Source organism: Elephas maximus, chromosome 4, assembly GCF_024166365.1.
Source record: "Elephas maximus indicus isolate mEleMax1 chromosome 4, mEleMax1 primary haplotype, whole genome shotgun sequence".
Classification (NCBI taxonomy): Eukaryota; Metazoa; Chordata; class Mammalia; order Proboscidea; family Elephantidae; genus Elephas; species Elephas maximus.
The window spans coordinates 66,993,226-67,280,848 of NC_064822.1; the positions used below are offsets into that span (position 1 = coordinate 66,993,226).

Sequence of the window (287,623 nt, forward strand, 5' to 3'; positions counted from 1 at the left end):
CTCAGTTACTAACAATGTTGTAACTAATACTGTAGTAATTCAATGTAGAAAGATTTTACAAGACAATTTTGTTGTTAGTATCATATGATCTAAGAAATATTATATTTAAGCAATTTACAACTATATTTATCACATATTCTATGATTAAATTTGATAATAAACATTACTAGGATTCTGTATAATCTCGTATGGAAGGAGGTCCATGGCGGGTGACATCATGAGTTACTGCACTGGGGACACCAACCCTAGTGATGTCACTGATTAGGTCACAATGTCCTTTTCAAACCTGTCACCATAATAATTTTCAAATTATTTCCTATTTTGGCTCAATAAATATACTTTGGAGAAAACTGAGAAGAAGCAGCTGATGTCTCATAAGCTGATTCTGGACTAATAGCATATTTATGCTGACAGAAAGACTAGGAGGAGAAAACAGAAAGAGAATAGAGAAAAAAAAGCAAGTACAAAGGGATACAATAAAGAAAATGTGAAGAGAATAAGAACAGGATGAAAAAAATTGGAAATAGTAGTGATGATTGCACAAAATAGTGAATGTAATTAATACCACTGAATCATACATGAAAAAACAGTTGAAATTACAAATGTTTTAACATGTATAATTCACCACAATAAAAATAATAATTAAAAAAAAGTACAGAATTAAACTTCCTGGGTGGCCTCAAATGTATAATTCTGGTCACGTCTGTGATCACCCATAAGCAAATGATGCAAGGTGAAGTGCAGAAGTGAGGGATGGATAACAAAATTATTTGTGGACAGAGAGAAGACAGAATGTTTAGAAGGAAATGAACATATCCTGCCTTGGTAGGGTTACAATAGTTCTATATGCATTTGTGTTAGTACAGTCTTATCCGATTTAGGATTTGCAAATATTTCTCATATTGTGAATTATCTTTTCACTTTCTCATTAGTGTCCTTTGAAGCACAGAAGTTTTTAATTTAGATGAAGTCCAATTTATCTATTCTCTTGGTTTCTTTTGCTTTTGACACCATACCAAAGAAACTATTGCCTAATCCAGGGTCATGAAAATCTATGCCAATATTTTCTTCTAAGATTTTTTTTCTTTAGTTGTAGATCTTAAATCTAAGCTTCTGATTTTTAATTCTAAGTTAATTTTTGTATGTGGTGCAAGGGAGTCGTCCAAATTCATTCTTTTGCTTGAAAATATCCAGTTGTGACAGAAATATTTGTTGAAAATACTATTGTTTGCCCTTTCTGAATAGTTTTGGCACCGTTATTGAAATAAATTGAGCATAGATGTAAGGGCATATTTTCAGGTTTTCATTTATAGTCCATTGATCTATATGCCTATAATTATGTTAGTACCACATTGCCTGGATTACTCTAGCTTTGTAGTACGTTTTGAACTTGGGAGGGTGTCCTGGCAAGAACCAGTAACTCGAAATTTGTTTCAAAACATGAAGGGCTCTGAGAGACCAAAGAAAGAGGCAGGCAACTCCAGGGTGGCAGTGAAGGAGATTTATTAGAGAGACTTACCTATGAGGCAAAGGTTTTGGTGGCAGCAGGATCAGAGCAGATCTCTGCACCCCACAGTGGGAGGGCAGAGGTTTTATAGTGCTGGTGGATGATAGTGGCTCCATGCCAGAGACTTACATAAGAATGCAAACTGTACTGAACTAGCAGACCACATGAGGGAACTCATGTTCTGTCTCGCAAAGCCTGTTTCCCCTTCAATCCAACCCTGGAGGCCAGCTCTTACAATCTGTCATGCTTCCCCTCTTGTGCTCTTCCTTCTCTTGCTCTGTAGTATGAGAGATCTGTTCCCTCCCCCTGGGAGCAGATATACAAGTGAAGTTGGCCAGGTGCCATATAGTACCCACACATGTGCAAAAGACAGAGAAAGTTACTGTGTTCCCAGAATGTGGGGGAGGCTTCTCTGATAAGGAGAAGGAACAGGAAGAGAGAAGACAGCCCAATTCCCAGCCTCTCTATCGCAGGATGCTTTGGACCCAAGGACTTTACTTAGGCAGCCCAGATGGGAGGCATAGAAGCAGACCATTCCCGAACAGAAGGTCTGTGCTTTAGATTGGATATTTTCTATTGATGTTTTCAAGTTCACTGAACTTTTCTTCTTCTGTGTCTAATATGCTGTGAATTCTATCTTTGAAACTTTTCTTTCAGATATTACACTTTTCACCTGTTGAAGTTTTATGTGTAGGTTCTTTTTCTTTTTTAATCCATTTCTCTTCTCAGGTTCTCTTGTTTGCTGTTAAATCCTTGAGGATATTTAAAATATCTGTTTTAAATCTTTGTCTGCTTATTCTATCATATCTTTCACTTTGGCATCTATTTTTATTGGTTGATTTTTTCCCTAGTTATGGGCCATATTTTCTTTTTCTTTGCATACGTTCTCATTTTTGATGAATACTTAGAATCGTGAATATTAAATTGATGAGTGCTGCTCTTTGTTGCCCTTTTTAAGGAATTCTGGGCTTTGTTTGGGCAGTAAGTTATTTGCATCTTGATTTTTTTTTTTTTTTAAGTCTAGAGTAGCCTTTATTCTAAGGCTTATTTGGCTTTATTATTAAGGTGTAACCCTTCTGTTGTTGTTAGGTGCTATCAAGTAGGTTCTGACTCATAGCAACGCTATGTACAACAGAATGAAACACCGACCAATCCTGTGCCGTCCTCAAACAGCAATCCTTCTTCTGACACTAAAAGCCATGGGTCCTGCACAAGGAATCTGTATTGTGGCAGATCAGACTCTAATATGTCCCAAACTTGAGTGTACTCTCAGAATTGTTCAGTCTACAGCTCTCTGGTCATACTTATCAAACTATGGGTTTCTACCCTGAGCATACATGGTTCAGTACTCAGAAATTCAATATTCACATTCAAGTGTGTCACATGAAATGTTATAACACTTTCTCTGCATTGTTACTTCCTCTCTAGTACTTTTTCTAAGAATTCTAACCACCTCTACTTCTCTGACTCTAACCTCTGTCTCCTCAGCTATGCAAGGGTTCTATTCTTTGTTTGGATTATTCTTTTGTGCACCATGGTCTGAAATATGCTCCCAGGGAGAAAGGCATGGATATTGTAGGGCTATACTTCTTTGTTTCCAATCACAGTCCTGTGCCGGATATATTCTCCAATATAAAATATATTGTTTCAAATATTTTGTCGTTGTTCTAATAATGTACAGACCTTTTCATCAAAGATTCTATAGAAGAATCTTGATCAAAAGGGGGAAAATGTAGTAAAACACAATCTCAAATTCTCATGGAATCCAGACTTTCTAGAGCCATTGAGACTAGATGACCCATCTCAAAACTATTTCCTTGAGGAAATCTTTAAACCTTAAACCAAAACTGTCCTCTAAAACCATCTTTAAACAAAAGAATAAACCAAAATAAAACCCATTGCTATTGAGTCGATTCCAACTCATAACAACCCTATAGGACAGAGTAGAACTGCCCCATAGGGTTTCCAAGGGGCAGCTGGTGAATTCGAACTGCTGACCTTTTGGTTAGCAGCTGAGCTCTTAACCGCTGTGCCACCAGGGCTCCAAACCAAACAGTAGTTTAGCTTAATTAGAAAATAATGTCTGCCTTGAGTATTATGCTCTTTTAAAGAATTATCTATATGTGATCAAACTGACAAAAGCAACTCAAAAGGTTAAATAAGCTTAGGGAATAGTGAGTTTGTGTTAATGATGATAAAATACTTTGGAGGAGTTTGTGTTTATGATGATGAAATACTTTGGAAAAGGATATCTAGAAAGGTGGCACAACTTGAAGAATGTAACCAGTGTGATTGAATTGTACATGTAGAAATTATTGAATTGATGTCTGTTTTGTCATGTATATTTTTTCCAAAAATAAAAAAAATACATGAGAAACAATGTAATCCATCACATGAACTGAAAAAAAAAAAATCTACGGATGGAATGAAAGTCAGATACCATTCCTCTATCTTGGCTGGAAACAGAAGTCCCCCTTTAACTACTTTTGCATAGGTTCATGTTCTTGTTTATTGATATGACCTCAGTATCCACTATATAGGAGCTACTCAGTAAATGCTTGCTACATTGATGAATTCATGATATGAAAGAGTGAATTAATGAATTAATACTTATATTTTAGTATTGCTGGATGTTATAGAAGGAAACTGCCTAAAAAGACAGTGTGGTATAGAGGAAAAAGCAGTTAGGATAGAAGAAGAGGCCTGAGTTTAATGTCAGTATTAACAACTTGCGTTATGCAGATGACACAACCTTGCCTGCTGAAAGTGAGCAGGACTTGAAGCACTTACTAATGAAGATCAAACACCACGGCCTTCAGTACGGATTACACCTCAACATAAAGAAAACAAAAATCCTCACAACTGGACCAATAAGCAACATCATGTCAAACGGAGAAAAGATTGAAGTTGTCAAGGATTTCATTTTACTTGGATCCACAATCAACAGCCATGGAAGCAGCAGTCAAGAAATCAAAAGACGCATTGCATTGGGTGAATCTGCTGCAAAGGACCTCTTCAAAGTGTTGAAGAGCAAATACGTCACCCTGAAGACTAAGGTGTGCCTGAGGATCATATGCATGTGAAAGCTGGACAATGAATAAGGAAGACCGAAGAAGAGTTGACGCTTTTGAATTGTGGTGTTGGTGAAGAATATTGAATATACCATGGACTGCCAAAAGAACGAACAAATCTGTCATGGAAGAAGTGCGGCCAGAATGCTCCTTAGAGGCAAGGATGGTGAGACTGCATCTTACATATTTTGGACATGTTGTGAGGAGAGATCAGTCCCTGGAGAAGGACATCATGCTTGGCAGAGTACAGGGTCAGCAGAAAAGAGGAAGACCCCCAACAAGGTGGATTGACACAGTGGCTGCAACAATGAGCTCAAGCATAACAATGATTGTAATGATGGCTCAGGACAGGGCAGTGTTTCTTTCTGTTGTGTATAGGGTTGCTATGAGCCGGAACCGACTTGACGGCACCTAGCAACAACAACATCACTGAGAGGGTCAGTGTGGCACTTCTCTGTTGTTCAGAGATGACAGCAGAAGATATCCTCACAGAACTGAATTTACAGATAGCATTGGAAATGATGGAATCTTGAAGTAGTTGAGGACAAGTGGCAGAGCTCAACTGTCAGAAATAAAAGGTGGGCGCAATTATAACAAGGCTTGAGTTTGAAGTGGCAGCCAGGATTTCTGACCCACAGAAAGCTATAGAAATATCTGATGGAACTCAATGTTCCTAGGGGAAAGAAAGGTAGCTATAAAGATTTCCACTTGTATGCTAATCTTTAACATTTGGCACTACGATAAAGAAAATACCTGGTTTGTAGCATTTGCTGATTTCTGTGGGGTAATTGTGGTTGATTTCAGGTTACTAAGGTAACTTCACTGAGTGAAAAATCAGGAAGGAATGCACCATCATCAACTATTTCCACTATACAGATGTAATAGATGTAAATAACTGTGGGCACAGATAATGGTAAAATGTAGTAAAATAATCAGGGATTAAAGAGTTTTAAGTATTTATTACCTTTGTTTTTGATATAATTTATTAATTGAAAACTTAGATTTTTAGTTTTTAATAATGACTATGTTAAGAATTGGCTCACAACATTCCTGAAAATTTAATAGTTAGCCCTCGTAAGCACACTACTGGGTTTTGTTCAATATCTACAATAGAAATAAATCAAAGATGGATGATCAGTCATGCTCCCAAAAGTTACACATTATTTCTCAGCTCTAGTCTTGCCTGAGCCAGGTTTCTGACCCAGAATCCAATTATTGAAAGAGAAGACAGGTCATCAGGAGGAAGACCTTTTCAATACCAATAAATAATACAACCCAAGAGGATTCAACCTGTTTATTTGAGATGATATAGCACATACATTTCTAGAATGATAGAATTCAGGTCTAAGTTGACACTGGTTCCCAAGATCTGAATCATCATCATGACTCTCCTGTTAGAATAGGGGCTTATGAAGGCCGGGTAGTACAAGAAGTCCTTATCTAGGTCTCATTCACAGTAGGTCCATGAATTTATCCAGTTGTCATTTCCATGGTCCTTGAATTTATAATTTGACAGCAAATTCTTAGTATTGGTAAAAGCTCCACATTAGTACCTGGCCGGGGCGGGGGTGGGGGGGCAATTACGGACTTCTGAAACTGCTCTGCTACCCCTTCAGTGGCTGTGATAGTAAACCAGAAATAATTTGGCATGCCAAAAGGAATGGCAGGAATTAGTGTCACCTACAATCACCTACTAATGAAGATCAGAGACCACAGCCTTCAGTATGGATTGCACAGCAACATAAAGAAAACAAAAATCCTCACAACTAGACCAATAAGCAACATCATGATAAAAGGAAAAAAGATTGAAGTTGTCAAGGATTTCATTTTACTTGGACCCACAATCAACAGCCATGGAAGCAGCAGTCAAGAAATCAAAAGATGCATTGCATTGGGTGAATCTGCGGCAAAGGACCTCTTTAAAGTGTTGAAGAGCAAAGATGTCACCTTGAAGACTAAGGTGCCCCTGACCCAAGCCATGGCATTTGCAATTGCATCATATGCATGTGAAAGCTGGACAATGAATAAGGAAGACCAAAGAAGAGTTGACACCTTTGAATTGTGGTGTTGGTGAAGAATATTGAATATACCATGGGCTGCCAAAAAAATGAACAAATCTGCCTGGGAAGAAGTGCAACCAGAATGCTCCTTAGAAGCAAGGATGGCGAGACTGCATCTTACATAATTTGGACATGTTGTCAGGAGAGATCAGTCCCTGGAGAAGGACATCATGCTTGGCAAAGTACAGGGTCAGTGGAAAAAAGGAAGACCCTCAATGAGGTGGATTGACACAGTGGCTGCAACAATAAGCTCAACCATAACAACAATGGTGAGGATGGCACAGGACTAGGCAGTGTTTCGTTCTGTTGTGCATAGGGTCGCTAGGAGTCGAAACCAACTTGACAGCACCTAACAACAAGAATACGATCACCTCAAATATTTAAGGATAATGGTGCCCATTTATCTCTATTTAATTCACCAGTGTAGATATTACAAAAACTAGATGGATTTTAGAGGATGATAATTGACTATTGCAAGTTCAATCCAATAACTCCAATTGCAACTGCTGATTCAGACATAGTATACATATTAGAATAGATTAACACAACCTCAGGTACATGGGTTATGACTATTGATCTGACAAAAGAATAATTTTCTACTTATATAAAAAAGGAGGACCAGAAACCTTTGGAGTTTATTTGGACTAGACACAAGTAATCATTTATTTTCTTACCTCAAGGCTGTGTTAACTCTTCTCCCCTCCCTATCATAATATAACATGAAGAGATTTGGAATGCATGGATATCCTGCAGAGGATAACTCTGGTTTAGTATATTAATCTTGTTGTTAGGTGCCAATGAGTCAGTTCCGACTCACAGAAACCCCAAGTACATCAGAAAGAAACACTGTCTTGACTTGCGCTATCTTCACAATCATTGTTATCCTTGAGCCTATTTTTGCAGCCACTGTATGAATAGATCTCATTGAGGGTCTTCTTCTTTTTCACTGACTCTCTACCTTACCAAGCATGGTGTCATTCTCCAGAGACTGGTTGTTCCTGATAGCATGTTCAAAATACATGAGTCAAAGTCTCACTAACCTCGCTTCTAAGGAGTATTCTAGTTGTATGTCTTCCAAGATAGATTTGTTGGCTTTTCTGGCAGTCCATGGTGGATTCAATATTCTTTGCCAACACCATAATTCAAAGGTATCAATTCTTCTTTGGTCTTCCTTGTTCAATGTCCAGCTTTTGCATATGTATGAGGTGATTGAAAATACATGGCTTGCACTAAGTACACCTTAGTCCTCAAGGTGACATCTTTTCTTTTTGATACTTTAAAGAAGTCTTTTGCAGGAAATTTGCCCAATGCAATATGTCATTTGATTTCTTGACTGCTACTTCCATGAGCATTGATTGTGGAACCAAGTAAAATGAAATCCTTGACAATTTCAATATTTCTTCCATTTATCATGATGTTGCTTATTGGTCCAGTTGTGAGGATGTTCTTTTTTTTTTTTTTTTAAGGTTGCTGTGTGATCCATACTGAAGGCTGTTCAGTATGGATATTCTTTGATATTCATCAGTAAGTGCTTCAAGTATAGAACATTGCACTATATTAATGACATCATACTAACTGGATTGGGTGAGAAAGAAGGGGCAAGTATATTGGAGGCAGTAAAAAACACATACACTGCAGTGAGGTGCAAAGCCTGCAAAGACTCAATGGCCAATTGCAGAGATCCTTAAGTATTTCACCTGTAAATATAATCTCTTAATCATTGTTGTTGTTGTTAGCTGCTGTTGAGTCAATTCTGTACTCATGGTGACCCCATGTGTGCAGAGTGGAACTGCCCCATGAAGTTTTCAAGGCCTTGGCTTTCAGAAGCAGATCATCAGGCCTGTCTTCCTAGATTCCTGAGCTAGTAGTCAATCTCTTAACCATTTGTGCCACCCAGGGACTCCTTCGTTTAATCATTAGAGGGTATTAAGTGTATCTTCAGGTATGAAATTCAAAATCTATAATTTTTTGTGGTAGTTAGTTTACTAATCTTTTGGTAAGGGAAAGCTTCAAGCAAATTGCAAAGTTGCACTAAAATATTTTTGAAAGTTTTATGATTTGGACAGCAGAATAAAATCAAATTTTACCTTGAGGCATAAGTGGTCCTTGAGGTTGGGAGTTTGAGTCTTGCTTTGACTTTACAGCTTTTTACAAACAGGTAAGGTAACATCTATTTACACTTTAAAAGCCCTTAGCTAAAATATCCTCATATATACTTTTGTAAAGCTTGAGCTGATTTTTCTCTGTCATTGTGCATCTGTTGATGAAGGATGACAACTAGACATTGGAAAAGGTCCTTAGGCTCCAAGTGGCCAAGGGAGAACTGCCAAAGTCCATGTCTTGCATGATACAGTTTTGAGATAGTCAATAGCTATTCTGAGCAAAAGTGGTGTCAGGGAAGCAAAAGAGCCCTGGATCTAGGTCCTACTTCCATAACTTAGCTGCTGTTGCTGTTTTGTGGAAATTACTTAAGCTCTCTGAGACTGATTGATCTGTACAATAAAGGTAATAATTTCTACATAAAAATGTCATTGTGGGGATTTAAATAGATAATATAGATAAAGATTTTAAAAAGTAATATCGTTGTTATTAAGGATTTAAATAGATAAAAGTTCTGACTCCTGGATTTCGCCACCTCTTAATGAATCACCAAAATATAGATAACTCATTTGTTCAAGGCATATTTGCATAGTTTTATAGAGTCTTAACTCTTTTGATTTGCAATTGAGTAAAAAAGTAAAACAAAATTCTTGCCATAGAGTGGATTCCAGCTCAAGGGCGACCCCATGTCTGTCAAAGTAACTCATTTGAGAGGGCTAAAGGAAAGCAAGACATAGTAAGAAAAGACAGATGATTTGAGAATGAAGGAAAACTTCCCAAATATCATATTTAGAAAAAATAGTGACTAAAATAGCATATTAAAAGGGAGAAAAAAATTTCATTAGAGAAAAAAAGACTAGAAGACAACAGAGAAAATGAAAGAGTTTCTTAAAGAAACTTTTAAAATGTTGCAGTGGATAGATCTAAAGAGTATTGTTTGCATTTTTCAGGCTTTGGTGCTTTTAATGCAGTTATAAAGTGCAAGGCTAGAAAGGCTGTGTGCGAATTACATTTACCATTAAAACCCTTAAAAGGGAGCAGCCAGAAGGAGGGGCAAAGGTCCAGTGACTGCCATCCCTTTCATCTTAGAGAAAAGAAGAATCTTATGAATAGGTTAGGTGGTGGCAGTGATCCAGAGGAGAGGAAAGCCGGTACTTAAAATGAAGCATTGCTGGCAACCATAGTGTTTACAGGTCACATTTTGTGTGCATTTTCATCTCCGCTAAAAGAGCCAATGAAAGACAGTAAAGAGCTGAAAGAGTTGGACTAAAAAGATCTCTCTGGATGCCTGAATACTCAAACAGAGGTTATTGTAGTATTATAGGCTAAAGATGAGGGTATCTTGGACTCTGATAAGCCTACTGAGATGGAGTGAAGCGAATAGATTGGGGAAATATTTAGGAACAAAAAACGGGACTTGGTGTTTATTTGAATATGAGGCGAAAGATATTTGTTTTGCACAACTGGATGGATGGTGGTAAAATACTGGATAAACACCAAATTTGGGGGAGAAATCATGTATTAAATTTTAGAAATGTTCAGTTTGAACCACTGAGTCATCCAGTTGAAGATGCCAAGAAGACAGTTGCGTATGGTGTTTAGAGTTCAAAAGAAGTTTCTGTGATAAACTTCAAAGGAAGTTTCAGTGATAAACTTTGTAAAGTGTTGAAGTGTAGGTCTGAATTTAAGGCATGATTGTGAATGAAATTTCCTTAAGACAACAGAACAAGAAAAGGATTGAAAGAAATCTAACATTAAATACGTAGTGAAAGGAAGATGAATCTACACAGAAAATGAAAAAGATGCAATCAGAGAGGGTAGAGAAACACAAGAGAAAAGTGGTGGCACAACACTGAAAAGAGAAGTAAATTTTCAAGAAGAAGGAAATTATAAGGAAAAACATAGAAGTTAAATGATGCCAAGCAGTCCTGTAAGATAAGGGCAGAATTCTATATAATTCAATTAGCATCATGAAATAGTAGAAGATTTAAGTGAGAGTCATTTTTCACTGAAATGACAGCAGACAGATTAGTGTGGGCTGAGGAGACAGGAGAGGGACAAAATTTCCTTGCATTATAATAGGGCTCTGAAGCCAGAGTAACATTACACATCAAGCTTATACGTGAGAAAACACCAAACTGAAAAACCAAACCCATTACTGCCAAGTCCATTCCAACTTGTAGCGACCTGTCATGGATTAAATTGTGTCCCCCCAAAAAACATGTGTCAACTTGGTTAGGCCAAATTGTGTGGTGGTCCTCCATTCTGTGATGGTAATTTTATGTTAAAGAGGATTAGGTTGGGATTGTAACACCCTTACTAAGATCAGATCCCTGATTCAAGGTAAAGGGAATTTCCCTGGAGTGTGGCCTATACCAGCTTTTATCTTAAAAAAAAAAAAAAAAAAGTATTTATTTATTTTTTTACAAGAGATAAAAGGAAAGGGAAGCAAGTAGAGTTGGGGACCTCATACCACCAAGAAAGCAGCACCAGCATGGGGAGCAGAGTGGTCCTTTGGACTTGGGTCCCTGCTCCTGAGAAGCTTCTTGACCAGGGGAAGATTGATGACAAGGAATCTTCCTCTGGAGCCAATAGAGAGAGAAAGCTATCCCCTGGAGCTGACACCCTGAATTTGGACTTGAAACACACTATACTGTGAGAGAATAAATTTCTCTCTGTTAAAGCCATCCGCTTGTGGTATTTCTGTTATGGCAGCACTAAATGACTAAGACACAATCCAACAGGAGAGAGTAGAACTGTCCCATAGGTTTTCCAAGGCCATAATGTTTACGGGAAGCAGACTGCCACATCTATTTCCTGTGAAGTGGCTGGTGGGTTAGAACTGTTGACCTTTTGGTTAGCAGCCGAGTGCTTAACCACTGTGCCACCAGAGCTTCACATGGCAAAAAGCAGGAGCTTATGTCATCAGATCAGTAGATCGTAGACAGGACAAGAAGATTCTGAAGTATAGACTATTATTGTAGCCACTCCTAGCTTAAAGTTCTCCATTTTAAAAGTTTTTAAAAATGATATCTCCAAAATAAGGTATTTATAGCTATAACACATTAATTCAGCTTAAATAAACTATATTTAAACACTATTCAGTGACACAGTATTCCTTAAAATATTGTGAGGTGTATGATTCTTGTGTACGTATCATTGGGTGGTGTTTATTAAAGTGCAGATCCCTATACTACATGCTAAACCTCCTAAATACAAATAACTTTGCCTAGAATTTTTCTGAAAATCACTTTCCTAAAGTTCTTTGGGTGACTCTTATTTCCACTAATTTGAGAATTATTGATCCATTTCATGTTTTACTTCATCTGAGTATTGATATTTAGACTCTCTTAGATACGTTCCAAAATATCAGTGTCTATTAATAACAATTTTTAAATTTTAATGCTTATCTAGCCAGTCACTTGTTTTATTTGTTGGTTGTTTATTTGGCTTTATTTCATTTTTGCCTCTTACTTGAATCTAAAAGACATGAAGGTAGGAAATAAGCCCTTCTTGTTCACTATTACATTTCTAGTATAGCATCACACACTCTCCTGGGACATAGTAAGTGCACAATATATATTTGTTGAATAGAATGGAACAAAATAGCCATCTTTATCTTACAACATGCAGAATTTTAGTTGGAAATTAGTATGCTTATCAATTTTCTTTCACTGACACATCCTGTTGGTTTTAGACAGCTGTGCCTGAGTAACTTTTGACTATTTTTGGATATCCTTTGGATCTAAGAGTAAAATCCAAGGTTGAAATTAATCTCTATTTTAATTTCACTATTTTCTAGGTAATAACTCATGAAAACATTTAAGGAGATGGAGAATGAAGATGGTTATATGGTGCTGAATTTCAAGAATTGTCTCAAATTCAGGCAGAGATCTACAGGTAGAAACATGGTCCCTGCTCCCTCAATTCAGACTCCATATGAAAAGTTTATTATTTTCTTAGATAATCATCTGAGAATATTTTTAAATTGACCATATTCTGAGATTTTGAAAACATTCAGAGATTAAGATAGATTCTTTAGGTTAATGTAAATATCAACAATAAAAAGTCAGTATTTTTGCAGTCACAGTGGGCTGTGTAATGTTAGTGGGACATTACATAACCCCCTTAAAGTTGTAGCATAAGAATAAGAGTGTAACTCTAAAATAAAAGGCCTAAAATAATTTTTACCAAAATTTTCCCTTATGTAAAGCATAAGTTTCACAAAAGCAATTACATAGGCATGATTCCATATAAATACATACAGTAAAGATGCCTATTATACTTGAAAGGTAAAGATATAATGGTGATGGTAGGCGTAGCAGTTGTCTCATAGTGTTTGACAGTTTACAAAGCATCTTCATATATATTGCCTTTTTTAATCTTCAAAAAAGACCCAAAAGGCTGGTAGATCAGTCAGTTACGAACAAGAAAAGGGAAAAATGAAAAAAAAAAAAAAAAAAGGAATTATTCTTTGCCACTCCTAGTGCCGCTGTATCTGGGTCAAGTTTGTTTTCCTCAGGTCTGTTACAGGTTCTATACAAAGGTTTAATAAACAACACACTGCTGCTTGAATTTAGTCTGCTAAAAAAAAAAATTGTTTTTGAAAACAATTTTACTGAAATAACCAAGGCCTAAGCTGGGATGACACAGCCAGAAATGGAGGATTGTTGGTCATAACTACAGCTCTAACATATGTAGATTCATTGAATAATTGAATAGACTCAGGTATTTATTATCTCAGTTTCCATCTAGTAAACTCAAGATTTTCCTCCCCCCCCAAAAGTGTGATACTTTGGTTGTTACCTTGGGGTCTTTCCTGTGGTCTCGGTATCAGGAAACTAACACTTCCTCGTTCACTAGTAACTTACCTTGATGCAGTAAAAACTAGAGCCATTAGTGCTGGCAGAAGGAGCAGCAGGTGCAAAGGCCCTGGGGTGGGAGCGGGCTTTGGGGATGAAATGATGAGTGAGGAGGCTGGTGTGATGGAGCGAGAGTAGAAGAAGATGTGATCAGATTGTGCAGGGTCTCGTGGGCCAGGGAAGGACTTGGCTCTTTCTGAGAGTGAGATGGACGAAGGAGCCCTCTGAGCAGCAGAGGATCCCTCTTGCTGCTGTGATGAAAACAGCTGGATGAAGAGCTGGGGTAGAGGCCAGAGATCCAGGAAGAAGTCTGTGGCAATGGTGCAGGCATGTGCTGGTGGTGCATCCATGTGGGGTGTTAGCGGGAAATCTGGGGTGTGTGTGGGGGGTGATGACTAAAGCATACTGGATTTCTTTTGGGAGTGACAAAAATGTTCTAAAGTTGACTGTAGTGACAGTTGCACAGCCTTGTGAATATACTGGAAACCACTGAATTGTATACTTTAAATGGGTGAGGTGTATGATGTATGTGAACTACATTTTAATAAACTATTTTAAAAAGAGAGAAAGAAGAAAGTATGGAGAACAGTAGTAGGATTCTGGGAAAAATCTGAATGGGGTTGTCTTAGTTACCTAGCGCTGCTGTAACAGAAATACCACAAGTGGATGGCTTTAACAAATAGAAATTTGTTCTCTCACACGTTAGGAGGCTAGAAGTCTGAATTCAGTGCACCAGCTCCAGGGGAAGGCTTTCTCTCTGTTGGCTTTGGAGAAGGTCCTTGTCATTAGTCTTCTCTGGTCAAGGAGCATGTCAGTGAACAGACCCCAGGTCCAAAGAATGCGCTCTATTTATGACTCTACTTGCTTGGTATAATGAGGTCCTTCTTTGCTCGCTTCTCTCTTTTAAATCTCAAAGAGATTGACTCAAGATACAACCTAATCCTGTAGATTGTGTTCTGGGTCATTAGTATAACTGCTTCTAATCCTGCCTCACTAACATCATAGAGATAAGATAGGATAGGATAATCACATCAGATGTAGGAGTTCCCCAATATCATGATCTGCAATTCTCTTGACATTGGGATAATCACATCAGATAACAAAATGATGGACAACCACAAATACTGGGAATCATGGCCTAGCCGAATTGTTACACATTTTTGGGGGGACACAATTCAGTCCATACAGTGGAAATCAGTTCTCTCTTATATCTCAAAAGAGACTGACTCAAAAATACAACCTAATCCTATAGATTGAGTCCTGCCTCTAATCCTGCCTCATTAACATCACACAGGTGTTAGGATTTATAACATACAGGATAATCACATCAGCTCACAAAATGGAAGACAACCACGTGATACTGGGAATCATGGCCTAGCCAAGCTGATGCATATTTTAGGGGGACACTATTCAATCCATGACAGGGGTGTTCTACTATTTTCGAGGTGCTCATGGGCTGGTGAGCCAAGAGTAGCAGGTACAAATCTCACCCCAAACACAATATGCAAGAAACACAGCAACCTTTACTTTCACCTTAACTGGTTTTTGCTTCAAGCCCTCAGTCTTCCACATCTGAGGAACTAAATTTGATTCCTCTGGGCCTAGGGGAGCCTGGAGTGGGCCTCTGACCTATTTCCAGCTGCTGAGATGTAATGGAAGTCTGCTAGAGGCTTCTGGGAAAGAGAGGCCTCACTAATAAAATGAGAAAGACACAGAAGGAGAAACTGTTTCCCTTTTCTTCCCACTCCACATCTTGCTTCCTGCCACTGGTTGTTGTGTGAGGATCTGATGTTTGGAGCTGTGGCAGCCATCTTGCCACCATGAGGGGAAGGCCAAGCAAACTGAAGATCATGATATTGAGGGACTCCTACACCCACCTGGGCACCATCTACTTCCTGATGCCCTCCTAAGTTATTAAGGAATGGCCTTATGATTGAAGCCATTGTTAGACCAGTTTTCTCTTACTCGCAGCAAAGTCCAGACCTAACTAATTCAACACACTCCTGCTTCTACAGATGCAGCGTTTGGGACAAGAGGTTTTGTGTCATCACACCTGGACTCGTATCCCACCTCCACCTTGGGCAGCTGTGTGGCCTTGGGTAAATTACTCCACCTCTCTAGGCTTCAGGTTTGCCAACTGCCCAGTGGAGACAAAAGTGCTATGTGCTTGGTAAGAAACACGGTGTGAGGCTGCATATCTCAAGTGTCATCATGTGCCTAGTTCTCAGTAGGAAATTAACCTGTGCTGTTCCATGGGAAGTGGGTTGAACCCTTTGCCCTGGGGGACAGTACAGAATTGTCACTTGCAGGGCTCCATGCGCAATGAGCCAGTGTCCGTGGTCCAGTGGCTGAGATGTCTTTTCTGGCTGACTGATCTGTGGCAGCTGCAGAGGCCGTGGGCTGCTCTTTGGGGAAAAGACTTCATTCTGATGCTGATTGGGGGTTTTGCTTTCCCTGCTCCTTTAGCGAAAGCACTGAGCTTTTACTTAGAGCAAGCTCATATATTTCCAGCCCACTGTACCCAGCTGAATTAGTGTCTCTTTTCATTATTTTATTTCATTCATGCAATAAATATTGACAGTCCCTGAGTGGTGCAAATGGTTGACAGGCTCGCCTGCTAACAGAAAAACTGGAGCTCCACCTAGAGGCGCCTCGGAGGAAAGTCCTATCAATTTACTTCTGAAAAATTGCCCATCTCAGCAGCTGGAAACGGGTCAAAAGCCTAGGCTCCCCTAGGCCCGGAGGAATCAAATTTAGTTCCTCAGACATGGAAGACTGAGGGCTTGAAACAAAAACCAGTTAACTCAAGGTGAAAGTAAAGGTTGCTGTGTTTCTTGCACATGAGCACCTCAAAAATAGTAGAACACCCCTGTCATGGATTGAATAGTGTCCCCCTAAAATATGTATCAGCTTGGCTAGGCCATGATTCCCAGTATCACGTGGTTGTCTTCCATTTTGTGATCTGATGTGATTATCCTGTATGTTATAAATCCTAACACCTCTGTGATGTTAATGAGTTAAGTGCATGGCCTTGGGAAAGTACTTTATATTTCTCAGTTCTTTTATGTATAATATAGGAAATTTTTATCTTGTAATGCTTTTGTGTGGATGTTAATTTAAATTAACTATTTTTCTTTAATTTATAAATCACTTCTTAACATACAAGTGAGAACAGATATGTAAAATCTAACTGTAGATACATAAAATATAAAATAGCATGTGTTATAGTGCTGCTATAACAGAAATGCCACAAGTGGATAGCTTTAACAAAGAGAAGTTTATTCTCTCGCAGTCCAGCAGGGCTAGAAGTCTGAATTCAGGGCACCAGCTCCAGGGGAAGTTTCTTTCCCTCTGTCTGCTCTGGAGGAAGGTCCTTGTCATCAGTCTTCCCTTGGTGTGGGAGCATTTCAGAGCAGGAACCTCAGGTCCAAAGGACGTGCTCCGCTCCCAGCACCGTTTCTTGGCGGTATGGGGTCCCCTTGTCTCTCTGCTCTCTTCTCTCTTTTATATCTCAAAAAAGGATTGGCTTAAGACACTATCTAATCTTGTAGACCTCATCAGTATAACTGCCATTAATCCATTTTATTACATCATAGTGGTAGGATTTATGACACATAGGAAAATCAATTCAGAAGATAGAATGGTAGACAATCATACAATCATACAAGGAAATCATGACCTAGCCAAGTTGACAGATATTTTTGGGGAACACAATTCAATCCATGACAGCATCTATTAAAGCTGTAATTAAAAAAGGATAAAGTTGGGACATAAAACAGGGCTGAAATTAAACAGGCATGTTTGCATTTAATTTGCTTCTAAGCTTCCTTATTTTTGATGAGATAAGGGAAATCTGACCAGTTATTCCACTCACATTATCTGTAAGATAAGTTACATCTATAGCTTCTGTTCTCATAAAACAGATATAAATAACATAATTAGTATTCTTTCAATATAATAAGAAGTTTTATAGAACAATCTCTTAATATTACCCAATGTATGCCAATGGCATTGCAGACAAACAGTTCTAGGATGAGCAAGTACACTGTACTCCTCGTACTCATCTTTCTGTTCACCTGGCTTGATTGTTGTAGTTGTTGTTGTTAGGTGCCGCCGAGTCGGCTCTGACTCATAGCAACCCTATGCAAAACAGAATGAACCACTGCCCGGTCCTGCACCACACTTACAATCCTTGTTATGCTTGAGCCCATTGTTGCAGCCACTGTGTCATTCCATCTCGTTGAGGGTCTTCCTCTTTTCCGCTGGCCCTGTACTTTGCCAAGCATGATGTCCTTCTCCAGAGACCGATTCCTTCTGACAACATGTCCAAAGTATGTAAGATCCAGTCTCGCCATCCTTGCTTCTAAGGAGCATTCTGGTCGTACTTCTTCTAAGACAGATTTATTCTTTCTTCTGGCAGTCCATGGTGTATTCAATATTCTTCACCAACACCACAATTCAAAGGCATCAATTCTTCTTCAGTCTTCCTTATTCATTGTCCAGCTTTCACATGCATACGATGTGATTGGAAATACCATGACTTGGGTCAGGCACACCTTAGTCTTCAAGGTGACATCTTTGCTCTTCAACACTTTGAAGAGGCCCTTTGCAGCAGATTTGCCCAATGCAATGTGTCTTTTGATTTCTTGACTGCTGCTTCCATGGCTGTTGATTGTGGATCCAAGTAAAATGAAATCCTTGACAACTTCAATCTTTTCTGCATTTATCATGATGTTGCTTATTGGTCCAGTTTGAGGATTTTTGTTTTTTTTATGTTGAGGTGCAATCCATACTGAAGGCTGTGGTGTTTGATCTTCATTAGTAAGTGCTTTAAGTTCTGTTCACTTTCAGCAAGCAAGGTTGTGTCATCTGTATAACGCAGGTTGTTAATGAGTCTTCCTCCAATCCTGATGACCCATTGTTCTTCAGATAGTCCAGCTTCTCAGATTATTTGCTCAGCATACAGATTGAACAGGTACGGTGAAAGAATAGAACCCTGGTGCACACCTTTCCTAACTTTAAACCAATCAGTATCCCCTTGTTCTGTCCGAACAACTGCCTCTTGATCTATATAAAGGTTCCTCATGAGCACAATTAAGTGTTCTGGAATTCCCAGGTCTTTACAATGTTATCCATAATTTGTTACGATCCACACAATTGAATGCCTTTGCATAATCAATAAAACGCACGTAAACATCCTTCTGGTATTCTCTGCTTTCAGCCAGGATCCATCTGACATCAGCAATGATATCCCTGGTTCCATGTCCTCTTCTGAAACCAGCCTGAACTTCTGGCAGTTCCCTGTCGATATACTGCTGCAGCCATTTTTGAATGATCTTTAGCAAAATTTTGCTTGTGTGTGATATTAATGATCTTGTTCTATAATTTCCACATTCAATTGGATCACCTTTCTTGGGAATAGGCATAAACATGGATCTCTTCCAGTCAGTTGGCCAGGGAGCTGTCTTTCATATTTCTTGGCATGGACGAGTGAGCATTTCCAATGTTGCATCCATTTGTTGAAACATCTCAATTGATATTCCATCAATTCCTGGAGCTTTGTTTTTCGCCAATGCCTTCAGAGTCCAAGCTTGGACTTCTTCCTTCAGTATGATCCGTTCCTGATCTTTTGCTACCTCTTGAAATGGTTGAACATTGACTAATTCTTTTTGGTATAATGAGAATCTGTGTATTCCTTCCATCTTCTTTTGATGCTTCCTATGTCATTTAATGAGTTCCCCAAAGAATCCTTCACTATTGCAACTAGAGGCTTGAATTTTTTCTTCAGTTCTTTCAGCTTGAGAAACACTGAGCGTGTTCTTCCCTTTTGGTTTTCCATTTCCAGCTCTTTGCACATGTCATTATAATACTTTACTTTGTCTTTTTGAGCTTGATATAGCATGCAAATCATGGCTTATCTATAAGAATGTCAATCTTTAATTTATAGCTAAGATTTTTGATAACTATTATATATTAACAAGTTTAAAATTTCCCTCCCTGGAAAGTAGGGAGAGAACACCTGTTCTAGATGACTGATTAATCACATATACCTATGTCTAGGACTGGTATCTCCTCTTAAAGTTGCAGAGCTGTACTGCAAATATGTTCAGCTTAGTAGTTCTTTCTACTTTTGCTTGAGCAGAAGAAGTATCCAAAGAAAAAAAGAAAAAGAAATTGAAACTTATTTTGAGTTATTCAATATGGTAGACGAATTAGGTAGTAAATTTCAGAAATTTTACTACATATAGCAAATCATATGTGTGGACTATAAATATAACCAGGTACTCTATGGCTATAAAGTCAATTGAAGTAAAACATCCATGCATTGCCTCACCTTAGGAAATCACACTTTTTTTTTGACTTAGAAATGTGAAATGCACAACCAAAGTAACTAAATTTAGTGCATGTTTATTTAAAACCAATAAAATTTGGGGAATAATAATTAAAGTACTTGGCTGCTCTTTGGTCATTAGAATGGTAAATTGGCTAGAAACCTTCTAGACTGAGATTAATTCCTATGATACAGTTGAGATAATCTGCATAATTCCTATATCCGCATATAAAGGCGTGCTAGTTTTCATTTTCTTTGTGGAAAGAGTGTATATGTCTAACTTATTTAAAAATGCTAATAAATGGAAGGAAATAGATGAAATTCAAAGACAATCATAATATATATATATCCTTGTTTAACATCTCTGGAGGTTCCTTGTTCCTTTTCCTGTGAAGAGACCATTTCTATCAACCCTGATCACAAGGAAGTACTATGGGGTGTATTCCACATAAGCCTTAACTGGAGATCAATGCTGATGCCTGATTCCTGTCCAAAAAGTCAAAGCCAGCAATGAAAAAGTCATGATATGAAATACAACATATAATATGTAAAGGGTGAAATAGCATGTGAATATTACCAATACACTGGTAGGTAATAGAATCTCAATAAATATTCCTTTCCCTCTTATTTCTTACAGCAAATTATTTTAACAAAACACATAAGAGTGCCTGATACATATTAGGAATTTAATAAATCAATTTTTTTCAAATCATCAAAAATATACCAAATAATTAACAAAGAAGCAAGACAATGCCAGTACACTCCAAAACACTAAATAGCGGTAGTTATCTCTGTATTTTTCGATGGCAGTTTTTTTTTTTGTTGTTGTTTAGTTGTTGACCATAAATTCTCATGTAGCATCTAAAATGAATACTGATTATCTCTGTAATAAAATAAAACTAGAAAATGTTTATAAAGTGAATAATCACTAGATAGTATTAAAATTCAGGAAAATAAATCTCAACATTTCAGATTTCTCCCAGTATCTATGATATTATTGTCTTATGCTAGTACTTGGATGTATTGGGATCCTTGTTTTCATAATGACAGTGATTGTCTTGAACTCCCAGGGTGAGTAATGGATTTTTGTTTTTTTGTGTACTGAAAAACTTTCTGAGGAATGATTGTGTGGATTGGTGTCTTGACTATCTTCTTTTCTATTCACACGGTGGCATTTGCCCCAAATCAAGCAAAAAATCTTTTAAAACAATGAGATACATAGCTAGAAGAAGCCAGGGTTCCTAATTTATTTTTTTTGGTGCCATAGATTATATGTCTCCCTTCTTTTGGATTTGAATGGGAGAGAAGAGTAATGTATTAGTCTAATTTTATACATAAAAAACACTCTAAAATAAAGTTTGACTATTTTCTGTGTCATTTCTATCTATAAACTTATGGCAGCTAACCAAATATTCCAGAACATAGAGCAGAAAAGTAAATAAATAAATCTGAGAATATCCAAGACAAGAAAAACAAAACTGCATGCGAAGGAAGGGGCAATGGTGGTTCAGTAGTAGAATTCTTGCCTTCCATATGGGAGACTGGGGTTTAATTCCAGCAAATGCTCCTCATGCATAGCCATCACCGATCTGTCACTGGAGGTTTGCATGTTTCTATAGGGCTAAACAGGTTTCAATGGAGTTTCCAGACTCAGATGGCCTAGGAAGGCCTGGCAATCTTCTCCCAAAAAATTAACCAATAAAAACCCTGTCAATCACAATGGTCCATTCTGCAACCAATCATGGAGATGGCAAAGGACCTGGCAGTGTTTTGTTCAGTTTTGTATAGAGTTACTATGAGTTGGGGCCCTACTTAATGGCAGCTAACAACAACATGCCCAGGAAGAACAATATCTCTTCAACAATTTTCCAGAAAAAGAAAATAGAAAGGTAGAGTATGAAATAATAAAAGAAATAATAGAAGAAAGTTTTTAGGAGAAAACAAACAAACCAAAATAATGTGTTTTAAATTCACAAAAACTCACTGATTTGGAACAAGATAAAAAATTAGATAAATAGAACGACATACAGGTACATATACAGATGATAGATAAATAGAAATCTTCCTCATGTTTCAGGACACCAAGCAAAAAGACATAATATTAAGAGTATTGGGGGCCAAGATTGCTGACGAGATAGAAGCTACCTCGGATCCCTCTTGCAACAAAGACTAGGAAAAACAAGTGAATCGATCACATACATGACAATCTACAAACCCTGACCATCAAACACAGATCTAAAGAATTGACCTGAGTGACAGAGACTGAAAACGAACAACCATGGGGAAGCAGCAACTGTTTTTGGAGCCTGGAGCCAGCATCCCAGCCAGAAAACCTTGTCGCCGGGTTTTGGACTGGGCACAGGGAAGCTGAGCATGGCATCCTGAGATGGCGCAAACACGGGATGCAGTCCTAGCCCCCAGAAGTGACCTCGGGGGAAGCCCAGCCAGTGCATGCAGGCAGCACAGCGACACAGCTGACGAAGAGAAGTCACCGGGAGGCAGTGACTGGTTTTGGAGCCTGGAGTGCGGCATCCCAGCTGGGGAACCTTGGCGCTGGGCTTTGGATTGGGAGCGGAGGAACTGACCACAGCTTCTGAGACAGCACAAGCACGGGACGTGGACCTGACCCTCAGGAGCAATCTTGACGCAGCCAATGCACACAGGCTACACACCCCTCGGGAATCTCAGATAAAACAGTCATCACCAAACAAGATAGGGAACTTTGTCTATATTCCGGGGTGCTACTCTCTCCTATTTATCTGAACCCTCCCCTCCCCTTCTCAGGCGGCTTCATTAACATTGGAATTTCCTGAGCCAGAGAGTGAAGCGTGCTGCGTTTTTTGTTTTTTGTTTTTTGTTTTTTTGGTCTTTTCCTAACCCAATCTCCTGGCCTGAGAGAAGCAGCTACAAAAAACCCAGGGACCAAAAATCCTTCCCCAATTGGACTAAAAATATAGAACCAGCTCCAGCAAAACATATGTGATCCACAGTCTTGGGCTTTCATCCCTACAGGGAACAAGGTGGCTATTATATTCCAAAGGCAATTCTGATAGGGATCTGACTGTAAATGTTTTAGCGGATTACTGGAAAGAGAAGTATCCCAGGTCTGATATCTCTGCGTATTCAACAGAGCCCTCACTGACCCAAAACAGGGAACTGAGGGCTAAAGCTCCCCCCAGACCACCTAGCCTCCTGCCTTAGGGGTCTAAGGAGGGTGACACCTACCAATCTGTAGAGGTACTTGCATTGGGGGCCTAAGATACAGCTGCAGAGCCCACCCACCAAAGTGCTTTAGGAATAGAGACACACCTACCTCACTGGCACTTGGGGGAAGCCTGTCAGCATCCTGCCCCCACCCCCGGAGTGTGAACCCCTGCTGCTACTATAATCTGGTGCACACAACTATCACTACTACTTCTCTAGGTGGATAGGTGACATTCTGCACCACACACTTGATGACCCAAAATCAGATTCTACTCAAGAATAGTGGATGGACTGTTAGGCTTATATATCTGGTGAAAGCCCAAACCAGCTGGTAATAGGACATAAGTGATTCAAGGGCTACAACAATCAAGACAGCACAATCTAGTAGCCCATCTACGTATATTGAAAGAAAACAAAACAAGATACAATTCAGTGAGCAAATGTAGAATAAATCACTACAATATATTAGAGATGGCTCGGAGACAGCAGTCGATATCAAACCACATAAAGAAGCAGATCACAATTGCTTCTACAACTCCCCAAACAAAAGAATCAAAATCTTTCCCAAATGAAGATACAATCCTGGAATTGCCGGATGCAGAATAAAAAAAATAATAATTTACAGAATGCTTCAAGGCATCGGGGATGATGCCTTTCAGAAATGAAATAAGGCAATCTACAGAAAAAGCCAAGGAACACACTGATAAAGCAGTTGGAGAAATCAAAAAGATTATTCAAGAACATAGTGGAAAATTAATAAGTTGCAAGAATCCATAGAGAGACAGCATTCAGAAATCTAAAAGATTAACAGTAAAATTACAGAATTAGACAATGCAATAGGAAGTCAGAGGAGCAGACTCGAGCAATTGGAATGCAGGGTGGGAGATCTGGAGGACAAGGGAATTGACATCAATATGGCTGAAAAAAAATCAGATAAAAGAATTAAAAAAAATGAAGAAACCCTAAGAATCATGTGGGACTCTATCAAGAAGAACAACTTGTGTGTGATTGGAGTCCCAGAACAGGGAGGGATAACAGAAAATACAGAGAGAATAGCTGAAGATCTGTTGGCAGAAAACTTCCCTGACATCATGAAAGACGAAAGGCTATCTATCCAAGGTGCTCATCAAACCCCATATAAGATTGATCTAAAAAGAAAATCACCAAGGCATATTATCATCAAACTTGCCAAAACCAAAGATAAAGAGAAAATTTTAAAAGCAGCCAGGGATAAAAGAAAAGTCTCCTACAAAGGCGAATCAATAAGAATAAGCTCAGACTACTCAGCAGAAACCATGCAGGCAAGAAAGTAATGGGATGACATATATAGAGCACTGAAGGAGAAAAACTGCCAGCCAAGGATCATATATCCAGCAAAACTCTCTCTCAAATATGAAGATGAAATTAAAACATTTACAGAAAAACACAAGGTTAGAGAATTTCTAAAAACCAAACCAAAGCTACAGGAATTACTAAAGGAAATTGTTTGGTGAGAAAATCAATAATATCAGATAACAACACAAGGTCACAGAACAGAACATCCTGATATCAACTGAAATAGGGAAATCACAAAAACAAATTAAGATTAATTTTAAAGGAAAAAAATGCTTAAAACAGGGAATCATTGAAGTCATTATGTAAAAGATCACTTTAATCAAAAGAGGGACTAAACACAGGAGGCATAGAACTGCCATATGGAGAGGGAAACAGGGCGATATAGGGCAATACAAGTTAGGTTTTTACTTAGAAAAATAGGGGTAAATATTATGGTAACCACAAAGAGGTCTAACAACTCCATAACTCAAAACAAAAACCAAGAAAAACATAACGACTCAGCAAACATAGTCAACTACTATGAAAATGAGGAACACACAATTTACAAAGAAAAACCTCTCAGCACAAAAAGTTAGTGGAAAAATGAAACTGTCAACAACACACATAAAAAGGCATCAACATGACAACACTAAACACATACTTATCTTTAATTACGCTGAATGTAAAAGGACTAAATGTGCCAATAAAGCGACAGAGAGTCTCAGACTGGATAAAGAAACACGATCCATCTATATGCTGCCTACAAGAGACACACCTTAGACTTAGAGACACAAACTAAAACTCAAAGGATGGAAAAAAATATATCAAGCAAACAACAAGCAAAAAAGAGCAGGAGTAGCAATATTAATTTCTGACAAAATAGACTTCAAAGTTAAATCCAATACAAAGGATAAAGAAGGACACTACATAATGATTAAAGGGACAATTGACCAGGAAGATATAACCATATTAAATATTTATGCACCCAATGACAGGGCTGCAAGATACATAAAACAAACTTTAACAGAACTGAAAAGTGAGATAGACACCTCCACAATTATAGTAGGAGACTTCAACACACCACTTTCAGAGAAAGACAGGACTGCCACTAAGAAGCTCAATAGAGACACGGAAGACCTAATTGCTACAATCAACCAACTTGACCTCATTGACTTATACAGAACACTCCACCCAACTGCTGCAAAGTACACTTTTTTTTTTCTAGCACACATGCAACATTCTCTAGAATAGACCACATATTAGGGCATAAAACAAATCTTTGCAGAATCCAAAACATTGAAATACTACAAAGTATCTTCTCAGACCGCAAGGCCATAAAAGTGGAAATCAATAACAGAAAAATTAGGGAAAAGAAATCAAATACTTGGAAACTGAACAATACCCTGCTGAAAAAAGACTGGGTTATAGAAGACATTAAGGAGGGAATAAAGAAATTCATAGAATGCAATGAGAATGAAAACACTTCCTATCAAAACCTCTGGTACACAGCAAAAGCAGTGCTCAGAGGTCAATTTATATCGATAAATGCACACATACATAAAGAAGAAAGAGCCAAAATCAGAGAACTGTCCCTATAACTTGAACAAATAGAAAGTGAGCAACAGAAGAATCCATCAGGCACCAGAAGGAAACAAATAATAAAAATTAGAGCTGAACTAAATGAATTAGAGAACAGAAAAACAATTGAAAGAATTAACAAAGCCAAAAGCTGGTTCTTTGAAAAAATTAACAAAATTGATAAACCATTGGCCAGAGTGACTAAAGAAATACAGGAAAGGAAACAAATAACCCGAATAAGAAATGAGATGGGCCACAGCACAACAAACCCAACTGAAATTAAAAGAATCATATCAGATTATTACAAAAAATTATACTCTAACAAGTTTGCAAACCTAGAAGAAATGGAAAAATTCCTAGAAAAACACTACCTACCTAAACCAACACAATCAGAAGTAGAAAAACTAAATAGATCCATAACAAAAAAAGAGATTGAAAAGGTAATCCAAAAACTCCCAACAAAAAAGCCCTGCCCCGGACGGCTTTACCACAGAGTTCTACCAAACATTCAGAGAAGAGTTAACACCACTACTACTAAAGGCATTTCAAAGCATAGAAAATGAAGGAATACTACCTAATTCATTCTATGAAGCCAGCATATCCCTGATACCAAAACCAGGTAAAGACATCACAAAAAAAGAAAATTACAGACCTATATCCCTCATGAACTTAGATGCAAAAACCCTCAACAAAATTCTAGCCCAAAGAATTCAACAACATATCAAAACAATAATCCACCGCAACCAAGTGGAATTTATACCAGGTGCAAGGCTGGTTTAATATTAGAAAAACCATTAATGTAATCCACTATATAAATAAAACAAAAGACAAAAACCACATGATCTTATCAATTGGTGCAGAAAAGGCATTTGACAAAGTCCAACACCCATTTATGATAAAAACTCTCAGCAGAATAGGAATTGAAGGAAAATTCCTCAACATAATAAAGGGCATCTTTTTTATACAAAGCCAACAGCCAATATCACTCTAAATGGAGAGAGCCTGAAAGCATTTCCCCTGAGAACGGGAACCAGACAAGGATGCCCTTTATCACCGCTCTTACTCGACATTGTGCTAGAGGGCCTAGCCAGAGCAATTAGGCTAGACAAAGAAATGAAGGGCATCCGGATTGGCAAGGAGGAAGTAAAATTATCTCTATTTGCAGATGACATGATCTTATACACAGAAAACCCTAAGGAATCCTCCAGAAAACTACTGATACTAATAGAAGAGTTTGGCAGAGTCTCAGATTATAAGATAAACATACAAAAATCACTTGGATTCCTCTACATCAACAAAAAGAACATCGAAGAGAAAATCACCAAATCAATACCATTCACAGTAGCCCCCAAGAAGATAAAATACTTAGGAATAAATCTTACCAAAATGTAAAAGACCTATACAAAGAAAACTACAAAGTACTAGTGCGAGAAACTAAAAAGGACCTACATAAGTGGAAAAACATACCTTGCTCATGGATAGGAAGACAACATAGTAAAAATGTCTGTTCTACCAAAAGCCATCTATACATACAATGCACTTTGGATCCAAATTCCAATGACATTTTTTAATGTGATGGAGAAACAAATCACCAACTTGATGTGGAAGGGAAAAAAGCCTCGGATAAGTAAAGAATTACTGAAAAAGAAGAAAGTGGGAGGCCTCACTCTACCTGATTTTAGAACGTATTATACAGCCACAGTAGTCAAAACAGCCTGGTACTGGTACAACAACAGGCACATAGACCAAGGGAACAGAATTGAGAACCCAGATATAAATCCATCCACATATGAGCAGCTGATATTTGACAGAGGCCCAGTGTCAGTTAATTGGGAAAAAGATAGTCTTTTTAACAAATGGTGCTGGCATAACTGGATATCCATTTGCAAAAAAATGAAACAGGACCCATACCTCACACCATGCACAGAAACTAACTCCAAGTGGATCAAAGACCTAAACATAAAGACTAAAACGATAAAGATCACAGAAGAAAAAATAGGGGCAATGTTAGGAGCCCTAATACAAGGCATAAACAGAATACAAAACATTACTAAAAATGACGAAGAGAAACCAGATAACTGGAAGCTCCTAAAAATCAAACACCTGTGCTCATCTAAAAAAAAAAACAAACATCTAAAGACTTCACCAAAAGAGTAAAAAGGCCACCTACAGATTGGGAAAGAATTTTCAGCTATGACATCTCCGACCAGCACCTGATCTCTAAAATCCATATGATTCTGTTAAAACTCAACCACAAAAAGACAAACAACCCAATCAAGAAGTGGGCAAAGGATATGAACACACACTTCACTAAAGAAGATATTCAGGCAGCTAACAGGTACATGAGAAAATGCTCTTGATCATGAGCCATTAGAGAAATGCAAATAAAAACTACGATGAGATTCCATCTCACTCCAACAAGGCTGGCATTAATCCAAAAAACACAAAATAATAAATGTTGGAGAGGCTGCAGAGAGATTGGAACTCTTATACACTGCTGGTGGGAATGTCAAATGGTACGACCACTTTGGAAATCTATCTGGCGGTTTCTTAAAAAGTTAGAAATAGAACTACCATACAACCCAGAAATCCCACTCTTCAGAATATACCCTAGAGAAATAAGAGCCTTTACATGAACAGATATATGCACACCCATGTTTACTGCAGCTCTGTTTACAATAGCAAAAAGCTGGAAGCAACCAAGGTGTCCATCAAGGGATGAACGGTTAAATAAATTGTGGTATATTCACACAATGGAATACTACGCATCGATAAAGAACAGTGACGAATCTGTGAAACATTTCCTAACATGGAGGAACCTGGAAGGCATTATGCTGAGTGAAATTAGTCAGAGGAAAAAGGACAAATATTGTATAAGACCACTATTCTAAGATCTTGAGAAATAGTATATACTGAGAAGAACACATACTTTTGTGGTTACGAGGGGGGGAGGGAGGGAAGGTGGGAGAGGGTTATTTACTGATTAGTTAGTAGATAAGAACTACTTTAGGTGAAGGGAAGGACAATACTCAATACATGGAAGGTCAGCTCAACTGGACTGGACCAAAAGCAAAGAAGTTTCTGGGATAAACTGAATGCTTCAAAGGTCAGCGGAGCAAGGGCGGGGTTTTGGGGACTATGGCTTAAGGGGACTTCTAAGTCGATTGGCAAAATAATTCTATTATGAAAACATTCTGCATCCCACTTTGAGATGTGTCGTCTGGGGTCTTAAACGCTTACAAGGGGCCATCTAAGATGCATCAATTGGTCTCAACCCACCTGGATCAAAGGAGAATGAAGAACGCCAAGGTCACAGGATAACTATGAGCCTGAGACAGAAACGGCCACATGAACCAGAGACTTACATCATCCTGAGACCAGAAGAACTAGATGGTGCCCGGCCACAACCGATGACTGTCCTGACAGGGAGCACAACAGAGAACCCCTGAAGGAGCAGGAGAACAGCAGGATGCAGACCCCAAATTCTCATAAAAAGACCAGACTTAATGGTCTGACTGAGACTAGAAGAATCCTGGCGGTCATAGTCCCCAAACCTTCTGTTGGCCCAGGACAGGAACCATTCCCAAAGACAACTCATCAGACATGGAAGGGACTGGACAATGGGTTGGAGAGAGATGCTCACGAAGAGTGAGCTACTTATATCAGGTGGACACTTGAGACTGTGTTGGCATCTCCTGTCTGGAGGGGAGATAGGAGGGTAGAGAGGGTTAGAAACTGGCAAAATTGTCATGAAAGGAGAGACTGGAAGGGCTGATTCATTAGGGGGAGAGTAAGTGGGAGTATGGAGTAAGATGTATATAAGCTTATATGTGACAGACTGACTTTGTAAACTTTCACTTAAAGCGCAATAAAAATTATTTAAAAAAAAGTCTTACAAAAAGAAAATATTCATGTTCTTTCAAAGAAAAGAGAAATAGATGATATCAGGGTTAAAAAAAAAAAGCAAACTAAAAGACACCATTGGGATAGTACCTTCAAATTCATGAGCAAACAATATTATCTTAAAACAAAGGTCAACAGGAAATGTGCATACTTTTGGAACAAAAAGGGGTCTATTACCTAAAACAGTGAAGCTAGCCCAAGAATGTAATTAAAAAGCATTTCATGATAACAACTCTTCTGTATCCCTAGAAAGCAATTTATTCAGTTTATATGAAAACAATTTATAAATAATACAACTAAGATGCTGAAAGAACCTAATGACCTGGTTTAAAAAAAAAAGTTTTTTTTTTTTTTTGTCTGCTAAAAGAAGTAAGATCACTTAAAAAAGGCAGGGAAAAAAGAAAATAGAAAAATAAATAAATACAAAAAAATTTTTTTTTTTATATATGACTTCTGGGATATATATAATATTTAAAGCTGTGATGATTAGCACTTAAAAGAGCAAAAACGAAATAGTCAAAGTGATTAATTCTGGAGAAGAAGAAGACTAGAAGCACAGTAGAAGAAAGGAAGAGATACTTTTAATTTTACTTGTGTTCCTTTATTTTGTGTTAGTATTTTTCACATGTTATTGGAGCCCTGGTGGCACAGGAGTTAAGAGCTTATCTGCTAACTGAAAGGCTGGCAGTCTGAATCCAACGGCCATTCCTTAGAAACGCTATGGGACAGTTCTTCTCTGTCCTATAGGGTCTACTATGAGTTGGAATCTACTCAATGGCAACAGGTTTTGGTTTTTTATAGTTATTAATTTTAAAATATTTCTTACTATATATATTTATTTATTTATTTGCCCTGAGTACAGATAAGGAAATGGATATGCCTCAGAATGTAAATATCAGCAGTCTGGCAGGTACTGTTTCCTTTTTTCATTTGTAGTCTGCTGCTCTTAGGGATGAATTTAGTTTTGAATTCCCGCTTTCTCCACTCGTCCACATTATATGATAAGCCAGTAACACTGGGAGAGAAAGGCATGGGAGTGGATGGGACAACCCCTTCCTAAGTGCCATTGCTGCTTTATTGAATGATGCTGAAAGGAAGGACAATTGAAGTAACTTTAGGAGGAAACACAAATAGTGTTGCAGTGGATCAAAAAATAGAGTAGTAGTGATTTCCTGTCACATCCAACTGTTCAAGCATGTATTGAGCACCAATTGATAGGTGTGGGACATAATGGCTATAGGCTACAGTGGAAAGAGTATGGGTTTGAAGACAGACCTGTGTTTGAATAAAGAGATTTCAATTAACTAGTTATATAATTTAGGGAAATTAAAACTCGATTTCTTATATTTTCAAGTGGGAATACCAATAACTATGTAATAGGATATTTAATGCAGATTAAATCAACTAAAATAGTATACAGGCATATGGCATATAGGGCAGTGGTTAAGAGCAGGGGCTATAGAGCCAAATCAACTGGTGTGGAATTTCAGCTTTGATACTTGTCCATTGTTTGGCTTTGGGAAAATTATGTAATCCCTGTGTAACTCAGTTTCCTCATCTGTCAATTGGGGTGATAATAACATCTGCTTTATAAGGTTTTATTTTATTCTTAAAATTTTTATTCTGAAAATGTATAAATGAAAGTAGAGAGAATAGCATAATAAACCTCCATGTACCTTTTTTACCTTTCAGCCAGCATCAGCAATTTTTTTTTATTGTGCTTTAAGTGAAAGTTTATAAATCAAGCCAGTCTCTCACACAAAAACTTATATACACCTTGCTACATACCCCCAACTCCTCTCCCCGTAATGAATTATAGCCCATTCCCTCCCTTCACTCTCTCTTTTCATGCCCATTTTGCCGGCTTCGAACACCTTCTACGCTCTTATCTCCCCTCCAGGCAGGAGATGCCAACATAGTCTCAAGCGTCCAACTGATCCAAGAAGCTCATTTCTCAACAGCATCCCTCTCCAACTCATTGGTCTAGTCCAATCCCTGTCTGAAGAGTTGGCTTTGGGAATGGTTCCTGTCCTGGGCCAACAGAAGGTCTAGGGGCCATGACCACTGGGGTCCTTCTACTCTCAGTCAGACCATTAAGTCTGGTCATTTTATGAGAATTTGGGGTCCACATCCCACTGCTCTCCTGCTCCCTCAGGGGCTCTCTGTTGTGTTCCCTGTCAGGGCAGTTATCAGTTGTAGCTGTGCACCATCTAGTTCTTCTGGTCTCAGGCTGATGTAGTTTCTGGTTTATGTGGCCCTGTCTGTCTCTTGGGCTCATAATTACCTTGTGTCCTTGGTGTGCTTCATTCTCCTTTGATCCAGGTGGGTTGAGACCAATTGATGCACCTTAGATGGCTGCTTGCTAGCGTTTAAGACCCCAGACACTACTCTCCAAAGTGGGAGGCAGAATGTTTTCTTAGTAGGCAGAATGTTTTTTTAGTAGATTTTCTTATGCCAATTGACTTAGATGTCCCCTGAAATCATGGTTCCCAAGCCTCCGCCCCTGCTACGCTGGCCTTAGAAGCATTTAGTTTTTTCAGGAAACTGCTTTTGATTTAGTCCAGTTGTGCTGACCTCGCCTGTATTGTGTGTTGTCTTTCCTGTCACCTAAAGTAGTTCTTCTCTACTATCTAATTAGTGAATACCCCTCTCCCTCCCTCCCTCCCCCTCTTCTCATAACCATCAAAGAATATTTTCTTCTCTGTTTAAACTATTTCTTGAGTTCTTATAATAGTGGTCTCATACAATATTTGTCCTTTTGCAACTGACTAATTTCACTCAGTATAATGCCTTCCAGATTCCTCCAGGTTATGAAATCTTTCACAGATTCATCACTGTTCTTTATCAATGGGTAGTAGTCCATTGTGTGAATATACCAAAATTTATTTATTTATTCATCCATTGATGGGCACATTGGTTGCTTCCATCTTTTTGCTATTGTAAACAGTCCTGCAATAAACATGGGTGTCCATATATCTGTTCGTGTAAAGGCTCTTATCTCTCTAGGATATATTCCAAGGAGTGGGATTGCTGGGTCTTATGGTACCTCAATTTCTAAATTTTTAAGGGAGTGCCAAATCAATTTCCAAAGTGGTTGTACCATTTTACCTTCCCACCAGCAGTATATAAGTGCTCCAATCTTGCCAGAGCCTCTCAAACATTTATTAGCTTGTGTTTTTTGGATTAATGCCAGGCTTGCTGGAGTGAGATGAAATTTCTTTGTAGTTTTGATTTGCATTTCTCTAATGGCTAATGATCATGAGCAATTCCTCATATATATGTTAGCTACTTGAATGTCTTCTTTAGTGAAGTGTCTGTTCATATCTTTTGTCCTTTTCTTAATTGGGTTATTTGTCTTTTTGTAGCTGAGTTTTTGCAGTATCATGTAGATTTCAGAGACCAGGCACCGATTGGAAATATCATAGCTAAAAACTTTTTCCCAGTCTGTAGCTAATCTTTTTACTCTTCTGGTGAAGTCTTTCCATGAGCATAGGTGTTTTATTTTTAGAAGCTCCCAGTTATCTAGTTTTTCTTCTGCATTGTTAGTAATGTTTTGTATTCTGTTTATGCCATGTATTAGGGCTCCTAACATTGTCCTTATTTTTTCTTCCATGATTTTTATTGTTTTAGATTTTATATGTAGGTCTTTGATCCATTTAGAGATCATTTTTGTGCATGGTGTGAGGTATGGGTCTTGTTTCATTTTTTTGCAGAAGGATATCCAGTTATGCCAGCACCATTTGTTAAAAAGACTGTTATTTCCCCATTTAAATGTTTTGGGGTCTTTGTCAAATATCAGCTGCTCATATGTGGAGGAATTTATTTTTGGATTCTCAGTTCTTTTCCATTGGTCTATGTATCTGTTGTTGTAAAAGTATCAGGCTGTTTTAACTACTGAGGTGGTATAATAAGTTCTAAAATCAGGTAGAGTAAGGCCTCCCACTTTTTTCTATTTCCGTAATGCTGTACTTATCCAGGGCCTCTTTCCCTTCCATATGAAGGTGGTGATTTGTTTTTCCATCTCGTTAAAAAATGTCGTTGGAATTTGGATCGGAATTGCATTGTATCTATAAATCGCTTTTGGTAGAATAGACATTTTTACAATGTTAAGTCTTCCTATCCATGAGCAAGGTATGTTTTTCCACTTTTATAGTTCTCTTTTGGTTTCTTGCAGAAGTGTTTTGTAGTTTTCTTTGTATAAGTCTTTTACATCTCTGGCAAGGTTTATTCCTAAGTATTTTATCTTCTTGGGGGCTACTGTAAATGGTATTGATTTGGTGATTTCCTTTTCAATGCTCTTTTTGTTGGTGTAGGGAATCCAACTGATTTTTGTATGTTTATCTTATATCCTGATACACTGCTGAACTTTTCTATTAGTTTCAGTAGTTTTCTTGAGGATTCCTTAGGGTTTTCTGTGTATAAGATCATGTCGTCTGTAAATAGAGATACTTTTACTTCTTCCTTGCCAATGTGGATGCCCTTTATTGCCTTATCTTGCCTAATTGCTCTGGCTAGAACCTCCAGCACACTGTTGAATAAGAGTGGTGATAAACGGTAGCCTTGTCTGTTTTCCTATCTCAAGGGGAACACTTTCAGGCTCTCTCCATTTAGGATGATGTTGGCTATTGGCATTGTATAAATACCCTTTATTATGTTGAGTTTTCCTTCTATTCCTATTTTGCTGAGAGTTTTTATCATGAATGAGTGTTGAGCTTTGTCAAATGCCTTTTCTGCATCAATTGATAAAATCATGTGATTCTTGTCTTTTGTTTATATGAGGGATTACATTAATTGTTTTTCTAATGTTGAACCATCCCTGCATACCTGGTATGAATCCCACTTGGTCATGGTGAATTATTGTTTTGATATGTTGTTGAATTCTATTGGCTAGAATTTAGTTAAGGATTTTTGCATCTGTGTTTATGAGGGATAAAAAAAACTGGGATATAGGCCTGTAATTTTCTTTTTTTCTGGTGTCTTTTTTTTTTTTTTTTTACCTGGTTTTGGTATCAAGATATGCTGGCTTCATAGAATGAGTTTGGGAGTATTCCGTCCTTTTCTATGCTCTGAAATACCTTTAGTAGTAGTGGTGTTAACTCTTCTCTGAAAGTTTGGTAGAACTTTGCAGTGAAGCCATCCGGACCAGGTTTTTTTTTTTTTTGTTGGGAGTTTTTTGATTACCTTTTAAATCTCTTTTTTTGTTATGGGTCTATTTAGTTGTTCTACTTCTGATTGTGTTAGTTTAGGTAGGTAGTGTGTTTCTAGGAATTCATCCATTTCTTCTAGGTTTTCAAATTTGTTAGAGTACAATTTTTCATAGTAATCTGATATGATTCTTTTAATTTCAGTTGAGTCTCTTGTAATATCACCCATCTTATTTCTTATTCAGGTTATTTGCTTCCTCTCCTGTTTTTCTTTTGTCAGTTTGGCCGATGGTTTATCAATTTTGTTGATTTTTTTCAAAGAAACAGCTTTTGGCCTTGTTCATTCTTTCAACTGTTATTCTGTTTTCTATTTCATTTCTTTCTGCTCTAATTTTTATTATTTGTTTTCTTCTGGTGCCTGAGGGTTTCTTTTGTTGCTCTCTTTCTTTTTTTTCAAGTTGTAGGGATAATTTTTTGATTTTGGTCCTTTCTCCTTTTTGGATGTGTGCATTTATTGATATAAATTGACCTCTGAGTACTGCTTTCGCTGTTTCCCAAAGGTTCTGATAGGAAGTGTTTTCATTCTCATTGGATTCTATGCATTTCTTTATCCCATCCTTAATGTCTTCTATAATCCAGTCTTTTTTGAGCAGGGTATTGTTCTGTTTCCAAGTGTTTGATTTATTTTCCTGCTTTTTCTGTTATTGATTTCCACTTTTATGGCCTTATGGTCAGAGAAGATGCTTTGTAATATTTCAGTGTTTCAGGTTCTGCTAAGGCTTGCTTTATTACCTAATATGTGGTCTGTTCTAGAGAATGTTCCTTGTGTACTGGAAAAGAAAGTATACTTGGTTGCTGTTGGGTGGAGTGTTCTGTATATGTTTATGAGGTCAAGTTGGTTGTGGCATTTAGATCTTCTGTGTCTTTATGGAGCTTTTTTTCTGGATTTCCTGTGCTTCACCGAAAGTGGTGTGTTGATGTCTCCTACTATTATTGTGGAGCTGTCTATCTCACTTTTCAATGCTGATAGAGTTTCTTTTATGTATCTTGCAGCCTTGTCACTGGATGCATAAATATTTTATATGGTTATATCTTCCCGGCATATTTTCCCTTTAATCATTATATAGTGTCCTTCCTTATCCTTTATGATGGATTTAACTTTAAAGACTATTTTGTTAAAAATTAATAGTGTCACTCATACTTTTTTTTGATTGTTGTTTGCTTGATATATTTTTTTCCATCCTTTGAGTTTTAGTTTGTGTCTCTAAGTCTAAGGTGTGTCGCTTGTAGGCAGCATATAGATGGATCATGTTTTTTAATCCATTCTGCCACTCTCTGTCTCTTTATTGATGCATTTAGTCCATTTACATTTAGCATAATTATGGATAGGTACGAATTTAGTGCTATCATTTTGACGTCTTTTTTTGTGTGTTGTTGGCAGTTTCTTTTTCCCACTTAATTTTATGTGCTGAGTAGATTATATATATTGTAGTTTCCTCATATTTGTTGTTGTCGATTTTGTTTCTGCTGAGTCTGTATTTTTTTCTTTTATTTTATTTTGCGGTGTAGGATAGTTTGTCTCCTTTTTGGTTTCCTTATTATTTACTCCTATGTTTCTAAATTTAAAGAGAAATTTTATTTCTTTTTATTGCCTTGTCTTCTGGTCCATATGGAAGATCTATGACTTTATTTCTTTGCCCCTCTTTATCGCTTAAATGTTGTCTTCTTTTATATAATAACATTGCTGTTTCCCTGGTTTGAGCTTTTTTTTTAGTCTTGATTTATTTTTGTGATTTCCCTGTCTGGGTCGACTTCTGATTGCTCTGCCCAGTGTTCTAGACTTGTGTTTATGCCTGATATCATTGATTTTCTAATCAAAGAACTTCCTTTAGTATTTTCTGTAGTTTTGGTTTGGTTTTTACAAATTCCCTAAACTTCTGTTTATCTGTAAATGTCCTAATTTCACCTTCATATTTGAGAGACAGTTTTGCTGGATATATGATTCTTAGCAGGCAATTTTTTTCCTTCATTTTTTTATATAATTTATCTCATTGCCTTCTTGCCTGCATGGTTTCTGCTGAGTAGTCCAGGCTTATTCTTATTGACTCTCCTTTGTAGATGACTTTTGGTTTATCCCTAGCTGCTCTTAAAATTCTCTCTTCGTCATTGATTTTGGTAAGTTTGATTGTAACATGTCTTGGTGAGTTTTTTTAAAAATCTACCTTATGTGGGGTTCGGTGAGCATCTTGGATAGATATCTTCTCATCTTTCATGATATCAGGGAAGTTTTCTGCCAACAAATCTTCAACAATTCTCTCTGTACTTTCTGTTATCCCTCCCTGTTCTGGTACTCCAATCACTTGTAGGTTATTTCTCTTGATAGAGTCCCACATGAGTCTTAAGGTTTCTTCATTTTTTTAATTCTTTTATCTGATTTTTCTTCAAATATATTAGCGCCAAGTGCTTTATCTTCAAGTTCAGAGATTCTTCCTTCTACTTGCTCAATTCTGCTCCTCTGACTGTCTACTGAGTTGTCTACTTCTGTGATTTATCGTTAATCTTCTGAATTTCTGGTTGCTGTCTGTCTATGGATTATTCCAGCTCATTAAATTTTTCTTTGTGTCCCTGAATAATCTTTTTAATTTCTTCAATTGCTTTATCTGTGTGTTCCTTGGCTTGTTCTGCAAATTGCCTCATTTCCTTCATAATGTCTTGAAGGTTTCTGTATATTAAACTTTTGTATTCTGCAGCTGGTAATTCCAGGAATGCACTTTCACCTAAAAGATCCCTGGATTCTTTGTTTTGAGAGCTTGTTGAGGCGATCGTGGTCTGTTTCTTTATGTGATTTGATATTGACTGTTGTCTCCTAGCCGTCTATAAGTTATTGTATTAGTTTATTTCATGTTTGCTTACTGTGTCATAGCTTCTTGCTTTGTTTTGATATGCTGAAATGGGTTGCTTGAGTGAACTAGCTTGATTATTTTCACCTTTGGAGCTCTTGTGTCCTGTCCCCAGATGGCTAGAGCTGTTATCAGGTATATCAGTCTAGGAGCCCATTCAACTTTTCTTGTATGAATTCAGCTCAGGTGTCCGGGTAGCTGATCATCCAGTGTGTGGTACAGGAACTGCTCTGTAGTCTTAGAGGCACAGGGGTGATTGGTGTAAGTACCGGTATCTGGTTGCAGCAGGGGGTCACACTCTGAACAAAGCAGGGGGCTGAGAATCATCCCCCACGTGTCTCTGAGGAAAGCATGTCCCTGTTTCCTAGAACATACAGACGGGTTCTGAAGATGGACCATGGGCACCCAATGTTTTTGGTTTTTATGATTGGTAAGTACCAGTTATCCTTGAACCCCTGTCACAGATGGCTGGGTGACCTGAGTGGAACCACCTGTCCTTAGGCCTCTGATGTGGGTAGGTGAGGACTCTGTTTAATAGGCAAAGCAATGTCAAACACCCACTTCTCTGCTGCACAGCTGAAATGGTTAGAGTCTGCCTACAAGGGCCTATTCTCCTGAAAGAGGCCCACAGAGGTCCATGCAGAGGGAAAGGGTACTCAAAGTCCATGGGCCGTTTATGCCTGGACAGGAGCTGCTTCTGTCTTGAGCTCCCCTGGTTAGTTTAAAAAAAAAAAAAAAGGAAAAATTGCAAATTTATTTCTTCTCCAAGGCTGGGAGGATGGCACTAGGTGCTCAATGGTGCCTATCTCAGGCCCAGGAAAATCAGCCGCTGAAGCTGGCTTGGTAGCGGGGGGAGAGGGGGTGGTAAAATATATGCAAGTACTTAGCTTTTGCTGAGAACAGCCTTCTTCTCTGGTTCCAGAGGTGTGAGTAAGCTGCAGGCCGGCTGCTTCTCCCTGAGGAAACTGTGGCTGAATGCTAGTGTCAGCCCTCCCCCACCACTCCTGGGAATGGTGTCTGAGGGTTGCCCTCAATTCAGGTCCGGTAACTCATCTCTGCATCTGAACCATCTCTTTCTCCCCTTGACCCTCAGTTCATTTTCTAAGCTTGCCTTTGGTGTTCAGGGCTGCTAGCTTGTCTAAATATACTTGTTTTGCTTGTTTTTTGGGTCTTTGTTGTGTGAGGACTTGCCAGAAGTGTCTTTCCATTCTGCCATCTTGGCTCTGCCTCCAAGAGTTCTTAAAGAGGGCACAGAAGGCACTACCGATAAAGTAAATGAAAATTATAAATTGAACATACTCAAAAAAAAAAAAAAAAAACTTCTCTTTAGAAGACTGGGAGAAAATATTTGTAATATATATGTCCAAAACTGGACTAGTGTCCAGATTATATATAAAAGGTTTTACAATTCTGTAATAAAATACAAACAACCTAAAAATAATGAGCCAAAGACTTGACAAAAGAAGATTCATGACTGAGCAATAAGCACACAAAAAATGTTGTACTTCATTAGTCATGAGGGAAAGGCAAATTAAAACTACAATGAAATATGACTAATTATCACTTTCACATCTAAAATTAAAAACAAACAAAAAACAAACACACATGCAAAAACTGACAACATAAAGTGTTGGCAAGTATGTGGAGTAAACTGAACACTTGTATATCACTGGTGGGAGTATTAGAAAGTACAACGGCTTTGAAAGACTCTTTAGCATTTTTCTTAAAAAGTTAAAAATACCTCTTCTGGGCTTCCATTCCAACATATAAAGAACTGGGAAGTGATCACTCTAGTCTGCACAACAGGAAAAAATAAAAATCAAAAACTCTTCTTAGATTCATTTAAAGAATTAAGGTTACAGGGCAAGCCAACACCTGAAAACTGGAGACAGATGAAAACAAAGAATTGTAGCTTACCAGGAGCAGAAGCAGCTGGAGCCAGGAACTGGTAGGAAAACTTAAATTGTAATTGACAAACTGCTGGAGGCTGAATGTAGACTATCCTGAGAGTTCAAAGCTCTTGGGAGCCCAATCTCAGGGGAGTCCCCACACTTTCCTGAATTTTTACCTCCAAGAGCCCCATCAGGTTCTCAGGGCAAAGATCAGAGAAATATCCCCTTGTACTTCCACCAAGAAAAAGGAGAAAGTAACCACTTAAAAATACTCCCAGGACAAAAGTAACGATTATGAAATACCCAGAGTGTTCCGTTCTCCACCTGCCTTCAAGGGAATCTATTTAACGAAAGCCTAAGCCTTATGGGTAAAGGGGAATAGTCAATTCCAGTTCCCTCTAGTTTTCCCATCTCAAAAAGTTGAGAAGAACTTGTGAAGGTCACAACTCAGAGGCACAGACTCACTAAAAGATGGAGACCTAACCATATAATTACAGAATGCTTCTTCTTCTCCCACACCTTACAACAATAGGGCTACATTCTTCCCCAGCTCACATGGAACATTCACCCAGACAGGCCATATTTTGAGCCATGAAACACACCTTAACAAAATTAAAAAAATAGAAATTATGCAAAGAATATTTGCAGACAACAATAGAATTAAATTAAAAATCAACTAGAGAAAGATAGCTAAAAATACTCAAAATATTTGGAGACTAAAAAATGTACTTCTAAATAACATGTACATCAATGAAGAAGTCTCAAGAGGAATTAAAAAGTATTTTGAACTAAATGAAAACTGTAAATAAAACTTATGAAATGTGTGGGATGCAGCAAAAGCAGTGCTTAGAAATTTATAGTTTTGACTGTACAGACTAGAAGAAGAAAAAAAAAATCAATAATCTAAAAGCAATGTGACACTAAAGCAAGCAGAAGTAAACAATAAAAAATAAAATAGAATCAATGAAATCGAAAACAGTAAAACAACAGAGAAAATTAAAGTTGCAGCATATAAAATTACTATAGAAAATTTGATTGCTTTCCAGTATACCAGCAATGAACAATTGGGATTTGAAATTTAAAACATAATACCATTTACTTTAGCACCAAAAAATGAAGTACTTAGGAGTAAATCTATTGAAATATTATCTGTGATACATATGACACCAAAAAAACCCCAAACACAAAAAACCATTGCTGTAGAGTTGATTTCATAGCTACCTTATAGGACAGAATAGAACCGTCCCGTAGGGTTTCCTACCCTATAAGACTCATAGCTGCCCTATAGGACAGAGTAGAACTGTCCCATAGGGTTTCCAAGGAGCAGTTGGTGGATTCGAACTATTGACCTTTGGGTTATCAGCCAAGCTCTTAACCACTGCGCCACCAGGGCTTCTATGATCTATATGCCAAAAACTATAAAAGTGATGAAATAAACTTAAAAAAGTTCAAAATAAATGCAAGAATATTCTGTGTTCAATGATTTGAAGATTCCATATTGGTAGGATGTCAATTCTTCCCAACTTGATGCATAAATCCAACACAATATCCATCAAAACACTAGCAAATTATTTTGTAGATATTGACAAACTGATTCTAAAGTTTATATAGAAAGACAAAAGACAAAGAAGAGCCAAAACAATACTGAAGAAGAACAAAGTCAGACAACTGGCGCTACCTGATTTCAAGACTTATTCTAAAGCTACAATAACAAAGACAGCATGGTACCAACGAAAGAAGAGACAAATAGATCAAAAGAACAGAATATGGCAAAACTCTTTAATAGCTGCTTAATTGTCTGTAAAGCTGAAACTGCTCTAAAAATGGTCTCTTAAAAGAACAAATAATGACAACTCTGAATTCTGGTGAGGATGCAGAGAAACTGGATCACTCCTACACTGGAAATGCAAAATGGTATAATAGCTTGAGGAAACAATTAGGCAATTTTTAATAAAACTAAACATGCCACTACAATATGACCCTGCAGTTGCAGTTTGGGCATTGATCCCAGAGAAATAAAAACTTATGATGACATAAAAACCTGTACGTGAATGTTTTTCATAATAGCCAAAAACTGGATAAAAAACAAATATTCTCCAAGGAGTGAACAGTTACATATTGTGGAGTGCATCCATACTATGGAATATTACCTAACAATAAAAAGGAACACACTATTGACAAATGCAACAACTTAGATGGAGCTTCAGAGAATTATGCTGAGTAAAAAAAAATTCAACCCCAAAAGTTCACACACTGTATGATTTCGTTTATGTATCTTTCTTGAAATGACAAAATTATATAGATGGAGAATGGATTAGTTGCTAGGGGTCAGGAATGAGGGCAGTAGAGTGGGAGGCAGATGTATGCAGGTCTAAAAAGCAACACAGATGACCGAGTGACCATTGCGGTAATGGAACTATTCTGTATCTTGATTCTATCAATGTCAGTATCCTTGTGATATTGTACTATAGTTTGGCAAAATGTTATCACTAGAGATACCTGCATAAAAGGTACAAAGGACCACTCTGCATTATTTCTTACAACTGCATGTATGTACCACATTTTGTTTATCCATTTATCTATTGATCAGCATGGGTTGTTTCCACATTTTGGCTATTGTAAATAGTGCTGCAATGAACATTATTGTAGAAGTCTCTGTTTGCATCTCTGCCTCCAAATATGGGCACATACCTAGGACTGGAATCACTGCATCATATGCTAGTCCTATTTTTAGTTTTTTTAGGAATTGTCACACCGTTTTTCACAACAGCTGTACCATTTTCATTCCTACCAGGAAAGGGGAAGGGTTCCAATTTCCCCACATCTTTGCCAACATTTGCTATTTTCAGGTTTTTTTTTTTTTCTTCCATTAGCTATCCTAGTGGGAGTGAAAAGGTAAATGTATAGAGAACAAAATTTATTAGTGGTTACCAGGGGCTGGAGGAAGGGGGAAAGGGAGGATAGCAGTGATGGAAATATCCCATTAAGTGTAGGATTGCACAGCTGATTATTGTAATTGCTGTCAATAAGGTGTACACCTGGAAAAAGTTGAATTGGAGGCGGGGCCAAGATGGCTGACTAGGTAGAAGCTACCGCAGACCCTCTTGCAACAAAGACTTGGAAAAACAAGTGAATGGATCACATACATGACAATCCACGAACACTGGACCATCAAACACAGATCTAAAGAGTTGACCTGAGTGACAGGTGAGTGAAAAGCTGCACCCTGAAGCAGCGACAGCCTCTGGAACCAGAGTCCCACTCCACAGCCTTGAGCCCTTGTGGTTCCCTGGTGCTGAGTGGCCAGGCTGATTGCAGCTTGCTGAGGCGGGGCAGGAACGGAACACACTCCTAACCCCTAGTCCCCTGGGGTAACCTTGGTACAGACTCAGTCAGCACAAGCAGGCTGCACGCTGATGCAGCTAATGAGAGAACGAGCAACCACGGGGAAGCAGCGACTGTTTTCAGAGCCTGGAGCCAGCATCCCAGTCAGAAAACCTTGCTGCCGGGCTTTGGACAGGGCACAGCGGAGCTGAGCATGGCTTCCTGAGACTGCGAAAGCACAGGACGCAGCTCTAGCCCCCTGAAGTGACCTCAGGGGAAGCCCAGCCAGCGCATGCAGGCAGCGCAAGAGTGCAGCTGACAGGAGAAGTCACCGGGAGGCAGCGACTGGTTTTGGAGGCTGGAGTGAGGCGTCCCAGCCAGGGAACCTTGGCATTGGGCTTTGGACTGGGAGTGGAGGAGTTGAGCACGGCTTCTGAGACAGCACAAGCACAGGATGTGGGCCTGACCCTCAGGGGCAATCTCGACCCATCCGGAGCACACAGGTCACACGCCCCTCAGGAAACTCAGATAAAACAGTCATCACCAAGCAAGATAAGTAACCTCGTATATATTGCTGGGTGCTACTCTCTCCTATCTATCTGATCCCTCCCCTCCCTGCCCCAGGTGGCTTCATTAATATTGGAATTTCCTGGACAAGGGAGTGAAGTGCTCTGCGGTTTTTTTTTTTTCTTTTCTTTTCCTAACCCATTCTCCTGGCCTGAGGGAAGCAGCTACTAAAAACCCAGGGAGGAAAAATCTTTCCCTGACTTCCCTAAACTGGAATAAAAATACAGGACTAGCTCCAGCCAAGCATATGAGATCCACAGTCTTTGGCTTTCATCCCTAAAGGGAACAAGGTGGTTATTATAATGCACAGGCAATTCTGATAGAGATCTGATTGTAATTGTTTTAGCAGATCACTGGAAAGACAAGTTTTCCAGGTCTGATATCTATACCTATTAAACAGAGCCCTCGCTGATCCACAATGGAGAACTAAGGGCCAAAGCTCCACCTAAACCACCTAGCCACCTGCCAAAGGGGTCTGAGGATACTGACATCTACAAATCTTTAGAGGTACAAGCATTGGGTGCCTAAGGTACAGCTCCAGAGCCCACCCACCAAAGTGCTTTAGGAATAGAGACACACCTACCTTACTGGCATGTGGGGGAAGGCTGTCAGCATCCTGCCTCCCTGGAGTGTGACCCCCCTGCTGCTACTAGAATCTGGTGCACACAACGATCACCACTACTCCTCTAAGTTAATAGGTGACAGTCTACACCACACATTTGCTGACCCAAAATCAGAATACCTGAGCTGATTCTATTCAAGAATAATGAATAGATATATTCACTATATAAGCCTAGGCTTTTATATATCTGGTAACAGACCAAAACAGCCGGTAATAGGACATACGTGATTCAAAGGCTACAACAATCAAGACAGCACAACCTAGTAGCCTGTCTGGGTATACTGAAAGAAAACAAAACAAGATAAGACTCAGTGAGCAAATATAAAATAAATCATTACAATATCTTATAGATGGCTCGGAGACAGCAGTTGATATCAAACCACATAAAGAAGCAGACCATGATTGCTTCTACAACTCCCCAAACTAAAGAATCAAAATCTTTCCCAAATGAAGATACAATCCTGGAATTGCCAGATGCAGAATATAAAAACTAATTTACAGAATGCTTCAAGACATGAGGGATGACCTCAGAAATGAAATAAGACAATCTACAGAAATTTTTTTTTTCCACAGAAAAAGCCAGGGAACACACTAATAAAGCAGTTGAAGAAATAAAAAAGATTATTCAAGAATATAGTGGAAAAATTGATAAGCTGCAAGAATCCATAGAGAGACAGCATTCAGAAATCCAAAAGATTAACAGCAAAATTACAGAATTAGACAACTCAGTACGAAGTTAGAGGAGCAGAATCGAGCAATTGGAATGCAGAGTGGGGGAGTTGGAGGATAAGGCAATATATACCAATACAGTTGAAGAAAAATCAGATAAAAGAATTGAAAAAAATGAAGAAACCCTAAGAATCATGTGGGACTCTATCAAAAAGAATAACTTGCGTGTGATTGGAGTTCCAGAACAGGGAGGGATAACAGAAAATACAGAGAGAATAGTTGAAGATCTGTTGGCAGAAACCTTCTGGCATCATGAAAGACTAAAGGATACCTACCCAAGGTGCTCATTAAACCCCATATAAGATTGATCCAAAAAGAAAATCACCAAGGCATATTATTATCAAACTTGCCAAAACCAAAGATAAAGAGAAAATTTTAAAAGCAGCCAGGGATAAAAGAAAGGTCTTCTACAAAGGAGAATCAATAACAATAAGTTCAGACTACTCAGCAGAAACCATGCAGGCAAGCAGGCAATGGGATGACATATATAGAGCACTGAAGGAGAAAAACTGCCAGCCAAGGATCATATATCCAGCAAAACTCTCTCTGAAATATAAAGGTGAAATTAAAACATTTACAGATAAACACAAGCTTAGATAATTTGCAAAAACCAAACCAAAGCTACAGGAATTACTAAAGGAAATTGTTTGGTAACAAAATCAATAATATCAGATAACAACACAACACAAGATCACAGAACAGAACATCCTGATATCAACTCAAATAGGGAAATCACAAAAACAAATTAAGATTAATTTTAAAGGAAAAAAATGCTCAAAACAGGGAATCATCAAAGTCATTATGTAAAAGATCACAATAATCAGAAAGAGGGACTAAATACAGGAGACATAGATCTTCCATATGGAAAGGAAAACAAAGAGATATAGGACGATGCAAGTTAGGTTTTTACTTAGAAAAATAGGGATAAATATTAAGGTAACCACAAAGAGGTCTAACAATTCCATAATTCAAAATAAAAACCAAGAAAAACATAATGACTCAGCAAACAAATTCAACTACTATGAAAATGAGGAACACATAATTTACAAAGAAAAACCTCTCAGCACGAAAAGTGAAAAAATGAAATTGTCAACAACACAAATAAAAAGGCATCAAAATGACAGCACTAAACTCATACTTATCTATAATTACACTGAATGTAAATGGACTAAATACACCAATGAAGAGAAAGAGAGTCTCAGACTAGATAAAGAAACACGATCCGTGTATAGGCTGCCTACAAGAGACACACCTTAGACTTAGAGACACAAACAAACTAAAACTCAAAGGATGGAAAAAAATATATCGAGCAAACAATAAGCAAAAAAGAGCAGGAGTGGCAATATTAATTTCTGACAAAATAGACTTTAAAGTTAAATCCACCACAAAGGATAAAGAAGTACACTACATAATGATTAAAGGGACAATTGACTACGAAGATATAACCATATTAAATATTTTATGCACCCAATGACAGGGCTGCAAGATACATAAAACAAGCTTCAACAGAATTGAAAAGAGAGATAGACACCTCCACGATTATAGTAGGAGACTTCAACACACCACTTTTGGAGAGATAGTACTTCCAGTAAGAAGCTCAATAGAGACACGGAAGATCTAATTGCTACAATCAACCAACTTGACTTCATAGACCTATACAGAACACTCCACCCAACAGCTGCAAAGTATAGTTTTTTTTTCTAGTGCACATGGAACATTTTCTAGGTCATAAAACAAACCTTTCCAGGATCCAAAACATCGAAATATTACAAAGCATCTTCTTAGACCACAAGGCCATAAAAGTAGAAATCAATAACAGAAAAATCAAGGAAAAGAAATCAGATACTTGGAAACTGAACAATACGCTGCTCAAAAAAGACTGGGTTATAGAAGATATTAAGTAGGGAATAAAGAAATTCATAGAAGGCAACGAGAATGAAAACACTTCCTATCAAAACCTCTGGGACACAGCAAAAGCAGTGCTCAGAGTTCAATTTATATTGATAAATGCACACATACATAAAGAAGAAAGAGTCAAAATCAGAGAATTGTCCCTACGACTTGAACAAATAGAAAGTGAGCAACAAAATAATCCTTCATGCACCAGAAGAAAAAAATAATAAAAATTAGAGCTGAACTTAATGAAATAGAGACCAGAAAAACAATTGAAAGTATTAACAAAGCCAAAAGCTGGTCCTTTGAAAAAACTAACAAAATTGATAAGCCATTGGCCAGAGTGACTAAAGAAATACAGGGAAGGAAACAAATAACCCGAATAAGAAATGAGATGGGCCATATCACAACAGACCCAACTGAAATTAAAAGAATCATATCAGATTATTACGAAAAATTGTACTCTAACAAACTTGCAAACCTAGAAGAAAAGGATGAATTCCTAGAAAAACACTACCTACCTAAACTAACACAATCAGAAGTAGAACAAATAAATAGATCCATAACAAAAAAAGAGATTGAAAAATTAATCAAAAAACTCCCAACAAAAAAAAGCCCTGGCCCCAACAGCTTCACTGCAGAGTTCTACCAAACTTTCAGAGAAGAGTTAACACCGCTACTACTAAAGGTATTTCAGAGCATAGAAAATGACGGAATACTCCCAAACTCATTCTATGAAGCCAGCATATCCCTGATACCAAAACCAGGTAAAGATACCACAAAAAAAGAAAATTACAGACCGATATCCCTAATGAACATAGACGCAAAAATCCTCAACAAAATTCTAGCCAATAGAATTCAATAACATATCAAAAAAATAATCCACCACAACCAAGTGAGATTTATACCAGGTATCCAAGGTTGGTTCAAAATTAGAAAAACCATTAATGTAATCCACCACATAAATAAAACAAAAGACAAAGACCACACGATCCTATCACTTGATGCAGAAAAGGCATTTGACAAAGTCCAACACCCATTCATGATAAAAACTCACAGCAAAATAGGAAATGAAGGAAAATTCCTCAACAAAATAAAGGGTTTCTATACAAAGCCAACAGCCAACATCATTCCAAATGGAGAGAGCCTGGAAGCATTTTCCTTGAGAACGGGAACCAGACAAGGATGCCCTTTATCATCGCTCTTATTCAACATGATGCTAGAGGTCCTAGCCAGTGCAATTAGGCTAGACAAAGAAATAAAGGGCATCCAGATTGGCAAGGAAGAAGTAAAATTATTTCTATTTGCAGATGACGTGATCTTATACACAGAAAACCCTAAAGAATCCTACAGAAAACTACTGAAACTAATAGAAGAGTTTGGCAGAGTTTCAGGTTATAAGATAAACATACAAAAATCACTTGGATTCCTCTACATCAACAAAAAGAACATCGAAGAGGAAATCACCAAATCAATACCATTCACAGTAGCCCCCAAGAAGATAAAATACTTAGGAATAAATCTTACCAAAGATGTAAAAGACCTATACAAAGAAAACTACAAAGTACTAGTGCAAGAAACTAAAAAGGACCTATATAAGTGGAAAAACATGCCTTGCTAATGGACAGGAAGACTTAACATAGTAAAAATGTCCATTCTACCAAAAGCCGTCTATATATATATAAAAAAAAAATTATATATATATATATATACATTGCACTTCCAATCCAAATTCCAATGACATTTTTTAACGTGATGGAGAAACAAATCACCAACTTCATATTGAAGGGAAAGAAGCCCCGGATAAGTAAAGCATTACTGAAAAAGAAGAAAGTGGGAGGCCTCATTCTACTTGATTTTAGAACATATTATATAGCCACAGTAGTCAAAACAGCCTGGTACTGGTATAACAACAGGCACATAGACCAATGGAACAGAATTGAGAACCCAGATATAAATCCATCCCCATATGAGCAGTTGATATTTGACAAAGGCCCAGTGTCAGTTAATTGGGGAAAAGATAGTCTTTTTAACAAATGGTGCTGGCATAACTGGATATCCATTTGCAAACAAATGAAACAGGACCAATACTTCACGCCATGCACAAAAACCAACTCCAAGTGGATCAAAGACCTAAACATAAAGACTAAAACGATAAAGATCATGGAAATAAAAAACAGGGACAACGTTAGGAGCCCTAATACAAGGCATAAACAGAATACCAACATTACTAAAAATGACAAAGAGAAAACAGATAACTGGGAGCTCCTAAAAATCAAACACCTATACTCATCTAAGGACTTCACCAAAAGAGTAAAATGACCACCTACAGGTTGGGAAAAAAATTTCAGCTATGATATCTCCAGCCAGTGCCTGATCCCTAAAACTATATGATTCTGTTAAAACTCAACCACAGAAAGACAAAGAACCCTATTAAAAATTGGGCAAAGGATATGAACAGACACGTCACTAAAGAAGACGTTCAGGTAGCTAACAGATACATGAGGTAATGCTCTTGATCATTAACCATTAGAAAAATGCAAATTAAAACTACGATGAGATTCCATCTCACTCCAACAAGGTTGACATTTATCCAAAAAACACAAAATAATAAATGCTGGAGAGGCTGCAGAGAGATTGGAACTCTTATACACTGCTGGTGGGAATGTAAAATGGTACAACAACTTTGGAAATCTATCTGGAGGTTCCTTAAAAAGTTAGAAATAGAACTACCATAGAACCCAGAAATCTCACTCCTTGGAATATATCCTAAAGAAATAAGAGCCTTTACATGAACAGATATATGCACACCCATGTTTATTGCTGCACTGTTTACAATAGCAAAAAGCTGGAAGCAACCAAGGTGTCCATCAAGGGATGAATGGATAAATAAACTATGGTATATTCACACAGTGGAATACTACACATCGATAAAGAGCAGTGATGAATCTGTGAAACATTTCATAACATGCAGGGACCTGGAAGGCATTATGCTGAGTGAAATTAGTCAGATGCAAAAGGACAAATATTGTATACGAGCAATATTATAAGATCTTGAGAAATTGTTTAAACTGAGAAGAACACATTCTTTTGTGGTTACGAGAGGGGGAGGGAGGGAGGGTGGCAGAGGGTTATTTACTAATTAGATAGTAGATAAAACTACTTAAGGTGAAGGGAAGGACAACACTCAATACAGGGAAGGTCAGCACAACTGGAATGGCCCAAAAGCAAAGAAGTTTCCTGAATGAACTGAATGCTTCGAAGGTCAGTGGAGCTAGGGCGGGGGTTTGGGGACTATGTCTTCAGGGGACATCTAAGTCAATTGGCAAAATAAATTCTATTAAGAAAACATTCTGCAGCCCACTTAGAAGTGTGTCGTCTGGGGTCTTAAATGCTAACAAGCGGCCATCTAAGATGCATCAATTGGTCTCAACCCACCTGGATGAAAGGAGAATGAGGAACACCAAGGTCACAAGATAATCATGAGCCCAAGGGACGGAAAGGGCAACATGAACTAGAGACTTACATCATCCTGAGACCAGACGAACTAGATGGTGCCTGGCCACAACCGATGACTGCCCTGACAGGGAGCACAACAGAGAATCCCTGAGGGAGCAGGAGAACAGTGGGATGCAGACCCCAAATTCTCATAAAAAGACCAGACTTAATGGTCTGACTGAGGCTAGAAGAATCCCAGCGGTCATGGTCCCCAAACCTTCTATTGGCCCAGGACAGGAACCATTCCCGAAGCCAACTCATCAGACATGGATTGGACTGGACAATGGGTTGGAGAGAGATGCTGACGAGGAGTGAGCTACTTTTATCAGGTGGACATTTGAGACTGTGTTGGCATCTCCTGTCTAGAGGGGAAATGGGAGGGTAGAGAGGGTTAGAAACTGGCAAAACGGTTACGAAAGGAAAGACTGGAAGGAGGAAGTGCGCTGACTCATTAGGGGGAGAGTAAATGGGAGTATGTAGTAGGGTGAATATTAGTTTCCGTGTGAGAGATTGACTTGATTTGTAAACTTCCGTTCACTTAAAGCACAATAAAAATTATTTAAAAAGAAAAGTTGAATTGGCAAAAGTTGTACGGTAGATATATTTACAACAAGGATGAAAAGGGGGAAAAAAAAAGTAGCTGCTGAGGCTGCTTATGTACAACCAACAAAAAGAAACCTCATGGGATTTGGTTTCTTGGCTTGGGGGTTTAGGGTCATGGTTATATGGGATATCCCAGTTAATTGGCCTAATAACATGTTTAGTGTTCCTGCACAGTAGTTAAGGGTTCAGCTGCTAACCAAAATGTTGGCACTTCAAATTCACCAGCTGCTCCTTGGAAACCCAGTGGGGCAGTTCTACCCTATCCTACAGAGTCGCTATGAGTCAGAATCAGCTTGAAGGCAACTTTTTTTGTTGTTATTGTTCTACCTCCTAGTTTTTTGTAAAGTGCCTGGGGTCTTAAAAGCTTGCAAACAGCTCTCCCAGGCACAAGAATTGGTCTCTACTCACCTGGAGCAGCAGAGGAAGAAGGAGCATCAGGAATAGGAGGAGGATATGGAAATGTGTGACATCTTTGCTATTCAACACTTCAAAGAGCTCCTTTGCAGCAGATTTACCCAATGCAATGACTCTTTTGATTCCTTTTTTTTTTTTTTAAACAACACACATTTATTATCTCTCAGTTTCCTTGGGTCAGGAATCGTGGCACAGCTTAGCTAGGTTTTCTGAGTTAAGGTTCCTCACCAGGTTGTAGTCAGTGCTGGCCAGGGCTGAAGTCTCATCTGAATGGCTGAATGCGGAAAGGCCTGCCTCCAAGTTCACATAGTTGTTGGTAGGATTCCGTTCCTTGTGAGCTCTGATGGATTCTGGAGCCTATGCTGCTAGCCTCCGTGTGATACTGCCTCACTTGAACAAAGGAGGTATAATCTTAAAAACTGTGGATGGTTGTCTTCTGTCCACCCACTTCATTCTCATGTGTTTTTGCTTGTATTCTCTTCCGCCTCTTCCCCTCTCCTTTATCTCTGTCTCTCTCCAATTTTAGTCTCAGATTTTTTACTGCCTATTATTTTTGTCTTTTTTCCCCTTCATAAGATCTGTTTCCATGTTCACTGACTCTAAAAGGCTGTGTGGATATGGGACAGCAACAAATGCCTGTGTGTCTAATTACAGAAGGGCAGCTTCTCCAATCTGAAAGTATCACTCTGACACCCCCAGCTTTGATGGACTCATTATGTACAATTATTTGGATTCTAGATATTTTTTTCTTAATTGAATTACAGAACATCAAACTAAAAATATATATCACATTTGACAGGGCAAATTTCTCAAATAGTTGTCCAAGGCCGTATAATACGTGCCACTACAGTCTGTGCCTCACTTATGAAATACGTGGCACTTCGGCTTGCTCACTATCTTCCCCTGCATTTCTCCAGGTGCAAATTGGAGAGAACTTCCCTTTACTTGTTTTTCTGTTTTTACAACATGGCATTCACTTCCTCTAGTTACCGTATCTGGTTAAGGAGAGGACATTAGGCCACCACAGCAAACTAGTGCAAGAGGCAGTCTCTGCTTACCAGGAAATGGAAGATTTCCTTTCCATAACTGTCAGAAAGAGGAAAGGGCAGAGCCATGCTCAGCTGGTCCTAGTGCATTTCTCTAGCCCTCCTTGCAGATGACAAGGCCTATTCTCTTCCTCTTCTGCCACATCTGTATTTACTTCAAACGTACTTTTGAAGACATTTGTGAAATCTTCGTTGGCCCTCTCTGGCCTTTCACTTCCCTGGTGTCTTTGACACGTTTTGCCAGTTTCCACTCTATTACTTGATCACTATCAGTTTTAAGGCTGTTATGGATTGAATTGTGTCCCCCAAGAATGTGTGTCAATTGGCTAGGCTACAATTCCCAGAATTGTGTGACTGTCCATTTTGTCATCTGATGTTATTTTTCTATGTGTTGTAAATCCTACCTCTATGATGTTAATAAGGTGAAATTAGTGGCAGTTATGTTAATGAAGCAGGACTCAATCTACAAGATTAGGTTGTATCTTAAGTCAATCTCTTTTGAGATATAACAGAATCGAACAGAGGGGCATGGAGACCTAATTACCACCAAGCAAGAAGAGCCAAGGTTGTGCATCCTTTAGATCTAGTGTCGCTGCACTGAAAAACTCCTAGACCAGGGGATGACTGATGACAAGGACCTTCCCCCAGAGCCGACAGAGAAAGAAAGTCTTCCCCCTGGAGCTGGAACCCTGCATTTGGACTTTAGCCTCCTAGACTGTGAAAGAATAGATTTCCATTTGTTAAAGCCATCCATTTACGACACTTCTGTTTTAGTAGCACTTGGTAACTAAGAAAAAAGAACTCATTTGCAGGTATCATAAAACACAATTCAAACTAGCTAAGCAATAAAGTGATTTAACAGTTCACGTAACTGGAAGTCCAGAAGTATGTCGTTGTCAGGATTGGTTTGATCAAGGGACACAATTACATCATCAAAGACCTGATTTCTTTTTTTTAATTTTTATTGTGCTTTAAGTGAAAGTTTACAAATCAAGTCAGTCTCTCATACAAAAACTTATATATACCTTGTTATATACTCCTAGTTTCTCTCCCCCTAATGAGACAACACAATCCTTCTCTCCACCCTGTATTTCCTTGTCCATTTAGCCAGCTTCTGTCCCCCTCAGTCTTCACATCTCCCCTCCAGACAGGAGCTGACCACATAGTTTCATGTGTCTACTTGATCCAAGAGGCTCACTCTTCAGCGTCTTGGGCTAACAGAAGATCTGGGGACCATGACCTACAGGGTCCTTCTAGTCTCAGTCAGACCATTAAGTCTGGTCTTTTTATGAGAATTTGAGGTCTGCATCCCACTGTTCTCCTGCTTCTTCAGGGATTCTGTCTTTTGATTTCTTGCCTGCTGCTTCCATGGGTGTTGACTGTGGATCCAAGTAAAATGAAATCCTTGACAATGTCAATCTTTTCTCCATTTATCATGATGTTGCTTATTGGTCCAGTTGTGAGGATTTTTGTTTCCTTTATCTTGAGGTACAATCCATACTGAAGGTTATGGTCTTTGATCTTTGTCAGTAAGTGCTTCAAGTCCTCTTCACTTTCAGCAAGCAAGGTTGTGTCATCTGCATAACACAGGTTGTTAATGAGTCTTCCTCCAATCCTGATGCCCCGTTTTTCATATAGTCCAGCTTCTCAGATTATTAGCTCAGCATATATTGAGTAAGTATGGTGAAAGGATACAACCCTGACACACACCTTTCCTGACTTTAAACCACACAATATTCTGTTTGAATGACTGACTACCTCTTGATCTATGTACGGGTTCCTTATGAGCACAATTAAGTGCTCTGGAATTCCCATTCTTTGCAATGTTATCCATAATTTGTTATGATTCAGGCAGTTGAATGCTTTTGCATAGTTAATAAAACACAGGTAAACATCTTTCTGGTATTCTCTGCTTTCAGCCAGGATCCATCTGACATCATCAATGACATCCTTGGTCCGTATGCTCTTCTAAATCCGGCTTGAATTTCTGGCAGTTCCTTACAGATGTACCGCTGCAGCTTCTTTTGGATGATCCTCAGCAAAATTTGTTACAATCTCCAATACTATACTAGTTTAAAAATAGAAATTACAGTGAAAATTTTTATTTTGTTCTTGATCTTAAATGGAATCTGAATAAAGTCTCATTCTTAATCATTGTGAATACTGTATAAATTTAACATTACCAGTTTCAGAAATGTTTCTCCTACTCCTAGTTTCCTAAGAAGGTTTATCTCAGGTAAAAGTTTGAATATCTCAGATAAGAGATTGAATATTACCCAATGTTTTCTATGCATTATTGGACAATCACGTGACTTTTAAAGCATGTTAATGAAGCTATTTACATAGACTAATTATCTGATATGGAAGCACTCCTAGAATAACCATATTTGAATACATTTTTAAGTTATATTGCTGTACTTCGTCAAATAATATTATATTTAAGAACTAGATCTATTTCTTTTTGTCTTCTTACATTGTTTTGAAATTAAATTTACATTAGTCTATAAAAAAGAGCTGGGCATATTCTCCTTTTTTACTATTTTCTGGAGCAAGCTGTATGATGCAAAAATTAGCTGTTCCTTGAAAGATAGGTAAATTTATTTGATTTTAATTTTCATTTCAGTTTCTATAATACTTATTTCAGTTATTTATTCTTGTTATATGCTGGTATTTTGTATTTTTCCAGAAGTCTATTTCCTGTCATCTAAACTTACACATATATTGATGAACCATTTTCATAATATCTTGCTAACACTTAATATTTGCATTTCATGTAATTATTGATACTTCCTATTTACTATTTTGTTTATTTCTTCTTTGCATATACATCTGGTTATTTAATCTTTTCAGACAACCACCATTTGATTTTACCCTTCGCATTTCTTCTTTTTTTGTTACTCTTTTCAATTATAATATTTTTATTTATCTCTATTGTATCTAGGTGTAGGTTTTCCCTTATCTATCTCATTTGAACGTCTTAAGGCACTGCTAACTCTGAAGGGTTTGGCTTTCATTAATTTTGGTAGTTAGGACATCATTACTTCTTTAAATAGTACCTACCCATCATTCTCTCTCTTTCAGATTTATATTGTCTAAAAGTTAGCATTTTTACTTCTACTTTCCACATCTCTGAGCTTTTGTTTTATATTTTCTACCTCTTATGCTTTTCTGTTATTTTTTGTAAAAGAGTCAAATGACACAGTCACTCTTAAATCAGCATCCATTCTACTAATTAGGAGCCCTGGTGACTCAGGGGTTAAGAATTCATTTGCTAACTAAGGGTCAGTTTGGGTCCACCAAATGCTCCTTGGAAACCCTATGGGACAGTTCTACTTTGTTCTATAGTGTCCTTAGGAGTCAGAATTGACTTGATGGCAATGGGTTTTTATTCTACTAATTAACTACTCAAAATAGCTTAAGAGTACAGAACTATGATCAACGGTGAGAGAATACAAGAAAGCAACTTTAAATTTACCCTAAAGAAACTTCCCATTAAAATTTCTCGAAAGGTTGAAACGGACTACCTTGCAAGGCAAAGGTATTGCTATCACCAAAAATATTCTAGTAATAAAAAAAAAAAAGATTATTATTTTATTATTTTTTATTTTAGCCTGCTAGAAATGCAGTAGCTAGGAATGCCATATTAGGGAAGAGTTTTATTAAAAAAAAAAATTAAAAAATTTATTTATTTTATTATTTTTTTTACGGAAGAGTTTTATTACGTAACTACAATTACTCTTGTACCTTTAAATTTATTGGACTTATTTATTATCAAGGGAATTACTAAATAGGTAACATCTGAATTCATACTAGCTAACTATTTTAACTATAACAGTGGTTTCAGTTGATATCTGTAACTCATTTCAAGTGTCTACTTTTTATCTCTCAACCGCTACCTTCATCTTGAAGTATCGGCAGGTTTGCTATTCCAGTCATTTGACCCACAATTCATTCAGTTTTTCTCCAGCCTAAAACCTATAAATTGTGGTGAGCTTTGTTTTTTGTGGCTGTTGTTCCTTATTGTTGTCATTTGTTGGTTTGTTTCCTTATTTTTCAATGCATGAAAAACCAACTTCACCACTGAGCTCAGCCTACTTTTAAATTCTTCAGAAGCTCTTTTCAGTCTTGTTAAGTGTCCTCAGATCAGCTTTGAAATTTTCTCTACCTCTGTTCCTATTTCCTATAACATTAAGAAGAGGTTGGAGAAACAATAGAAGACATTGGATACAGTGTTTACAGTGTTTACACTGTAATAGTGTTTACAGTTAACCAGACTGTAGGTCAATTATTTAGAAGCACTTTTATCCACTTCAGACAGACATAAACTAATTGTACCAATCCAAGTGCTGTGCAGTTTAAGACAGGGAGAGCAATCTGGCTTAGAGGGTAAGTAAGGCATTTGCTTTCTCTTCTGGAAAAAAGACAAGCTGTGGTAAATAAATTCTTTTTTTCTATAAAAGTACTTTAAAAAATTTCTTTACCAAGATATAATACACATATATAAAATGCACCTTAAATACCATCTCATGGACAAGCATATGCCCTCTCTTGCAGATAGAAAACTCTACATACTCCCACACATCCTCCACGACTCTACACAAGTGCTTTCCCACCTCACTCACTTTAATAATCTTATGTCCTAAGTAAAGAAGTCAGCATTTTTAGGCTTCCCTGGATTTTGTTTTTAACTTCCATCTGTTCCTTCACATGCACCCAACAAAACTTACTTGTTCTCCTTTGTCTCCAGCTGTCATACTCACCATGACGTAACTCTGAGACGGCCATGATGGCATATGGCTAATGTGGTAATTGATCTAGACTAATAGGAAAAAAAAAAAAAATTTTTTTTTTTTAATAGGAAAGAAGGCTGTTTACATGTATAATGATATTTAAACATTTGGCAAATTACCAATCAACATGGGCTCTTACCCAATACAATGAAACACTATGTGAAAGTTCTCAGGGAGAGTACCTGATTAAGATAAAGATAAAAATAGGCAGACTTGTTTAGTGAAGAAAATGGAAAACTGACTCATCCATAAGCAAGAAGCCCATGATGTAAGCAAAAATATTTTGTCCTCAGTTAAGATAAAAGCCTTACATGGTACATTGAGAAGAACACGTGGAAAGTAATCTTCATCATATATAATTCTGTGCTCATTCTTGGAATGATCTCATTTCACATTTTTATCAAAAAACTATGTACAAATCACTAATGACAACAATAATATTAGATAGCACTTAAATAAGCTATAAATGCCAAGCATTGGTCTAAGCATTTTCCATGTCGTATCTCATTTGGCCATGGTGACATTCTTATAAGATAAATATCATTTGGTCTCAATTTTACGAAAGACAAAACTGAGTCTCAGAGAGTCTGATTTTCCCAAGGTCAAACAATATATGGGTTTGAGACTATGCAGACATCTAGAGTATCTTTTCGTAGTTATTTTGCTCTAATATTTCTCAATACTGCCTAGGCAGAAGTTCACAGTGGATATGCTATTTATTTATGTAAGTGTTTAAAATGACAAGGATAACATATGTCTTAGTTACTATGCTAAGTATTTGCTTAGCATATCATTGCTATGTATTTTTTTTCTTGCATATCTTTTGGCACTTTGAAATCTACTTATGAATGACAGCATGTATCAGAATTAAAATATTAAATTATGAGTTAAAACTCTTGCATTTTTTTTGTGTATGAAGCTGTATTATGTTAAAGTAATTTTACATTTAAAGTGTTTGCTGTTTAGATCATTGATCCACTTTCATGGTTACTATCAACATTTTTCACTGGACGTGGATATGTATAAAAATGTTCAATTATGACAACCAAAAATCTATACATACCTCTTATATGCTCTGCGCTCTGTTCATTTCTGTAAATGTGAAAGTATTACATATGGGGAAAAGAATAATTGTCCCAAGTTTGGGGCAGTCATGATAGATCCCCCTGATACCTTCAGCATGATCATTCTATGTCTTGTGGACTTGTAGAAAAAGCACGAGCTTTGGATTCACACAGGCCTGACTGTATTCCTGAGTATACCATTTGATAGTTTTTTTAGCTTCATCAAAGTTACATGAACTCTCTTCATTGCCTATTTCTCATTGCTATTGTAGAAACACATACCTTACCCATATAGTTTGGAAGATTATTAAACGAGAGGACATGAAAAAGTACACTGGTAAAGGCATAGATAGTAATGGCATAGATGGTCTTCAGTGAATGTTAAAAAATTTCCTTCTCTTATATATTCCACTATAACCTTGCATATGCATTTATTAAATCATCTATCATTTTGTAGGGGCCCTGGAGGTACAATGGTTTAAGCACCTGGATACTAGCCAGAGGTTTGAACCCACCATTTGTTCCGGGAGAGAAAGATGTGGCAGTCTGCTTCTGTAAAGATTTATAACCTTGCAAAACCCGTGGGGACAGTTCCACTCTGTCCTATAGGGTCACTATGAGTCAGAATGAACTTGATGGCAACACGTTTCATTTGTTTATTTTGGTTATCATTTTGTATTGCAATTACTTGGTTTCTTTTTCCCCATGACTGGCAGATGGCATGAAATATTTGCATTGCATCCCTAGGGCCTGAAACGTAAAAATCAATAAAAGTTTGTTGAATTAAAGTAGCTATTTTTATGCACCTCTTTCTAAAACAATCAGATTCCTGAAGTTTGTTGGTGGCTTGTCAGAAAGCTCTGGAAAAACTGGCCATACCTCAAAAAATATGGATTATTTGGTCCACTTCAATTTTCACGGTAACATCAAACAATAAACCTCCACTTTACCTCCTGAGGGGAATGATCACGGAATGTCCAGAAACAAAAATGTCCCAGGTTATTTTCTGTTTTCTAGATATTCATGCCAGTTGCCTTCAAGTTGACACCAACTCATGGCAACCTTGAGTGGTACAAATAGTTAACGCACTGGGCTGTTAACTGAAAGGTTGAAGGTTTGAGTTCACCAGAAGTGCCTTGGAAGAAAGAAAGGCCTTGTGATCTACTTCTGAAAAATCAGTTACCAAAAACCCTCTGGGGTACAGTTCTACTCTGACACAAATGAGGCCGCCATGAGTCGAAATTGGCTTGATGGCAACTGGTACTGGAAGATTCTCATAGTGGCGCTTAACAATGAAAAGGTAAACATTGATTCTGTACATATATTCAAATTTCTTCGTAACTTCATTACTTTTCTACAACAATTAGCACACTCATTTTTGCTTTAACTCCTATTTGCTGGAGAATTTAGATATGCTTAACCTATTTGTGGCTTTTGGGGAAGATTTTGTGGGTGTTTTGTTTTGTACATTATGAATGGCTAATAAATCATCTGAAGCCATGTTATCTAAAAAAAAAATTTTCTTTTTAGATAACATGATTTCAAATTAGAATTGCAGTACTCTAGCTATTTGCAATTCAGAATGCACTAACAGGAAGACCATTATTGATTTATAGGATATCTAAAATGCTGATCATTTGTTTTGTTTTTTAAAAGAAATTATTTCTTTCAAAATATTTACCAATATAATAAAGCGAATTTGTAATAAAATAAATAAAACAACAAAAAAAGAAAACATATTGTTGTTCTTAGTTTTTCCTGTAGTTACTAAAATATAAATAATATGCTTATATCACCCTTTCTAAGGACCCTTGGTTTTGCAATAGTTAAGAACTTGGCTGCTAACTGAAAGGTCATTGGTTGGAACCCAGCAGTGGCTCTGTGGATGAAAAGACCTGGCGATCTGCTCCCGTAAAGATTACAGCCTAGGCAACTCTATGGGGACAGTTCAACTCTGTCATATAGAGTCACTATAAGTCAGAATCGACCGGTTAGTGCACAACAATGTCACTGTTTCTAGATATTATCTATTAAAATCCTTCTTAATAACTGAGGATAAGTGAAAAATATTGGCTTTATCCACCCTTCCACAACTCCTTAAACATATTCAATGGTCACATCTACAATTTTAAATACCACGTTAAATGCTGATTTTTTGTTTTCTTAAAGCCAGGCAATATACATTGACTTCTTGCTTTATCAGATAAAACAATAGAAACTCCATAATTCCCTCTGTCACCCCAATCCATTTTTGTATATATTTTTTTTATTTGGAGGTTATGAAGTTATATTTGTCCAGGTAAGAAAATGGAGCATAAATAATTCTGTCACGTTGAATTATAACTGTTAAATATGTATACACAAGGAATTTGAGCCTCAATTTGTCCTCCATGGGCTCTGCAAGGGTTAGAGGCAGATATCTCAAATACCTGAAGTTTTACACACACACACATTATATAAATTTATCTGTACACATACCAAGTGTATATGTTCATGCACGCTTATATGCATGTATATCATTTTATTATACAATGTTAAAATATAATGTACAGTAAAACCTGCAAAAGCTGGGACGTACGTAAGGCAGAAACCTGCCAGGGAAGGAAAAGTAAAATATTTTTCACTAAAACGAGCTGCAGAAAAGGGGTAAACCAGACTGAGTCCAGTGCAACTAGATGGTGCCCAGCTACCACCACCGACTGCTCAGACAGGGATCACAATAGAAGGTTCTGGACAGAGCTGGAGAAAAATGTAGAACAAAATTCTAACCCAAATAGAAAGACCAAACTTACTGGCCTGACAGAGACTGGAGAAAGCCTGAGAGTATGGCCCCCCAACATTCCTTCAGCTCAGTAATGAGTCCACTCCTGAGGTTCACCCTTCAGCCAAAGATTGGACCAGCCCATGGAACAAAACAAGACTAAAGGGGCACACCAGCCCTGGAGCAGGGACTGGAAGGTAGGAGGGAACAGGAAAGCTGGGGGCAGGGAACCCAGGGTTGAGAAGGGAGAGTGTTGACATGTCATGGGGTTGTTAACCAATGTCATACAACAATGTGTGTACTGTTTGATGAGAAACTAGTTTGCTCTGTAAACCTTCATCTAAAGTTCAATAAAAAATAAGTAAAAAATTTAAAAAAGAAGTGGTAAGACCGCACCCTGTTAAATGAAGAAAACTTGTGGGGCCCTGAAAAACGAGACAGTCCCTTCGAGTTCAAGCTTTCACAGATTTTACTGTACCGTCTTAGAATTTAACAATGTATATTCAATATTGTTTTACAGCTCATTTCTAAGAGCTACAAGATATCCTACTGTATGGGTATAACATCTATCCTGCCCATATAAGTCAGAATTAACCTGATGGCATGCAACAACATCCTGCCCCTTTGGTAGATAATAAGGCTGTTTCCCGATCTTTTAAGCACAAATGCATATAGATTAATATTTGCACTGATATAAATTATATCTGACGGATAAACTTCTAGAAGTGGAATGGCTGAGTCAGAAGACATATGCATTTTATATTTTGGTAGATCTGGTCAAATTGCTTTCCAAAGAGCTTATACTAATTTATATTCCCATTATAAAATGTGATATCATAGCAATTTAATAAAATAGTTATTTTTTCTTTCACTTTCCCTTTTGATTAACTTTCATGGGAATCTATATTAAGGTATTAGATTGCTTGGGGTATCAGATTGCTTGGGGATGGCATGGAGTTGTTACCTGTGTGTGTTACAAGCTGATTCCAGTTTTCTTTGAGTTTAATGGCATATGAAACACTACAGATGGACAACCTTTCATTTTAGAGGTGATTAGGAGGGGCTTTCCTTTCCAGAAGAGTCCTTACTGATTCCAAAGGGAACCCTAACAACAAGCAACTTTTAGCCAGTGATCAGCAGTGTACAAGGCATTTTTAAGGATTACATTTACTTTACAAAAATAGTGTTATATTTTTACACATACACACATACATAAAATATTTGAACTTTACTGATAAAAAAATGAAAAAATCAAACAGTTGGCTTAAGATCATTATAAAAACTAAAAATAGGCATGCTGGGATTTGAATCCATAGCTTCTGACTCCAGATTTCATGCTTACCATATTGATTCCTTTCCCTATTTTCCTTCTAGTATAATTCACTTTTTTCCCCATCTTAAAACCTCAGAAACGCTGTTTAAAGCGGGGCTCTTCCTTAAACACATGCAATTTTTACATTGAACAAATGCTATTTGAGGGAGGCAGTTCTAAAGCAACCCTTATATTATCTCCCACTCTCCATTTAAATGTTGCCACAAGGCCCCTGGGTGAAAAGTCCTGCTTGCCTTACTCTTGAGCAAGGCATGTACACACATGCAGAAGACCAGTTTACAACATGTAAAGGCTTAAGCCCTTGATACAGATCCACTCTCTCAACCTTCTCCATATTGAGCATCAAATAAAAATAAATAAATAAATAAACCTAAAAAAGCATTATAAATCAGATTTTTTGAATGCTTTCATTTGATGCCTTTTAAAAATCATCTCTATTAAAGTCTATTTTACACATTAGACCATATACCAGTTTTTAGTGTACAATTTGGTGGATTTGGACAAATATAATCATGTAACCACCACCAAAAGTATGGTTTACAATATTTTCATCACACTCCCAAAATTCCCTTGTTTCATTTCATGCTCAATCCCTTCCAATCCCGGTCTCTGGACAGCATTCATTTGCTTCATGTCAATATAGTTTTACCTTTTCTGGAATTTCATATAAATGAATCGTATAATGTGTAGCATTTGTACCTGGTTTATTTCATTTATAGTAATGTTTTGGGGATTCACACAAATTATTCATTTCAGTAGTTTGTTCCTCTTTATTTCTGAGTAGTATTCCCATTGTATCTTTATAGCATAGTTTGTCTATCCAATCACCAAACAAAAGATGGACTCTAGTTTCCAGTTTTGGGTTACTATGAATGAAGCTGCTCAGCACATTTCATAACAAGTCTTTTAATTGGCATGTGTTTTTATGTCTCTTGGATAAATTCCCAGGAGTAGGACTGTCGAGCCATACCGTATGTTTAACTTCTAAAAACCTGCCACGGTTACCAAGTGGGTGCATGACTTGCAATTCTTACCAGCAACGTATGAGACTTTCAGCTGATCCACATTCTCGCAACATTTGTTATTTTTAATCTTTTTAAATTTTAATTAGCCTAGTAGATGTGCATTTCTGTCTCAAATGGTTTTAATTTACATTTTTCGAGTTCCCGTTTCGAGCAAATGGTTAAGAGCTTGGCTACTAACAGAGAGGTTGATGGTTTGAATGTGCCCAGAGGCACCTGGGAAGAAATGCCTGACAATTTACTTCAGAAAGGTCATAGTCAATGAAAACCCTATGCACATCTGAAACACTTGGGGTCACCATGAATCAGAAACTACTCAAAGGCAAATGGTTCTAGTAGTGACTGATGAAGTCAAGCATTTTTTTATGTGCCTCTTTGCCATTCAGATATCTTCACTGGTGGCATGTTTGTTCAATACTTGGCCCATTTTTAATTGGGTTCTTTGTCAATGATTAAGTTGCAAAAATTCTTCAAGTATTCTGGATATAAATTTCTCATCCTATATATGTTTATATCCCAGTCTGGGCGTCACTTTTTATTTTCTTCAATATTTGTTGTGTATATCAAGAGTATTTCATTTTATATGAGCCCAAGAGACAGAGGGCCACATAGGCCAGAGATTCCATCAGCCTGAGACCTGAAGAACTAGATTGTCTTTACAGGAACAGATGGGCAGGACTTTCTCTCATAGAGTGGCTGGGTCAGTTTGAATAGCCATCATTTCTGTTAGCAGCCAGGCACTTAACTGTTGTGTGACCAGGGCTCCTTATCCTCAATTTAGTCCATTGCCTGCTGTCACTGAGTAGATAATGACTCATAGTCACCCTATAGAACAGAGAAGAACTGCCCCATAGGGTTTCCAAGAGAAGATGGTGGATTCGAACTGCCAACCTTTTGGTTAGCAGCCAAGCTCTTAAACACTGTGCTACCAGGGCTCCATCTTCAGTTTAGGACTCTTGTTTTGTAATTGTTACTCAGCAATGTTTTATAGTTTTTAGTGTAGAGATATTGAACATATGTTAATAATATCACTAAGTACTTGATATTTCTGATACTAGTGCAAACAATGTGTATTTAATTTCCACCTCTGATTGTTTTTTGTTAAGAAATATAAATGCAATAGATTTTTGTGTATTGATTTGAATCCTGAGACTTTACCAAACTATTTACTTATTATTTCCATTATATATTACAAATTCCTTAGGATTTTCACATAAGTGGTTTTATGTTAGTTGTGAATAAAGACAATTTTGCTTATTTATTTAATTCTTTATTTACTTAATTCTTATTGCTCTAAAAAAAAATTTTTTTTTTTTAGTTAGCTCCTACTGTGCAATGTTGCGTGGAATGGAAGACTGCCTATTATTGCAATGTCTTCAAGCTTCAATGGCGGAAAACATTGTCTTCCACCGTAAAGTATGATGTCAGCAACAGGTGTTTTGTAAATGCTGTTTATCAGCTTGAGAAAGTTCCTTTCTATTTTGCTGATCAATCTGACTAGAAGTTTATCAATTTTATTGATCTTTCCAAAGCACTGGCTATTTTTTCCGTTCATTTTCTCTACTATTTCATTAATGTCTATTTTTACATCTACTCCTTTCTTTTTACTTTGGGTTTAATTTGCTCTTATTTTTCTACTTTCTTAGGGTGGAAGCCCAACCTATAATTTGAGACTTTCTTTCTTTTCTTATGTTAGCATTTTAGTCCTGTACATTTCCTTCTATCCATTACTTTAGCTGTACTCAACAATAAGATATGCTGTTTTAATTTTCATTCACTTCTCAAAATACTTGATTTTCCCTATGATTTCTCCTTTCTTCCCATGCACCAATTTGGAGTATGCTATTACTTTCTAAATGTGTGGCAATTCTCCAGATACCTTGTGGTTATTGCTTTCCAGTTTAACTCTACTGTAGTCAGAGAAGTACTTTGATTCTGATACTTCAAAATTTATTTTGTCTTCTTTTGTAGCCTGGATATAATCTATCTTTAGTTTTTTGTGTGACTTTGAAAAAAAGTGTACTGTTACTGTTGAGTGTTCTATAAATATCAAATTAAGTTGGTTTATAGTTTATAAGTTGGTCTTCTTTTGTATAAACTACTGAGAAAAAAGGGGATGAAATCCCCAGTCATAATTGTTTGTCTACCTCACCTTTCAGTGTAGGTTTTGCTTCGTATATGTGAATTTCCTTTATTAGGTACACATGCAATTAGGATTGTTTTCTTGATGAATTCACCCATTTATAATTATGTAGCACACTTCCTAATCCACAGAAATATGCCTTCTTCTAAAATCTACTTTGTCTGGTATTAATATACCCACTCCAGGTCTCTTTCGATTAGGTATATTTGTGTGTGTATTACATGAGTATATATATGCATGTAAAATATACTCATGGAAATGGAAAGATATTGACAAAATTTGCTTCTGGGTGGTGCTATGCATACCAAAACCAAACTCACTGCAGTTGAGTGAATTCTGAATCATAGGGGCCCTATAGGACAGAGTAGAACTGCCCCATTTGGTTTCCAAGGAATAGTTGGTGAATTTAAACCGCTGGCCTTTTGGTTAGCAGCCAAGCTCTTAACTACTCCATCACCAGGGCTCTGATGCTATATAAAGACTTCTAATTTTTCTACACTATTGTCCATATTGCTTGGATTACTACCATGTGGATGAGACAACACTAATTTTTTAAAACTATGAATGTACCATTTAATATAATCTTAGGTAAATAATCTACAGACTGCCATAAAAACAAACAAATCAGTCATGGAGGAAGTACAGCCAGAACGTTCCTTAGAAGTGAGACTTTGTCTTGCTTACTTTGAACGTGTCATTAGGAGGGACACATCACTAAAGAAGGACATCATTTTTGGTAAAGCAGAGAGTCACTGAAAAAGAAGAAAGCCCTCCGTAACATGAATCGATGCAATAGCTGCAAGAATGGGCTCAAACATAACAACAATCGTGAGGATGGCACAGGGCCAGGCAATGTTTAGTTTTGTTATACACGTGGTTGCTGTGTGTTGGAGCTGACTTGATGGCAGCTAACAACAATGAATAATCTAAGCCTTCATTTGCTTACTTAAGAAAAATTGATACAAAATATTCACCACTGAGGCGAAAACACAACATAGCTCACAGTATACATTAATACAAGGGAATAACACACATTATATTTGTAAACATAAACATGAAGAACATAAAGTTATGGTAAAGTATAAAAGGAGTTGCATAAATTTTTAATGAAAACCACTCCTTATTCCTCACCCTCTGTCCCTCAGAGACTTGTTTAAACATTACCTGGAATCTTAATCCCATACCTTTGTGAGAGTTTAGAGAAATTGTCATTATTAACATAAGTTGAGAGTTTCCCTCCTCTTGTTCCTCTTCATCTCTAAGTGGTTTTGTTCTGCTTCCCCGGTCTCAAATCACTAAGTCTAATTCCTTCACAGGTTGCATCAACAGTAAGAACAATAAATCCATTCAATGTTAAGTAATGCTTTATTTCAGTAACTGGACTAAAGATGTAGGGTATCAAGGAAAGTTGCACTTGACTCAGTATGAACTTTATTTCCAGGGAATTTGGTCTCTGATGGTGAAGCAAGATAGGAGTCCCTAATCAGCATCTAAATATATCTTCCATGGACCTTCTTTCCAAATTCTAAAGAAGTTATATACCACTCCAGGCTGAATGGAACTCTACTTACTGCTTACCTAGTACTATATCTCTTTTATTGACCTTAGGGAAAGGTAATTGAACTTCAAATAAGTAGAGGTATCTTTCCCTCCCTTCCCTTTATACTCATATCTATTCCATTGAGGCATCAATTAGAAATCACCTTTGATCAAGTCCACCAGTATTCCGTAGGCATAGATCCACCAGCTTATGTGGTCTGGTACCACCATATAAAAACTCAGTTCAGTTTCTAGTCTTCTAGATAATAATTCAAATGAAGATAAAAATCATCTAAAATTTCATCATCAACATAAAAGAGATGTTTGATGGTAAGGAAATGTATTTCGATAAGTATATAATACATCAAAAGCAGCATTGTTTCACTTTAATTACTTTATTCCTGCTGTGGGAGAGCTCTTAACTAGGGACAGAGGCTTTTTCTGCTGCAAATATATTTTCTTGCATCATCACAACTGGCACTACTTATCCCTTCCTTAAACATGAAGGCACAATTTCCTCCTTCTTCAATATTGAACCTGGAACAAAACACAGTGATTAATTCTTTACTAATTAAATTAAATGGGCCAGCCTCAGACTCATGTTGTAAACCTTAGTGACCAGGTTTCTAAAATGTGCAATGTGGAATGAGTAAAGGAAGTGAGGTAAAACCCTTTCTTTCTTTTTATCAGTCTCCAAAGTTTACCTCAGGACTGTGATGGTGAGAGAAAAGAAAACTAGGGAGTTCTGGTGTCTTAACATCAAAGAGGGTCCTGGAACTTCATACTGTTGCTAATGTAACAAACACTACACATTATTTTGTGAGGGAGTGGATTCTACCTTTTTATACTTTAGAATAAAAATTTATAAATCAATGTATTTAGCCATTCAGAAATTATATAGAAGGGGGATGCAATTGATATTTCATTGAACACTTTTCATATATTATAAAATGAGTCCATCTTAGTGCTGAAATAAGGAGTCCATGGGTGGCACCAACAGTTAAGTGTGTGATTAGTAGCTGAAAAACTGGTGGTTCAAAGATACTCAGATGTGTCTTGGAAGACAGGCCTGGCAATCTGCTTCGGAAAGGTCACAGCATTGAAAACCTTAAGGGGTAGCTCTACTCTGCACACCTGCTCTGCATACGTAATTCGCGATGAGTAGGACGGAATCAACTTGGCTGAAACCTACAGCAGCAGCAATGCTGAAATAGATGCTCACTGAGCCACTGTCACTAGAGTGAAATAGATACTCTTTATTGGATACATTATGATACAGGTTAAAAAACAAAAAAAAACCAGTTGCTGTCAAGTCGATTCCAACTCATGATACAGGTAATTGATCTTAAATAAAATATCTATAAAGGATTTTCTACAGTCTTACTTAGATCCTATATAAATCTCAAATTGAAAATTCAAAACGAGTAAAAGAAAAATAGAAGGGTGAGTCATGACAAAGTTTTTGTTGTGTGATAATTAGACACTTTCGGCACTTTATTTTCTGGAAATTTTGTGGCACTAATATATCCTTTCTTAACTTGTGAGTACCTTCAAATTTTTATCCTGCCCTTTCCAAAATATATGTGCATTTTCGTGCCTATGCATTTTTTAGTGCCAACACAGAACTGACCAACTATAACCAACTTATAGTTCTTTCACTTCTCTCTCATCCTATTTTTTTCTCTAAACATGACTACATATAATATCATGTTAAGCTACCAAGTACATAACATTTTCCCATGAGAAAATATTAGGTTTGCAGTCAGAAAGTTTAATATATGTCATACTTTTTTTTCATTTTTGAAGTTAAAATCATAATTGTTGGCTGTATTATTGCTCTAAAATTGTGATCATTCACCTTGGGCTGGATGCAAATACTGTGATGATAGAAGTTTCTCTAAATTTAGAAACGTCTGCTACTGACTTTACAATATCATATATTTCTGTGTACAGGACATGTACATGACACATACAATGTCTGGCACAGAATTCCATAGAACTTATACTGCACCTATCACACAGTAAAAAAAAAAAAAAATTTTTTTTTTTTTTTTAAGTACCCAATAAATGGTAGCTAGTGGCCCCTTAGGAAACCCTGGTGATGTAGTGGTTAAGAGCTATGGCTGCTAACCAAAATGGCAGCAGTTTGAATCCACCAGGTGCTCCTTGGAAACCCTATGGGGCAGTTCTACTCTGCCCTATAGAGTCTCTATGAGTCGAAATCGACTCTATGGCAGCGAGTTTGGTTTGATTTTTTTAGTGGCCTCTTGGAAAACTGGTGGTACAGGGATTAAAAGCCCAGCTGCTAACCAAAAGGTCAGCAGTTTGAATCCACCAGCCACTCCTTGGAAATCCTATGGGGCAGTTCTGCTCTGTTCTATAGGGTCGCTATGAGTAGGAGTCAACTTGACAGCAACAGATTTAGTGGCCCCTCCTTTTGGACCCTTTCTCCTCCCTCAAGTTTAGAAAATCTTAAATACTTCAAGAACAAAAATGGGGTCTAAAGGTACAATTGATTTTTCAAGTTAAAGAACAGAGAAGTTGTGAAATTTTTAATTAAAAGTCAACTGGGGTAAACACTTTCTCTTCCTCACTCACTCTCTTCCATTTCAGGCTACCAGTGTTGCAAGCGTCATCTTGAATATACTTTCTTTCTGAGGCTCTCCTGCCAATGAAAGCCCAGGACAACAAACAAACAAACAAAAACATGGCAAAGTCCCGAGTGAAAAGAGGCACGGGTCAAACTGCTTACGTTTGCCTCTAGTCTAGGATAAAAGAAACACCGGTGGCTTACATTTAGTATTGTCCAATTCACCATGTAGAAGGAAATACTGCCATCTGATGCCAAAGCCTTACTAAAGAGTGTGACTTTTTCTGAAAGCTCTCTTTGGCACCTTTTTTTTTGAGGGCCTTTTTGGAAGGTTGCGTGGAGGAACCTATGGAGGTAGGTGGTTACAGACTCATGATTCTGACCATCCTTAACTAGTAAATGGTAAATACATGTTATTAAAGCTCACCAATTGTCGAATGCAGCTCCGTTTGCCCACATCCACAGTGTGCTTCCATTTTGTTTGCTCAGTCCAAACCAGTATGAAGAGGGTCCCAGACTGTGCATCAAAGAGTCCTTTTACAAAATACAGATTTCTGTGATTCATCACTCTCGGTTTTCTTATCACTACCTCTAATGTCATCATCCTTATCTGAGTCCATCATGATCTCTTTTTGCAACAGCCTTATTACTGCAACAGCCTTGTAACATAACTCCATGCTTTTATACTTGCTACTTGTCACTCACTAGCCATTCTCATTATAGCTATGAAAAGGACTCTTTTAAAACTTAAGTCAGATCATGTCACAGCCTTGGTCATAATTCTGTAATATCTCCCCATTTTCCTTGGAGCAAAAACCAAATTCTTTACACTAGCCTACATGACCCTTAGGATCCACACCCCTCATTTAGTCCCTCGTCCTAGGCACATTGGCTGATGCCTCTTTGCTGCTCATTGAATATTCCAGGCATGCATCTACCGAAGACCTGTGCTTTACCTATTTTGTCTTCCTGGAAAGCTCATCCCCCATGTATCCCCTTGACTAATTCCCTCACCTGCTTCACAACTTTGTTCAAACGTCATCATCTGAAAAATGTTTATTTGATTACCTTACCTGCCATCTACCCACTGCTAAAAAAAAAAATAAACCCACTGCTAGTACCTCTTAATTTGTCCTTTTAACTGAATAAGCTTACTAACTGCCAGCATACTATATAATTTACATATTTATTATGATTACTTTTCCTTGATTATCTTTCCCCCTGGGATGTAAGCTCCACAAGGGCAAGGATCTTTGACTATTTTGTTGACCGACGCATTGCATGTTAGAAGTACGGTTGCCAGGTAGTAGCTACACAGTAAATTAAAGGGGATTTATGTTACAAAGGAGAAACCTAACCATTTCATTCTTGGAGCTGAGCATGGCCAGAGATCCATTATAGGTCATGCAGTTTGCCTGGCCATCGATCCAGGTTGTTTCATGTTCAGATTGAAAGAAGCAATTCCTATTGATTCGATTCCAGCCTTGTGAACATACAGATGCATCCCCTGTGCATGTCTGGTCTTTAAAGATCTTTGGGGTTCCAACTAAAATTAGCAGAGTGATAGAGTAAAAAGGGGAATAAATGAAGAAAGTGTGAGAGAAAGGAAGGGTTTGACATTCAGGGTAAAAGAGTCTCATATATATTTCAGACTGAGAAAATGTATATTCAGGTCACATGATTTCACTTTAACTATCAACTCAGAAAAAATTGAAGATCAAGAACAGAGCTCAAAAGAAATCAGCATTGAAAAATGAAGATCTATGCATAATTTAAAACAGTAACAACCAACCAACCAACTGCCAGAAACCCAAGCAATCTTCTCTGGCAGTTTTTTATACCATTATTTCATACTACGGTTTTTTTTTTTAACCACTTCCTTTCCTATAATTTATTATACCACCTAGAACAGATTTTACTGTAAACAAACAAATTCCCCTATACCCGTAACCTCAGAGAGCTTATCTCTGTGGCTCACTTAACTGAAACTAGACTGTCTTTCAAAGGCAGCAATTCCCTAGAAGTTGAAGTTGCGCCTCTATCCTTAAACGCAAAATAATAGACGGAAAAAAAAAAAAATCAAAATTTACCAGCTTTTTTCCTAGCCATTTTCCCTCCTCAGCTTACAGCAATAAGTAAAGTTACTTGCTAGGCATAACCCTGCGAGGAAAGCAAACCAAAACCCACTGCCGTTGAGTCGATTCCAACTCATAGCAACCCTATAGGACTGAGTAAAACTGCCCCATAGAATTTCCAAGGAGCGCTGGGTGGATGGAGCGCCTGGTGGATTTGAACTGCCGACTTCTTGGTTAGCAGCTGCAGCACTTAACCACTTTGCAAACAGGGTCTCCAAGAGAAAAACGAGGTTCATCAAAAGGCTGTTTCTTACCCGTAGCTTAAATAAAAGCTTTAGGGAAGATAAACCAGCCTTGTGGGTCAATACAAAAGAGCCCTGGTCTGAAAGCCAAAATGGAAAAAAGCAGGTCACCAAAATTATTTTGCAAGTGTCAAGTTCAAAATGATTTAAGTGTCAGGTTCAAATAAGCAGGGAGTACAAAAACCAGCTATCTGTTCTGAAGCTGGATCACAAGAAAGCCAAATTTTCTCATTTATTCACTAATTCATTCAGTCATTCATTCAACAAGTACCAACTGAGCACCTACCATGTGCCGCACATTATTGTAGGCTCTCAGAATACAACTGTGTACATAAAAAAAAAAAAAAAATTTTTTGTACATAGCATGCAAAAAATCCTGGCTCTTGTGGGACTTACATTCTAGCAAATTCTGTACTTTGTCCTGAGTCAGAGTAAAGAGGATCAGGGGTGTTGGTGAGACTTGCTATTTTAATAGAGTAGTCAGGGTGACTTCAATGAGAAGGTGAAAGCTAAGTAAAGGCTTAAAGGCGAATGAGCTAGACAGGCATAGCACATACAGGACGTGACCTTCCAAGCAAAGAAGAGAGAGAGAGTACAAAGGCCCCTGGGTGAATGTGCCTGGCTTGTTCACAAAACAGTGAGGATGTCCAAGGTATCTGAGAAAGACTGAGTCAAGGGATGATTAGTAGGAGGTGACATAGAGAGCTAATTGGATGACTAGATTGAATAAGACCTTTTAGGCCATTGCCAGGATTTTGGTTTTATTTCAAGAGAATGAAAAACCCTTCCAGGTTTTTTAGAAGATCGAACAGATCTAATTTAAGCTTTAAAATACTTGTTTAAAATAGATTCTAGAACTGTTCTGTCCAATTCAATAACCACCAGCTGCATGTCGCTATTAAGCACTTGAAATATGGCTAGTTCAAATCAAGATGCCCTGCAAATGTAAACCGCACACTGAATTTCAAACACTACAAAAAAAAAAAAAAAAAGAAGAGAGAGAATATAAAAATCTCAGAATATTTTTAACTTGGGTACAGGGTGAAATGATAATGTATTGCTTATAATTGGTAAAATAAAAAAATATAATTACAACTATTTTCAATCGTTTCTTTTGACTTGTTAAATGTAGCTTCTAAAAATTTAATACATAACTCCCATTTGTGGCTTGCATTATACTTCCATTAGATAGTGCTGCTCTGGAAACCCTGGTGGCATCGTGGTTAAGTGCTACAACTGCTTTTTTGTGTTTTAGTGCTGCTCCAGGAAGTCAAGGGTAGAGAAATAAGAGAACATGATGGCTAAGGACAGTAGAGGTAGCAATATAGGTGGTGAAAAGTGAACAGATTCTGGGTATATTTTGAAAGGTCAGGCAGAATTTGCTGATTCTGTTTGGAATATGAGAGAAAGAAAAAAAAAGTTAAAAATTAACTGTAAGGTTTATGATCTGAAAATGGAAAGAACGAAGTTGCTGTTACCTGGGGGTAAGGTAGAGCACAGACAAGCAGGTTATGGGAGAGATGAAGAGCAAGATTTCAGCTTGACATTGTTAAGTTTGAGGTGTTTTTAGACAGTCAAATAAACAGCTGGATTTAAAAATATAGAATTCAGGAGAGAGACTCAGACTGAGATATAAATTTGGAAGTCATCAGCATTTCTGATATTTCAAGTTGTAAGTCTGGATGAGATCATCTAAGGCTCAAGGGTAGCTAAAGAGGTGACTTTTTCAAGGACTAAGCCCTGGGAATACCAACATTAAGAGATCAGGGAGAAAAGAAAGAAGCAGCAAAGGAAACCTAGAAGAGCAACAAGGTAAGTAGGAAGCAAATCATGAGAGTATGATGTCTTGGAAGCCAAACAAACTATTTCCAGGAACAAAACAACAACAGTTGAGTCGATTCCAACTCATAGTGACCCCATGTATTACACAGTAGAACTGCTCCATAGGATTTTCTTGGCTGTAATCTTTATGGTCTTTCATCTATGGTCCACTGGGTGGGTTCAAACTGTCAACCTTTAGGTTAATAGTCTAGCCTAAACAATTTGCACCACCCAGGGACCCTTTCCAGGAACAGAGTGTCAAATGCTGCTGATAGATCAAGTAAGATGATGACTGAGAATGGATCGTTGAATTTAGCAACACAGAAGTTACCGTGAACTTGAAAGAAGAGGTTTGTGGGCAAGTTAAATGAAAGCCTGATCAGAATGGATATAACAGAAACTGAGAAGATAGAAATTCTAAACAGCTAGCAAAAAAAAAAAAAAAAAAAAAAAAAAAAAAAAATCCCAAAGAGATTGCTGTACAGGGGAAAATGAAGTAAGTTGGTAGCTAAGAAAGAGTGGGATTTAATGCATTTTTTCTTTCTTTTTTTTTTTTATTAACTTTTATTAAGCTTCAAGTGAACGTTTACAAATCCAATCAGTCTGTCACATATGAGTTTACATACATCTCTCTCCCTACTCCCACTTGCTCTCCCCCTCTTGAGTCAGCCCTTTCAGTCTCTCCTTTCTTGACAATTTTGCCGGCTTCCCTCTCTCTCTATCCTCCCATCCCCCCTCCAGACAAGAGTTGCCAACACAATCTCAAGTGTCCACCTGATATAATTAGCTCACTCTTCATCAGCGTCTCTCTCCCACCCGCTGACCAGTCCCTTTCATGTCTGATGAGTTGTCTTCGGAGATGGTTCCTGTCCTGTGCCAACAGAAGGTCTGGGGACCATGGCCGCCGGGATTCCTCTAGTCTCAGTCAGACCATTAAGTTTGGTCTTTTTATGAGAATTTGGGGTCTGTATCCCACTGATCTCCAGCTCCCTCAGGGGTCCTCTGCTGTGCTCCCTGTCAGGGCAGTCATCGATTGTGGCCAGGCACCAACTAGTTCTTCTGGTCTCAGGATGATGTAGGTCTCTGGTTCATGTGGCCCTTTCTGTCTCTTGGGTTCTTAGTTGTCGTGTGGCCTTGGTGTTCTTCATCTTCCTTTGCTCCAGGTGGGTTGAGACCAATTGCTGCATCTTAGATGGCCGCTTGTTAGCCTTTAAGACCCCAGACGCCACATTTCAAAGTGGGATGCAGAATGATTTCATAATAGAATTATTTTGCCAATTGACTTAGAAGTCCCCGCAAACCATGTTCCCCAGACCCCCGCCCTTGCTCTGCTGAGCTTTGAAGCATTCATTTTATCCCGGAAACTTCTTTGCTTTTGGTCCAGTCCAATTGAGCTGACCTTCCATGTATTGAGTGTTGTCTTTCCCTTCACCTAAAGCAGTTCTTATCTACTGATTAATCAATAAAAAACCCTCACCCACCCTCCCTCCCTCCCCCCCTCGTAACCACAAAAGTATGTGTTCTTCTCAGGTTTACTATTTCTCAAGATCTTATAATAGTGGTCTTATACAATATTTGTCCTTTTGCCTCTGACTAATTTCGCTCAGCATAATGCCTTCCAGGTTCCTCCATGTTATGAAATGTTTCACAGATTCGTCACTGTTCTTTATCGATGCGTAGTATTCCTTGTCTGTGAATATACCACAATTTATTTACCCATTCATCCGTTGATGGACACCTTGGTTGCTTCCAACTTTTTGCTATTGTAAACAGAGCTGCAATAAACATGGGTGTGCATGTATCTGTTTGTGTGAAGGCTCTTGTATCTCTAGGGTATATTCCGAGGAGTGGGATTTCTGGGTTGTATGGTAGTTCTATTTCTAACTGTTTAAGATAACGCCAGATAGATTTCCAAAGTGGTTGTACCATTTTACATTCCCACCAGCAGTGTATGAGAGTTCCAATCTCTCCGCAGCCTCTCCAACATTTATTATTTGGTGTTTTTTGGATTAATGCCAGCCTTGCTGGTGTGAGATGGAATCTCATCGTAGTTTTAATTTGCATTTCTCTAATGGCTAATGATCGAGAGCATTTTCTCATGTATCTGTTGGCTGCCTGAATATCTTCTTTAGAGAAATGTGTGTTCATATCCTTTGCCCACTTCTTGATTGGGTTGTTTGTCTTTTTGTGGTTGAGTTTTGACAGAATCATGTAGATTTTAGAGATCAGGCGCTGGTCGGAGATGTCATAGCTGAAAATTCTTTCCCAATCTGTAGGTGGTCTTTTTACTCTTTTGGTGAAGTCTTTAGATGAGCATAGGTGTTTGATTTTTAGGAGCTCCCATTTATCGGGTTTCTCTTCATCATTTTTGGTAATGTTTTGTATTCTGTTTATACCCTGTATTAGGGCTCCTAGGGTTGTCCCAATTTTTTCTTCCATGATCTTTATCGTTTTAGTCTTTGTGTTTAGGTCTTTGATCCACTTGGAGTTAGTTTTTGTGCATGGTGTGAGGTATGGGTCCTGTTTCATTTTTTTGCAAATGGATATCCAGTTATGCCAGCACCATTTGTTAAAAAGGCTATCTTTTCCCCAGTTAATTGACACTGGTCCTTTGTCAAATATCAGCTGCTCATACGTGGATGGATCTATGTCTGGGTTCTCAATTCTGTTCCATTGGTCTATGTGTCTGTTGTTGTACCAGTACCAGGCTGTTTTGACTACTGTGGCTGTATAATAGGTTCTGAAGTCAGGTAGGGTGAGGCCTCCCACTTTCTTCTTCTTTTTCAGTAGTGCTTTGCTTATCCGGGGCTTCTTTCCCTTCCATATGAAATTGGTGATTTGTTTCTCTATCCCCTTAAAATATGACATTGGAATTTGGATCGGAAGTGCGTTAAATGTATAGATGGCTTTTGGTAGAATAGACATTTTTACTATGTTAAGTCTTCCTATCCATGAGCAGGGTATGTTTTTCCACTTAAGTATGTCCTTTTGATTTTCTTGTAGTAGAGCTTTGTAGTTTTCTTTGTATAGGTCTTTTACATCCTTGGTAAGATTTATTCCTAAGTATCTTATCTTCTTGGGGGCTACTGTGGATGGTATTGATTTGGTGATTTCCTCTTCGGTGTTCTTTTTGTTGATGTAGAGGAATCCAAGTGATTTTTGTATGTTTATTTTATAACCTGAGACTCTGCCAAACTCTTCTATTAGTTTCAGTAGTTTTCTGGAGGATTCCTTAGGGTTTTCTGTGTATATAATCATGTCATCTGCAAATAGTGATAACTTTCCTTCTTCCTTGCCAATCCGGATACCTTTTATTTCTTTGTCTAGCCTAATTGCCCTGGCTAAGACTTCCAACACGGTGTTGAATAAGAGCGGTGATAAAGGGCATCCTTGTCTGGTTCCCGTTCTCAAGGGAAATGCTTTCAGGTTCTCTCCATTTAGAGTGATATTGGCTGTTGGCTTTGCATAGATGCCCTTTATTATGTTGAGGAATTTTCCTTCAATTCCTATTTTGGTAAGAGTTTTTATCATGAATGGGTGTTGGACTTTGTCAAATGCCTTTTCTGCATCAATTGATAAGATCATGTGGTTTTTGTCTTTTGTTTTATTTATGTGATGGATTACATTAATGGTTTTTCTGATATTAAACCAGCCTTGCATACCTGGTATAAATCCCACTTGATCAGGGTGAATTATTTTTTTGATGTGTTGTTGGATTCTATTGGCTAGAATTTTGTTGAGGATTTTTGCATCAATGTTCATGAGGGATATAGGTCTATAATTTTCTTTTTTTGTAATGTCTTTACCTGGTTTTGGTATCAGGGAGATGGTGGCTTCATAGGATGAGTTGGGTAGTATTCCGTCATTTTCTATGCTTTGGAATACCTTCAGAAGTAGTGGTGTTAACTCTTCTCTGAAAGTTTGGTAGAACTCTGCAGTGAAGCCGTCCGGGCCAGGGCTTTTTTTGGTTGGGAGTTTTTTGATTACCGTTTCAATCTCTTTTTTTGTTATGGGTCTATTTAGTTGTTCTACTTCTGAATGTGTTAGTTTAGGTAGGTAGTGTTTTTCCAGGAATTCATCCATTTCTTCTAGGTTTTCAAATTTGTTAGAGTACAATTTTTCATAATAATCTGAAATGATTCTTTTAATTTCATTTGGTTCTGTTGTGATGTGGTCCTTCTCGTTTCTTATTCGGGTTATTTGTTTCCTTTCCTGTATTTCTTTAGTCAGTCTAGCCAATGGTTTATCAATTTTCTTAATTTTTTCAAAGAACCAGCTTTTGGCTTTGTTAATTCTTTCAATTGTTTTTCTGTTCTCTAATTCATTTAGTTCCGCTCTAATTTTTATTATTTGTTTTCTTCTGGTGCCTGATGGATTCTTTTGTTGCTCAGTTTCTATTTGTTCAAGTTGTAGGGACAGTTCCCTGGTTTTGGCTCTTTCTTCTTTTTGTATGTGTGCATTTATCGATATAAATTGGCCTCTGAGCACGGCTTTTGCTGTGTCCCAGAGGTTTTGATAGGAAGTATTTTCATTCTCGTTGCTTTCTATGAATTTCCTTATTCCCTCCTTGATGTCTTCTATAACCCAGTCTTTTTTCAGGAGGGTATTGTTCATTTTCCAAGTATTTGATTTCTTTTCCCTCGTTTTTCTGTTATTGATCTCTAGTTTTATTGCTTTGTGGTCTGAGAAGATGCTTTGTAATATTTCGATGTTTTGGACTCTGCAAAGGTTTGTTTTATGACCTAATATGTGGTCTATTCTAGAGAATGTTCCATGTACGCTAGAAAAAAAAGTATATTTTGCAGCAGTTGGGTGAAGAGTTCTGTATAAGTCAATGAGGTCAAGTTGGTTGATTGTTGTAATTAGATCTTCCGTGTCTCTATTGAGCTTCTTACTGGATGTCCTGTCCTTCTCCGAAAGTGGTGTGTTGAAGTCTCCTACTATAATTGTGGAGGTATCTATCTCGCTTTTCAATTCTGTTAAAATTTGATTTATGTATCTTGCAGCCCTGTCATTGGGTGCGTAAATATTTAATATGGTTATGTCTTCCTGATCAATTGTCCCTTTTATCATTATATAGTGTCCTTCTTTATCCTTTGTGGTGGATTTAAGTCTAAAGTCTATTTTGTCAGAAATTAATATTGCTACTCCTCTTCTTTTTTGCTTATTGTTTGCTTGATATACTTTTTTCCATCCTTTGAGTTTTAGTTTGTTTGTGTCTCTAAGTCTAAGGTGTGTCTCTTGTAGGCAGCATATAGATGGATCGTGTTTCTTTATCCAGTCTGTGACTCTCTGTCTCTTTATTGGTGCATTTCGTGCATTTATATTCAGGGTAATTATAGATAAATAAGTTTTTAGTGCTGTCATTTTGATGCCTTTTTATGTGTGTTGTTGACAATTTCATTTTTCCACATACTTTTTTGTATTGAGGCGTTTTTCTTAGTAAATTGTGAGATCCTCATTTTCATAGTGCTTGACTTTATGTTAGTTGAGTCGTTACGTTTTTGTTGAGTTATGGAGTTGTTATACCTTTTTGTGGTTACCTTATTATTTACCCCTATTTTTCTAAGTAAAAACCTAACTTGTATCCTTCTATATCGCCTTGTATCACTCTCCATCTGGCAGTTCAATGCCTCCTGTATTTAGTCCCTCTTTTTGATTATTGTGATCTTTTACCTATTGACTTCCATGATTCCCTGTTATGTGTATTTTTTTTTTCAATTAGTCTTAATTTGTTTGTTTTTGTGATTTCCCTATTTGAGTTGATATCAGGATGTTCTGTTTTGTGACCTTGTGTTGTGCTGATATCTGATATTATTGGTTCTCTGACCAAACAATATCCTTTAGTATTTCTTGTAGCTTTGGTTTGGTTTTTGCAAATTCTCTAAACTTGTGTTTATCTGTAAATATCTTAATTTTGCCTTCATATTTCAGGGAGAGTTTTGCTGGATATATGATCCTTGGCTGGCAGTTTTTTTCCTTCAGTGCTCTGTATATGTCGTCCCATTCCCTTCTTGCCTGCATGGTTTCTGCTGAGTAGTCTGAACTTATTCTTATTGATTCTCCCTTGAAGGAAACCTTTCTTTTCTCCCTGGCTGCTTTTAAAATTTTCTGTTTATCTTTGGTTTTGGTGAGTTTGATGATAATATGTCTTGGTGTTTTTCTTTTTGGATCAATCTTAAATGGGGTTCGATGAGCATCTTGGATAGATATCCTTTCATCTTTCATGATGTCAGGGAAGTTTTCTGTCAGGAGTTCTTCAACTATTTTCTCTGTGTTTTCTGTCCCCCCTCCCTGTTCTGGGACTCCAATCACTCGCAAGTTATCCTTCTTGATAGAGTCCGACATGATTCTTAGGGTTTCTTCATTTTTTTTAATTCTTTTATCTGATTTTTTTCAGCTATGTTCGTGTTGATTCCCTGGTCCTCCAGATGTCCCAGTCTGAATTCTAATTGCTCGAGTCTGCTCCTCTGACTTCCTATTGCGTTGTCTAATTCTGTAATTTTATTGTTAATCCTTTGGATTTCTACATGTTGTCTCTCTATGGATTCTTGCAACTTATTAATTTTTCCACTATGTTCTTGAATAATCTTTTTGAGTTCTTCAACAGTTTTATCAGTGTGTTCCTTGGCTTTTTCTGCAGTTTGCCTTATTTCATTTGTGATGTCTTTAAGCATTCTGTAAATTAGTTTTTTATATTCTGTATCTGATAATTCCAAGATTGTACCTTCATTTGGGAAAGATTTTGATTCTTTTGTTTGGGGGGTTGGAGAAGCTGTCATGGTCTGCTTCTTTAAGTGGTTTGATATGGATTGTTGTCTCCGAGCCATCACTGGGAAACTAGTTTTTCCAGAAAATCCGCTAAAAAAAAAATGCAGTCAGATCCCTATCAGAGTTCTCCCTCTGGCTCAGGCTATTGAGATGTTAATGAAGCCACCTGGGGAGGGTGGGGGAGGGAACAGAGAGATAGGAGAGTAGCACCTCAGAATATAGCCAGAGTTGCTTGTCTTGCTTGGAATGACTATTATATCTGAGATTCCCACGGGGCGTGTCGCCTATGTGTGCTGGCTGTGTGGAGGTTGCCCCCAGGGGGTCTGGCCCGCTGGAGTCACGGTCAGATCCTCCGCTTCCAGCCCCAAGCCCAGTGTCAAGGCTCCCCTGCTGGGACGGTGCACTCTCGACTCCAAAATCAGTCGCTGCCTCCCGGGGACTTCTCGTCCCTCCAGCCGTTTTTCCGCGCTGCCTCCGCGAACCGGTTGGGCCCCCTCCCGGGGTTAGTTCAGGTGGGTGGAGGTGGAGCAGCTCCCTGTGCTTCTGCCGTGACCGAGTGTCCCGGCTGGGACGCTGCTCTCCCCGCTCCAATACCAGTTGCTGCCTCCTGGGGACTTCTCCTACCGGCTGCGTCCCACGCCGCCCGCGGAACCGGCTGGTCCCCCTCCCGGGGTTAGTTCAGGGGGGTGGAGCAGCTCTCTGTGCTTGTGCCGTACCTGACTGGTACACTGGCTCCAGGCTCTGGAAACAATTGCTGCTTCCCCGTATTAGTTCGTTCTCTGTCTCTAAATCTGTGTTTGTTGTTCAGGGTTCATAGATTGTTATGTATGTGATCGATTCACTTGTTTTTCCGTGTCTTTGTTGTAAGAGGGATCCGAGGTAGCGTCTGCCTAGTCCGCCATCTTGGCTCCGCCTTTTTCTTTCTTTTTTTAAGGTAGAGGAGCTACCACCATGTTATATGCTGATGAGAATCTTTCAGTTGAGCAGGAAAAACTGATATAGGGGAGGGAGGGGAAAATTACTGGAGTAATAATATTGATGAAGTGAGAGAAGACAGAATATAGCATGGACACCCCATGTATAATAATAGGAGTCATGCAGGTAAGCAAGTAGGCGTGATGATGGGAGTTCTCTACTAATTGTTACAATTTTTGAAGTAAAGTTGGAGCAAGGATATGGATTTGAGAATGACCATGAGGGATGAGGTGTTGAAGGTTCGAAGATAAAGAAGGTGGAAAATACACCTCTGTGGGAGTGAGAGAGTCAATGCACTAGAGGAATGAAATACTATATTAGCCCTGCACAGCTCACCCCTTTTTAACTTCAGCATAACTCAACCTAGTGTGGTCCTCTGGCACACGTGTTCTTCTGGCCATCTGCGGCATTTCTGATAAATGTTTACTTGACCTTAAGATCAGCACGAGTACTTCCTCCTTGGCAAAGCCTTACTTGACTACCAGAAGCAAGTTTATAATCTCCTCTTCTTTTGCTTCAAGTTAAATTTCCTTTCATTTAACAATTATACTATTGTATTACAAATGTTTGCATACATGTTTGTTTTTTCAGTTAAAGATAAATTCCTTTCAGCCAGAAATTCCAAGTTTTCATGTTTGTATCATCACCACCTAGCACCGTGCCTAGAGCCCAGTTAGATACTTATTGAAAGAATGACCATTCTAGAATGCAAAGCAAGTTAACTGAATTTGAAGTGCCATTAGATGCTCTGATTGGGAAAATTCTTTCTTATTCCCATTGTTCAATGTGAGGGGTAGAAAGTCTAGTCACTGTATCAGATTGAATCAATATCAATATAATTAGTGTGTTTTTGGAGGGAGTAGAAGTGGTTCACTTACGTTTTTTAGGAAATCCTAGAAGCCCCCAAAGAAAAACAACCAAGCCTCCGCATATGGTACTTGCAATGATCATCCTTTTCTTTGTTACTATACCTATAGGAAACACATCATTGTTTATCTTTTAGAGAAAAATAAACAAACGAAAATCAGCTGTTGTTTTCATATCTTTTCTGTTGGTATCTTCTGGACCCTCTACTTTTCACAACCCAATAATTAATGTCTTATATAAGAAAGTTAAAAAAAGGTAGTAAAATTTGACTTTTTAGCAGCAGCAGCCTCAAAAGTGCTTTGACTCCACTCTTTGTGCCATTTCTGAGAACTATAATAGTCATTACTCTGTCCTGATTTCAGAACAGAAAACCAGGAGTAGCCTCCTAAACCGTAGCCCGTTGCTGTCGAGTGGATTCCGACTCACGGCGACCTTACGGGACAGAGTAGAACTGCCCCAGAGAGTTTCCAGGGAGGCCTGGTGGATTCAAACTCCTCACCTTTTTAGTTAGCAACAGTAGCTGTTAACTACTAAGCCACCAGGGTTTCCAGAGTAGCCTCCTGGGGGCTTTTAATGAAAGTCTGCCTTTTCCAAGGGGAAGAGGGAAAGCAACAATGTAAGAACCTATCCACAAGCTTAGTATTTTTAGGGATATCTGCTGGAGAGGGGTGAATTCACCATTTCTTCGAAGTCTTTGTTTTATTAATGAAGACCACTTTTACTTAAGGTCTACGTTATTGAAGATACCCGCCCTCCTCCCACCCCCCCAAAAAGGGGGCGTGTAGAACGGATCCCAGGATAATCACAGGGGGCATACTTCCCGCTCTAACAGATAGCCTCTGCCATCTTCCTTACCCGGTGTCTTGGTCTCCGTCCCATTCTTTTCCTTAACCCTTCCTCCCTCCATTTCCGACCCTTACAGAGAAAGATATTCTGTGGCCACAGTGGCTGGGAAAATCCAGGGATCAGTCCCTCATGTTTGGTGACAGTATACTGGAGGAAACTGAGGTGCCCGTTATCTGGGAGGGTTCCGCGGCAGCAAGGCTGAACCGGAAACAGCCAGAACTCAGTCTCAGGAGCAGTCTAGCATTCGACACTCAGTCTAGCAGATTGGACTTCAGCCTGATGACCCGACGGAGGAGCATCGCCTTTGCCCTGTCCTCTGACCTTTTACAGGAGGGGAGAGCAACGGCTAAGCGCTAACTGGTCCCTCTTGCCTCGGGATTGGCTGGAGCAGTGACGGCCCTGAGAATTCAATCCCTGATTGGCGCCTCATCTCCCATCCGCTAGTCACTCAAAGCAGAGGATGGGCAATCTGACGCTTCCCTTTGGGCTCCCTTACATGCGCTCATTAAATTCAAATCAGGGACAGTTTTACCAAGTGTGGGTTTTCTGTCCTGTAAACTGCATACTTTCTAGCACCCTAGGAGGTTCTGGCCCCAACCTGAGTTTTTCCTCTGTTTGTTTGATTGCTTTTGTTTTTAAAAAACAAGTTCACCTTATGTTCTACCTTTTTAACCTCTGAGTTCTAAGTTTGTGGATTGGTTAGACATTTGGGGAAACAATGCCCATTTTTTGACGTGTTTCCATAGCAGTTGAATGAAGGTTGGTTTCTCATACAGGCAGTCCTTACTTTGCACAGTAGTGCAGCACAGAATGTCAAGCTGTCTCAATAGGTAGACTATTGTTCCCTGACTGTTAAAAATTTTTGTCAAAACATTAAAAATTTTCTGTCATTTGTAAGTGTACAGATAAATTTTTTTAAAAATAGTAAAACTAATATTTGTTTAGTACATTGTAATTTAAAACAGAAATATTGACAATTCAAGTGTTTGCTATATATATATATATATCAAGAGTAGTTTGAACAGTGTATGTCTTCTTCTTTTTGTATAAATGGCAATATGGAGCCAGCATATTTTCTATCCTTGTCAAATTATCATGCTCCTTTCTAAGTTTGGGTAGGTTTTCAACATTTTATCATCCCTACTTGCAATATTGTGAAGTATCTCCGAGAGCTTCTTCGGTGTGAAGTTTCTTTCTTTTTTTGCTGGAGTAACTTCCTCTGAAATTTCTTCGTCATCATCATTTTTTTTTTTTTCCATCACAACCAGTTTCTGTTTTTGTCAGTAAGTTTGCTTTCCCTAAAGTCCTCTGGATACTTACGTAGAGTCTCTCCAACAGTAGCAGTATCAATAGCTCTGTGATCAGCTATTTCTTGTACAAATCTAGTTAGTTTCTATTTGAACTTCACTTCCAACATTACCACTTTTTGATTCTTTAAAAAAAAAAAAAACCCTTGCTGTCGAGTCAATTCTGACTCATACTGACAGTATAGGACAGAGTAGAACTGCCCCAAAGAATTTCCAAGAAGCGCCTGGCAGATTTGAACTGTTGACCTTTTGGTTGGTTAGCAGCCATACCTCTTAACCACTACACCACCAGGGTTTCCTTTGATTCTTTGTTGTGCTTTAATCGTTGAGAGCCAATTCCTTCTTTTGATTTTCCATTTTTTGTCAAGTGTCACATGAGTTTAACACTGGGAGACAAGGAGACAAGGAGACAACGTAACTCCACACGTTGATGTCTGTGTGTGCACCGCCTAACAGCTGCACAGTGGCCAATCACTGGCAGTCTTTGAAAGAAATGACATGATCCTTCAGTGATTGTACTGAGCATTTCTTATTTATGTAGTGATTTGTGGACTGAAAGCTAGTGTTGAATGTTATACTTTATACACTAAGTTACAGTAAATATATTAAATGAGAATTTTAACCATGTTGTCGGAGACTGGTGTTATATAACCTAAACTTGATAAGTGAAATTTGTATAACTCATAACCACACAAAGAACTGCTGAAATATATACAACACACATGTACACATTCATTTTCAAATATATATATACACAGGTAGATATATAGGCATATACATTATGCTATACATATATTATTCTCTATATATGTAATTCCATATTTTTTTTATATATGTGCATACATATGTACGTAATTATTTGTTTCCTGTGGCTGTTATAACAGATTACCACAAATTTGGTGGCTTAAAACACAGAAACATATTCTCTCACTGTTCTGGAGGCCAAATATCTAAAATAAACGTGTTGGTAGGGCTGAAATTCAAAGGATCTGGGGATTATCCCTTATATGCTTGTCTCTTAGCTTCTGGTAGCTGCTGACTGGCAACCTTTGGTGTCCCTTGGCTTGAAGGTGCATCACTCCAGTTTCTGCTTCCATCTTCACATAGCCTTCCCTTTTGTGTATATCTTCTCCTCTGTTTCTCTGGCTCCAAAATCTCTCTGCCTCTCTCTTATAAAGATACATGTGATTACATCTAGGGCCTACCTCGCTACTCCAGGATAAGCGCCTCCTCTAGGATCCTTAACGTAATCGTATCTTTTGTTATAGGTTAAAAATTACTCTTTTTCAATATAAGGTAATATTCAAAGGTCCCTGGAATTAGAACATGGATGTCTCTTTTTTGGGAGCCATTTTTGACCTACCACAGCCATTAAATATAAATGATACAGATCACCAATATCAGAAACGAAACAGGGGTCATCATTACTAATTCCAATGAACCTTAAAAGGACAATAAAAGAAAACTATGAAACAGTTTATGCTCACAAAGCTAATAACGCAATAGATGAAACAGATCAATGGACCGATGTCTTAAAAGGTACAAACTACCATAACTCACATAAGAAGAAATTGATAATCTGAATACTCCTATATATATTTTTAAATTGAATCAATATTTGATAACCTTGCCAAAATTAAAATACCAGGCCCATATGGTTTCCCTAGTGAATCCTTCTAAACATCTAAGGAAGAAATACTACTAAACATCGCAATTTCTTCCAGGATTTAGAAGCAGAGGGAACACTTCATAATTCATTCTATGAGGCCATCATTACCTTAAAACCTAAACCATTTAAACATATTACAATGAAAGAAAACTATATATTAATATCTCTCATAAACATAGACTCAAAAATCCTCAACAAAATATTAGCAAATAGAATTTTAAACAGTACAAAAATAATTAAACACTGTGACCAAGTGGGATATATTCCAGGTGTGCAAGGCTGCCGTCACTCGTCTGTCAGTTTGTCATCATGTGGTGGCTTATGTGTTGTTGTGATGCTGGAAGTTATGCCACCGGTATTTCGAATACCAGCAGGGTGACCCATGGTGGACGGATTTCAGTGGAACTTTCAGATTAAGAAAGACTAGGAAGAAGGACCCAGCTATCTACTTCTAAATAAATTGGCCAGTGAAAACCTTATGTATAGCAGCAGAACAATGTCTGATACAGTGCCAGAAGTTGACTCCCACAGGTTGGAAGATACTAAAAATATGATTGGGGAGGAAGAGCTTCCTCAAAGTAGAGTCGACCTTAATGGTGTGGATGATTGGAGTCAAGATTTTGGTGCCTTCATTTGCTGATGTGACACTACTCAAAATGAGAAGAAACATTTGCAAACGTCTGTTAACCAGAATGTGGAATATATGAAGTATGAATCTAGGAAAATTAGAAGTTGTCAAAAATGAAATGGAATGCATAAAGATTGATATCCTAGGCATTAGTTAGCTGAAATAGACTGGTATTGGCCATTTTGAATCAATCATATAGCCTGCTATGCTGGAAATGGCATAATGAAGAGGAATGGCATCACATTCATTGGTGAAAAGAACATTTCAAGATCTATCCTGAAGTGCAATACTATCAGTGACAGCATAATAGCTACACACCTACAAGGAAGACCAGTTAATACAAGTATTATTCATAATTATGCACTAACCACTCAAGCCAAGGATGAAGAAATTGAAGATTTTTACCAACTCTGCAATCCGTAATTACCAAATGTGCAATCAAGATACATTGATAACTTCTGGTGATTGAAATGTGAAAGTTAGAAACAAAGAAGGATCAGTAGTTGAAAAATACGGCATCGGTGATAGAAACAATGCCATGTTTCTCATGATAGAATTTTGCAAAACCAAATGCTTGTTCATTACAAACACCTTTTTTTCAACATCAAAAACAGTGATTATACATGTGAACCTCCCTAGATGAAATGCACAGGAATTAAATCGACTACATCTGTAGAAAGAGATTGTCTTAGTTTTCTAGTGCTGCTATGGCAGAAATACCCAAGTTGATGGCTTTAACAAAGAAAAATTCATTGACAGTCTGGGAGGCTAGAAGTCTAAATTCAGGGTACCATCCCCATGGGAAAGTTCTTGTCATCAATTTTCCCTGGTTGAGGAGCATCTCAGTGCAGAGACCCTGGGTCCGAAGGGCACACTATTCTCTCGGCTCTTGTTTCTTGATGGGATGAGGTCCCCATGTCTCTCTGCTCACTTCTCTCTTTTATATTTCAAGAGATTGACTTCAGATAAAAATCTAACCTTGTACATTGAGTCCTGCTTCATTAACATAATTGTCTCTAATCCTGCCTCATTAACATCATAGAGGCAGGATTTACAACTCATTGAAAAATCACTTCAGATAACAAAATGGTGGACAATCACATAATGGTGGGAATCATGGCCTAGCCACATTGACACACATTTTTAGGGGACACAATTCAAGCCATGACAGAGATGATGGAGAAGCTCAATATCATTAGTCGGAATAAGGGCAGGGGCTGTTTGTGGAACAGACCATCAACTGTCCTATGAAAGTTCAAGTTGAGGAAAATTAAAATAAGTCCACAAGAGCCAAAATATGACCTTGAGTGTATCCCACTGAATTTAGAGACCATCTCAAGATAGAGCTGATATATAAACACAAATGACCAAAGACCAGATGAATTTTGGAATGACATCAAGGACATCAGACATGAAAAAAGCAAGAGGTCATTAAAAACACAGGAAACAAAAGACCAAACGGATGTCAGAAGAGACTATGAAACTTGCTTTTGAACTTAGAGTAGCTAAAGCAAATGGAAGAAATGATGAATTAAAAGAGCTGAACAGAAGATTTCAAAGGGTGGCTTGAGAAAATAAAGTCAAGTGTTATAATAAAATGTGCAGAGACCTGGAGTTAGAAAACCAGAAGGGAAGAACATGCTCAGGATTTCTTAAGCTGAAAAATCTGAAGAAAAAATTCAAGCCTCAAGTTGCAGTATTGCAATATTAAACAATGCAGGAAGAATCAAAAGAAGATGGAAGGAATACACGGAGTCACTGTACCAAAAAGAATTGGTTGACGTTCAACCATTTCAGGAGATAGCATATGATCAAGAACCAATAGCTCTGAAGGAAGAAATCCAAGCTGCACTGAAGGCATTGGTGAAAAAAAAGACAAAAAATATTGCTGTCTGGTAGATTCTGACTCATAGAGACTCTATAGGGCAGAGTAGGACTGCCCCATAGGATTTTTAAAAATCAGCTGGTAGATTTGAACTGCAGATCTTTTGGTTAACAGTTGAACTATTAACCATTGTGCCGCCTGGGCTCTGGTGAAAAACAAGGCTGCGGGAATTGACAAAAGACCAATTGAGATGTTTCAACAAACAGATGCAAGCAACACTGGAGGTGCTACCTCATCTATGCTGAGAAATTTGGAAGCTACCTACCTGGCCACCTGACTGGAAGAAATCCATATTTGTATCCATTACAAAGAAAGGTGATCCATCAGAATGTGGAAATTATCAAACCATATCATTAATATCACATGGAAGTAAATATTTATTGAAGACAATTAAAAAGTGGTTACAGCAGTCCATCAACAGGGAACTGCCAGAAATTCAAACTGGATTCAGAAGAGGACATGGAATGAGACATATCATAACTGATGACAGATGGATCTTGGCTGAAAGCAGAGAATACCAACGAGATGTTTACCTGTATTTTATTAACTATTCAAAGGCATTTCACTGTGTGGACCATAACGAATTATGGATAACATTGCAAAGAAGGGAAAGTCCAGAACACTTAATTGTGCTCATGAGGAACCTGTACATAGACCAAGAGGCAGTCATTCAAAAAGAACAAGGAGATACCATGTGGTTTAAAATCAGGAAAGGTGTGCATCAGGGTTGTTTGGTTTCACCATACCTATTCAATCTGTGTGCTGAGCAAATGATCCTAGATACTGGACTATGTGAAGAAGAACTGGGCACCAGGATTGGAGGAAAACTCATTGGCAACCTGTGTTATGCAGATGATACAACCTTGCTTGCAGAAAGTGAAAAGGACTTGAAGCTCTTACTGATGAATACCAAAGACGACAGCTTTCAGTATAGATTACACCTCAACCTAAAATAAAAGTCTTCACAACTGGACCAGTAAGTAACATCTTGATAAATGGAATTTAATTTTACTTGGATCCACAATCAACACACAAGGAAGCCATAATCAAGAAACCAAATGACGTATTGTACTGGACATATCTGCTGCAAAGACCTCTTTAAAGTGTTGAAAAGCAAAGATGTCACTTTGAGGACTCAGGTAAGCCTGACCCAAGCCATGGTATTTTCAATTGCCTCATATGCATTTTTCATATGCATGTGAAAGCTGGACAATGAATAAGGAAGACCAAAGAACAATTGATGCCTTTGAATTATGGTGCTGGTGAAGAATATTGAATATTCCGTGGACTGCCAGAAGAACGAAATCTGTCTTGGAAGAAGTACAGCCAGAATGCTTCATGGAAGTAAGGATGGTGAGACTTTGTCTCGAGTACTTTGAACATGTTAATAGGAAGGACCAGTCCCTGGAGAAGAAACTCTTGTCTGGTAAAGTAGAGTGTCAGCGAAAATTGATTAAGAAATTGATTCAGAAATCATTCAACCCCTTCACCTATGAATGCTGAGTCCAGCTGATGAGGCACAAATCGGCATGACCCTGACGCTCATTCCCTCCTCGTTTTTGGTAGTTTAGCTAAGATTTGTCTCTACTGAGTCTTCAGAGAGACAGTTAAGACTGACCGCAGCTTTCCTGGCATGTTAAGCTGTTTCTAGAATCTGGGGTATGCACTTGGACCATGAGTATACTCTCTGACATGGTTCCTGGGCCCTAAACATGGTTCCTGCACCCTAGGTTCCTTAATTTTTTTTTTTCACTTAGAGAAACTAGATTTGTCCTAGTTCCTCTGAGGCTAACTGTTGCCTTAGTAACAGCCTGAAGGGCAGGACTTGCTCTCTCCTCTCTGGACTGTTTTCTGTGCGTGTTCATTCTCCTGGCTAAGGCAGCCCTTCTCAGTTGGAACCTTAGCCATAACACATACAAAACTTCTGTGTCAGGCCACTGTGGTGGAATAACCGGTGTTCTTCGCGGACTGCGTCTGTCCTTTCTGTAACTTCTCATTGAAAGTTTTTCTCCAATAAATCTTGGGTTATAATTGCACCACCACATGATGCTAGTGACCCCCTCGTGGAGAATACTGATTACATTACCCAAACACAATTTCAAAAAAGGCTTTTTCTGTGGTTGGTGATGTTGTTGTTAGTTTCTGTAGTCGCTGTTAGTTCTTGTTAGTTTTAACTCTGACTCACGGTGACCAGAAAAGGGAAGCAATAAGAGGAAGAAGTTTGTTCTCTCTTGCAACATTTGCAATAGCTCCTCTGCTCTTCTCTGAGGTTGCAGGTGGATTACAGTTTATTTGCAGACGTACGCACGATTGACACAGCGGATTTATAATTGGGAATTTAAACATCTAGACTTAAAATATCAGATCCTGTTTACCATTCAACTCTGTTAGTTCTGCCCCATCTTTTGTTTTATTATTATTATTTTTACAGCCTGTGGCACATTCTTTGCCTATCCACCAATGTCTGAAGAAGTTACTTATGCAGATCTAAACTTCCAGCACTCCAGTAAGACAGAAACTATTCAGGAATCTGACCATTTGGAGAAAAAAGGTAAGCTTTTCTGCTCTGAATGTGGTGCGAGGTGGTAGAAGTGGTTATAGCCCTACGTCTTAGGTATTAGTGAATTGACAATGATATCGGTATTCTTTTAGCTTATATTGTTAGTTAAGGCTACCATTTTTACAGAAGTTGCCAGAAGGAGCCATACAAAATGATTATAGAAGCTCTTCAAGAAGCACTGATCAGTGCCTCAAACACCAGCAGTCTATGAAATTTTTCCATTTTTAATGTTGGTAGAAACAATGAATAGAGAAGGGAGTGACAGAAGAATTCTCATGTTTTATTTAAGATTTTGTCAACAACATATGACATCTTTGAAACTCTAAGATTACTATGAACAGAAACTTTATTTCATAAATTGTTAGATCTCAGATCCATTTATAGTCACATGCTAAATCTTCAGGAAGAATAATAGAATAATTCTATGTGATTATTCTTTTATACAGATTTTCTTGTTTGGAAAGAAGAGTGTAGGGATTTTGTAATATTTTCTGTCTTTTTTTCCTTGCTTGCATTTCTCCTTTATTTTATGAGATATCAGGATGGGCTCACTGGTGGGCTAACAACTAGAACTTTGCCAACATAATGACTTTAAGCATCCCGTTCCATCTCTTCCCATTTCTTTTCCTTCTAATATGCTGTATTCTAAATTTTCAAATCAGAAATGCTTCAACACCATGGAAATGTGAAGTCATGCCATCTTTACTTCTTCAATGCTTTTTAATTTTCCTATTACCCAGCTTAGAGTCTATGTTACATAGTAAAAAGTATATATCATGTAATACCTACCATTACATTCTCACTCACCCACTTCAATGTATTTTGTTTTTTCCTTCAAAAACTCAATAGTGGTTAAATACAAATATCCTCCCACTCTGCCCCCTTTGAATAGCTGAGCACCACTGGTTAAAAAATACACTCTCTCAACCCCAGTGTACTTTCACCGATGGCCTTTCTTTCTGCTTCATTCTACACCTTTTTCTACTACCCAAATTTCCATTCTGCCATATCTGTACTCGCTGTCTTAGCCTTCCTTCTAGATACTATTTACAAAATACTTGCTTGCTTTCATCAAAAGACACCCTACTCATTTTGCTCTGAATTCCAGCCCGTCTTTTGCAAGTACATTTTTTTCTGTGATTTTCTTCTTGCTCCCCTGCTGCGTTGATCTTTCCTCATTATGTAGTTGAATGTTCCCCCTTAGTGCCCTGACATACTCTACTTTTTCTGGCTTAACAAGACACAATCCTCGATTGTCTACTTCCACCTTTCCATCTAGTGTTCCATTTCTTTAGTTTTCTGTCTCGATCAAACTTATTGAGAGCATTATCTGAAGTTACTGATTTCCAGTACCTCACCTCTCATTTTCTTCTCACCTGACTGAATTAGGTTTCTGCCTTCGTTATTCCATGAACTACTGCTCTTGTCTAGATAACCGGTGGTCTCCTTATATCATCACAATGGTCACATCTCTGTTCTTTTATTACTTGACTTACCTGCAACATTCACTAAGGTGAATAGTCCTTCTTCTTTAAACACTTTCTTTGCATATCCTCATGGACACACAGCATCTGGTTTTCTGCTATCACAGTGCCTGCTCCCTCTCAGCTTCCTGTTTTGATTCTTATCCCCGATCAAATTCTCTATGTTGGAACACTTCAGGGCTCTGTTCTGGGTCCCCCTTTCTTTTGCCACTTAATATACTTTTATAGGTTACCTCATTCAATCCTTTGCCTTCAAACACAATGACTCCCAAATATCTCTTTATGGCCTATCTTTGGATCTCTAGACTACAAAATTCTGGTGTCTATTTGACATTTCCATACAGATGTCTAAATTCATTTCAAATTAAAAATCAAAAAAATAGAAATATTTATTTTCTCCTTGAACCTGCTCACTCTCCCCAATCATCCTCATCTCATTAGATACAGAAATAAAAATCGAGCAATGATCAAATATTTTAATGATCAAATATTATTTTAATGATCAAATATTTACTATGTGCCAGAACTGTAATGACTGCATTGTATATATCAAATACATTAAATCATTTACTTTTCCAATCTTTATGGTCTTCCTATATACGGTTTTGGTTTTGGTGGGTATATACTAATGTAGAAACGGAGGCATACAGAGGCTAAGTAACTTGCTCAAGGACCCACAAATTATAAGCCACAGAACATGTTTTCAAAACTGAGTATTCTGCTTCTAGAGATTGTGCTGTGCTTTTTATCACTACGCTATACTGTTTGTAACTGTGTGTATGTTCAGTATCCACCAAGTTTTGCAAATCAAAAATCTGCTATAAATAATTCATAAAGGCATGCTGTAAATTCTGACCTCAAAATGCATCCATAATCTACTCATGGGTTATCACATTCCTTACGACTAGTAAATCAGGATGCTGTTTTCTCTCAGAAGGTATATTGCATTCACTTTTGTACTATTTTCCCTGATTTCAGTACTGTAGCCCAAAATTCATTCTTCACATGAAGTCACAGTAATCTTTCTTTAAAAAAAAAAAAAGAAGAAGAAGAAAAGAAAGAAATCAGCTATTTTTCTCTTCTAGTTAAACATTTCTGGTGATTTCCGAAAAAATGCAACCTTGTTTCTCTGGCTAACAATGCCTTTGTCTGTCTGTTTCCTTTCTCTTTGACCTCTTCTGACATCATATCCTGCCTTGACCACAATTCTTTAGTCACTCTGGATTTCTTTTGCTTTCCAAATAGGCAAAGCTTTTCCCCAAATAAGGTTCTCTCCTCTTGATGTTGCTGATGTCTTTGAACGTTCTTTCCACCGATTTTGCTTGCCGGTTCCCATTAGCCATAAAGTGTGAGTTAGCCACTGTCTATATTATCACTTGATTTCAAATCTCTGCATAGCATAGTACAACTTGAGATTTTCCCTATTATTTATTTGTCTATTTATTTACCTATCTGTTCATTTATTTTCTCTCACAATTGAAATTAACTTCTATGATAGCCAGGGCCTTTGTGTTTTACTCACTCCTATATTGCTAGCATGTAGAATACTATGTAATGTATAAAAGTCCTAAATAAATATCTTTTGAATAAGTGAGAAAATAATTCAAAAGAAAGCACTTGAAATCATCATTTTAATCTTAGCTCAGACCTCAAAAGTAGATCTTTCACTACTATTTTCCAAAGTATGAAGAAACTTACACATTTTCTTGGCAATCCTCCCTGTACTTCAAAATATTATTACACCACCAATTGAGTTGATGGGTATTTAACAGAAGTTTAGTAAGATTATCATGTGATCACCAAATTATATTTTCTTGAAATATCTAGTCTTCACACGTACACATAATGTATTTATAGAATACAATGACTTAATAATAATTCAGGGTGCTCTGGGGAATCCATACACAAAGGGAATTATTTTCTTTGTCACCCTATGTTAGCTGCTAAAGCAAGGAACACCCAGGTTACTTCTTTGTTAGTACGGCTGTTTGATTTCTCCCAAATGTGTACAAATAAGATAATAATGTATCCAGATTGGTTAACTTTCTCCCTCTCTCTTCTATAAATCTTGCTTTTGACTCTTCATTTCTTGAATTGGCCTATCAGTTTACTGCCTCTCCTGTGAGAATCAATTTGCATGCACACTAAATTTTTTTTACTTATTCTTGACTTCTTCTGAAAGGTTTTTTAAATGCCTGTGGTTTCTGGCAAATCATATTTCTTTAGAAGAAAATGTTTAAAAAAAATTGGCAAAAATCAATCAATCAGTCCCATTAAGAAGTATACCATTTCCAGACCTCTATGATGATTTTGCCTCCCACAGCACCTTCTGCTCCATCCCGGGTGTGGCGTCGAACAACCTGGGCCCTGAGTCTTCTATGCCTTCTACTGCTGATTGGATTGGGAATCTTGGGAAGCATATGTACGTATTCCTTCAGCACCTAGAATTGCATGAATTTTACAACCAAAATTTTCTCTTTGATTTGAGACATTAGGGTTATTATAGGTGATGTGTCCAAAAAGGGCACTTACAACTTGGTACATAAACAAAGTATTTAGTTTTTTCTCTCACTCCTGTGTAGCAACTACTTCTCTACCCCTTTAATCTGCTCAGTATTATTTCTGCAAAAAGGAGGTGCCAGTTCTATTCAGGGATAAAAATATTTGATTAGCTCTTTTTTTTTTTTTTTTTTTGATCTGGAGTTTACAGAACCTCGAAGATAGAAATGAGAAAACTGAATAAACTGCAAAATCTCAAAGAAGAACTTGAGAGAAATATTTCTCTGCAACACAGAAGCATCATGAATATTTCCATCACACTGCAAAAGATAGCCACCGAATTGTGTCGTGAGCTATACAAAACCCAAAAAGGTAGCCTTGAATTCCTCTCTGAGTTATTAGACAGTGAACTAAACTTTAGAGTCAATTGAGAATCATTTTGTCAGTAACTAAGGGCCTTTCCTGATGGAGCCGTTATTTGAATGAGGAGATTAAGTATTGCTGCCAGAGAACTCATTGATATTACCTCACACTTAGAAGAAAAATAGAAAAAGGAATAATAACTGTAAGCCCCCAAATTGTCAAGGAGTGACAGTTACCCATAAAACATTACACATTAATGGTGAGGCCAATCCCATTATTTTCATAGGATGCATTTTCTCTAATCTGACATTTACTACTGTTATTCTGAGGCACTGAGGTCAATAGAAGATAGTTTTGTTTTTTTTTTTTCTGAAAGGATATCACCGCATAGGCAACCTAGTTCCTAAATTATAGTCAATGCTTGAGGAGAAAAATAGTCAGTAGGAAAAAAATATTCAGGGATTATATTTGTAGTCTTATGAGCTGTCTGAACTCCTGAGAAGCCTCTGAAGTATCCAGTAAGTCAGAGAGCTAGAGGTGCTCTTATTGGAGAAGACAGGGTTCACGCAGGTATTTTGGGTTGATTCCCCCACATAGAATACTTCTTGTGATTAGATTTTATTGCCAGGGAGGGTTAAAAAATGAAATAAGGAGATAGGAAAAGTAATGAATCATCCTTCAGGACTCCTAAAGTAGGAAGACACACTAGACTGGAATCCAGGTGCTTAATTTGAAATGGGTGCTCCAGGTTATGTGTTGGACACATTATAGTGACATGTAACCCGTTGCTGTGGAGTCAGCTCTACTCATGGCAACCCCGTGCGTGTCAGAGTAGAACTGTGCTCTGTTTGATTTTCAGTGGCTGGTTCACTAGGCCTGTTTTCCAAGGTGCTTCTGGGTGGACTTGAACCTCTGGTGTTTTCATTAGCAGCCAAGTACATTCACCATTTTCAACACCTGGGGACTCCTTATTACAAGGTAGAGATCTAGAATATGGAATTCTTTTTCTTCTCTTCTGATTAAAAAAGAAGAAATACAAGTGAATTTAATCAATGTAATTCAGAGGTAAAGAGAAAAATGACAGAGAATAACAATACAGGTGACATGAAACCATGTTCTTCTTCCAGAGCACAAATGTAAACCTTGTCCAGAGAAATGGCTGTGGCATGAGGACACCTGTTATGGCTTATCTGATGATGCTGAAACATGGCAAAAGAGTATAAGCAGGTGTTCTGCTTGGAATGCCAGTCTACTGAAGATTACGTCAGAAAGTGTTTTGGTAAGGACCCACGTCTCTCTGCCTGTGAGGAAGGAAATCCCTTTTCCATCAAAGAATAGAAAGCAGTGGGACGTTTGGAGGGAGAGATATATTAACCCTGACATGATTCTGCCTATTTTAGTTGAGATATCAACTGACTTACCTCTGTGTATCATAGCCAAGATAAGTCGTATTATTCCTTAGCCTAGGACCTTAGGATCATTGGGGTCTTTAGAAACTGATGGGTGTACGCATAGATACAAAATACCCAGAATGCTCAGGTCTTAATATTTCCAACTGAAGCTCTGAAATCAAATCTCAGAACACAGCTTCTGAACATTTATCTAAAAACAGGGAATCTGGAGATTATTTCTAAGGGTTACTAATTCCATAAAATCTACACAGGGGGAAATTGTTTTCACCATTTTAGGTTTCTTTTTTTTTTTTTTTTTTTTAATGAAGAGAAAAAGTTAAGATATCCTAGGACAGCAGATGGTTTTGATGAAATAACTGTTGTCAGTCCCCATCTGCTTGGTTCTGCCTTATGGCTACCTTATGTACAACAGGATGAAATGGTGCCTAATCCTGAGCCATCTTCATGTTACAGACATTTTGAGCCCATTGCCATGGCTCCGATATCAATTCATCTCGTTAAGGGTTTTCTTCATTTTTGCTGACCCTTTACTTTATCAAATATAATCAATCTTAGAAAATATACTATCAGAATGCTCCTTAGAAATGAGGTTGACAAGGCTTTGGCTCACTCACATTGGACAGTTTCTCACGAAAGACCAATGCCTAGAAAAGGTCATCAAAATATGTAAAAGTAAATATTGAGCTGGGATGGCAAAGTCAAATACCAAGCATTTATATGGTACTGAGTCTTTGGAAACATGAGTTCTCTAGGAGGTTTATCTATTTATTTTACTTATTTAATGTTTCCTTGGGTCTAAATAATCTCTCCATGCTTTTTTATTACTCTGTTTTGATGTCTCAGGAAATAATCATATATTTATTCTTTAAGCAAAAGTACATTTTCCTAAGAGCCTCTGCTTCCCTGCTATGAGAATATTTGTCAATCTTTATACAACAGGTAATCATTCTCTTTCTCTTACCTATCCATCATTCTCAAATGACACATTCATAGTTACTTATTAAAAAAAAAAAAAGCCTGCAATAAGAAGAACAAATGTTACTTCAGCTGCATTGGGTTGATTCCAAATTCTGTTCTTATAAGCACTCTCGTCTGACTTTGCTGCATTTTTCACCTATTCTTTTTCCGTTTCTATTAACTTAAGTTTACAGTCATTAACTACCTCCTTTGCCCTGGACTGAATGTTTAATACTCAAATATTTGCATCCTGTAGCTTGTAAACTTTCATTGACCCTAACTTAAAGTTATGCATGGAAAGGTAGATCCTTTCTTCATGTGAGCCAGTACTTGATAGTATACAAATGCTGGAGGAAATCTTATAGTAAGGGGCACTGTGATGTAGGATCTAAATTAATGTTCAATATTATGTGCTGCCTTGGTACCACAGGGGGTGAAGGGGTGAAGGCTCAAATGGCCTAACTGCAAGTTCCCCACCCCCAGGGATTAGGTCCACTAGCCAAAGAACACTCCTTGTCACATGGACTAACATCAGCTCCTGCTTATCCCTGAGTAGTAGGCTAGGTATTTGTTTTCTGCCAGTTCACTGAATTATACAAACAAGCCATTCACATCCTCCCATAGGAACCAAGGGGCACCCCATCCTCTTGATAATACAGAGCCTGCCTCCGAAGCCCCTGCTTGTTCACACTGTTCCTGAGTACAACCCCTGTGTAGCCCTGCATGGCAGCTGATGTCCTCCTTCCCTGAGCTGAGTGCATGTGACTAAAAAACTGCTGCCCATCTCATCTGTGCAGTGCTGTGTGCTGTGTGTTCAGCCATTCCCCTCACCCTAGAGCAGGAATCCCTTCTTCACGACCTGCGTCATGAGTAGGTCATCAGAGCAGGCACTTTCTTTCCATTTCCTCTGATGGTGTTGACAAGTAGTAGTACAATGTTACCTAAAATATGTTACCTTTAAAAAGTACCTTGGAAAAAATCTTGTAAGGAGGTAATGTGCAGAAAGGAGAAAAAAAACAAACTAATCAGATCACCTCTATTTCTGGTAGGAATTTATACAATCCCAGGGGTTTCGTTACGTTTGGCTGGGATTATCTCCGAGGCTAAACAGACAAGACTATATGCTCTTGAAGGAGAAAATTAACTCTTCTGACTGGTAAGCCTCATTTCTTCCTGAATTTTTTCTATTTGGATTTGAGTGGAGTTATCGCCCTTTGGAACATTTAGATTCCAATCACAATGAGCTTCGTTTGGAACTGCATGCTTCAAGAACGCTTTTCTATCAGGCTTCTCTGATATTTGAAAATGTAGAAAGTTGCAATAAATGTCCTTATTTTGACCAATACTAAGTTTAAGAGCCACATATGGTAGAACTTCAGTGACTAATACTTTCATCTAAGGAAATTCTAAAGGTCAACCAAATTCACTGTACTCTAACCTACGCTAAAAATGGGACGAAGTGCTGGAGATACAAATAGAAGTGAAAGATTGATTCTTCTCTTAAGTTAGTTAACAATCGCATGTGCAGACTGATAAATAATCTAGAAATAAACAGAATAAGTGTAATAAATGCTTCATTAGAAATATATAAAATAACCAAAATAGATTTTAGCTTTGAAATGTGTGTTATAACTGACCTTTCAAATGGACATTTTTGAGTGAAGTATATAGAGACAGTCTAGAAGTGCATTTTAAGTCAAGGGAATGAAGTGAACTTAGCACGGCATATTGCATGCATGGGCAGTATCTAATATTTTGTTGTGTAATATCTTGAGGAATGTGTTTATGCCTATGCTATTATTAGTGGACCTTTATATTGTATTTGTTCAGCTTGTAATGGGAAAGAAACTTCACTGCTTTACATAAAAATGACTCTGAAATTCCGTTCTATTTTATAATCCCACATTTGGGAAGCAGATAGGCTCAGACCAAATAAAGAAACCAGAGCCTCAAAGTGGTGAATACAGTTGGAAGCCCAAGAGTGAACACTGGTCTGTTAGTTGAGAGAACTAACAGGAGAGAACTCAGCGGCACCTGTGTGGGGTGCTGCCGCACTGAATCTACACTGATTCCTGCATCCTCAGCACAGTGGGTCAGGAGCAAATGCAAGTTTGGTCATTTTGTTTGTTTTTTCCTTCAGAAAGAAATAGTGGGTTTAGGCTTTGGGGTCAGAAAAAAAGGTGGCACTATCTTTGATGGTTGAGCAATGAGAGGACACAATGGGGATAAGATATGTAAAAATGGAGGAAGAAGAATATATACTGTCAAGGTACTACTTGGTGTGAAGAACTAGAGGTAAAGTAGTGTATGTGTCAGGGGAGACTATAGATGGAATCTTGTTTTGAGAACACAGTAGAATAATGTGTGCTTAGTTGTAATTATAGCAAATGGGAAGGTAGGCTGTAATAGAGTGGAGAACACAGTAGATATTTCAAATTACCAAGAAGTAGTGATGAAAAAAAAAAAAAAACCTTTTGCCACCAATTTGTTTCCAACTCATAGAGAACCTGGCAGTAAAACGCATTAATGAGCTTGGGTGCTACCTGAAAGCCTGGAAGTTCAAGTCCACCCAGAGGTATCTCAGAAAGAAGGCCTGTTGATCTACTTTCAAAAAAGTAATTACTAAAACACCTATGGAGTACAGTTCTACTCTGTCACACATGGGTCATCATGAGTCGGAATTAACTAGAGGAAAAAAAAATTCATACATATATAATGAAATAAAATGGTGGATAAAGGACAAAAAATGAAGAAAAATAAAAATGAAAAAAACAGTGTGAAATAAGTAGTGAACATGGAGCAAGATGAAAGAATAAAATTAATATATCAAAAGAACTGAAGAAAGAAAGCTGAATCCTCTACAGACATGTTAAAACTGTCAAATGTTCTTAATAAATAAATTCAGTTATAAGTTGTTTCTAAAACATGGTGTCAGAGTACAAAAAAATTAAAAAAATAGCAAATACATATCAGGAAATGCAAATAAATAGAAAGCAATCTTATTATAATAATGATATTGTAATATTAATATCATTAACAGGAATTTCAAGTTAAAAGCCAAATATAAGACAAAGAGATATGTGATGACAAAAGGCTGGATTTATGAGACAGTAATTTTTTTTTTTTTAATAGTCTTAGCATATGTATACCAGACAATGTAGATTCTACTTCAGTAAACAAAACAATTTAGTAATTCAAAAACTTAATAAATAGAATTATAAAAATAAATTTTACTTTCCTCTTTCAGAGTGGAAACAGTTTTAAAGACTAAAAAAGGAGATAAGTAATATTATGAAAAGGATTGCTTATTTAAATATAAGAGTAAATTTGCAACCTACGAGCGAATATACAGATAGATAAGAATGGAGATATTTATCTAGTCTCTAAAGTATTTTCTTCAAAGATCAGCTACAAATTTTCAGGAAACAAACTTTAATAAATTCTAAATTTTAAGATTATTTTCTATTGATAACTTCAGATGAAAATTATAAAAAGGAGAAATCTGAACTTGAATTTAAAACATTTATTGCCCCAAAATAAATTCTAGGCAAAAAGCAAATTTTGTTAGAAAAATACTTCATAACGAAACTATAATAGCAGAAACTATACTCAGAGTAAGTCTTTAATGAGTATGTGATTAAAAATGAAAGACTAAGATAAAGGAGCATGTGAAAATACGTACTAATTAGTACCAGACTAACGCAGACTAGGAAAAAGTACCTAGAGATCCACTTCCAAAAATCAGCCAATGAAAACCCTGTGAATCACCACGACAGTCAGATCTGGTTGCACATGGGGTACTATGATGGGGGGGGGCGGCAACTAGATGTCAGCTGTGAGCAAAAAGAACAATAAATGCTGAAGAGAATAGAAAAAAAATTAAGGGAAACCATATGCTATGCTATGAATTTGAAAACAAAGTTAGTATACATCCACCATTCAAGGACAAAACTACAAGTGTATTGTTGTTAATTATTGTGGAGTTGGTTCCAACACAAGGCTACCCTGTGATAGCAGGACTAAACATTGCAGTTCCTGCTCGATCTTCAAGATCATGGTATATTTGAATCTATTGTGCCTATTGTGTCAAGTCATCTCACTGAGGGTTTCCCCTGTTTTCACTGGCCCGTATTTGCTAAACATGATGTCCTTTTCTAGCAATTGCTCTTTCCTGATGACTTACACAAAGGAAGAGAGCTGAAGTCTTGCTGTTCTGCCTTTTTTTTTTTTTAATTTTCTTTATTGTACTTCAGGTGAAAGTTTAAAAATCAAGTCAGCCTCTCATACAAAAGGCCATACACACCCCGCCATGCACTCCCATCTGCTCTCCCCTTAATGAGACGCCACATTCCGACTCTCCACCTGGTATTTCCCATGTCCATTCAACCAGCTCCTGTCCCTGTCTTCCTTCTCATCTCACCACCAGACAAGAGTCGCCCACATAGTCTCAGGTGTCTACTTGAGGCAAGAAGTTCACTCCTCACCAGCATCATTATCTCTCTTATACTCCAGGCCAATCCCTGTCTGTACAGTTGGTTTCAGGAATGGTTGCAATCTTGGGCTATCAAAGATTCCAGGGACCAAGATTTTCAGGTCCCTCCACTCTCAGTCAGACCACTAAGCCTGGACTATCTACAAGAATTTAAGTTCTGCATCCCACTGTTCTCCTGCTCCATCAGGTTTTCTCTGCAGTGATCTAGGGTAGCCGGTCACCATCTAGTTCTTTGGGTTGCAGGCTGATGGAGCCTCTGGCTTATGTGGCCCTTTGTGTCTCTTTGGGCTCCTATTTACCTTGTGTCTTTGGTGTTCTTCATTCTCCTTTGCTCCAGGTGTGTTGAGACCAATTTATGCATCTTAGATGGCTGCTTGCTAGCATATAAGACCCCAAATGCCTCTCGCCAAAGTGGAATGCAAACCCTTTTCTTAATACATTTTGTTATGCCAATTGAACTAGATATCCCCTGAAACCATGGTCCCCAGGCCCCTGTCCCTGCTACTCCGGTCTTCACAGCTTTTGACTGTATTCAGGAAACTTCTTTACTTTTGGTTTAGTCCAGTTGTACTATCACTGTGTTATGTGTTGCCCTTCCCTTCCCCTAAAAAAATTTTGTCTACTAAATTTTTTTTTTTTTTTATTCTAGTTAGTGAATACCCCTCTCCCTCCCTCCCCACCCTGGTTACCATCAAAAAATATTTTCTCCTGTGTTTAAACTTTATATGGAGTACTTATAATAGTAGTCTCATGCAATATTTGTCATTTTGAAATTGACTAATTTCATTCAGCATAACGCCTTCCAGATTCCTCTGCTTTATGAAATGTTTCAGATTCATTGTTCTTCATAATCATTGCATAGTATTCCATTGTTTGAATGTACCATAATTTATTTATCCGTTCGTCTGTTGATGGGCACTTTGGTTGCTTCCACATTTTTCTATTGTAAATAGTGCTGTAGTGAACATGGATGTGCACATATGTGTTCTTGTGAAGGCTCTTATTTCTTTACAGTATATTCCAAGGAGTGGGCTTGCTGGGTCCTATGGTAGTTCTCTTTCTGGATTTTTAAGGAAGGGCCAAATTGATTTCCAAAGTGGCTGTACCATTTTACATTCCCACCAGCAGTGTATAAGTGTTCCGATCTCTCCACAGCCTCTCCAACATTTATTATTTTGTGTTTTTGGGATTAATGCCAGCCTTGTTGGAGTGGGATGGAATCTCATTGTAGTTTTGATTTGCATTTCTCTAATAGCTAATGATCAAGGGCATTTCCTCATGTATCTGTTAGCAGGCTGAATGTCTTCTTTGGTAGAGTGCCTGTTCATATCCTTTGCCAATTTTTTAATTGAGTTATTTGTCTTTTTGTTGTTGAGTTTTTGCAGTATCATGTAGATTTTAGAGACCAGGTGCTGATCAGAAATGTCATAGCTAAACACTTTTTCCTAGTCTGTAGGTTATCTTTTTATTCTTTTGGTGAAGTCTTTGGATGAGCATAGGTGTTTGACTTTTAGGAGCTCCCAGTTATCTAATGGAAACCCTGGTAGCATAGTGTTTAAGAGCTATGGCTGCTAACCAAAAGATCAGCAGTTCGAATCTGCCAGGTGCTCCTTGGAAACTGTATGGGGCAGTTCTACTTTGTCCTATAGGGTCGCTATGAGTCGGAATCGACTTGACAGCAACGGGTTTGGTTTGGTTTTAGTTATCTAACTTCTCCTCTGGTGTGTGTACAATGTTAATAATATCACCTGTACTGTTTATGACATATGACTCCTACTGTTGTCCCTATTTTTTCTTCCAAGATCTTCATCATTTTAGATTTTATATGTAGGTCTTTGATCCATTTTGAGTTGTTTTTGAGCATGATGTGAGGTATGGGTCTTGTCTCATTTTTTTTTGCAGTTGGATGTTCAGTTATGCCAGCACCATTTGTTGAAGAGACTGTCTTTTCCCCATTTCACTGTATTGGGGCCTTTGTCAAATATCAACTGCTCATATGTGGATGGATTTATGTCTGGATTCTCAGTTCTGTTCCATTGGTCTATGTATCTGTTGTAGTACCAGTACCAGACTGTTTTGACTACTGTAGTAGCTTAATAGGTTCTAAAATCAGGTAGTGTGAGGCCTCTCACTTTGTTCTTTATCTTTAGTAATGCTTTACTTATCCGGGGCCTTTTTCCCTTCCATATGAAGTTGTTAAACAATGTCATTGGTATTTGGCTCGGGATTGCACTGTATCTATAGATCACTTTGGGTAGAATAGACATTTTTTCAATATTGAGTCTTCCTATCCACGAACAAGGTATGTTCTTCCACTTATGTAGGTCTCTTTTGGTTTCTTGCAGTAGCGTCTTATAGTTTTCTTATATAGGTCTTTTACATCTCTGGTTAGATTTACTCCAAAGTATTTGATCTTCTTAGGGGCTATTGTAAATGGTATTGATTTAGTGATTTCCTCTTCAACGTTCTCTTTGTTGGTGTGGAGGAATCCAACTGATTTGTGTATGTTTACCTTGTATCCTGATATTCTGCTAAACTCTACTATTAGTTTCAGTAGTTTTCTTGAGGATTCTTTAGGTTTTTCTGTGTATAAGATCATGTCATCTGCAAACAGAGATAGCTTTACTTCTTCTTTGTCAATTTGGATGCGCTTTATTTCTTTATCTAACCTAATAGCTCTGGCTAGGAGCACCAGCACAATGGTGAGTAAGAGTAGTGATAAAGGGCATCCTTGTCTGGTTCCCACTCTCAAAGGGAATGCTTTCAGTCTCTCTCTGTTTAGGGTGATGTTGGCTGTTGGCTTTGTATAAATGTGCTTTATAATGTTTAGGAATTTTCCTTCTTTTCCTATTTTGCTGAGAGTTTTTATTATGAATGGGCGTTTGACTTTGTCAAATGACTTTTCTGCATCAGTTGATAAGATCATGTGGTCTTGTCTTTTGTTTTATTTATGTGATAGACTACACTGATTGTTTTTCTAAAGTTGAACCATCCCTGCATCCGGGTATGAATCCCACTTGGTCCTGGTGAATTATTTTTTTGATATGTTGTTGAATTCTATTGGGTAGAATTTTGTTGAGGATTTTTGCATCTAAGTTCATGAGGGATACAGGTCTGTAGTTTTCTTTTTTGTGTTGTCTATACCTGATTTTGGTATCAGGGTTATGCTGGCTTCATAGAATGAGTTGGGGAGTATTCCATCCTTTTCTATGCTATGAAATACCTTTAGCAGTAGTGGTGTTAAGTCTTCTCTGAAAGTTTGGTAGAATTCTCCAGTGAAGCCATCAGGGCCAGGGCATTTCTTTGAGGGGTTTTTTAAAATTACGTTTTCAGTCTCTTCTTTTGTTCTGGGTTTATTCAGCTGTTCTGTCTCTTTTTGTGTTAGTTTAGGTCGGTAACGTGTTTCTAGAAATTCATCCATTTCCTCTAGGTTTTCAAGGTTGTTACGGTACAGTTTTTCATAGTATTCTGTTATGATTCTTTTAATTTCAGTTTCATCTGTTGTGATATCACCCATCTCATTTCTTATTTGGATTATATGCTTAGTCTCCTGTTTTTCTTTTGTCAGTCTGGCCAATGGTTTATAGATTTTGTTCATCTTTTCAGAGAATCAGCTTTTGGTCTTGTTAACTCTTTCAATTGTGTTTCTGTTCTCTATTTCATTTAATTCTGCTCTAATTTTTATTATTTGCTCTCTTCTGGTGACCGAGGGTTTCTTATTTTGCTCTCTTCCTATTTGTTCAAGTTGTAGGGATAATTCTTTGATTTTGGCCCTTTTTTCTTTTTGTATGTGTGCATTTATTGACATAAATAGACCTTTGAGCACTGCTTTTTTTTTTTTTTGAGCACTGCTTTAGCTGTGTCTCAAAGGTTCTGATAGGAAGTATTTTCATTCTCATTGGATTCAATGAAGTTCTTTATTCTGTCTTCAATTTCTTCTTTAATCCAATCATTTTTGAACAAAGTGTTCAGTTTCCATATGTTTCATTTCTTTTCCCTGATTTTTCTATTATTGACTTCTAGTTCTATGGGTTTATGGTCAAAGAAGATGTTTTGTAATATTTTGAAGTTTTGGCTTCTGTTAAGACTTGCTTTTTATCCTAATATGTGGTCTATTCTAGAGAATGTTCCATGTGCGTTGGAAAAGAAAGCGTATTTGGCTGCTGTGGGTGGAGTGTTCTGTATATGTCTACAAGGTCAGGTTGGTTGATTGTGGCATTTAGCTGTTCTGTGTGTTTATTGAGCTACTTTCTGGATGTTCTCTCCTTTACTGGAAGTGGTGTGTTGATGTCGCCTACTATTATGGTGGAGCTGTCTATCTCACTTTTTAATGCTGTTAGAGTTTGTCTTATGTATCTTGAAGCTCTGTCATTGGGTGCATAAATATTTAATATCCTCCTGGTATAAACCAAACCAAACCAAACCCAGTGCCGTTGAGTCGATTCCAACTCATAATGACCCTACAGGACACAGTAGAACTGCCCCTTAGAGTTTCCAAAGAGAGCCTGGTGGATTTGAACTGCCGACCCTTTGGTTAGCAGCTGTAGCACTTAACCACTACGCCACCAGAGTTTCCTCCTCCTGGTATAGTGTTCCTTTAATCATTATATATTGTCCTTCTTTATTGTTTGTGGTAGATATATGTTTTATGTTTTTTTGGTCAGAAATTATAATAGGTACTCCTGCTCTTTTTTGCGTATTGTTTGCTTGGTATATTTTTTCCCATGCTTTGAGTTTTAGTTTGTGTCTAAGTCTAAGGTGTGTCTCTTGTAGGCAGCGTATAGACGGATCACGTTTTTTTTTCCATTCTGCAACTCTCTGTCTCTTTATTGATGCATCTAGTCCATTTACATTAAGCATGATTAGAGCCCGGCATGAGTTTAGCACTGTCATTTTGATGTCTTTTTTGTGTGTTGTTGACAGTTTAATCTTTCCACTTATTTTTTTGTCCTGAGTAGTTTTTCTTTGTAAATTGTGTGATCCTCTTTTTCATTGCTGTTGATTTGTTTTTGCTGTCTTTATGTTTTTCTTTTCTTTTTATGTGTAGAATTTTTAGTCTCCTTTGTTGTTACTTTAATATTTACCCCTATTTTTGTAAGTTTAAACCTATCTTGTATATTCCTATATCACTTTGATATCTTCTCCGTATGGAAGACCTATGACTGGGCTATTTAGTCCCTCTTTATTGATTTAATGCTGTCATCTTTTACATAAATGGCATGGCTGATTCCCTGTTTTGAGGTTTTTTTTTTTTTAAATCTTGATTTATTTTTGTGATTTTCCTGTCCGGGTTTATATGTGGTTGCTCTGTCCTGAGTTCTAGTGTTGTGTTGATATCTGATATTATTGATTTTCTAACCAGAGAATTCCCTTTAGTACTTCTTGTAGTTTTGGTTTGGTTTTTGCAAATTCCTTAAGCTTCTGTTTATCTGGAAATGATTTAATTTCACCTTCATATTTCAGAGGCAGTTTTGCTGGCTATATGATTCTTGGCTGGTTGCTATGAGTCAGAATCAACTCAACGGCACTGAGCTTGTTTTTTTTTTTTCCTTTGGAATGCTTTATATATATCATCCCTTTGCATTTTTCCCTACGTGTTTTCTACTGATTGGTCCAAGCTCATTCTTATTGATTTTTCCTTGTAGGTAAATTTTCCCTTATCTCTGTCCGCTATTAAAATTTTCTGTTTACCTTTGGTTTTGGCAAGTTTCCTTATAATATGTTTTGGTGACTTTCTTTTATGATCTACCTTGTATGGGGTGCAATGAGCATCTGGGATAGATATCCTTTCATCTTTCACGATGTCAAGGAAGTTTTCTGCCAACAAATTTTAAATGATTTTTCTCTGTATTTACTGTTATCCCTCCCAGTTCTGGTACTCCAATCACTCGTAGGTTATTTTTCTTGATAGAGTCCCAGATGATTCTTAGGGTTTTTCATTTTTTTTAATTCTTTTATCTGATTTTTCTTTGAAGGTATTGTTGCCAAATGTTTTATTTTCAAACTCACTCATTCTGGCTTCTGTCTCCTCAATTCTACTCTGCTGACTTTCTACTGAGTCGTCTAATTCTAAAATTTTATTGTTAATCTTCTGAATTTCTAATTGCTGTCTCTCTATGGATTCTTGCAGCCTCTTAAGTTTTTCATTATCTCATGAATAATCTTCTTAATATCCTCAACTGCTTTATCTGTGTTCTCCTTGGCTTGTTCTGCTTTTGCCTGATCTCCTTCCTGATGTCTTGAAGAGTTCTGTATATTAATCTTTTGTATTCTAAATCTGGTAATTCCAGGAATACTTCTTCACCTGGAAGACTGCTTGATTCTTTGCTCTGGGAGTTCGTTGAAGCAGTCATGGTCTGCTTCTTTATGTGATTTGATATCGACTGTTGTCTCTGAGCCATCTATAAGTTATTGTATTAATTTATTTTATGTTCGCTCACTATGTCCTAGCTTCCTGCTTTCTTTTGTTTTGATATACCCAAATAGGCTACTAGAGTGAGCTAACTTGACTATTGGAGCCTTTGAAGCACTAATGCCCTGTTACCACATGACTAGAGCTATTACCAAGTATATGATCCTAGGAGTCCATTCACTATTCTTGTATGTATTCAGCTCAGGTTTCCTGGTAGTCTGTCACCTAGTGTGTGGTGCAGGCTCTCACCTACGATCTTACAGGAACAGTGGTGATTGGTATGATTGGTGCATGTGCACTTTTTGGTAGCAGCAGGGCGTCACACTTTGAGGAAGGCAGGGGGCTGATAACCTTCCCCTGAATGTGAGGAAGGCACATCCCTGTTCTCTAGAGCACTTCGCGGGTGGGCTCTGTAGCTATACCAGTGTTTTTAACTGTAAGGTCTGGTAGGTACCAGTTTCCCTTGGAGCCTTGCCGCAGGTGGATAGGTGGTATGGGTGGAGTCTCCAGTTCAGGCCCTAGCTGTGGGTAGGTAAGGGTCGTGTTTAATAGGCAGAGAGGTATCAGACGTCAAAAACCTGCCTTTCCACTGCACAGCTAAAACAGTTAGAGTCAGACCTCGAACAGATTGATCCTTGCAATATAACAGCCAGATCTTATCTGATGTAATGGGGGCCACCTGGATCTATGCAGGGGTGGAGACAAGGTCTGTGAACTGCTTGTGCCTTGACTGGAGCCACTTTTGCTCTTGAGTTTCCAGATTAAGGGAGTTAGCAGAATATTTTTTTCCACATTGGTTAATTTGTTCCTTCTCCAGGAACAGGGGAATGCCCATCTCAGGTCCAGGGAAATCAACTGTTAATGAAGCTAGCAAGGGCTGAGGGAGGAGGGATTAGATAGATGAGAGAGTTCTTTCAAAAGATGGACCTATTAGATTTGTGCAGTAAATTATACAAAATCATTTATCTTCTGCAGAGAACTCTGTTTTATATCAGATTCTAGAGGTGTGTGTAGATTGTGTGTGCTGGCTCCATTTTGTGCTTGGGGCCAGGGTTGCGGTACCTCATTTATCTTCTTTTGCCGAAGCAACCGTGTCCTTTATGCCACTGCCAGCCCCGCGGCTGTCACACCTGGGGTTACGGGGTATGCCTTTTCTCTTGCTTTCTTTCATTGAAGCAACCATGTCCCAGAACACTACTGCCACTCCCACCACAGGGCAATAGGGATTGTAGCACCACCGCTGACTCACCATCTCCTTCCTGTTCCTGCACCTTCTTTCCCTGCCCCTGTCCTCAGTCCAATTTTTTAACTTTGCCTTTGATGTTCAGAGTTCATATCTTGCCATATATGTAATTGACTCACTTTTCTTTTTGGACTTTGTTTTATGATGCATCTGACTACTCCGCCATCTTGGCCCTGCCTGTATCCTCACTTCTAAGGAGCATTCTGCTTCTACTTCTAAGTCCAATTTGTTTGTTTTCCTGCTACTGGGTCTCTGCTGCCTTTAGTGTTACCTCTTGCTCTTTCTCTTCATCTCCTGGTTCCAGGAGCTTCTCAGTGCAGGGATCCCAGTTCCAAAGGATGATCTGGCTCTCCTTCCATGGTGGATGTAGGATCCACTCTCATGCCTCTGGGGTGGCTCATTTAATCCCAGGGGGATGGCAAAAATGACCAATCCCATTGGTAGACCTCAATTACCCTTTAACACAGTCAGTCCCGGTCACTTGAGTGGGAGTTACAAGGTCATGGATAGAAAGGCCAGAAAAAAGTGATACATCTCAACTCAAGGTATAACAATTTTCTGAATATGCCTTTTTGTATACTTTTGACTTTTTAAACTATCTTATACTTCAGATTAAAAAAATACACAATGATTTCAAAAAATAAGACAAACCCCTCATATCCACTATTTTGATTATATGTACTCAAACCAAAGACAAGAACATTATAAATATGTATTGAACTGTGCTTATAAGTTAACTTTTCACAGTTATGTGGGTTAGAATGTAACTTTGAGGACTAAGGTGCACCTGACCCAAGCCATGGTATTTTTAATTGCCTCATACGCTTGCAAAATCTGGAGATTGAATGAGGAAGCCAGAAGAATTAATGCCTTTGAATTATAGTGTTGGAAAAGAATACTGAATATACCATGAACTACCAGAAGAATGATCAAATCTGTCCTGGAAGAAGTAAAGCCAGAATGCTCATTAGAAGCAAGGATGGTAGGACTTCATCTCACATATTTAGGATATGTTATCTAGAGGGGCCAGTCCCTGGAGGACGTCATGCTTGTAAAGTAGAGGTCTAGTGAAAGAGAGGAAGACCCTCCTTGTGATGAACTGACACAGTGGCTGTAACAACTGGCTCAAGCATAATAGCGATTATGAGGATGATGCAGAACCAAGCAGTGTTTTCTTCGATTGCATGTAGGGTCCTTTGAGTTCAAACAGAGTTGACAGCACCAATCAACGACAACAAGGATTAGAAATTCTGAAACTATTTCATGTGAATTCTTTTTGTTGTTGTTAGGTGCCCTCGAGTCAATTCTGACTCACAGCGACAACCCTATGTACCACAGAATACCATCCTCCTGCACCATCCTCACAATCATTATGCTTGAGTGCATGGTTGCAGCCACTGTGCCAATCCATCTAATTTAGCATCTTCCTCCTTTTCACTGACCCTCTTCTTTACCAAGCATAATGTCCTTCTCCAGGGACTGGTGCCTCCTGACAACATATTCAATGTATGTGAGACAAAGTCTCACCATCTTTCCTTTAATAAGCATTCTGGCTGTACTTCTTCCAAGACAAATTTGTTAATTCTTCTGGCAGTCCATGGTATATTCAATATTCTTCACCAACACCATAATTCAAAGGCATCAATGTTTTTTCGGGCTTCCTTATTCATTGTCCAGCTTTCAGGTGTATACAAGACAATTGAAAATGCCATGGCTTGGGCCAGACACATCTTAGTCCTTAACGTGACATCTTTATTTTTTAACACTTTAAAAAGTTCTTTTTGGAGAAGGTTAGGCCAATGCAATGCATCATGTGAATTCTAGCATTGAGCAAATGAGTAAACAATAAATTTATTTTGGAAAGCGGGAGCCAAGTTTCCTTCTTTCACAGAAGAGAATTATGAATAAGGAAAGGAGATAGGGTAGTGCAAAACCTTTGGTGTTAGATTTGCATGGTAGGCCTGGTTTTAAAGATACATAGATTGACGGCAAGCATATACTTCTACTCTGATTCTTCCATTGTTGCCTGCCAAGGGCTCCATATAACACCCCTTTTGCCACAGACACTTGAGTATCATTGGATTTGCTGGATCATATCACAGAAGCTTGAACTGCAGTCTAGATCTGCCGACACACCTTCTATTGCTCTTATTTCTATTGTAAATTACTGCATATATTGGTGATTCTGTACTTGATCAACTTAGCGCACTCAAATATGGTATATGTTGTCTCCAAATCCTAAAAAAATGTTGTGCTGTGCTTTTTTTGTTTTGTTTTTGGAGATGATATCTTGACATGCTCCATACCACTGAGTCCCCCAGGAACCACACTGAGATGGTAGGCCCTTGAATTATTGTGGAGATTATCTCTAACTTTCTAGCTAATTCCAGCTCATTAAACTAGTGTGATGTTTTGTAAAATGTCTAGGTGACCTCGATCTCTGTGTATTAAATTATTTGCAGAGTGGAGGAATCATATAGGAATGAGACCAAATATAAGGAGCTATGTTTATTTGCTTCAATAAAGATTTGACATCTGAGACAGTATCTGGTTAAGTTTAGTATTGTTTATAGCCATTGTTGAAGATTCATCTGACTTCTGTATAGTCCAAATAAGTCAGTTAAACAGGGATGAATTAGGTAGCACATTCCTTCATTTTCAAGGCATTGATTGTGGCATTAATTTACTATACACCCAGGGATGTGGTATTACTTCAGGTTAACTCTCTTTATAGAGAAAGGAAGTTCTAGGAGCTTTCACTTGGCCCTTCTATCATAACACACCTCACCCTGTCAGAGAACCAACATGGGGATTGTGAAATTTGCCAAACTGATTTATTCCAATTATACATTCAGAAATCAGAGAAATAATCATAGGGCATATCTCTTTACTAACTGGGCATACTGGTAGCCACACATAAGCCAATATTCCATCTATCAACTGACTACCTACCATAAGTTGCCATTTGGGCTAGTGATTCACAGTGGTGTTTTGGGGCTTACAGGAATTAGCATCAATTCAGTGTCTCATTACCCCTGATTTGTTTGGATATCCCTCCTCCCCAGCCAAAGTCATTGGAATGAGTGGCTCTAGGCTTTCAGGACTTCCTTTGGGGACGTTTTTGAGGGATATTTAAGGTGCATCCTTGCAGTAATGCTATAGGATCCTTCCTAAACAGTCACAATCCTCTTTTCAATTAAGGAGCTATGGGCCTGTGAATTGGCTTAGGTCAGGAAACAGGATAAGAAGTTGTAATTCTCAATTGTGGCAACTGAAATCAGGTTTTCGGACACCAGAACAAAAAGATTTTCTGATACACCTGTCTATCTCTATCTGTGTGTATAGGGTCAGATTACCCAGTAAGCAAGGTAAGTATGGGCTTACTTTATGCTTACTTACTAATCTGGAGTGAGCAACTTCACGTGGGAAACCCATGTGGTGTAACCCATGTGAAACTGTTCACTACAGATTAGTAAAGCACTAGTACGCCCATGTTTACCTTGTTTACTGGGTAATCTGTCCCTATCAGGGATTGTAAATTTGAAAAAAGGCTCTGATCCTGTAGGAAGGTGCTGTGGGATTTGGAGAGAGACAGATGCCAGCCATGCCTAGAAGCAGAATCTTTTTCTTTTATTTTTCTTTGATATCTAGGTCTGTATTTAATAAGAAAGATACATGGACTATATATAGAAAACTAAACCATTTTAAGCAAAGTAATAAAACAAAACGTGAACTATAAGAAGTCAACTGATGTTCCTAAAAAAAATTCTATATTATTAAGAGATTAAATCTCCACTAGTTAATTTATACACATTTAGTCCATTGCTACTGAGAATCCTACTAGGATTACTGGTTGTTCATATTTGATTAATTATAATTTGCAATTAGGCAAATGCCATTGTAGTTTTCTGAAAGAATTGAAGCTTTATAATGGAAATTTCTTAGGCAGGTACTAAAAACTATCAAGTTACTAGAATATAAAAATCTGCTGGCGTTGAGTCAACCCCATGTGATACAGAGTAGAACCCCGTGTGCATCGTAGGATTTTCAGGCTGTCATCTTTAGGGAGCAGTTCACTAGGCATTTCTTCTAGGGATTTGTAGGTGGATTAAAACCACCAGCCTTTAGATAGGCAGTTGATTACACCCCACTTGTGCAACTCAGGCTCCTGTAACTAAGATCTGGTGACGGAAAAATAGATAAATGGAACAGCATAACTTAGACAAAAAAAAAAAAAAAGGTATCCAGGGAATTTAATAACGATTAGACATTGAAATTTCAGATTATTGGGAAAAAAAGGAAGTACAAAACAAATTAGCAGGCACAATTAGTTATTCACTTGAATGAAAACATATTTATATTTCCACTTAATACTTCAAATAAACTAAAAATATAAATGGAAGCAATACATTTATAAGACACTAGAAAAATATGAGGAGCCCTGGTGGTACAGTACTGAGGCACTCGGCTGCTAACCGAAAGGTCAGCAGTTAGACCCCACCAGAGGCTCCGTGGAACAAAGACGGGGCACCTTAAAAGCAAAATCTTTGACGTGTTGAAAGAATGTGAAATTTTTCATTACAGACGATCTGGTAAGCAAGGTAAGCACTGTGCTTACCTTCCTATTGGATAATCTATTCTTGTGTATTTATCTCCCTGGGTGGCCTAAATGGTTAAGCTTTCAATTACTAGATGAAAGGTTGGTGGTTCGAACACATTCAGAGGTACCTCGGCAGACAGGCCTGGTGATCTGCTTCCAAAAGGTCACAGCCTTGAAAATCCTGTGGAGCAGTTCTGTTCTCCACACATTGGGTGGTTATGAGTCAAAAGTAACTCAATTGTATACAACAAAAACAACAAATACACACACACACATACATACGTATGTAAACCCAAAACCAAACAAACCTATTGCTGTCAAGTCAATTCGGACTTATAGTGTCACAACAGGACAGGATAGAACTGCAGCATGGGGTTTCCAAAGAGCACCTGGTAGATTCAAACTGCCAGCCTTTTGGTTAGCAGTTTTCAGTATGGATTACACCTCAACATAAAGAAAACAAAAATCCTAACAATTGGACCAATAAGCAACATGATGATAAACAAAGATTGAAGGTGTCAAGGATTTCATTTTACTTGGATCCGCAATCAACACCCACGGAAACAGCAGTCAAGAAATCAAACAGTACATTGCATTGGGCAAATCTGTTGCAAAAAACCTCTTTCAAGTATTAAAAAGCATAGATGTCACTTTAAGGCATGCCTAACCCAAGCCATGGTGTTATGGATTGCCTAATATGCACATGAATGCTAGATAATGAAAGAAGATGAAAAAGAATTGATGCCTTAGAATTATGGCATTGATGAAGAATATTGAATATTCCATGGACTGCCAAAAGGATGAACAAATCTGTCTTGGAACCAGTATAGCCAGAATGTTTATTGGAAGCAAAGATGATGAAACTTTGTCTCACAAATTTTGGATATGTCATCAGGAGGTGGAAACCATGGTAGCGTAGTGGTTAAGTGCTACAGCTGGTAACCAAGAGGTCAGCAGTTTGAATCTGCCAGGCGCTCCTTGGAAGCTCTATTGGGCAGTTCTACTCTGTCCTATAGGGTCGCTATGAATCGGAATCGACTCGACGGCAGTGGGTTAGTTATTGTTTGGTTTTCATCAGGAGGCACCAGTCGTTGGAGGCGGACTTCATGCTTGGTGAAGAAGAGGGTCAATGAAAAAGAAGAACCTCATCAAGAGGAACTAACAGTGACTGCAACAATTGGCTCAAGCATAACAACGATTGTGAAGATGATGCAGGACCAGGCAGTGTTTTGTTCTGTTGTACACAGGGTTGTCCTGAGTCAGAACCAACTCCATGGTGCCTAACAACAACAACAACAACACACTGTTAAATTTTATATTTGATTATCATAAATAAGACTATTGTTATAAGCTGTTTAGAAGTTCACTAATTCTCAGGCCATGACTTAAATGGGCGGTAAAAACCCTGAGCTTATTATTTTCTTTCTGTAAGTGCTCCTGTGCACTCGCAAAATTCCATCCCACACCATAGTCCTCGTAGTTGTCATTATTACCTTAAGATTTAGTGCAGCACGACTGGGGTTTTCAAGGCACTTGCTTCAGTTGGTACTTCATCACAATTAATCAGAGATTATACCCTGATAATGGTGATGCCTCTAAGTTTCTTGGATCATTAATATCTCATTTTCCACTGGCAAGGAGCTGAGCACTGGGCTGAAGCTAAAGACTTGAACAAATTAATCCCAATATCACATCTTCAAGTGTCTATCTCCACAGGCCAGTCCTTTAGCAATTCTTTATCATTCAGGGTTAATTCAGGAAATGGAAGTAATCACCAGCAATTTGAACAAGATAAATTGAATGCTAAGAGTTATTAACTGGCAAGAGGAGATTACCTCTAGCAAAGAAAGAGCTCTAGAGCTGAAATCCATGAGAGATGAGGCCCCAAGGAGCAGTTCCCAAAGAAAGTTCTTGAAACTTATGGGAGGGTCCCCACCCAAGCCTGAATTTATGACTTTCCCACCCTTGGAAAGGGTGTGTTTGTGGCCTACTAGATGGCAGAGAAGCTCTCTGAGTTCCTGCAGGCCAGGGCTGGCAAAAAGAAAGCCTCCTGCTGGTGAAACTCCATGTATCCATTAACTGGAATGTTGCAAACACTCATTCTTTAAGGACTCTCTCTTCTGAGGTGTTAGCAAAACTACTTGGGAAATCACCTGCTGCAATATTGGGGTGAGTTTCAGGGAAATCACTCATTGGATTCCAACAAACTTAATGGAACCTCTTCCACTAAGAAGCTGCTCCCTGGAGATCTAGCAAAAATCACAGGGCAATTGTTTAAGGAAGTACTGACACAATTTCCAGGAGGGTGTATTGCACTGTGTGTCCAGCATACAACTGGCAAAAAGAATTACCCACAAGTCACGCTGCCATAGGAGCAAAGGACAAAATCATCAAAACAAGGAATTAATTCCCTTTTTTGTGCAGTGTCCCTGAAACTCCCTGTACTAATAAAGGCCATGGGGAAGTACCTACAGTGTCCTAAAACAGGGCAAAAAAATGGGTGGATTTGGGACTGAAAGGCTACAAACTGAAAACTAGCACTTGGTGTATTTAATTATAAAAATTCCTGAGTATTTTAGAAATTTTCTTTTTTTTTCCATTAAACTTGAGTTATTTAAGAGTGCACGTGCTTCGCATGCAAGTATATGGGGGAATTTTCACATATCTCTCTTCCATTATTCTCAAAATTAATTAGGCTTTGGTCCTAGAATGTTGTCTGAATATTACATATTATTTTATATTTGTTGAGAATTGGTTTTTTACCCAGTACATTTACAAAATTTGTAAATATCTTGATTGCCTGAGAAAATGTGTGGTTTTCGTGTTGATAAATGTAGGATTTGTATAGGTCGATTAGATCAACTTTATTAATTATGAGGTTTAAATCTTCTACTTTTTTTTTTTGGTTGTTTGATCAATGTCAGGGAAGTATATTGAAATTTTTCACTACAGCGGTCTTAGGTTACATTCTATCTGTACTTCTGTCATACATACTGACACTATTTCTTTAAGTTTATGCACATTTACTTTTTAAATTTTTGTTATATTGAAACTTACACTGGTTCTTTCTTTTTTGTTTAATGTTTATTTTGTCTGATATTAATTTATTTTCACTGATATCATTTTGGAGCCCTGGTGGCAAAGTGGTTAAGAGCTCAGGCTGCTAACCAAAAGGCCTGCTGTCAAATTCACCAGCCGCTCTTTGGAAGCCCTATGTGGCAGTTCTACTCTGTTCTATAGGCTCGCTGTGAGTTGGAATCAACTCAATGGCAAAGGGTTTGGCTTGATATCATTTTAGCTAATATTTGCATGATACCTTCTTTCAATTGTTTATATTTTACATTTCTGTGTCTCTTCTAAGTAATTTTACTGTGAGCGAAATGAGCCTGTTCCAGACCGGGGAAACATCTCCTCAGCTCTCTATGAAGCCCGGTATATACCGTATCTGGTACTTTTGTTTGTGTTTTGGGGAGGGTAAATTAGCTTCTATGTCTCTGCAGCTAGCAAGGATTACCAGCTCTATGGTTACTTGCTATGAATTATGTGTTTTTTGTTTTCTGGATTACTACATGGCTCATCGGCTTATTTAAAAATAAAATGTCTTCATTTTCTTCGTAAAGCTCCCAATTTCAGGTAGGTCTATCGGGGTCTCTGAATCCAGTCCACTTATCTCAAACTAGATGTATCAAATGAAGTGCCATTTGCTGATCTTCCAGAGTGTGCTATCCCCTTTTTTTTTTTTTTTTAACTTTTATTGAGCTTCAAGTGAACGTTTACAAATCAAGTCAGACTGTCACATGTAAGTTTATATACACCTTACTCCATACTCCCACTTGCTCTCCCCCTAATGAGTCAGCCCTTCCAGTCTCTCCTTTGGTGACAATTTTGCCAGCTTCCAACTCTCTCTATCCCCCCATCCCCCCTCCAGACAGGAGATGCCAACACAGTCTCAAGTGTCCACCTGATACAAATAGCTCACTCTTCATCAGCATCTCTCTCCTACCCACCGTCCAGTCCCTTCCATGTCTGATGAGTTGTCTTCGGGAATGGTTCCTGTCCTGGGCCAACAGAAGGTTTGGGGACCATGACCGCCGGGATTCCTCTAGTCTCAGTCAGACCATTAAGTATGGACTTTTTGTGAGAATTTGGGGTCTGCATCCCACTAATCTCCTGCTCCCTCAGGGGTTCTCTGTTTTGCTCCCTGTCAGGGCAGTCATCGGTTGTGGCCGGGCACCAGCTAGTTCTTCTGGTCTCAGAATGATGTAAGTCTCTGGTTCATGAGGCCCTTTCTGTCTCCTGGGCTCATAGTTATCGTGTGACCTTGGTGTTCTTCATTCTCCTTTGATCCAGGTGGGTTGAGACCAATTGATGCATCTTAGATGTCTGCTTGTTAGCCTTTAAGACCCCAGATGCCACATTTAAAAGTGGGATGCAGAATGTTTTCATAATAGAATTATTTTGCCAATTGACTTAAAAGTCCCCTTAAACCATGGTCCCCAAACCCCCGTCCTTGCTCCGCTGACCTTTGAAGCATTCAATTTATCCCAGAAACTTCTTTGCTTTTGGTCCAGTCCAGTTGAGCGGACCTTCCATGTATTGAGTATTGTCCTTCCCTTCACCTAAAGCAGTTCTTATCTACTAACTAATCAGTAAAAAACCCTCTCCCACCCTCCGTCCCTCCCCCCCTCGTAACCACAAAAGTATGTGTTCTTCTCAGTTTATACTATTTCTCAAGATCTTATAATAGTGGTCTTATACAATATTTGTCCTTTTGCCTCTGACTAATTTCGCTCAGCATAATGCCTTCCAGGTTCCTCCATGTTATGAAATGTTTCACAGATGCATCACTGTTCTTTATCGATGCGTAGTATTCCATTGTGTGAATATACCACAATTTATTTAACCATTCATCCGTTGATGGACACCTTGGTTGCTTCCAGCTTTTTGCTATTGTAAACAAAGCTGCAATAAACATGGGTGTGCATATATCTGTTCTTGTGAAGGCTGTTATTTCTCTAGGGTATCTTCCGAGGAGTGAGATTTCTGGGTTGTACGGTAGTTCTATTTCTGTTTAAGATAATGCCAGATAGATTTCCAAAGTGGTTGTACCATTTTACATTCCCACCAGCAGTGTATAAGAGTTCCAATCTCTCCGCAGCCTCTCCAACATTTATTATTTTGTGTTTTTTCGATTAATGCCAGCCTTGTTGGAGTGAGATGGAATCTCATTCTAGTTTTGATTTGCATTTCTCTAATGGCTAATGATTGAGAGCATTTTCTCATGTATCTCTTGGGTGCCTGAATATCTTCTTTAGTGAAGTGTGTGTTCATATCCTTTGCTCACTTCTTGATTGGGTTGTTTGTCTTTTTGTGGTTGAGTTTTGACAGAATCATATAGATTTTAGAGATCAGGCGCTGGTCGGAGATGTCATAGCTGAAAATTCTTTCCCAGTCTGTAGGTGGTCTTTTTACTCTTTTGGTGAAGGCTTCAGATGAGCATAGGTGTTTGATTTTTAGGAGCTCCAAGTTATCTGGTTTCTCTTCGTCATTTTTGGTACTGTTTTGTATTCTGTTTATGCCTCGTATTAGGGCTCCTAAGGTTGTCCCTACTTTTTCTTCCATGATCTTTATCATATTAGTCTTTACGTTTAGGTCTTTGATCCACTTGGAGTTAGTTTTTGTGCATGGTGTGAGGTATGGGTCCTGTTTCATTTTTTTGCAAATGGATATCCAGTTATGCCAGCACCATTTGTTAAAAAGACTATCTTCTCCCCAATTAACTGACACTGGGCCTTTGTCAAATATCAGCTGCTCATATGTGGATGGATCTATATCTGGGTTCTCAATTCTGTTCCATTGGTCTATGTGCCTGTTGTTGTACCAGTACCAGGCTGTTTTGACTACTGTGGCTGTATAATAGGTTCTGAAATCAGGTAGAGTGAGGCCTCCCACTTTCTTCTTCTTTTTCAGTAATGTTTTACTTATCCGAGGCTTCTTTCCCTTCCATATGAAATTGGTGATTTGTTTCTCCCTCACATTAAAAATTGACATTGGAATTTGGATTGGAAGTGCTTTGTATGTATAGATGGCTTTTGGTAGAATAGACATTTTTACTATGTTAAGTCTTCCTATCCATGAGCAAGGTATATTTTCCCACTTAAGTAGGTCCTTTTTAGTTTCTTGTAGTAGTACTTTGTAGTTTTCTTTGTATAGGTCTTTTACATCCTTGGTAAGATTTATTCCTAAGTATTTTATCTTCTTGGGGGCTACTGTGAATGGTATTGATTTGGTGATTTCCTCTTCGATGTTCTTTTTGTTGATGTAGAGGAATCCAAGTGATTTTTGTATGTTTATCTTATAACCTGAGACTCTGCCAAACTCTTCTATTAGTTTCAGTAGTTTTCCGGAGGATTCCTTAGGGTTTTCTGTGTATAAGATCATGTCATCTGCAAATAGAGATAATTTTACTTCCTCCTTGCCAGTCCAGATGCCCTTTATTTCTTTGTCTAGCCTAATTGCTCTGGCTAGGACCTCTAGCAAAATGTTGAATAAGAGCGGTGATAAAGGGCATCCTTGTCTGGTTCCCGTTCTTAAGGGAAATGCTTTCAGGCTCTCTTCATTTAGAGTGATGTTGGCTGTTGGCTTTGTATAGATGCCCTTTATTATGTTGAGGAATTTTCCTTCAATTCCTATTTTGGTGAGAGTTTTTATCATGAAAGGGTGTTGGACTTTGTCAAATGCCTTTGCTGCATCAATTGATAAGATCATGTGGTTTTTGTCTTTTGTTTTATTTATGTGATGGATTACATTAATGGTTTTTCTAATATTAAACCAGCCTTGCATACCTGGTATAAATCCCACTTGATCATGGTGGATTATTTTTTTGATATGTTGTTGAATTCTATGGGCTAGAATTTTGTTGAGGATTTTTGCATCTATGTTCATGAGGGATATAGGTCTGTAATTTTGTTTTTTTTTGTGATGTCTTTACCTGGTTTTGATATCAGGGAAATGGTGGCTTCATAGAATGAGTTAGGTAGTATTCCGTCATTTTCTATGCTTTGAAATACCTTTAGTAGCAGTGGTGTTAACTCTTCTCTGAAAGTTTGGTAGAACTCTGCAGTAAAGCCATCCGGGCCAGGGCTTTTTTTTTGTTGGGAGTTTTTTGATTACCGTTTCAATCTCTTTTTTTGTTATGGGTCTATTTAGTTGTTCTACTTCTGATTGTGTTAGTTTAGGTAGGTAGTGTTCTTCTAGGAATTCATCCATTTCTTCTAGGTTTGCAAATTTGTTACAGTACAATTTTTCATAATAATCTGATATGATTCTTTTAATTTTAGTTGAGTCTGTTGTGATATGGCCCATCTCGTCTCTTATTCGGGTTCCTTGTTTCCTTTTCTGTATTTCTTTCGTCAGTCTGGCCAATGGTTTATCAATTTTGTAAATTTTTTCAAAGAACCAGCTTTTGGCTTTGTTGATTCTTTCAATTGTTTTTCTGTTCTCTAATTCATTTAGTTCAGCTCTAATTTTTATTATTTGTTTTCTTCTGGTGCCTGATGGATTCCTTTGTTGCTCGCTTTCTATTTGTTCAAGTTGTAGGGACAGTTCTCTGATTTTGGCTCTTTCTTCATTTTGTATGTGTGCATTTATCGATATAAATTGGCCTCTGAGCACTGCTTTTGCTGTGTCCCAGAGGTTTTGATAGGAAGTATTTTCATTCTCGTTGCATTCTATGAATTTCCTTATTCCCTCCTTAATGTCTTCTATAACCCAGTCTTTTTTCAGGAGGGTATTGTTCATTTTCCAAGTATTCGATTTCTTTTCCCTAATTTTTCTGTTATTGATTTCCACTTTTATGGCCTTGTGGTCTGAGAAAATACTTTGTAATATTTCGATGTTTTGGATTCTGCAAAGGTTAGTTTTATGACCTAATATGTGGTCTATTGTAGAGAATGTTCCATGTGTGCTAGAAAAAAAAGTACACTTTGCAGCAGTTGGGTGGAGAGTTCTGTATAAGCCAATGAGGTCTAGTTGGTTGATTGTTGTAATTAGGTCTTCTGTGTCTCTATTGAGCTTTTTCCTGGATGTCCTGTCCTTCTCCGAAAGTGGTGTGTTGAAGTCTCCTACTATAATTGTGGAGGTGTCTATCTCACTTTTCAGTTCTGTTAAAATTTGATTTATGTCTTGCAGCCCTGTCATGGGGTGCATAAATATTTAATATGGTTGTATCTTCCTGGTCAATTGTCCCTTTTATCATTATGTAGTGTCCTTCTTTATCCTTTGTGGTGGATTTAAGTCTAAAGTCTATTTTGTCAGAAATTAATATTGCTACTCCTCTTCTTTTTTGCTTATTGTTTGCTTGATATATTTTTTTCCATTCTTTGAGTTTTAGTTTGTTTGTGTCTCTAAGTCTAAGGTGTGTCTCTTGTAGGCAGCATATAGACGGATCGTGTTTCTTTATCCAGTCTGAGACTCTCTGTCTCTTTATTGGTGCATTTAGTCCATTTACATTCAGCGTAATTATAGATAAGTATGTGTTTAGTGTTGTCATTTTGATGCCTTTTTATATGTGTTGTTGACAATTTCATTTTTCCACTTACTTTTTTGTGCTGAGACGTTTTTCTTTGTAAATTGTGTGTTCCTCATTTTCATGACTTTATGATTGCTGAGTCGTTACATTTTTCTTGGTTTTTATTTTGAGTTATGGAGTTGTTATACCTCTTTGTGGTTACCTTAATATTTACCCCTAATTTTCTAAGTAAAAACCTAACTTGTATTGTCCTATATTGCCTTGTATCCCTCTCCATATTGCAGTTCTATGCCACCTATATTTAGTTCCTCTTTTTGATTATTGTGATCTTTTACATATTGACTTCAATGATTCCCTGTTTTGAGCATTTTTTTTTTTTTTTTTAGTTAATCTTAATTTGTTTTTGTGATTTCCCTATTTGAGTTGATATCAGGATGTTCTGTTCTGTGACCTTGTGTTGTGCTGGTATCTGATATTATTGGTTTTCTGACCAAACAATTTCCTTTAGTATTTCTTGTAGCTTTGGTTTGGTTTTTGCAAATTGTCTAAGCTTGTGTTTATCTGTAAATATCTTAATTTCGCCTTCATATTTTAGAGAGAGTTTTGCTGGATATATGATCCTTGGCTGGCAGTTTTTCTCCTTCTGTGCTCTGTATATGTCATCCCATTGCCTTCTTGCCTGCATGGTTTCTGCTGAGTAGTCTGAACTTATTCTTATTGATTCTCCTTTGTAGGAGCCCTTTCTTTTATCCCTGGCTGCTTTTCAAATTTTCTCTTTATCTTTGTTTTTGGCAAGCTTGATGATAATATGTCCTGGTGATTTTCTTTTTGGATCAATCTTAAACGGGGTTCGATGAGCATCTTGGATAGATATCCTTTCGTCTTTCATGATGTCAGGGAAGTTTTTTGCCAGCAGATCTTCAACTATTCTCTCTGTGTTTTCTGTTGTCTCTCCCTGTTCTGGGACTCCAATCACACCCAAGTTGTCCTTCTTGATAGAGTCCCACATGATTCTTAGGGTTTCTTCATTTTTTTTTAATTCCTTTATCTGAATTTTTTTCAGCTATATTGGTGTTAATTCCCTGGCCCTCCAGATTTCCCACTCTGCATTCTAATTGCTCGAATCTGCTCCTCTGACTTCGTATTGCGTTGCCTAATTCTGTAATTTTATTGTTAATCTTTTGGATTTCTGAATGCTGTCTCTCTATGGATTCTTGCAACTTATTAATTTTTCCACTATGTTCTTAAATAATCTTTTTGAGTTCTTCAACTGCTTTATCAGTGTGTTCCTTGGCTTTTTCTGGAGATTGCCTTATTTCATTTCTGAGGTCATCCCTGATGTCTTGAAGCATTCTGTAAATCAGTTTTTTATATTCTGTATCTGTAAATTCCAGGATTATATCTTCATTTGGGAAAGATTTTGATTCTTTAGTTTGGGCGGTTGTAGAAGCAGTCATGGTCTGCTTCTTTATGTGGTTTGATATTGACTGCTGTCTCCGAGCCATCACTAAGGTATTGTAGTGATTTATTCTATATTTGCTCACTGAGTCTTATCTTGTTTTGTTTTCTTTCAATATACGTAGATGGGCTACTAGATTGCGCTGTCTTGATTGTTGTAGCCCTTGACTTACTTATAACCTATTACCAGCTGGCTTGGGTTGTTACCAGATATATATGCCTGAGTCCATTCACTATGCTTGAGTAGAATCTGATTTTGGGTCATCAAGTGTGTGATGCACACTGTCACCTATCCACCTCGAGAAGTAGTGGTGATAGTTGTGTTCACCAGATTCTAGTAGCATCTGGGGTTCACCCTCCGGGGGGGGCGGGCAGGATGCTGACAGGCTTCCCCCAAGTGTCAGTGAGGTAGGTGTGTCTCTATTCCTAAAGCACCTTGGTGGCTGGGCTCTGCAGCTGTACCTTAGGCCCCCAATGCAAGTACCTCTACAGATTGGTAGGCGTCACCATCCTCAGACCCCTAAGGCAGGAGGCTAGGTGGTCTGGGGGGAGCTTCAGCCCTCAGTTCCCTATTGTGGGTCAGTGAGGGCTCTGTTGAATATGCAGAGATATCAGACCTGGGAAACTTGTCTTTCCAGTAAATCCACTAAAACAATTGCAGTCAGATCCCTATCAGAAATGCCTTTGCATTATAATAGCCACCTTGTTCCCTGTAGGGATGAAAGCCTGAGACTGTGGATCACATATGCTTGGCTGGAGCTGGTTTTGTTTTTTTAGTCCAATTAGGGTAGGATTTTTGGTCCCTGGGTTTTTTGTGGTTGCTTCTCTCAGGCCAGGAGAATGGGTTAGGAAAAGACCAAAAAAAAAAAAAAAAAAAAGGAAAAGAAAAGCCTCGGAGCAGTTCTCCCTCTGGCTCAGGAAATTCCAATGTTAATGAAGCCGCCTGGGAAGGGGAGGGGAGGGTTCAGAAAAACAGGAGAGACCCCTTAATATAGACAAAGTTACTTATCTTGCGTGGGATGACTGTTTTATCTGAGATTCCCGAGGGGCGCTTTGCCTGTGTGCGCTGGCTGGGTAGAGACTGCCCCCAGGGTCAGGCCCGCGTCCTGTGCTTGGGCTGTCTCAGAAGCCGTGGTCAGTTCCTCCACTGCCAGTCCAAAGCCCAGCGTCAAGGTTCTCCAGCTGGGACACTGCACTCCCTGCTCCAAAAACAGTCACTGCCTCCTAGTGACTTCTCCTCCAGCCAGCTGCATTGCCGTGCCGCCGGCGGGGATGGCTGGGCCTCCCCAGGTCTGTTCAGGGGGCTGGGGCTGCGCCCTGTGTTTGCACTGCACAGGATGTCGTGCTCAGCTCCCCTGTGCCCAGTCCAAAGCTCGGCGCCAAAGTTCCTGGGCTGGGACGCCGCACTCCCAGCTCCAAAACCAGTTGCTGCCTCCCGGCGACTTGTCCTCCAGCCAGCTGCGTTGCCACTCCATCCGCGTGGAATAGTTGGGCCCCCTCCAGAGGTCAGTTCGGGGGGTAGGGCTGCGCCCCGTGTTTGCACCATCACAGGATGTCCTGCTCAGCCCCCTTGCTCCCAGTCCAAAGCCCCGCGCCTAGATTCCCTGGCTGGGATGCTGCACTCCCGGCTCCAATACCAGTTGGTGCCTCCCGGCGACTTCTCCCGCCAGCAGCGTCGCCGCCGCTGATGGCTGGGCCCCTTCTGAGGTCAGTTCAGGGGGGTAGGGCTGCACCCCGTGTTTGCGCCATGACAGGATGCTGTGCTCAGCTCCCGTGTCCAGTCCAAAGCCCTGCGCCAAGGTTCCCCGGCTGGGACACTGCACTCCTGGCTCCAAAACCAGTCGCTGCCTCCCGGCAACTTCTCCCCTTGCCAGCCGCGTCCCACGCCACCCGCGCGGACCTGCTGGTCCCCCTCCTGAGGTCAGTTCGGGGGGGTAGGGCTGCGCCCCATTGTTGTGCTGATACAGGATGCCGTGCTCAGCTCCCCTGCACCCAGTCCAGAGCCTAGTGCCAAGGTTTCCTGACTGGGATGCTGGCTCCAGGCTCCGAAAACAGTCGCTGCTTCCCCGTAGTTGTTCGTTCTCGGTCTCTGTCACTCAGGTCAACTCTTTAAATCTGTGTTTGTTGGTCAGGGTTCGTAGATTGTCATGTATGTGATCGATTCACTTGTTTTTCCGAGTCTTTGTTGCAAGAGGGATCCGAGGTAGCATCTACCTGGTCCGTCATCTTGGCCCCCTCCCTGCTCTCCTCTTTGACAAAGTCTGTACTCAGGCAGATCTGCCTGTAATTTGTTAATACAGGCATCCTCTGTTTGTGTCACCCTTTAACTCTGCCCAGTTTTCATATCATCTGTTTTGTGCGCCTAGCTTATAAGCGTTAATGTATATGATATATATCTATATCTAATATGTATATATATATATGTAATTTCTCCATCTTATTGCTATTTTTGGATGTTTTTCTGGAAGGGGTTGGTGATCAATGACATCCATACTATGTTACCACAAATAGGAAATCTCCCTCTTGAAAATTTAGTCAAGGAAATTATTTAGTGTCTTAATCCTTATTTATTGGCCTAGCTATTGATGTTATATTTCTCAAAAAGACAAATATCTCATTTTACAAGTTTGGCTTAAATGCATAGTCCCTGATCACTAATCTAGTTTAACCAATAACCAGTTGCCCTTGACGCGATTTTGTCTTACGGAGACCCAATGTGTAGAGCTGTGCTCCATAGGTTTCCTGCGGTTGGCTTTTCAGCAGTAGACCACCAGACCTTTCTTTTGAGGAGCCTCTGGGTGGGTTCAAACCATCAACCTTTAGATTAGTAGCCAAGCAGCTGTTATTCAGAACTTCATAGTAAAATGTCCGAAAATGGCTAGAAGGAAACATGACTTGCGGAATCTTATGCAATAGCACTCTTCTATATCATATTAGACAAGAGGGTGGGTGATCTAATCCTGGAAGACAGGGACAGCAAATAATCCAGGTGTGAGAAAGTGGAGAAGAAAAAAGAAACAAGGCAGTCTTTGACATTGTGTAATTGTGGATTAAAACAAGTAACGTGGACATCCTTGATACTGCGAACAATAACGCAAATTTACTGTAGACAGTTCAGACCTTAGGAGCAAAAATGTCATGTTGGAAAGGTAATTTTTTGTTAATGTGTTTCAGGTCTCTGACTTGCCAACTATAATTGTCTATTTTCTCTTTCAGGTTTACACGAAACACAGACCACTTAAATGAGAAATACTGTGGATATAAATACAACACATATGTTACTTATGATGACTGTACTGCAAAAAGAACATTCGTATGTCAGAAACTGGCTGATAAAGTGAAGATTGAAATGCTTAATACTCCAGATGAAAGAGGGTAGTTAGTGCAATTTTTTGCCTCAGCTAATATCCTGTAGTTGAAGGCAACTTTAGAGGGCAGGTATATCCTGGGACATACAAAAAGAATAAAGATGTGGTAAAACTAAATTTCTACCTTTTTCTTAACATTTAGGTCTCCAAATTTCTTCTTTCACTTCATTTTCTGAATGAAAGGAATGAAAATTCATAATTTACAAATGCTGATGAGCATAGCTACAGTGTTTTGTAGTCAGAAGACAGGAATGTAAAGCTGATTTCCCCCTGCTTTTCCTTAAATAAGCAAGATAAATACCAACCTTATAGAAAATCAGAGAAAATTAAATCCAAGAACATATCTATTTATGTATATTTGTGAGTCAGAATTTTCTTGATGGCAATGTTTTTTTTTTTTTAATATATATGTGTTAATTATATGTGTGTGTGTGTGTGTGTGTATAAAATGACCAATTGGGGCTTACAGTAATTTCAGGATGATTCAATATTTTGATAGAAAGAGTGGAAGAGGAAAAAAGGATAATTTCTGTAAATATTGAAGCATTTGATGAAATTCAACACTCAGTCGTCATAAAACCTGTCAGAAATCTAGAAGCAGAAGACTTCCTTAATCTAATAAACTGTGTCGACCTTAAAAAAGTAAAACCAACAAAAAGCCTATAGCTAAGATCATACATCTTTTGGTAATATTGTCTTTTTTTTTTGAGTTCTGGACAAGATAAAGATAGTCATCACCATTTCTTTTATTAACAACCTCCACTGTGTAATGAAAGACCTAGTTATTGGAATAAGACAAGAAAAAGAAATAAAAAATGTAAAAATGGGCAAAGGAGGACTAAGATCATTTTTATTTGTAAGTAAGTGTGTACATTAAAAAGTCCAATAGAATCTATGAAATATTCACATAAATAAATCCATTTATCAAAATAATTCGATAAAATCTCTATAAAAGTCAGTCATTTCTATATATTAGCCGATATAAGAAAGTAAAATTTAAAAAATAATACCATCTAAAAAAACACTCAAAACTTAAAATAGCACTAACTCAAATAAAAACGAGATAAATCTCTACATGGAAAAATGACACACAATCTGCAGTCATTCCCTAGCCCAAAGTAGCATCCCTTACCCAAGGATCTCAATATCTAATGACTGGTAAGCATGGAGGAACGATGACTCTGCCCCTTTTACCCGACATAGAGCCACTTTGAAAAATAATCCCAGCACCAGAATTCCTCATAAACCAAAACCAGTTGCCTTCAAGTCAATTCCAAATTATGCAACCCCATCTGTAGGAAAGTGGAACTGTGATCCACAAGCTTTTCAGAGCTATGACCTTTCAGAAGAAGATCACCAGGCTTCTTTTCCCACAGCACCTGTAAACCAAACCAGCCAAACCTGTTGCCGTCGAGTTGATATCTACTCATAGGGCACCTCTGGATGGGGTTAAATCACCAACATTTCTGTTAGTAGTAGAGCGCTTAACTGTTTGCACCTCCTAGGAATGCTTAGAATTCCCAGTAGAGACAGTCAAATACTCCACTGAGAATATATCATTTTCCCTTCTGCCCAACCCTGCTGTCTTTCCTTCCCTTCCTCAGGTAGTGAGCCCAGGCACACTCCACAATAAACCCCCAACAAGTTCATTTCCATCAAAAAGTTTGCTTCTCAGGGAACCAAACCTGTGACAGTGGGTAGGAAGAATGGTCCAAGAAAGCAGACTTTAAGCAGAAATGTGGGGCATGAATCACCTGCTGCCCAGCTGACAATGAGGAGGACCCCATTACAGGTATTAGCGGAGAATATATTTATTATGCAGGCACAAAGTTATAGAATGATTGTGAAAAATCCTACAAGTGGTGAACTGGGTTGATGAACCAGTGGAAGGGAATGCACTGTTGTTGTTTTTACTGGCATTGAGCCAGTTTTGACTCCTAGTGACCCCATGTGACAGAACAGAACTTCCTCATAGGGTTTCCTAGCCTATAACTTTACAGAAGCAGATCTCCACGTCTTTCCTCATGGAGCTGCTGGATAGGTTCAAAGCACAAAGTGTTCAGTTAGCAGCTGGGTGCTTAATTATTATACCACCAAAGTATTTGAGAAGTATAGGAGGGAACAGATAAAAAGTATAAGGACAGTGGAATTAGCAGTTGTTTCTAAGCTCGATTAAAGGCAGACTGAAAGTGAATAATCAGAAAAGAAGAAGAAGACAGACAGAAAGCCTTCCCCTAGAGCCAACACCCTGAATTTGGACTTCTAACCTACTAGACTATGAGAAAATAAATTAAAAAAAAAAAAAAAAGCTAAGCGTGAATGCTGTCAGGGTATCTTATAAAGTGACACATCTCATGCAGTTAGAGAACAAAGAGAGGTGACAACCAGATCAAGAATTTAACAACATGAGTTGTAGAGCTTCAAAGAATGTGAAAATTTTAACCTAGGCTAGCTTGCTTTGCCAAAGTTAGGGCACTTTATCCTTTGTACGAGTTAGGAAATCTTTGCAAAAGTTTTATTGGTTAGGGAAACATGAAAACCTCTTGGTTAATTTCCCTCAAGATCTTTATCTGCAGCTCTTTCTGAACTCTCTGAGACTAGAGAAGTTAACTACTCCCCCCTATTAATAGCTAGCACTCTCCCCTTGCTTGAAAACAATGTAGAGGCTTTTCAATAAAAGTTGAGGTTCAGCCCCCTCAAAATCTTCACCCACCTTAGCTCCTAGCCACAAGGGAAATAACTGGGCAACCTGGCCAGGGGGGAAAAAAAAACAACCAGGAATTGCAGTACTTGGACAACATGTCACAACAGCAGGAGTAGGGAGAGTATATATGCCAGAGTGCAGACAAAGGGCCGGGGACATAACATTAGATAGCCACCACTTGTGGCAGAGTTGGCTCCAACTCATGGTGACCCCAAGTTGTGTCAGAACAGAACTGTGCTCTATGGGATTTTGTTTTCTTTCTTTTTCTCTTCCTTTCTTAATTTCTTTCTTCCTTCCTTCTTCTCTCCCTCCTTCACTCCTTGCCTGCCCCTCACTCCTTGCCCCCCCCATTTTTCCTTTCTTCCTCTTTCCTGCTTTTCAGGAGGAGAAGAGGCAGCTGCTTCTTTGAGTTTGCTGTTGTTAGTTGCCATGCAGTTTATTCCAACTCAGGGTGATCCCATCTGGGTTTTATAGCACTGTTCCATAGGGTGTTCAAGGCTGTGACCTTTCAGAAGCAGATCACCAGGCCTATCTTCCAAGATGCTTACGGATGGGTTCAGACTGCCAACCTTGCAACTACTAGTTGAGTGCTCAACCCTTGGAATGCCCAGGGACTCTTCTACATAGGAGTTTCAGTGACTGAGATTTGGAGGTAGATTGGCAGGTTTCATTCTGGGCCACCTCTGGGTGGACAAAAACCTCCAACCTTGTGGAGGGAGGGAGCGGGCTGTCTCTCATTAGGGGGAGAGTAATTGGGAGTGTGTAGCAAGGCGTATATGGGTTTTTGTGTGAGAGACTGACTTGATTTGTAAACTTTCACTTAAAGCACAATAAAAATTATTTAAAAAAAAACAATAAACCTTCAACCTTTCGGTTAGCAACTGTCGTGGACTGAATTACCAAACCAAACCAAACCCAGTGCCATCAAGTCCGTTCTGACTCATAGTGACCCTACAGGACAGAGTAGAAGTGCTGCATAGAGTTTCCAAGGAGCACCTGGCGGATTCAAACTGCCGACCCTTTGGTTAGCAGCCGTAGCACTTAACCACTATGCCACTAGGATTTGAATTATGTCCCCCCAAAAACGTGTATATCAACTTGGTTAGGCCATGATTCCCAGTATTGTATGGTTGGCCTCCATTTTGTGATTGTAATTTTATGTTGAGGGGTTTAGGGTGGGATTGTAACACCACCCTTATTCAGGTCACCTCTCTGATCCAAGGTAAAGAGAGATTTCCTGGGGTGTGGCCTGCACCACCTTTTAGCTCTCAAGAGGTAAAAGGAAAAGGAAGCAAGCAGAGTTGGAGACCTCATACCACCAAGAAAGCAGCCCCAAGAGCAGAATGTGTCCTTTAGATACGAGGTCCCTGTGCCTTGACCATGGGAAGATTGAGGACAAGGAGCTTTCTCCAGAGCCGACAAAGAGAGAAAGCCAACCCCTGCAGCCAAAGTCCTGAATTTGGACTTGTAACCTACTAGGCAGTGATAAAACAAATTTCTCTTTGTTAAAGCCAACCACTTTTTTTATTCCTGATATGGCAGCACTAGATTACTAAAACAAAATTTGGTAAAAAAAAAAAAAACGAAACCAAACCCAGTGGAGTCGAGTCTATTCCGACTCATAGCGACCCTATACGACAGAGTAGAACTGCCCCATAGAGTTTCCAAGGAGCACTGGCAGATTCAAACTGCCGACCTTTTGCTTAGCAGCCCTAGCCCTTAACCACTACACCACCAGACTTTCCACTCCTCGTCATAACTCTACTTAATTCACCATTCTGATCTATATAAAAACCAGAAGGATCCTGGAGGATGTCCTTGAACTACCAAAATCCCAAACAAGTAACAACTCCAAATAAAAGCTCTAATGCCAAATAAGTTATCTTTGCTAGAGCAGAGTATCATGGCCTCAGGTATATGGTATTTGACCACCGATCTGAGAAAAAATTTTTTCTTCATTTCTACTAGAACAATAAATCAAAACAGCTTACACTAGGAATGGACCCTAGTGCATTAGACAGCATTCAAAAGTAACTTAGCATAGAGTTTTAGCCTTGTAGGTATATTGATACATGTAAGCTGGGCTTCCTAAAAGTGTTTTTTTTTTTTTTTTGTTATAACTAATTATGGGGATATTTTTATAAAAAAATAATAACAAATTTCTGCTGAAACACTGCAAATTTATAGACAGTCATTTTGGTGTTACCCACTCTGACAGCATCATTCAGTGCAGTCTGTACCCCTGCGCCCATTGGTGACACTACTGGTCACTGACTCGCAATTTCTTACCTCTCATTTTCTTTTTAACTGACTGAATTAGGCTTCTGTCCTCATTATTCTGTGAAGCATCTGTCTCATCTAGGTCACAGGCAATGTCCTTGTCTCATCCCAGTGATCACATCTCTGTTCTTTTATTACTTGAATTCCCTACCACATTCACCAAGTTGAGCAGCTCTTCTTCTTTAAGCTCTTCCTTTGCATAGCCTCATGGACACACTCAATCTGGTTGTGTGCCCTCACAATATCTGCTCCCTCTCAGCCTCCTGTTTTGACCCTTCTCCTTGGACCAAATGCTATATGTCGGAAAACTCCAGGGCTCAGTTCTGGGTTCCCTTTTCTTGTGTCACTCAACATATTTCTCTAAGTTAACTCATTCTATCCTTTGTCTTCAATCATCATGACTCCCAAATGCCTCTTTACAGCCATTCTTTGGATCTTCAAACTCGAAAACTAAAATATCTAATTGGCATTTTCACATGGAGTTCTAATTTCATTTCAAATTAAAAATGGACAAAACAGAATATTTTTTCCTCTAAACCTGCTAACTTTCCCACCACTCTCATCTCACTAAATACACAAATAAAAATCTAACAACGATCAAGTGTTTACTATGTGCTGGCACTGTTCTAAGTATATCCCCTTGGCAATCCAGTCAATTCCAACTCATAGAGACCTTATAGGACAGAGGTGAAGTTCCACATAGGTTTTTCAAGGCTGTAATCTTTATGGAGACACACTGCCACATCTTTCTCCTGAGGAGTATCTGTTGGGTTCGAACCACTGACTTTTCAGTTAGCAAATGAGCACCTAACTATTGCACCGCCAGGGCTCTTTTCTATTAAATCATTTCATTGTGATTAATTTATGCTCTTCCAATTTTTACCAATGTAAAAATTGAGATAAATAGAGGTTAGGTAACTTGGCCAAGAGTCCACAAGTGATAAGCAACAGAACAAGAATTGAAGCCCAGGCATTCTAGCCCTAGAGACTGTGCTGTGCTTCTTACCACCATCCTATGTTGCAGTGGTTAAGAGCTCAACTGCTAACCAAAAGGTCAGCAGTTTGAATCCATCAGCTGCTCCTTGGAAACACTATGGGACAGTTCTACTCTGCCCTATACCGTCGCTATGCTCAGAATCAATTCCACTGCAACTTTTTTTTTCTTGTCTTGCTTATAAAAGTGTGTTTTCATTATCCACCAACTTTCTCAAATCAAAAATCCCTTATAAACAATTCAAAAATTTGTGCTATAAATTTTAACATGAAAATATATTTGTAATCTTTTCATGGGTCATCACAACACTTAATACAAGTAAACAAAGTCACTATTCTCTCTCGTATGGTATATTGCATTAGTTTTCAGGCTATTTTCCCTGATTTCAGTGCTGTCACCCTGAAATTTGTTCACCACGTACAGTCACAGTGGTCTTCAAAAAAATGATAATAAACTGCTATTATTCTTTCCTGATTAAAAGCTTCCAGTGGCTCCTCCTTCCTCTGGCTGACAAATCTAACCTCCTCCCTCTGGCTAATGAAACCTTTGGGTAGTCTGTCTTCCACTTCTGTTTGAACTCTTCTAACATCATGTCTTACCTTCACCACAATTTCTTAGTCATTCTGGATTTCTTTTAGTTTTTAAATAAGAAAAGCTTTTCCCCAAATTAGAGTCTTTGGACTAGACGTTATTTTTCTTCTCGTTATTCTACACGCTGCTTCGAAACTTCCACTTTCTATAGTATCACTTAGTCTCATATCTCTGTATGTCATAGTACGACCGCATCGTCAGACCATTTTGACAGTCAGTAGATATAAGAATAGGATTTTGGAGTCAGTGTCTTGCCTGTCCTGCCAAGAGTAATTCTTTATTTTTCTCTTCCAGGTACATAAGAAACAAGGGACATTTAAATGATAAGATACATTGTGCATATATTTTTGGACCATGTATTTATTACGATGACTGTATTAAAACAAAAAAATTCGTATGTGAGAAACTTATGAGTCCTGTGAAGACTGAAAGTACACTGAGGATTAAGATTCCAGAGGGAAGAGGGTAGTTCGTACAATTATTTTGGCCCAGCTGATATCCTGTAATTGAAGGCCATTTTAGGACGCATAGACTACAAAAATGGAATAAGGATGCTGTGAGACTAAAATGTCTACCTTTTTCTTCACATTTACATCTTCAAACGTTCCTCTTTCTCCTCATTTGCTATGTGAAAGTAACATTGTCATAATTTATCATCTAGATATACTCCAGACAGTGATGAACGTAAACACAGTGTTTTCTGGTAAGAAGACAGGAATGTGAAGATGATTCCCCCTCCTACTCTTCCTAAAATAAATAGGATAAATACCAACCTTATAAAGAATCAGAGAAAATTAAACCAAATAAACATAAAAGGAATAAAACATCATGACAAATTAGGGTTTATTTCAGTAATGCCAGACTGATTTAACATTGAGAAAGGCAGAGAGAGAGAATACGTTCTCTGCAGACATAGAAGCACCTGATGAAATTCGACACCCAATGATGATAAAATCTCTCAGAAAACTGGGAGCAGAAGGTCTCTCTAATTTACTAAGGAATATGGAATCGACTCGACAGCAATGGGGTTTTTTTTTTTTAATTGACATTCGTTGACAGCAACAGATTTTTTTTTTTGGTTTATTGACAGTAAATGCAAACAAACAAAACCCAAAAGCTAACATCATACTTTTTATTTTTTGTTAGGTGTTGTCAAGTCAGTTCTGACTCATAACAACCCTCCGTATAACAGAAGGATATTTGCCCAGCCCTACATCAGCCTCACAATTGTTATTATATTTGAGCGTACTCTTATAGCCACGGTGCCAATCCACTTTGTTGAGCATATCCCTCTTTTTCACTGACCTTCTGCTTTACCATGCATGATATTCTTCCCCAGGGACCGGTCCCTCTTGATCAAATGTCCAAAGTAAGTGAGATGAAGTTTCACTATTCTTGCTTTTAAAGAACATTCTGGCTGTACTTCTTCCAACTTCCAGTAAGATGGTGACTTGTTTTTCTTTTGAGATCTGAAACAAGATAATGATAGTCGTTATCAGTCCTTCTAATTAACAATCTCCACTATCTAGTGAAGGTCCTAGCCAATAAAACAAATAAGAAATATCAAAATGGGAGCGAAACAAACAAAACATTTTTGTAAATGATATGCTTGTGTATATTAAAAATCCAACACTATTAGAATATCTAAATATTAGAATGTATATACTCATTTATCAATATCACTGGATAATATTTGTATACAATAATATGTTAATGTATTTTGCTACTAATATATATATAGGCAGCAAAAAAAAAAGAAAATTAAAAAGCAATACTGTTTATAAGAGTACACAAAAACAAATGACAATAAATTAAAAAAAAATCTGTTAAATGGCTGCAAGAAAAAAATTCCATGCAATGTGGTCGCTTTGTCAAAGTAACATCCACTTCCCCCATATTCTCCATATCTCCCTCCGTTTCCGGTGACTGGTAAGCATGGGGTAAAATCACCCTGTCCACTTGTCCCAATATGGGGAAACTCTGAAGGGCGATCCCAGCTTCAGAATTCTGCCCCCCGCCCCCCCAAAAACAACTTATTGCCCTCTAGCAGATTCTGACTCATACGCATACAGACCCCGTAGTAAAACTGCCCCATAGGGTTTCCAAGGCTATAATTCGTTATAGAATTGCATCGCCACATCATTTTCCCACGGAGGGGCTAGTCCTAATCCCTACAAACTTTCGAACTTTCAGTGAGCAGCTAAGCCCTTAGTCATTTTGACACAAGGGCTTCTTTAGAATTCCCCATTAAAAAAAAAAAAAGCTATTGCAATCCAGTCAATTCGGACTCATAGCGACCCTATAGGGCAGAACGGAACAGCCCCATGTTGTTTTCAAGGTGCAACTGGCGGATTTCAACTATGGACCTTCCAGTTTGTAGCCAAGCTCTTAACCACCGCACCACCAGGGCCCCAGAATTTACTATCCAAAACCAAACCAAACTCACTGCCTTAGAGTGGATTCCAACTCATAGCGACCCTATAGAACAGAGTAGAACTGCCCCATAGGGTTTCCAAGGAGCAGCTGTGGGATTCCAACTCTCAACCTTTTGGTTAGCTGCCATAGCTCTTAACCACTATGCCATCAGGGTTTCTGAGTTCCACATAAAGACAGCCAAGTGCTTTCTTTAGAATACATCACTTACCAATTTCTCCTTCTGCACAGACTTCTTTCTTTTCTTCTTTTCCACAGGTACTTAAGCCCAGGCACACTGCATAATAAACCCCCTACAAGCTCATTTTCATCTAAGAGTCTGCTTCTCAGGGAATTAAACCTATGACAGTGCTGTAGCAAGAAAGGCCTAAGAAAACAGGCTTTAAGAAAGGATTTGAGACCTGAATCACCTGCAGCCCAGCTGGCAATGAGGAACTCACCACTGGTAGTAGTGGAGAAAACAGTGCCCAGGTAAAAAGGTGTATCATAATTGTCAAAAATTCACAAGTGGTGAACTGGGATGGTGAACCAGTGGAGGATGATAAACTGAATACTGACAGGTATTAGGAATTTGAGATATATAAGGGGGGTGAGAACTATATAGACAATGGAATTGTGTTGTTGTTGCGAACCTCAACTAACATATCGAAAAGTATAATGTAAGACTGAAAGGGAGCAACCCACCAAAAAGAAAAAAAAAAAAAAGTTTTGTGAACGTTGTGAGGGCATCCTGTAGAGGGGCTCTCACCTCATGAAGTTGGAGGACAGAGAAATATGAGAACAAGGCATATGTCTTAATAATAAAACTATCAGAGCTCCAAAGAACGTTAAATTCTTTTTTTTTAATAACTTTTATTAAGCTTCAAGTGAACGTTTACAAATCCAATCAGTCTGTCACATATAAGTTTACATACATCTCACTCCCTACTCCCACTTACTCTCCCCGTCTTGAGTCAGCCCTTTCCGTCTCTCCTTTCTTGACAATTTTGCCGGCTTCCCTCTCTCTCTATCCTCCCATCCCCCCTCCAGACAAGAGTTGCCAACACAATCTCAAGTGTCCACCTGATATAATTAGCTCACTCTTCATCAGCGTCTCTCTCCCACCCGCTGGCCAGTCCCTTTCATGTCTGATGAGTTGTCTTCGGGGATGGTTCCTGTCCTGTGTCAACAGAAGGTCTGGAGAGCATGGCCGCCGGGATTCCTCCAGTCTCAGTCAGACCATTAAGTTTGGTCTTTTTATGAGAATTTGGGGTCTGCATCCCACTGATCTCCTGCTCCCTCAGGGGTCCTCTGCTGTGCTCCCTGTCAGGGCAGTCATCGATTGTGGCTGGGCACCAACTAGTTCTTCTGGTCTCAGGATGATGTAGGTCTCTGGTTCATGTGGCCCTTTCTGTCTCTTGGGCTCTTAGTTGCCGTGTGGGCTTGGTGTTCTTCATTTTCCTTTGCTCCAGGTGGGTTGAGAACAATTGCTGCATCTTAGATGGCCGCTTGCTAGCATTTAAGACCCCAGACGGCACATTTCAAAGTGGGATGCAGAATGATTTCATAATAGAATTATTTTGCCAATTGACTTAGAAGTCCCCGCAAACCATGTTCCCCAGACCCCTGCGCTTGCTCCGCTGAGCTTTGAAGCATTCATTTTATCCCGGAAACTTCTTTGCTTTTGGTCCAGTCCAATTGAGCTGACCTTCCAGGTATTGAGTGTTGTCTTTCCCTTCACCTAAAGCAGTTCTTATCTACTGATTAATCAATAAAAAACCCTCTCCCACCCTCCCTCCCTCCCCGCCTCGTAACCACAAAAGTATGTGTTCTTCTCAGGTTTACTATTTCTCAAGATCTTATAATAGTGGTCTTATACAATATTTGTCCTTTTGCCTCTGACTAATTTCGCTCAGCATAATGCCTTCCAGGTTCCTCCATGTTATGAAATGTTTCAGAGATTTGTCACTGTTCTTTATCGATGCGTAGTATTCCATTGTGTGAATATACCACAATTTATTTACCCATTCATCCGTTGATGGACACCTTGGTTGCTTCCAGCTTTTTGCTATTGTAAACAGAGCTGCAATAAACATGGGTGAGCATATATCTGTTTGTATGAAGGCTCTTGTATCTCTAGGGTATATTCCTAGGAGTGGGATTTCTGGGTTGTATGGTAGTTCTATTTCTAACTGTTTAAGTTAACGCCAGATAGATTTCCAAAGTGGTTGTACCATTTTACATTCCCACCAGCAGTGTATGAGAGTTCCAATCTCTCCGCAGCCTCTCCAACATTTATTATTTTGTGTTTTTTGGATTAATGCCAGCCTTGCTGGTGTGAGATGGAATCTCATCGTAGTTTTAATTTGCATTTCTCTAATGGCTAATGATCGAGAGCATTTTCTCATGTATCTGTTGGCTGCCTGAATATCTTCTTTAGAGAAATGTGTGTTCATATCCTTTGCCCACTTCTTGATTGGGTTGTTTGTCTTTTTGTGGTTGAGTTTTGACAGAATCATGTAGATTTTAGAGATCAGGCGCTGGTTGGAGATGTCATAGCTGAAAATTCTTTCCCAATCTGTAGGTGGTCTCTTTATTCTTTTGGTGAAGTCTTTAGATGAGCATAGGTGTTTGATTTTTAGGAGCTCCCAGTTATCGGGTTTCTCTTCATCATTTTTGGTAATGTTTTGTATTCTGTTTATGCCTTGTATTAGGGCTCCTAGGGTTGTCCCAATTTTTTCTTCCATGATCTTTATCGTTTTAGTCTTTATGTTTAGGTCTTTGATCCACTTGGAGTTAGTTTTTGTGCATGGTGTGAGGTATGGGTCCTGTTTCATTTTTTTGCAAATGGATATCCAGTTATGCCAGCACCATTTGTTAAAAAGGCTATCTTTTCCCCAGTTAATTGACACTGGTCCTTTGTCAAATATCAGCTGCTCATATGTGGATGGATCTATGTCTGGGTTCTCAATTCTGTTCCATTGGTCTATGTGTCTGTTGTTGTACCAATACCAGGCTGTTTTGACTACTGTGGCTGTATAATAGGTTCTGAAGTCAGGTAAGGTGAGGCCTCCCACTTTCTTCTTCTTTTTCAGTAGTGCTTTGCTTATCCGAGGCTTCTTTCCCTTCCATATGAAATTGGTGATTTGTTTCTCTATCCCCTTAAAATATGACATTGGAATTTGGATCGGAAGTGCGTTAAATGTATAGATGGCTTTTGGTAGAATAGACATTTTTACTATGTTAAGTCTTCCTATCCATGAGCAAGGTATGTTTTTCCACTTAAGTATGTCCTTTTGAATTTCTTGTAGTAGAGCTTTGTAGTTTTCTTTGTATAGGTCTTTTACATCCTTGGTAAGATTTATTCCTAAGTATCTTATCTTCTTGGGGGCTACTGTGAATGGTATTGATTTGGTTATTTCCTCTTCGGTGTTCTTTTTGTTGATGTAGAGGAATCCAAGTGATTTTTGTATGTTTATTTTATAACCTGAGACTCTGCCAAACTCTTCTATTAGTTTCAGTAGTTTTCTGGAGGATTCCTTAGGGTTTTCTGTGTATATAATCATGTCATCTGCAAATAGTGATAACTTTACTTCTTCCTTGCCAATCCGGATACCTTTTATTTCTTTGTCTAGCCTAATTGCCCTGGCTAAGACTTCCAACACGGTGTTGAATAAGAGCGGTGATAAAGGGCATCCTTGTCTGGTTCCCGTTCTCAAGGGAAATGCTTTCAGGTTCTCTCCATTTAGAGTGATATTGGCTGTTGGCTTTGCATAGATGCCCTTTACTATGTTGAGGAATTTTCCTTCAATTCCTATTTTGGTAAGAGTTTTTATCATGAATGGGTGTTGGACTTTGTCAAATGCCTTTTCTGCATCAATTGATAAGATCATGTGGTTTTTATCTTTTGTTTTATTTATGTGATGGATTACATTAATGGTTTTTCTGATATTAAACCAGCCTTGCATACCTGGTATAAATCCCACTTGATCAGGGTGAATTATTTTTTTGATGTGTTGTTGAATTCTATGGGCTAGAATTTTGTTGAGGATTTTTGCATCAATGTTCATGAGGGATATAGGTCTATAATTTTCTTTTTTTGTAATGTCTTTACCTGGTTTTGGTATCAGGGAGATGGTGGCTTCATAGGATGAGTTGGGTAGTATTCCGTCATTTTCTATGCTTTGGAATACCTTTAGTAGTAGTGGTGTTAACTCTTCTCTGAAAGTTTGGTAGAACTCTGCAGTGAAGCCGTCCGGGCCAGGGCTTTTTTTGGTTGGGAGTTTTTTGATTACCGTTTCAATCTCTTTTTTTGTTATGGGTCTATTTAGTTGTTCTACTTCTGAATGTGTTAGTTTAGGTAGGTAGTGTTTTTCCAGGAATTCATCCATTTCTTCTAGGTTTTCAAATTTGTTAGAGTACAATTTTTCATAATAATCTGAAATGATTCTTTTAATTTCATTTGGTTCTGTTGTGATGTGGTCCTTCTCATTTCTTATTCGGGTTATTTGTTTCCTTTCCTGTATTTCTTTAGTTAGTCTAGCCAATGGTTTATCAATTTTGTTAATTTTTTCAAAGAACCAGCTTTTGGCTTTGTTAATTCTTTTGATTGTTTTTCTGTTCTCTAATTCATTTAGTTCAGCTCTAATTTTTATTATTTGTTTTCTTCTGGTGCCTGATGGATTCTTTTGTTGCTCAGTTTCTATTTGTTCAAGTTGTAGGGACAGTTCCCTGGTTTTGGCTCTTTCTTCTTTTTGTATGTGTGCATTTATCGATATAAATTGGCCTCTGAGCACGGCTTTTGCTGTGTCCCAGAGGTTTTGATAGGAAGTATTTTCATTCTCGTTGCTTTCTATGAATTTCCTTATTCCCTCCTTGATGTCTTCTATAACCCAGTCTTTTTTCAGGAGGGTATTGTTCATTTTCCAAGTATTTGATTTCTTTTCCCTCGTTTTTCTGTTATTGATCTCTAGTTTTATTGCCTTGTGGTCTGAGAAGATGCTTTGTAATATTTCGATGTTTTGGACTCTGCAAAGGTTTGTTTTATGACCTAATATGTGGTCTATTCTAGAGAATGTTCCATGTGCGCTAGAAAAAAAAGTATATTTTGCAGCAGTTGGGTGGAGAGTTCTGTATAAGTCAATGAGGTCAAGTTGGTTGATTGTTGTAATTAGATCTTCCGTGTCTCTGTTGAGCTTCTTACTGGATGTCCTGTCCTTCTCCGAAAGTGGTGTGTTGAAGTCTCCTACTATAATTGTGGAGGTATCTATCTCGCTTTTCAATTCTGTTAAAATTTGATTTATGTATCTTGCAGCCCTGTCATTGGGTGCGTAAATATTTAATATGGTTATGTCTGCCTGATCAATTGTCCCTTTTATCATTATATAGTGTCCTTCTTTATCCTTTGTGGTGGATTTAAGTCTAAAGTCTATTTTGTCAGAAATTAATATTGCTACTCCTCTTCTTTTTTGCTTATTGTTTGCTTGATATACTTTTTTCCATCCTTTGAGTTTTAGTTTGTTTGTGTCTCTAAGTCTAAGGTGTGTCTCTTGTAGGCAGCATATAGATGGATCGTGTTTCTTTATCCAGTCTGTGACTCTCTGTCTCTTTATTGGTGCATTTAGTCCATTTACATTCAGGGTAATTATAGATAAATAGGTTTTTAGTGCTGTCATTTTGATGCCTTTTTATGTGTGTTGTTGACAATTTCATTTTTCCACATACGTTTTTGTGCTGAGGCGTTTTTCTTAGTAAATTGTGAGATCCTCATTTTCATAGTGCTTGACTTTATGTTAGTTAGGTCGTTACGTTTTTCTTGGTTTTTATCTTGAGTTATAGAGTTGTTATACCTTTTTGTGGTTACCTTATTATTTACTCCTATTTTTCTAAGTAAAAACCTAACTTGTATTGTTCTATATCGCCTTGTATCACTCTCCATATGGCAGTTCAATGCCTCCTGTATTTAGTCCCTCTTTTTGATTATTGTGATCTTTTACCTATTGACTTCCATGATTCCCTGTTATGTGTATTTTTTTTTTTTAATTAATCTTAATTTGTTTGTTTTTGTGATTTCCCTATTTGAGTTGATATCAGGACGATCTGTTTTGTGACCTTGTGTTGTGCTGATATCTGATATTATTGGTTCTCTGACCAAACAATATCCTTTAGTATTTCTTGTAGCTTTGGTTTGGTTTTTGCAAATTCTCTAAACTTGTGTTTGTCTGTAAATATCTTAATTTCGCCTTCATATTTGAGAGAGAGTTTTGCTGGATATATGATCCTTGGTTGGCAGTTTTTCTCCTTCAGTGTTCTGTATATGTCGTCTCATTCCCTTCTTGCCTGCATGGTTTCTGCTGAGTAGTCAGAACATATTCTTATTGATTCTCCCTTGAAGGAAACCTTTCTTTTCTCCCTGGCTGCTTTTCAAATTTTCTGTTTATCTTTGGTTTTGGTGAGTTTGATGATAATATGTCTTGGTGTTTTTCTTTTTGTATCAATCTTAAATGGGGTTCGATGAGCATCTTGGATAGCTATCCTTTCGTCTTTCATGATGTCAGGGAAGTTTTCTGTCAGGAGTTCTTCAACTATTTTCTCTGTGTTTTCTGTCCCCCCTCCCTGTTCTGGGACTCCAATCACCCGCAGGTTATCCTTCTTGATAGAGTCCCACATAATTCTTAGGGTTTCTTCATTTTTTTAAATTCTTTTATCTGATTTTTTTTCAGCTATGTTGGTGTTGATTCCCTGGTCCTCCAGATGTCCCAGTCTGCATTCTAATTGCTCGAGTCTGCTCCTCTGACTTTCTAGTGTGTTGTCTAATTCTGTTATTTTATTGTTAATCTTTTGGATTTCTGAATGCTGTCTCTCTATGGATTCTTGCAACTTATTAATTTTTCCAGTATGTTCTTGAATAATCTTTTTGAGTTCTTCAACAGTTTTATCAGTGTGTTCCTTGGCTTTTTCTGCAGATATCCTAATTTCATTTGTGATATCATTAAGCATTCTGTAAATCAGTTTTTTATATTCTGTATCTGATAATTCCAAGATTGTATCTTCATTTGGGAAAGATTTTGATTCTTTTGTTTGGGGGGTTGGAGAAGCTGTCACGGTCTGCTTCTTTAAGTGGTTTGATATGGATTGTTGTCTCCGAGCCATCACTGGGAAACTAGTTTTTCCAGAAAATCCGCTAAAAAAAAACTGCAGTCAGATCCCTATCAGAGTTCTCCCTCTGGCTCAGGCTATTCAGATGTTAATGAAGCCGCCTGGGGAGGGTGGGGGAGGGAACAGAGAGATAGGAGAGTAGCACCTCAGAATATAGCCAGAGTTGCTTGTCTTGCTTGGAATGACTATTATATCTGAGATTCCCGCGGGCGCGTCGCCTATGTGTGCTGGCTGTGTGGAGATTGCCCCCGGGGGGTCTGGCCCGCTGGAGTCACGGTCAGATCCTCCGCTTCCAGCCCCACGCCCAGCGTCAAGGCTCCCCTACTGGGACGGTGCACTCTTGACTCCAAAATCAGTCGCTGCCTCCCAGGGACTTCTCGTCCCTCCAGCCACGTGGCCGTGCCGCCTCCGAGACCCAGTTGGGCCTCCTCCCGGGGTTAGTTCAGATGGGTGGAGTAGCTCCCCGTGCTTGTGCCGTGACCGAGTGTCCCGGCTGGGATGCTGTTCTCCCCGCTCCAATACCAGTCGCTGCCTCCCGGGGACTTCTCCTACCGGCTGCGTCCCACGCCGCCCGCACGACCCGGCTGGTCCCCTTCCCGGGGTTAGTTCAGGGGGGTGGAGCAACTCTCCGTGTTTATGGCGTACCTGCGTCCAGTCCAAATCCCTGCGGGATGGTTCCCCGGCTCGGATGCTGCTCTTTCTGCTCCAAGATCAGTCACTGCCTCCCGGGGACTTCTCCTACCGGCTGCATCCCACGCCGCCCGTGGAACCGGCTGGTCCCCCTCCCGGGGTTAGTTCAGGGGGGTGGAGCAGGTCTCTGTGCTTGTGCCGTACCTGACTGGTACGCTGGCTCCAGGCTCTGGAAACAATCGCTGCTTCCCCGTATTAGTTCGTTCTCCGTCTCTAAATCTGTGTTTGTTGTTCAGGGTTCGTAGATTGTTATGTATGTGATCGATTCACTTGTTTTTCCGTGTCTTTGTTGTAAGAGGGATCCGAGGTAGCGTCTGCTTAGTCCGCCATCTTGGCTCCGCCTCCCGAACGTTAAAATTTTAACCAAGGCAAGCTTGCTTTTCCAGTATTAGGGTCTTCGGGATAAAAGGGGACATCTTGGTTGATGCCCCCCAAATTCTTTCTCCACAGATTTTTCTGAACTCTCTGAGATTGCAGAAGGGACCTATGATGTTGTTTTGGGTGCCTGCAAGTCAATTCTGACTCATAGCAACCATATAGGACAGTGTAGAACTGTCCCATCAGGCTTCCTCGTCTGTAATCTTTATGGGAGCAGATACCCAAGTCTTTTCTTCTACAAAACTGCTGGTGGGTTAGAAGTGTTGACCTTTTGGTTAGCAGCTGAGCACTGAAGCACTGCATGACCAGGGCTGCTTCTCTGTATTAGGTGCTAGCACTCTCACCTTGCTTACGCACCATGTAGAGGCTTCTCACTACAAGTCAAGATTCAGCACCCTAAATGTCTTCACTGACTTCTCCTCCTGGTCACAAGGCAGACAACCAGACAACCTGGCCAAGGACATTCTGGGCCTCATAAAAAGAGAAAGAAATTGCAGGACCAAGACACTATGTCCAACAGGAGTAGGGAGAGTACACATAGGACTAGCTTCTCAGGCTGCTGGCTCAAGGGGGTGGGGGGAGGGGCATAACATTAGATAAGAGAGAGTTTATTGATTTGGGGACATGTTTCTAAGATAGAGTCTTTAGCAACCTGGAAAAAACTCTGGGATAAGGTGCAAACATTGTAATAGGATTGCTTCTAGAAGAATGAAAATATGAATGGTCCACACTAAACAAGGAAGAAATGCCATAATTGCCTTGGCAGAAAAAACAGAGGAATAAAATGTTCAAAGATGTAGCAGTATTAGAGTGGGTATATTATATACTGGTAGGTTTCCTAAACCCGTCAGAGGACTGAATTCTATGTAAGGTCTGTAGAATGCAAACTCTTCCAAAGCAATAATGCATGTACTGGCTATAGGGTCACCATCCTGAGGAAGTTGACTTCCTTGGTATGACTCTCCTTTGGAGACAAGTGCAGGGTTGCATTCCTGCAGAGAAGCAGCTTCCACAGAAACAATGATTCCAGAAAGACAATGGTGTCTATGGAGAAAGCCTTTCCCAGAGATGCAGCATCTTTCTCAAAGGCAACAGGTACCACATAATCTGTGTCCTCCACAAAAGGGGAAAACTTCACAGGACTCACCAAGAGCTCCCCCTTTGTCGTCCCACAAATGGAGGTCAGATAAACACGACTTCTTGAAATGTTCCCCCTCCCAAACTGTAGCAGGCTAAATAATGGACACCCAAGGATATAGCAGGTAAGAGCTTAGCAAAACGTCAGCAGTTTGAATCCGCCAGTCTCTCCTTGGAAACCCTAGGGGACAGTTTTATTATGTCCTATAGGATCACTATGAGTTGGAATTGACTTGATGTCAACAAGTTTGATTTTGGTTTTTAAGGATATGAGGGCTTAATTCCTGGAAACTGTAGATGTTACCTTATCAGGAGAAGGGTCCTGGTAGATGTGATTAAGTTAAGGATCTTCAGATGGGGAGATAAACCTGGCTAAAATCCACCAGGTGCTCCTTGGAAACCTTACGGAGCAGTTTTACTCTGTCCTGTAGTGTCGCTGTGAGTTGAAATCGACTTGGCAGCAACAGTTTTGTTTTTGTTTTTTTTTGGTTATGTGCGACCACAAAGGCTGAAAATGAGTGATGTGACCATAAATCAAGCAATGCTGCCAACCCTTGGCAAGAAGTCGTTCTCCCATAGATCCTCTAGAAGGAGTAGGACCCTCCCTACACCATGATTTCAGCTCACTGAAATTGATTTTTGGACTTCTGGCCTCCAGAACTGTGAAGAAGTAAGTCTCTGTTTTTAAGCCACTAAAGTTTTGGTGGAAATTCTGGTGGCATAGTTTTTAAGAGTTTAGCTGCCAACCAAAAGGTCAGCAGTTCGAATCCACCGGGAGGTGCTCCTTGGAAACCCTATAGGGCAGTTCTACTGTGACCTGTAGGGTCACTGTGAGTTGGAATTGACTCGGAGACAATGACTTTGTTTTTCTCTTTTGTTTGGTTTAAGCTTTGGGTAATTTGTTATGTCGTTCACAGGCTAATAAACACACAGGCCTTCCAAGATCCAGACTCTTCCCCACTGTAACTCCTCTATAACGTCCCTTAGCGGTCCTCCCCACACCACACAGTTGCAGTGGCTGCTTCTGTGACTGAGCACTGGCTGATGCAATTGTCCTGGGAACCAGATTAAGGAAAAAATTATGGGATTTTTTTTTTCTTTTAAATATCCAGATTTAAAATCATCAACGACTCAACTCCACTCTTAAATTGGACACTGACACTCTACGGTATGCGTAACAAAAATGCGCGTATGTTACCACTTATATAAAAAAAAAAAAAATTTTTTTCTGAAATCAAGTGCTTATTGAAGGCCAGCTTTTGGAAGACTAAATGTCAGCAGCAGTAGAGTATAGCGTTAGAGTGTAAACAGAGCAGAGCTTGACAGAACTTTCTGGAGTATGGTCATTTTCTGTATCTTCACCTGGTTATTACACATGGATGCATACACACATTAAAACCCATCATCTGTTGCATATTCTTCAGTTTTATGTTCTTAGCTCATGGACCATACAAAAACTGAGTGGAATTGGTCATGGATTATTAACCCAGGTTAAACATAATAAATAAACTAACAAACAAAAAAGTTGTGTAAAATATAAAAGATTAATACATTCTACACAAGTAGGATTTATCCCATAAATGAAAATACAGTTCACTGTTTGAAACTAACTGGGGTAATTCTTTATATAAAATGGTTAGAAAGGGACATATGATTTTGTCAAATGGCATTTGATGAAATTCAATAATCAATATGATTATGCCCTATCTAATAAAGTAGAAATGAGAGAAAATTACTGAAGTATGTTAAATATTAGACAAAAACCACAAAAATAATCATACTGAGAGGCATAATGTTGGTGATCTATTCTAAGACAAGGATGCATACTACAAGTACAAGTACTCTAATTTAATCTGAATGTATCTAGGTAATGCAATAAAAGGAAAAATGAAAATATCAGTATTGCATTGTATATGTTGTTGTTGTTAGGTGCCATCAAATCAATTCGATCTCATAGGGACCCCACGTACAACAGAACAAAGCACTGCCTGGTCCTGCACCATCATCACAATCGTTGTTATGCTAAAGCCCATTTTTGCAACCACTGTCAATCCCTCTCGTTGAGGGTCTTCCTCTTTTTCACTGACCGTCTACTTTACCAAGCATTATGTGTATCTCCTGGGGCTGATCCTTCCTGATAACATGTCCAAAGCAAGTGAGACATAGTCTCATCACCCTTGCTTCAAAGGAACATTCTGGTCATACAACTTCCAACACAGATCTGTTCTTTCTTTTTGCAGTCCACGGTATATTCGATATTCTTCTCCAAAACTGCAATTTAAAGGCATCAATTCTTCTTTGCTCTTCCTTATCCATTCGAACAGAACAAGGGGATACTGTGTGGCTTAAACAGGAAAGATGTGTGTCCGGGTTATCTCCTTTCATTATACTTAATCTGTACGATGAGCTAATAATCTGAGAAGCTAGATGTACGAAGAAGATTGTGGCATCAGGATTGGAGGAAGACTCATTAACAATCTGAAAAATACGGATGACACAACCTTGTTTGCTGAAAACTAAGACTACTTGAAGCACTTATGAAAATCAAAGACTATAGCCTTCAGCAACACTTCAAGATAAAGAAAATAAAACTCTCACAACTGGACTAATAGGCAACACCATAATAAAGGAAGAAAATGTTGAAGTTGTCAAGGATTTCATCTTATATGGATTCGCAATCAATGTTCATGGAAGCAGCAGTCAAGAAATCAAACAACCTACTTCACGGAACAAATCTGCTGCAAAACACCTCTTTAAGGTGTTAAAAAGCAAAGATGTCATTTTGAGGACTTAGTGCGGCTGACCCCAAGCCATGGTATTTTCAATCGCCTCATATGCAGACAAATGCTGAACAATGAATAAGGAAGACCAAAAAAGACTTCATGTCTTTGAATTATGGTGTTGGTGAAGAATATTGAATACACCATGGACTTCCAGCATAATGAACAAATCCAGCTTGGAAAAAGTACAGCCAGAGTGCTCCTTAGAAGTGAAGATGGTGAAACTTTGTCTCATGTATTTTGGACATATCAGAAGGGGCGAGCCCCTGGAGAAGAACATCGTGCTTGGTAGAGGGTCAGTGAAAAAGAGGAAGACCCTCCAGGGGATGGGTTGACACAATGCTGCAACAATGGGCTCAAACATAGTAAAGACTGTTAGGATGGTGCAGGACTGGGCAGTGTTTCATTCTGTTGTACATAGGGTCACCATGAGTTGGAACCAACTAGACCACACGTTACAACAACAACCCGATTGCTCAAAGTCATCCCAAAATTTCTTTGGTTCACAGTTGGATATCATTTCCTACTGTCTTATGCTTTTTTCTTTGATTGTCTGTCTTTATTTCTCTGTTTATATCATATCCTTAGGATTTTGAGATCCTCAGTCATATTGTTTATTCTGTGGTGTGTCCTTTTCTTTCAGAGCCCTCCTTCCCAGAATCCTCAGTTCTCCTGCTTCATTCTGGAAGAGTGGTTTGCAAGGCCTGCTGCACTATTCATCCTGGGACTTTCATCACTGCTCTCCTGGGCATTGTCATGAGCACAGGAGTCATATCCCATGCCCTTCACTTTTTTGGTTTATTCCAACTTTTGCTGAATTGTTATTTTTTCAGTGGGTGCTAGATTCACAAATTGGTCAGTTTAGACATAGCCAGTGATGAAGGGTTTCTGACAAAGAGGAAAGAAAAAGGTTAAAGAATTCTGAACAAAGAAACTCACCTGAATCGCCAATTGTGTAGGAAGTTACTGGAGTGGACCAGGGACTCCAGAGGTTGATACATGAATTAATTCTTATTCATGTCAGATGAGGACACTGAGGATTTGATATATTTCTAACCTTGCTTAGAATTGACAAGGGATTCGTTTTGGGCCAGAAATTGAAAATAGGGAACATATTATGAAGAAACAGAAGGAGAGAGGAAAGATAAAGAAAACAGAAAACCTTTAAAATGGTAGTGAAAATAATTACTTTTAGAAATTATTCTGACTCGAATTATGATTTCAGGAAATAACAGAGATGGTAGGCACAGTACCATAGTGGGAAATCAGCGTATTTGTATTGAATAACAAAGGTCTTGAGATCTTTGCATTGGATAGTCCTGGTACCTGGAACACTCTTCCTCTCTAACACCGGGACTTGTTTTTCATGTGATTCATGTCTCTGCTCAAAGGTCAGCTCTGCAGGGAGGTCTTCCATGAACACCCTATTTTAAATAACCCTTCCTTCCTTCCTTTGTCACACTTTTCTTTATCTTGTTTTAGTTCTCTTCATAGTACTTATCACTACTTAGCAGTATAACTTTACCCTTGGGAAATATATATATATGATTGTATATTTACAAAGAAATATATGTAGCATAGAGTACAATCACCATTAAGAGAAATATTTTTCTACAATTTACTCTGAAATAATGCCCAGCACATAGTAGGCATTCATTAATATTTGTAGAATGAAGGAATAAATGAATATTTCTGAAGCCCTAAGTAAAAATATTGATTTTCCTTTTCAAGGTTAAATTGGCAAAGTTCAGCTATGAAATAAAACGCATTGCCCTTAGGTTTACGAAGACAAAGTTTATTATATTGGATTGGGATGTTTATCTGTACCTGTAAGAAGAAAGCAGGTGCCTTGGCGATGAGGTGAACAATTACACAAGTTTTCTAAAAGAAGTTTATGCTATCGACAGATTTTTATCTAGGTTATTTCGTGACAATCAAAGCACATTTGGAAGGATGGGGAAACACTTGTTCCTTCAGGAAACCTCTAAGTATGTGAAATTCTGAGCTTCGCAGTGAGTCTTGGTTTTTTTTTTTTTCCATTTCATCAAGATTTACAAATGAGAACATGCTTTTCCTAAAATGTGTATTTTTATATTCGATTTGTTAACACTAAGTGAAATATTCCTAAACTTCTGCCTTTTCAATGTTTTTATCATTCCCCATTTTTATCCAAACACACTGCATCCTAAACACAATGTGTTCTATTAGGAAGAGAGAAAGAGAATGTCCACCAGGCTCCTGATTACACAAATAAGGGTAAAAAAAAAAAAAAAGCTAAGTGAGCACACAAATATAATTAGCCCATTTTAAGCCTGTCTTTGTTCTGAATAAGACTCAGTATTATTCCCTCTTCTATTCTCATTCAATTTCTTTTCCTCTGTCACGGTCTGTATTGGTTGTTTGAGTAGTTGTATCCCTAATGTCCAGGACACTGCCAAGTACATAAATGATTGATAAATAATGTTCAATAAGAAAAACAATACCGATATCAACAATTCTTATGTTAACAGTCTAGGACTGTCTTCTGAGCTGAAGATTTATTTATTACATTGCCTACTCAATATTTCAAAATCACATACAATTTAGTCTAGAATTGAACTCATAGTTTTAACTCCCCAGTATGTTTGATCCTATTCCAATATCTTTACCATATTTAAAGACACCAATCTATGTAATTTTGCAAGATCCATGACAATGTATCAATAAGTATTTTTTAAGAACTTTTCTTTCTGGATGTGGGGCCAAGATGGCAGAGAAGTCAGACATTTCCTGTGGTCCTTCTTACAACAAAGAAAAAAAGAGTGAATCAATTATGTATGACAATCTAGGAATTCTGAACATCAAGGGCAAAGTTAAGGAATCAGACTGAGTGGCGGGGAGGAAGCACCATTCAGAAGCAGCAAGCAGTCACCAGATCTGACCCAGAGGGAACCCGCAATCCACAGGCCAAATCCGCTGGCATAAATCTCCTGAGGCAAGCAGTGGGTTTCAGGACGTGTTTTCCACGTTGGGAGAGACCGAGTCATGGAGATTCCACTCACACCTCCCAAATCAGCAAAAAGCAGCGTTCAATCTCCAAGAGATAAGTAAACACATCGGATCTATTGCAGAGATCAAAAAATAACCCTTTGGAAAAAAACTCACTCCCATTTACCTGACTCCTCCCTACTCTGCATCAGTCAGGAGCTGGCTTCAGTGACAGCTGCACTCCCTGGGTCAGAAGTAGGATCTGTGGCACAACATGAGACATTCTCCGCTTCATTTCCTGGGCTGAGTTGTTTCTCTTTAGTATTTTCATTCCTGTTGAGTCTGTATTTGCTGAGTCTTTATATTTTTCTTGTTTTTTATTTTGATGTGTAGGATTGTTAGTTTCCTTTGTGGTTACCTTAATATTTACCCCTCTTTTTCTAAGTTTAAACCAATCTTTTATTTCTTCGTATAGCCTTGACTTCCTCTCCATATGAAAGATCTATGAGTACATATTTTAGTCCCTCTTATTTTTTTAATGCTGTCGTCTCATACATATTGAAGCCTCTGTTCCCCTATTTTCAGAATTTTAGCTTTGATTTATTTTTGTGACTTCCCTATATAAAGGTTGATATGCGGTTGCTCTGTCGTGTATTGTAGTCTTGGGTTATTATCTGATGTTATTGATTTTCTAGCCAGAAGAGTCAGTATAGTATTTCCTATAATTTTGTTTTGGATTTTACAAATTCCCTAAATTTCTGTTTATCTGGAAGTCCCGAATTTCACCATCATACTTGAGAGACGGTTTTGCTGGATATATAATTCTTGGCTGGCAATTTGTTTTTTTCCTTCAAGGCTTTATATATGTCATCCCACTGCCTTCTTTCCAGCACAGTTTCTGCTGAGTAGTCCAAGCTGTGTCTTACTGACTGTCCTTTGTAAGTGACTTTTTGTTTATCCGTAGCCACTCTTAAAATTCTCTCTTTGGTTTTGGCGAGTTTGATTATAATATGACTTGGTAACTTTCTTTGGGGATCTACCTTGTGTGGGAATAGATGAGCATCGTGGGTAGATCTCTTTCTTCTTTCACGATATCAGGGGAGATTTCTGGCAACAAATCGTCAACAATTCTCTCTGTATTTTCTGTTATCCTCCCCCCTCTTTCTGGTACTCCAATCACTTGTAAGTTATTTCTCTTGAGAGAAAGAGCTTCACATAATTCTTAGGATTTCTTCATTTTTAAAAAATCCTTTTATCTGATTTTTCCTCAAATATGTTTGTGTCAAGTGCTTTATCTTCATTCTCATTAATTCTCACTTCCACTTCCTCAATTCTGCTACTATGACTTTCTATTGAGTTGTCTAATTCTGAAATTTTATTGTTAACATTCTGAATTTCTGTTTGGTGTCTTTCTATGGATTCTTGCATTCTATTAAACTTGTCATTATGCTCTTCTCTAATCTTCTTAAGTTCCTCTAATGGTATGTCTGTACATTCCCTAGATTTTTCTGCATTTTGCCTGATCTCTTGACGAGTTTGGTATATTAATCTTTTGTATTCTACCTCTGGTAGTTCCAGGAAGTTCTCTTCATCCAGAAGATTCTTTGTTTTGGGACTGTGCTGAAGTCAGCATGATCTGCCTCTGCCTATTTATGTGAATTGATACTGACTGTTGTTTCCAAGCCATCAATAAGTGATTGTATTTATTTTATGTTTGATTACTGTGTCCTAGCTTCTTGTTTGGTTTTGCTTTGATATACCTAAATAGGCTCCTTGAGTGAGCTAGTTTGATTATTGGTGCCTTCGAAGCTCTAAAGTCCTATCAGCAGGTGGTTAGAGCTGTTAATAGGTATATGAGCCCAGGAGTCTGTTTACTTTCCTTGTATGTATTCAGCTCAAGTATCCAGGTAGCCATTCACCAAGTGTGTGGTCCAGGCCCTCACCTACAGCTTAGACTAGCAGCACTAATAGGTGCAGGCATAGGTATCTTGTTGTAGTAGAGGGTCAAGTGCTGAGCAAGGCAGGGACCGACAACCACTCTGAATGTCTGTGCGGAAAGCATGTCCTTGTTCTCTATAGCATATACGTTGGTGGGTTTTGCAGCCAGACTATGGACACCCAGTGCTGTTGGCTGTAGGGACTGGAAGCACCACTTATTCCTGAACCACTGCTGTGGGTGGCTCGGTGGTGTGGGTGAAGTCACCAGTCCTCAGGTCCCTGATATTGGTAGGTGAGGACCCTCCTTAGTAGGTACAATGGTGTCAAATATCAGTACCCTGCCCCTCCACCATATAGCCGATGCAGCTAAAGTTAGACTTTAGGTGAATACCCTGTTGTACTGTGCTAATGTGGGTGTGAGGATGTGGCAACATTGGTGGCATAATGGTTAAGTGCTATAGCTGATAACCAAGAGGTTGGAGGTTCAAATCAGGCAGGCACCCCTTGGAAACGTTATGGGGAAGTTCTACTCTCCTATAGGGTAGCTATGAGTCAGAATCTATTTGACGGCAGTGGCTTTTGGTTAATGAGAGTGTACACTGCTGAAGTGGGCCCACATGGGTCTATGAGGTAGTGAAAGGCATTCAAAGCCCATGGACCCCTTATGCCTGTGCCTAGGCAAAGGAGATGTGTCTGCCCTGCATTCCTGGTTTAGGAGAGCTGGCAGGTTATTTTTTCCCTGTTTGTTAATTTGTTCCCTCTCCAAGGCCAGGAAAATGGCTCAGAATGCACAATGGATCCTACTTCAGGCCCAGGGCATGCAGCAATCTCTGAAGCCAGGCAGATCCAGTATAGAGCAGGAAGGGGGCAGGTAAATGAGAGAGAGTATTTTTTTTTTTCCCAAAGGACCCTTTTTGATCCCCCATGGTTGGCTAGATGCATGTATTTATCTGTTGCCATTTGAGCACCACTTTTCACTGGTTCTGGAGGCTTGAGCAGACCCTCCACTACTCGGTCTCTCCCAACGTGGAAAACGCATCCTGAGTGCCACTGTTTGCCTCACCACTGGTGCCAGTGGATTCAGCTGGCAGGGTGCTGTTTCTGCTGTGTCAGGTCTGGCAACTCCTTGCTGCTTCTGAACCGTCTCTCCCTCCTCCGGTCATATCAGTCCGATTCCTCAAATTTGCCTTTGATGCCCAGGGCTCCTAGATTCTCACATATAATCGATTCATGTTTTTGGGAGTGCCTTTGTTGTAAGAGGGACCAGAAGAAGCTTCTGACTACTCTGCCATCTTGGCTCTGCCTCCAGAGAGCTATCATTTAAAAGCTTTAATTCAAGCCACTCAGGTGTTACTAATTGAGTAATATGAGGCCCAGCTATTTCCCCAAGCTTACAAATTTACTGAGTATTAGAAAAGGACTAAAACATATGTGACCCTCGTGTTTCCTGCCCTACCTCTGCCCCCATAACCTCCTCACCCTCAATCAAAATATACTCTGCTCCCTCGAGCACAGTGTTTGTGCCCGATTGGAATGAGCTATGAATGTTGCTTCCTGGGTTTTGGATTCTGCTTTTAAAGTGTGTCCCAAACTTGGTGATATAACGTAGCATCTTTTCCTGTTATCAATGCTCATAACACTATCTTTCCTAAATTTACTTCTTCTAGTTCATTTTTCAGTTTTGCAAGAGATGATTCTGTCAGCTCACTGTACAATGCCCTAATCTTTCTGGGAAATCAGTGAAAGTGTTCTTATTCATAACAATATTTTAACATTTGGTTTTCACTGAGTAATACTGGTTATTTATGAACAAAATATTGATCTATCCATTTAACAATGGTCATTTAACATCTATTATATGGTTGTTTCATGGGGCAGTTCTACTCTGTCCTATCGGGTTGCTATGAGTTGGAATCGACTCGACAGCACTGGGTTTTTGGGATGATGCTAGATATTCAGGATACAATAAATCTGCTCTGTACTGTCTAACTATGTGCCTAAATGTGAGCCAGGAACTTGGCTTTCCTCAGTTTCAACTCTGAAATGTTTAAAATGGATAAATACAAATGTACACACTATCTTCCTCCCAGAAATCAGGTTATTATAATTCAAGCAGTTAAGAAAAGTCAACCTGATCTATAAACTCTGAGGAGGGAATTGTCTCTTCAAAAGTTAAAGCTTTTAAAAAATATGTCTCCCTTCTTACTGGCTTGCTTGTCTTTTTTTTTTTTTTTGGATAATCTCCCCTTTGTGTAGCTCATCGCTCATAGGAACCTCTCTGTTTTTATCTTCTTTTTCTCTTAGTAGCATCTTTCTGAATGTTGTATTGCTCCATTAATGTTCTACCGAAAGACGTCTGCTATTACCTTCTCAGGAGTATGTTTAATTCAAAACAACAAGACGGTATTGAAATGGGAAGGATACAGAATTTTCTGTGTGAATGAATTTACCTGTGGTTTATCTGGGAGTTAGGACTGGAGTAAACACTGCGTGTAATGTTAATGCCATTCTCATAAGCCCAAGCTGGTTACCGACTTTATACAACCAAAAGAAATAGCCTGGGTAGTCCTAGGTCTAGGATGTGTGGTTTGCCCTCAATTTTTTTTTGAAAATGTATATACTGAAAAATCACATTCCCTCCTTAGTATCATTTCTTCAATTTAGGGCGCTTTATAAGAGAAAGTTAGACACAAAAGAGTAGTGGAAAGTTGAGAATAATATAGTTCTGAAATTCTCAGTAGGGCAAAGTTAGATCACACCAGACCTTCAAATCAGATCTTCCTCATTCAACCTCGGCTGACAAAGCAATATTGGAACAGACCCAAATTTCTAAAATGTAGGTAACCCAGAACAATAAAGGGAATGGGAAAAATAATTGGTGGAAGCCCTGCTGGAAAATTAATTTCCCTCTTAGAAAGCAAGACCAGCATGTGCATTGCATAGCAACCAAATCTCTTGCCTGGCAGAGTCAGAAACAGTTGTGCCCCACTCAGAGATGGTGGCCAACCTTGGGGCTTTGAATGCCTATCAAGCTCTACAGCCCTGGAAACAATCCAATCTGCATCAGGATCCTGAAAGGGATCACTATGCCTCTTTCAACTCTCCCATTCCAGGGTTTTGACTCCTAACTTTCCTTATTCCAGTTATCATTTCAGTTCATCACATTTAAAAGCTGAGAACTGTTCTGATTTCACTTTGTAGCCCATGACATAACTGGTTCAAACCAGTTCAAAGCCCTGGATTGCAGGACTTAAATCCCAGCGTGGATATATCACCCCAACAGCAGCAGCTTCTCTGAAGTTTGGTGTGATAAACGCAGCAATGGTGTAACTGAATTGTGCTGTATTTGTTCAGTAATGCCCAAAGAAGTAACTTATGCTACTCTCCAACTTCCCAGTCTTTCTAAGACGAAAACACTCCAGGACAGCTACACTCTAAGGAGAACAGATAAAATTCTCTGAAAAGGTTAAGCTAATCCAGACGCAAGGAACTGTGTTGGTGGTTGTGGACAGATTTATGGCCTGTCACATATCTGCTGATATGTTTTTCTTATTTAACAATTTTATCCTTTTTACTATGTATATACTTTTCGGCAGGCATTTTGAACTCCATTTAAAAATTAATGAATCAGGTCACATAGTGTTTGGCTGCCAAAAAAAAAAAAAAAAAATCATTGTTAGAATCAGGACCAAGCTATAGAAAACTGAATGTAAAAAAGAAGGCTAGGGAAAAGAGTGATTTTGTTTGTTTGTTTTCCCCCTTTTTTTTAATCCCTGAAAAGGTAATGAAAAAACGTTTGGAGTTGGTGCTGCATGGTGGAGCTGAAGCTGGAACAAAGAGAATCAGAGCACAGCTGAGCTGTGAGAGGGCAGAGCTCTGAGAGGTGAGACCTTTTTGGATAAATAGAACCACTGGGTCACAGAGAAAGTTAATAAGAAGGACACTGTGGGAGATATTGAGATAAATAACAGAGATAACTTTTAAAGATAAAGTCTATAAAATCTTTGAGAAGAAAACTGAGGACAATAAAACAACGATGGTCAACTCATATCCTTTATTAAGAGAAATCATCTCTTTTTGATTACCTGTTCCACTCACCATCAAAGTTTTGATGCCCTTTAATAGAATTTTCCCATTTTAAAATATTTGACCTCATGAGCTCATCCTCTTCCTTTTATGATCATTTTATCCTATTATACCTCATGGGTGAAATTCTCAATTTATCTTTGAATTTTCCAAATAAAACTGTGTTTCTGGTATCGTTTTGTTTTTCAGGGAACTTTTTTTTGGGTATGTTTTCAAAACGATTCTTTTTATAGCATTCTGTATTTTTGCATGCTATTGTGCTTTGAAGTCAATATCGCTGAATTACTTTAAATACAAAATAGCACACTGACTTTAAATATACAATTCATCATGCTAGTGACATAGCCTTGGCACTGAGGACAGAAAAAAGATATTGCTCCCCTTTCTAGGTGGAAGTGAGTTAAAGAAAGGAGTGGTAGAGAAAGACAGGAGACTAGGGGAACCAGTACCTGAGGTGGAAGAAGCACTGAAGGAAAAGAAACATAGTGTGTTATCAAGAAAGTTAACACCCTGAAAAACTAAAGCTTAAATAATCAGGCCCTTACCTACCTTTCAGTGTATGGTACTGTCTTGCCACACATGTTGTTATAATGCTGGAAGTTATGCTACCAGTGTTTCAAATATCAGCAGAATCATACGTGGTGGGCAGGTTTCAGTAGAACTTCCAGACTAAGAAACAGTAGGAAGATAGTAACGTACTAGTAATGTACTTGCAAAAATTAGCCAATGAAATCCTGTGGGTCACAGCAGTACGTTGTCCAGCATAGTGCTGGAAGATGAGCCCCCTTAGCAGAATGGATCATGAAGATGGCACAGCCTGAGCAATGTTTCTGTTGCATGTGGGGTCACCAAGTGTTGGAGCTGACTTAATGGCAACTAACACAACAACAACATTCACAATATCACTGGACCCTGTTTTCTGAAGCTCTAGGTAAGTTTGGGCTAATTCTCCAAAGGTGGGAGAATCCCTCCCTAAACCAAACCTAAAAGCAAACCCACTGCCATCGAGTCGATTCCGACTCATAGCGACCCTACAGGACAGAGTAGAACTGCCCGATAGGGTTTCGAAGCAAGGCCTGGTGGATTTGAACTGCCGACCTTTTGGTTAGGAGCCTTAGCACTTAAACACTACTCCACTTTTTGGCAGTGCAGTTTTTCTGACTAAGGTTGTGCCTGCAAGGAGGCAGCCTTCTACAGCTACAGCCTTTGTGCTTTGGTTAGCTGCTCTCAGCCTTGCCCTCTCAGGCCTGGTGGTGGCAATGGCTTCCCACAGCAGCTGTTCACCCCAGAATGATTCACCATCCCTTGTTGTTTCTTTTGACACTATCCATGTCTTGCAAATCGTCCATGTCCCTTATTCTCTTCAAATGGCCCTTTTTAAGAGTTCAGCTTTTTTCTTGGGTCCCTGACTAAGGCACTATAGTTTTCTTTTAGTACCTAATTGTACGCTGTCACTGTGTTCTTGGACTCTTTATTACAAGATTCTGAAAGTATGTGTCTTGACGATTTTGCCACTGTACACATGTCTTCACCTATCTCTATTTGTTTTCCTTGTTTCCGTTTTAACAACCCACAAAAATATAAGTAATTCAGGTATCAGATGATTTTATTTTTTGTTATGTTTGATACTGGAAGGCATGGGAGAATTATTTGAGGATCATCTCTTAATACTGGGCAGGAATCAAGACTGATATAGGATGTGGAGGACAAATCATTAAAGCATCCCAGGTCGCAGCTGACTTTGTGAAAATAAAGATCTTACTATTTGTTCTAACATATGTTAAAGCAGTTAATTTTTTATTGAATTCTTTTTTAAATCTTTACTCATGCTCCTTAATAGAAAAAAAAAAAAAAAAGGCTGATGTGTCTCTGTTTTCTTATTTACATGGGATACTATTAATAAGAATTTCAAAGTAAAATTTACTAATGAAAATGGCTTCCTCCATCCCCACTTCATTAAGAAATCAGTGTATCCTTAGCCTAAGAATGCTCAGTCCACCTGATGAGGCAAAAATCTGCATGACCCTTGTTGTTCATCCCCTTTACCCTTTGTGTAGCTTAGCTAAGAACTGGCTCCAATCAGTAGTAAGAGAGACACTAAGGCTGATCTCAGCTGTCCTGGCACACAAAACTGTTCCTAGGGTCTTGAGTATGCACTTCGGCCATGAATACACTCCCTAACTTGGGCTCCTGGGCACCAGATCACATAATACACTCCTAATGTGGAGAAACCAGGTGTTTCCTAGTTTCTCTTAGGCTAACCTTTGCCCTTATAACTGGTTTAGGGGGCATGGAGCTAGCTCTCAAGTCTCTGGGAGTGCTCTCTGGGAGTGTTCAGTCTCCTGGCTAAGGCAGCCCTTCTCAGTGGGAACCTTAGCCATGATACATCAAAAACATCTCTGCCAGGCCACTGCTGTGGAGTAATCAGTGTTCTTCAAGGACTGTATCCTTTCTGTCACTTCTGCTTAAAAGCTTTTCTACAATAAATCCTATAACTGCACCATGTGGCTCTAGTGATTGTGTCCATGACCTCCTTACAGGACGCTAATATTTCCCAAACGCAATTTAAAAAAGTGTTTTCTGTGTTTGATTTTCTTGTTTGTTTAAAAAAAAAAAAATTTCTTGTTATTGGCCATGAAATCAATTCCAACTCATGGTGACCAGAAAAGGGAAGTAATGGGAGGAAGAATTTTGTTCCCTCTTTCGACATTTTCAGCAACTCATTTGCAGACATGTAGGTGATTGACACAACGTATTTATAAATGGAAGTTTAAACATTTAGACTTCATATAGCAGATCCTGTTCAATATATTCAACTCTGCTAGTTCACTCTTGGCTTTTATAATTATAATTATTATTATTAATTTACAGTCTGTGGAGCTTACTTTGCATATCCATCAATGCCTAAAGAAGTTACCTGTGCAGATCTAAACTTCCAGGAATCGAGAAAGACAGAAAATATGCAGGAGTTTGACAATTTGGAGAAAACAGGTAAGTTTTTGGGCTAGGTGGTAAAATTGATTATAGACCTTCATCTTAGGTATTAGTGACTTGACAATGATAGTGGTATTCTTCCAACTTTAATTGTTAACTAACACTCTCCTCTTATAGAAGTTGCCTAAAGGATCCATAGAAAATGGTTATAAAAGATATTTAAAAAGGAGCGATCTGTGTCTCAAATAATATCAATCTACTAAATTTTTCCATTTTTTTGTGTTGGCTGAAAGAATAAACAGAAGAGAAGGAAGTGAAAGAAGAATTCTCATGTTTTATTTAAGACTGTTTTTGCACCATATATGACATCTTTGAAATTCTCACTTTACTATGAATGGAAATTTTATTTCATTAATTATTAGCTCTTATATCCATTTATAATCACCAGTAACAAGATAATTCTGTGTGATTTTGCCTTTATAGAGGTTTTCTTTTTTGAAAAAAAGGCGTTGGGATTTTATAATAATTTGTCTTTATTTTCTTGTTTGTAATTCTCCTTTATTTTATGGAAAATCAGGATGGGCTTACTGTGAATTTAGCATAACCAACAACTAGAGCTTTGCCCGCATACTGACTTTAAGCATCCCATTCCATCCCTTCCATTTATTTTCCTACTAATCCACTTCATTCTGAATTTTCAAATCAGAAGTTCTTCAACACCCTGGAAATCTTGAAGCCATGTCTTCTTTACTTCCTCATTTCTGTATATTTTCTCATGTCCCAGCTTAGAGTCTATGTTAGATAACAAAAGGTATATATTACCTAATATCTACCATTACTCCCCACCCCCTTCAATGTACTTTGTTTTTTCCTTGAAAAACTCTAATCCTGGTTAAATCCAAAAATCCTCCCTCTTTGCCCCACTTGAACAGCTAAATATTGCTTGTGAAAAATATGCACTCTCAACTCCAGTGTACTCTCACCTGGTGACCTTTCTTCCTACTTCATTCTATACCTTTTCTTCCTACTACCAGAATTTCCATTCTACCATATCTGTACTCACACTCTCAGCCTTCCTTCCAGATACTACTTACTAAATGCTTGCTCTGATTAAAAGACACCCTACTCATTTAGCTCATAATTCCTGCCCATCTGGAATTTTCTTCTTGCTCACCTGCTTCATTATCTTTCTTCATTGTGTAGTTGAATATTCTCCCTTCAATCAAACCTGTTGCTATCGTGTTGATTCTAAGTCATAGGGACCCTATAGAACTTAGTAGAACTGGCCTCATGTGGTGTTCAAAGAGCAGCTGTTGGATTTGAACTGCAGAGTTTTGGTTAACAGCCAAGCTCTTAACCACTGTGCCCCCAGTGGTCCATTCCCCCTTAATTCACTGAAATGTTCCACTTCTCCTCTCTTAACAAAACACAGTTCTCAGTTGTATATTCAGACCTCTCCATCTATTGTTCCACTTCTTTGTTCCCTTTCACAATTAGATTCATTGAGAGCAATATCTGCAGTCACTGTCTTCCTACACCTCACCTCTCATTTTCTTCTCACCTGACTGAATTAGGCTTCTGCCCTCATTATTCCATAAACCATGGCTCTTGTCTAGATAACTGGTGGTCTTCTTACGCCATCACAATGGTCACATCTCTGTTCTTTTAATACTTGACTTCACTGCACCCTTCACTAAGTCGAATAGTCCTTCTTCTTTAAGCACTTTCTTTGCATATACTCATGGACACACATCATCTGGTTTTTTGCTATCAGAGTGTCTGGTCCCTCTCAGTATCCTGTTTTGACTTTTCCCTCTGAATCAAACTCTGTATGTTGGAACACTCCAGGGCTCTGTTCGGGGTTCCCCTTTCTTGTGTCACTCAACTTACTTTTATATGTTACCTTAGTCAATTCTTTGTCTTCAAACACAATGACTCTCAAATATCTCCTTGTGGCCTCTCTTTGGGTCTCAAGGCTAGAAAATTCAAGTATGCATTTGACATTTCCATATCTATGTCTAAATTATTTTCCAATTAAAAATGGCAAAAGTAGAAATACCTATTTCCCCTCAAATGTGCTAACTCTCCCATCATCCTAATTTCATTAAATACATAAATAAAAATCTAGCAATAATCATGGGTTTCCTAATTGCCAGAACTCTTCTAAGTGCATTGCATATATTGAATCATTAAATTTCCAAAACTTTGTGGTCTATCTTTACTAATGTAGAAACAGAGATGTATATAGACTTCTAGTGACTTGCCCAAGGACCCACAATGAAAAGCCACAAAACAAGATTTCAGGCCCAAGTATTCTAGCTTTAGAGATTGTGCTGTGCTTTTTATTACCACGCTGTGCGGCTTGTAAGTGTGTGTGTCATCAGTGTCCACCAACTTTCTCAACTCAAAAATCTCCTATAAACAATTCATTAACTTGTACTGTAAATTCCAACTTCAGAATGTATCCTTAATCTACTCCTGGGTTATCACAATTCTTAATAGTAGAAAACCAGGACACTATTCTCTGTCAGATGGTACATTTCATTTGCTTTTGTACTATTTGGAAAGCCCGGTGGCATAGTGATTAAGCATCAGGGCTGCTAACCAAGAGGTTGCCAGTTCAAATCCACCAGATGCTCTTTGGAAACTCTATGAGTCAGTTCTACTCTGCCCTATAGGTTCACTATGAGACAGAATCAACTGGACGGGAATGTCTTTGATTTTTATGGGTTATGTGTTATTGTCCTTGATTTCAAAACTGTAGCCCAAAATTAATTCTTCATGTGCGGTCATGGTAGTCTTTCTTAAAAATGAAATGGAAGAAAGAAATCAGCTATTTTTCTCTTCCAATTAAATATTTCTGGTAATTAAAAAAAAATCCAACCTTGTTTCCCTGTCTAGCAGTGCTTTTGTCTGTCCATTGCCTTTCTGTTTGACCTCTTCTGACACCATATCTTGCCATGGCCACAATTTTTTTTTTTAATAATTTTTATTGAGCTTTAAGTGAACGTTTACAAATCAAGTCAGTCTGTCACATATAAGCTTCTATACACCTTACTCCATGCTCCCACTTACTCTCCCCTTAATGAGTCAGCCCTTCCATTCTCTCCTTTCATGACAAGTTTGCCAGTTTCTAACCCTCTCTACCCTCCTGTCTCCCCTCCAGACAGGAGATGCCAACACAGTCTCAAGTGTCCACCTGATACAAGTAGCTCACTCTTCATCAGCATCTCTCTCCAACCCATTGTCCAGTCCCTTCCATGTCTGATGAGTTGTCTTTGGGAATGGTTCCTGTCCTGGGCCAAGAGAAGGTTTGGGGACCATGACCGCCAGGATTCCTCTAGTCTCAGTCAGACCATTAAGTCTTATCGTTTTATGAGAATTTGGGGTGTGCATCCGACTGATCTCCTGCTCCCTCAGGGGTTCTCTGTTTTGCTCCCTGTCAGGGCAGTCATCGGTTGTGGCCAGACACCATCTAGTTCTTCTGGTCTCAGGATGATGTAAGTCTCTGGTTCCTGTGGCCCCTTCCATCTCTTGGGCTCATAGTTATCATGTGACCTTGGTGTTCTTCATTCTCCTTTGATCCAGGTGGGTTGAGACCAATTGATGCATCTTAGATGGCTGGCCACATTTCTTTAGCCTCTCTAGATTTCTTTTGCTTTCTAAGTAGGCAAAGCTTTTCCCCAAATGAGGGTCTTTGAGGTAGATGTTGCTGCTTTCTGTAATGTTCTTTCTTCTGAATTTGCATCGATTCCTAGGAGCTGTAAGACGTGAAGAAGCCACTTTCTTTATCACTTGATTTCAGGTTCTTCCTGGCATAGTACAACTTGAGCTTTTCTTATGTATCTGTTTATTTCACTATCTATTCATTTATTTTCTTGCACATTTGGATTTAGTGTCTATTGCATAAGTCTTCAGTAGGTAACTTTTAAATAATTGAATTCATGAGAAAATAATTCAAAAGAAAAATGCCCCTTGAAATCATTCTAACCTTGGCAAGACCTCAAAATAGTTCTTTCACTATGGTTATCCAAAGTATGAAGCAATTTTTGCATTTTATTAGAAATCCTGTGTTTTTATTGCATCATCAAGTGAGTCACAGGACGTATAAAGGAAGTATAGTGATATTATCATGTGATCACTGAATTATGTTCTCTTGAAATATCTAGTCTTCACAGGTACACATAATGGATTTATATAATACAGTGATTTAGTAATAATTCATTCATAATATAAAAGCCATAATTTCTGTTTTATTAATAGGAAAAAATCTGTTTTGGGTTTCATTGTTCAGAAAAAGCTTTTTGTTAAAAAGAGAAAAAAGAAGGAAGAATGAAAGAAAGCAGGCAGAAAGAAAAACTTATGGATTGAAATGTTTCCCCCCAAAATATGTGTTGTACATCCTGTTGTAAAGTCTGTGGTTATAATCCCATTTGGGAGTGGGTTTTCTTCGTCATATTGATGAGGCAGGAGGACTGTAGGATACATTTTGAATCAATCTCTTATAAGGTATAAAAAGAGCAGATTAAGACAAGGAAGAAACCAGAGATGTGGGAAGAGAGATGCCAAGCCACATGAGGGAAGTCCGGGGGCATAAGCTCAAAGAGACAAGCACTGTCCTCCAGAGCCACCTGGGAGAGAAAGACTTCCCCTAGAGCTGACACCCCGAATTCAGACTTCTAGCCTCCCAAACTGTGAAAAAATAAATTTAGTTTTTTTAATGTCATCCACCTGTAGTATTCCTGTTATACCAGCATGAGATAACTATGAAAGATACAAATTGTAAGGAAGGAAAGCTATACATCTGGCCTAACTGAGATGGAGAGCTGATGGAAAGACCCCCCTAGAGACATTGTATAGACACAGCCGATCGTGTATGTTCCACTGCCAGACTCTCAGGATGTTCTGGGAAATCCGTACACAATGGAAATTGTTTTCTTTGTCACCCTGTGTTTCCTATTCAAGCAAAGAATACCGAGATTTTTTTAGCTGATAACTATTCGGTTTTCCCAAATTTGTACAATTAAGAAAAAAGTATCCTGATTGGTTAGTTTTCTCTCCCTTTGTTTTGTAAATCCTGCTTTTGCCTCTTTGTTTCTAAATCAGCTTACCAGTTTACTGCCTCTCCCGTGAAAACCAATTTGCATGCACACTAAATAACTTGACTGTTGTTACCTATTTTGACTTACTCTTTCAGACTTTTTTTCTTTTTTTTTTATGCCTAAAAAAAAAAAAAAAAATTTTAATGGGTTTCTAGGAATTCACAGTTAATAGAAGAAAATGTTAAAAAAAAAAGGGGGGGGAGGCAAAAAATCAGTCTGTCCCATTAGGATGCATACCATTCCCAGGTCTCTTTGCTGCTTTTGCCTTCCACAGCATCTTCTGCTCCATCCTGAGTAAGGGCACAGATGACCTTGGCTCTGACTCTTCTCTGCCTTCTCCTGCTGATTGGATTGAAAATAGGAAGTGTATGTATGTATTACTCCAGCAACCAGAATTGTGTGAGTTTTATAACCAAAGTTTTCTTTTCAAATTGAGGCCTTGGAATGATTATATGTCATATGCCCAGAAAGAGCACTAACAACACAGTACTTATAGTGTGGTACTTAGTCTCTTTCTCTCACTCTTGTGGAGCAACTGCTTTCCAACCCCTTCCATCTCCTTAAATAGTTTCTGAAAAAGGGAGGTGGTGATTCTTTGAGGGATAAAAATATTTGATTAATTTTTTTTACCTGAAGTTTACATAATCTTGAAGCTAGAAAAGGGAAACTTGAATGAACTGCAAAGTTTCAAAGAACTTCAGAGAAATATTTCTCTACAAGTGATGAAACACAAGAATATTTCCAAGGAGAACATGATCCTCTCCATCACACTGCAAAACATCGCAACTGAATTATGTCGTGAGCTGTACAAAACCCAAAAAGGTAGTCTTTTATTTCTCTCTAAGTTATTAGACAATGAATTAAATCTTAAAGTCATTTGAGAATCTTTTCAGCAATAGCTAGGGGCCTTTCCTGATGAAACAATTATTTAAGTGAGGGAATTAAATATGGTTGACAGAGGACTCATTTGTACAACAATATACTTAAAAGAAAAAAACAGAAAACTGAATAGTTATTTTATGTCATACGATATAATAATAGTTATTATATTATACGGTGTTAGGTAAGCAATTGCTGTCGAGTTAGTTCTAATCATGGTGACCCTGTGTGTATCAGAGTAGAACAGTGCTCTGTACGATTTTCAGAGGCTGGTTTTTTGGAAATAGGACATCAGGGCTTTTTTTAAACGTGCTTCTGGGTGGACTTGAACCTCCAGTCTTTCCATTAGGAGCAGAGCACATTCACCATTTGCAACACACAGGGACTCCTTGGCATAAGATTGAGGTCTAGAGCCTAGAATTTTTTTTTTCTCTTTTGATTTAAAAAGCAGAAATACAAGTGAATTTAATCAATGTAATTCAGAGGTAAAGGGAAAAATGACAGAGAATAAAAATACAGATGAAATAAAAAAATTTTTTTTTTTTCTTTTTTCTTCTTCCAGAGCACAAATGTAAACCTTGTCCAGAGAAATGGCTGTGGCATGAGGACACCTGTTATAGCTTACCTGACGAGGCTGAAACATGGCAAAACAGTGAAAGGAGGTGTTCTGCTTGGAATGCCAGTCTACTGAAGATTAAGTCAGAAAGTGTTTTGGTAAGGACCCATGGTTCTCTGCCTGTGAGGAAGGAAATCCCTTTTCCATCAAAGGATAGAAAGCAGTGGGACGTTTGGAGGGAGAGATATATTAACCCTGACATGATTCTGCCTATTTTAGTTGAGATATCAACTGACTTACCTTTGGGTATCATAGCCAAGATAAATCATATTATTTTTTAGCCTAAGACCTTAGGATCATTGGGGTCTTTAGAAACTGATGGGTATATGAGTGGATACAGCATGCCCAGAACGCTCAGGTCTTAATATTTCCAGACTGGAGCTCTGAAATCATATCTCAGAACACAGCTTCTGAACATTTGTCTAAAAACTGAGGATCTGGAGATTATTTCTGAGGGTTACTAATTCCATAAAATCTACACATGGGGAAATATGTTTGTTTTCACCATTTTGGATTTCTTTTTCTTTTAATGAAGAGAAAAAGGTAAGATATCCTAGGATAGCAGATGGTTTTGGTGAAATATGTGTTGTTAGTACCCATCTGCTTGGTTCTGCCTCATGACTACTTTACGTATAATGGAATGAAATGGTGCCTGGTCCTGCGCCATCTGCATGGTCATTGGATCTTGAGCCCATTGCCATGGCCATTGTGTCAATTCATCTCATTAAGGGTTTTCTTCATTTTTGCTGACCATCTACTGTATCAAACATAATCCATCTTAGAAAATATAGTATCAGAAACCTCCGTAGAAGCAAAGATGACAAGGCTTTGGCTTACTTACATTGGATACATTCTCAAGAAAGACCAACGTCTAGAAAACGTCATCAAAATACGTAAAAATAGATAGAATTGTAATGGGATGGCAAAGTCAAATACCAAGATATACATGGCATTGAGTCCTTGGGTCTCAGGAAAAACGAATTCTCCGGTAGGTTTATTTATTTTATTTTATTTAATGTTTTCTTATATCGGAATAATCTCTCCATGCTTTTATATTATTCCGTGATGTCTCAGAAAATAATCATATGTTTATTCTTTAAGCAAAATTGTATTTTCCTAAGATTTTCTGCTTCCCTACTATGATAATCTTTGCCAATCTTTATAGAAGAGCAGGTAATCAATCTCTTTCTCTCCCCATCATTCAATCTTTGCCAATCTTTATAGAAGAGCAGGTAATCAATCTCTTTCTCTCCCCATCATTCTCAAATGACACATTCATAGTTACTTATTAAAAGAAAAAAAAAAAAAAGCCTGGAATAGGAAAAAAAAAAAAAGTTAATTCAATGCATTTTGCTGATTCCAAATTCTGTTTTTATAAGCACTCTCATCTCACTTTGGTGCATTTTTCACATATTCTTTTTTCCATTTCCATTAACTTAAGTTTACAGTCATTAGCTACCTCCTTTGCCCTGGAGTGAACATTTACTGCTCAAATATTTGAATCCTGTAATTTGTGAACTTTCACTGAACCCAACTTAAAGTTATACATGGAAAGGTAGATCCTTTCTTCATGTGAGACAGTACTTGATAGTGTACAAATGCTGGAGGAAATCTTATAGTAAGGGGCACTGTGATGTAGGGTCTAAAATTAATGTTCAATATTATGTCCTGCCTTAGTACCACAAGGGGTGAAGGGGTGAAGGCTCAAATGGCCTAACTGCAAGTTCCCTACCCCCACAGATTAGGTCCACTAGTCAAGAACACTCCTTGTCACATGGACTAACATCAGCTCCTGCTTATCCCTGAGTAGTAGGCTAGGTATTTGTTTTCTGCCAGTTCACTGAATTATACAAACAAGCCAAGCACATCCTCCCATAGAAACCAAGGGGCACCCCATCGTTGATAATACAGAGCCTGCCTCCGAAGCCCCTGCTTGTTCACACTGTTCCTGAGTACAACCCCTGTGTAGCCCTGCATGGCAGCTGGTGTCCTCCTTCCCTGAGCTGAGTGCATGTGACTAACAAACTGTTGCCCATCTCACCTGTGCAGTGCTGTGTGCTGTGTGTTCAGCCATTCCCCTCACCCTAGAGCAGGAATCCCTTCTTCACGACCTGGTGATGAGGAGGCCATCAAAGCAAGCACTTTCTTTCCATTTCCTGTGATGGCGTTGACAAGTAGTAGAATCATGTTACCTAAAATATGTCACCTTTAAAAGGTAGCTTGGAAAAAATCTTGTAAGGAGGTAATGTGCAGAAAGGAGAAAAAAAAAAAACTTAATCAGATCACCTCTATTTCTGGTAGGAATTTACACAATCCCAGAGGTTTAATTATGTTTGGCTGGGGTTATCTCCGAGACAAAAGAGAGACGACTATATGCTCTTGAAAGAGAAAATTAACTCTTCTGACTGGTAAGCCTCATTTATTGCTGAATTTTTTTCTACTTGGATTTGAGTGGAGTTATTTCTCTTTGGAAGATTTAGATTCCAATTACAATCAGCTTCGTTTGGAACTGCATGCTTCAAGAACGCTTTTCTATCAGGCTTCTTTGATGTTTGAAAATGCAGAAAGTTGCAATAAATGTCCTTATTTTGACCAATATTAAGTTTAAGAGCCACATATGGCATAATTTCAGTGACTAATACTTTCATCTAAGGAAATTCTAGAGGTCAACCAAATTCACTGTACTCTAACCTACGCTAAAAATGGGACGAAGTGCTGGAGATAACAAATAGAAGTGGAAGATTGATTGTTCTCTTAAGTTAGTTATCAATTGCATGTGCAGACTGATAAACAATCTAGAGATAAAAGGAATAGGACGTAATAAATGCTTCATTAGAAATATATAAAATAACAAAAATAGGTTTTAGCTTTGAAATGTGTGTTATAACTGACCTTTCAGATGGACATTTTTGAGTGAAATGTATAGAGACAGTCTAGAAGTGCATTTTAAGTCAAGAGAATGAAGTGAACTTAGCACGGCATATTGCATGCGTGGGCCGTATCTAATATTTTTTTGTGTAAAACCTTGAGGAACGTGTTTATGACTATGCTATTATTAGTAGACTTTTATACTGTATTTGTCCAGCTTGTAATGGGAAAGACACTTCACTGCTTTACATAGAAATGACTCTGAAATTCCATTCTATTTTATAATCCCACATTTGGGAAGCAGATAGGCTCAGACCAGATAAAGAAACCGGAGTCTCAAAGTGGTGAATACTGTTGGAAGCCCAAGAGTGAACACTGGTCTGTTAGTTGAGCGCACATCAAACAGGAGAGAACTCAGGGGCACCTGTGTGGGGTGCTGCCGCACTGAATCTAAGCACTGATTCCTGCATCCTCAGCACAGTGGGTCAGGAGCAAATGCAAGTTTTGCCATTTTGTTTGTTTTTTCCTTCAGAAAGAAATAGTGGGTTTAGGCTTTGGGGTCAGAAAAAAAGGTGGCACTATCTTTGATGGTTGGACAATGAGAGGACAGAATGGGGAAAGGATATGTAAAAATGGAGGAAGGAAGAATATATGCTGTAAAGGTACTACTTGGAGTGAAGAACTAGAGGCAAAGTAGTGTATGTGTCAGGGGAGACTATAGATGGAATCTTGTTTTGAAAATATTGTAGAATAATGTGTGCTTAGTTGTAATTATAGCAAATGGGAAGGTAATCTGTAATAGAGTAGAGAACACAGTAGATATTTCAAATTACCAAGGAGCAATGATGGAAAAAAAAAAAAAAAAAACATTGCCATCAGTTTGCTTCCAACTCATAGAAAACCTGGTGGTAAAAAGCGTTAATGAGTTTGGGTGCTCACTGAAAGCTTGGAAGTTCAAGTCCACCCAGAGATGTCTCAGAAGGAAGGCCTGTTGATCTACTTTCAAAAAATTAATGTACACCTATGGACTATAGTTCTACTCTGTCACGCACGGGTCATCATGAGTCGGAATTAACTAGAGGAAAAAACAATTTATACATATATAATGAAATAAAAAGGTGGATAAACCACAAAAAATGAAGAAAAATAAAAATGAAAAAAACACAGTGTGGAATAAGTAGTGAGCATGGAGCAAGATGAAAGAATAAAAATAATATGTCAAAAGAACTGAAGAAAGAAAGCTGAATCCTCTAGAGACATGTTAAAACTGTCAAATGTTCTTAATAAATTCAGTTATAAGTTGTTTCTAAAACATGGTGTCAAAGTATAAAAAATAAAAAAAATAGCAAATACAGATCAGGAAATGCAAATAAATAGAAAGCAATCTTATTATAATAATGATATTGTAATATTAATATCATTAACAGGAATTTCAAGTTAAAAGCCAAATATAAGACAGAGAGATATGTGATGACAAAAGGCTGGATTTATGAGACAGTAATAGTCTTAGCATATGTATACCAAACAATGTAGATTCTACATAAGTAAACAAAACAATTCAGTAAATCAAAAACTTAATAAATAGAATTATAAAAATAAATTTTACTTTCCTCTTTCAGAGTGGAAACAGTTTTAAAGATTTAAAAAAGGAGATAAGTAATATTATGAAAATGATTGTTTACTTAAATATAACAGTAAATTTGCAACATATGAGCAAATATACAGACAGATAGGTATGGAGATATTTATCTAGTCTCCAACATATTTTCCTCAAAGATCAGCTACAAATTTTTCAGAAAACAAACTTTAATAAATTCTAAATTTTAAAATTATTTTCTACTGATAACTTTGGATGAAAATTATAAAAAGGGGAAATCTGAACTTGAATTTAAAACACTTATTGCCCCAAAATAAATTCTAGACAAAAAGCAAATTTGTTAGAAAAATACGTCATAACCAAACTATAAGAAATCGCAGAAACTATACTCAGAGGAAAAGTAAGAGTCTTTAATGAGTATGTGATTAAAAAAGAAAGACTAAAATATGTGCTAGTTAGTTCCAGCCTAAGGCACACTAGGAAAAAGTACCTGGAGATCCACTTCCAAAAATCAGCCAATGAAAACCCTGTGACTCACCATGATAGTCTGATCTGGTTGTGCACGGGGTACCATGATTGAGGGGCCAACTAGATGTCAGCTGTGAACAAAAAGAACACTAAACGCTGAAGAGAATAGAAAAAAAATTTAAGGGAAACTCTATGCATTTAAAATTGGTCAGTAAAATGACAAATCCCAATAAATACAATCAGAGCAACTAGCTATGAATTTGAAAAAAAAGTTAGTATACACCCATCATACAAGGACAAAACTACAATGTATTGCTGTTAATTATTGTAGAATTGGTTCCAACACAAGGCTACCCTGTGATAGCAGAACTAAACATTGCCAGGTCCTGCGCCATCTTCAAGGTCATGGTATATTTGAATTTCTTGTTGCAACTATTGTGTCGAGTCATCTCATTGAGGGTTTCCCTTGTTTTCACTGGCCCTTATTTGCTAAACATGATGTTCTTTTCTAGCAATTGTTCTGTCCTGATGACTTACCCAAAGTTAAGAGAGCCGAAGTCTTGCCGTTCTCCTTTTTTTTAATTTTCTTTATTGTACTTTAGGTGAAAGTTTACAAATCAAGTCAGTCTCTTACACAAAAGGCCATACACACCCCAGCATGCACTCCCATCTACTCTCTCCTTAATGAGACAGCACATTCCAACTCTCCACCTGGTATTTCCCATGTCCATTCAACTAGCTCCTGTCCCAGTCTTCCTTCTCATCTCGCCACCAGGCAAGAGTCGCCCACATAGTCCCATGTGTCTACTTGAGCCAAGAAGTTCACTCCTCACAAGCATCATTATCTATCTCATAGTCCAGGCCAATCCCTGTCTGTACAGTTGGTTTCAGGAATGGTTGCAATCTTGGGCTATCAAAGACTCCAGGGACCAAGATTTTCAGGGTCCCTCTACTCTCAGTCAGACCACTAAGCCTGGTTTTTCTATGAGAATTTAAGATCTGCATCCTATGGTTCTCCTGCTCCATCAGGGTTTCTCTGCAGTGATCAAGGGTAGCCGGTCACCATCTAGTTCTTTGGGTTGCAGGCCAGTAGAGCCTCTGGCTTATGTGGCCCTTTGTGTCTCTTTGGGCTCATATTTACCTTGTGTCTTTGGTGTTCTTCATTCTCCTTTGCTCCAGGTGTGTTGAGACCAATTTATGCATCTTAGATGGCCGCTTGCTAGCATATAAGACCCCAGATGCCTCTCGCCAAAGTGGAATGCAGACCATTTTCTTAATGCATTTTGTTATGCCAACTGAACTAGATATTCCCTGCAACCATGGTCCCCAGACCCATCCCTGCTACTCTGGCCTTCACAGCTTTTGGTTGTATTCAGGAAACTACTTTTGGTTTAGTCCAGTTGTACTATCACTGTGTTATGTGTTGCTCTTCCTTCCCCTAAAAATTTTTTTGTCTAGTATCTAGTTAGTGAATATGCCTCTCCCTCCCTCTCCACCCTCGTAACCATCAAAGAATATTTTCTTCTGTGTTTAAACTTTATCTGGAGTTCTAATAATAGTCATCTCATACAATGTTTGTCATTTTTACATTGACTAGTTTCACTCAGCATAGCGCCTTCCAGCTTCCTCCATGTTATGAAATGTTTCAGATTCATTGTTGTTAATCATTGCATAGTATTCCATTGTGTGAATGCACCATAATTTATTTATCCACTTATCTGTTGATGGGCACCTTGGTTGCTTCCACATTTTTGCTATTGTAAACAGTGCTGCAGTGAACATGGATGTGCATATATGTGTTTGTGTGAAGGCTCTTATTTCTTTAGGGTATATTCCAAGGTGCGGGTTTGCTAGTCGTATGGTAGTTCTATTTCTAGCTTTTCAAGGAAGGGCCAAATTGATTTCAGAAGTGGCTGTACCATTTTACATACCCACCAGCAGTGTATAAGTGTTCTGATCTCTCCACAGCCTCTCCAACATTTATTATTTTGTCTTTGGGATTAATGCCAGCCTTGTTGGAGTGAGATGGAATCTCATTGTAGTTTTGATTTGCAGTTCTCTAATAGCTAATGATCATGACATTTCCTCATGTATCTGTTAGTAGGCTGAATGCCTTCTTTGGTAAAGTGTCTGTTCGTATCCTTTGCCAGTTTTTTAATTGGTTATCTGTCTTTTTATTGTTCAGTTTTGGCAGTATCATGTAGACTTAAGAGGTCAGATGCTGATTGGAAATGTCATAGCTAAACACTTTTTCCCAGTCTGTAGGTAACCTTTTTATTCTTTTGGTGAAATGAAGTCTTTGGATGAGCATAGGTGTTTCACTTTTAGGAGCTCCCAGTTATCTAATGGAAACCCTGGTAGCATAGTGGTTAAGAGCTACGGCTGCTAACCAAAAGGTCAGCAGTTTGAATGCACCAGGCACTCCTTGGAAACCATATGAGGCAGTTCTACTCTGTCATATAGGGTCACTGTGAGTCAGAATTGATTTGACGGCAATGGGTTTGATTTGGTTTTAGCTATCTAATATCTCCTCTGGTGTTTGTACACCGTTGGTAATATTTTGTGTACTGTTTATGCCATGTATGAAGACTTCTAGCGTTGTCCCTCTTTTTTTTCCTTCCAAGATCTTTATCATTTTAGATTTTATATTTAGGTCTTTGATCCATTTTGAGCTGCTTTTGAGCGTGATGTGAGGTACTAGTATTGTTTCATTTTTTTGCAGATGGATGTCCAGTTATGCCAGCACCATTTGTTGAAGAGACTGTCTTGTCCCCATTTAACAGACTTTGGGCCTTTGTCAAATATCAGCTGCTCATATGTGGATGGATTTATGTCTGGATTCTGAGTTCTGTTCCATTATTCTATGTATCTGTTGTTGTACCAGTACCAAACTGTTTTGATTACTATGGTGGTATAAAAAAAATAAGCTCTAAAATCAGGTAGTATGAGGCCTCCCACTTTGTTCTTTTTTCTTCAGTAATGCTTTACTTATCCAGGGCCTCTTTCCCTTCCGTATGAAGTTGGTGATTTGTTTCTCCATCTTGTTAAGCAAAGTCACTGGTATTTGGCTCGGGATTGCGTTGTATCTATAGATCACTTTGGGTAGAGTACACATTTTTACAATATTGAGTCTTCCTGTCCATGAACAAGGTATATTTTTCCACTTATATAGGTCTCTTTTGGTTTCTTTCAGTAGTGTCTTATATTTTTCTTTATATAAGTCTTTTACATCTCTGGTTAGATTTATTCCAAAGTATTTGATCTTCTTAGGGGCTATTGTAAATTGTATTGATTTGGTGATTTCCTCTTTGACGTTCTCTTTGTTGGTGTAGAGGAATCCAACTGATTTATGTATGTTTATCTTGTATCCTGATACTCTGCTAAACTCTCCTATTAGTTTCAGTAGTTTTCTTGAGGATTCTTTAGGTTTTTCTGTGTATGAGATCATGTCATCTGCAAACAGAGATACCTTTACTTCTTCTTTGTCAATTTGGATGCCCTTTATTTCTTTATCTAACCTAATAGCTCTGGCTAGGAGTACCAGCACAGTGTTGAGTAAGAGTAGTGATAAAGGGCATCCTTGTCTGGTTCCTGCTCTCAAAGGGAATGCTTTCAGTCTCTGTTTAGGGTGATGATGACTGTTGGCTTTGTATAAATGTGCTTTACAATGTTTAGGAATTTTCCTTCTTTTCCTATTTTCCTGAGAGTTTTTCTTATGAATGGGTGTTTGACTTTGTCAAATGCCTTTTCTGCATCAGTTGATAACATCATGTGGTCTTGTCTTTTGTTTTATTTATGTGGTGGATTATACTGATTGTTTTTCTAATGTTGAACCATCCCTGCATCTGGGTATGAATCCCACTTGGTCCTGGTGAATTATTTTTTTGATATGTTGTTGAATTCTATTGGGTAGAATTTTGTTGAGGATTTTTGCATCTAAGTTCATGGGGGATATAGGTCTGTAGTTTTCTTTTGTCTATACCTGATTTTGGTATCAGGGTTATGCTGGCTTCATAAAATGAGTTGGGGAGTATTCCATCCTTTTCTATGCTATGAAATACCTTTAGCAGTAGTGGTGTTAAGTCTTCTTTGAAAGTTTGGAAGAATTCTCCAGTGAAGCCATCAGGGCCAGGGCTTTTCTTTGTGGGGTTTTTTTAAATTACATTTTCAGTCTCTTCTTTTGTTCTGGGTTTATTCAGCTGTTCTGTCTCTTTTTGTGTTAGTTTAGGTTGGTAACGTGTTTCTAGAAAATCGCCCATTTCCTCTAGGTTTTCAAAGTTGTTACAGTACAGTTTTTCATAGTATTCTGTTATGATTCTTTTAATTTCAGTTGCATCTGTTGTGATATTGCCCATCTCATTTCTTATTTGGATTATATGCTTAGTCTCATGTTTTTCTTTTGTCAGTCTGGCCAATGGTTTATAGATTTTTTTCATCTTTTCAGAGAATCAGCTTTTGGTCTTGTTAACTCTTTCAATTGTGTTTCTGTTCTCTATTTCATTTAATTCTGCTCTAATTTTTATTATTTGCTCTCTTCTGGTGACTGAGGGTTTCTTATTTTGCTCTCTTCCTATTTGTTCAAGTTGTAGGGATAATTCTTTGATTTTGGCCCATTTTTCTTTTTGTATGTGTGCATTTATTGATATAAATAGACCTTTGAGCACTGCTTTAGCTGTGTCCCAAAGGTTCTGATAGGAAGTATTTTCATTCTCATTGGATTCAATGAAGTTCTTTATTCTGTTTTCAATTTCTTCTTTAATCCAATCATTTTTGAACAAAGTGTTCAGTTTCCATATGTTTCATTTCTTTTCCCTGATTTTTCTGTTATTGACTTCTAGTTCTATGGGTTTATGGTCAAAGAAGATGTTTTGTAATATTTTGAAGTTTTGGCTTCTGTTAAGACTTGCTTTTTATCCTAATATGTGGTCTATTCTAGAGAATGTTCCATGTGCATTGGAAACGAAATCATATTTGGCTGCTGTGGGTGGAGTGTTCTGTATATGTCTACAAGGTCAGGTTGGCTGATTGTGGCATTTAGCTGTTCTGTGTGTTTATTGAGCCTCTTTCTGGATGTTTTGTCCTTCACTGAAAGTGGTGTGTTGATGTCACCTACTATTATGGTGGAGCTGTCTATCTCACTTTTTAACGCTGTTAGAGTTTGTCTTATGTATCTTGAAGCTCTGTCATTGGGTGCATAAATATTTAATATCCTCCTGGTATAAACCAAACCAAACCAAACCTAGTGCCGTTGAGTCGATTCCAACTCATAATGACCCTACAGGATAGAGTAGAACTGCCCCTTAGAGTTTCCAAGGAGAGCCTGGTGGATTTGAACTGCCGACCCTTTGGTTAGCAGCTGTAGCGCTTAACCACTACGCCACCGGGGTTTCCTCCTCCTGGTATAAAAAAAAATAGTGTTCCTTTAATCATTACATATTGTTCTTTATTGTTTGTGGTAGATATACGTTTTATGTTTTTTTGGTCAGAAATTATAATAGGTACTCCTGCTCTTTTTTGCGTATTGTTTGCTTGGTATATTTTTTCCCATCCTTTGAGTTTTACTTTGTGTCTAAGTCTAAGGTGTGTCTCTTGTAGGCAGCATATAGACGAATCACGTTTTTTTTTTTATCCATTCTGCAACTCTCTGTCTCTTTATTGATGCATCTAGTCCATTTACATTAAGCATGATTAGAGCCCGGCATGAGTTTAGCACTGTCATTTTGATGTCTTTTTTGTGTGTTGTTGACAGTTTAATCTTTCCACTTATTTTTTTGTCCTGAGTAGTTTTTCTTTGTAAATTGTGTGATCCTCTTTTTCATTGCTGTTGATTTGTTTTTGCTGTCTTTATGTTTTTCTTTTCTTTTATTTTTGTGTGTAGAATTTTTAGTCTCCTTTGTCGTTACTTTAATATTTACCCCTATTTTTGTAAGTTTAAACCTATCTTGTATATCCCTATATCACTTTGATATCTTCTCCGTATGGAAGACCTATGACTGGGCTATTTAGTCCCTCTTTATTGATTTAATGCTGTCATCTTTTACATAATGGCATGGCTGATTCCCTGTTTTGAGCTTTTTTTTTTTTAATCTTGATTTATTTTTGTGATTTTCCTATCTGGGTTTATATGTGGTTGCTCTGTCTTGAGTTCTAGTGTTGTGTTGATATCTGATATTATTGATTTTCTAACCATGGAATTCCCTTTAGTACTTCTTGTAGTTTTGGTTTGGTTTTTGCAAATTCCTTAAGCTTCTGTTTATCTGGAAATGATTTAATTTCACCTTCATATTTCAGAGGCAGTTTTGCTGGCTATAAGATTCTTGGCTGGTTGCTATGAGTCAGAATCGACTCGATGGCACCGGGTTTGTTTTTTTTTCCTTTGGAATGCTTTACATATATCATCCCTTTGCATTCTTCCCTACGTGGTTTCTACTGATTGGTCCAAGCTCATTCTTATTGATTTTTCTTGTAGGTAAATTGTCCCTTATCCCTGTCTGCTATTAAAATTTTCTGTTTACCTTTGGTTTTGGCAAGTTTCCTTATAATATGTCTTGGTGACTTTCTTTTAGGATCTACCTTGTATGGGGTTCAATGAGCATCTGGGATAGATATCCTTTCATCTTTCACGCCGTCAAGGAAGTTTTCTGCCAACAAATTTTAAACGATTTTCTCTGTATTTACTGTTATCCCTCCCATTTCTGGCACTCCAAACACTCGTAGGTTATTTTTCTTGATAGAGTCCCAGGTGATTCTTAGGGTTTTTCATTTTTTTTAATTCTTTTATCTGATTTTTCTTTGAAGGTATTTTTGCCAAATGTTTTATTTTCAATCTCACTCATTCTGGCTTCTGTCTCCTCAGTTCTGCTCTGCTGACTTTCTACTGAGTAGCCTAATTCTAAAATTTTATTGTTAATCTTCTGAATTTCTAATTGCTGTCTCTCTATGGATTCTTGCAGCCTATTAAGTTTTTCATTATTTCGTGAATAATCTTCTTAATATCCTCAACTGCTTTATCTGTGTTCTCCTTGGCTTGTTCTGCTTTTGCCTGATCTCCTTCCTGATGTCTTGAAGAGTTCTGTATATTAATCTTTTGTATTCTACATCTGGTAATTCCAGGAATACATCTTCACCTGGAAGACTCCTTGATTCTTTGCTTTGGGAGTTTGTTGAAGCAATCATGGTCTGCTTCTTTATGTGATTTGATATCGACTGTTGTCTCTGAGCCATCTATAAGTTATTGTATTAATTTATTTTATGTTTGCTCACTATGTCCTAGTTTCCTGCTTTCTTTTGTTTTGATATACCCAAATAGGCTACTAGAGTGAGCTAACTTGACTATTGGAGCCTTTGAAGCACTAATGTCCTGTTACCACATGACTAGAGCTATTACCAGGTATCTGATCCTAGGAGTCCATTCACTATTCTTGTATGGATTCAGCTTAGGTTTCCCGGTAGTTTGTCACCTAGTGTGCGGTGTAGGCTCTCACCTACGATCTTACAGGAGCAGTGGTGACTGGTGTGATTGGTGTATGTGCACTTTTTGGTAGCAGCAGGGCGTCACACTTTGAGGAAGGCAGGGGCTGACAACCTTCCCCTGAATGTCTGTGAGGAAGGCACATCCCTGTTCTCTAGAGCGCTTTGTGGGTAGGCTCTGCAGTTATACCAGTGTTTTTAACTGTAAGGTCTGGTAGGTACCAGTTACCCTTGGAGCCTTGTCGCAGGTGGATAGGTGGTATGGGTGGAGCCTCCAGTTCAGGCCCTACCTGTGGGTAGGTAAGGGCCGTGTTTAATAGGCAGAGAGGTATCAGAGGTCAGAAACCTGCCTCTCCACCGCATAGCTAAAACAGTTACAGTCAGACCTCAAACAGATTCACCCTTGCAATATAACAGCCAGATCTTATCCGATGTAATGGGAGCCACCTGGATCTCTGCAGGGGTGAAGACAAAGTCTGTGGACTGCTTGTGCCTTGACTGGAGCCACTTTTGCTTTGAGTTTCCAGATTAGGGAGTATTTTTTCCCCATTGGTTAATTTGTTCCTTCTCCAAGAACAGGAGAATGCCTGTTTCAGGTCCAGGGAAATCAACTGTTAATGAAGCTAGCAAGGGCTGAGGGAGGAGGGATCAGATAGATGAGAGAGTTCTTTCAAAAGGAGGACCTATTAGATCTGTGCGGTAAATTAGACAAAATCATTTATCTTCTGCCGAGAACTCTGTTTTATATCAGATTCCAGAGGCGTGTGTAGATTGTGTGTGCTGGCTCCATTTCGTGCTTCGGGCCAGTGTTGCGGTACCTCATTTACCTTCTTTCGCTGAAGGAGCCATGTCCTTTATGCCACTGCCAGCCCCACGGTGGTCACACCTGGGTTATGGGGTATGCCTTTTCTCTTGCTTTCTTTTGTTGAAGCAGCCATGTCCCAGAACACTACTGCCAGTCCCACCACAGGGGAATAGGGATTGTAGCACTTCCGCTGACTCACCATCTCCTTCCTGTTCCTGCACCTTCTCTCCCTCCCCCATCCTTAGTCCAATTTTTTAACTTTGCCTTTGATGCTCAGAGTTCATGTCTTGCGATATATATATAATTGACTCACTTTTCTTTTTGGACTTTGTTGTATGAGGGACCACTGGAAACATCTGACTACTCCGCCATCTTGGCCCTGCCTGTATCCTCACTTCTAAGGAGCATTCTGCTTCTACTTCTAAGACCAATTTGTTTGTTTTCCTGCTACTGGGTCCCTGCTGCCTTTAGTGTTACATCTTGCTCTTTCTCTTCATCTCCTGGTTCCAGGAGCTTCTCAGTGCAGGGATCCCCGTTCCAAAGGATGATCTGGCTCTCCTTCCGTGGTGGACGTAGGATCCACTCTCATGCCTCTGGGGTGGCTAATTTTAATCCCAGGGGGATGGCAAAAGTGACCAATCCCATTGGTAGACCTCAATTGCCCTTTAACACAGTCCCAGTCACTTGAGTGGGAGTTACAAGATCATGGATAGAAAGGCCACAAAAAAGTGATACATCTCAACTCAAGGTATAACAATTTTCTGAATATTCCTTTTTGTATACTTTTGACTTTTTAAACTATCTTATACTTCAGATTAAAAAAATACACAATGACTTCAAAAAATAGGACAAACCCCTCATATCCACTATTTTGATTATATGTACTCAAACCAAAGACAAGAATAATATAAACATATATTCAACTGTGCTTATAAGTTAACTTTTCACAGTTATATCAGTTAGAATGTAACTTTGAGGACTAAGGTGCACCTGACCCAAGCCATGGTATTTTTAATCGCCTCATACGCTTGCAAAATCTGGACATTGAATAAGGAAGCCAGAAGAAGAATTAATGCCTTTGAATTATGGTTTTGGCAAAGAATACTGAATATACCACGAACTACCAGAAGAATGATCAAATCTGCCCTGGAAGAAGTAAAGCCAGAATGCTCATTAGAAGCAAGGATGGTAGGACTTCATCTCACATATTTAGGATATGTTATCTAGAGGGGCCAGTCCCTGGAGGATGTCATGCTTGTAAAGGAGAGGTCTAGTGAAAGAGAGGAAGACCCTCATTGTGATGAACTGACATAGTGGCTGTAACAACTGGCTCAAGCATAATAGCGATTGTGAGGATGATGCAGAGCCAGGCAGTGTTTTCTTCTATTGCATGCAGGGTCCTTTGAGTTCAAACAGAGTTGACAGCACCAATCAACAACAACATGGATTAGAAATTCTGAAACTATTTCATGTGAATTCTTTGTGTTGTTGTTAGGTGCCCTCGAGTCAATTCTGACTCATAGCAACAACCCTATGTACCACAGAATACCATTCTCCAGCACCAACCTCACAATCATTATGCTTGAGCGCATGGTTGCAGCCCCTGTGCCAATGCATTTAATTTAGCATCTTCTTCTTTTTCACTGACCCTCTTCTTTACCAAGCATGATGTCCTTCTCCAGGGACTGGTGCCTCCTGACAACATGTTCCATGTATGTGAGACAAAGTCTCACCATCCTTCCTTTAATAAGCATTCTGGCTGTACTTCTTCCAAGACAGATTTGTTCGTTCTTCTGGCAGTCCATGGTATATTCAATATTCTTCACCAACACCATAATTCAAAGGCATCAAATTTTTTTCGGGCTTCCTTATTCATTGTCCAGCTTTCAGGTGTATATGAGGCAATTGAAAACGCCATGGCTTGGGCCAAACACATCTTAGTCCTTAAAGTGACATCTTTACTTTTTTAACACTTTAAAAAGTTCTTTTTGCAGAATGTTAGGCCAATGCAATGCATCATGTGAATTCTAGCATTGAGCAAATGAGCAAACGATAAATTTATTTTGGACAGTGGGAGCCAAGTTTCTTTCTTTCACAGAAGAGAATTATGAATAAGGAAAGGAGATAGGGTAGTGCAAAACCTTTGGTGTTAAATTTGCATGGTAAGTGTGGTTTTATAGATGCATAGATTGACAGCAAGTATATATTTCTACTCTGATTTTTCCATTGTTGCCTGCCAAGGGCTCCATATAACACCCCTTTTGCCACAAACACTTGAGTATCATTGGATTTGCTGGATTATAAAGCCCACATATCACAGAAGCTTGAACTGCAGTCTAGATCTGCCGACACACCTTCTATTGCTCTTATTTCTATTGTAAATTACTCCATATATTGATGATTCTGTACTTGATCACCTTAGCGCACTCAAATATGGTATATATTGCCTCCAAATCCTAGAAAAATGTTGTGCTGTGCTTTTTTTGTTTTGTTTTTGGAGATGACAAAAAAACAAAAAAAAATTTTTTTTTTTTTTTCTTGACATGCTTAATACTACTGAGTCCCCTAGGAACTACACTGAGATGGTATGCCCTTGAATTATTGTGGAGATTATCTCTAACTTTCTAGCTAATTCCAGCTCATCAAACTAGTGTGATGTTTTGTAAAATGTCTAGGTGACCTAGATCTCTGTGGATTAAATTACTTGCAGAGTGGAGGGATCATATAGGAATGAGACCAAATATAAAGAGCTATGTTTATTTGCTTCAATAAAGATTTGACATCTGAGACAATGTCTGATTAATTTTAGTATTATTTATAGCCATTGTCCAAGATTCATCTGACTTCTGTACAGTCCAAATAAGTCAGTTAAACAGGGATGAATTAGGTTGCACATTCCTTCATTTTCAAGGCATTAATTGTGGCATTAATCTACTATACACCCAGGGATGTGGAATTACTTCAGGTTAACTCTCTTTATAGAGAAAGGAAGTTCTAGGAGCTTTCACTTGGCCCTTCTATCATAACACTCCTCACCCTGTCAGAAGAACCAGCATGGGGATTGTGAAACTTGCCAAATTGATTTATTCCAATTACATATTCAGAAATCAGAGAAATAATCATAGGGTATATCTCTTTACTAACTGGGCATACTGGTAGCCACACATGAGCCAATATTCCATCTATCGACTGACTACCTACCATAAATTGCCATTTGGGCTAGTGATTCACAGTGGTATTTTGGGGTTTACAGGAATTAGCATCAATTCAGTGTCTCATTACCCCTGATTTGTTTAGATATCCCTCCTCCCCAGCCAAAGTCATTGGAATGAGTGGCTCTAGGCTTCCAGGACTTCCTTTGGGGACGTTTTGGAGGGATATTTAAGGTGCATCCTTGCAGTAATGCTATAGGATCCTTCCTAAACAGTCACAATCTTATTTTCAATTAAAGAACTATGGGCCTGTGAATTGGCTTAGGTCAGGAAACAGGATAAAAAGTTGTAATTCTCAATTGTGGCAACTGAAATCAGGTTTTCGGACACCAGAACAAAAAGATTTTCTGATACACCTATCTTTCTCTATCTATGTGTATGGGGTCAGATTACCCAGTAACCAAGGTAAGTATGGGCTTACTTTATGCTTACTTACTAATCTGGAGTGAGCAACTTCACGTGGGAAACCCATGTGGTGTAACCCATGTGAAATTATTCACTACAGATTAGTAAAGCACAAGTATGCCCATGCTTACCTTGTTTACTGGGTAATCTGTCCCTATCAGGGATTGTAAATTTGAAAAAAGGCTCTGATCCTGTAGGAAGGTGCTGTGGGATTGGGAGAGAGACAGATGCCAGCCATGCCTAGAAGTAGAATCTTTTTCTTTTCTTTTTCTTTGATATCTAGGTCTGTATTTAATAAGAGAGATACATGGACTATATATAGAAAACTAAACCATTTTGAGCAAAGTTATGAAATAAAACATGAACTATAAGAAGCCATCTGATGTTCCTAGATGGAAAAATTCTATATTAGTAAGAGATTAAATCTCCACTAGTTAATTTATACACATTTAGTCCATTGCCACTGAGAATCCTACTAGGATTACTGGTTGTTCATATTTGATTAATTATAACTTGCAATTAGGCAAATGCCATTGTAGTTTTCTGAAAGAATTGAAGCTTTATAATGGAACTTTCTTTGGCAGGTACTAAAAACTATCAAGTTACTAGAATATAAAAATACTAGAATATAAAAATCTGTTGGCGTTGAGTCAACACCATGTGATACAGAGTAGAACCCCGTGTGCGTCATGGGATTTTCTGGCTGTCATCTTTAGGGAGCAGTTCACTAGGCGTTTCTTCTAGGGATTTGTAGGTGGATTAAAACCACCAGTCTTTAGGTAGGCAGTTGATTACACCCCACTTGTGCAACTCAGGCTCCTGTAACTAAGATATGGTGGCAGAAAAATAGATAAATGGAACAGTATAACCTAGACAACAACAACAAAAAAGGTATCCAGGGAATTTAATAATGATTAAACATTGAAATTTCAGATTATTGGGGAAAAAAGGAAGTACAAAATAAATTAGCAGGCATAATTAGTTATTCACTTGAATGAAAACATATTTATATTTCCACTTAATACTTCAAATAAATTAAAAATATAAATGGAAGCAATACATTTATAAGACACTAGAAAAATATGAGCAGCCCTGGTGGTATAGTACTGAGGCACTCGGCTGTTAACCGAAAGGTCAGCGGTTAGAACCCACCAGAGGCTCCGTGGAACAAAGACGGGGCACCTTAAAAGCAAAATCTTTGATATGTTGAAAGAATGTGAAATTTTTCATTACAGATGATCTGGTAAGCAAGGCAAGCACTGTGCTTACCTTCCCTTTAGGATAATGTATTCCTGTGTATTTATCTCCCTGGGTGGCCTAAATGGTTAAGCTTTCAACTACTAGATGAAAGGTTGGTGGTTCGAACACATTCAGAGGCACCTCGGCAGACAGGCCTGGCGATCTGCTTCCAAAAGGTCACAGTCTTGAAAATCCCGTGGAGCAGCTCTGTTCTCCACACATCGGGTGGTTATGAGTCAAAAGCAACTCAATTGTATACAACAAAAACAACAAATACACACACACACATACATATGTATGTAAACCAAAAACCAAACAAACCTATTGCTGTCAAGTCAATTCTGACTTATAGCGTCACGATAGGACAGGATAGACCTGCAGCATGGGGTTTCCAAACAGCACCTGGCAGATTCAAACTGCCAGCCTTTTGGTTAGCAGCCTTCAGTATGGATTACACCTCAACATAAAGAAAACAAAAATCCTAACAATTGGACCAATAAGCAACATGATGATAAACAAAGGCTGAAGGTGTCAAGGATTTCATTTTACTTGGATCCGCAATCAACGACCACGGAAACAGCAGTCAAGAAATCAAACAATACATTGCATTGGGCAAATCTGCTGCAAAAAACCTCTTTCAAGTGTTAAAAAGCATAGATGTCACTTTAAGGCGTGTCTGACCCAAGCCATGGTGTTATGGATTGCCTCACATGCACTGGAATGCTAGACAATGAATAAATAAAATGAAAAAAAATTGATGCCTTAGAATTACGGCATTGATGAAGAATATTGACTATTCCACGGACTGCCAAAAGGACGAACAAATCTGTCTTGGAAGAAGTACAGCCAGAATGCTCATTGGAAGCAAGGATGATGAAACTTTGTCTCACATATTTTACGTATGTCATCAGGAGGTGGAAACCATGGTAGCGTAGTGGTTAAGTGCTACAGCTGATAACCAAGAGGTCAGCAGTTTGAATCTGCCAGGCGCTCCTTGGAAACTCTATTGGGCAGTTCTACTCTGTCCTATAGGGTCGCTATGAGTTGGAATCAACTCGATGGCAGTGGGTTAGTTATTGGTTGGTTTTCATCAGAAGGCATCAGTCGCTGGAGGCGGACTTCATGCTTGGTGAAGAAGAGGGTCAGTGAAAAAGAAGAACCTCATCAAGATGAACTAACAGTGACTGCAACAATTGGCTCAAGCATAACAACAATTGTGAAGATGATGCAGGACCAGACAGTGTTTTGTTCTGTTGTACAGAGGGTCGCCATGAGTCAGAACCAACTCCATGGTGCCTAACAACAACAACACACTGTTAATTTTTGTATTTGATTATCATGAATAAGACTGTGGTTACAAGCTGTTTAGAAGTTCACTAGTTCTCAGTCCATGACTTTAATGGGAGGTAAAAACCCTGAGCTAATTATTTTCTTTCTGTAAGTGCTCCTGTGCACTCGGGAAATTCCATCCCACACCATAGTCCTCGTAGTTGTCATTACTAACTTAAGATTTAGTGCAGCACGACTGGGGCTTTCAAGGCACTTGCTTCAGTTGGTACTTCATCACAATTAATCAGAGATCATACCCTGATTAATGGTGATGCCTCTAAGTTTCTTGGGTCATTAATATCTCATTTTCCACTGGCAAGGAGCTGAGCACTGGGCTGAAGCTAAAGACTTGAACAAATTAATCCCCAAATCACATCAGTCTATCTCCACAGGCCACTCCTTTAGCAATTCTTTATCATTCAGGGTTAATTCAGGAAATGGAAGTAATCACCAGCAATTTGAACAAGATAAATTGAATGCTAAGAATTATTAACTGGCGAGAGGCGATTACCTCTAGCAAAGAAAGAGCTCTAGAGCTGAAATCCATGAGAGATGAAGGCCCAGGGAGCAGTTCCCAAAGAAAGTACTTGAAACTTGTGGAAGGGTCCCCACCCAAGCCTGAATTTATGACTTTCCCACCCTTGGAAAAGGTGTGTTTGTGGCCTACTAGATGTCAGAGAAGCTCTCTGAGTTCCTGCAGGCCAGGGCTGGCAAAAAGAAACCCTCCTGCTGGTAAAACTCCATGTATCCATTAACTGGAATGTTGCAAACACTCATTCTTAAGGACTCTCTCTTCTGAGGTGTTAGCAAAACTACTTGGGAAATCACCTGCTGCAGTATTGGGGTGAGTTTCAGGGAAGTCACTCATTGGATTCCAACAGACTTGATGGAACCTCTTCCACTGAGAAGCTGCCCCCTGGAGATCTAGCCAAACTCACAGGGCAGTTGTTTAAGGAAGTACTGACACAATTTCCGGGAGGGTGTATTGCACTGTGTTTCCAGCATACAACTGGCAAAAAGAATTACCTGCAAGTCACCCTGTCATAGGAGCAAAGGACAAAATCATCAAAACCAGGAATTCCCTTCTTTGTGCAGTGTCCCTGAAACTCCCTGTACTAACAAAGACCATGGGGAAGTGTCTACAGGGTCCTAAAACAGGGCAAAAAAAATGGGTGGATTTGGAACTGAAAGGCTAGAAATTGAAAACTAGCACTTGGTGTATTTATTTATAAAAATTCCTGAGTATTTTAGAAATTTTCTTTTTTTTTCCATCAAAATTGAGTTATTTAAGAGTGAATGTGCTTCACATGCAAGTATATGGGGGGAATTTTTACATATCTCTGTTCCATTATTCTCAAATTAGGCTTTGATCCTAGAATGTTGTCTGAATATTACATATTATTTTAAATTTGCTGAGAATTGATTTTTATCCCAGTACTTTTATAAAATTTCTAAATATCGTCTTCACCTGAGAAAATGTGCGCTTTTAAAGTTAATAAATGTAGAATTTGTATAAGCTGATTAGATCAACTTTATTACATGGTTTAAATCTTTTTTTTTGGTTGCTTGAACAAATTAATTTTTTTTTTTTGATTGCTTGATCAATGTCAAGGAAGTGTACTGAAAAAATCTTTTACTATAGTGGTCTTAGCTTACATTCTACCTGTACTTCTATTATACATATTGACACTATTTCTTTAAGTTTATCCACATTTACTTTTTAAATTTTTGTTATATTGAAACTTACACTGGCTCTTTCTTTTTGTTTAATGTTTATTTTGTCTGATATTAATTTAGTTTCACTGATATCATTTTGGAGACTTGGTGGTGCAGTGGTTAAGAGCTCAGGCTGCTAACCAAAAGGCCGGCTTTCAAATTCACCAGCCGCTCTTTGGAAGCCCTATGTGGCAATTCTACTCTGTTCTATAGGCTTGCTGTGAGCTGGAGTCAATTCAGTGGCAAAGGGGTTGGTTTGATATCATTTTAGTGAATATTTGCATGATACCCTCTTTCATTTGTTTATATTTGACATTTCTGTGTCCTGATGCCTTAGCTGTGTCTCTTCTAAGTATTTTTACTGTGAACATAATCAGTGTGTTCCAGACTGGCAAAACATCTCCCTAGCTCTCTATGAAGCCCAATATATACCATATCTGTTACTTTTATTGTGTTTTGGGGAGGGTGAAGTAGCCTCCATTTCTCTGCAGCTAGTAAGGATTACCAGCTCTATGGCCACTTACTACATGGCTCATTGACTTATTTCAAAATAAATTGTCCTCATTTTCCTCATAAAGCTCCCAACCTCAAGTAGGTCTTTTGGGGCCACTGAATACCGTCCACTTATTTCCAACTAGATGTTTCAAAGAAAGTTCCATTTGTTGATCTTCCAGAGTGTGCTATTCTCTTTGACAAAATTTGTACCCAGACAGATTTATCTGTGATCCATTAATATAGGCATCCTCTGTTTGTGTCACCCCTTAACTTGGTTCAGTTTTCACAGCATCTGTTTTGTGCTCCAGGCTTAAAGGATTAATGTATATGATATATATCTGTATCTGATATGTATATGAATATATGTGTATATAAAATTTCCCTTTTATTCTCATTGCTATTATTGTACATTTTTCTGGAAGAGTTTGTGGATCAATGGCATCTGTATTATGTCACCACAAATAGGAAATCTCCCTCTTGAAAATTTAACCAAGGAACTTATTTAGTGTCTTAATCCTTATTTATTGACCCAACTATATTGATGTTACATTTCTCCAAAAGATAAAAATTTCAATTTACAAGTTTGGCTTAAATGCCTAGTCCCCGATCACTAATCTAGTCTAACCAATAACCAGTTGCCTTTGACACGATTTTGTCTTATGGAGACCCAGTGTGTGCAGAGTAGAGCTGTGCTCCATAGGGTTTCTATGGCTGGCTTTTCAGCAGTAGACCACCAGACCTTTCTTTTGAGGAGCCTCTGGGTGGTCTCAAACCACCAACCTTTAGATTAGTAGCCAAGCAGCTGTTATTCAGAACTTCGTAGTAAAATCTCTGAAAATGGCTAGAAGGAACCATCACTTGGAGAATCTTATGCAATAGCACTCTTCTATATCATATTAGACAAGAGGGTGGGTGAGCTAATCATGGAAGAAAGGGGCAGCAAATAATCCAGTTGTGAGAAAGTAGAGGAGACAAAATAAGGCAGTCTTTGACATTGTGTCATTGAGGATTAAAACAAGTAACATGGATATCCTTGATACTACAAACATTAATTCAGATTTACTGTAGACAATTCAGACCTTAGAAGCAATATGTCATGTGGAAAAGTAATTTTTTGTTAAAGTAGTTCAAATGTCTGATTTGTCATCTATAATTGTTTATTTTTTCTTTCAGGTTTACAGGAAACACAGATCACTTAAATGATAAATATTGTTACTATACAGACAGAACATATGTTTATGATACTACATGTACTAGAAAAGAAAAGTTCATGTGTGACAAATTGGCTGATAGAGTGAAGATCGAAAGTACGCTAATGATTAATGTTCCAGAGGGAACTGGGTAGTTAGTGCAATTTTTTTGCCTCAGCTATTTTTTTTTTAATATCCTGTAGTTGAAGGCATCTTTAGAGAGCAGGTATATCCTGGAATGTACAAATGGAATAAAGATATTGTAAAACTAAATTTCTGCCTTTTTCTTAACATTTACATCTTCAAACTTTCTTCTTTTATTTCATTTTCTGAATAAAAAAAATTTATAACTTATTTTGCAGATGCTGATGAGAATAACTACAGTGCTTTCTAGCGTGAAGACAGGAAACATGAAGCTGATTTTTCCCCTCCTTTTCCTAAAATTAATAAGATAAATACAAACCTTATAGAAAATCTGAGAAAATTAAATCCAAGAAGGTATATATATATATATATACACACACACACGCATATACATATATGTACATATATATGCATATATATAAATTATGACCAATTGGGGCTTACAGTAATTCCGGGATAATTCAATATTTTGATGGAAAGAGAGGAAGAGAAAAAAATGATCATTTTGATAAAATTCACCACTAAACCTGTCATAAAACTAGAAGCACAAGATTTCCCAAATCTAACTAAGAGTGTTGACCTTAAAAAAAATAAAATAAAATGAAAACAACAACAACAAAAACCCTGAAGCTAAGATAGTATAGCTTCTGGTAAAATGGTGCTTTTTTTTTTGAGTTCTGGACAAGATAAAGATAGTCATTGCCAATTCTTTTATTTAACAACCTCCACTGTCTAATGAAAGACATAGCACTAGTGGAATAAGGCAAGAAAAAGAAATAAAGAAAGGTAAAAATGAGAAAGGGAGAAATAAAGTTATTTTTGTTTGTAAATGTTGTAATTGTCTACATTAAAAAGTCCAACAGAACCTACAAACTATTCAAATAAATGAACCCATTTATCAAAATCATTGGATAAAATCTCTTTAAAAACCAGTCTTATTTCTATATATTAGCAGAAATAAGAAAGTAAACTTAAAAAATAATACCATTGAAGAGAGCACTCAAAACTTAAAATAGTAATAAATAAAAATGAGATAAACTTCTACATGGAAAAATTACATGAGATCTGCAGTCATTCCCTCGCCCAAAGTAACATCCCTTACCTAAGGATTTCAATATCAAATGACTAGTAAGCCTAGAGGACAATGGCTCTGTCCCTTTCCCCGACATGGAGCCACTTTGAAAAACAATCCCAGGGCCAGAATTCCTCATAAACCAAAGACCAGTTGCTGTCAAGTCAATTCCAACTCATGCAACCTTGTCTGTTGCAAAGTAGGGCAGTGATCCATAGGGTTTTCAAAGCTGTGACCTTTTGGAAGAAGATCACCAGGACTTTTTTCCAAGGCACTTCTGGATGGGTTCAAATCACCAACCTTTCTGTTAGTAGTAGAGCGCTTATCCATTTGCGCCTCCTAGAAATGCCTAGAATTCCCAATAAAGATAGTCAAATACTTCATTGAGAATAAAACATTTCTCCTTCTGGCAACCCTGCTTTCTTTCCTTCCTTTCCGCAGGTAGTGAGCCCAGGCACACTCCACAATAAACCCCCAACAAGCTCATTTCCATCAAAAAGTCTGCTTCTCAAGGAACCAGACCTGTGACAGTGGTAGGAAGAATGGTCCAAGAAAGCAGACTTTGAGTGGAAATATGTGCCATGAACCACCTGCTGACCAGCTGGCAATGAGGAGGACCCCGTTACTGGTAGTAGTGGAGAATATATCTTGCAGGCACAAAGTTATAGAGCGATCGTGAAAAATTTCACAAGTGGTGAACTGGGTTGATGAACCAGTGGAAGGATATCCACTGTTGTTGTTTTTACTACCATTGAGCCAATTTTAACTCCTAGTGACCTCATGTGACAGAACAGAACTTCGTCGTAGGGTTTCCTAGGCTATAATCTTTATGGAAGCAGATCTCCACGTCTTTCCTCATGGAGCTGCTGGATATGTTCAAAGCACAAACTGTTCAGTTAGCAGCTGAGTGCTTAACTTTTGCGCCCTCAAAGTATTTGAGAAATATGGGGGGGGGGGGTAGACTAAAAAGTATAAGAACAGTGGAATTAGCAGTTGTTCTTAAACTCAATTAAAGGCTTAAAGTGAATGATCAAAAAAGAAGAAGAAAAGAAAAAGGAAAAGCTAAGAATGAATGCTGTCAAGGTATCTTATAAAGTGACTCACATCTCATGCAGTTAGAGAGCAAAGAAAGCTGAGGATCAGGTCTAGAACTTAATAAGTGGTAGAGCTTCAAAGAATGCTAAAATTTTAACCTAGGCCAACTTGCTTTGCCAAGGTTAGGGCCCTTTATCCTTTGCAAGGGTTAGGAAAACCTTTGCAAAGGTTTTATTGGTTGGGGAAGTATGAAAACCTCCTGGTAAATTTCCCTCAAAACCTTTATCTACAGCTCTTTCTGAACTCTCTGAGACTGGAGAAGTTAACTACTTCTCCCTATTAATAACTAGCACTCTCATCTTGCTTGAAAACAATGTAGAGGCTTTTCACTAAAAGTCGAGGTTCAGCCCCCTCAGAATCTTCACCCACATTTGCTCCTAGTCACAAGGAAAATAACTGGGCATCCTGGCCTGGGAAAAAAAGGAACTGCAGTACTTGGCCAACATGTCACAACAGCAGGAGTAGGGAGAGTACAAATGCCAGGGTGCAGACAAAGGGCAGGGGGCATAACATTAGATAACCACCACTTGTGGCAGAGTTGGCTCCAACTCATGGTGACCCCAAGTTGTGTCAGAGTAGAACTGTCCTCCATGGGATTTTCTTTTCTATTTCTCTTCCTTTTTTAATTCCTTCCTTCCTTCTTCCCTCCCTCCCTCCCTGCCCCCCCCCCTTCTCTTTCCCTCCTTTTAGGAGGAGAAGAAGTAGCCACTTCTTTGCTTCTATTGTTGTTAGTTGCCATGCAGTTAATTCCAACTCAGGGTGATCGCATCTGTGTTCTATAGAACTGTTCCATAGGGTGTTCAAAGCTATGACTTTTCAGAAGCAGGTCACCAGGTCTGTCTTCTGAGATACTTATGGGTGGGCTCAAACTCCCAACCTTTTAACTAGTAGTTGAATGCTTAATCTTTTGCAATAGCCAGGGACTCTTCTCCATAGAATTTTCAGTGAGTGAGATTTCGGAGGTAGATTGCCAGGCTTTTCTTCTGAGGCACCCCTGGGTGGACACAAAACTCCAACCTTTCAGTTAATAGCCTAGTGTGTTAACCATTTGTACCAACCACAGACTGCTAAAGTTAAAGACAGAGTTTATCGATTTGGGAATATTCTCCTGAGATAAAGTATTTAACAATCAGTTAAGAACAGGATTCCTTTTAGAAACATGGAAAAAAAAAAAAAATAGCATAATTATCCCTACAGAAAGAAGAGGGAAATAAAATATTAAAAAATATAGCAGTATTAGACTGGATCTATTATATCATGATAGGATTATAAACCCATCACAGGACTATGTTCCATGTGAAGGTCTGTAGAATTCAATCTCTTTCAAAGCAATAATGCGTATGCTGGTGATAAGGTCAACAGCGTGACTAAGAAACTGACTTCTTTGAAGTGACTCTCCTTTGGAGGGCGGGGTTGATAATCATAGAAGCAAATACAGAACTAAGCTAACTAATAGCAAAGATGATGATAGTACACTGAAATTACAGAGTTCAAATCAAAATGATTCATCCGGTCTGTCCCTATTGTGACTTATGGCCATGCACTCAGGTAATCATGCTTTGGTAAAAAATAACCAAACATTCTGATGACTGTTGGACATATGATTCTAGTTAAAATTAAAAGCAAAAAATAACCAAACATTCTGATGACTGTTGGACATATGATTCTAGTTAAAATTAAAAATCAGAATATTAAAGTTAAAGTCAGGGGTTATATAGGGACAGATATGAAATAGAATCCAGATTAGACCTCTGGCCAACATGACACCATAGGCAGAAGCACCATGCTGTCTCTCCACAACAAAGACCTGAGAAACTAAGTAAAACAGAGCAAACATCAGTCCTGGAACCTGAAGTGTCAAATGAAGAGATAAAGAACTCAGCCAAACACCGAATGGAATAAGAAACTGACAGTGGACTGAGAGTGAGGAGAGAGAGTCCAGAGGTTCCTTATCAATTAATGCAGCACAGATTTTCCACCTTGGACTCCTACCGGATATCAGCTGACAGGGAGCATGGGAAAGCAGCTTCATGGAACTCCTGGGAGGAGACAGAGCACCCAGTAACCAGCAGTGCATGCCTCCCCAGCCCCCATCATCTCCCTGCTGCTCTACCTCTGAGCTTCCTGGCTGGCTGTGGTGGCTTGGCTGACCGGGAAGTGCAGTGTCTTTGTCACTTAGATTCTCCCCACCCACATCAAAGATCTGCAGACAGGGAGTGAGTGAAAGCAGCTTCACGAAGTTCCCAGCAGGGGACAGAGCACCCAGTAAGAAGCAATATACAGCTTTCTAACCCCCATTTTTCTTCCCCTTCCCCTTCGGCCTCCTCTGCTTCCTGCCAGCCACAGTCTCTTGGCCAGGAGGCAACTGCTTCTGCCTCAGGCTGCATGGATCACCCTGCCCACAGGGATTTGGTCCCTGAGCTGACATTGCTTCTTTCTGTTTCTTTTGGTTTCTTCCGTGCCTCCCACCACCTCCCCCTTCTTTCTCTCAAACACTTGGCTCCATGCATCATCTTTGCTTCTTCATGAAAGGCTGTGAAGTCATGCTCGACTGGGGATCCACATCCCCAGGCCCGTGACACCATGCTGGGGCTTTTTTTTTTTCCTTGCTTGTTTTGTTTGTTTGTTTTCTTTTTCTTTTCACACTTAGGAGCCCCTTCTGGCCAGGCTGCACTACACGGTCTAGGAGACACTCCCCCAATCTCTGCAGCCACGTAGGCAGGATCCCTGGGGGCATTTTTTTTCTTTCTTTTGCTTTTTTTCTCTTTTCCTTCTCTCTTTTTCCCTTTGTGTCTTTCTTCATTTCTCAGTTCTCATCTTTCTATGCTTACCTTCCTTTCCTATCTCCTGAATACCTGGTGCTGTGTGATACCTATACCCCCTCTAGCCAGGCTATACTGTGCATCATGGGAGACTTCCCTGGACTTTGAGGCAACACTGGTGAGACTGCTGGGGGATTTTCTTTTCTTCTTTTTTTTTTCTCTTTTCCAAATTTTTATCCAGTTATATATATATATATATATATATATATATATATATATATATATATATATATATATATATATATATATACATATATATATTTTTTAATTTCCCTTTTCTTTTTTGCTTTTCTCCAATTTCTTGGGTTCTCATCTCTCCACTCCAACAGCAAGCTCTCTTTGCACTTTTTTTGTTTGTTTTTCCTTTGTTTGTTTCTGGCCCCTGTTTCTCTCTCCTCTTTCCAATACCCATACTAGCTCCACACATCACAACCTCCCACTCTTTCCTGCCTACCTGCACCATGTGCTGAACATCACACCTCCTAGCAGCACAGGCATGGCCTACCGGAACCTGTCGGCACAACCTAGCCCTCCCGGTTGACCCTAGTAAGTGCCACAAACAACCCATCTCAGACCCTCCCCTTCAGCTGGATATGCCCTGCTGCACCATAGCTGAGTGACCGACCCCACCCATTGGACAAGGAAGTGAAAAGTATTCATAAACACAGATAAGGAAATAACAAAGAAGGCACAGCCCACCTGCTCAGACATAACTAAATAAAACAAAAAGGAGATGAAGCAAACAAATCTACAGTCAAGAAATGAAGAAAATAACTACTGAATGTCCCAAAGACAGCAGACAATATTAAAACATATAATAAAAAAAAGGAGATGTTTCCAGTAGGCATCCAAAAATAAAACACAAGATGACCTTCTGGAAGAAGAAAAGGCACTAGAACTACCCAAAAGGGAATTCAAATCTCTACTATTTGGAGCAATAAAAGAGTTGAAGCAAAAAGCAGACAAAAATGAAGAAAAAATAAACAAATTTGTGGAAAATACAGACAAATTCACAGAAAATACAGATGAAAAATGGAAGAATTCAGGAAAATAATACAAGAACAAAATGCCAAAATAAATTAACAACTAGAAATCATACTAAAACAACAATTAGAAATGCAAAAGATAAACAACAAGATTTCAGAAATGGACAGTGCCATCGAATGGCTGAGGAGCAGGTTTGTAATGATGGCAGATGGGATCAGTGAAACTGAAGACAAATGCTTGGCTACAACTCTGTTTGAGGAAAATCAGAAAAAGAACAAAGAAAAATGAAGAAATCCTGAGAATTATGTGGGATACACTCAAAAGCAAATATTTGCAAGTGATTAGAGTTCCAGAAAAGGGAGAGAAAATGGAAAACACTGAAAGCATCATTGAGGAATTGCTGACAGGAAACTTCCCTAATATCACGACTGATGAAAAGCTGACCACCCAAGAAGCTCAACAAACCCCATACTGGATAGACCCCAAAAGAAAAACACCAAGGCATATCATAATCACATTCACTAAAACCAAAGACAAAGAAAAATCCTGCCAGCAGCTCGAGAAAAACAAAAAGCCACATACAGAGAAGAAACAATAAGACTAAGCTCTGAGTATTCAGTAGAAACCATGCAGGCAAGAAGGACATGGGATGATATATATACAAAACCTTGAAAGAAAAACATTGCCAACCTTGAGTAATACACCCTGCAAAATTTTCATTCAAATATGACAGTGAAATTAGGACATTTCCGGATAAACAGGAATTAAGGGAATATGTAAAAACCAAACCGAACCTACAAGAATTATTAAAGGGAGTCCTTCTGTCTGAGAACAAACAACATCAGACCACAGCCTGAATCGAGGATGCAAGATTGTAGCAGACAGATACCAACCTAGGAAATGAACTCTCAAGGACTATCCAAAACCAAAATACTTGCAAAAAAGAACCAGAGAAATTAATCTGTAAATAACAACACCACAACAATAAAAGAGGGAAAAAACGCTGTAGGTATAGAACTTTCTAATGGAGAGGAAAACAAGGTGATACCAAGTAATAATAGTCTGGTTCAAATCTAGGAAGATAAGGGTAAATTTCAAAGTAACCGCAAAGAAAGTTAACAAACCTACTCATCAAAATAAACAAGAAAAAATAAAGTCACAATAAAAACAAAAGCTACAAAAACAAAAGAAACCTACAGACGAAAGGGACTCAGCACAGGAGAGTAAGAGGAACAACAACAACAAAAAATGTTAGCACCACAGAAAAAAGCACTAGGAAATGATAGCAATAAACTCATACATATCAATAATTACACTGAATGTAAATGGCCTAAATACACCCACAAAGAGACACAAAGGGACAGAATGGATAAAAAACAGGATCCGTCAACATGCTGTCTACAAGAGATACACCATAGAAACAAAGACTCAAATTTATTAAAAATTAAAGGATGGAAAAAAATATATCGAGCAAGTAACTAGCAAAAAACAGCAGGAGTGGCAATACTAATCTCAGATAAAACAGACTTTAAAACAAAATCCACCTTAAAAGACAAAGAAGGGGACTACATAATGATTAAAGGGCCAATCCAACATGAAGTCTTAGCCGTAACAAACATCTGCACACCCAATGGCAGGGCTCCAAAACATATAAAACAAACTCTAACAGTAGTGAAAAGAGAAATTGACAGTTCCATAATAATACTAGAAGACTTCAACACAACACTCTTGGTAAATGACAGAACTTCTAGAAAGAAACTCATTAAAGATACAGAAGCACTAAAGAGCACAATCAGCCAAATTGACCTCATAGACATATACAGAACATTCCCCCCAACAGCTGCAAAGTACACATTCTTTTCCAATGCACATGGAACATTCTCCAGAATAGACCACATATTAGGCCACAGAGCAACCCTCAACAAAATCCAAAACACCGAGATAATACAAAGTGTCTTCTCTGACCACAATGCCATCAAAGTAGAAATTACAAGAACATTAAGGAAAAAAATCAATTACGTAGAAACTGAATAACATCCTGCTTAAAAACCACTGGGTAATAGAAGAAATAAGAGATGGAATCAAAAAATTCTTAGAATCAAGCAAGAATGAAAACACATCATACCAAAACCTTTGGGACACAGCAAAAGCAGTCCTCAGAGGCCAATTTATACAAATAGGTGCACATATCAAAAAAGAAGAAAGAGACAAAATCAAAACATTAGCTACACAACTTGAACAAAGAGAAAGAAAACAGCAAAAGAAGCCCACAGCCACGAGAAGAAAGGAAATAATACAGATCAGAGTAGAAATAAATGAAATAGAGAATAGAAAAACAAAAGAAAGAATCAACAAAACCAAAAGTTGGTTCTTTGAAAGGATCAACAAAATCAATAAGCCACTGGCCAAATTGATAAAAGAAAAACAGAGGAGCACGAAATTACTCAGATAAGAAATGAAATGGGGGACATTACAACAGACTCCAACTGAAATAAAAAGGACCATAACAGAATAGTATGAAAAACCATACTCCAACAAATTTGAAAACCTAGAGGAAATGGACAAATTTCTAGAGAAAAACTACCTACCCAAACTAACACAAAATGATGTTGAAATCTGAACAGACCCATAACAAGAGAAGAGATTGAAAAGGTAATTAAAAAAAAAAAAAGCCCTTGCCCAGATGGCTTCACTGGAGAATTTTACCAAACATTCAGAGAAGAGCTTACACCAATACTACACAAACTATTTCAGAACATAGAAAAAGAAGTGATACTTCCAAATTTATTCTATGAAGCCAGCATAACCCTGATACTAAAACCAGGCAAAGACACGACAAAAAAAAAAAAAAAAAAAATTACAGACCAATATCTCTCATGAATATAGATGCAAAAATTGTCAGCAAAGTTCTAGACAACAGAATTCCGCATCATATAAAAAAATATATATACCAAAGATGATGATAGCATATTGAAACTAAACCAAAAAAAACTAAACCCGTTGCCATCGAATTGATTCCAGCACATAGTGACCCTATAGGGCAGAGTAGAGCTGCCCCATAGAGTTTCCAATGAGCTCCTGGTGAATTCAAACTGCTGACCTTTTGTTAGCAGCCGTAGCACTTAAGCACTACACCACCAGGGTTTCCACATTGAAACTACAGGGTGCAAATCAAAATCATTCATCCAGTCTATCCCCATTGTGACTTACAGCCATGCACGCAGATAATCACGCTTGGCTAAAGAGGACTAACCAAACATTTTGATGACTGTTGGACATATGATTGAAATTAACATTAATAATCAGTGTTCTAAAGTGAGTGTGGGAGGTTATGAGAGACAGCTATGAAATAGGATCCTGGACTACGTCTAGCTCAGCATATACCTGTGGCCTCAGGTTCCCAGTCCTCGGATGTATAATTTGTACATATGTACTCTGTAGTTGCCATTATCCCTACATTCATTCCTTGTCATTTAGGGTAAGAGTTACCACACTAGGGAAGACAATATAGAGCTGTGAGAGAAGATGCCAACACTGAATGGTGCTCACAGGTTGCACCCAATTTTTAAATAGCCAGGTAGCCATTGGAAAATGAAGATCAATTATTAATGTGAGTTAAAAAAAAAAAAAAACACACTCCCGTTGAGTCGATTTCGACTCATAGCGACCTTATAGAACAGAGTAGAACTGCCCCACAGAGTTTTTGAGGAGCGCCTGGTAGATTCAAACTGACATTCTTTTGGTTAGCAGCCATAGCACTTAACCACTGTGCCACCAGGGTTTCCAATTAATGTGGATAGCTCCATAAATATTATGTCCTTCCAATCAGATTCTGAACATACCTTAGCACATAGAACGTAGCTTCTATTACTGACCACTAAAAGCAAACTGTATACAATAGATAAGCAGTTCCTCTTTGATCAAAAGATGTTCCAGCAAAGGGGATGAATCTTCCACACACCTCTCACTTTGTGCCATGGGTGAGGGACTTAAATAGGAGCCTACCTTCTGGTCTTACCATGGCAAAGAAGGTGCAGTTAACTGGGCTGTAAGCTTAATGCTATTCATGTTCCATTAGCAACGTCATTGAGGAGACAAAGAAAAATTCCTCTCTCAGCCCCATTTTTACCCCCAGACTATGTGACTAATTGTATTATTTTTAACCCTCCTAAAAAAAAAAAAAATTTGTTTTCTTTTTTAACAAACATCAGGTCTCAGTGAATGTGATGGCTTGCTCCCAGGTTGACTGCATTATGCCCCTCTGGCTTCCTGAAAGGGGGGGGGGGGGGGCGGGATTTGCATAGAATTGTATCTTTTTTTTTCTAAATTTTACTCATTTTGTTGTTGATTACAATATACAAAGCAAAACATACCCCAGTTCAACAGAGTCTACATGAACGATTGTGGTATTGATTACATTATTCAGCTTATACAACTATTCTCACTCTCCTTTTCTGAGTTATTCCTACTTCAGCAATATAAACTTACTGCTTCCCAAGGTTCCTGTCTAATCTTTCAATTTGCTTTTGTCAATTTGATCCTATAGATAGTTCTTAAAAGTGCACAATGTTCAACGCATACGTTTTTTACTAGTTAAGCTAAACTATTGTTGGGTTTTAAGATGAGTTCATGGAATATTTTTGGTATAAGTTTTAAAGATTATCTCAGGGCACTAATTTCATCAGTTCATCCACCCCCATGGCTCCAGAAAGTCTAGAGTCCATGAGAATTTTAAATTCTGTTCTGCATTTCACCCCTTTGGTCAGAATTCTTCCATGTAAGCTTTGATTAAAATGTTCATTAATGGTAGCCAGGCACCATCCAATACTTCTGGTCTTGTGGCAAAGGGGGTAGCTGTACATGGAGGCAATTAGCCACATATTCCATATCCTTCTTCGATCCCTGACTCTCCATCTTCCTTTTTTGTTCCAGGTGAATAGAGATCAATTACTGTGTTTTGGATGGCAGTTGCAAGCTTTTAAGACCACAGGAACTATGCAATTAACAGGACGTAGAAAAGAAGCACTAAACACATAATTAGGCCAATTAACTGGGATGACCCATGACACCATGACCCTTAACCTCCCAACCAATGAACCAAATCCCAGAGGTGTTTGGTTGGACATGAGCAGCCTCAGTAGCTACTCTTTTTTTTTTTTTGTCATTGTAAATGTGTCTATCACACAACTTGAGCTAATTCAGCACTTATTACGAGTGTTTAACTTATTGACAGCAATTACAATAATCTGCTGTGCAGCCTTACCCTTAATCAATGTGATTTTTTTCATCACAGTTAACCCCCACTTCTTCCTCCCTCCCGCCCATACACGCAACATCAGCAGCCATTAGAGAAATACAAATTAATATGATAATGGGATACCATTACTCATCTATTAGAATGACTTAAATAAAAAATACTAATGCAACTTAACAAGAAAAAGACAATCCAATCATAAAATGGTCAAAGGACTTGAATAGACATTTCACCAAAGAGGACATTCAATTGGCCACCAAACACATGAAAAGATGTTCAGTATCATCAGCCATCCAAAAACACCAAAAACCAAGCCCATTGTCATCGAGTAGATTCCAACTCATAGCAACCTAATAGGGCAGAGTAGAACTTCACCATATGGTTTCCAAGGAGTAGCTGGTGGATTCAAATGTCCTACCTTTTGGTTAGCCACCTGAACTCTTAACCACGCCACCACCAGGGCTTCCATTAGCCATCAGAGAGATGCAAATCAAGACCACAATGAGATACCGTTTTACTCCCACGAGGGTGGCTAAGATAAAAGGGCAGAGTAGAACAGCACTGTAGGGTTTCTAAGCTGTAATCTTTACAGGAACAGATAGCCAGATCTTTTCTACCATGGAGCCACTGGTGGGTTGGACCACTGACCTTTTGGTTAATAGCTTAGCGTTTCACCATTATGGTTTTCTCTGTTACCTTATGTTGGCTACTCAAGGAGGAAATAACCAGATTTACCTCTCTGTTAACTGAGAGCTATTCAGTTAGCCAAAATTTGTACAAACAAGAAATAATATATCCTGACTGGTTGGCTTTCTTCCCCTCCTCTCTTTTATAAATCCTGTTTTTGCCTTTGTTTCTTGAACTAGCCTACCAGTTCACTGTCTCTCCCGTGAGAACAAATTTGCATGCACACTAAATAAATCTTTACTTATTCTTCATAAAATTTATTTTAAATGCCCTCAGGTTCCTAGCAAATCATACATCTTTAGAAGGAAAATGTTAAAAAGAAAGGCAAAATCAATCAATCAACCAATCCCATTAATATGTATACAGTTTCCAGGTCACATTCTTGATTTTGCTTTCCACAGCACCTTCAACTCCATCTCAAGTAAGGTGACAAATGAAATTGTTTTGACTCTTCTCCGCCTTCTTCTCCTGATTGAATTCAAAATAGAAAGTATATGTATGTATTACCCCAGCGCCAAGAATTGTATGAGTTTTATTACCAAAATTTTCTCATTGAATTGAGTCCTTGAAATGATTATGTGTGATATGCCCAAAAAGGGCTCTTAAAATATGGTATATACAGCATGGTACTTAGTCTCTTTCTCTTACTCTTGTGTAGCAACTGTTTTCCTACTCCTTGAATCTTCTTTAATACTATTTCTGAAAAAAGGAGGTGGTGGTTCTTCTGAGGGATAAAAATATTTGATTAATTTATTTTATCTGAGGTTTACATAATCTCAAAGATAGAAATGAGAAAATTGACTAAAATGCAAAGTCTCAAAGAAGAACTTCACAGAAATATTTCTCAGCAACAAATGAGCAACATGAATATTTCCAAGGAGAACATGATCCCCTTCATCACACTGCAAAACATAGACACTAAATTATGTCCTGAGCTATGAAAAAAAAAAAAAAAAAAAGCCTTTTATTACTCTGAGTTATTAGACAATGAACTGAACTTTAGAGTCACTTGAGAATCATTTCACCAATAGCCAGGGGCCTTTCCTGATGGAACTATTATCTGAATGAGGGAATTAAATACAGTTGGCAGAGGATTCATTGATATTATAATGCAGTTAGAAGAAAAAATAGAAAAGAGAATAGTAACTATATGCCCCAAGATTATTAGGGGGTGACAGTTCTCTTAATAAAACCTGAAACATTATGTATGTGATTGTCTTAAGCTGGGTTCTTTAGAGAAGCAAAACCAGTAAAGCATGTAAATAAATACACAGAGAGAATCATACCAAGGAAATGCCTCATGGGATTATAAAGGCTGGAACGTCCCAAGTCCACGGATGGAGATAGAAGTTTCTCCCAATCCATATAGCCACAGGGGCTGGCGAACCTAAGATCTGCAGGTCAGAGAGCCGGGCTCTTGCCGACAGGCTGTGAAGATCGACGAATCCCAAGATCAGCAATAAGCTGCTAGCTCAAGTCCCAAGAACAGCAGGTTGGATGAACAGGATGCAGTCACAGGATTCAGAGTGAGTAAAAAGCCAGAACATCTGCTTATATTTGGATGCAGGCCACACCCCCAAGGAAACTCACTTTCATCTGATTGGCTACTCACAGCAGATCCCATCATGGGAGTGATCACATATAAATACTGAGAATCACGACCCAGCCAAGCTGACACAATCTTAACCATCAAAATGACTAATCCCATTATTTCAACAGGAAACAATTTCTCTAAATGGATATTTACTACTGTTATTCTGGGGTACTGAGGTTAGTAGCTGATAGGTCTATTTCCTAAATTTTAGTCAATGATTGAAAGCTATCTTGATAAGAAAGATAGTCATTAAAAAATAAAGTCAGTGGTCATATTTGTAATTGGGGAAAATTGGTCTTCTGAGCTATGGTTCTTGGGTGACACCTATGGTTTGCACTGGAGAACACATGTGGTCACTATGAGTCAGAGTTGACTTGACAGCAAAGGGTTTGGCTTAGTTTCGGACTTAGGAGCTACTTGCCCTCCTGAAATACCTAGCAAGTTAGAGAGCTATAGGTACTCTCTTGGAGAAGGCAAGGTTGATGTAGTTACTAGGGGGTTGATTCTCCCCATACAGAATGCTTCCTGTGATTAGATTTTATTGCCAGGGAGGGATACAAAAAATGAAAAAGGGAGATAAGGAAATTAATTAATCATTATTCAGTTTTTTTTTTTTTTTTTCCTGAGGTAGGAAGATACACTGGAATCTAGGTGCTTAATTTGAAATGTGTTGTTTGTCATGTGTTGGACACATGATGATAGATAACCAGCTACCATCATGTAAACTCTGACTCATGGTGATCTCATATGTGTCAAAGTAGAACTGTGGTCCCTAGAGTTTTCAATGGCTGGTTTTATGGAAGTAGATCACCAGGTCTTTTTTTCTGAGATAACTCTGAGTGTTCTGGAAACTCTAATCTTTCGGTTAGTAGCAGAGAGCATTAACTGTTTGCACTACCCAAGAACTCCTTGTACGTAGATTGTTGTTGTTAGGTGCAGTCAAATCAGTTATGACTCATAATGATCCAGAAAGAAACAATGCCCTGTCCTGCTCCATCCTCAAAATCCTTGCTATGTTTGAGCCCATTGTTACAGCTACTGTGTCAATCAATCTCACTGAGGATCTTCCTTCTTTTCCCCAACTTCTGCTTTACCAAGCATAATGAACTTCTCCAGGGGGCTGGTACCTCCTAACAACATGTCCAAAGTATGTGAGACAAAGTCTTGCCATCCTATTTCTAAGGGACATTCTGGCCATAGTTCTTCCAAGGCAGGTCTGTTTGTTCTTCAGAAAATCCATGGTATATTCAACATTCTTTGGCAACACCATAATTCAAAAGCATCAAGACAGGAAAGAACAAAAACAAACAAAAAAACAGATGTCAGAAGAGACTCTGAAACTTGCTCTTGAATGTAGAATAGATAAGGTGAGTGGTAGAAATGATGAAGTGAAAGAGCTGAACAGAATATTTCAAAGGGCAGCTCGAGAAGGCAAAATATGATACTGATAGGTGCAAAGACCTGAAGTTAGAAAACCAAAAGGGAAGAAAATGCTTGGCATTTCTGAAACCGAAAGTACACAGATGTTGTTGTTAGATGCTGTTGTTAGATGCTGTTGAGTCACTCCTAACTCATAGCGACCCTGTGTACAACAGAACAAAACAAGACCTGGTCCTGCACCATCCTCACGATCATTGTTATGCTTGAGCCTATTATTACAGCCACTGAGTCAATCCATCTTGTTGAGGGTCTTCCTCTTTTTCAATGACCCTCTTCTTTACCAAGCATGATGTCCTTCTCCAGGGACTGGTCCCTCCCAATAACATGTCCAAATTATGTGAGGCATAGTCTCACCATCCTTGCTTCTAAGGAGCATTTGGTTGTATTTCTTCCAAGACAGATTTGTTCATTCTCTGGCAGTCCACGGTATATTCAATATTCATTGCCAACGCCACAGTTCAAAGGCATCAGTTCTTCTTCAGGCTTTCCTATTCATCATGCAGCTTTTGAAGGCATATGAGGCGATTGAAAACACCAAGGCTTGGGTCAGGCTTACCTTAGTCTTCAAGGTGACATCTTTGCTTTTCAACACTTTAAAGAGGTCCTTTAAAGCAGATTTGTCCAATGCAATGCGTCACTTGATTTCTTTTTTTTTCTTTTTATAATTTTTACTGTGCTTTAAGTGAAAGTTTACAAATCAAGTCAGTCTCTCACACAAAAACTTATATACACCTTGCTACATACTCCCAATTACTTCCCCCTAATGAGACAGCCCGCTCCCTCCCTCCACTCTCTCTTTCTGTATCCATTTGGCCAGCTTCTAACCCCCTCTACCCTCTCATCTCCCCTCCAGGCAGGAGATGCCAACATAGTTTCAAATGTCCACCTGATTCAAGAAGCTCACTCCTCAGCAGCATCTCTCTCCAACCCATTGTCCAGTCCAATCCATGTCTGAAGAGTTGGCTTTGGGAATGGTTCCTGTTCTTGGCCAACAGAAGGTCTGGGGGCCATGACCACCGCGGTCCTTCTAGTCTCACTCAGACCATTAAGTCTGGTCTTTTTACGAGGACTTGGAGTCCGCATCCCACTGTTCTACTGCTCCCTCAGAGATTCTCTGTTGTGTTCCCTGTCAGGGCAGTCATCAGTTGTAACCAGGCACCAGCTAGTTCTGGTCTCAGGATGATGTAGTCTCTGGTTCATGAGGCCCTTTCTGTCTCTTGGCTCGTAATTACCTTGTGTCTTTGGTGTTCTTCATTCTCCTTTGATCCAGGCGGGTTCAGACTCATTGCTGCATCTTAGATGGCGGCTTGCTAGCGTTTAAGAAGCCAGGCGCCACTCTTCAAAGTAGGATGCAGAATGTTTTCTTAATAGATTTTATTATACCAATTGACTTAGATGTCCCCTGAAACTATGGTCCCCAAACCCCTGCCCCTGATATGCTGGCCTTTGAAGCATTCAGTTTATTCAGGAAATTGCTTTGCTTTTGGTTTAGTCCAGTTGTGCTGACCTCCCCTGTGTTGTGTGTTGTCTTTCCTGTCACCTAAAGTAGTTCTTATCTACTATCTAATTAGTGAGTACCCCTCTCCCACCCTCCCTCCCTCCCCGCTCTTGTAAAGACAAAAAAAATATTTTCCTCTCAATTTAAACTATTTCTCAAGTTCTTATAATAGTGGAGTTATACAATAATTGTCCTTTTGCAACTGACTAATTTTAATCAGCATAATGCCTTCCAGGTTCCTCCATGTTATGAAATGTTTCACAGATTCATCACTGTTCTTTATTGATGTATAGTATTCCACTGTGTTAATATACCAGAATTTATTTATCCATTCATCTGTTGATGGGCACCTTGGCTGCTTCCATCTTTTTGCTATTGTAAACGGTGGTGCAATGAACATGGGTGTGCATATATCTGTTTGTGTAAAGGCTCTTATTTCTCTAGGATATATTCTGAGGAGTGGGATTGCTAGATCATATGGAAGTTGTATTTCTAGCTTTTTAAGGAAGTGCCAAATCGATTTCCAAAGTGGTTGTACCATTTTACATTCCCACCAACAGTGTATAAGTGTTCCAGTCTCTCCACGGCCTCTCCAACATTTATTTTGTGTTTTTTGGATTAATGCAGCCTTGTTGGAATGAGATGAAATCTCATTGTAGTTTTGATTTGCATTTCTCTAATGGCTAATGATTGTGAGCATTTCCTCATGTATCTGTTAGCTACCTGAATGTCTTCTTTAGTGAAGTGTCTATTCATATCTTTTGCCCATTTTTTAATTGAGTTGCCTTTTTGTAGTTGAGTTTTTACAGTGTCATGTCGATTTTAGAGACAGGATGCTGATCGGAAATGTCACAGCTAAAAACTTTTTCCCGGTCTGTAGGTAGTCTTTTTACTCTTTCGGTCAAGTCTTTCGATGAGCATAGGTGTTTGATTTTTAGGAGCTCCCAGTTACCTAGTTTTTCTTCTGCATTCTTAATAATGTTTTGTATACTGTTTATGGCATGTATTAGGGCTTTTAAAGTTGTCCCTATTTTTTCTTCCGTGATCTTTATCGTTTTAGATTTTATATTTAGGTCTTTGATCCATTCTGACCTCGTTTTTGTGCATGGAGTGAAGTATGGGTCTTGTTTCATTTTTTTGCAGATAGATATCCAGTTATGCCAGTATCATTTGTTAAAAAGACTGTCTTTTCCCCCATTTAACTGTTTTGGGGCCTTTGTCAAATATCAACTGCTCATATGTCGATGGATTTCTGTCTGGATTCTCAATTCTGTTCCATTGGTTTATGTACCTGTTGTTGTACCAGTACCAGGCTATTTTGACTACTGTAGTGGTCTAATCATTTCTAAAATCAGGTAAAGTAAGGCCTCCCACTTTGTTCTTCTTTTTCAGTAATGCCTTACTTATCCGGGGCCTCTTTCCCTTCCATATGAAGTTGGTGATTTGTTTCTCCATCTCATTAAAAAATATCTTTGGAATTTGGATCAGAATTTCATTAAATGTATAGATCACTTTTGGTAGAATAGACATTTTTATAATGTTAAGTCTTCCTATCCATGAGCACTTATGTAAGTCTCTTTTGGTTTCTTGCAGAAGTGTATTGTAGTTTTCTTTGTATAAGTCTCTTACATCTCCGGTAAGATTTATTCCTAAATATTTTATCTTCTTTGGGGCTACTTTAAAAGCCATTGATTTGGTGATTTCCTCTTCGATGCTCTTTTTGTTGGTGTAGAGGAATCCAACTGATTTTTGTATGTTTATCCTGTATCCCGATACTCTGCTGAGCTCTTCTATTAGTTTCAGTAGTTTTCTGGAGGATTCCTTAGGGTTTTCTGTGCATAAGATCATGTCATCTGCAAATAGAGGTAATTTTACTTCTTCCTTGCCAGTCTGGATGCCCTTTTTTTCTTTATCTACCCTAATTGCTCTGGCTAGGACCTCCAACAGGATATTGAATAAAAGTGGTGATAAAGGGCATCCTTGTCTGGTTCCCAATCTCAATGGGAATGCTTTCAGGCTCTCTCCACTTAGGGTGATGTTGGCTATTGGCTTTGTATAAATGCCCTTTATTACGTTGAGGAATTTTCCTTTTTACCTATTTTGCTGAGAGATTTTTTATCATGAATGGGTGTTGCACTTTGTCAAATGCCTTTTCTGCATCAATTGATAAAATCATGTGATTCTTGTCTTTTATTTATGCGATGGATTACATTAATTGTTTTTCTGATGTTGAATCATCCTTGCATACCTGGTATGAATTGCACTTGATCATGGTGAATTATTTTTTTGATATGTTGTTGAATTCTATTGGCTAGAATTTTGTTGACGATTTTTGCATCTGTGTTCATGAGGGATATAGGTCTGTAATTTTCTTTTTTTGTGGCGTCTTTACCTGGTTTTGGTATCAGGGATATGGTGGCTTCATAGAATGAGTTTGGTAGTATTCCATCCTTTTCTGTGCTCTGAAATACCTTTAGTAGTAGTGGTGTTAACTCTTCTCTGAAAGTTGGTAGAACTTTGCAGTGAAGCCGTCTGGGCCAGGGCTTTTTTTTTTTGTTGGGAGTTTTTTGATTACCTTCTCAATCTTTTCTTTTATTATGGGTCTATTTAGTTGTTCTACCTCTGTTTGTGTTAGTTTAGGTAGGTAATGTGTTTCTAGGAATTCATCCATTTCTTCTAGGCTTTCAAATTTGTTAGAGTATAGTTTTTCATACTGATCTGATATGATTCTTTTAATTTCAGTTGGGTCTGTTGTAATATTGCCTATTGCATTTCTTATTTGGGTTATTTGCTTCCTCTTCTGTTTTTCTTTTGTCACTTTGACCAGTGGTTTATCAATTTTATTGGTTTTTTTCAAAGAAGCAGCTTTTGGTCTTGTTAATTCTGTTGACTGTTTTTCTGTTTTCTATTTCATTTAGTTCAGCTCTAATTTTTATTATTTGTTTTCTTCTGGTGCCTGAGGGATTCTTCTCTTGCTCTCTTTCTATTTGTTCAAGTTGTAGGGATAATTCTTTGATTTTGGCCCTTTCTTCTTTTTGGATGTGTGCATTTATTGATATAAATCGGCCTCTGAGCACCGCTTTTGCTCTGTCCCAAAGGTTCTGATAGGAAGTGTTTTCATTCTCACTGGATTCTCTAAATTTCTTTATTCCATCCTTAATGTCTTCTATAATCTAGTCTTTTTTCAGCAGGGTATTGTTCTGTTTCCAAGTGTTTGATTTCTTTTCCCTGCTTTTCCTGTTATTGATTTCCACTTTTATGGCCTTATGGTCAGAGAAGATGCTTTGTAATATTTCAATGTTTCGGATTCTGCTAAGGCTTGCCTTATGACCTAATATGTGGTCTATTCTAGAGAGTATTCCGTGTGCACTAGAGAAGAAAGTATACTTGGTTGCTGTTGGGTGGAGTGTTCTATATATGTCTATGAGGTCAAGTTGGTTGACTGTGGCATTTAGATCTTCCGTGTCTTTATTTAGCTTCTTTCTGGATGTCCTGTCCTTCACCGAAAGTGTTGTATTGAAGTCTCCTACTATTATTGTGGAGCTGTCTTTCTCACTTTTCAATGCTGATAGAGTTTGTTTTACGTATCTTGCAGCCCTGTCATTGGGTGCATAAATATTTAATATAGTTATATCTTCTTGGTACAATGTCCATTTAATCATTATACAGTGTCCTTCCTTATCCTTTATGATGGATTTAACTTTAAAGTCTATTTTGTCAGAAATTAATATTGCTACTCGTGCTCTTTTTTGATTGTTGTTTGCTTGATATTTTTTTTTTCCATCCTTTGAGTTTTAGTTTGTTTGTGTCTTTAAGTCTAAGGTGTGTCTCTTGTAGGCAGCATATAGACGGATCTTGTTTTTTTAATCCGTTCTGCCACCCTCTGTCTCTTTATTGGTGCATTTAGTCCATTTACATTCCACGTGATTATGGATAGGCATGAATTTAGTGCTATCATTTTGATGTCTTTTTCTGTGTGGTGTTGACAGTTTCTTTTTCCCACTTAATTTTATATGCTGAGTAGATTAACTTTATATATTGTTCTTTCCTCATATTCGTTGTTGATTTTGTTTCTTCTGAGTCTCCATTTTTTTCTTGTATTTTATTTTGGTGAGTAGGATGGTTTGTCTCCTTTGTCATTACCTTATTATTTACCCCTGTTTTTCTAAATTTAAACCTAGCTTTTATTTCTTTGTATCGCCTTATCTTCCACTCCATATGGAAGATCTGGGATTACATTTCTTAGTCCCTTTATTGCTTTGGAAACTTTGGTGGCGTATTGGTTAAGTGCTACGGCTGCTAACCAAAGCGTCTGGGTTTTGTTGGGTTTATTGTTTTAATGTTGCCTTCTTTTATGTAATAATATCGCTGTTACCCTGTTTTGAGCTTTTTTTTATAACCTTTTTTTGTTTTTTTTTTTCATTTTTCTGTCTGGGTTGACTTCTCTTGCTCTGCCAGTGTTCTAGTCTTGGGTTGATACCTGCTATTATTGATTTTCTAACCAAAGAACTCCCTTTAGTATTTCTTGTAGTTTTGGTTTAGTTTTTACAAATTGCCTTCTTGCCTGCATGGTTTCTGCCGAGTAGTCCAAGCTTATTCTTATTGGTTCTTCTTTGTAGATGACTATTTGTTTATCCCTAGCTGCTATTATAATTCTCTCTTTATCTTTGGTTTTGGCAAGTTTGATTATAATATGTTTTGGTGACTTTCTTTTAACATCTACCTTATGTGGAGTTCGATGAGCATCTTGGATAGATATCTTCTCATCTCTCCTGATATTAGGGAAGTTTTCTGCCGACAAATCGACATGATTCTTAATGTTTCTTTATTTTTTTAATTTTTTTATCTGATTTTTCTTCAAATATATTAGTGCCAAGTGCTTTATCTTCAAGTTCAGAAATTCTGGCTTCTACTTGCTCAATTCTGCTTCTCTGACTTTCTATTGAGTTGTCTACTTCTATAATTTTATCGTTAATCTTCTGAATTTCTGATTGCTGTTTATGGACTTTTCCAGCTTATTAAATTTTTCATTATGTTGCTGAATAATCTTTCTAATTTCTTCAATTGCTTTATCTGTGTGTTCCTAGCTTGTTCTGTGTATTGCCTCATTTCCTTCCTGATGTCTTGAAGAGCTCTGTATATTAATCTTTTGTATTTTGGCTCTGATAATTCCAGAAATGTACTTTCATCTAGAAGATCCCTGGATTCTTCGTTTTGAGAGCTTGTTGAGGTGATCATGGTCTGTTTCTTTATGTGACTGAATATCGACTGTTGTCTCCAAGCCATCTATAAGTTATTGTATAAGTTTATGCTTGCTTACTGTGTCGTAGCTTCTTGCTTTGTTTTGTTTTGGTATACCCCTACGCATTGCCTGAGTGAGCTAACTTGATTATTTTTGCCTTTGGAGTTCTGATGTCCTGTCCCCAGATGACTAGAGCTGTTATCAGGTATATCAGTGTAGAAGTCCTTTCACTTTTCTTGTATGAATTCAGCTCAGATGTCCAGGTGGCTGACCATGAAGTGTGTGGTACAGACTCTGTTCTACAGTTTTAGAGGGGCAGGGGTGATTGGTGTATGTACTGGTATCTGATCGTGGCAGGGAGTCACACTCTGAACAAGACAGGGGGCCAAGAACTGACCCCCGAGTGTCTCTGAGGAAAGTGCATCTCTGTTCCTTAGAGCATGCAAGTGGGTAGGTTCTGCAGACTGACCATGGGCACCCAAAGTTTTTGATTGTAAGGACTGGGAGGTACCAGTTATCCTTGGACCCCCGTCTTGGGTGGCTGGGTGACCTGAGTGGAGCTACCAGTCCTTAGGGCCCTGATGTGGGTTGGTGAGGACCTTGTTTAATAGGCAAAGCAATGTCAAACATCAAACACCCGCCTTTCCATTGCACAGATGAAATGGTTGGAGTCTGCCAACAAGGGGCTATTCTCCTGAAATAGGCCCACACAGGTCCATGCAGAAGGGGAAAGTGTTCAAAGTCCACAGACTGTTCATGCCTGGACAGGAGCAACTTCTGTCCTGAACTCCCCTGGATACTGGAGCTAGCAAATTATCTTTTCCCCCAATTGCAAATTTTTTCTTTCCCCAAGGCTGGGAGGACGGCTCTAGGTACTCAACAGGGCCTATATCAAACCCAGGGAATTCAGCCACTGAAGCCGGCTTGGGGGTGAGGGGAGGTGTGGTAAAATATATGCAAGTTCTTAGCTTTTGCTGAGAGCACCATTCTTCTCAGGTTCCGGAGGTGTGAGCAGACTGTGGGGCTGGCTGCTTCTCCCTGAGGAAATTGCCGCTGAATGCTAGTACCAGCCCACTGTAGCTGCTCTGGGAATGGTGCCTGAGGGCTCCCGGCGATTCAGGTCCAGTAATGCCTCTCTGCTTCTGAACGGTCTCTTCCTCCGCCCCTCAGTTCTTTATCTAAGCTTGCCTTTGAAGCTCAGGGCAACCAGCTTGTTACAAATATACTCGTTTCACTTGCTTTTTCCGGACTTTGTTGTAAAGGAGGCTCGCCGGAAGCATCTGTCTATTCTGCCGTCTTGATTCCAGCTTGTGTCACCTGATTTCTTGACTGCTGCTTCCATGGGTGTTGATTGTGGATCCAAGTAAAATGAAATCCTTGACAACTTCAATCTTTTCTCCATTTATCATGATGTTGCTTATTGGTCCAGTTGTGAGGAATTTCGTTTTCTTTATGTTGAAGTGTAATCTATATTGAAGGCTGTGGCCTTTGATCTTCTTTAGTAAGTGCTTTAAGGAAGAAGGATGCAGCAGTCTACTTCTGAAAAGAATTAGCCAGTGAAAACCTTATGAATAACAGTGGAACATTGTCTTACAAATTGAATAAATATGGTGAAAGGATACAACCCTGACACATGCCTTTCCTGACTTTAAACCACACAGTAGTCTCTTGTTCTGTTTGAACAACTTCCCCTTGATCCATGTACAGGTTCATCATGAGCATAGTTAAGTGTCTTGGAATTCCCATTCTCCATAATTTTATCCATAATTTTTTATGATCCACACAGTTGAATGCCTTTGCCTAAGTCAATAAAACACAGGTAAACACCTTGTTTGTATTCTCTGCTTTTGGGCTGGATCCATCTGAGATCAACAATGATAAAGGAAATCTCAGAAGATGATGGGTAGATGGGTTGTTACAGGGCACCTAGAAGGCTCAGGTGTGAGTGTTTGCCAACTGTAAATCTGAAATAAAATCTCAGAACACAGCTTCTTGAAAATTTATCTAAAAACAGATGTAGAGATTATTCGTGATGGTTAATAATTCCATAAAATCTACACAGAAGGAGATTCTTTGTTTTCACTATTCCAGATTTTTTAAAACAATTAACAGAAAAACCCAAGGTACACTAGGATAACAAGACGGTTTGGATTAAGTATGTAGTGTTAGTTACCATGGAGTGGGCTCTGACGCAAGGACACCTTAATGTGTACCAGAGTGAAATGGTGGCTTGTTCTGCATTATCTTCATGGTCATTGGTATGTTTGAGCCCATTTTCATGGCTACTGTGTCAATTCATCTCATTAATGTTTTACTTATATTTGCTGGCCTTCTACATTACCAAACATGATCCATTTTAGAAGAAATACAATCAGAATAATCCTTAGAAGCAAGGATGCAAGGTTTCAGCTCACTTACTTTGGGCATCAGGAAAAACGAATTGCTAGAAAAGGTCATTAAAATATGCATAAATAAATAGAATTAAGATGGGATGGCAAAGTCAAATGCCAAGCATATATATTGCAATGAGTTCTTGTGTTCCAGGAAAAGTGAATTCTCTGGTAGCTTCATTTATTTTTTATTTCATATTTTTTCTCATATCTATATAATCTCTCCATATTTTACTTATTAGCCTGTTTTTGATCACTCAGAAAAAAATCATGCATTTATTCTTTAAGCAAATGTTCACTTTCCTAAGTCTCTGCTTCCCTACTATGAGAACCTTTGTCAATCTTTATAGAAGAGTGGAATATCAATCTACCATCTATTCCTCTACTGATCATTCTCAAATGACATATTCATAATAGCTTATTTAAAAAAAAAAAAAAAAAAGGAGCAGCTGTTGATAAATTTGGTTAGAAGACCAAATCCAGAAGGATTCCTATGAGCTTACTGAAGATTCAAATGGAAGCATGCACCTTTTTGGAGAACCTGAAGGAATAGCAAGGGGAGGAACACAGCAAGTACTTTAATGCCAGCAAGGGATGATTTCATTGCTTCAAATGCAGATTTGGCTTAAGTAACTTGCATATAAATGCAGAAGCAGAAGGAGCCAGTGTTGAAGCTGCAGAAAAATTCAGTGATAAACTGGACAATATAATACAAGTTGAAGAATACCTAGCAGAGCAGATTTTCAGTGTGGACAAAACAGGCTTGTTTGGGGAAAAGATGTTGGAATGGACCTATATTCACAAATAGACAAAGTCGATGCCTGGTTTCAAGGCATTTAAAGATAGAATCACACTGCTGCTTGGAGGAAATGCTGCTGTATTTAAATTAAAGCCTTTTGTTGTTTACTATTCTAAAAACCCCTGAGCATTCAAAAACATCAACAAAAATAAGCTGCTGGTCTGCTACAGGAGTAACTGCAAGGCTTGGATGACAATTGTGTTATTCAAAGACTGGTTTTTTAAATTGTTTCATCCCAGAAGAGCACACCTACTTCCTAGAAAAGAGCATCCCTTTCAAGATTCTGCTGCTACTTCATAATGTCCCAGGACATCCTCCTCACGTACATGATCTAAATCGAGATGCAAAGGTGGTGTATCTACCTCCCAATACAACAGCTGTGATTCAGCCTATGGATCAAGGTACCATCGCCACCATCAGGGAACACTACCTTATGGACTACTTTTGCTCAGACAAAGCAGCAACAGATGGAGGTACTACTGGTGACATTACACACTTCCTGGAAGAATTATAATATTCTTCAGTGTATCTGGAACATTTCATCTTCTTGGAAATTACAGAAAAATGCATGCAGGGGATATGGAAAATTTGTTGAATTATGTGAACATGTTCCAAGCATTTGATCAGCACAATATGATGGGAGAGATCATTGGAAAAATCATCCACATGGCAAAAATACTGAATTTAGAAAGTTATTGTCAATGTGGAAGAGCTCATAGATCAGAAGAGGAATTGACAAATCAGGGCTTAATGGATTTTGATGAGGAAACAAATGCTGAAGAACAAACAAATAATGAGAAAGAGGAAGGAGAAAAGTTATCAAAACATTTTACAGTGTAAGAAGTAGCTGTTTTTTTTTTTCTAAACTAGATCGGGGCTTAACCTAGAAAAAAAACCCTTTCGAGTCGATTCCGACTCATAGTGATTCTATAGGATGAGGTAGAACTGCCCCACAGAGTTTCCAAGGAGGCCCTGGTGGATTTAAACTGCAGACCCTTTGGTTAGCAGTCTCAGCACTTAACCACTACACCACCAGGGTTTCCAATCAAGGGCTTAGGTTACTTGAAAACATGGACTCAAATGCTGATCCCTTTGCTAAACTCAACAGGTAGATTTGGGAAGCAATGAGATGCTACTGCAAAATATATGAAGAAAGAAGAAGAAAAGGACCTTAGTAATAAAAAAAAAAATTAAAAAAAAAACCTCTCACTGATTTTCTGACTAGAAATGCCATCCCCGTACCTAGGAATAATCCAGATGATCCAGAGCCTTCTGCAAGTGGAGTTATTACTACAACTGACAAAATGCCAAAGTTGTCCAACTCTTCTTTATTTTCAGAGTAAATTTTTTGTTTTTTTATGTATGTATAGATGTATTAAAATATATCTTGAAGCTTATATGTAAGGTTTCCAACCCTCAAAGACAAATAATAGTCAGATTTATAAAGATACTGGAAAAAAAAGGGGGGGTATTTGACTTATGTCAGAGCCAATTTAGGAGAGAGTCATCGGAACAGAACGATGTCATAAGTTAAGAATTATCTGTAATGTCCTTATTATTCTCAGTGTTATTATTGGGATATTTTCTGGGAGGGGTTGATGATCAGTGGCCTCTGTACTATATCACCACAAATAGGAAGTCTCCCTCTTGAAAATTTAATCAATGAACTTATTTAGTGTCTTCAGGATTATTTATTGACCCAATTACTGGTGCTACATTTCTCCCAAAGACAAAATTTTCAATTTACAAGTGTCTCTTTAATGCATAGCCTCTGATCACCAATCCAGTACTAACCAATACCCAGTTGCAGTGGAATCGATTCAGACTCATGGACACCCAATGTGTGCAGAGCAAAACTGTGCTCCACAGGGTTTCCTACGACTGCTTTTTTGGCAGTAGATCACCAGACGTCTCTTTTGTAGAGCCTCCGGGTGGTTTGAAATGCCAACCTTTAGGTTAGTAGCCAAGCATTTAATTATTTGCAGCTGTTATTCAGAACTTCAGAGTAAAATCCCTGAAAATGTCTAGAAGGAAACATTACTTGGAGAATCTTATGATACAGTACTATTCTAAATTATATCAGATAAGAGGGTGGGTGTCCTAATCCTGGAAGTAAGGGACAGCGAATAATCCAGATATTAAAAAGTGGAGAAAACAGGAAAAATAAGGCTGTGTTTGACATTATATAATTGTTGATTAAAACAAGTAACTTGGACAGACATCCTTGATACTCTGAACATCAATTCAAAAATTCAAATTTACTTTAGACTATGAAGACCATAGGAGCAATAATGTCATATTGTAAAAGTCTGTTTTGTTTTTCTTTTTGTGAATGTCTTTCAAAGGCCTTACTTGCCAAGTGTAATTCTTTATTTTCTCTTTCAGGTTCATAAGAAACATGGACTATTTAAATGATAAGGTGTATTGTGGATCAGTACATTGACCATAGGTTTATATGATGATTGTACTAAAAAGAATAAGTCTCGTATTTGAGAAACTGGCCTGTCCCATGAAGACTGAAAGTACACTGATGATTAAAGTTCCAAAGGAAAGAGGGTAGTTAGTGCAGTTATTTTGCCTAGGCTAATATTCTGTAACTGATGGCAACTTTAGGGACCAAAGACTTCAAAAATGGAATAAAGATACCATGAGATTAAAATGTCTGTCTTTTTCTTAAACTTTATGTCTTCAAACATTCTTCTTTCTCCTCATTTGGTATGTGAAAGGAAGCTAAAGTCCTAATTTATCATCTGGATATACTCCAGGTTCTGATAAGCATAAATACAGTGTTTTCGGGTCAGAAGGCAGGAATGTGAAGCTCATTTTTCCACAGCTTTTCCTAAAATAAAACAAAAATACGGCTGCTAACCAAAGGGTTGGCAGTTCAAATCCACCAGGCGCTCCTTGGAAACTCTATGGGGCAGTTCTACTCTATCCTATAGGATCACTATGAGTCGGAATTGACTCGATGGCACCGGGCTTGGATTGTTGGCTTTCCTAAAATAAATAAGATAAATATCAATCTTGTAGAAAATCTGAGAAAATTAAACCCAAAAATATACATAAAGAATAAAACATCATGACCAATAGGGTTTATTCCAGTAATACTAGATTGATTTAACATTGAGAGAGATAATATGTTCATTTCCATGGATGCAGAGGCATTTGATGAAATTCAACACAAAATTATAATAAAACCACTCAAAAATGAAGAGCAGAAGTTTTCCCTGAGCTAATAAGCAGTATTGACAGTAAATAAAAAAAAATTCCAAAAGTTAACATCATACCTGTTAGTTGTTCTTAGGTGACATTGAGTAGGTTCCATATCATGGCGACGCTTTGTACAAAATAAGGAAACACTTCCCATTTCTATGTCATTCTCATTATCATTGCAGCGTTTGAGTTCATTGTTGCAGCCACTGTGTCAGTCCATCTTGTTGAAGGTCTTCCTTTCTTTCGCTGAACCTCTGCTTTACCAAACATGATGTCCTTCTCCAGGGACTAGTTCCTCCTGATAACATGTCCAGAGAAAGTGAGATGATGTCTTGCCAGTCTCACTTCTAAGGAACATTCTGGATCTACTTCTTTCTAATTCTGGTAAAATGGTGAATTCATTTTTTTCTGAGTTCTGGAAAAAGATCATGAGTCTTTATCAAGCCTGTTTAACAATATCTACTAAATAAAAAAAAAAAAAATTTTTTTTTTTTTTAGTGAAAGCCTTAGCCATTGAAATAAGACAATAAAAATAAATTAAAAAAATAAAAATGGGAAAGAGGAAATAAAACATTTTTGTAAATGATATAATTGTATAAAGAATATCTAAATATTAGAATAAAAAATACTCATTTATCAAGATCACTGGATAAAATCTCTATACAAAAATCTGCTAATGCATTTTTACTTCTAATATATTTCTATACTTCAGCAGCAAAAAACATGAAATGAAAATTAAAAAGCAATTCTATTTATAACAGCACCCAAAAAACATGAAATAGTAATAAAATCTAAAAAAAAAAAAATGTGGTAAACCTCTACATGAAAAAAATTACATGCAACGCACCCTCCTTGCTAAAGTAACACCCTCTTTCTCCATATTTTCCATGTCTCCTTCCATATCCAGTGACTGGTAAACATGGGGGTACAAAGGCCCTGGTCCCTTATCCAAACATGGAGCAACTCTGAAAGGTGATTCCAGCTTCAGAATTATCCACACCAAAAAATGAGAAAATTAAAAAAAAAATAAATAAATAAACCCATTGCCACTGAGTGGGTTCCAACTCATAACGACTCTATAGTAGAACTGCCCTATAGTATTCCCAAAGCTATAAATCTTTACAAAAGCAGACTGCCACATCATTTTATCAAGGAGCACCTGGTAGGTTCAAACCTCCAACCTTTCAGTTAGGAGTCAAGCGCTTAACCACTGCGCAACAAAGCCTCCTTTAGAATTCCCCAAAGAGACAGCCAAATACTTCCTTTAGAATACATCACCAGTTTCTCTTCCTGCCCATTCCTTCCTCCTTTCCTTCTCTTCCACAAGTAGTGAGCCCAGGCACACTGAATAATGACCTCCCTGCAAACTTATTTCCATCCAAGAGTCTGCTTCTCAGGGAACCAAACTTATGACAGTAGATAGCATTGACTTTCACAAGACTGTTCATTGAAACTGTATTCATAACTATAAAAGATTTGGAAATTATTAACATATCCATCAGTAGTAGAGTAGATAAGTCATGATATGTTTATATAATGGAATATTACATATTAATAATAATGAATTATTGCCACACCCAACAATAAGGATAAATCTAAATGATACTATGATGAGAGAAGAAGACAGGCACAAAAAAGTACATACTGTATGATATCATTCATATGAAATTCAAAACAGGCAATGCTAATCCGTAGTTACAGATATTAGAACAACAATTACCTCTGCAGGGGCCTATTGATTGTGAAGAGACTTGAGACATCTCTTTGGAATATGGTAATTCCCTGTATTTTTATCAGGTTATTACTACACGGAAACACTGGTGGCACAGTTGTTAAAAGCTCAGCTGTTAATCAAAAGGTCAGCAGTTCCAATTCACCAGCCACTCCTGTGAAACAATATGAGACAGCTCTGCTCTGTCCTATAGGTTGCTATGAGTTGGAATCAACTCGATCGCAACAGGGTTTTTATTATTACATGGATTTGTATACACATTAAAAACCATCGTCTGTTGCATATTTTCCAGTTTTATATTCTTAGCTCGTGGACCATACAAAAACAGTAGAAAGGAATTGTCCAACAGGTCATAGTTTACCAACCCGGTTAAACACCAATAAATAGATAGATAGTAAATAGACAAATAAATAAATAAGCACATAAATAAATAATTAAATCATATACTGTGTAAATTGTAAGAGATTAATACACTGTGATCAAGTAGGATTTATTCTATAAATGCAGGGTAATTTAACATTTTAAAACTAATCGACATAATTCTTCATATAAAATGGTTAAGAAAGTCATATGATTTTGTCAAATGACATTTGAGGAAATTCAATAGTCTTTACTATTACGTCCTGCTAGAAATGAGAGAAAATTACTTCAATGTATTACACATTATATAAAAATCACAGAAATGATCATATTGAAAGGTATAATGCAGCTAATCTATATTGACAAGGGTACATACTACAATACTAGTGCTCCAGCTTAATGTGAATGTTTCTAGACAACACAGTCAGACAAAAAATGAAAATATAAGTACTGTGTTGTATATTTTGAGGCATAATTTTCCCACTCTGAATATATGCATATTCCCCAGAGTGAGAAAATTATATATATACATGTGCCAACACCACTCAGGATACTCTAGTAATTCTAAAATCTTTGATGCTGTCTGCTGATATCAGGAGAAAAAGTATTATACAGAGCATTTGGAACTATGCAGTTATCTTCACAGCCATCCAAAACACACACAACTTTCTACTTCCCCAAGTGAAGGAAATTCTTAACATATGTTTTGGGTTCCAAAGTAATTAATCAATCTCTATCTCTCATGCCATGACTTATTATATACCTCACTTCTTTTTTTGTTAAAATTTTTACTACACAATATCTTGCATGAGTACAAAATGAATGATGAAAAACAGTACATTGGTTAATTAATTTGTCTTTATAACATAAAAATGTATAAATTATTTTGATTATGTCTACATTATTTTAATATGACTTGACTTCTTTGGTATTCTTTCTTAGAAATATATTTTCAGTGGCTTTTAATATATTCCTCAAAATGCTTACTAACTTAATTTGTATTAAAAGTAAGTTCTTTTTTTTTTTTTCCTGGCAGGGAAGAAGTTGAATTGGCTGATTTGATAATAATCACTGACTTTGCCAATAAGATAAATTCATTCAGCTTAATTTTTAGCTATACTTTGACAAATATTCTTAAAACAATAAGATTTAAAAAAGTGATTTTTAAAAATACGTTGGTGAAGAAGAACTGGATGGTGCCCAGCTACAACCGATGACTGCCCTGACAGGGAACACAACAGAGAACCCCCGAGGGAGCAGGAGAGCAGTGGGATGCAGACCCCAAATTCTCATTAGACCAGACTTAATGGTCTAACTGAGACTAGAAGGACCCCTGTGGTCATGGCCCCTAGACCTTCTGTTGCCCCAGGGCAGGAAACATTCCTGAAGCCAACTCTTCAGACATGGATTGGACTGGACAATGGGTTGGAGAGGGATGCTGGTGAGGAGTGAGCTTTTTGGATCAGGTGGACACTTGAGACTATGTTGGCATCTCCTGCCTGGAGGGGAGATGAGAGGGTGGAGGGGGTTAGAAGCTGGTGAAAAGGACACGAAAAGAAAGAGTGGAGGGAGAGAGCAGGCTGTCTCATTAGGGGGAGAGTAACTGGGTGTGTGTAGCAAGGTGTATATGGGTTTTTGTGTGAGAGGCTGACTTGATTTGTAAACTTTCACTTAAAGCACAATAAAAATTATTAAAAAAATACATTGGTGAGCTGCAATGAAATTAATACTATTTTTATATCTAGACACATTCTGAGCATACTGGGTTAAACAAGTAGCTTCTCAGTGAAAAGGGATCTGTCATAATTGTCGATTAATAATTCTGATTAAGTTTAGATACAAATGTTCTTCCCAGAACTTGAGGAAGTAAATGGAGCTGACATATAGGCAATAAATTATTTTCTATTAAGGTGTTTCCCAATAATTTGCTTTCAGCAAAATAGGTGGAGGATTAAGTCAGTTTATTAGGTAATAAAATAGTATTTGATATTAGAGACTTATATAACTTACATTGACATATAATTCTGAAGAAGCTGAAATAATTGAATGACATTACTACAGTGAACCTCTTAGCTCTCATCTATTTTTTATGAACAAGTTTTTTCTCAGTTTTTCTATCTATAATGTCAAAAGAGGAAAGAATTATTGAAAATGGCCTCAATTATAATCATGTAAGTATATCTAAGCTATTTTTTAAAAAAAATATTATGCCATTAAAATTTCCAATAAAGTCCTTTGTTAATGTCTAAAATTTTTTCAAATGAGTAGTCAATTTATATTGTTTTGATCGTGCACTAATTATTATGAAGTCAGTTTCAATGCCTAGAGCTTTATATGTATAGACAATAAAACAAATATGAAACTCATAATTTATACATACTTTTTTTTTTTAAATCAGTGAGATTTTAAATTGAGGGCAGAATCACCAGTAAAGGAACAGTAAAGGACCAGTAAAGGACCAGTAAGGGAACTGGAGACAGTGTCAGAATGAAGGCAAATTACAAAGTTGGAAAGAAAGCCTTGGTTAACAGCTATGAATACATACCCTCTGAAACCCTTTGCCGTCAGGTCAATTCCGACTCATAGCGACCATATAGGGTAGCGTAGAACCTCTCCACAGATTTTCCAAGGCTATGACCTTTCCTATGCCACATCTTTCCCCCGTGGAGCAACTGGTTTGTTTGAACTGCTGATCTTTTGGTTGGTAGCTGAGCTCTTTAGCCACTGCACAACCAGGGCTCCTTTATGAATACATACCTTTTCGTTATTTTTATTTTTTCAAAGTAATATATGTACATGTTTAAAACAGAATAGCACAAAAAAATCTTATTTCAATTAAATGATTTCACTTCCTGAATAACTGTGTTGCTCCTTGTAGGCAATTGTATGTAATTATTTGTGTTTTCTTATGGCTATCATATATCTCTAAATAATATGTTTACAGTCCACACAGAATTTTGAAACTTAGAAATATGTATTCACTTCCTGCTTCAATAGATGATTAGTCCAAGACCACTCTCACTGCCCTCTTCTTACTTCTTCATATCAGCCTCTATTTCTTTTTAAATAAGTGGCCAGTTTGTAGGACATGGACATGGGTGTTAGTTACCACCCTTCCTTCTACGTCTCTTCCTGCCTTCTACCTCTTTTTCTACCTCACTATCTCTTGATCTCTGTCATTTGATTCTCTACTTTTGCATTGACAACATTGAATTATGCATATGATCTATAACCATACAATTTCAGGATTTTACCACTGGTTAATTCTAAGAGCTTGAAATTGAAAAAAACAATGTATTATTTCACATATTATGATAGCATAATAATTATTTCCAATGTAGTGATTATAAATCTCTCTCTACAGTTTTAAAGTACTACTCAAAGAAGTAAACTTCAAAAGGAATTATATTATTATGCTTCACTAATCTGTGTTTCACTGACTATGAAAAAGCATTCAACTCTGTGGATCATAACTAATTATGGATAACATTGTGAAGAATGGGAACTCCAGGACACTTAATTGTGCTCATGACGAACCTGTGCATAGAGCAAGAGACAGTCATTCAAACAGAACAAGGGGATGCTGCTTGGTTTGAAATCAGGAAAGATGTGGGTCAGGGTTGTATCATTTCACCATACTTATTCAATCAGTGTAAAGAGCAAATAATTTGAGAAGCTGGACTAATATGAAAAAGAATGTAGCATCAGGATTGGAGGAAGACTTATTTACAACCTGCTTGCTCAAAGTAAAGAGGACTTCAAGCATTTACTAATGGAGATCGAAGATTATAGCCTTAAGAATGGGTTATATCTCAACATAAAGAATACAAAAATCCTCGCAACTGAACCAATAAGCAACATCATGATAAATGGAGAAAAGACTGAAGTTGTCACGGATTTCATTTTACTTGGGTCCACAATCAACGCCCAGAGAAGCAGCAGTCAAGAAATCAAACAACACATTGCACTGGGCAAAACTGCTGCAAACTCCTTTGAAGTGTTAAAAAGCAAAGTTGTCACCTTGAGGACTAAGATGCACCTGACCCAATCCATGGTATTTTCAATCATCTCATGAATGCTAAAGCTAGACAATGAATAAGGAAGACTGAAGAAGAATTGATGCATTTGAATTATGGTGTTGGTGAAGAATCTTGAATATACCATGGACTGTCAGAAGAAGGAACAAATCTGTCTAGGAAGAAGCACAGTCAGAATGCTCCTTAGAAGTGCGGATGGCAAAACTTTGTCTCACTTACTGTGGACACGTTATCAGGAGGGATCAGTCCCTAAAGAAGAACATCATGGTTGGTAAAATACAGGGTCAGCGAAAAAGAGGAAGACTTTCAATGAGATAGACTGACACAGTGGCTGCAATAATGGGCACAAACATACCAATGACTGTGAGAATGGTGCAGGAGTGGGGAGTGTAAGTTCTGTTGTACGCAGGGTCACTATTAGCTGGAACCAACTGGACTGCGCCTAAGAACAATAACATAATTGTTTAAAGTCATTCCAAAACGTGTTTGCTTCACATTTGGACATAGTTTTTCTACATTTTTATGCTTTTTGCCTTTGATTGTCTAATTGCCTTTCTTTTCTTACTTCCCAAAGTCTTCAGTTTTCCTGCTTCATTCTGAAAGAGTTGTTTGCAAGATCTGTTGCAATATTCATCCTGGGACATTCATCACTGCTCTCCTGGGCATTGTCTTGAGCATGGGAGATGGATCCCGTGTCCTTCATTTTTTGGTTTATTCCTACTTTTGCTAGATTGCTATTTTTTCAGTGCATGCTAGATTCATAAATTGGTCAGTTTGGATATAGCCAATGATGAAGGATTTCAGAGAAAGATAAAGGTAAAGCATACTGAACAGAGAAACACACCAGAGGAGCCAATCGTGTACCCAGTTACTAGAACTGGACCAGGGACTCCAAAGGCTGAGAACATGAGTTAGTTTTTATTCCCATCAGATGAGGACACTAAGGAATTGACATATTTCCTGCCTTGCTTCGACTTGTCAACGGATCAGTTTTGGGCCAGAAGTTGAAAATAGGGAACATATTATGAAGAAATAGAAAAGAAAGAGGAAATTTAAAAAGAACAGAAAACCCCTAAAACTGTAGAGGCAATAATTACTTTGAGAGAAATTATCCTGACTCTAATTGTGGTTTCAGTAACTAGTAGAGATAGTAGGCACAGCATTATAGCAGGAAATTAGCACATTTTTATAGAATAATTCTTTTAGGGTGTTTGCATTTTATAGTCTTGCTGCCTGGACTATTCTTCTACCAGACTCCAGAACTGGTTTTCATGTTATTGATGTCTCTGCTCAAATATCAGCTCTGCAGAGGGGTCTTTTGTGAACACTCTATTTTAAATAATCCCTCCCTCCTTCCTTTGTCACACTATCTTTTTATCTTGTTTAGTTCTCTTCATGGCACATAACATCACTTAATATTATATTTTTACCTTAGGGAAAATACGTATCATTATATACTTACAAAGAAATATATGCAGTACAGGGCATAAGCACCATTAGGGGAAAATCTTTTATACTATTTACTGTAGAAAAATGGCCAGCATATAGTAGGTACTCAATTAATATTTGTTGAATAAAAGAATGCATGGATGCTTCTGAAGCCCTAAGTAAAAATATTGATTTTCCTTTTCAAGGTTAAATAGGTAAGAAGAAAGCTGATGTCTTGAAGGTGCGGTGAACAATTACTCAAAGTTTCAGAATGAAGTTTATACTGTTGAAGGATTTTTATTCAGGTTATTCCCTAATTATAAAAGCACATTAAGGAGAATAGGGGAAACACATATTTCTCCAGGACAAATTAAAGTAAGTAAAATTCTGGGCTTCACATTGAATCTTGGTTTTTTCCATTTCTTCAAAGTTTACATTTCAGAACATGCTTTTGCTAAAATGTATGTCTTGAGATTCACTTTCCTAACACTAAGTGTAATACTCCTAAACTTCTACCTTTTCAGTGTTTTTATTGTGCCCCATTTTTATCCAAACACTCTGCATCATAAATGCAATTTGTTATGTTAAGAAGAGAGGCAGAGAATGTCAACCAGGTGCCTTATAACGCAAATAAGGGTGAAAAAAGGTAAGTGTGTACCCAAATATAATTGGCCCAGTTCAAGGTTGTCCTTGTTCACAGTTAAGAGTCAGTATTATCCCCTTTTCTCTTCTCACTCAATTCCTTTTTCCATCAGGGTCTGTACTGGTCGTGTGAATAGCTGTATCTCTAATGTCCAGAACAGTGCCTAGCACTTAAGAAGTGCTGGATAAATAACGTTAAGTAACAAAAGCAATATTGACATCCACAATTCTTATATTTACCATCTAGAACTTTCTTCTGAACTGAAGATTTATTTATTAAACTGTCTATTCAATATTTCAAAATCACATTAAGTTTTAGGCGAAAATTGATCTCATAATTTTAACTCTCAAATAGGTTTGGTCCTATTCTTGTATCTTTATCATAGTTAATATCCCAATTCCTAGTCACATGTCTATTGTGAAGTTCATGAGAGTAGGAGCCACGTTCATTTTTTTCACAACCGTATGCATACTTCCTTGCACAATGCCTGGCACAGAGAAGTCCCCCAATAACTGCCTGCTTGTCTGACCATCTGAAAGAATATGGATGAATGACTGCATGTATGGCAATTGGCTGTCTCCAGCCTAATGAGCAAACCCATTTTTATTTTATTATTATGGTAAGAATATACATAACAACACAGTCCCAAATTCAGTGCTTTTTTTTATATGTATAATTCAGCGACATTGATTGCAATAGTTACGGTGTGCAATCAGTATCACTATCCTATTCTAACTTATCTCACCACCACCAACATAAACTCAATGCTCCCTAAACAGTAACTCCCCCTTTCTCCTTCCTACCACCTCTGGTAACCACTAATATGCTTTGGTTTCTCTGTGTTTGCCTGTTTTATATAAGGGAGATCATTCAGTATTTGTCCTTTTGTGACTGACATTTTACACAGCATAAAGGTTTCAAGGTAGTGGCTCTTTATAGCCAAATAATATCCCATTGTATGTATATACCACATTTTTCTTATATATTCATCTGTTGATGGATATCAACAGAATAGCTATTAGTCTTTTGGCTATTGTGACTAGTGCTGCAATGAACGCTGATGTACAGTTTTCTGTTTGCATTCTCAAAGCAAACAATTTTTAATTGTCCTCTCAAAGCTCTTTCCTTCCCTGAAAAAATCTTTGTTACTTGGGTTTGCTGGTGCTGGTGCGTGCCATCTATGTTCCTCTAAGATACTCTGTTATTGCTTCTGCTTTTTTTCTCTACTTCTGTTAAGCTGAGCTAGTAAGGAAGTAAGGGACTTGTTAGCAGAGTTGCCTGTGGATTTCGACACTGTAGCATTCTAGGACAGTACGGAACTTTTTCAAAAGCATATGGTTTCCTGTGCTCTATTTCATCCCTGATGATCTCTGTTCTGTTTTATTGTTAATAATTTTAATGACTAGCCTAAGCTTTTAATAAAATGTCTAAATGTAACTACAGTTATAAAAAAAAAAAAGTAGCCTTTGAGTCTCTTCCAAATCATAGTGACCCTGTAGGACAGAGCAGAACATCCCCATAGGGTTTCCAAGGAGTGGCTGGGGGAGTCAAACTGTCCGTTTTTTGGTTAGCAGCCAAACGCCTAGCCACTGCACCACCAGGACTCCACTATAATTATTAGTCATTCACAAATTCTTTGTTTTTCGCAGTCAGCTCAAATCAATAAAGTTCTGATTTCGATTTCTAGCAGCTAGGATAAACCAGGAGGCAATCGGACCAGGTAATCCTGGGTGAATTATTGTTGGTCCAAGTTAAATATAAAGAGTTGTGTTGGGAATTAGTATGATATACCCACCCTGATGGTAGAAAATAATAAAGAATTATCAAACCATCAGAAAGATAGTGCTGATGGTTTGATAATTCTTTATTACACTACATTTACACTAAAGTCTGCAACATATAACTCTGAAAACATTGTCAGAAATACAAAAACAGTAAAAATATTGCCACTGAGACTAGTTTTCTCATTGACATACACATATACATATATATATATACATATAAAACCAAATCCATTGCTGTCCATGTCAATTCATTTCCAACTGACAGCAACCCTATAGGAAAGAGTAGAACTGCCCCATAGGGTTTCCAAGGAACAGCTGGTGGATTCAAACTGCCAACTTTTTGGTTAGCACCAAAGTCTTAACCACTGTGCCACCAGGACTCCATATATATATATACAAACATTACTTACTGTATACACAATTTCAGTAATTCCACAAGTGAAAACATAATATCACCTACATTGCTGTTAGTTGCCACTGAGTTAACGTCAACTCATGACAACCCCAAGGAATTGTTGCCTGTTCCTGTGCCTCCTTCATGATTGTTGGTATGCTTGAGCCATGCTGCGGCCACTGTATATTTTCAGTATCTTCCAACCTAGGGGGTTCATCTTCCAGCCCTGTATCAGACAATATTCTTCTGTTACCTGTAAAAGTTTTATTAGCTAATTTTCTGAAATAGAACACCAGGCCTTTCTTCCTAGTCTATCTTAGTCTGGAAGCTTTTATGAAACCTGTCCACCAGGAAAGACCCTTCTGGTATTTGAAATACTGACAGTATAGCTTCCAGAATCATAGCAACATATAAGCCATCACAGTACAACAAATTGACAAGTGAGTGTTGGAAAATTACCTGTAACTGCCAATAGTGTCACCAACCAGAATAACTACAATGAACAATTAATATATACATTCATGGATGCATTCAAACATGTACAGACACATATACATATTTAATTTTACAAAATTAGGAACTACCATTACAGATATTTCTTTTTTTTTTAACACTACAATTTGATTATTTCTATGTATTTAGAACACATTAAAAGGTTGGATACATTTTTCATTATTTGAATAGATAAACTTTAAAATTTTCTGTTTTAAAAATATCGAATTATGCTCTCTTTTCTCACTGTTACAAATAACAACACAATGAACATGCTAACATGTCAATATTTATCCACCTGTGTGTTAAGTTCAAAGACTGAGATTACTGGGCCAAAGAAAACGTACATTTTAAGGATTTTAAGAAGTCTTAAATATCTGTAATTTAAAAGCTTTAGTTCAACCCACTCAGGTGTTAATAAATGAGTAATGTAAGACTCAGCGATTTCCCCAAGCTTACAAAATTTACTGAATATTAGAGAAAGCCCTAAAACACATGTGACCCTTGTGTTTCCTGCCCTACCTCTGCCCCCATAACTTCCTCGTCCTCAGTCAGAATATAGTCTCTTCCCTTTAGCACAGTGTTTGTGCCTGATCGTAATGGATTATACATTCTGCTTTAAAAATATGTTCCAAACTTGATGGTTTAAGGTAATGTCTTTTTCCTGCTATCTTTCCTAAATTTGCTTCTTATAGTTCATTTTTTTCAATTTTGTAGGAGATGACTGTCAGCTCACTGTACAATGCCCCAGTCTTGCAAATCGGTGAAAATTTTTCTTATTAATAACAATATTTTAACAGTTGCTTTTCACTGAGAAATACTGTGGTTATTTCTGAATAAATGTTTGCTCTATCCATTTAATAATAGTCATTGAAGATTCATTATGTGGCTGTATTATAGAAAATATTCAGGATACAATGAATCTACTCTCCACTGACTATCAATGTGCCTGACTGTGATCAAAGCACTTGGCCTCCCTGAGTCTCAACTCCCAAATCTTTAAAATGGGTCAATACAAATACATACATTATCCTCCTCTGAGAAATTAGGTTATTATAATTCAGTAAGTTAAGAGACAGTAACCAATGTATAAGCATAAAATTGTCTTTTAAAACTAAAAGCCTTTAAAAATGTGTCTCCATTCTTTTTAGTGGCTGGCTTTTCTTTTTTGGGATAATCTCTCCTTAGCATAGTTCATAGCAGCCTTACTCTTTTTCTCTTAGTATCATTTTTTTCTTAAAGTTTTATTATACCAATAATATTCTACCAAAAGATGTCTGCTGTTAACGTCTTTGGTTTTTTTTCTTAATCCACAACAATGGGAAGGAATTGAAAGGGGAAGGACACAAAAGTTTATATGAGAATGAACTCACCTGTGGTTTCCTGGGAGTTAGGAGTGGGCTAAACACTACGTGTCATTTTAACACTATTCTCCTAAGCATATGCGGATTAACAACTTTATATCAGCAAAAGAAATACACCTTCATTTGTATTCAAGGTTACCCAGAATAGTCCCATAAATTAAAAAAAAAAAAGGTTATAGTTGAAAACAACATTCTCAGGGGCCAAAATGGTGGAGTATTCAGATTCTTCCGGTTGTCCCTCTTACAATAAAGACCTGAAAAACCAAGTGAATCAATTATATATGACAATCTAGGAGCCCTGAACATCAAAGGCAAAGTTGAGGAATTGGACTGAGTGGCATGGGGTGGGAGAGGCAGTTCAGAAGCAGTGAGGAGTTGCCAGGTCTGACTGGGCAGGAACAGGTACCCTGCAGGCTGGATCCTCTGGAGAAAATGTGGAGAGGCAAGCAGTGGCACTCGGGATGTGCTTTCCACATTGGGAAAGACCAAGCACCAAAGAGTTCATTCACACCTCCAAAATCAGTGAAAAGTAGCACTCTCAGCACGAGGTAAGTACTTGCATCTAACCTACCACGCAGACATAAAACCTCCCTTTGGAAAAACTCCCTCCCACTTAACTGATCCTTCCTCATGCTGCATTGGGCTCCAAGCCAGCTCCAGTGATCCAGTGATAGTTGCTTTCCCTGGGCTGGAAGTAAGACCTATCACACACCCTGAGCCAACCTTCTGGCCTTGAAGAAGGAAAAAGTAACAAATGGAGAAAAAATAAACTGCTGGCTTCCTTAAGCTGAAAACTCAGGGCAGAAACAGTTCCTTTGCCTAAGCACACGTGTAAGTGGCCCACAGATTTTGAATGCTTTTTACCCCTGCGTAGACTTATGTTGGCCTGTTTCAAAAGCATAGCCCTCATTAGCATGGTATAACAAGGTATATACTCAAAGACTAACTTCAACTGCTTCAGCTACATGGTGGAGAGGCAGGTTCGTGACATTTGACACTGCTCTGCCTACTAAACAGGGTCCTCATCTACCCACACAAGAGGCCTGAGGACTGGAGGCTTCACCCATGCCACCTAGACACACTTGTTGGGTCCAAGGATAACTGGGGACTCCCAGTCCTTACATCCAACAGCATTGGGTAACCATAGTCTGGCTGCAGAACCCAACCACCTACTTGTTGTAGGTAACAGGGATATGCTTTCCTCACAGGCACTCAAGGGTAGTTGTCAGTCTCCTGCCTTGCTCAGCACTTGACCCCCTAGTGCAGCCAAATACCTGGGCCTACACCAATCACTCTTTCTCATCTAAGACTGTAGGTGAGAGCCTGTACCACACACTCAGTGACTGACACCTGAGGTGAATCCATACGAGAAAAGTAAATGGGCTCTTGGGCTCATATACATAGTAACAGCTCTAATCATCTGCTGATAGGACAGTACAGCTTCAAGGGCACCAATAATCAAACTAGCTCACTTGAGCACATTTTTGGACATATCAAAACAAAACAAAATAAAAATAGAAGCTAGGTCACAATAAGCAAACATAAAATAAATAAATGCAATGACAGCTCAGAGACAACAGTCAACAACAAATCACATAAAGAGGCAGACTATGATGGCTTCAGCAAGCTCCCAAAACAAAGAATCAAGAAATCTTCCAGATGAAGAGAATTTCCTGGAACTACCAAAGGTAGAATATAAAAAATTACTATAGAGAACTCTTCAAAAGATCAAGAAGGAGACCAGCAAAATGCAGAAGAGGCTGCAAGAGTCTATAGAGAGACAGCAAACAGAAATTCAGAAGATTAACAATAAAATTTCAGAATTAGACAAGTCAATAGAAAGTCATAGGTGCAGAATTGAGGCAATGGAAGTCAGAATTAGTGAGACTGAAGACAAAGCACTTGACACCAACATATTTGAGGAAAAAATCAGATAAAAGAATTTTAAAAAAGAAGAAATCCTAAGAATTATGTGGGACTCTATTAAGAGAAATAACTTACAAGTGATTGGAATACCAGAACATGGGGTGATAACGAAAAATACAGAAAGAACTGTTGATGATTTCTTGGTAGAAAGCTTCCTTGATATTGTGAAAGATGAGACGATATCTACCCAAGATGCCCATCAAACCCCAGACAAGGTAGTTTCCATAAGAAAGTCACCAAGAATATATTATAATCAAACTGTCAAAACAAAAGATAAAGGAAATTTTAAGAGTGGCTAGGGATTTTTTTTTTTTTTTTTTAGGCAAAAAGCCACCTACAAAGGAGAGTCAGTAAGACTAAGCTCAGACAACTCAGCAGAAGCCGTGCAGACAAGAAGGCAATGGGGTGATATATATAAAGCCTTGCAGGAGAAAAATTGCCAACCAAGAATTACATATCTGGCAAAACTGTCTCTCAAATATGAAGGCAAAATTAGGACATTTCCAGCTAAACAGAAGTTTAGGGAATTTGCGAAAACCAAACCAAAATCACAAGAAATGCTAAAGGGAGTCCTCCAGTTGGAAAATCAATAACATCAAATAACAACTCAAGACTAGAACACGAGACAGAGCAACCAGATGTCAACCCAGATATGGAAATCACAAAAATAAATCACAGCTAAAACGTTCAAAACAGGGAAAACAGAGACATCATTATGCAAAGATGACAATATTAAATCAAAAAAGAGAGACTAAAACATGTAGACAAAGATTCTTCATATGGAGAGGAAGTCAAGGCAATATAAAGAAATAAAATTTGGGTTAAACTTAGAAAAATAGGGGTAAATATTAAGGTAACTGCAAAGGAAACTAAAAATCCTACTCAACAAAATAAAAAAAACAAGAATAACCTAAAGACTCAGGAAATGCAAAAGCAATGACAATGAAAAAGAGGACAAGACAATACTCAGCACAGAAAATTAACTGGAAAAAAGAAACTGTCAACAACACACAAGAAAAAAAATCAAAATGACCACTAAACGCATACCTATCCATAATTACACTGAATGTAAATGGACTAAACACACCAATAAAGAGACAGACAGTGGCAGAATGGATTAAAAAAAAAAAATGATCCATCTATATACTGCCTACAAGAGACACACCTTAGACATAAAGACACAAACTGAGGCTTACAGAATGAAAAAAAAAATATATCAAGCAAACAATCAAAAAAGAGCAGGAGTGGCAATATTAATCTCTGACAAAATAGACTTTAAAGCAAAATCCACCACAAAGGATAAGGAAGGATACTATGTAATGATTAAAGGGTCAATACACTAGGAGGACATAACAATAATAAATATTTATGCACCCAATGACAGGGCTCCCAAATATATAAAACAAACTCTAACAGCATTGAAAAGAGAGATAGACAGCTCCACGATAATAGTAGGAGATTTCAACACACCACTTTCGGTGAAAGACAGAACATACAGACAGGATCTCAATAAAGATGCAGATCTAAATGCCGCAATCAGCCAACTTGACCTATACAGAACACTGCACCCAAGAGCAGCCAAGTAAATTTTTTTTTTTCCAATGAACATGGAACATTCTCCAGAATAGACCACATACTAGGTCATAAAGCAAGACTTAACAGAATCCAAAACATAGAAAAATTACAAAGCATCTTTGCTGACTAAAAAGCCATAAAAGTAGAAATCAATAACAGAAAAACAAGGAAAAAAATCAAACACATGAGAAACTGAACAACACCTTGCTCAAAATCTACTGGATTATGGAAGAAATTAAGGACAGAATAAAGAAATCCATAGATTCAAATAAGAATGAAAGCACTTTGTACTAGAACCTTTGGGACACAGCAAATGCAGTGCTCAGAGGTCAGTTTATAGTAATAGATGTACACATCCAAAAAGAAGAAAGGGCCAAAAACAATTATCCCTACGACTCAAACAATTTGAAAGAGAGCAGCAAAAGAAGCCCTCAGTCACCAGAAGACAACAAATAATAAAAATTAGAGCAGAATTAAATGAAACAGAGAACAGAAAAACAATTGAAAGTTAACAAGACCAAAAGCTGGTTCTTTGAAAAGATCAACAAAATCGAAAAAACGTGGGCCAAACTGACAAAAGAAAAACAGGAGAGGAAGCAAATAACCTGAATAAGAAATAAGATGGGCAATATCACAACAGGCCCAACTGAAATTAAAAGAATCATAATAGAATACTACAAAAAATTGTACTGTAGCAAATTTGAAAACCTAGAGAAAATGGACAAATTTCTAGAAACTCATTACCTAGCTAAACTAACACAAACAGAGGTAGAACAACTAAATAATCCTATATAACACAGGAAGAGATTGAAAAGGTAATTAAAAAAAAAAAAAACTCCCCACAAATAAAGCCCTGGCCCTGAAGGCTTCACTGGAAAATTCTATCAATCTTTCAGAGATAAGTTAACACCACTACTACTAAAGGTGTTTCATAGCATAGTAGCATAGAAAAGGATGGAATACTCTCAAACTCATTCTATGAAGCCAGCATAACCCTGATACCAAAACCAGGTAAAAAAAAAAAAAAAAAATACTACAAAAAAGGGAAATTAAAGACCAATATCCCTTATGAACTTAGACGCAAAAATCCTCAACAAAATTCTAGCCAATAGAATTCAACAACATATCAAAAAAATAATTCACCGTGACCAAGTGGGATTCATACCAGGCATGCAGGGATGCTTTAACATTAGAAAAACACTCAGTGAAATCTATCATGTAAATAAAACAAAAGACAAGAACCACTTGATCTTATCAATTGATGCAGAAAAGGCATATGACAACGTGCAACACCCATTCATGATAAAAAAAAAAAAAAAACTTTCAGCAAAAAAGGAATAGAAGGGAAATTCTTCAACATAATAAAGGACATTTATAGAAAGCCAACAGCCAACATCATCCTAAATGGAGAGAGTCTAAGTGCATTCCACTTGAGAATGGGAACCAGACAAGGATGCCCTTTATCACCACTTATTCAACACTGTGCCGGAGGTCCTGGCCGGAGCTCTTAAAAAAAACAGAAAAATAAATAAAGGGAATCCAAATTGGTAAGGAAGAAGTAAAAGTATCTCTAGGAGCAGGTGATAGGATCTTATACACAGAAAACCCTAAAGAATCCACAAGAAAACTACTGGAACAAATAGAAGAGTTCAGCAAAGTATCAGTATATAAGATAAATACACAAAAATCATGTTTTATTCCTCTACGCCACCCAAAAGAACATCGAAGAGGAAATCACCAAATGAATACTATTTAGAATAACTCCTAAAAAGATGAAATACTTAGGAATAAATCTAACCAGAGATGTAAAAAACCTATAGAAAGAAAACTACAAGACACTAGTGCAAGAAGTAAAAAGAGACCTGCATAAATAGAAAAACACACCTTGCTCATGGATAGGAAGACTCAACATTGTGAAAATGTCTATTCTACCAAAAGTGATCTATAGATACAATGCAATCCTGATTCAAATTCCAATGGCATTTTTTAATGAGATACAGCAACAAATCACCAACTTCATATGGAAAGGGAAGAGGCCCCTGATAAGGAAAGCATTACTGAAAAAGAAGAACAAAGTGGGAGGCCTCACACTACCTGATTTTAGAACCTATTATACCGACACAGCAGTCAAAACAGCCTGGTACTGGTACAACAACAGACAAACCAATGGAACAGGATTGAGAATCCAGACATAAATTCATCCACCTACAAGCAGCTGATATTTAACAAAGGCCCAAAATTTGTTAATTGGGGAAAAGACAGTCTCTTTCACAAATGGTGCTGGCATAACTGGATATCCATCTGCAAAAAAATGAAACGAACGCCCATACCTCACACTATGCCAAAAACTAACTCAAAATGGTTTAAAGACCTAAATATAAAATCTAAAATTATAAAGATCATGGAAGAAAAAATAGGGACAATGCTAGGAGCCCTAATGCTTGGCACAAACAGAGTACAAAACATTACTAACAATGCACAAACACTAGAAGAGAAACTCAATAACTGGGAGCTCCTAAAAATCAAACACTTATGATCATCCAAAGGCTTCACCAAAAGAGTAAAAAGACAATCTACAGACAGGGAAAAAATTTTGGGCTATGACAAATCCAATCAGCATCTAATCTCTAAAATCTACAAGACACTGAAAAATCTCAACAACAAGAATACAATTCAATTAAAAAATGGGCAAATGATATGAACAAGCACTTCAACAAAGACATTCAGGTGGCTAACAGATACATGAGGAAATGCTCATGATAATTAGCTATTAGAGAAATGCAAATCAAAACTATAGTGAGATAACATCTCACCCCTACAAGGCTGGCATTAATCCAAAGAACACAAAATAATAATGTCAGAGAGGTTGTGGAGAGATTAGAACACTGATACATGCTGGTGGGAATGTGAAATGGTACAACCACTTTGGAAATCAATTTGGCACTTCCTTAGAAAGCTAGAAATAGAACTACCATCCAACCAAACCAAACCCACTGCCGTTGAGTCATAGTGACCCTATAGGACAGAGTAGAACTGCCCCATAGAGTTTCCAAGGAGTGCCTGCTGAATTTGAACTGCTGACCTCTATGATTAGCAGCTGTAGCACTTAACCACTATGCCACCAGGGTTTCCAGAATTACCATAGAAGCCAGCAATCCCACTCCTTGGGATATATCCTGGAGAAATAAGAGCCCTCCCATGAATAGATATATGCACATTGATGTTCACTGCAGCACTGTTAACAATAGCAAAAAGATGGAAACAACCAAAGTGCCCATCAACAGATAAATGGATAAACAAATTACAGTCTATTCACACAATGCAATACTACCCAACAATAAAGAACAACCATGATTCTGTGAAACATCTCATAACATGAGTGAATCTGGAAGGCGTTATGCTGAGTGAAATTAGTCAGTTGCAAAAGGACAAATATTGTATGAGACCACTATTATAAGAGTTCAAGAAAAGGTTTAAAGACAGAAGAAAACATTCTTTGATAGTAACGAGGGTGGGGAGGGAGGGAGAGGGTATTCACCAATTAGATAGTAGACAAGAATTATTTTAGGTGAAGGAAAGGACTACACCCAATACAAGGGAAGTCAGCACAACTGGACTAAAGCAAAAGCTAAGAAGTTTCCTGAATACAACCAAACACTTCAACGGACAGAGTAGCAGGGGTGGGGATCTGGAGACCACAGTTTCAGGGGACATCTAGGTCAACTGGTGTAACAAAGTGTATTAAAACATTCTGCATCCCACTTTGGTGAGTGGCATCTGGAATCTTAAAAGCTAGCAATTGATTTCAACCCACCTAGAGCAAAGGAGAATGAAGAACACCAAAGAGACAAGGAAAATATGAGCCTAAGAGACAGAAAGGGCCACATAAACTAAAGACTCCATCAGCCTGAGAGCAGAAGAACTAGACGGTGTCTGGCTATACCAATGACCGCCCTGACAGGGAACAGAACAAAGAACCCCTGAGGGAGCAAGAGAGCAGTGGGATGCAGACTTCAAAGTCTCGTAAAAAGACCAGACTTAATGGTCTAAGACTGAAGGGACCTCAGAGGTCATGGCCCCTGGACTCTCTATTAGCTCCAAACTCAAACCATTCCTGAAGCCAACTCTTCAGACAAAGATTAGACTGGACCATAAGACATAAAAATGATACTGGTGAGGAGTGTGCTTCTTAGCTAAAGCAGACATATGAGACTATGTGGGCAGCTCCTGTCTGGCTGTGAGATGGAAGGCAGAGGGGTCAGGAGCTGATTGAATGGACACAGGAAATACAGGGTGGAGAGAAGGAGTGTGCTGTCACATTGTAGGGAGATCAACTAGGGTCACATAACAAAGTGTGCATAAGTTTTTGTATGAGAAACTGACTTGAACTGTAAACTTTCACTTAAAGCACAATAAAAAATAAAAATTAAAAAAACAACCGAAAAAAAGAAAACAACATTTTCTCCTTAGTACCATATCTTCAATTTACTGCAGTTTACTGAAGGAAGTTAGAGATAAGAGCGGTGTGGCAAGTTGAGAATAATGTAGTTCTGAAATTCTCAGTAGAACAGTTCTCTTTTTTGGCACTATTTTTGTTGCTTGAGCCTTTACAAAGTTAGATCACTCAGCTTAGTCACAGGGTGTATGTATAACCCTGACAGCAGCAGCTTATGTGAAGTTTAGTGTGATATACACAACAACGGAGTAACTGAGGGGTGTTTTATTTGTTCAGTAATGCCTGAAGAAGTGACTTACGCTACTCTCAAATTTCCAAATCCTTCTAAGACAAAGACACTCCAGGAGAGCTACAGTCAAAAGAAAACAGGTGAGATGCCCTGTGTACGATCAGACTATTGCAGAGGTAAAGAACTCTATGGGTGGGTGTCGGACTCCTCAGAGATTTCAATTACCCAGTGCTGTTGGTATGTGTTTACACTAGCAGTCCCAGAAATCAGCAGACTAGCAGAGTCCGAGGGAGCTGTGGCTGTGATCACTTTTATCCAGAAACCTCATGCTCTGACTTCTCTGAGTTTGTGAAGCTGCTGTATTTGGTTCCCAAGATAATGAAAGTGTGTGAAGTAAGGCTGTGATCTCATCCTCTGGAAATCCAGATTTTTTGTGTCGCCAATATATCATTTCTCATATTTGTTAGACATTTCAGTATGAGCTCAGATACTGGCTACTAGGGGAAGGAATAATAATAACACCATGAACGTACCTATCCAGAATTTTTATTTAACTGTACAGAATTATAACATAGACATATTTCATGATTTTCACAGACTCATTGGACTCTAGTCATTGATGATGAGATACACATTTGTTTCTTTCTTAGATGGAATAAGATTGAAGGTTCCTTTTCTCTACATGATATAATTGCAGTCTGTTTTATTAAGCTTACCTCCTAGAACATTAGAGTTAACCCGAATTGGTAGGAAGACATTTTTTGAAAAATCAAGATCACGTTTACTGAAATTTATTTACTACTATGGGATTCATGTTTCCTTGTACATTCCCTGGGATTATTTTTGTTGTTGCTATTTAAAATGCATGTACATTATTTTGACATTTTTATATTTGTTTTTGACTTTGTTATGCAGTCATTTTCATCTTAATAATTTTTTTCTATATATATGTAGAATTTTTAACTTCTGATGAAGAGAAAACAATCTATATAAACAAATCTCAGATCGTATTATTTCAGGCATAACTTCAGTAGATAATATTTTACAAACCTGATTCTGCAAGTCAGTCTCATCTTTGAGGAAGGCATTGTATCTGTTCTGAGAAAGGTACCATACTCTAGCCAGCCCATTAGTATCAAAGACAACTGACCTAGGGTTTTTATAAAATTGGATACAAATTTATGATCTGTCACTTATCTCCTAATATGTTTTTCCTTATAAAACAATTGTATCTGTTTAGGTACATCTGTGAAGGTAGTTTGAAATCCATTTAAAAAAGTTCACATAGTGTTTGTCTACAGGAAAAAAAAAAATTCATCATCAAAAGAAAGACCCAGAAGAAACAATGGAGATATCTGGATAGTTAGAATGTAAAAAAGAAGACTAGGGAAAAGAGTGATTTTTTTTTTTTTTTGCTTTTCACTATGTTTTTAATCCCTGAAAAGATAATCAAGAAGCTCAAGAGTTGGAGCTGCATGGAGAAGCTGAGACTGGAACGGAGAGAATCGAGGGCACAGTTAAGGTGTCCAAGAGCAGAGGTAAGACTTATTTGGATAAACAGAACCACTGGATAGTGGAGAAAATTAAGACCAACATTGTGGGTGATCTGGAGACATAAATATCAGATTACTTTTAAAGATAAAAAGTATAAAAGTTTTTAGAAGAAAAGTGAGGAGAATAAGCAAAAATGATCAACTCATACTCTTTAGTTATAAGAAATCATCTCTTCCTGATTACATCCTCCACCCACCATCAGAGTTTTGATGCCCTTTACTGGAATTCTCCTATTTTTACAACATTAGATCTCATGGACTTATCCCCTTCCATTTTTCATCATTTTATCCTGTTATACTTCAGGGGTGAATTTCTCAGTTTGTCTTCCAAGTTTCCTATTAAAAATTTGTCTCTGTTACCATTGTTTTCTTTCTCAGTGAGCCTTGTTATTGGTATGTTTTTTAAATGTTTCTTTCCATAGCATTCTATTTTTATTGAATGCTACTACTGTATTTTCAATTCAACATTATGGAATTAATTTAAATACAAAATAGCACATTCACTTCAAATATACAATTCACTGTGCTTTACAAATATATATAACGCCCTCCAGTGATTCCGACTCATTAACGACCCTACAGAACAGAGTTCAACTGCCCCATAGGGTTTCCAGTGCTGTAGTCTTATACAGGGGTTGACTGCAACATGCAACATCTTTCTCCCAAGGAGCAGCTGGTGGATTCAAACCGACAACCTTTCCGCTTTGTAGAATCCGAGCTTAACTACTGTGCCACCAGGGCTCACACACACACACGCAATACTCACCCACGTATATAGATTCACACACACACACACGCAGTACTCACTTACCCACATATATAGGTTCCAATGTCCAGGTCGTTATGAGAAAATCAGCATTATGCAAGACTTAGGATGTGGCCCGTCTTTGGCGCAGGTGTACTACCAATTGCTCAGCGCCCCTTGGGCACCCCTAGTGCATCTTAGGATGCCCATGGCACAGCGGCCCCCTTTCCTTACCACATCTTCCCTGCTACTGCAGTCTGCAGGGATTGAGAGTGGTGGTGGTGATGAAGGGTTGCCTGCCACCTCTGGAGAAGAAGAGACCCACCATCACTTGGCTGTGCCTCAGGCCTCCGCCTTGTCTCTCCACCTTTCCACTCGATCAACCTAAGACTGGCCTTGGCTTTAAATGTACAAATATACAAGCAGACCACCTGGGCTCGAGGTTGGCTGCGTAGGTGGAAGAGAGGCCTCTTTGGAAGAAGAGACATCCGAGCTCCTTCTGGACTCCTGTAGCCTGAGCTCCACCAGCTTCTTGCCTCCCCGCCGCCCTTCCGCCCCATTTCCTGCACCACCCGCTAGCCCCACGCTTGCCAGGTCCTGCCCTATTGCTTTGGCCCACGCTGGTAATACAAACCCGTGGCGGCCCCCTAGGCCTAGCTCCATCTGACAAACCTCGCCCTTCTTCTCCCCACCACCTCACTTCGGCTCCTTATGAATGAGCAAAATAGTCGGGTAGTAGATTTTTTTCTATTGTAATAAATGTTGGGTACCGAAGACAGTGGATAAGTAATAGGTGTGTATACATATGCATGCATACATATATATGTACATATATTTATATACATATATATTTTTTATATGTGTACATATAGAAATAGAACTGGAGCCCTGGTGGCAAAGTGGTTAAGAGCTCAGGCTGCTAACCAAAAGATCAGCAGTTCCAAACTGCCAGCCTCCTTGGAAACCCTGTGGGGCAGTTCTACTCTGGCCTACTCTGTGAGTCTGAATTGACTCCACAACTTCATGACACACAACAATATATATAACCCAAACCAAACCCCATTGCCTTCAGTTGATTGTAACTCATAGTGTGTCCATAGGACAGAACAGAACTGCCCCATAGGGTTTCCAAGGAGAGGCTGGTGGATTCCAACTGCCGACCTTTTGGTTATTAGATGATCTCTTAACTGCAGCACCAGGGCTCCATACACACACACACGTATATGTACGTATATATGTATTTGCACACAGACACACACAGCACCAGGGCTCCATACACACACACACGTATATGTACGTATATATGTATTTGCACACAGACACACACATATGTATATATGTTATATAACCACCAAAATTAAAATACGGAATATTTCTGACATCCCAAATACTCTCCTTGTGCACCTTTCCAGTTATTCCTTCCCCTTCCACCAATCCAGCCCCAAATAATCACTTACCTAATTTGAGTCATGACAAACTTGTCTACTTAATCTAGAATTTTATATAAATGGATCGAATAGCACCCACTCTTCTGTGTCTGGCTTCTTTCATCGAGCATAAAGTTTCTGAGATTCATCCATGCGTATCAGTAAGTCATTCCTTTTTATTGCTGAGTACTATTCCACTGCATGGATATATTGCAGTATGTTGTCCATTTACCTGTAGATAGGCATTTCAGTTGCTTACAGTTTGGGGCTAGTATAAACAAAGCTGCTATGATTATTCATGCACAAGTATTTGTAGATACAGTCTAATTTTTATTAGGAAAATATCTCAAAATAGAATTCTGGTTTGTAAGGGATATATTATGCAAAACAAATTGCATGTGTGTGTTTAGATCTTTCTAAAGCTTTTTTTTTTTTTTTTAATAAATAAGACAACTGAAACCACTAACTTTTAGTCATTCAGGTCAGACTAGTTTATGCTGCATTAACAAATAACTCCCCAAATCTGAGTACTTTAAAGCACAAAATTTATTTCTTTATTGGCTGGAGGCTTCTCCTCATCTTAGTCACTAGGATCCATCTTGACACAGCCTTCCAAGATCACTATGGCAGGATGAAAGGCACTTGGCAAACCCTGTACTGCCTCTTAAAATATTGACTAGAAATGACACTCATCGCTTTAACTAAAATGTCTAACATGTCATGTGGCCATAACTAACTTCAAAGGATTAGGTGAAATCCTACCATATGTTCAGTGGGAGAAGGAACAGAACAGTAACAATGAATACCGGAATTTACCAATTGATGTATGTGATTTTATTGCTTTATCTTACATTGGCTATTACTTATTTTAACTTTTTAAATTATTATTATTTTTTCTTTTTATGTAGCTTGATCCAGTTAATAATTATTTGATTTTCCCTTAATAATTTAAATCTCTATTTGTATATATTCTTTCTTCTACTAAAAAAAAAAAAAAATTTTTTTTTTTAGTAAGTTAGTACCGCTCAAACACAAATTTTTTGTCCATATTATGAAATAAGACACTGACTCTATCCTCTTAACAAAGTGCTCTAATTATTCACTGCTTCTACGTTATGCTACTTTACGATATAATATTGTTATATAATGACCACTCCTATTCTCCAAATCAGAATTTTATAATACCTTTCTTTCCCATCTCTCTACCAGCACCCATAACCCTAGGTTTTACCGTGAGAGTTTAGTAATATTTTGTTCCAGAGTTAGACTTTCCCTTTTAATATGTCTCTTTCCTTTCAATAATGATTTAGCATTTTCAATACAAATTTCTAGTTATTCTATCATCAGCCATTATATATAAGATATGTATATGTATATATATGCGTCAGCATAATCTAGTCTGACCTCAATGATACATAAATTAGACGTTAGCAGCTTAAATTATATTATTTATAGTAAAAAATCTGTCAGAATAAGCTAGGGAAAAAAACCCTGAATTTTATGAGAAAATACATAAAACTAAATGAAAAAGTTAGAAAATGAAGGAATGGACAAAGATAGCAGATAAAAAATGTAGGTGTGATTATAGTTTCAACAGATTAGGAGAAATTTAAGTTAAAAACACTATAAAAGACAAAGAAGTATTTATGTATGTCATGTTCAAATACACAATTTATGAAATAATTCTAAACCATATGCCTCTATCATCAGTATAAGAGATAAATATAAACCAAATCCACTGCCATCGAGTCAATTCTGACTCATAAACTAAAATTTATTAGAGATGCAAGGAGAATTTTACTTAAAATAAATTAAACTCAAAGATTTAATGTATCACTTTGGGTACTATAGAAATCTTGCAGAAAAATGAATAAATATGATTTTTTCAAGTGATTCAATATTTAAATTGATGCACTTGTTTAATGCATATAAATACATTATATTTATATGACCGTGAATTCTTAACATAGAATGTCTTTGAAGCAGACAAAACTTTGGAAATTTAAGATTCTTAAATATTAGTAGACCTCTATCTCTCTGAACACAATACAATAAAATTAAAAACAATGTCAGTATTATTTCCTTGTGGAAAAGGCATACTCCTAAATAATCTTTTGACCAAAATGAACAAAGGAAATGAAATAACAGATATTCAAAATATAATGCAAAGAAGAACAATTCCTTTTGGAAACATTAAGGCTATTATCACAGGAAGATGTATCACCCCAAATCTTTCATTGTCAAGGAAGAAAGAATATAATAAAGGAACTCAATACATTTATTAATAAAATCACAAAGGAAAAAAGGAAGGAGTTGACAAATTTAAATCTCAAATCAATTAATAGAAAAAAATTTGACAAGAAAAACTAAACTGAAAACTGGTTTCTTTGAAAAGACCCCAAAAGCCAAACTAAGTAAAATAGAGAAAGCAAACAGATTAAATAGTAGTAATAAGATTAAAAATATAGCCACAGATAGGGGAGAGAATAAATATGTATAAGAGTATATGCAACTTTTTGGCAATAAATGTGAAAATCTAAAGGAAATGGATGATTTTTAGTAACTTATTGTAAAATGGCATTAATAATGGTAGCATCAGAGCCTGACATCATGGAGGTTAATAATCAGCACAAAGCTGATTCCCATGAGGTAGAGATCAGCCATCCCTCTATTCGCCAACCTTTTTACCAATTGTGACACCAGCCACTCTCCTACAGCACTCTCTGCTTCTTTTCTGGTATCATAATCCATTGCAATGGTTGCACAGAGCACACTGACCATACTTAAAACAGTTTAAAAAAACCTTGTTGCTGTTGAGTTGATTCTGACTCATAGTGACCCTTTAGGAAAGAGTAGAACTGCCGCATGGGGCTTCCAAGGAGCTGCTGGTGGATTCAAACTACCAACCATTTGGTTAGCAGCTGTAGCTCTTAACCACTGTGCAACCAGGGCTCCATACGTACAGGTAAGTGATTTATTAAGGAACAGGGTACAACTCAGGATCAGGATCAACAGGCTACAATTCAGGTTTAGGAATCATGCAGGTAAAATCTCCCCTCTTCAGTGCAGGGAAGCTCTGGGCTCCTCTTAACTGTGCAGGCCTCCTCTCAAACAGACTCCTCTTGACTTTCTAAGGACAGGCTCCTCTAGGACCCCTCAGGACAGGCTCCTGTCGGCCCTGCCTTCATTCATCACCAGCTCTGCTGCTGGGCCCCTTCCGGACCTCTGACTTTCTTCTGTTTTACAGCCCTTGACCCATATCGCGGCTCTTTTAGTAGATTCCGTGCCTCCTTTCCCTCTCTCTCCCTCACTATCTTCTCTCCCTCTCTCTCTCTGCTTCTTTCTGGTTTCTTCCTTCTGTTTCTCTTCCTGCTTCTTTGTGTCTGAAAAACCTCTGTGAGACTGACTGGTTGCATATATATATATATATATAAATATACACATATATATATATGAATGTATACACACACAATTCCTTGTTAATTTCAAGTCACGACCTCTCTGCTGGGGGAGGGGGGATACAAACTGACTAATTCCCTCTCGATAGGCCACAGATACTTCATTTGCACAGAAGGTGTCATGGATTGAACGGTGTCCCCCCCAAGATATTTGCCAACTTGGTTAGGCCATGATTCCCAGTATTGTGTGGTTGTCCTCCATTTTGTGATTGTAATTTTCACACGTGTTATAAATCCTAATTTCTGCCTGTGATTAATGAGGCAAGATTAGATTATGTTAAAGAGGATTAGGCTGGAATTGTAATATCCTTACTAAGGTCACATACCTGATCCAATGTAAAGGGAGTTTCCCTGGAATGTGGATATACCACCTTTATCTTATAAGAGATAAAAGGAAAGGGAAGCAAGCAGAGAGTTGGGTACCTCATACCACCAAGAAAGCAGCATCAGGAGCAGAACGTATCCTTTGGACCTGGGATTCCTGAGCAGAGAAGCTCCTAGTCCAGGGGAAGATTGATGACAAGGACCTTCGTCCAGAGCCTACAGAGAAAGCCTTTCCTGGAGCTGACGCCTTGAATTTGGACCTCTATCCTACTAAACTATGAGAGAATAAACTTCTGTTTGTTAAAGCCATCCACTTGTGGTATTTCTGTTAGAGCAGCACTAGATAACTAAGACAGTAGGCTATAGTCACCCCATTTGCATAGCCCATATCACTTCATTTGCGTGGTTGTATTGACCAATCTCTGCAAGGTGCATACCAATCAGTGCAGGCTGCAGCTCAGGGCCAGACAAAAAGTCAAGTTGTTACAGCTTACCCAGGAAATGTAGATCAACCTGGACAAAAGTAACAAACCCTTTGGAGTAGAGTTTAGGGTGGAAATCTCTCAAGCTGTTTTTCCAAAGAACCAAGGCAAAAGGCCACATACAGGAACTCATTTCACCACACATATAAAAGAGAAAACTTGAACAGATCAATCATGAGAGAATGGATTGAAAAACTTAAGAGCTAATATATTACAATCCATACATGGAGAAAGTTAAGGAGGGACTTAATTTCAGCAGGTGGTCAGCACTGGCTACCTGGAAATGGGAAGAGTGACTTGGAAGTGGGCCAATTAGAGCAGGATTAGGAAGATGAGACAGGGAGAGAGAGAGAGAAAAAAAAAAAAAGACTGATAAAATATAAAAAAGAAAGTACTCAACAATATCCACAACAGGTCACATGAGCATATTTGCATAAATTGTGTGTGTTTAGTACTTTTAGATGTGATTATAGAGATGTATTCAAGTTAGCCGAACACAGAGAGGAGTACTTGACTTGTTAAGCAATGTTTTTTTTCCATTAAAAAAAAAAATGAGTTTCAATACTCCTATAGACTGCAGGGTGGACGATCAGGGACAGGAGATCGCAATAAAGGTGCTGCTTCATGAAATTTAACTTAACTCATGTTTTCTTATAGGACAGAGAGCTTCATCACGTGTATGGTACCAAATTGCTTGTATTTTACTAGTGCTGCACCTGGTAATGCTGGCTGGACTGGGAACCCTGGGGTTAATGTGTAAGTTTCAACTTTCTCTGAGACCCTCGTCGGATTTATTAGACACATCTCAAATGAATCCAGGTTCTGAGGTATACCCAAATAAAATTTCCAGATAGATAGAGAGGAAAACAGGTTTCATTTCTATAAAACTGTATAACATAAGCCGTTCTCTTAAGGATATTTTAAAATCAAATCACCTCAGTGACAATTATTCATCAGCAGATAATGCTAAAGACAATAAAGTGAATATTTTTCTAAAAGTTGTAAAATCAATAGAACAAAAGTATAACTCCTTCATACTCTGAAAGTTTTCAGGATGATTTTATTTATTTGATGAAGTATATGCTCCATTTCCGTGGCATTTTCTCCTTCTCCATCTCCTCCTCATTGCAAATATCTTTCAAAATATCATTATCATTATCTTGATCCTTCCACTTCTGATCTTCTAACAAGTGGTTATTATCTTTTAAGGATCCCAGCTATTTTAAGTGAATATAATCTGTTTTTATGTTGCTGTCATTTCAAAGATTACAACTCCAAAACAAGAGATTCTTTTTTTCTAGAACTTTCATAATTATTCTTGTACTGGTATAATAGTTGGAAGGCAGGTTCTTTCCTCCAATGTACTGTAAGGCAACAGAGATTTATTTACTCATTGTATGTTTTAGATGAATGACTCTGTTAAGTTCAAAAGTAGACTTCTGAATATCAAAGCTGAAATATCTTTATAAGGAGAGGCAAATCTTTCTCCACTCTTATCAGCAAGTTGCTTCATATTTAAGAAATGGGGTCTCAAGTACTTTAAGATACACCTTTTCAATGAAAGTGCGATGTGTGTACACTGTCAAACTTCAAAATATAGAAAAGTAGAAGAACCGAAAAACAATGGATTATGCACCAATAAAAGCTAACTGCTGTTGAAATATAGAGCTACACATGGATATTTTGGGGATCATAGGTTATTATTTTATACCAATGTCTCATATAATAGTTTCAACATATACTTTTTTGTTGTCATTAGCTGTCTTTGTGTTGGCCCCTGACTCATGGCGACCCCATGTGTTACAGAGTAGAACTGCTCCATAGGGTTTTCTTGGCTGTAATCTTTACATAGACAGATTTCTAGGCTTTTCTTTTGTGAAACCAGTGGGTGGGTTTGAACCGCCAACTTTTGGGTTGCCATTCAATCGCAAACCACTTGTGTTACCCAAGCATTAAGTATGTTTTCTCTTATTGCCTGACTATCTTCCCATACCCTGCAATAATATGTTGTTTAAATAATACATCACTGTCTTTGGTAATTTAAAGTTGCCTTCTAACCACTCATTATTTTGAGAGCACCTCTTCTCAAGCCTGGCTGCTTTGTGAGAAATACTCTCTCCTCCCTTCTGTCCGCCAGGGGTGAGTATAAAGAACTCATGAAAAAAGAAAAAGAGGATAAATATAACAATAATAGCTGACATTTTTTCAGAGCCCATTCTTTGTAATTTTATCTCACTTACTCCTCATAAAATTCAATTTAAAAATTAAGGATTCTATTAAGTTGTGGGGCTGGTAGGTAAAGTAACATCAGTCAACCTCTGAAAGCCACATTTTATTGTTATAATCCATTAATGGAGACAGTGTAAAGTTTTCTGAATCTTCCAATGTTCTTAGAACCACGATTCCTATGTTCTGAAATTCCTTTTTCTTTTTTATCCTGAGTTTGGTGTTTACAAATTCTGCATCCTTAAATTATGGTTATATGGCTACAAGAAGTGCCGTTTCATCACACAAACTCATGAATATATTCTCTTCCTTCTGGTCTCGAAAGTGTAATTTGCATTTTCACGCACTACTGAATTACACCCTCTCTGTTCCTTTTTTTTTTTTTTAAATCTCTGCTTCAGTGACTTTGGAAACCCGGGTTGCATAGTGGTTAAGTCCTACAGCTGCTAACCAAAAGGTTGGCAGTTCAAATACGCCAGGCTGTCCTTGGAAACTCTCTGGGGCACTTCTACCCTGCCTTGTAGGGTCGCTATGAGTTGAAATTAACTCAACGGCAACGGGTTTGTTTTGGGGAGCGTTTTACAAGGAATTTACTTTTTCTTTTTAATTATAAGACTTTATTTTTAGGTTTATAGTGAAATTACACAGAAAGTTCCAATAGGCCCTCTGTCCACCTGAGCTCAGTTCCTCCTATTATTAACATCTTGCATTCCTGTGGTGCGTTTGTTACAGTTGATGAATCATTACTGATATATTATTATATATCTATAGCCTACACAGGGTTCACTCTTTGTGTTGTATTGTGCCATGGGTTTTGACAAATGCGTAATGTAATGTGTCCACCACTACAGTATCATACAAAATAGCTTCACTGCCCGAAAAATGTCCTATGTTTTACCTATTCATTCCTCTCCTCTTTCTCCCTGAGCCCCTGCAACCACTAATCTTTTTATTTTCTCTATAGTTTTGCCTTTTCCAGAGTGTGATATAGTTGGAGTCACACTGTATGTGGCTTTTTCAGACTGGTTTTTTTCATTGAATGATATGCATTTCAGGTTCTTCCCTGTCTTTCCATTGCCGTTGAGTTGATTGCCTCTCATAGCGATCCTATAAGATCCTATAGAACTGCCCCATAGAGTTTCCAAGGAGTGCCTGGAGAATTCGAACCACCGACCTTGTTTGTTTGTTTGCTTTGGTTAATAGGTGTGTAGTGGTATCTTATTGTTTTGTTTTAATTTGCAATTGATTAATGACGTGGGATGTTGAGCATCTTTTCATATGCTTATTTGCTATATGTGTATCTTCTTTGTGGACTTCTTTTCTTAAACTTATATGAGCATTTCCTTAAAGAAAGAACTAGTGCTCAATTTAGTAAAACAATGTATGTTTATGCCGAGAAAAGTTTAATTTCAAATGGATACATATAAATTCCCTAAGGGTACACTAACAAAATACCATAAACTGGGTGGCTTACCAAGAGGAATTTATTCTCTCACAGTTCCAGAGGTTAGAAGTCTAGTCTAGAATAAAGGTGTTAGCAAGGCCAGGCTCTCCCTGAAGTCTCTAGGGGAGGAATCCTTCCTTACTTCTTCTAACCTCTGGTGGTCTCAAGTATTCCTTGGCTTGTGGCAGCACAACTCTGACTCTGCCTGTGTCTTCACGTGGTTGTCTTCCCTCTGTGTCTCTTCTTTTCTTATAAGGACACCAGTCACATTGGATTAAGACCCACCTTACTCCAGTATGACCTCATGCTAACTAATTAGATCTGCAAAGGTATTATTTTCAGATAAGGTTACATTCACAAGAACCAGGGGTTAAAACTTGAACATATCATTTGGGGGAATATAAATCAACCCATAATAATATAAAAAGTTACTGGCTTATCCTTATGTTGCTATCACTTTAATACGTGCTTTCCATTAAATTTTAAAGTAGTAGCTGTGTTATTATTATGATTTATTGGAAATGTATAATAAAGGTCTTTGACTATACTAAAGTCATCAGTTAATCTACCTCTATGAATTATAGATTACAAGGAATTCATCGGATGCACTAATCACATGACATCTGAACTACCAGAAAGTCAAACGGAGCAATTGAGGAGAAATCTGACTTTTTATATGGAGATGTTTAACAATGTCTCAAGTGAGCATAGCATTTTCAAAAATAAGTCAGAAAACGAAATAAGAGAGTTGAAAGATTTAGCCTCCAAAAACTGCGAAGACTTAAAGCAGGAGGGGAAAGGTGAGTAAATACGGTGTTTCGTATAGTCAGTCATATCAGCGAGTTGTTAGTTGCCGCCAAGTCAGCTCCGATGCATGGAGACCTTATGTATAACAGAAGGAAAGACTGCCTGGTCCTGGGCCATCTTCATGAGCTTTAGGAGAGTTGAGTCCATTATTGTAGCTATTGTGTCAATTCATTTCAGTGAGGATTTCCCTCAGTTTCGCTGACCCTCCGCTTTACCAAGCGTGATGATCTTTTCTAGTGAATCAACGATTTAGGGTTCTCCAATTTCTACTAGCCTCCACCTGGGTTTAGAATCTTAGAATGTTGCTAAAATCTTCTATTAAATAACAAAATACTTCTTACCTGCCCTTACTTAATTTGTTTGTATTCTTAATTATTATTATTTTTAATTAAACTAATTGCATAAATATGGATCTCTGTCTCTCTCTGTTGGGTTATTATCACTGTTTCTTATATTCCTAGATCTTCTTTCTTCCTTTACACTCTCATTTTAGTGGAGTTTAGCAGTAAGTAATTTCCTAATAAAGGGTAGATGAGAGGTGCCTTTGCTGTATCCTTGCATGACTGAAGGGGCTTTTTTTTTTTTTGGCTGTGTATGAAATTTAATGTTGAAAGTTAGTTTCCCAGAGAATATTGGGAAAGTCTTTTCACTGTGTCCTAGCAAACAATGTTGCTAATAAAAAGTCTGTGTGTTTTTCATTCCATTTTAAATTACCTGATTTTAGCTTTTAAGATGTTTTCTTTATCCTTAAAAAAAAAAAAAAAAAATTAAGATAATCTCGGTGAATGTTTCAATCATGTTTTCATTTGCACTCTGTGGACCTTAACATTCTGAAAGGTTAATTGAAATCTTTCAAATGTAAGAAAAGTAACTGCTAGTATTGCATTGTCTTTTTTTTTTTTTTCCTTCACTCCACTTCCTCTGTTCTTTTTATGACTTCTCTGGCTCATATGATAAGATTTTCAGATTGTCATCTTTTCTCTGTGTTTTCTGTCTTTAGATTCTGGAAGATTTTTTTAACTTTATTTTTCACTCCTTGGAATGATTACTTTTTGGTAATCATAATTTTTAATCTCAAGAGCCTTTACTTGAAAATTGTTTTTACATCCTGTTCTTTGCTTAAAAACGTAACAACTTCTGTAGTATATCTAAGTACATTAATTAGAAGAATATTTCTAAATATTGCACTCCTTTTCCCTAAATTATTTTACTCCTCTTTGGGGCCAGGAGTTTTTATTTTGTTCTTAAATGAGTATTCTCTTATAGATGCTGGTATTCTCACACATTGTGTGATTCTTGTTTTTGTTTTTTTTCTGTTGTTGTTGTTGTTCATATTTAATAAAGGAAAGAATGGCTGGTGTGTGTTGAATCTACTGTTAGATTTTTTTCCACTAAAGGTCGTTTGGCCCCTAGATCTCCCAGGAGGAGAGAATTCTGTCAGGGCCTATTTTATCCCTGAAGACCGCAGTGGAGTGTGTGAATAGGCAACTTTCCCTTTAAAACAAATTTGAATATAAAGTGTGGCACCAACAATTATAGTAGATAGAAACCTAAGTTTGCCAGTTTATTCAATTTCTTTTGAAAGAAACCAGGTCCCCTCTCTTCCTGCAAATTCTACAGCTTCTTACTGATTTTTCATTCTTTTTTCCCCCCATGCTTTCTTTTCTTAATTCCTTTCATTAAAAAAAAAAAAAAAATGATTGAGCATTATATGTCAAGCATTTAGGAGGCCTTGTTTTCATCATATCTATTGAACAACATATGATGTGGTAGGAGATACAGATAAGTAAACAGAAAATTACAATTCAGTGTAATAAGCACTCATAACATAAACATATGATGCAAGAAAAAAAAATATAGTCAGAGGGAGTAGTCCAGACTGGGGGGGGGGGGACATGATATTCAATCCTGAGAGTGGAAGCATGCTGCAATAAAAATAATGAGAGAGATCACAGCACTCTCAGGAAAAATTCAAGATATTCAAGGTGACTGCATGACAGGAAGCTGAAGGAGGATCAAAACAAAAACCAAACCTATTACCCTCGATTCAATTCCAACTCTTAACAACCCTAAAGGACAGAGTTGAACTGCCCCACAGGGTTTCTAAGGAGTGTTTGGTGGATTCAAACTGCCAGCCTCTTGATTAGCAGCCATGACGCTTAACCACTATGCCACCAGGGTTTCCTGACGGAGGATAGTAAGAGGTAAAATTGGAGTGTCATGAGGGGTCCTGTAGATAATGGCAAGAATGTGAATTATAACCTGAGATATACGGAAAAAAAGATTAGATTTTAAGCATACTCTTAAAGAAATATCACTCTGAATTTTGGAGTGAGGTTATAGATTGCTATAGACAATCTTGTCAGAACAGAAATGGACTAAGATCCCATTGCTATAATCCAGACCACAGTGAAATTTTCTTTTATTGCTCTTAATAACTCTTTCCTAATTTTTCTTCCTATATGTCTATGATTTTTCCTCTACCTTCAGATTCTTCCAGATTCAAATTCTATTTTCTTCTAGATCACATTCTTTTCCTTCTTTTGTATTTTTAATCATTTCATTCAATATATAATGTTTATTAATCCTTTTAATATCTAATACAAATATTTGTATATCATTGTATATATGTTTATTTATAGTATAGTTGTGCATACTTACTATGAATGTGTATTTACATAATATCTTTGTAGCCCTTACTCATTTTTTTTTTCAGACCACACATGCTCAGAGTTATGGATATCACATGGAGATAAATGTTATTACTTTTCTACTACAGCAAATAATTTTTCTGAGATGAATAACAGTGATTGCAGAATGAATCATTCCTATTTAATGCATATTAACAGTGAGATTAATACAAATAGAACCCAGGTGAGTGTTATGATTTGTGGTAGGTCAACAAAAATTGCTTGGTATTGTTAAGGTGCAGGTAAGGAGAATGTGGGTGACAACAATAATCCTTGATGTATCCCAATAGATGGATTTTATGCCCATTACCATTACTCCTTCTGAGTGGAGTATTGACAATTTCTTACATCACAGATTCAAATAGCAAAACTATACAATTCTTAGGAGAGAGACTAGTCCATGATACATATTATACCAGGTAAATATGGAAAGATGTGTCTTTGGTATCTTCTACTCCCTGTGATTTCTTGTTCATGTAGAACTAGACGGTAGTTAAGTGCTTGGCTCCTCTCCAAAAGGCCGGTAGTTAGAATCCATCAGCCACTCCTTGAAAACTCTATGGGACAGTTCTACTCTGCCCTACAGGGCTGCTATGAGTTGGCATCGAGTCCATGGCAACAGGTTTGGTTTCGATTTTGGCAGAGCTAGAAACCAAAACCGAACCCGTTGCTGCCCAGTCAATTCTGACTCATAGTGAGCCTATAAAAAACCCAAACCAAAACCAAACCCAGTGCCGTGGAGTCTATTCACTCACAGCGGCCCTATAGGACAGAGTGAAACTGCCCCCATAGAGTTTCCAAGGAGGGCCTAGCGGATTTGAACTGCCATCCCTTTGGTTAGTAGCCATAGCACTTAACCACTACGCCACCAGAGTTTCCAGTGAACCTACAGGACAGAGAAAAACTGCCCCACAGAGTCTCCAAGGAGCTGCTGCTGGATTCAAACTGCCCACGTGTAGGTTAGCAGCCGAGCTCTTAACCACTGTGCCACCAGGGCACCTAAAAACATAGAAATTGTTTTTTGTTTGTTTTATTTCCAGGTTGAGGCATATTTTAATGGACCATTGATGCAAATTAAATCATGGATTCCTCCTTCTCCTTAGAGCTTTGTCCACTAATGAGAAATCATACACTTTGGAGTACACTCCACTTGATATAATCAGATATTATCTGTCTTATCCCCACACACGACAATCCTATTTAGTGCTGTTAAACCTAACATACAAAGGAATAGATCTGAGAATGTTACCACACTGCTCATGATTGTTTTGTTGCTGTTGCTTCTACTAAAATTATTCTCACCTTCTTCTTATGCTTAATTAATCAAATTTATTTTTGAAGTTTCAACTTCGATCCTTCTTTGAAATTTTTGCTTCCATCACAATAAACTGAATCAATGGTTTTCTCTTTCATACTCTCACAGCATTATATTTTCTAGTCAGTATCTATGAATAGGCCTGTTTTCTCTGCTATACTTCTAGCTTCTTGAAGATAGAAAATGTGTCTTGCTTATCATTGTATATCCAGCACCTTGTTTTCTAATACAATTTCAGTCACCCATTTATAAGTTGCTTGATTACTATCTGGCAAATGAATCAATGAACGCTAAATCACCCTTGCTAAAAAGCCTATAGAAAACTGGAGGAATATGTAGTCAAATATAAAGAGGACATAAATTCCAAAAGAAGTTTGCTCATGGATTGTTGAGTTCTCAGTCTCATTAAGAATTTTCACATAGGCTCCCACCACAAGTGGATACTTTTTATTTTCTATAGAGAGGGGATGTCCATGACATCTTCCTACCTGTTGCTCACTCATTCATTCATTTGATATTTTTGTTTTCTTCATTACTATTTATTGAACATAATCCACATGCTACAAACAACAAAAACACATGTCTATTCAGGGGCATAAAGAAGGATCTTTGTTCAAAACTGTGAGTTCCTTTTCCTCTAATAACATTTGTCTGGACACTAAAGATTATGTCCTGGTCTAATTTTTTGATCCATCCCCTACCCTTCACATTATGCCGGCTGAAATTTTCTTTATGGTTGCTTTATGGTTTCTACCTTCCTGGTAGAAATGAGGAAACCCTGGTAGCGTAGTAGTTAAGAGCTATGGTGCTAACCAAGAGGTCAGCAGTTTGAATTCACCAGGCACTCCTTGGAAACCCTATGGGGCAGTTTTACTCTATCCTATAGGGTCACTATGAGTTGGAATTGACTCGACAGCAACAGGTTGGTAGAAACGAGTGATTTCTTTACCCAATAAAATCAATAAAATGTTATATCAGGGAATTCTATATGTATTTAGTCAGAAATTGGCTCAAAGAAAATTTTGATAGTCTATCTGACCTCCCAAGCACTCAAACTTCTTTAACTTCTCCATAACTACTATGGGTCCAGAACATACCTCCAGACTTGAGCCAAGAAAGGGATATGAAGCCCATGATATTATGAATACCTGATGCTCACATCCATCAGTCTTATTATTATGATCAATTTCTTTGTATGAGTCAGTTTTTATAGTTTCAATACAACCAGAGGACTTACACACAACATGGCTCTTAGCCAGTTACTTATTAGTTTGCCTTGGGCAATCCCAGCTTTTATCTTTTGTCCTTGCATGCTATCAATTAGTAACTATCAGTTATCAATTTTCCACTTTCAAAAAGGGTCCAAATTTGGACAATACCCTGTATGGTGGTCAAAGGTCTGGGAGTATGGCTGACATTGCCATCATAGCTTTTATAACAAGTGTATGTGAGAACTCTCTGACAATTAAAATGGCAGGAGTAATTTCTGTCTTGTATCCTTTCTAAGAAACCTCCGTATCATCTGTTGAAGATTGAGGGGAAGGGTTATCCTTTAGTTAAATATTGATTAGAAAAAGTTAGATCTGGTAATTCAAATAAATACTTCTTCAGTGTTTACTAAGGTTTGCACATTGGCTAAATGCTGGGAAACGGTAAGTCCTGCCCTTATAAGTCTTTAAAAAGTTTATAATGTAAGGTGGAGCAAAACAATAAATCAATAATTATGCAAATGGTTATTGAACTTTAATTGTGATGTTACGTATGCTACAAATAAAAAGTACAGTACTTCAAATGAAGGTCAGGAGTGGCTTGAAAACGAAATGAGAAAGAAACAGGTAAAGTTTAAAGCCCAGATTATCCTCTTAAGAATCTTAGAGATTAGTGGAAGGCAAGGTATATTTTATATCTCAAGAGAAAACTAAAGGTACCCCAGCACATTTTTAAGGTACTATTACTTAATTAATTTATTTTTTTTATTACTTAATTTAGGACAGTACTAAGTGAAGAGAGAAATATCAAAAGAGCAGGATTGCTATTACCCGTTACCCATTGTTGTCCAGTTGATTCCAACTCATAGTGACCCTGCAGGATAGGGTAGAACTGGCCCATAGAGTTTCCAAGGAGCACCTGGTGGATTCAAACTGCCGACCTTTGGGTTAGCAGCTGTAGCTTTTAACCACTACACACCAGGGCACCAAAGAGCAGGATAGAGACATAAATTGGAATAGAGTGGGAGTCTCAGCAAAAGGGTAACCTTGAATGAATGAGAACCTAGTTCACCATGCTTGGAGAAAAGTAAATTAGAATCTTTGAAGATATAGAAGCGGTGGTATTTTAGGGAGTAGAAACTTAGGAGGTCATCTGATGGCTTCCACTTTTGCCTATCAAGTAGGAAGCTGAAATATGATCATCTGCTGAATGTTAGAGTGTAGTGTCAGTGTTCAGTAAGAAGCTGGTGAAGAATAAAGAATATTTTTAAAACGCCCCCTCAGGGAAAGGGGATAATAAACCAAGAGGTGAAAGTACTGTGGAGTGGAATTTTTGATGACGTGAATCTGACTCTGTCGCACTGGAGTGAGCTCCCACTGATACAAAGGAGCTGTAAATGGTGTGTTCCTTTTGTCTGTAGCTGTTCATTTGTTGTCTTCCATCATCTGATTCCTTGGTGGATCTGAACTGTACTCTCAACAAGAAAAATTAGATAGCAGAGAATGGTTCCAAGTTCTCTATTAACTGGTGAGTCCCAGTCCTTTCCTTCCTGTCTATAAATAAATGAATATCTAGTATGCTAATTTTAAGATGTTTCTCTGACAACCATTCTCCATATGTGATTAAAGATGTATACACAGAAGACAAAAAATTCAGGAAGCAATTTTCTATTCCTCAAGCAATTCTTTTTTGGCAAAAAATCAATTTTATATAGAAGGAGTTTCTTGTAATTGAGAGCGCAGAAAGTAGAAATTCAGAAGCTGTGCTATGTTCCCCCGCCCTCCCTTTCGCACCTGGACTTCATACTTTTCTAGGTTGGACACTAAGCAATGATGAGAAAGTAAGAGGAAATAGTCAAATCAGGGTCAAGGGTATCATCCTGTGAAACAGAACAAAAATGTCGCCATGGAGCCGAGAAAACTCTGCTTTGTCTTTCTCACTTTACATGTTGTTTAAGTAAATAATATAAGCTCATATACTTTTTCTAAAAGACGATTATCTCAATATTTAAATGGATTTTGATCAGAGTGACCAAAACAGTTTTAAGAGTGAAAGGTGGCACTATTGATAATTACACCAAGACATCAGGAGTAAACAAGAAGTGTCCTGGACAAGAGAGGATACACGGTCACCTGGGATATAGTGATACTTTTGTGCAGTAACCTCTTGGGTGCCCTTGGCTACAGAAGGTCCAGCCATAGCTGCAAGTTCCAGACAACAAGGGCTTTGGCAAATTCTCATAATAGCACAAGGAATCACCAAGGCTGCTGTCACTTTGTGCTTTTAACTAAAATAATGTAACAAAAAATAAAAGATAAGCTGGGAAATGATAGATTGGATTTATGATGTAATTGTGTGACTTTCAAAAGAAATAAGCAATCAACTTTTTTTTTTTTTTTTGCAGGTCTGGCACCTCCGTAACTATTTCAAGTGTTGAAACATTGAAATATGCAGAATTAGATGGAAAGAAAATGACTGGAAGATCTAACAAGTATAGCAGTTAGGATATTTGTGAACAGAAAGTAACTGTAATAACTTGTCAGTCCCAGAAAAATTCAAGTGCTCCACTGCTATGTTATGGAACCATAAAAAGGACCATGCAAAGAATCTTCACAAAGGGGGGGGGGGGGGGGAAAGACTGCTTTGTGACCTTTAAAACTTTTATCAAAACATTAAAAACTCTCTTACTATTGATTATAAATGCATAGGAAATGAAAAAAATAGTATAACTAAGGTTAGTCAGTACATTGCAATTTAAAACCTTAGCAATATTGAGAATTAAAGTTTTAATTTCCTCTATCAAGAGCAGCATGAACAGTGCTTGTCTTCTTGTGGTATAAATTACTGTATGGCGCAAGCATCTTTCCTTTGCCTTGGCAAAGGATGTAAGCTTGGATCACCTTGCAACATTTGTGCTTTCAATGATGTGAAATAGCTCTAAGAATTTCTTTAATGTGAAGTTGTTTGCGGGCATCACTTCCTTTGGGATATCAACTTCTTCATCATAAGCACTTTCTTCCTTTATGTTGACACATTCCCTTCACTGAGTTCCTCTGGCTGCACACCTAGAGTCTCTGAAATGGCAGCAGTGCCAACATTCCCACAGCAAGCTATTTCTTCTTTAACTCCATTGAGATTCCATTTGAATCTTGAAATAACTTCTTGGTCTGTTGGCTGGGTTGATGAAGTTGTGTTTGGTGGTAATGGGTAAACTTCATTATTCAATCAAAACTCAAAGAGAGTCAGGGGACCTGGAGCATTATTCAACAGTAGTAGTGCTCTAAAAATTATTTTACCCACAGTAAATGGGGGAAGAAGAGGGAAAACAACTGTATGCTTCACAGTCTAAATGTGCATTGAATAAGAAATTCTCAGTGATGAATCGTGAACAGACATTGAAAGAAACGACAAGACTGATCGCTGATCATTATGAAAACCTGAAACCTGTAACTTACATAGTAGCAAAGTTTGTACTTTATGAAATTATTCATAGCTATTAATGTACCATGGTAAATAAAAACTGGTTTGTGTTTTCTGGAGACTGTTGTTATTTAATTGAGCCACGGTCACTGAAATCCATGCATATTAGAATCCTGCAAAATGAGAACAGCCTGTGCTTCCAATACAAACCAGTTATGTGTAATTATGAATCCTGAAAATGATAGCAATTTTTTAAACACGGCAGTCTCTCCATTAATCTTAATCTCACTATTCTGTCTGTGTAGGACACTGAATATAAACAACAACAACTTTGTCTCTTCCCTCATGCTGCTCAGTGTACACTAGTAATATATTAAAATGTTTTTTGTTTTTTTATTTATCTTTTTAAAACTTTTTTTTATTGTGCTAAGTGTATACATGTAGCAAAACATTCGCTTTCTCAACATTTTTACAGGTATAATTCATTGACGTTATTTACATTCATTATAAAACCATTGCCGCTATCTGTTTCCAAATTTTTTCTGTGACCCTAACAGAAGCTCAGGCCCCCTCAGCAGTTACTCTCCCTTTCCCTCTCCCTGGTAACCACTAATAAACTTTGGTTTCTATACATTTGCGTATTCGAGATATTTCTTATAAGTGGGATCATACGTGTCCTTTGGTGACTGACTTTTTTTTACTTGGCATAATGTGTGCAAGGTTTATCCATTGTAGCATGTATCAGGACTCCATTTCTCTTTATGGCCGAGTAATACTTCATTGGCTGTATGTACTGCATTTTGTTTATTCATCTCTTGATGGACATTTAGGTTGTATTCATGTTTTGGATCTTGTGAAGAGTACTGCAGGGAACATCGGTGTACAGATACTTGTTTGTGTTCCTGCTTTCAATTATTTTGGGTACATACCTAGGAGTGGAATTGCTGTATCATATGGTAATTTTATATTTAACTCTTTGAGAAATATCCTGTTTTCCACAGTGGCGGTACCATTTTACAATCCTACTAGCAATGGATGGTGGTTCCAATTTTTCTACATCCTCTCCGATACCTGTTGTTTTCCTCATAGCCTTCTTAGTGAAGGTGAAGTGACATCTCATTATGGTTTTGGTTTTTGTTTACTCATCAAAATTAAAACCTTTGTTCATCAAAGTTTTATCAACAAATTGAAGAGAAAAAGTACAGTTTGGAAAAAAATTGGGAATTTTTTTTTTTTTTTTTTTTTTATGTATCTAAAGAGCCCTGATGGTGCAAAGGCTAAGCACTGGTTTACTAGCCAAAACATCGGTGGTTCCAACCCATCAGCAGCTTCAAGGGATAAAAGACCTGACGATCTGCTCCCATTAAGATACAGTCTACAAAGCCCTGTGGGGCAGTTCTACTCTGTTCTATCAGATCACTATGAGTTGGAATTGATTTGATGGCACATGACAACTATATATGTGATAAGGCTTTAACTTATTTATCTTTGTGTCTAAGGTGTATCTCTTGCAGGCAATATATTGACAGGTCATATTTTTTCATCCATTCTGCCCTTCTGTCTTTTGACTGGTGCATTTAACCCATTACATTCAGTGTGATTAAAGGTATAAATTCACTGATATCATTTTGTTAAACTTTTTGGGGGGTGTTAACAGTTTCTTTGTTCCTCTTAATTTTCTGTGCTGAGTTCTTATTGTATATGGATTTTTTTTTTTTTTTTCCTGTCAGTTGTTATGGTTGTTCCTGTGTTTACTGAGTCATTTTATTTTTTCTTCTTTACTTTGGTGAGTAGATTTATTAATTTTCTTTGTGGTTACCCTGAAGTTTACCTTTATCCTCTTAAATTTAAAACTTTTTTATATCTTGAAACCATCTTGACTTCCTCTCCATTTGGACTTTCTGTAACTATACCTTTTATTCCCCCTTTTTGTTTTGAAATTGTTGTCATGTACAACTTAATAGCTCCGGTTCCCTGTAGTCAGTTTTGTAACTTCATTTTACTTTTGTGAAATCTTCATTGGGTTGATATCTGGGTGATCCTGTCATGTATCTTTCTCTCCGGTTGTTGTCTGATGTCCTTGGTTCTCTATCCATAGGACTTCTTTTAATATTTCTTGTAAGGCTGGTCAGGTTTTTGCAAATTCCCTTAATTTCTGCATGTCTGGGGATGACTTAGTTTCACCATCATTTTTGAAAGACCGTTTTGCTGGATATATGATTCTTAGTTGGCAGTTATTTTTCTTTCAGGATTTTATACATGATATCCCTTTGCTTTCTTGCCTGCGTGGTTTCTGACAAGAAATCATGCTTAGTCTCATTTGTTCCCTTTTTTTTTAAATAATTTTTATTGAGCTTTAAGTGAACGTTTACAAATCAAGTCAAACTGTCACATATAACCTTGTATACGCCTTACTCCATACTCCCACTTACTCTCCCCCTAATGAGTCAGCCCTTCCAGTCTCTCCTTTCGTGACAATTTTGCCAGTTTCTAACCCTCTCTACCCTCCCATCTCCCCTCCAGACAGGAGATGCCAACACAGTCTCAAGTGTCCACCTGATACAAGTAGCTCACTCTTCATCAGCATCTCTCTCCAACCCATTGTCCAGTCCCTTCCATGTCTGATGAGTTGTCCTTGGGAATGGTTCCTGTCCTGGGCCAACAGAAGGTTTAGGGACCATGACTGCCAGGATTCCTCTAGTCTCAGTCAGACCATTAAGTCTGGTCTTTTTATGAGAATTTGGGGTCTGCATCCCACTGATCTCCTGCACCCTCAGGGGTTCTCTGTTATGCTCCCTGTCAGGGCAGTCATCGGTTGTGGCCGGGCACCAACTAGTTCTTCTGGTCTCAGGATGATGTAAGTCTCTGGTTCATGTGGCCCTTTCTGTCTCTTGGGCTCTTAGTTATCGTGTGACCTTGGTGTTCTTCATTCTCCTTTGATCCAGGTGGGTTAAGACCAACTGATGCATTTAGATGGATGTTTGTTAGCATTTAAGACCCCAGAAGCCACATTTCAAAGTAGGATGCAGGATGTTTTCACAATAGTATTATTTTGCCAATTCACTTAGAAGTCCCCTTAAGCCATAGTCCCCAAACCCCCGCCCTTGCTCCGCTGACCTTTGAAGCATTCAGTTTATCATGGAAACTTCTTTGCTTTTGGTTCAGTCCAGTTGAGCTGACCTTCTCTGTATTGAGTATTGTCCTTCCCTTCAGCTAAAGTAGTTCTTATCTACTAACTAATCAGTAAATAACCCTCTCCCACCCTCCCTCCCTCCCCTCCTCGTAACCCCAAAAGTATGTGTTCTTCTCAGTTTATACTATTTCTCAACACCTTATAATAGTAGTCTTATACAATATTTGTCCTTTTGCCTCTGACTAATTTCACTCAGCATAATGCCTTCCAGGTTCCTCCATGTTATGAAATGTTTCACAGATTCATCACTGTTCTTTATCGATGCGTAGTATTCCATTGTGTGAATATACAACAATTTATTTAACCATTCATCCGTTGATGGACACCTTGGTTGCTTCCAGCTTTCTGCTATTGTAAACAGAGCTGCAATAAACATGGGTGTGCATACATCTGTTCGTGTGAAGGCTCCTACTTCTCTAAGGTATATTCCGAGGAGTGGGATTTCTGGGTTGTATGGTAGTTCTATTTCGACCTTTTTAAGAAAATGCCAGATAGATTTCCAAAGTGGTTGTACCATTTTACATTCCCACCAGCAGTGTATAAGAGTTCCAATCTCTCCGCAGCCTCTCCAACATTGATTATTTTGTGTTTTTTGGATTAATGCCAGCCTTGTTGGAGTGAGATGGAATCTCATCGTAGTTTTAATTTGCATTTCTCTAATGGCTAATGATCGAGAGCATTTTCTCATGTATCTGTTAGCTGCCTAAATATCTTCTTTAGTGAAGTGTGTGTTCATATCCTTTGCCCACTTCTTGATTGGGTTGTTTGTCTTTTTGTGGTTGAGTTTTGACAGAATCATATAGATTTTAGAGATCAGGCGGTGGTTGGAGATGTCACAGCTGAAAATTCTTTCCCAGTCTGTAGGTGGTCTTTTTACTCTTTTGGTGAAGTCTTTAGATGAGCATAGGTGTTTGATTTTTAGTAGCTCCCAGTTATCTGGTTTCTCTTCATCATTTTTGGTAATGTTTTGTATTCTGTTTATGCCTTGTATTAGGGCTCCCAGAGTTGTCCCTATTTTTTCTTCCATGATGTTTATCGTTTAAGTCTTTATGTTTAGGTCTTTGATCCACTTGGAGTTAGTTTTTGTGCATGGTGTGAGGTATGGGTCCTGTTTCATTTTTTTGCAAATGGATATCCAGTTATGCGAGCACCATTTATTTAAAAGACTATCTTTTCCCCAATTAACTGACCCTGGGCCTTTGTCAAATATCAGCTGCTCATATGTGGATGGATTTATATCTGGGTTCTCAATTCTGTTCCATTGGTCTATGTGTCTGTTGTTGTACCAATACCAGTCTGTTTTGACTACTGTGGCTGTATAATAGGTTCTAAAATCAGGTAGAGTGAGGCCTCCCACTTTCTTCTTCTTTTTCAGTAATGCTTTACTTATCCGAGGCTTCTTTCCCTTCCATATGAAGTTGGTGATTTGTTTCTCCATCACATTAAAAAATGTCATTGGAATTTGAATTGGAAGTGCATTGTATGTATAGATGGCTTTTGGTAGAATAGACATTTTTACTATGTTAAGTCTTCCTATCCATGATTAAGGTATGTTTTTCACTTATGTAAGTCCCTTTTAGTTTCTTGCACTAGTACTTTGTAGTCTTCTTTGTATAGGTCTTTTACATCTTTGGTAAGATCTATTCCTAAGTATTTTATCTTCTTGGGGGCTACTGTGAATGGTATTGATTTGGTGATTTCCTCTTCGATGTCCTTTTTGTTGATGTAGAGGAATTCAAGTGATTTTTGTATGTTTATCTTGTAACCTGAGACTCTGCCGAACTGTTCTATAAGTTTCAGTAGTTTTCTGGAGGATTCCTTAGGGTTTTCTGTGTATCTGCAAATAGAGATAATTTTACTTCTTCCTTGCCAATCCAGATGCCCTTTTTTTCTTTGTCTAGCCTAATTGCTCTGGCTAGGACCTTTAGCACAATGTTGAATAAGAGCGGTGATAAAGGACATCCTTGTCTGGTTCCCATTCTCAAGGGAAATGCTTTCAGGCTCTCTCTATTTAGAATGATGTTGGCTGTTGGCTTTGTATAGATGCCCTTTATTATGTTGAGGAATTTTCCTTCAATTCCTATTTTGCTGCGAGTTTTTATTATAAATGCGTGTTGGACTTTGTCAAATGCCTTTTCAGCATCAATTGATAAGATCATGTGGTTTTTGTCTTTATTTTATTTATATGGTGGATTACATTAATGGTTTTTCTAATATTAAACCAGCCTTGCATACCTGGTATAAATCCCACTTGGTCGTGGTGGATTATTTTTTTGATATGTTGTTGAATTCTATTGGCTAAAATTTTGTTGAGGATTTTTGCATCTATGTTCATGAGGGATATAGGTCTGTAATTTTCTTTTTTTGTGGTGTCTTTACCTGGTTTTGGTATCAGGGAAATGGTGGCTTCATAGAATGAGTTAGGTAGTATTCAGTCATTTTCTGTGCTTTGAAATACCTTTAGTAGTAGTGGTGTTAACTCCTCTCTGAAAGTTTGGTAGAACTCTGCAGTGAAGCAGTCCAGGCCAGGGCTTGGGAGTTTTTTGATTACCGTTTCAATCTCTTTTTTTGTTTTATGGGTCTATTTAGTTGTTCTACTTCTGATTGTGTTAGTGTAGGTATGTAGTGTTTCTCTAGGAATTCATCCATTTCTTCTAGGTTTGCAAATTTGTTAGAGTACAATTTTTCTCAATAATCTGATATGATTCTTTTAACTTCAGTTGGTTCTATTGTGATGTGGCCCATCTCATTTCTTATTCGGGTTATTTGTTTCCTTTCCTGTATTTCTTCAGTCAGTCTGGCCAATGGTTTATCAATTTTGTTAATTTTTTCAAAGGACCAGCTTTTGACTTTCTTAATTTTTTCAATTGTTTTTCTGTTCTCTAATTCATTTAGTTCAGCTCTAATTTTTATTATTTGTTTTCTTCTGGTGCCTGATGGATTCTTTTGTTGCTCCCTTTCTGTTTGTTCAAGTTGTAGGGACAGTTCTCTGCTTTTGGCTCTTTCTTCTTATTGTATGTGTGCACTTATCAATATAAATTGACCTCTGAGCACTGCTTTTGCTGTTCCCAGAGGTTTTGATAGGAAGTGTTTTCATTCTTGTTGCATTCTATGAATTTCTTTATTCCCTCCTTAATGTCTTCTATAACCCAGTCTTTTTTGAGCAGGGTATTGTTCAGTTTCCAAGGATTTGATTTCTTTTCCCTGATTTTTCTGTTATTGATTTCCACTTTTACGGCCTTGTGGTCTGAGAAGATGCCTTGTTTTGGATTCTGCAAAGGTTTGTATTATGACCTAATATGTGATCTCTTCTAGAGAATGTTCCATGTGCACTAGAAAAAGAAGTATACTTTGCAGCTGTTAGGTGGAGTGTTCTGTATAATATGAGATCAAGTTGGTTGATTGTAACAATTAGGTCTTCCGTGTCTCTATTGAGCTTCTCACTGGAAGCCCTGTCCTTCTCCAAAAGTGGTGTGTTGAAGTCTCCTACTATAATTGTGGAGGTGTCTATCTCACTTTTCAGTTCTGTTAAAGTTAGTTTTATGTATCTTGCAGCCCTGTCATTGGGTGCATAAATATTTAATATGGTTATATCTTCCTGATCAATTGTCCCTTTAATCATTATGTAGTGTCCTTCTTTATCCTTTGTGGTGGATTTAACTTTGAAGTCTATTTTGTCAGAAATTAATATTGCTACTCCTGCTCTTTTTTGATTGTTGTTTCCTTGATATTTCTTTTTCTATCCTTTGAGTTTTAGTTTGTTTGTGTCTCTAAGTCTAAGGTGTGTCTCTTGTAGGCAGCATATAGACGGATCATGTTTCTTTATCCAGTCTGAGACTCTCTGTCTCTTTATTGGTGCATTTAGTCCATTTACATTCAGCGTAATTTTAGATAAGAATGTATTTAGTGCTGTCATTTTGATGTCGTTTTGTGTCTGTTGTTGACAATATCATTTTTCCGCTTACTTTTTTGTGCTGAGACGTTTCTCTTTGTAAATTGTGTGTTCCTCATTTTCATAGTATTTGAGTTTATGTTTGCTGAGTCGTTATGTTTTTCTTGGTTTTTATTTTGAGTTATGGAATTGTTAGACTTCTTTGTGGTTACCTTAATATTTGCCCCTATTTTTCTAAGTAAAAACCTAAGCTTGTATCATCCTACATGGCCTTGTTTTCCTCTCCATATGGCAGTTCTATGCCTCCTGTTCTTAGTCCTTCTTTTTGATTATTGTGATCTTTTACATAATAACTTCGATGATTTCCTGTTTTGAGCATTTTTTCCTTTTTAAAATTAATTTTGATTTGTTTTCGTGATTTCCTTATTTGAGTTGGTATCAGGATGTTCTGTTCTGTGACCTTGTGTTGTGTTGTTATCTGATGTTACTGATTTTCTGACCAAACAATTTTCTTTAGTATTTCTTGTATTTTTGGTTTGGTTTTTGCAAATTCTCTAAGCTTGTGTTTATCTGCAAATGTTTTAATTTCGCCTTTGTATTTGAGAGAGAGTTTTGCTGGATAAATGATCCTTGGCTGGCAGTTTTTCTCCTTCAGTGCTCTGTATATGTCATCCCATTGCCTTCTTGACTGCATGGTTTCTACTGAGTAGTCTGAACTTATCCTTATTGTTTCTCCTTTGTAGGAGACCTTTCTTTTCTCCCTGGCTGCTTTTAAAATTTTCTCTTTATCTTTGGTTTTGGCAAGTTTGATGATGATATGTCTTGGTGATTTTCTTTTTGGATCAATCTAATATGGGGTTCGATGAGCATCTTGGATAGATATCCTTTCGTCTTTCATGATGTCAGGGAAGTTTTCTGCCAACAGATCTTCAACTATTCTCTCTGTATTTTCTGTTATCCCTCCTTGTTCTGAAACTCCAATCACACGCAAGTTATTCTTCTTGATAGACTCTCACATGATTCTTAGGTTTTCTTCATTTTTTTTAATTCTCTTACCTGATTTTTCTTCAGCTATACTGGTGTCAATTGTTTTATCCTCCATCTCCCCCACTCTGCATTCCAATTCCTCGGTTTTGCTCCTCTGACTTCCCTTTGAGTTGTCTAATTCTGTAATTTTACTGTTAATCTTTTGGATTTCTGAATGCTGCCTCTCTATGGATTCTTGTAGCTTATTAATTTTTCCACTATGTTCTTGAATAATCTTTTGTTTTCTTCAACTGCTTTAAGTGTGTTCCTTGGCTTTTTCTGTAGACTGCCTTATTTCATTTTTGAGATCACGCCTGATGTCTTGAAGCATTCTGTAAATTAGTTTTTTATATTCTGCATCTGGCAATTCCAGGATTGTATCTTCACTTGGGAAAGATTTTGATTCATTAATTTGAGGAGTTGTAGAAGCAATCATGGTCTGCTTCTTTATGTGGTTGGATATTGACTGTTGTCTCTGAGCCATCTATATGATATTGTAATGATTTTTTTCATATTTGCTCACTGAGTCTTATCTTGTTTTGTTTTCTTTCAATATACGTAGATGGGCTACTAGATTGCACTGTCTTGATTGTTGTAGGCTTTGAATCACTTATGTCCTCTTACCAGCTCGTTTGGGCCAGTACCAGAAATATCAGCCTAGGAGTCCATTCACTATTCTTGAGTACAATCTGATTTTACGTCACCAAGTGAGTGGGGTAGACTGTCACCTATTCACTGAGAGGAGTAGTAGTGATAGTTGTGTGCACCAGATTCTAGTAGCAGCATGGGGTCACAATCTAGGGGGCAGGATGTTGACAGGCTTTCCCCAAGTGCCAGTGAGGTAGGTGTGTCTCTATTCCTAAAGCACTTTGGTGGGTGGGCTCTGCAGCTGTACCTTAGGCCCCCAATGCATGTACATCTACAGATTGGTAGATGTCACTATCCTCAGACCCCTATGGCAGGAAGTTAGGTGGTTTGGGTTGAGCTTCAGCCCTCAGTTCCCCTTTGTGGGTCAGTGAGGGCTCTGTTTAATAGGCAGAGATATCAGACCTCGGAAGCTTGTCTTTCCAGTAATCCACTAAAACAATTACAGTCAGATCCCTATCAGAATTGCCTTTGCATTATAATAGCCACCTTGTTCCCTGTACGGTGAAAGCCCAAGACCGTGGGTCACAAATGCTTGGCTGGAGGTGGCTCTGTATTTTTATTCCAATTTCGGGAAGTCAGGGAAGGATTTTTGGTCACTGGGTTTTTTGTAGCTGTTTCTCTCAGGCCAGGAGAATGGGTTAGGAAAAGACCAAACAAACAAACAAACAACAAATGCAGAACACTTCACTCTCTGGCCCAGGAAATTCCAGTGTAAATGAAGCCACCTGGGAAGGGGAGGGATCAGATAGATAGGAGAGAGTACACCCAGGAATATAGACAAAGTTACTTACCTTGCTTGGGATGACTGTTTTATCTGAGATTCCTGAGGGGCGTGTCGACTGTGTGCGCTGGCTGGGTAGAGATTGCCCCTGAGGGTCAGGCCCGCATCCTGTGCTTGTGCTGTCCCGGAAGCTGTGGTTAGTTTCTCCACTCCCAGTCCAAAGCCCAGTGCCTAGGTTCCCCGGGTGGGATGCTGCACTCCCAGCTCCAAAATCAGTCGTTGCCTCCTGGTGACTTCTCCTCCTGTCAGCCGCATCCCTGTGCTTCCTGTGTGCACTGGCTGGGCTTCCCCTGGGGTCACTTCAGGGGGCTAGGGCTGCGCCCCATGTTTGCTCTGTCTCAGGATGCCGTGCTCAGCTCTCCTGCGCCCAGTCCAAAGCCCGGTGCCAAGGTTTTCTGACTGGGATGCTGGCTCCAGGCTCCAAAAACAGTCGCTGCTTCCCCGTGGTTGTTTTTTCTCTCTTTAGCCCCATCAATGTGCAGCCTGCTTGTGCTGGCTGAGTCTCTACGGAGGTTACCCCAGGGGGCTAGGGGTTAGGGCTGTGTCCCATGCCTGCCCCACCTCAGCAAGCCACAATCAGCCCCACCACTCGCCTCCAGGGAACCGCAGGGGCTCAAGGCTGTGGGGTGGGTCGCGGTTTCCAGAAGCTGTTGCTGGTTCAGGGTGCAGCTTTTCGCTCACCTGTCACTTGGGTCAACTCTTTATACCTGTGTTTGATGGTCAGAGTTCATAGATTGTCATGTGTGTGATCGATTCACTTGTTTTTCCGAGTCTTTGTTGCAAGAGGGATCCGAGGTAGCATCTGCCTAGTCAGCCATCTTGGCCCCGCCTCTTATCCTTGCTTCTTCATATGATTTGATATTGTCTGCTTCCTCTGAGGCATTAAGGTGTTATTTTATTTATTTGTATATTGATTGACTGTATGCTTGTTTGTTTTGTCTTGATTATTTTGTTTTGTTATATTAGGGTGGATGGGTTGGATATGCTCTGCTGATCACCAGTCTGGAGGCATGAGAATGGTCGCCACCTGTTGCCAGGTGGACAGGGTAGCATCAGTGGTGGGGAGAGGCAGATGGGCAGAGTGGACATGGATTGCTAATCACCAGGTGAGCGGGACAGCAGTGGTGGGTGGGCAAGGTGGGTGCATGCTGCTATTGGTCATCAGTCCAGCTGCACAGATGCTCATGCTGCAGCCTGCCAGGTGGGTGGGAGAGGGGTCTGACAGGTGATGCACAGGCGCTAGTCATTGGTACAGCAGCATAAAAGCACCTGCTGTGGGTGGGTCTGGGATGACAGGAGGGGTGGATGCACATCACTGGTTGTGGGTGGGTCACAGTTGGGTAAGAAAAGAAGAGGGCACTTGTACCACACTCCCCAGGTGGGTGGAGCAAAGGGGATGGGAGTAGTTCATGCCGTTGGTCACCATGGGGGTGGAGGTGGGACATGCTTCTCTGGTCACCAGGCGTGGGTGCTGGGGCACTCCCCATAGGCTATAGCAAGGAATCAGTACCTGGCCCTGATCTAATGTGAAAGGGAGGGTGCATGGAGTCTGGTCAGGAGGGGTACCTCCTGTTGACACTCTATAGATCTACTACTCTGTGTGCACCACCAACCCTAATGGTCAGTGACACTGCTGGTGAGCAGTCCTGTCTCTGGTTCCAGGCTCCCTCCACACTCTGTGTTTGCCAGGATCCCCGGAGCTCTCTCCCGCCTTCCTGTCCTTTCTGTTCTTAGATCCGGTTCATGTCCTGCTCATCTTGCTTCAGTTCAGGTTTGTCTACATAGGTTCTTTGTCTCCTATTGGGAATTCCGTGAAATTTCCTTCTTTGTGCTCCCTACTCATGGTTGCTGATCGCTTTGTCTCCAGATTGCCACACTGCACCCAGCTGGCTGGCAGCGGCACCCCCAATCCATGTCTTCCTTGTTCACTGTTTTAATTCGTATTCTCCTTCCAATCTGTGTTTGATATAATTCTTCGTCCCTCCTTTTGATGCTCAGGGTTGCAGGGCTGTCATCTTTATCTATTTCACTTGGTTTCTGGGGTTTTTGCTGCAGGAGGATGGAATGGTGTGTCTGATTAATCTGCCATCTTAGGCCGTGCACCTGATAAGGCTTTAATAACCAGAATATATAAAGAACTCTTACAGCTTAACGACAAAAAGACAAACAAGTCAATTAAATAGACTTAAATAGACATATCATCAAAGAAGAAATATAAATGGCCAATAAGCGTGTGAAAAGATGCCTATTTACCTTTTAACTTAGGTATTCTGTAATCGGTAAAAAAAAAAAATACTAAAAATAAAAAATGCTGTTTTGGTTAGAATCTATTTGACTTGTCTTAAGCATTGCTTTTAGTTATATTCTTTCTTTTTGCTGCTACAAACTTCATGGGAAATATTGAAAATTTATGTTCCAGAGAACTTGGGGAAACAACTCATGACAATGAGGACCTAACATTTACTGCATAATCGTATTTTCTCCCTATGTATAACTATGTATTCATCATAGCTACTTATTTCTCAAATATGTACTTCTGAAAAATTATATCTGCTGTATTCATCATAGCTACTTATTTCTCAAATATGTACTTCTGAAAAATTATTCCTGAAAGATAAGGAATATAAAAAAGAAAACATTTGGTAGAATTCAACATCTACTCCTGATTTAAGAAGGAGAAGGAAGAGGACTAGGAAAAAGAGGAGAAAGAAGACCAAGTGAAAGTTTACTTTGCAAAAGTAAGTTAGACTCTCCCTTTAAATATTATTAGAGTTTATTAAAACATATGCTGAATAAAATAATTGGAGTGGAGAATTAAAAAAGAAAATGTCCAAGAATAAAGGAGAAAACAAGTTATTCAGGGTGAGTAGATAAGAAGATTTAATATAGAAGAAGTGAAATAAATGTTTAGGAAGGTGCATCATTATAAGAGAATAGTGTAAAGGGAAGTGGCAGATAGAAAAAAAAACTTTTTTAGATAAAAATGGTCAGAAGTTCATACCTTTATTAACCGTCTTAACAATAGTCAAAGTAGTGGATAAATAGACATTGAGTAACATATCCTGTAAGTAATAACATGAAACATGCAGGCAATTATATGTGCTTTCTTCTCACAAATACAGAAACTTTTCACTATGAAAGAAACTCCTTAACAGATAATTTTTATTTGTTCTATACACTTCATCATCTTTAAATTGCTTTTAGTTGCCATTGAGTAAGCTCTGACAGAATGAAATATTGCCTGGTCCTGCACCATCTTCATGATTATTGGTATGTTTGAGTCCATTTTTGTGGCTGTTGTATCATTCCATCTCATGGAGGGTTTCCCTCATTTTTGCTTACCCCCTGCTTTACCAAACAAAGTGCACTTTCCTAGCAATAGATCTTTCTTGAGGATGTGTCCAAAGTAAGCAAATCAAAATCTCACCATCCTCCCTTCTAGGGAGCATTCTGGCTGTATTTCTTCTAAGACTGATCCATTCAGTCTTTTAGCAGTCCAAATTATATTTAATATTCTTTACCAACCTTACAATTTGAATGCATCAATTCTTCTTCTGTCTTCCTTTTCAATGTCCAGCTTTTCCATGCATATGAGGTGAATTTTTAAATTACTCCTCAATATACTCTGAGAACTTTTTCTCTGAAAATGAACTTATAAAAGTCACCATTGATGATAAAATTTCCAATCAAATGGGCAATCATTCCTAAGACATTTCACACTATAGATGACTAATGCCTCTTTGAAAATCTATCATTCTGGACCTCTCTTACGGTGGTCCTGTTGCTTCTTTAACTACTTAACTCTCTCTTCTGAACTCCTCTTCTCTCTCTATCTCAGTATCTCTGTCTTTCTCTTTTTCTCATTACACTATCTTTCTTTAAAGACTTATTCAAGGCTTTTGTTCCTTTACACGTAGTCCTTATTGAATCTCCTTTTATGCCCAAGATATTGATACTAAAATGTTGATGAAGCTCTAATTATTATGTCAAGTTGGTTCATGCTCTTAACCTCTAAAGCATAACTTTTTATCTATCCAATTGTAAATGTTTTCACTGAAGAAACCAAAGGAACATCAAACTACATAAAGATAAATTAATTATACCAACTTGAATTATTCAGTGTAGAAATATGGGAAGCATTCTCTCTCCTATCTCAGTTTTACCCCTATTCCACTACAGTCAAATACAGATAATGTATTCTATTTGTATTTGTCACATTCTCCACTCTAACTTATTACATTTTCTAATCATCTCTCGCTGGAAATAATGCAGTTCTCCATGTTTCTAGCCCTAATCATTTCCTCTCTAACTTCTATTTATTAGATTAATCTTTCTTTGAAAATATCGGATGTCAAAGCCCTGATTAATTTGTTTAATTGGACACACTCAAGCTTCTTAGCATGTTTTATAAGGTCTTTAAAGATGTATCATGACCTCAGTACACATGGAACTTACGGTCCAATCATATTAGATTACGCGAATTTTCATGATTTTGGCTTGCATTTGTCTTTGTTATCTAGTACTGCTGTAACAGAAATGCCGTAAGTGGACGGCTTCAATAAATAGAAGTTTATTTTCTCACAGTCAGGTAGGCTAGAAGTTCAAATTCAAGGCATCAGCTCCAGGGGAAGCCTTTCTCTCTCTCTGTCAGCTCTGAAGGAAGGCCCTTATCATCAATCTTCCTCTGGACTAGGAGCTTCTCAGTGCAGGGACCTGGTCCAAAGGACGTGCTCTTCCGGCACTACTTTCTTGGTGGTATGAGGTCTCCCTGTTTTTCTGCTCACTTCTCTCTTTTATATCTCAAAAGAGATTGGCTTAAATTATACATTAATTTGTAGGCTGAGTTTCCATAACTGCTGCTAATCTCATCTTATTAACATCATAGAGATAGGATTTACAACACATAGAAAAATCACATCAGATGACAAAATGGTGGACAATCACACAACACGGGGAATCATGACCTAGCCAAGTTGACAGATATTTTGAGGGGACACAGTTCAATCCATGACACCATTCTTTTAATGTCTTTATGCCATCTACATAGTAAAACATCTATCTGAGAAAGCACACATCTTGTTCTGGTTTTTCAGTTATTCCTTTCTTTCCATTCTATTCTAGTCTGGTGTAAAACAGTTTGTGATATCTTCCATTTCTTTGCCTATACTCCCAGAACACTGTGTACATATTTGGTGTATTCGTTTCCTAGTTCTGCTGTAACCCTAATACCACAAGTGGCCTTAAGGAATATAAATTTATTGTCTCACAGTTCTGAAGGCTAAAACTCTAAATCAGGGACTCAGCAGTATTGATCCCTTTGTTATCGATAGCCCCAGGGTGTTCCTTGATTCTTGGTGATGATCACATGACATCTATCTTCCCCAATATGTGTACCTCTGTCTAACCTGCTTTTTTTATAACTCAGAATTGAATAAGTTTAGGACACAACCCTACAGTGGTATGGCTTCATTAAAATAACAATTCTATTTCTAAATAGGATTACAGCCACAGGCATAGAGATTAGGATTCCAACATGTATTTGGGGGTAAGCAATTCAATCCATAGCATTTCACATGTAAAGATCTCAGTTATCTGGGAAAGAAATATTTCTCCAATATTGTTATGTAGTACATTGCTTCATAACATAAGTTCCTATAACAGTGTGGTCCCAAAACTCACAAAGGTATTTCTTAAATCCAAGGCTTTGCCTATACTGCTCCTTGTAACTTTTATATTTTATTTTATCTTTGCCTGATTAATTCCTAATCATCCTGCCACTGCTAGTGCAGATGTCACAGCCTTCATGATTTAATGTTAGCAGAACATATCAAAATCATGTGATAAATTAAAATCAACTTCAGTCAAATTATTAATTGCTCACATTTGAGAAAAGACGCAGAGTAGAGGTCTCTTATGGAGGCTTGGTAGGGTAGTGATTAAAAGCTATGGCTGCTGACCAAAAGGTCAGTATTTTGAATATACCAGCTGCTCTTTGGAAACCCTATGAGGCAGTTCTACTCTGTCCTATAGCATCTCTATGAGTTGGAATCCCCTCAATGGCAACAGGTTTGGTTTTGATTTGGTACAGAGGTCTCTTATAGAAGCAGCAGCAGAAAAGGAAAGCCTTCACTATACTTCATTCATAATTTATAGATAGAAAAACATTTTTTGTATCTTTCAATTTTATCTATCTACCTTCCAACCATCCTGGTTAAATCAAGTTATTTATTAACTATTAACAAGCACCAGGATTCAATTTTATTGCTCTTTTTTTACTTCTTAGGAGTGGGAACTCTAAATCATTTAATATCATAATCATTATATAATCCTGACTCTGAAACATAAAATTCTTCCAGACTTGCTCTAAAGCAATCACAGCAATACCCAAATCAAGATTCCAGTGGTTCAGTAGCAAGAAGATATGCCTTAGGTTCTCTGCTGATAGTTTCTGTAAAATCATTGAAATTAACTGAGTCCAGAAAATGTGTTTGCTACAGGATTGCCTCACTCAGAACTAGTAGATTCCTTTGGAAATGTCTGGTTCTCAGAGATGAAGGTTTTGAAGATGAAGGAAGTACACTTGCTCAACGTGCTGTGACATTTTGTGGTATTAGCACAGAGGGCGTCTCTGATTACTCAATGTTTTTCTCAATGTTAAATATCTTCATCTTGTCTGGGGAAATTCCTTTAGAATGTGCATAAAATTTAGAATAAGTAGACAGAAGAATGTTTAATACTAGACAAAAGGGGAGCACGGAGACAATTTTTTCTGAAATGAATTTGTGTTGTTTTCATATATAGGAAAAGAGCAAAATTAATTTCCTTTTGGGTATTAAAAATGCGAAGTCTTGCCAGAATAGGTGGGAAAGAACAGCTTCCTTTTTCAATTTTACAAGTTAGAATGCTGTGTACTTCAGTTTTCAATTGACCATCTTATTATTCAACTGAGCATTTTATAGGTCAAACATTGTATCCTGAATATTTTTAAGGAAAAATATTGGACCATTTTCTCTTGCAAATTATATCCTTAATTTTCATTTCTTCCTTTACACATCTCACATCCACAGACATCACAGTCACAGTCTTAAAGAGCATCCTCTGCCTTCCATCTTTTAGTCATATGTAAGGGGTTATGAGCTAAACATAGACATAAGATCCAGGGATTCTAGTATATTCGTGATTTCCCAAGCAAAGTTAAGACAGATTTCCTAACACAAAGAAAAGTTTTTCTAAGAAATTGGATGATCACAGTTTTTGTTTCTTTCTCTCTTTTTTAATTTTTTTGTAAATAATGACAAGTTTTAGTGAGATGGTAGAACAAAACTAATTTAGAAGGAAGTAGAGAAAATGTATTTGCCATTATTAGCTTTGACTTTAGCATTTAAGCCTTTGTCCTTAAATCAAGAATATTCTTTTTGTTTGTTTGCAATAAATAGAACAAAAAAAAGGAGGGAAAAAATGTGAAGAATTTCTGATGAGAAAAAAGATCATAATGCCAATCTGAAATTTAAAACAGAATGAAGGATGAAATCATAAGAAGTGGAGTTTCAGGATTTTACTAAGGACTTACCAAGATAAGAAATAAAAACTAAAAAAAGTTTTATTTATTTGAAGCACAATAGCGAATTTATTTTTATTTTATTTCTATTGTAACATAAATAAAATTTGAATTTATTTATTTATAGCCCAATAGTGAATTTTTTTTTTTTTAATTTTATTTGTAGTGTTGTTGCTGTTGTTAGGTGCCATCGAGTAGGTTCCAAATCATAGTGAGCCTATATATCACAGAAGGAAACAATGCCTGGTCTTGTGCCACGCTCACAATCGTTGTTATGCTTGAGCCCATTGCTGCAGCTACTGCATCAACCCATCTCCTTGAGGGCCTTACTCTTTTCTGCTGACTCCGTTCTTTACCAAGCGTGATGTCCTTCTCCAGGGACCGATCCCTCCTGACATGTCTTGCCACCCTTGCTTCTAAGAAACATTCTTGTTGTACTTCTTCTAAGACAGATTTGTTTATTCTTTGGCAGTCCATGGTATATTCAATGTTCTTCACCAACACCACAATTGAAAGGCGTCAATTCCTCTTCAGGCTTCCATATTCATTGTCCAGCTTTCACATGCATATCATGGGATTGAAAATACCATGGCTTGCGTCAGGCACACCTCAGTCTTCAAGGTGACAGCTTTGTTTTTCAATACTTTAAAGAGGTCCTTTGCAGCAGGTTTGCCCAAGGCAATGCATCTTTTGATTTCTTGACTGCTGCTTCTGTGGGTGTTGATTGTGAATCCAAGTAAAATGAAATTCTTGACAACCTCAACCTTTTCCCCATTTATCATGATGTTGCTTATTGGCCCAGTTGTGAGGATTTTTTTTTTTTTTTTTTATGTTGCGGTGTCATCCATACTGAAGGCTGTGGTCCTTGATCTTCATCAGTAAGAACTTCAAGTCCTCTTTACTTTCAGCAAGCAAGGTTGTGCCATCTGCATAAGGCAGGTTGTTAATGAGTCTTCCTCTGATTCTGACGCCCTGTTCTTCATATAGTCCAGCTTCTTGGATTATTTGCTCAGCATACAGATTGAATATATATGGTGAAAGGATACAACCCTGACAGACAGTTTTCCTGACTTTAAACCTCGCAGTATCCCCTTGTTTTCAGAACAACTGCCTCTTAATCTATGTACAGGTTCCTCATGAGCACAATTAAGTGTTCTGGAATTCCCATTCTTCACAATGTTATCAACAATTTGTTATGATCCACACAGTTGAATGCCTTTGCATAGTCAATAAAACACAGGTAAACACCTTTCTGGTATTTTCTACTTTCAGCCAGGATCCATCTGACATCAGCAATGATATTCCTTGTTCCATGTTCTCTTCTCAATCCAGCCAGAATTTCTGGTAGTTCTTTGTTAATATACTGCTGCAGCCACTTTTGAATGATCTTCAGCAAAATTTTGCTTGCACGTGATATTAATGATATTGTTCGATAATTCCTGCATTCTGTTGGATCACCTTTCTTGGGAATAGGCATACATATGGATCTCTTCCAGTTCGTTGGCCAGGTGGCTGCTTCCAAATTTCTTGGCATAGATGAGTGAGCACTTCCAGCACTGCATCTGTTTGTCGAAGTATCTCAATTAGTGTTCCGTCAATTCCTGAAGCCTGGTTTTTCTCCAATGCCTTCAGTGCAGCTTGGACTTTTCCTGCACCACCATCAGTTCCTGATCATATGCTACCTCTTTAAACAGTGGAATGTTGACCAATTCTTGTTGGTATATTCACTCTCTGTATTCCTTCCATCTTCTTTTGGTGCTTCCTGCATCGTTTAATATTTTCCCCATAGAATCCTTCACTATTGCAACTCGAGGCTTGAATTTTTTCTTCAGTTCTTTCAGCTTGAGAAATGCCCAGCATGTTCTTCCGGTTTGGTTTTCCATCTCCAGCTCTTTGCGCATGTCATTATAATACTTTACTTTGTCTTCCTGAGCTGCCCTTTGAAATCTTCCATTCAGTTCTTTTGCTTCATCATTTCTTCCTTTTGCTTTACCTGTTCGATGTTCAAGAGCAAGTTTCAGAATCTCTTCTGACATCGATTTTGGTGTTTTCTTTCTTTCCTGGCTTTTTAATGACCTCTTGCTTTGTTCATATATGATGTCCTTGATGTCGTTCCACAACTTGTCTGGTCTTCTGTCATTAGTGTTCAATGTGTTAAATCTATTCTTGAGATGGTCTCTAAATTCAGGTGGGATATACTCAAGGTTGTATTTTTTTCTCTCATGGACTTGTTCTAATTTTCTTCGGTTTCAACTTGCACTTATATATCAGCAATTGATGGTCTGTTCCATATTCCGCCCCTTGCCTTGTTCTGACTGATGATATTGAGTTTTTCCATCATCTCTTTCTACACATGTAGTCAATTTGATTTCTATTTATTCCATCTGGTGAGGTCCATGTGTATAGTTGCCTTTCATGTTAGCAAAAAAAGGTATTTGCGATGAAGAAGTCCTTGGTCTTGCAAAATTCTATCATGCGATCTCTGGCATTTTTTGTATCACTGAGGCCATATTTTCCAAGTACCTGTCCTTCTTCTTTGTCTCCACATTCTAATCACCAGTAATTATCAATGCATCCTGATTGCATGTTTGATCAATTTCACACTACAAAAGCTGAAAAAAATCTTCAATTTCTTCATCTTTGGCCTTAGTGATTGGTGGGTAAATTTGAATAATAGTCGCATTAACTGGTCTTCCTTTGTAGGTGTATGGATATTATCTTATCACGGACAGCATTGTACTACAGGATAGATTTTGAAATGGTCTTTTTGACGATAAATGCAACGTCGTTCCTCTTCAAGTTGTCATTACCGGCAGAGTAGACCAGAGTATGGTCTACTGTTGTCCGATTCGAAATGTCCAATACCAGTCCATTTCAGCTCAGTAATGCCTAGGACATTGATGTTTATGGTTCCATTTCATTTTTGACAATTTCCAGTTTTCCTAGATTCATACTTTGTACATTCCATGTTCCAATTATTAATGGATATTTGCAGCTGTTTCTTTTCCTTTTAATGAAGGTTCTGAAAGCTTGATTTCATCCAGGTCATTAAAGTCGACTGTACTTTGAGGAGGCAGCCTTTTCCTAGTAGCCTTTTGAGTACCTTCCAACCTGAGGGGCTCATCTTCCAGCACTATATCAGACAATGTTCCGCTGCTGTTCATAAGGTTTTCACTGGCTAATTCTTTTCAGAAGTAGACTGCTGGGTCCTTCTTCCTAGTCTGTCTTAGTCTGGAAGTTCAGCTGAAACCTGCCCTCCATGGGTGACCCTGCTGGTATTTGAATACTGGTGGCATAGCTTCCAGCATCACAGTAACATGCAAACCCTCACAGTACAACAAACTGACAGACACATGGGGGCTGTTTGTAGTACAACAGTGAATTAAATGGACCCAAGTTTTCAACCACTGCAGCTTAAATATTGGAGATATATTCCTCCAGTTTATCAATCATCTATTGTTTTTGAAAGTCTTCTTTGTAATGAAATGCTTAATGCTGATGTGGGCAAATCCATCTTTTTCCACAGTATTATATTGAATAGGATAACAAAAGCAACAGTGAAAATATATACCTCTTCATTTAAATCCTCCTTTTACATTTTTTTTTTTTACATTTTATTTTTTTGAATTCTAAATTCAAATGCGTCATTTTGAAGAAGAGAATCTAGGATAATGACGGTGTGTGGGTAAAAAGAAATGAAAGTATAAAGCAAATGAAGAAATTAATAGCTTTAAAAGGACATTTTGTTTTGAATTTATAATTGTCATTGTTATGAGATGGATACATCTTGTAGGGATACTGTTTATTTACCAACTCACTTTCCTTCAATTTACCAAGCCTGGCAACCAAATGCAACACTTTGGAAAATTCCAGGGGAGCACATTTTGTGGAAGAAATTAAACTTTGAATCTAGGTGAATGAAAAATGAAAGAGAGGGCTGTTGTGTGACTGATTCTGGGGAGAATTCCAAGAGCAAACAATGAATTTTTTTTTTTTTTAATTGAATTTAACAGAGATTGGAGGCTGGGGCAGAGACAAGGTAAGAAAACAAATTTCTAAGTCATGTTTTTCTTTCTACTGCCCACACTGAGGCCCTGGAGGTATTGTATAATATCATCAGGAATTCTTGATACATACTCATCACAGTTGAATCAGTTAGAGCCAGCTTCAGGAATTACTAATGGCTCCATGTCTTCTGCTTTGTCCTCCACAGGACTTTGTCATCTCATTGTCGTCTCCTTCTTGGCTGGGTTCATCATGTGATACCTCCAGCAGCACCTGGGTGTGGGAAGATGGCAGAGCTCTCTCCCTTGGGGTGTGAACATAAAGTTCTTAGGAAAACATGCTAAGCTGTTGTTTTCTTTGATGGATTTTGTTCTGTGATTTACTTGGTGATCCTTAAAAAGAAAAAGAAACCTTTGACAACGGAAACTTTTAAAGTTACAAAAGTTTTGTTGGGAGAAATGGAAAAGATCGTCCCCAAATTCACATGGAGTTTCAAGGGGCCCTGAATAGCCAAAACAGTATTTTAAAAAGAACAAAGTAAGAGGACTTAACAACTCTTGATTTCAAAATGTAGTATAAAGCACAGTAATAAAATAAAATGTGGTACTTTTATAAGGATAGCTCTACAGGCCAATGGAATAGACATGGGAGCCCAGAAATTAATAAAATCATTTCTCTAACATTATTCTGAGTTTCATCATTGCATAACTTCTGGTTGAATGGTATTGTGAACCTCAGCATTCCTGGAACCCAGATTAGGAACCACTGCTACTGTTCAGCTATACACTTTAATATTATGGTCCCCATGGCTACATCTGGGTTTAGAACTTCTGTATTTTTACCATTAAAATAAGAATTCAAAGGTTTTCTTTTTTTTTTCTCTTCTTTCAAATTTAGTCAGGGTATGAAAGACAATAGTCCTTAATATCTCTGAAGAATTATGTAAGGCTACTAAATGTTGCTTCAGTAGAATTTGGAAAACAATTCTGTATTATTTGGGTCTCTGTAGTTAGGAGTAATAGAAATCTTAGTCAATCTACGTTAGGCAAATAGAGGCATTTGTTATCTTACAAAGCTGAGAAGTTTGCTGGGGTGGTGCATAAAATTGAAGAAAAGTTACAGAGCTCAAGTCTTTAGGTATTCTATCCTCTGCTTCTCTTAAAGGGTTGATTTTATAAAAACTAAGTTTTGCACACGTAAATGTGGTTTACTGCATTTTTTTTTTAATCTTTTAGTTTCTGTGTGAATATAGATAGAACCAAACCTAATGGGTTGGTTTTGCAGTTACTACTGTTTTTGTTAGGTGCTGTTGATTAGATTTCAACTCATAGAGACCTCATGTGACGGAGTAGAACTGCCCTAGAGGGTTTTCCTGGTTGTAATTTTTACAGAAGCAGATTGCCAGGTCTTTCTCTGAAGCCACTGGGTAGATTTGAATCACCAATCTTTTGGTTAGCAGCCAAGCTCTTAACTGTTGGAGCCACCGGGACTCCTTGCAGTTACTACTACGATTATTAATTCAAGATGAACAAAATAAAATATTAAGACATTTTCAAATCATCAATTACGTTTGTAAATTGCATTCATGAATTGAAATCTTTTTTAATTCTCTCTTAGGTTTAATGTTGCAAAATATCACCCAAGGTATGTCCCTGTATTTTTAAAGAAGTTATTGACATTCCCTGCAATTGCTTTGCTTTTTACATTTGTGAAAAATTACCAATTTCAATAAAGATGAGTAAATTGACTATACCAAAAAAAAAAAAAAAACAAAAAAACCATTGCCTTTGAGTGGATTCCGACTCATAGTGAGGTTATAGGACAGAGTAGAACTGCCCCATAGCCTTTCTAAGGCTATAATTTTATGGGAGCAGACTGCCACATCTTTCTCCTGCTGAGCAGCTGGTGGACCTTGAACTGTTAACCTTTTGGTTAGCAGCAGAGCGCTTAACCACTGTGCTGTCAGGACACCTTAACTAATCCACTATAAATTACTTGAATTAAATATAAAGCAAAATAATTTGGGAAAAATTCAATTAGCGTTATTCCTATAATAAAAAATGCTAGAAGACTTGATAAACCAGGAAATAGAACTGAGATTCTTGACCTTGACATGTTACCAAACAAATCCAATAAGAATTTGGACATTTTCCCTCTGCGAATGTAATTTTTTTAATGTAACCTGTCTTTAATCAGTTCTGGGAACATTTGAGGGCTTGAATTAAAAGCAATAAGTAGTAGCTACAGATTTTGTTTGTTTTCTCCTGGATTTTTGTTCTAACAATCCAGTGGTGATTATTTCGTTGTAACACTGACTTTTGTTAAGAGAGAATCTCCCAATCCCTTTCCTTTCTCTGATTATGGGGCAATTTGCTAAAGCTGGAGCGAATACCCAGAATATCAAACAATAAAACTTGAAGTTTCTTAGACTGGAGCGTTCTGTCAGTATTATGCTACTGCCCCCTGGCAGTGCCGCCTGACAGATCTCTGCTTCTTCAGAACCTGAAATCCTCTGCACAAAAATGACGCTCCCTCCTATTTTCCCAGAAAAATTACAGCAGCTCTGGTTTGAACAACGTCACAGCATCTGGCTCCCCCTGCTGGAAGTAGAAGATATTTTTTCTTGTTGTGGCAGGTTTTGATGGATGTTTGCTGCTAAGAAAGGAATTACAGGTAGTCCCCTACTTAGGGTGTACTGAAGTTAGGACGAACTTCACTTAGGACTGTCTGGTTTTATTGTTTGTTTGTTTTATTTTTCTTTTTTGTACATCTTTTCATTAGTAATATATACAACATACAATGTCAAAATATCTGTAAGTTTATATATAATGTTTCCAACCCCCAAAGACAAAGATTGGGTTTATAAAGATACTGATAATGAAAACTAAAAAAAAAAAAAAAAAAGTATTCGACTTGTCAGGACTGACTTATGACAGTGTCATCAGAATGGAGCCCCGTAAATCATGGACTACCTGTATTTTGGCTCTAAAATGGAGCTTTACTTTTTCAGCTCGCTACTCTTTCTATTAAAACTCATTGCTGTCAAGTCGATTGTAACTCATAGTGACCCTAAAGGTTAGAGTAGAACTGCTCCATAGGGTTTCCAAGGAGAGGCTGGTGGATTCCAACTGCCAACATTTTGGTCATCAACTGAGCTCTTAACCACTATGCCAGGATATTTCAGAGACAACAGAGATACTGAGATTGTGTCCACCCATGCCTGTGGACCGTTGTGCCCATCTGACCCTGTTCCTCAAATTAGGCCTTTTAAAGTAACACTCCCCTGCTCCCTTAGTACGTGTTCTCAGCTGTTTTACAGGAGGCCGTTTTCTCAGAGTATTTGGTTGATGATGACAATCATAATGATACCTTAACTTGGCAGAGCAGTGGTTGAAGCATTTAACTGCTAAACAAAAGTCAGTTGTTTGAACCCACCAGCCAATCAACGGGAGAAAGATGTGGCAGCCTGCTTCCATAAAGATCACAGCCTTGGAAGCCCTATGGGGCAGTTCCACTTTGTCCTATACGGTCACTATGAGTCAGAATTGACTAGTTGGCAGTGGGTTTTTAATGAGAACATATCTGTATATATACAAACTGGGCAAATAGGAGAAGTGGGGAAGGACGCATACCTTCCTGCATGCCAGTTCCCAAGGAAAGGCAGGAAGGAGCAGCCTGGCAGTTGGAAGACAAAAGTTTGGATAGGTACAACGTTCTGTCCAATGTGGAGAATGGGTTAGCTCATGTCCAAAAAGATGCTGCCCAGCCTCATTCTGCATCTCCCAGTGAGATGCCTAGCTTCCAGCTTCCTTGAGGAGAGGGGCCAGAAACCCCATCGTACTTATCATCTTCTTGATACCCCAGCCAGAAATCTAGGGGTGCTCGATTCAGAGAAGTGGAAGAGTCCTAGGCAACACTGAATTTCTTATTGGGGTGGGGATGAGAGGGACACAGGCTGTTTCTTGTGGGTGCACTGCCTTTGGGGAGGCAAAGACATGCTTGAAGGTAGGGATTGAGATGCTAAGAGGTGAGGGGAGAGCAAGGTTCCTATCTCACCAAAATGCAGCAAGACTGGGATCCCACCAATTCCCACATGTGGTGCTCACCTGGATTTAGAGGCACTTTCTTGACAAGTGCCCTCACCCCCCAACCCCCCTCACCCATCCATCTTGGGCCTGTGTTCTCCCACTCAGGATAGAGTTACCTAAAATGGAAGCCTTGGTCTGCTCAGCTCCAGGAGCAGCATGGAGTCCAGGGACCATCAAGATCATTCTCCCTAAGCCCAGAGACCCCTTCTTATCCCTGGGACAGATCCCCAGCTCTGCAGGGCCTCCACCATTGGGGAAGTTTTGAGGGTTCAAAAACATCTGGGAAGAACGAAGATAAGCTCCAATATCATCTTTTGTTACTTGACAAGATTTGCGGTACACCCATAGATTAAGTTACGTTTGGGAACACAAATAGAAAAAATATGTATATGTATACCTAAAAAATAATTAAAATGTGAAGAAAACACAAACTAAAAAAACAAACCAGGTGCCTTCTAGTCGATTCTGACTCATGGCAACTCCCTGTGTTTCAGAGTGGAGCTGTGCTCCATAGGGTTTTCAATGGTTATGATCTTTCAGAAGTTGAGTAAAAATTGAAAAAGAAACAAAATTGGATTGTCACTGATTTGCCAGTTGCATAATACTTGTCTAGTTTTAGTTTGGAAACCCTGGTGGCATAGTGGTTAAGTGCTACTGCTGCTAACCAAAAGGTCGGCAGTTCGAATCTGCCAGGTGCTCCTTGGAAACTCTACGGGGCAGTTCTGCTCTGTCCTATAGGGTCGCTATGAGTTGGAATCGACTCGACGGCAGTGGGATTTTTTTTTTTTTAGTGCTAGTTTATTATCCCCACACATCTGTTGGTTTGTTGTACGGTGGAGGATTCCGTGTTGCTGTGATGCTGGAAGCTATGCCACCAGTATTCAAATACCAGCAGGGTCACCCATGATGAACAGGTTTCAGCTGAGCTTCCAGAATAAGACAGACTAGAAAGAAGGACCTGGCAGTCTACTTTTGAAAAAAATTAGCAAACAAAAATCTTATGAATAGGCGTGAACATTGTCTGATACAGTGTTGGAAGATGAGCCCCTCAGATTCGAAGGTACTCAAAATACTACTGGGGAAGAGCTACTTCCTCAAAGTAGAGTCAGCCTTGGTGTGGATAGAGTCAAGCTTTCAGAACCTTCATTTGCTGATGCGGCACAACTCAAAATGAGAAGAAACATCTGCAAACACCCATTAAAAATAGGAATATGGAATGTACGAAGTATGAATGTAGGAAAATTGGAGGCAAAATTAGAGGCAAGAATGGCTAGACTTTGTCTCACATACTTTGGACATGTTATCAGGAGGGACCAATCCCTGGAGAAGGACATCATGCTTGATAAAGTAGAGGGTCAGGAAAAAAGAGGAAGACCATTAATGAGCTGAACTGACACAGTGGCTGCAACAATGGGCTCAATCATAACAACAGTTCTGAGGATGGTGCAGGATCGGGCAACATTTCATTCTGTTCTACACAGGATACCTATGAGTTGGAACCAACTCAATGGCACCTAACAAAAACAATAACAACATTTATTGTGACATCTTTTAAGTTGTGCCACAGATAATTCTTCTTCTTCCTTGAAATTGCCTTAGACTTTTTGCCTCTGATAAATAATATTTACTGTTGGGAGGGAAGAGAGTGTGAGTTTTTTTTCCCCCCTGAAAGCAGCAAAGGAGTACATTGACAGAAGAGACAAGAATTTATCTGAAAAAGGACAGGGAACATGTACAGATTTTGATGATTCTGTGAAAGTTTGGAGTCATGCTTTTCCTAATTTACAATTCTCATTGTGGCTCACTGGATTGTAACTGACTTTTTGCCTGGACAATCTTTCTCATGGAAGTCATAGTCATTGGCATTATACATGTAGTCCCCAACTTAACGGCATATATTCGAGTTA

At 38.1% G+C, this 287,623-nt stretch overlaps 2 protein-coding genes and 1 long non-coding RNA gene across 17 annotated transcripts; 2 read left to right on the forward strand and 1 right to left on the reverse strand.

The window, feature by feature from the left end:
- Window positions 1-67,672: 67,672 nt before the first annotated feature.
- On the reverse strand, window positions 67,673-93,092 carry LOC126075160 (uncharacterized). Its single transcript, XR_007517125.1, has 4 exons — window positions 93,007-93,092; window positions 82,627-82,719; window positions 70,232-70,338; window positions 67,673-67,751 (listed from the first exon to the last, which is right to left on the reverse strand). It is a non-coding gene; the product is annotated as an uncharacterized LOC126075160 (long non-coding RNA).
- LOC126075153 (C-type lectin domain family 12 member A-like) lies at window positions 91,188-191,066 on the forward strand. Of its 10 annotated transcripts, XM_049882414.1 has the most exons (14): window positions 135,269-135,600; window positions 136,044-136,266; window positions 137,589-137,801; window positions 147,180-147,342; window positions 150,096-151,440; window positions 157,096-157,193; window positions 158,139-158,240; window positions 159,297-159,374; window positions 161,315-161,434; window positions 166,754-166,849; window positions 167,116-167,301; window positions 167,921-168,072; window positions 170,276-170,382; window positions 190,752-191,066. In XM_049882414.1, exons 10-14 carry the CDS (start codon window positions 166,786-166,788, stop codon window positions 190,921-190,923), a joined length of 681 nt encoding a protein of 226 aa, XP_049738371.1. In that variant the 5' UTR covers window positions 135,269-135,600; window positions 136,044-136,266; window positions 137,589-137,801; window positions 147,180-147,342; window positions 150,096-151,440; window positions 157,096-157,193; window positions 158,139-158,240; window positions 159,297-159,374; window positions 161,315-161,434; window positions 166,754-166,785; the 3' UTR covers window positions 190,924-191,066. The 10 variants fall into 10 exon arrangements, with proteins under 10 accessions (XP_049738367.1, XP_049738366.1, XP_049738368.1 ...); XM_049882412.1 differs by lacking the exon at window positions 157,096-157,193 and having other exon boundaries at window positions 150,096-151,464; XM_049882415.1 differs by lacking the exon at window positions 157,096-157,193.
- A 48,297-nt stretch (window positions 191,067-239,363) lies between these two features.
- Window positions 239,364-259,729, forward strand: LOC126075161 (C-type lectin domain family 12 member B-like). 6 transcript variants are annotated; one of them, XR_007517126.1, is made up of 7 exons: window positions 239,364-239,565; window positions 240,871-240,963; window positions 248,072-248,170; window positions 251,669-251,884; window positions 254,585-254,765; window positions 258,526-258,632; window positions 259,510-259,729. XR_007517126.1 is itself a non-coding variant. In XM_049882426.1 (7 exons), the coding sequence occupies exons 1-6, from the start codon at window positions 239,475-239,477 to the stop codon at window positions 258,595-258,597; spliced, it is 729 nt and encodes a 242-aa protein (XP_049738383.1). In that variant the 5' UTR covers window positions 239,364-239,474; the 3' UTR covers window positions 258,598-258,632; window positions 259,510-259,729. The 6 variants fall into 6 exon arrangements, 4 of the variants coding, with proteins under 4 accessions (XP_049738383.1, XP_049738386.1, XP_049738384.1 ...); XM_049882426.1 differs by having other exon boundaries at window positions 254,608-254,765; XM_049882429.1 differs by having other exon boundaries at window positions 254,671-254,765.
- The last annotated feature ends 27,894 nt before the right edge of the window (window positions 259,730-287,623 follow it).

Excerpts from the sequence above, each read along its gene's own strand:
- LOC126075153 (XM_049882409.1), top strand. The coding sequence starts at position 91,411 with ATGTCTGAAGAAGTTACTTATGCAGATCTAAACTTCCAGCACTCCAGT. Across the intron at positions 95,417-95,697 it reads GGGAATCTTGGGAAGCATAT|TTTACAGAACCTCGAAGATA; the intron begins GTACGTATTCCT and ends TTTGATCTGGAG. Across the intron at positions 99,382-128,176 it reads AAAATTAACTCTTCTGACTG|GTTTACACGAAACACAGACC; the intron begins GTAAGCCTCATT and ends TTTCTCTTTCAG.
- LOC126075161 (XM_049882426.1), top strand. The coding sequence starts at position 239,475 with ATGCCTGAAGAAGTGACTTACGCTACTCTCAAATTTCCAAATCCTTCT. Across the intron at positions 240,964-248,071 it reads TAAGGTGTCCAAGAGCAGAG|GACAGAGAGCTTCATCACGT; the intron begins GTAAGACTTATT and ends GTTTTCTTATAG. Across the intron at positions 248,171-251,668 it reads GGGAACCCTGGGGTTAATGT|ATTACAAGGAATTCATCGGA; the intron begins GTAAGTTTCAAC and ends TATGAATTATAG.